This window comes from Perna viridis, chromosome 4 (assembly GCF_037379345.1).
Source record: "Perna viridis isolate PV_CMFRI_1.1 ecotype Kerala chromosome 4, ASM3737934v1, whole genome shotgun sequence".
In the NCBI taxonomy this organism is placed as follows: domain Eukaryota; kingdom Metazoa; phylum Mollusca; class Bivalvia; order Mytilida; family Mytilidae; genus Perna; species Perna viridis.
In genome coordinates this window covers 13,611,267-13,852,283 of record NC_142448.1, presented here as the reverse complement: position 1 = coordinate 13,852,283, position 241,017 = coordinate 13,611,267, and the positions used below count along the sequence as shown (strand labels likewise).

Below are 241,017 nucleotides of genomic sequence, written 5' to 3'. Positions count from 1 at the left end.
CAAATTAGAAACTCTAAATTTTGTTAACCATACTCTATTTTTTTCATTCAACCGAATTAAGTATTTCTCTAAACCAAATTAATTTTTAAAAGATTATAAAACTATCCTCTAGAAAATATTGAAATTTCATTATTCCATCTTGCAATAAAATGATCTGATAAAATCTGCTTAAAATACATCTTCTTTTGATAAAAATTTGATTCACAAAAATATACCCACGACAAGTATTGTTAAATAAAGATTTTATACAATTAACCCATTTGAAAGAATACTGATTATTAAGATTTAACATAAATTTATAAAGAATACTGCTTAATTTAGATTCATTAGACATAAGTTTGCTCCAATTAGATGCCATTCTCATTTTTACACGATTTTCTGGAAATATTCCCAATTCTCAATAGACACAAAAATTTGCAGTAGTATTTCGCACTTTCAATATTCGCTTACAATATTTTAAATGTACATGTTCAATCAATTTAAAATTTGCATAGCCCCAGACTTCGCAACCATATAATAAAATTGGTTCAATTATTGAATCAAACATTTTTAATTGTAAGTCTATTGGAATATTTTCATTTCGTATACATATATAAATAAAGTGTAAAGCTTTTTGTGACTGATTTATCATTTTCTTTCAAGTTTCTATAAAAGTATCATTATACTTGAATATAACACCTAAATATGAAAAGTATCAAACTTTCTAAATTTTCGCCATATAAAGCAAATAAAAAATTATCCTTGCACTTTCTTCTGAAAACAATAGCCTTTGTTTTAGAAGCGTTTACATCAAGCTTCCATTCATCACAGTATGACTGAAAAATATTTAAAGATCTTTGCATGCCTTCTTTTGATTCTGATAAAGTAGCTGTATCGTCGGCATACAAAATCACAAATAACTCAAAATAAATATGGAGCTCTTCACTAAATCTAGTCTTACAGTATCTAACCCTTGACCTTCTAAACTTTTAAAATAATCCTCTAAATCATTCAAAAATATACAAAAGAGAAAAGGAGGTAAATTTTCACCTTGTCGGACACCTGTTAAACTTGGAAAGAAATCCGATTCACAACCATTATACCTAACACATGATTTGATTCCTTGGTACATATTATAAATCACTTTGAAACACTTCCCTTTTATATCATAATTTTGCAGCTTTTCCCAAAGACAAGACCTGGAAACAGAATCAAACGCTTTTTTAAAATCAATAAAAGTACAAAAAAAGTTTCTTTCCAAATGCAAATACAATTCCACCAGAGCATGCAATACAAATATGTTGTCAACTGTAGAGTAACCTTTTCTGAAGCCTGCTTGATTTTCTGAAATCAAATTTATTTCCCTTGCAAGTGTACTAAGTCGCATGTTAATGATGGATGTGGAAACTTTTCCAAGATAGCTGATCAAGGTGATAGGTCTATAATTAATTGGATCTGTCTTAGAACTCTTATTTTTAGACACTAATATAATGATACCAGTTGTCCAAGACTCTGGTATGACACCTGAATCAAAAATATATTAAATAGCTCAGAACTTTATGTACGGAAGCCCATATCGACAAATTCATTTGTGTCATAGAAATATATACCAATTTTTTTATTATTTCAATATATAGTCTAAAACTCGTTCAAATCAAAAGTCAAAATATAAGATGTATCATAGCATCGAATGGATTCCTTGTATACATAGTCGTGGACTATCTCCAAAAGTAAGGGTGGAAGGGAATAAAAATATTTTGGATAAAAAAATCAAACACTGGTGCACAATGCTATTGTTATGCGTTCTCTGTAACTTTTTCTACGGGAGAATCAATGAAATAAGACGGAATTGTGATTCCAAAATGGATACATCTTTAGCCCACATGATCAGGTCACAATAATATTACCTACTTATCAGTTCCTGAAAATTTGATACGAATCATTCGAATGGTAAAGGAGTTGCAAACACAAAATGAGTACCCTTACCCCTGATCTATCTGAGTCCATATGGCAAACTACGTGTGACACTACTGTATGAACTCGTTCTAATAACGTGCACTATCTGACCTACGGAAATATATTAAGGACATACAAAAAAAATATCTCGCCACGATAAGACCTCGCCGTGGCAAGATCGTTACTAGTCGTGGCAGAATAGTAACTCGCCATGGCGAGGTAATAAATCGTGGTGGCTATAGATAATATTTTTTTCTGCAAGTCCCTAATACGCTTCAATACTACAGTGCCCGTGTCATAAGAAAAAAAATCAAGTGGTTTAGGAGGAGTTGCGGGTCCCTACCATCCGAGTTAAGTAGCAGGTGCAAAAATGCGTTATAGTCATTTCCTGGAAGCATATCATCAAACGGTTAAGGAACCGTTAAGGATTCAAAAGTGTGACACGCGAACGGTCGACGGACGGACATCACGATCACTACATACGGTGCCACTTTAAAAAGATGGTAGAGTAAAACGTAACACTGGTACACTTAAAGCATGCATAACCCGTGTCGAGGGCCAGTGCCCTCTTGTGCTAGCTCTCTTGTTTTAAATGTCTCCTTTGTTTGTTTGATTGATTAATTGATTTTCTTTACTTCCTCAAAAAAAATGAAGATTAACAAAACAGGAAAAAAATCACAAATATAATACATAAGTCACTTGACAAAATAGAAAACTACACACACATATATAAACAAACTGTTGTAATACCTTTTATACCATGATGTGTAAACAATTCTGTATAAAAAAAGTAGATATACAAAATTGTAGGTGTATAACATATATTGAGTATGATACACTTACATGAAGTAGAATGTTAAATACTAGTATTGAATCTTAACTCAAAAATAACTTACTTGAAGTTAGTGTACAATTTATGTATGTGACCTACGACACATAGCATTAGCTGTTACCGTATGTCAGAGTCTAGTTCATTAGAAAGAGTAATCAAGGGAACCAAGGTTATAGCGGTAATCAAAAGAATGTAATCCAAGGTATTCGGTAACGCCACCAAGGAATGTTATAAGAAAGTCATCATCATCTTGGTTAAATAAATTAATTGAATCGTGTACTTGAAGTAAGTCTACAATGCCGTAAAACATTGAGTTTCTATCATTCATAAGCGATTCACAATGAAGTATGGAATGTTTTATTATCTCATCAGACAGTTTAGGCGTTCCATATTTGACTATGTCGTCTGTCAATAGGTCACAAAGTGAGCATTGTGCACTTATAATAGCTAGCGACCCTAGACAAGTTAATACCATAAGTTCATTGCGTTTGCAATGGTTTTTGGAACAAAGTCTAACCAATCTGTGTTCTGTTAAAGAATGGTGGATTTTGAAATATCGCCAAGGGTCAGGTCGTTGTTGTACCAATAATTTCCATTTGTTTTCTTCATAAACAGTTATTGTTTGACTTACGATTTTTGACCAGAGTATCTTGTCCGGAATGAGTTTCTTCAATGAAGTTCTCAAGAAATGATGACATATCATATTTCAATAAAGTTCGAACGAGATCGTAAGTCAAAGATGATTTGTCAGGTTGGCCAGAAATTACATTAGCGAGCCTTATAGGTTAAATAACTGTTTGTGAGTTGTCGTTATCGACGCTTTACACAACCGACCAAAGAATAACATTTTAAACTTGTCTATCAACCCCTCTATAGACCACAGTCCTATGTCATTTACAGAAGAAGCACTTGGTGAACGTCTGTCAAAACACAATATAAACCTAGTAAAATATCTTTGAGTCTGTTCCAACATAAATGTTTCAGTTTTGTTCAAATGATCCCAAAGTGCACATCCGTATAGAGCTGTAGGTAGAATTACACGTTTCCATACAAGGGTATTTGCCACTGGTGACATGCCATTCGAGTTTACACCTATGCTGTGTAGTGAGTGCAAGTTACGTTTCAGTTTTTTACAAGCATTATCAGTTCTATCAAACGTTCGGGCATGACAGTCTATAAGAGTTCCAGCAAATGTGACTTTGTCTATACTGTTAATAGTTTGATCATTAAATTGAAAATCTAAATTACTTTTCTGCAAATGTCTCAGTAAACAGTAACACATTACTTTTCAAAGCATTGTATTTCAAAAGCCATTTTTTCGCATACTTGGGGACAATGTAAAGCGAGTCTTGTAGTCCCTTTTTAGGAAAGCTTAACAACGCTGTGTCATCAGCCAATAATATACAAGGAATGTGTAAGTTATTGATAAGTAACCTATTTTTCGATTCTACAAGAAGTTGAATTAATCCATCGATAAATAACGAAAAGAGCCAGGCAGACATAACACGTCCCTGCCCTACTCCCTGACAGATTTTGAATGATTTACTAGATATTGACTTATATTGAATATTAGCACTTGCAGATTTGTTCCATATATATAATAATCTCCACATCTTTCCACATATTCCTAACTTCCAGACTATCCTGCCAAATTCGGTCGAACGCTATTTCTTTGTCTAAGAATGCAGAATATACTAAACAGTCTGGTTCCATGTAAAAAGTTACAGATTCTTTTAACGTATATATTGCTGGTATAAAACCATGATGGTCCTTGACAAAACCTAATAGAAGGGGATGAGGCATTGTTATGTTTTGCGTTGTGAGATACACTTGAATACTTTTTAAAAATGATCCTTTCCAATAATTTACTGGGGACTGAAGTAAGCATAACAGCTCGGTAATTGGTAGGTAAAGTTCTGTCTTTATTATTTCTCTTGTACATAGTTATTATAGTTTGTTTGTTAGTTGGGGTTCAACGCCCGAGCAGCAATATTTCAGCTATATTCAGGGGAGAGGTATTATAGTACCGTGACGAAACGAAGCCGGTATACATTCAGAAGTCATAATCATGTTATAGAGTTTGCACAAGTTTTCTGATACTCGTTTTTCCGATATAAATAATATATGTTCATTACAGACGTTGTCTGGACTAGGGACTTTCCCAAACTTAAAAGTTTTTTAACTGCAACATAATTCTATCAACAGTAATTTACTTTTCTATCTCGTATATGCGTTCAGTCTTCATGATAAAATACGACTACACATTACTAGTTACTTCACTAGAGAAAGGCTTTCCAGAATCATATGTCATTTTCCATTTGTTCAGAGTATAAATCCCGAAAATAGTCACACCATAAGTCGATAATAGAAATTTCGTCACATGTGACTTTTCCATTATAGGATAGTTTACTGATTGACGATTTCGGTTTCTTGAATTGACGAACTCGTTTATAGAATTGTTTGATATCAACTTCAGTAGGATTATGATTTTCCTCAATTTTTTCTTCCCGTCACATTTTTCAGTTGAACGTTTACGCTTTCTGAATTCCCTCTTCTTATCTTTGTAATTGGAATAGCATGGGTCAATGTGATCGCGGTCTGCTCTAAAATGTGATGTAACAGCTTACGGTTTTTAATTTTCGCCTGTTACTTTTGTAACAGGACGGACGGTAACAAGATAGACTTTGTCAATATGGCATCTTTTTTTAAGAAATTGAAAATCAATAAAACGTATACTAGCGCAATCATAATATCGTCTCCACGGATTGTAATATAATTTTAATGCGGTGCGGTAAACATTTAAATTTTTTTTTGATGTGGCGAGTCGCTCGAGAATAATGAAAACTTTATAGATTGCCTTATTCTGTTCATTTAGATCTGAAGAGTTTTTTTTCGTACTATAGTTGCAACATTACAGACGATTTCCCGCTATCTACTTACAATGGAAAATACATTAGACTTTTGCTGGATGTTTTAACAGGAACCATCATATGTACTCGGAGGATTTTCGGAGGGTTGGAGTGGGTACATGCGGCGGATTTTTGGGGATTGGAGGGAGAATATTGGGTATTTTTAAGTAACCTGTTTTTTAGTAAACAAAAGATGGATAGTATAAATGAAATATTTACTGTAATTTAACTGATTATTTAAAGGTATATATAATGTTCAGGTGATCAACAGTTATTCACTAGCTGCATGTGCATGGCTTTCCTTTTTTGCAAGATATAACTTCTTCTGATTGTATTAGTTGTCACAGGTCGGCGAAAATAAAATAATCACAACTTCCTATTCAAATATTTCACAAATATTGTTGAAAATCTTGTTAAAATATCTTGGGGCAATAAAACTAGGCCAGTTATGTTTTTTCACCTGACTTTGAAGGCCATATCTGATGTATACTATTGTAAATTTGTGTCCCGGGGTTAAGATTTAAGCGATATCTTTATAATCCGTGTTATTAATGCACTGAATTTTGAAAGAGGCGCTTAACAAGTAAAAATACCTGTTCACCAGAGTTGTGCCATCATCTTCGAAACGCATTGTATGAGCTCATTCTGATCTGGTGTATAATTCGCGATCGTGATGCCTGCAAATGAGGAACTAGATTTGTCAATTAATCCTTTGTGGAAGGTTTTTACTATCATAGTAAAATAGTGACAAATTACTTCTTACCTGGCACTACTTTATTATTATTATGCAAATTAGTTGTGTCGTAGACAGGTAAATCCCTACGCGGACTATTGACATACACAATTAACATGGCGACTACGGAGTACCGCTAACTTTCTGGCCTCATGGACATTATCTGGATTAATTTTGTTACGAATATTTTGTAAATGGACTAATTACTGGGATAGTGTAAAAACATTCTAGGAATATATTTTGGTAAGTAGAAAGTATGTTTTTATGTAGGTGAACTGAAAACTGCGGGAACTTCTAACGAAAGTAGTCGAACTAGGTTCAGGTAATTATTGATTTTCCAGGTGAGTCATGTCGCTCTCTTAAATTAAAATAGAAATAAAAGTTATATGATTTCAGTGTAAAATTTCATTTTCATTAATAATCGCATATAGTTCAAATGTTACATGTATATTTTTCATGTCTATATTTGTTGAACACCTGCAATTTATTAAAAATCTTGCTGTTATTTTCTTAGCGTAATGTATACAACTGGTCAGAAAATGCTAATTGAATTAATTAATTAGTTAATTTTTGTTTTATTCTATTTCTCTGCAAGTTTAATTATGTTTTTTTGTCCTGTTTAAGAAGAATGTTAATCTGCGTGGGTCGGCAATTAATATATTACATCATTACATTACACAAAGGTAAACATATTACTTTTCCATTTTGTCGGTTCCTTTGATGTTGAAGTACTGTCTCTTTGTCATTACTTATTATATTATAACACCACTTCAGAAGAGATTGGATTATCCAAGGCTTTTGTTAGAACCCTTTTTTTACATCTGTTTAAATAGAACAAACATAAATACATTGCCTATGTGTTAAATGTAATTAAGTTTAATTTTGTATGCAAACTACATTGTGTTTAAAAATTGTGAAACTAGGACAGTTACAGAAACTTGTGTAAAAGTATACATTGGCAGGTATACAGGTACATGTAAATTCACAGATCAGGGCAGTTGACAGAGTGACCATTCAGATTTTATCACACCTTTAAGTGTCATTTAGTTTCCCAGGTCATTAGAAACAATGGGTTGTTATCAAGTATATACCATGTAATGTAATGTTGGGTGAGAAGTGGCAGCTCTCTAGATCACTTCAGGTCACATTTGCTAAATGTACCTGTAAAATTGTCTTAAATCTGTGAAAATGCTAATTAAATATCTGTCATAAATATTGAGTATAACCTTAGGAATGTAGTGCTTATTTATGTCATCAACATAAGTAGTAGTTGTATGATTAGAGTGATAATAAAAAATATCCTAAACCCTTTAAAATTATAATCCTATTTTTGAGATAGAAGTCTTGATGTGCAAACATCCTGGATTATATCCCAAACTTCTGTATTGAAAAAGGGGAAATTTGTTCATATTCATAATTGACTATTCAAAACTATGTCACAATTTTTTATGTGGTAATACCAAATAATTGTTTTTTTAACAAGCATTGCAGGTATTGTTTACCACCTCTATTTAATACATTTATATATAACAAAAACTGAAATAAATTTGGAGACATATTTATCTAAGTATGAATATTAACAATGGATAATAATTGGCAGGTAGATAATTAAATATCATATTATGGCATTGGGATAAGTATAAAACTTATAATGTTCTAAAATTACTGTCTATAATGACCTCTTATATTATTCATCTTTATCTTGTTTTTTGTTAAAGAGGTAGTATGTAATAATATTGTATCGTAACAATGGGCAGGTAAAAATTGGCTGGGTTCCAGATTTGTAAAATTGTTTACACCTGGTTGGATTTTCTTGTTTACTTACCCATATAGGTAGATGTCCCAAAAATGTAATTTATAAGTGAAGTAGACATGTATCTATTTCAATAAAACATTTACTACTACTTTTACTATACTGGAAATTAAGTTTGGGATCATGTTACTCTTGTGAATGGAGGTGCTAGCTCTGCTTACTGCTCAGACACCTGCAGATATTTATAAAGTACTTTATTAAATTCTCAGTTCATTTTGCAATAAATCTTGATAGTACATGTACAAAATCTACATACATAGTAGAAAGAACTTATCTTAACAAGAATATTGATTTGAAACTGCCATTAAAAAAACCCTTTACCTTGTATACATGTATAAATACATGTATGTACATTTGTTCATGTACTCATGTGCAAATGTATTTTCATGTAATTGCCTTTGTTAGTTATAATTAGTAATACAACTTTTACAAGGACATGTAAACATGTATATACACATCTTGGCTTAAATAAATTACCAATGAATGTGTATATTTTTGAAGTTAAAATTGTTTGTTTGTTGGGGTTTAACGTCCGAGCAGCAATATTTCAGCTATATTCAGACAATGAACATGAAATGGATGATAAAATGAACATGAAATAAAAAAAAAAAGGATGAGCCACAAGGACAACAGGGTCGACAAATTTTGATTGCCACTAGAAAAAGGGGGATGGGTAAGGTCGGGCAATTTAGCCTCCTGTGGCGGAGCGCAAAAGTTCCTACTATCGAATACCACAGCAGGGTTCTTTAACATGCGAGGAACGTGGCATCTTTCCCAACACGGTGCACCACTATGGTTTGCGGTCAGGTTTTCTGTATTATAGCCTGACAACCCCAGCATGTAACATGCCAGGGGTACCCCATTCCACCACCTGGGGCACACATCCCAGTTGCTCTGTGGGCAGAGCACCTAACCCCCGGCTAGGTTTCTGAGCACTATTTAGTCGCCTTTTACGACAAGCTTAGTGCTGCTGCAGGCCTATTCTTTTAACACCCGGACCTGCACGGGGCTTGAAGTTAAAAAGTGGTATCTTTTAACAAAATAGCTCAAGTAACAAAGCTGATCAAACTGTTTAGGTCCATTATAAAAGATGATTTTTTTTACAAATAATTACATTTATATCCTTCGATAAAAACCCTTATGAGCCCCATTGCTGGTCATAGCATTTAACACCTATACTATTGTTTTTCATAGAGCATCTTCACAACATGTTGAAAGGGTTCAATATCAAACTGTACAAAGTGAGATTTTCAGTTTACATTTACATTGTAAAGCAAATGTTTTTAATAAATGTAGTAGGTAAAAATTGATTTTGTATGAAAACATTCCCAAAAGTGACTTTGGAATAGAATGTGGACAAATCTAGAAACTGTGAGAAGTTAAATTGTGGAAGCACCAGGAAAAAAGAATCTTAACAGATCATCATAAATGACGAATTACCAAATGAATAAAACTAAGATACTTTGGGATTCAAGAACATTGTAATGTATCTGTTGAATCTTTTATTTCATAATTCATGAATGAATACTATTGATCCTGATATCATTTCCCAATCTGTTTTTAGATTTTATGTGCAAGGCCTTCCTTCTTTGTTTAGTTTGTCATTTACTATAAACCATCAGTCTCTATTGAACAGATAATACTCTGGCTAGCAAGGATTTAATTGATGGTTATACTTTGGGTAAAAGCGTGAGTGGAGGAAGTGAGTCACTTTCCAATTGCTGACTTTTACCTGCATGTGCTTACAGGTAAAAATAGGCGATGGAAGATTAAAACTCCCTTGAACTGAATAACCTGGTGGTTTTTATTTGACACCTGCCGATTATTTACATTATATGTATTGAATTAATTGGTTATTGATCTATGTAGATATGCCCTATCTTTCCTTTAAACTTTTTTTTTCAGTGGGTGGGTTTATTGAGTCATGTCAAAAGCTTAAATTTGAAGTGTAGGAAATACTGGTTCATTTTTAGAAAAATTGAATTTCTTACATCTGTATGTTTTGGACTGACTTCTGTCATATTTTAAAATGTGTAGTCCAACATATTATCTGTGACAAGATCCCCTGAGATGGCCGATATCAAGGCCTATCAAAATTGGAAGTCCAAACTCTATTTACTCAAGCGGAGGTCACAAAAATTTATCATGTAACATTCATTTGTTAAATGGACTTTTCTGATAAATGTAATTTGGTTTTGACAACTTCTGCCAGTTAACCATTTGATAAATAAGAGTCAACTTATGTAAAAGGGGTCAGATACATACATATATTGACTCTACATGGATACATAGCTATGTCACTATCATTTCTTCTCACCTTCGCGTGGATGACCTGTCTCAGGTTTTGATGTTGGTAGATTTAATCATGATAGAGCCAAACTCAGTTGCTATGCATGTATCTTGTATCTTAAAGCTTCATAAACCTGTTTTAATTTAATTTGAAATGGGTAATAAATTACTTTTAATTCAATTAAATTTTGATTAAGTTTAAATCTTGTAATTTTCGGATAAAATTCAGAGAAGTTTCTCATTAAAATGAGAGTAGTAATATGCAATGCATGTAATGTTAAATATGTGCACTTGTTTTTTGCCTCACGACAAGCTTTATAAGGGCAATGAATAACAGGTAAATGTACATTTTGATGTGCATGTACATGTAGACATGTTGCTTGTAAAGCATTTTATACAAATGACTGCTTTACTAATTGGGAATTATACATGTTATTCTCTAAAACATGCTGCCTAGAAGTTAATTAAGGAGAAAAGTGGGATGTGACATTTACAATCTGACACTAAAAATGGGACTTAACCTGCATACTGTAAGAACTAGGTTGGACAAAATAAGACGAGTAATCATGTACATGTATACATTGTAAGCAGAATAAGGGAATATTAATGATGCTTCAAAGAACTGAAAAGTTGATATAGCTAAATTATCGTCTTGTGCAGATTTTATGCGATGTATTAAAATTTATGTTCAGTTTCGTTTTTTTGAAAGATTTATTATTAGTGTTTTGAATGAAAAGTACAGTTTTAAATTTCATAAATGCAAGTAAAAGGGAAAACTTGACAAGTGCATTTAACAAGCAGTTGATACCGAAATTTAGATTTTTGTCATTGCTTGGTCTTGTTATTATATACGAACAAGTTGTAACTAATGTAATTGTTTATGAATCAGTGAATTCCATTCAATTTTCAATTGAATCAAACACTGCTAACTTATTTTGGGTCATGAACACAAATTCCAGAGGGCAAGTGGACACCTGTAGTTCAAATTGCTCATGAATATTTAATATAATCTTTTCTTAATGTTAGAAATATATAATCCATCACATTTCCATAGCCCAAACCTATTTGAAACTGCTTTAAATATATTCTACTCATTACTTCTACACCTCTTTTTTATTGGAAAATTTGTCATTTTCATTCGTAAAATTGCCAAAAAATGGCTTTTAATGTCCTAATACCCCTTTTTTCCTGAGGAACCCTGGCTGGCACCCCTCCATTCCAAAGTGTCTAGATCCGCACACGGAGAGCAACAGCAGTAAACTTCCCATAATATTCACTGTATCAATTATAAATAAGTTTTTTAGTTCATACAAGCATAATATCTAGATATATGTACTTTTCAAAGAAATCACGTGAAGGAAAAAATTTACTTATCTATCTCATTCCATACTTTTCAGAAAAAACTTCATGTATGTGTTAAACAATTGGACTAATTGTGCATTCTTCATAACATCTAATCAAAATGGATAATATGGAAGGTCCACTTCCACCAGGGAACCAGTCACAGCCAAACTGGTATGACACCTTGGATAGACACCAGAGTGTACAGTTCTCTGCTAAAGGTCTCAGAAATGCTCCTGGAGAAAACAACTGCTTTCTCAATAGTGCTGTCCAAGTAAGTGATACATATTCTTTTATCTGTTTAGCATTTCGTGCTAACTGGGATCCATGTACATGTACTTGTGCTTTACTAAAACTTAGTTCAATAAACTGTTATAGACTTCACTAGGAGGCTCATATGAACTAAAGTTATGTTTTTGGTAAAATATTACTTTACAAGTACATGTTTATATTGTTATAAACTTTTCAAATACTTGTAAACTGTCTTAAAACCGTGTGTGGCTTGAATTATGAGAATAAAACAAGCCACCGATAAACGTAAGCAATGACTTTGAACAAATTACAAATTAATATGGTTTTATATTTTGTTTTATTGATCATCGAACTATGTTTATACTACCACTGTTCTATTTGAGCAGTCAAAATGCATTGACCTTATATTTACAAGGGATATACAGTCACTGACTGAAAATAATTTTTCTTTTGTTCAACATTACGTGTATATTGTTTTTAGTTGCCAGGATGTTGTCCGTTTTGAAGAAAAAACTTTTGCTAATAAAAATTTTGCTACAGTACGTAATTTAATATATAAATTCAGCTCGAACTGGAGCTTTGCACTGCATTTTCCTGCGGTTCTAAGCCTCATTTGTTGTATGTCAAGTTGGTGCACTGTTATTGTCTATGACCAGGTACATGTATATTACATGTACATATAAAAGAATGTTAATGGGTGTAAAGATGTATAGGTTTGAGCAAAAAAAACTTCCCTCATCTTTATTAGTTAGTTCTCTATGTGTCAAGCTGTGTGTTTACTATATTCTCTATCTGATCGGTGATGAAGAGACTGTTCAATCTGACACCAGGAAAAACATACTTCCAGTACACTATCATATCAGAGAGCTGACTACTTCAAGGAACAATTTTCTTTTTTTGAATTATCTGCCCTTGTGAGGATGGTGTGATAAGCTGTATAAATTACCCCCTAGATTTGTTATGAAAATGTATAACCTTGTAGTTAATCTTTTAAACTAACAGGTCACCAGTTTTACAAACTGTTGGTACCGTACAGTTACAGATTGGTCATATGGTGTCCTGATCTTGACACAGTTGTGTCAATATTGTCCCTGGATTATGTTTTTCTTTCTTTTATTCACTTCGTTTACTTTTTCAAATCAAAATAATGAACATTTTGGCAGATTTGTGTCAGTTTAATAATGACTGATTTGGTTTTTTAATACCACAGGTTTCAGGATTTGTACACAAAGGGCTTGGTCAGTTAGTTATTGTAGCCTGTTGCGCCAGGGCTAGACAGATGTCCATATCATTTTTACTATAAAAGTGTCTCTGTATCCCACAAACAAACAAGGTCGAGATGGATCGTTGGTCACTTTGTGTTAAAGATGAGACTTAGGTCTTTTTGAAAGTCCTATTAAAAGAACTTTGTGTATAATTATTTCTGATTTCGGACTGGCTGATAGAGTAAACAGAATACAACTATTGTTGTTAGAATAGCAATAGTCAAAAACAGATCTGTTCCAATAACAAAGGCTCTATTTAATATAACTGTTAGACTGCAGTCATTTAAAATTTTACATTCACAATTAAAGGAAAATGGTTGATAAGTGGATATAGAAAAATTGTGGAAAGGAAATAAAGATATTGGAAAATTTTTGTTGTCCAGAATTCTTTGACTGGGCAGTGTTTTAGTAGTTAAGATGGTATCTAATGACTAAAAAAAATCAAAAGAAACAGCAAGTCAGCTTCTATTCAGAAGAATTTTGATTTGTTAGAAAAGAATTTTTAAATACAAAAGGAACCACATCTTGCGTCAATTTTCATATTTTCTTTGTTTATCTTACAATAATCAGTACTGTAGATTGTTTCATTATTATAAAGCAATTTTTGAAATACATTTTAAACAATTAAAAGACAATAAGACAAAACACAGATTTTTTGTTATGGTTCAGAAAATTGCAAAACATTTAAAAGAATTTTTAGGCATATGATCATATCTTCTTCCTTTTGTCATAGATAATATGGGTACAATAATGTACCAGCAGTTAAAATGGTCATTTTCTTGTTTGTTTTATTGTTAGTCATACATCGTAACCAGTCATTAGAGGACTGGAAACCTTGTTCGCCTTGTGAAACAACAAGACTTAACCTTGTTTAGATAAAAATTACCTTAATCACAATTACATATACTAATCATTGAAAGTAAATGTGATAATTAGGCCCTGTCATTGAGGTGACATGTCTAGCACTGATGGGGAGATTTGTCATCTCTGGACAGGTCATCACTGAATTATTCACATTTCATTTCTCTCTTTCTATTTATCAGTTACTTTTTTAAAAGGGACCCTCAAGTTTTGACATCTTGTTGAAAATTGACAAATGAGGATTAGTCACAGAGTATGTGAAATGAACATAGGCCCTGCAATCCATATATGGGTTGATGACTAATAAGTTTACCTTTCACTCTTTATCATATCAAGTGCTAAATTGTTTGTGATATTTTTATGCATGAGAAGTGAAAATCTGCACCATTTCCATTAATTCATAAAAAATTTAAAAGAAGAAAAATTATCATGTATTTGTTAAAATTAGAAATTGATTTGAATTTATACTTTTTATTTGGTTGGAACGGAAATCAAATTTTGGTAATTGAAACAAAAATTAAGATTGGTCAATGCATATGTTACAGCTATAAATTATCTCCCTTTACCTGAAGAACATTGATATTTACAGGAAATTTTACAGGGATTGGTCAAAGATTTAATCAATATTACAATCTTATTGGAAAACCCTGGTGTGTTTTAAATGTTAAAAGATGGACAAGAGCCAACTTGTACAGACCAGGCTTCTTTTAAAAATCTAATTAGTCCCAACAAAAGTTTACCTATGAGTTACCTGGAGGGCGACACTTCCGCTACAATAGGAACATTTACACTCCATTGTGATAGCCCCCTTGATAAAAAAGTGCTAAGTACTTGTTCTATTCAGACTAAACTTGTACCTGTAAAATGAAGAAATTATCTTTTGGTTCTGACATGGCAGAAATGAACAAATTAGAAAATGATGGTTATATTTGACAAACTAGCTATCATAGATGTGTTTTCCAAAGTAATGACAAAGCATTTCTAAAGTAAACTTCTCCAATTGATAAAATAGCTTTAAACAAGTACTTAAGTATTAAAGATTTTAGGTTGTTTAAACCTGGCCAGATACTTCAATGTAGTAAATGGGTCTGAGATGAAAAGTTCCCAAGGTCTTTAAGTTGCTCTTGTTAACCCTCTACACAGACATCAACAACTTTTTAGTCTCTGGTACAGGCATAAAATGGAGAAAAAATTTTTTTTTTCATTTTTATGTTATATACTATTGATTACACTTGAAACAAAAATCATCATAGATTTTGAAAATAAAATGATATGTGGGAACTAGTATTCAGCTACATATACTAACACATTTTTGCCAGATGAGTCTCATGTTTCTTTTAGCCTCCAAATATTGCAAATATTGTTGCAGTGGTTATTTTTTTTAGGCCTGTTTTAAATACATGTCCTGTTTTCTTGAACTAGAGAACTGAATATACATGTATATTAGATATACATGTACAGGAATAAGATCATGAAGCTGTAATAACTAGATTATTGGAATATGACATTCAACATACATGTTTACATAAATGATATAATAATACTGTTGTCCAGACATACTGTCCCAACATATTGTCTCCAGTTAGCTGAAGGCCTTCTACATACACTGTTGAGTATTGTCAATATTATGATATTTGATTCAATTTCCACACTAGCATGATGAAACTAAATAGAGAGTAATGCTACACCCAAACCAAGCTTAGACAAGACCAGTTGTAGATACTACAAGAAGCAGTTTTTTATAAGACTTTATGATATTATTGATAAAAGCTTTGTTCTGATGTAAAGAGACATTGATTTTTTTTGTTAGTGGAATCAATCACCCAGGTAGAGTTGTGTCAATAGGAGGACTAAATACTGGCCACCTGCTGCTTACAGACAACAGCTTGAATATGGCAATTTTCTGCCCATTGTTCCTTTTAATGTCTGTCCCTCTAAATCTGTACTTTTTATGAAACTTTTATGGCATGTGTATGAAATATGCTACCTATTTTATGGTTTGATTCTAGGTATGAAATGCTGCATTGCAAACTTCATTGCAGAAAATTTATGTTTCTTTTGCATATAATTCAATTGTCATGTCTGATATTTGGTATCAAATTTCCTAAAAACCAAAATATTGCTAAGTAATATGTGACAGTCAGTCATCAATAATAACCAGTATTTATCTAAAATTTTAATTTCTTTTTCCTCAGTTCAAAAAGCAATGATTTCCAAATAATTCATGATCAGTAATTGAGGACATATTTTGGTATGTTGCATTTGCCTGCAAGTAGGTTGGAAATATTGTGTCCAGGACAATGGTCATGCTCCATGAGCTCAGAAATTAGTTAGTATTTGGTATTTACAACTTGAATGCAAAATTAGGTCAGATTTTGGCCAGATTTACAAGTTTCAAGTGTCAACCTCAGGGCATATTACATCACTGTTCATCAATTTTGCACCTTAACGAATAAAATTTACCTGCAGCTAAATGATAGGGTGTATAGAGAAGTTAATTCTGTATTCAGGAAAAGTTGGAAGAAATTTATTGATTTAGCATCATAGAATGGGTTGAGGACAGTTAAATTACAATCTTATGTCAGCCATTCAAGGATTGATGAGATGACATGGTGTCATTTAATTGTCATAAAACTTCATTCTAATATAACCATACAACATTATTCAATATAATTCATTAACATATAATGATTGCTTTACTATATAAATCTGACTGCATAGATTTTAAATTTTGACATGAAAAAAAAAGTAATCAAAATGGCGTCTTTTTTAAACTTCTTCAGTTCTTTAACTACTTAGGGTTAGTTTTAAAAGAACACTAAAACCATCAAGTTGATATTCTGCTTGAAAATTTTCTGATTTAGTCTTTAGATTTTAAGAACTGTTTACTTAAAAGCTTAAATGAGGTTAAGCCCTAGTATTGGCACTAAAATAGTAAATAAATCTTTTGACAATTTTGAAGTAATTGTGTAATTATCCCCCCTTAATGTTATAACACCGGTATTACTTATCTCAAGTGGACACTATGTGGCTTTGTAAATATTTTTATATTGACAAAAATGTACAAACAAACAACAACACATATCAATAATGAATGGGTGAGAATAACAACAAACATCGTCAAATATTGGAATATATAATTGTTGACATATCCTCAAAACATTTAACATATAACAAGTTTATGTTACACTAGAGTGATGTAAGTCAACTGATCCTAAACAACAGACATTGGCTGAAATCTCAATTGGAATGGCCACAATATTTACTTAATTGGATGACACATTTGTTGAAGTGAAAGAAATCATTTAGTACCTTTATTTATAATGTGTATGATAGATTTCATTAAAACTTTGCCTTTCTTTCCTATTTCTTTAGTGAAAATGAGTAAGAATATAAATGTATATTGGTCAGCCCATAAAAAATTCTTTAAAAAAAACTCTCAATAAACAACATGGATGTCTGCCTCAAGATTTTTAAAGTTTTGAAATGTTTTCTAAATTATATTATATTGAGAACTCCTTGTTATTAATTAAAAACAACATTTTATACAAGGAACTTTAGTAATCTTTAGTGTGTTATCTTGGTCTTAAACTTAATATAGCACACCTCTGGAACAAAACCCAGACCTTGTATCTATCTGATAGCAGTATACAAAGGTTAAAGGTACTAAATATTTTTTCATCAATTAGTCCTCATTTTTGCGATAATAAAAAGAAATTGGATGCCTTAAACTTTGCTTAATTGTATGACCTAACCATTTAAGATTGCAAGTACAAAAGTAATATGATAAGGAAAAACTAATAAAGATAAATTGATACAAATTGGAACATGAAAGTTTTTAAATTAAGTTTTTCATATGTATCAGAGATGAATTAAGGGAGGACATGAATATTTCTCTTTTGTAATGAAATTTAATCTACATCAATAGTAGATGTATCTGCCAGTACTTGAGTGTGTGGTTTGGTAGTACACAAGAAGAAAGAAATGATACTTTATTATAAAGTGCATATTTTGAAAAAAAAAAAAAGAAATCAAACATTTTCAGTTTTCATATTGTGTTATATCAGGTCTGGATAAAGTGTTTAGTCTGGTCTTGTAAAAATGTTTCAGTTCACAGCAGTTTTTATACAAACAGGTCTGTTTTAGTTTTCACAAAATATGTTTAAAATAGGTTTATAAGCACTCTTAATTCAAGAGACACACATCATTGAAATTCAAACCTTAAGTTAACCCTGTTTTATTCTTATCTGATTTGATAATTTGAAAAAAAGAACTAGTGCTATAAAATCTCATCATTTCACCCAAATAAATCTTGTGAAAGTGTTTTGTCAGCTGTTTCCTGTGAAGTAACTTTGAAGTGTTCAGATTACACAATAATAATTCTATGATATAAATGAATGGTTTTACTTGATAACATCTTTAACCGGAAATCTATTATGACCTTGGTATAATTGATTGTGCTATATTTGTGTTTTATGAAAATTTGAAATCTTCAGGTACTAAATGAGTGTTGTTTCCTTTATGTTTCCTTTACGTTAATCTTCCTGAATATGAAAGTACTTGTGGTAGTCAGTCAAGGTTATCCCTTTATCCCAGTGCCGTTAAATTCTGGCTAGAATGCTCATTTATAACTGTAACTTCTAATACTCATATGCCTTCAAGGCTAAAAACAGTTAGAAAAGAATGAGTATTCTAAAACCCTTTTTAAGGAAGACATGGTATCAAGCTGTGTAATTGTAGCTTGTTGGTGCATTAAGTAATTGTTCCATCAAGAAGATGATCCATTTGTGACACTCAGCTTTTGAATAATTGGCAAGAGGACGGTGTTAAAAAAATTAACTTTTATTCAAAGATCCTGACCCTATTGACAAATTTGAATAAAAAGATTTTAAGTGGTTGTATAAAAATGACTTGATCTGAAGGGAGTGGGAGGCCGGAAATCGACTCGTCAAAGGTAAGATCTTCTAACAGGTGCTTTGTAGTAACAGTGTAAAAAATGGGTCACCTATGGTCCTTGATCAAACAAATAATTTCCGGAGGGGTTTATTTTATGTCATTTTAGCAAGATTTGAACAAAACGTTTTTATGAATGCATTTAGTTGACATGAAAGCTGAATTGCTAGTTTTAATATCAAAATAGAGTCATGTGACATTGCAAACCTAAATTTGTGGACTCAGTTAAGAAGTACCATTATCACTGCATTAACAAAACAGTAAGCAGGCGCGGATTGTAGGACTGGCGTACGGGGTGTGCGCCCCCCTAAATCGGTAAGAAAAACTTTTTTCACCACAAGTTTCACCCAATAAAATTTTTTGCCTTGCTTTACACCGCATTTAATTCAATTAATACCCCCCTAAACTCAAATCCTGGATCCGCCCCTAGTAAGCCACTTTCATTTCACGTGCCTGTGTAAATTCTTCTTAGGTAATAAAATCAAAGATATTTGCTTGCATGTGTAAGTACTGTTAGTATGCAATGAACAAAAATGTAGCTGCATCCAGTTGAGGGTGTTGTAATATCAATGTTACTTGAAAGATACATACATTGCATTGTAAATGTATTATAAATGTTCAGATGATGATAGAGGATTACATTATGTCTATTTTGTTCAATCAAGTAGACAACTTTGTCATAACATTAACTCATAGTAGAACATGATACAGGATGGGCATTTTAACTACCTGTCAAGATTAAAGGTAGCAACAGACTCTTCCTGTATCTCCAGTTATTGCAGCCTGATACTATTGATTCCAGTGGCAGGTAAAATTGATTGGTTATGGTGATTATAATCAAATGTATCCTTGAATAAACTCTGGTGATGTAATTTCTAAGTCTGGTCCTTGGTCTGTTCCAATTTAGTCTGACTGTAGAGTTTCAGTTTTTGAATTAACTAATAATGTCAATAGAAAATTCATTCATTTTTCCCACTCACTATTGAATTTAGTATTGACATATATATACATGCGTAAAATAGAACTTCTGAGGTCACGTACAAACACAGATGTTGAAACTGAAGCAATCAATATTCCATTTTTATGTATACGCAGGTATATTTTCAAAGCTGACTAATACTGTAGGAGCCGAAAGACAATTGAACACTTTGATGTGATTCAGTTGATTGTTAAACAAAACACTATTTGATAATGATGTAATGTTTGTAATACCTGTTTCATATTAAGACAAATTCATGGAACAACATGTGTGCTGAAAGTATAGTTTTTAAGGTAAAAACCATATCTGTGATTTGTTACTTTCTTAATTGACAATAACTTTCATATGACTTTTGTTATATCTAAAAGGAAATTTTTCTGCTTTCATTCTGATTTTGAAAAAAGGTTGTTCTCTTATTTTCAGGTGTTTTGGCATTTAGATGTGTTTCGGCGTAGTTATCGTCGCTTGACAGGACATTTATGTATGGGGAACTCCTGTATATTTTGTGCATTAAAGGTAAGTCCCTTATTTTCCCTTAATTGAGTGGAAGGAACTTGACTGATTTATTATAGCAGCATGATTGTATTTGTGTCAAATTCATGCCTTTAAATAAAATTAAACTTTGTTAATTGATTTATATCGATAATTAAACTTGTAAATTGGCAATCATGGCAAACTGCTGTTTATATGGCACACGTCACTTTGGCGTTACCCAAGTGAGTAACTGTGAACAAAAGCAGACTGTCCGATCATAATCAAGGTATATATATCTACCTTTATGTACCTGTGTGGGTCATTGAAGGTTTTATCTGATTAATTCTGACTCATTATAAACCTTATCTGAATGTCTGACTTGTTTTCACTGTAATTATCTCCCTTTAAAGTACTTTAATGTTGGATGTAGTAAAGTTAGTAAATAATGTTTTATATTTCAATGGAGACATCAAATTAGATAGGGATCAAGACAGTTCAATTAAGGAATATCTTTTCAATTTCTCTTCTAAATGAATACTGTAATTTAATTTTAAATTGGATTAATGTCAATGCTCAGAATTAGAAAAACTTTTTTTCCCAAAATATCAAACAGAAAAAATTGCTTTCTCAACACATATAATATTAGATCGAGTTTGTAAAACCTGTTTTGAGTTGATTTTATTGATAGAGCCTAATCTACATTTAATTAAAGGTTACAATGATTTAGTTGATACCCAATGAAAAAAAAGTTGATACATATTAACTGATCTGTAACATATTGTATATTCAATGTCTAAACAATTACAATTACAGTTTAAATGTGCAAAAATTGATACAGTTTTGATAAGTATATGTCAAAACTTGACAGATTTCTATCAAACTTAATTTTGATTTATACATTTATTATACATATGTATTGATATGTTTCAACAGGTTTTTCCTAATAATGACTTTAACATATTTAGTTGCATATATTATTAGATTTTAAAGTAAAGGGGTTTCTTTTGTTACTTGCATATTGATCTGCTTATCCTTTCATTCAAGGATATGTTCAAAAGAACAATCAAAAGTGCTGAACATTAAATAGAAATTAATGCAGTACAGGCCTTTGAATATTAAATCAAATTTTATAATCAGATAATCATGCTACATTATTTTCTTTATGCATGTATCAGACCATAGTTCTTGTTTACTTTTCTAAACCCATGGGAAATATTAATAGTACTTTTCTGATGAGTTATTGGATGCAAAGGAGGTTAAAGTAGTTGATTTTTAATGATCATATGCATAATGTCATTGACATGTTTACAAGAATTACATTTTAGAATACATTACTTGTAATGGACCAACAAAAATTCCTAACTTTTGTATATTTCTGAGAAAAAAAAATATGATATCAATGTTCTGCTGAAGTCTGAATTTTTTAGATAAGGCCTTTTTTCAAGGATTTCAATAAGTAACTGATGGTCTTAGTTTCGTCTTCAAAAATCTACTCAGTCCATTCAGGGCATAGGTTTTCAGTGAACTCAATATCATAGCTCAAAATCTAATAAATATAAATATTGCAAATACAGGTATAAACTTGTCAGTATGTCAATAAATATTAGGTAGTATAACTACTTGTGGTGCCAGTAGTTGTATGATTGGTAAAGTTTACCTATCTAAGTTACTTTGATCCATTTTATTGCCTATATAACAGTTTATTTTGTCACATTGACCAGCTTAATGTACTGTTATATAGGTAAAGAAATTGGAAAATTGAGCCTTGATAGGTTCTATTACAGAAAACTTAACTAGAAGAACCATTGAAGTCACTGTTTAATGCTTTGATATGTAATAAAACCTATCAAAGACAGAATAAGCATGAAATTAGATCCATGGCTAGGTGTATTGATGGGAAGATCATTTTACCTGGTCATTCAGATTCTTTTATGTCCACCTGAAAGTCCTTTGTTGATCCAGGTGTCATGGGTTTTTAAAGCAGGCTTGTTCAAGGTGTCAGCATCGTGGTCAAGCACCGATTTAAACAAAAATTGTTAAGGCTTCAGGTGATGACCCACCATGGTGAAATGGTTATCTTGCCCTGATGGAAAGTCAACAAAAAAGTGTGATTTTGTTTTCATAATGGAAATTGATGAAAGTCATGAATATTTAGCACCTTGATCAGGATTTGTACTGGGACTATTTACATTTACAATGCTTGCTCTGAATACTAAATATATGTTAAAATCTTGTTGATAGATTAACCAGGAAACTTCTGTCTTTGCTTGATGTAAAAAAATATTTCCTTCTTCCTATTGAGGCCAAAACTCTTTTAATCTTGTTCTAATATTCCTTGATTTTTACAACTTATTATTAAGCACCTTTAAATACTTCTAGTACTTAGAGTTTGTCTAATTTTTAGGTAATATTTACCCAGTATCAGTACAGTGACCAGGCATCATTACCTCCTGATGCCTTGCGGAAAGCACTCGCTGAAACATTCATGAACAAACAGCGGTTTCAGTTAGGTCATATGGATGATGCAGCAGAATGTTTTGTAAGTTACAAATTTATGATTGTAGTTCGTAATGAAATAAAGGACACTTTCTAGGACATTAATGAAACTATGCTTTTGATAGAACCATAAATGATGGATTAAAGCTCCCTCATGCATATAGTGCAATGATGAAATAATAAAAAAAAACAATAGTTAATTGTCACAAAGTTGTTTTGCCCTTTTTAATTATAACAAATACAATAGCTAATATTTATTTTTTATTTAATGCTTTTATACATTCAAGTATTACAATACCCAAATATTTAATAAAGTGAAGTAGTAAAAATATAAAAGCTGACATTATTTACATATTGTACAATGTAATTAAAAACTTTGTAACATTTGTTTTTAGGAAAATATATTGCGAAGAATCCATTTCCACATTGCTAATGCATATCATGAAGATTCTTGTTCAGCACCCCATTGTTTGCCACATCAAAAGTTTGCAATGACTGTATTTGATCAGGTAAAATTAAGTTTCCTGTGTCTAATACTTAAAACCCATTTTTGGTCCATTCTGATTCACTTTAATTTTATTGATTGTGGTTTAGAAAAAACCCAGTCAAAGCTATGGTCAGTGTTTGCTCACCTCAAATCAATGGACTTAAATGGTCCAGCTTAATTGAAATAAAATGAAGGTATTATTGTGTTGAAGCTGGTTATTGGATGAATTTATTTATCAATCTTGATAAGAAGGCTTTAGTTTGAAAGAGTTTCAAACTCTGAATCAATTATGTATTGAAACCAAGTATAAAATTGAGTGACCGTTAAAGATCGCATATTAATTTTTATATTGAAATCGAAACTGCTACAGATTTTAGAATTCATAATTAATGAGTTTGAAAAAAGAAGAATGTCAGTATTCATATTTTTAGTGGCAATTATAAAGAATAATTATGTACACTCAGATCACTATTATTTTCCTTTGATAGCTTGTATGTATCTGTGGAGCCAGTTCTGACCCATTAACTTTCCATGAACTTGTCCATTACATTTCAACAAACTCTCTGTTGTAAGTATAGCATGCATCAAATATTGAAACACTGAAAAAAAATAACAACATAATGTTTTGTCATAGACATGCAAGGCATCCATTTCTGTCAGTCCCTATCAGCTTTTATTAGTCTCAAAGGTGGTGAAAAAAACAAATAATGAGATGGACAAGATGTATTGAAATGTTTATATTTATTACTGCCCTGAGAACAAAACTGTATATACCATCACAGCACTCCATCAGCATGTGTACATCTGTGATTGAATTTCAGCTGTTTATATGGTAAAAGATTAAAATTCTTGAGATACCATCCCCCAAGAGGTTGGCTTTTGATAGATAGGTTTAATATCAGAGTTGAATAGCGAATGAAGTTATGTATCACCATAGATGTTATAGAACAAGTATCAAGTAAGCAGGCTCCAACTTTTAACATTGTCAGAAAATAAGGAACTACACAAACTAACATTTCTTTTCCAAAGATATCAATCTTGAATGGTGAAAAAGATTGGTAGTCTTTATCATCAGGTGGGTTAGAAGATATTTCAGTTGTTCCCTGAAAGCAAATTTTAGAGTTTTTAACCTTAGGGCATTCAACATTTTTTATATAGTCCAATGAAATGAAGAAGATTTAATTACTTGAAAGATGCTGATCAATTAGCAATAGAGTGTGAATACACATAGTTAGCAACAAAGGACTCTTAACTCAGGAGTATTTAAAGAGTATATCAAAGAAAACTGTCATTTTGATTAAAGGTCATCAACTTTCATCATCAAATTTGTTTTTCTGCCTTGATGGTTATCATTTCTACTTAGTATTTATTGGACTTTCCAACCAACAAAATCTAATGGAGCAATATTAATGTTGTAGTAGATAAACCTCTACTCAGGCCTTAAATGTGTATTTTATATGATTCATCTCTCTCTGATGGCCCTTTCATGAAAGTTTAATCTGGATTGTATAAAGGCTTTGAATCCTTTTATAGTTGTAAATGGACATTAATCTTACTTTATCCCACCTTTTGTTAATTTCCTCCATTTTCATATTGATTGAAATTTACGGATTTAACTGTCTCAGGATAATGTTGCACCAAAAATGTTACAGGAAATGCATTTCAACCTTGTCATGTTCAAACTACTTAAGTAAGATCAGGTATTACAGTACATAGAGGTAGTTACAGGATGATTAATTTCTAGGTGTGGTTAGGTTATTCTTAGTTAGTTGTTATGATCATTACAGAGTATTTCTAAGATCTGATTAATATGAGATCTTCATTTTGTTCCTTTTTATAGAGTACTGATAAACATGGACAGATTAGTAGTAAATCAGTCAATGATCGGCCTAAAGTCAATGGTAGTGACCTTGTATTCTCTTTGAAAATCAAGCCTTCATGTGCGAACTACCATAATGAGTTTTCATTACTATTTGTTCAAACAAACTATGAACATCTCAGGAGGCATCTAGAATGATAAGAAATTCCCTGTAATGTAACCTTCAATGAATAAATAAAATGTATTTGTCCTCCTACAGATCCCATTGTCGTTCAATGTCAGAGACTGGTGATGCTATTCACCCGGACAGATTTGGTCTGTTGTTAAGAACTGCCGGGACCGCTGGAGATATCAGAGATTGTCCCGTAAGTAAACAAATAACGTCTGTTTTTATCTATATCACTTCTGTAAGAGATTTATTTGTACTTAAAAAGTTTACTAATTTGCATTGCTTCCTGCTAAGTTGTGTATTGGTTTTAAAGATATTTTAAAGACTCATCAATTTTTCAGAATGACATGTTATCAGTGCTAGGAGATATTGGTGTCATATGATTTTCTAGTTTGTATTATAGCAAGTTGAACTTACAGAAACAAAATGGTATTAATAAATAAAAGGATGTTACAACTTTTATTGCTACAGAAAACATCTCATTAATCATTTCAATAATTCATTTGTATGCAATAAATTTTGAAAGTCAAAGTTTAAGTTTTCGATTCCAGGGTAACTGTGGTAAGAGAGTTCAAATAAGAAGGACATTGCTGAATTCTCCTGATGTTGTCAGCATAGGCTTAGTGTGGGATTCAGACAGACCAGATGAAAAACTGATACGTGAAGTAGCAAAAAGCATTGGAACAACAATTCTTCTCCAGGATGTAAGTGTATTCCTACTAAAAAGACAACTGAACATTTTGTTCTTATAATTTTTCATTGTTATGTTTCAAACTAGCAAAATTCATATTCCATGCAGTTAAGATTTTGACTGTAAACTAAATATTTATCAATACTGAAGAGAATATATATAATGGTGATCATTGAAAATGTTCTAGTAATCTTATGAGAGTATGCATTGTAGCAGTTGATCATTGTATTTCAGATGTTCCATTCTGTTGTATGTAAAGATGCCACCAAGCTACCAAAGTTACAGCTATCAGCCATTGTCTGTTACTATGGCAAACACTACTCTACCATTGTATTCCACACAAAGTTAAATGTTTGGATATATTTTGATGATGCCACAGTGACAGAGGTAAATAAAGATTGAATTAGCAGTACTGTATTGTGTTTTTCCATCCATAATGTTCTTTCCTCTGACATTTTGTACAACTACCTTGCTTAAATCATTTCTTGAAAAGAAAGTGAAGAAAGTAGTGTTAAGATTAAGCTTACTACAATTGTTTAGTATAAAAATCACACTATATGTAGAAAGACCCAACTTTTTCTCACGGGATTTTCACTTAAGTCTTTAAAATTTCAAACATATGTTTTTACATAGACCTTTCCTGTTTATCATGACAATGACATAAAATTTTATTGCTTTACAAACTCCCAAATTAGGCACAGGAAATTAACATATACCTTTTCACCGTAAGACGACACTTGCCCTTGAGCTTAAAGCATGTTTTTTTTTATACTGTGAATATGTTGTATTACTTCACTTAGGAATCAGGTGGAAAAAGATTAACTTGCAGTTTTCAGTTTCTCATTAATCTTGAGTATAATATTAGAACCACAAATCTAAAAGCACTGTTTATAGTCTTGTACTAAATGTTTTAATCAAAGGTTCTAGGTTTCATTAAAATGGTTCATCTAGTATTGACAAAAAAATAATTGGTATAGTATAAGAATTTGGCTTGAGTAAATGAGAAGTGTAATTTAAAATTTAATTCATGTTAATAATATTGATTTCATCTGCCTTGCAGTTTGAGATTAAATTTTATTATGTATCCTAGTGTTGTCTAAATATATATAATTAAATCCCATTTATCTTATGTCCACAAAGTATGAATTCAAAAATGGCACTTGGTGGACATTGTCCTTCCATAACCTTTCAATTTTATGCCCTGTTTTGAATAGGAATACAAATATCAAGGGCCAATGTCTGTGCACTGTTCTCTGTTGACATAATAAGCTATTTAAGTTTTTTGCTCAAACTTGGGGATATTTTTTTTCATTTTTTGTATTCATTTTCATTGACTGAACATTGTAATTGTGATTTCATTAGGATTGTTAGTAAAAAAACATTCTCAAATATTCAAAATACTGTCTTGCGGTCAATAAAATATTTGATCATAATCTTAGTACATCATTTGAAATGAGTCTATTACTTCTTAGTTATCATTGTTCCCTTTACAAAATGAATGAACAGCTCACTGACCTCTTCTCTTATTGAAATATGATCATTGGCTTGTGGCTAAAAAATGATTTAAAGTCATTAAATTTAATTATGAGTAGCTATATCTCTTTACAACCTAATACATACTAAAAATCTATCCAAGCGTTATCCACGCCTTTAAACAGGGAGAAGTTCAAATTCTTGTGGTAATGTTTTACATGTTTTTGGATGGTGTCTGACCTTATTGTTTATCCTAAATTTCAGATTGGTCCAAAATGGGAAAATGTGGTCGAGAAATGTTCCAAAGGTCGATACCAGCCTCTTTTGCTACTGTATTCTAATCACAATGCAGCTCCAATAGCAACTGAAACAGCTCCAAAAAAGAGAGTTATGGCACCTGGCTATTCAACAACACAAGCAAAAGGTGAGCTTAAAGCCTTTATTTGCCACTTTAAAAAATAATAAAGATTTTATCATGACAGTTGGACAGGAATTGGATTTCATAAGTTCATTACATTGAACTGAACCCAAACTTGCCATGTTTTGTTTGTATTTTTTTGTTACAATTTGGGCTTTTGTTTACATTGATAAGTATCATTGTTAGACACCTCTATATTAGACAAAGTATCTGTTAATTATAATTTATGCTTTCTTCATTAAGTTTAAATTAACATAGTAAATTTGTTTTGTATTCTTAATTTAAAGAAAAACATGGGCTCTTTTTCAAAACTCTGTTATTAGATTAATAAAAATTCATTCTTTATAATTGGCTTACAATTATCATAATCAGGTTTGTGAATTTAAGTCTTTGTTTAAGTGCTCAATTATGTTGATAGGAATTTGGAAAATAATCCTATTAAAATTGTTCCAACCCCCATGTAACTTATTATGAATGAATGTTTTTAGGTCTAATTAAGTAATGTTTTTCAGTAGTCAAAATAATTAATTTTATATAAATAATTGAAGTCTAAAATTACATGAAACAAACATGTTTTGTCATGGACGTCACTTGCTCAATAGCACGATTTGTTTGTTGTTATCCTAATTTTTATATGTCCTACAATCAAATGATTAAACAGGTGTGTTATATTAGGTAAACACAGGTAAAACAAGACTTATGTTTTTTTTGTTAAATAACTAAATTTACTGTCATGGAAGACACTCTACCATCATTAATAAGGAGATTGCACACAATTTACAAACTTTGTGACTATTGACTAGAAATAAGGTTGGTATATAAAAGGTAATCTGACCAGGTTTCTAAGGTAACTAAATATATCAAGTTAAAGGTACAGACAAAGACTGATTTTAGATGACACACACCACAGAAATTTATGACAAGTTGTACTGTCGCTTCAGGGATTTTTGATACATATCTTAAAATTTCTGTCATATACTTGAGGAAAAGTTATGATATGATTTTATTTTTTCCTATTTTGATGATTAATGGTAATAATGTTTCCATAAGTGTGTTTTAGTATAAACATTATTGGTAATGTTAGAGACAGAAACCTATGTATTATATTTACTTGTACTTAATATACACTTCGAAGGACTATTTAACTTTTTTTTGTGATAAAAATCATTTGCTAACTCAAGTAAATAGTTGATTCACTTGAACAAAATAGGTATTATACCTTTACACAATCAATGTGAGAAGCAATGTATCAATTTACCTGATCAGGTGTTTAAAGTCGTCATCTTTTATGATCACAAGACAAGAAGTTGTAAATAACAATTGTCTTATCCTTCTGTCAAATTTGTAAACCTATCGGAAACATTGTTTCTCTTAGTCAAACAATAGGAAACCCTTTGTGGTTGTAAATTGGTCTATTGTCTTAGTTTGTGGCTTTCTTCAAACATTCACATTTTTAATGAATAACAGTGATAAGCTACTAGAATATCATTAACAATCCTTTATATGTTATCGTTTCTTGTAACAGGCCCTGAAAAGAAAAGATCTGATATTGAAAGTCAGAAATCTAGAAGATCAGTGACTCCAAACCCAGATCGGATTGATATAAGTCAGTCCAATAATGGCAGACGTGCAATAACACCGGGCCCAGATGAACTGTCTCCAAGTCTTGATGGACCTAAAACAGCCAATGTTGACCATCATCGTCAATCAAGTTTTCTTATCGCTGTTACAGGAAAAACTGAAAAGGGAAGTTCCAGACAGTATTCTGAGTACGCTGTTCCTAAGGGTGTAAACATAATCAAACAATCTCCTATTCCTGGTGGTCAAGCTGAAATAGCTCAGAGACAAGGCATGTTGAAACACTGTTTTTATGAGCCTTCAAATACTGATCGTCAGCAACATCAACAAAAGCCTAACCAAGACAGTGTGGATGGATATGACTACACTCTATCAAATAGTGACCAGTACAGAAGACCTGCAATAACTGCTCCTAAACCTAGTAATCTACCAGTGCAGGCTTTCTCTCGAGTTAATGACTGTCAAAGGAAAGATAGCTTCAAAAAAGGGAAGGCTAAAATAGGAGCTGATGTAATCAGATGTGTAGATCCTTCAAGGAGAGAGTCTCAGTCATCTGATTCTGATTCTCCTCAAACTCCTCCCCAGTTGCCCCCAAAACTGAACCGAAGTCAGTCATATCATAATTATGATCATGAATCACCAGCTAATATGTCAGCTGATAATATAGACATGCAACGCCACATTGTTACAAAACCAAACCATTCACACATTTATGAAAATCTAGGAAACTCCTCACATACTCCTGTACAGTCAGGTCTTGCTACTCTTCCTAGAAATAAGAAATCTAATACAATGCAATCTCAACACTCTCGTCAAAATTCTATGAAGGGAGGGGACTCTTTGCAAGCTCCAAAGGGACAAGATATGTATCATGCAGTGGATTTTAACCAACAGATATCTCATAGCCGAGAGAGTTCTAGTAATACTCTTGTACCTGATGATAGACATTCTAGGCAAAGTTCTCTGGCCAGTCAGTTATCTGAGAATTCAACATTGACCAGACAGCAGGGAGGTACTAACCAATCATCATCTCAATGTTGGAATCAACCATCAAGTCATGAAACATCTCATTCAACAAGATTTCCAGAAGAAAAACCACCCAAACCTGCAAAACCAGAAAAAAAGAATACTGTTGCTGCACAAAAGAAAAAAAGTATGAATAGTAGAGGTCAACAACCACCACCCTTACCAGAAAAGATGGGCAACTTGTCTCCTGATGAAAAAAATTACATCAATAGGAGGCAAGTAGAGAATATTTTATCGTATCAGAAACTGTCTCGACAAGGATCAACTAATAGTACTCATAGTTATAATAGTGTATCAAGCACAGCTAGTAATACAAGTTTTGACTCAGACAATAGTAGTTTATCAGGATCAAAAGACTCAAATATTCCATTTGATAGACTATCATTGGAATCTCGACAGGACTCAGGATACAGTGGTAGTGATAGAAATAGTTCTAGTTCTACAGGAAGTAATACACTGGATCCTTATCAGCAATATTTCCTCAGTAAAAGCATGATTCCGCCAAAAACTTTCAACCAGCAGGCTGTGGCACAAAATATACATAAATTTATTAGTCCAGGGAATGCTGGAAATGCAAGATTTGATCAAAAGTACCCAGTAGGATACCAGACAAACAGTTACAATGGTAACCAGCAACAGATCCCTCCATACCAGAAGGGGTTTGACCAATCAGGTGACAGGAAACAGCTCTATGATCCTGCCATTGTCAGGTCACATCAGTCGAAAGGTATGAATGTTATATGCTTTTTGTGTAGATTTTTCGTTCTTTTACCTGCTAATGCAAACATTTTCTTCTTTAGTTTTCAAATTTTATGCAATTTACCTCTTCATTTGTACATTATTTGAAAAATAATTAGAACGGTTGATGATTTTAATATTTCTTTTTAAATACCCTATGATTTCAAAAGCTTTATTCCTATAATTATCCTTCTTTACTGAGATGGTAAATCATATTGTAACCACTAATTTTCGATGAAAGATTATTATTTATTGGGGATAATTATTAAAGAAACATCTGGTCCTGGCTCCTTGCCATGTCAGTCAGATGATAGATCTCGGAAAGGTTTTGGTGTAAGGTTTTAACCACTAATGAACTCTATTATTTTATGTTTTTAAATGATAATCTGATCATGAATAGCATACAGAAAATTTACATGGTCATTGTAATGGGGGTAATTTAAACTGTGTAGGTTGTATATTTTGATCTTTTATTTGTGGGCATTGTTGCATTTTTAAGATCACTTCGATAAGAAGCTTATTATAAGTGGGTGTTGCTGTGAAACACATGGGCTGGACAATTCTTTTTTCAACTTTTCTCAGGATGTCAAATTGATTTTTATTATTTATTGAATCTATATTAAGTCATGTATTGACTATAAAGATCTATAACAATTGTTGTACAACTTCCATTATTGGTAATCAATACACAACATAACCTAAATTTTGTCTACTAAAAGATGTTAAAACAGATTGAACAAAAATGAAAGAAAGTATTATAGTTCACTTGAGGACATTTATAGAAAGTAAACTTTATGGTTTAGTATAGAAAGTAAACTTTATGGCATAGTATTGAGACATGAGGCACATGCTCTATTATGAATATGAAAGGAACTGTGAATAGTGAATACAAAAACAAAAAAGCAAAAAATCTTACAATATTATTTCCTTTACTTGAGGTTGAGTAGAGGTCAGTAAAAAAAGACTTAAGTCTGAATTCAGACCTTAGGTATATATGCCCCTGTTATTCATTACATAAACACTGAATAAGATTAAATGAGGTAATTTTTTCTCCTGTTTATTTTCAGATGCTATGGTGCACCCTTTAAGCCAGTGTTCTACAAATCCAAAAAACTATGATAACCAGATGTTCACCCAGAGCGGACCACCTGGTTATGATGAAGGTAAGGAAAAAGCCTTTATCACTTTCCAGATTAAATACTGAAAAATCCATGCTTATTTTTAACCACATTTTTTATGGGTTAACTGTAAGTATTTTATGCTGCAATGATCATGTGCACATTTTAATATTTTTATACAACAGATGTAATATTTGTTGTTATCTGTAGATAATGTCCACCAGTACATGAAAATTTGATGAAAATGAACACAAGTATTATGGGGAGACAATAAGGTTCTTTGTTGTTGACTTGAATGAACATTGATTGAAATTGATATTTAACACCATCACAATGATCAAAACAAACACCACTTAATAATGTAAATAATTGGAGTTTCAGTTTAAAATCAAATCAATAAATATAATTTCTTGACTAAATTAAACATTGATGATTGATTCAGTGATGCATGCTTATTTAATTGTAATTTTTGAAACATTTTCTCCCTTTGTTTAAGGATTAAAAGTATTGTTAGGTGATAATTACCTTACTTTAGTTAATTTTATTTATATTATGATTTTTTTTTTCCTTTTTAGTTGGTTCTTATGGTAGCCAAGAATTCATGTCTCTGTGTCACAAATCTGAGAACTTAATGGATCAGTGCATTCTGCATGAGACAGATGGAAATTGTAACGAGGCTATCACATTCTGTAGCTCAGCAATTGATTATCTTAAACAGGCCATGAAAATGCAGAATTTGCCTCACCAATCCTACCAGTTTGCGCAGATGAAACACAATTCATGCATTCTTAAGCTCCGTAGCTTACAGAAGAAAGTGATGCTGCGACAAGAATCCAATTCATCCACTAATAGCTCTGACAGTGCCAGATCTTCCCCTAGTGGCTTACCACACAGGTAAAGGGTGATAACTCATCCTTTTTTTTTTTCACATATCCAGAATATCTCATTAAACCTGAAAAATTCAAAAGTACTATTTTCATTATCTCAAAGATAGGCATCAGTCATTTTAAATAAACCTGTTGTTAAGATGTATCAAAATAAAGGCTATTTTTTTTATTAGAAAAAATTGATTTCGTATTGAAAAAAAAAAATGCCTTTTGTGTTTGATACTGTTAGTTCAGATTTTTTATGATTGCTTGGTCTATTTCATAAATCATATTTTCTCTTTTTTTCAGTTCATCAAACCAACAACAAAGTTCACAGAATGTTGTTCACTCTCGGTCCAGTTCAAGAGACTCAATAGATAGTGTGATTGAAAACAAAAATTATAGAAAAGACAAAAATACTGAAAATGACAGTAAAACATTGCATTCTGCCCATTCTAGTCATAATATCAATGAAAGAACTTATGGCAATAGTGACATGAGCAATGTTGACATGTATGCCACATTACCACGTAAGGGTCGACAACTTGCAATGAAGAATCAAAATCAGAATTCTGATCTATACAAAAACTGTCTGAATCGACAACAGAGAAACAGTTCACCGAGTGTTCATCAACCATCATCAAGATCAAGTACCCCATCATCAGAGTGTCGGGATTCAGACTCTAGCAGTCAAGCTTCAGATCAGTATCGCATGCAAATACCATCTCATCAACAAGTCAAAATGAACAAAGCAGAAATAAGACAATTATTACATAACAACATGGTTCAAAGGCAAGGTCATCATCAACCAAGCACAACATCTCAGAATTCACAGTGTTCAGGAAATCCACAAGCAGAGGTTTGTAAAACAAGAATTATACCACCGTTGTCTGCCAAGTCTCAACCAATTGTGCCGCCCAGGGCTGGCAGAGTTGTTGAGCCTTCAGCTGGAGGTCAACCAACAGAACTAGGGCAAGGCATGGTGGGGAAAATGGTGGAAACCAAGCCAGCACCGTCTGCTGTTTTGTGTAATAAATTTAGAAAGAGCAACTTGACTAGACATGCAAGTTTTGGTGGCTCAAGTAGTGGCTCTAGTGCTGTGACTCATGCCACATTAGATCGTTATGCTTCTCAGACTCTCCAGACCCCTGCTCGTTCATATATACAGTCTAATATAGCAGGTACTAACCCTTCCCATTCAAAAACATAAACAGTTGGTTTCAACTTACAGTGGTACATATTTAACAGTTATTTATTTATTAAAGTTTTATAATTTCTTTGTAACAATAAAAAAAATCTTTTTTTTTTTTTTCTTTCCTTATTTTTGACTAAAATTTTAAATTGTCATTATTTCTAATAAGACCAACTGTTTTTAAGCATGAAACATTATATTCAGACAATTTCTTCATTGCTACATATTGCTTAAAGATGAATCATAGGATATTGGGTTCAGTTTATGTCTGAATTTTGTAACTATTACTAAACTTGACTAACGCACCCACTGAAAGCTTATAACAATGGGTTTTTTAGCTAAGATATTTGCACTAAATTTTTTTAACAAAAGCTTTGCAAGCTACAATTATATAATGAAGAAGATAACATGAACTCTATTTGTACATAACATTTTCTGTCTATTTGTAAGAGAATAATTTCTTTATTTAAACAATAAATCTCCTTTCCACAACTTGTAAAAGGGTTATATTGATAATTATCTTTATTTAAAAAGTCAGGGATTTTAAACTCTTTTCAAACAGCTTTGCAATGCTAGATATACCCCATAAGAAGGCTTCATTTAAAACTTTTACACTGACCTAAAACTTGTAGGGTTTTTGGAATATCTTTTTTGTCATGCTAACGAAGGACATTAAATCTTCTCTATGCTTATTTGGTTTTCCATAATTTATTTAATTTTAAAAACCAACAACATGAAGTATGACTTAGCATTCTGTAAATCTCTAAATAATGATACTGGGGGTAAAACTTTTTATTTTCTTTTCAAATTTTAGATTTAAATGTACTAATCACTTATGATCAGCTAGTTCAAATAAATATTTTTGAAATGGATGGTAACCCATCATTTAACAAATACATCATAAATGAATATTTAAATATATATCCAGGTATAAACTCATATTACTATCAAGTTTTGGATGAGTGAATTTCTTGAACAAATAAAGAGCCTTTTATATTTTGTATCGCTGACCTGGTTCTGATAAATGGACAATAGGTACTTTTTTTAGTGTAGAGTGTCCCTTTACATCCATTATCTAATGAATATTTATGTAATATCAAAATCTGATACTAATTTGTTTAAATTCAGAGCTGCTGAGTGAAGGGTTTTATCAATAAATTTTTAAATAACAAAAAAAAAAAAAAAATTATTCCAAACTTGATCAATAAGAATCACGGTATAATGAGGGTTTGAATTTGAAGAAAAGTATATTATATCTTTTTATTTAATAGAAATGTACTTAATTAAGGATTCAAATTAATCATCAAATTAAAAAAAGATGTTTTGCAACATTGATAATTTACTGCCTCAAATCATTGCTTGTTATGTGTGTTTTATAACCAGATCGTTGCTAGATTTGACCTCTTTCTTATTTTCCCTAACAAAGCTCAAGGAACTAACCACTACTATTGTGCTAATGCTACTGTAAGTATCACACATTAGAGTTATCTCCCCTGATTTTTGGTAGACTATGGTCAGGAAGTTGTCTTTTTTTTTTATCACATTAGGGGATTCATTGTTGTTTGATGGTGTTCATAAATATGTTTTTCTTGCCTGTGTTTTTCATTCAATGCTGTTCACACATGTAATTGCCCGTGCAGTAGACATTGGTGATGGTTTGTCTTATGTGATTCTCTTCTTGGGCGTCTTAGTTTCTTGCAGTGTTATTGGTATCAGTCATTAGCATATACATTGCACTGACATAAAATCATAGTGTTATATTTGGGCAGGACCTGTACAATAGGACAATTAATGTTGCTCCTACATTTTATACTTTTCATCACGAAATAGCTTACAGCTAAAGCAATGTCATTGAACTTTCTCTATATGTTTTTAGGTGTCTCAGAAAAAAAAATGAATTTAAAATTTGACAGGATTACATTGAAGGATTGATGTCATGAGAACAAATAATAAAGACTTTTTCATTTGTGACTTTAAAAAGAATAAAGATAAGTAAATTGATGATTTCTGGGTCCTAAGCTCTTCTAATAAAAAGTGAAATGTTGAAGAAAAGAATCCAAAATTTTATTTCAAAAATGCATTCTTTTTTGACACATGAGAAAAGATTATAACCAAGTCAACAACTCATTTTAAAGTCATTATTTAGATTCATTTCTCCTCAAGTAGAAGGTTTATATTTTATAAGTTGCTTTTAGCAATCATGTATATATTAAAAGTCCCCAGGTGTTTGACTTATCAAGCAAAGACTGAAAACTTGCACTCAAATATTGTATTTAAGAACACAATTATATACTTGGAGATTTTGTTAATATAAAAAGTTTAGATATAGAAAAGTTACTATAATTTGTTTTTGGTAAAAAATATGTCTTTTGAAAGAAAACAAACTTTGTGAACTCTTAATTCAAATTAAAAATTGATTAATTCAAATAATGCTTATACATATTTGAATTTAGAATTAAAAATTAAATAAAATGTTAAATCATAAAGTGGACCAAACCAACAGACTGACAGTCAAACAGGTTTTTTTTTGTTTTGAGCTTTTTTACAAACTGTTGTTTGTATTTTTTGTCTGTATTATGGATGAATTTTTAAATTAAATACAATTATGTTTTGTACCTAGTTACATAATTAGGACATAAAATACAAGTAGGGTTTATTAGAAAGAAATAAAAACACCACAGGAGTACACAAAACTGCTAGTTTAAATAAAAGTGTCAATGTTTGTAAATAGAAACTTGCAGACGCCAAAAGAGTATTAGTCCCCATATTTACAAAAGATCAGTTGTTTGAGGTTATGTGAAAGGTATAATTTGAGAAGACGTTACAAGGATGCAACCAAGTTTTAAATTTCTGAACACAATAATGCATGACCCGTTTCCTGTGGTGCTTAGGTGGTAATTATTTACTTCTATGACCTATCAAGCAGTCAGTGCTCATGTACATTAATTTGAAATATAAGTTTGAAATTTATGAAATTAATATTTGTATAGATTAATGCATTAAATTAGGCAATCTTAACCAATTATGTAATAAAATTTGTATTTTTTTTTACTCCTGAACCCACTGTTTTGGTATGTAAACATTAATCTGCTATGTCATGTTCTTCCATTTTAATTACCTGTAGTAAAGGTGAACCTGACTCGGCACTTTTTTAAGAACAATCTTAATCACCAGTACTTACAGTAAATAGATGTCAGTAGTACAGTTCAATACCTTTAGATAAATTTTAGATGAATAAAACAAATCAATAAGCAATTTCTTTATTTGAAAATTCTTCCAAATATACCTTTAGACATACCTATAAATTGTTCAATACTATACTGATCATAGGCTTGTAACATTTCTTTAACAATGCAACATTGACTTTTATGTTAGAATTTTGTTTTTGGAATAATGTGAAAATTCTGTTATAAAAGCCTTTCAACAATAACATGAACAAAAACAGTGGTTATATCAAGTGACTATATTTGATGTAAAATCCATAAAAGAAACTGTTTCTTTCATTTATAATCAAAGGTACATCAAGCTGTCCTTAGGTTGTTTCCTGTCTTTCTCATGCACATGAAATTCTTCTTCAGGTGAAACCTAACAAACATGCACTTAGTGCAGTGATCAAAGGATTCCACTACTTTTTTTTTACAATTCATTAAAAATAAAAGAAAATGCTTGGTTAAATTTTACCCTATAAAAATCAGATATGAGCTCTTTGAAGAGTAAAATTGTTTGATTTTTACACCATGAGAAGTCATGCAACCTTAAATGGAATAAAACTGTCATCTTTAAGTCTTGCAGAAAATCCCTTTACTCTAGTATTGGAATCTGTTTGCTGTTATCTTAACTATCCTATGTGAGAGATAAATCATTGATGAACTATTAAATTTGACTTCTTGTGAGGTTCATACGGTTAATCTGTTGATCATAGTTTAGGTGTATTTTTATAGTTTGTTGTCCATCATGCTTGTCATCCTTGCTTTTGTTGTTGTACAGAAACAATTCTCCTCAACCCATTTATCTACCTATATGTATTAGACTGGTCTTTGAAGCATAACATCATTCATCAGTCACAGCACACATTGTCATGGCAAGGAGTTGTTTCCCTTCACTGTACATTATGGTAACAGGAGCACAGCAGCAGACGGTATTTACTTGGTGGTGATGGTATGGCAACTTATAATGCCTAGTGCTTGTTCTATGCATTTTTATATCATAATCATTGTATGTTCTTTACATTTAAGTCATTATCTTTTATCCTTTTTAAAATCATTTTACAGACTTGTTTTCACTAATTTTTATAAAAGATTTAATGTCACTTACTAATTTTTATCCAGTTTTGCTAACAGTAGTCAATGACTTTAAATGTTTTAGTGAAGTAGAGCTAGCTTTTATGAAATTAATATAAGTTTTGCTTTTAAGTTCAGAAATTCATCTAACAATGCTTTTTTACAATTTTTAAAATTTTATTGCAGAAGATGGAGTTGCCATCACAGATGTGTAACCAGCACAGCACAAGCCAACAAGAACTGTCTTCTGAACAAGAAGTATCACGTCCAAGTGTTCGTGCATTGGCCTCAAGATTTGACAGATCAAAGAAGAACAAAGGTAACCAAGAGCTTCCCCCAATGAATTCTACCTTAGACAATAGACATCGGAGTAAATCAGAATCAGACTTCCTAAGAATGGATTCAAAACCTAAATCTGTGTTAGCAAAAAGAAAGAAATGCAAAGGCAATAGGCCAAGGAAATCAGTTACATTTTCAGACAATATTGCTATGGTATCAGCAATGGACTATGTCACTGATACAGATGTGTGTTCTGGATATGTTAGTGACGAAGATGAAAAATGTCGTTTTCAGCGAAGTGCTTACTCAGACAATGAATTAGAGGATGATGATTCTAATACAACTGACTCCCCAGCAGATATCCATCCAGGACAGGGATGTTGTTGTCTGTGTAATAAGCACGGATGTGAAATAGGATCTCAGTTTTGTGTAAAATGTAAACAATACATGAGCCAATTTCAGCCTAGCGAGTGCTAGCGCTTGTTTTATGGGGGATGTTTCTTGCAGCATTAATATTTGGGGATATTACAGAAACCTTGTTAAATAAATTTGACTTTGTTAATGAATGATGTACATAAATTAATTATATTTATTTGTTTCTACTGCTTTTTGTTGTAGAATGTCTGGAGGCAGCTTGTCGTAGTGCTTACTTTTATGTACATTTATTTAGCAATAAAATTGTTTTATCTACATTTAACATAGGTATGTATTTTGATTTTTAACTGCTGATGTTTTTGATTTCTGTTTTGTTAAGCTATGTAGCTCTAAATTTTTAGTAAGGTTTTAATTTTTAGAATGGGAATGATATTTTGAAGCTCCCTTTCTCCATATTGTTAATAGATTTTAGAGATATTTTTTTACTTTGAAAATGGTCCAACTTCTTAACTTTGTTTAAAATTATATGAAGTTTTATGGAAGATATCACATTTTGAACTAAATCTATTCCATAATAAACTGGTTAAAGGAATGTTTATGATTCATTTATAGTTTTGATATTCTTCATAAAAGGATGGTTGTGAAATTAGTTTATCGTTCCTATATTTAACAACGGTTGTGATTTTTTTTTTATGTTTTTTTTTTTTTTTTTTTATCTGAATACTCCTTCATTCCAATTTCTTCCAAAACATACATTATCACCGTAGTATTTTAATTTTAATATATATGATCTTCTTGGATTTTCATGAAGGTTATTTTTTTTAAAATCTGTCTCAGATGTTATATCTAAAACATGAGACAATACCCATTAACTTACATATAGATAATCATCTAGTCATGATTGTGCATTTTCAAGACATTTTGATGGGGTTATCTCCCCTCAAAGCATAATGTTGTCTTTTTTTGCTTTCGTTTCGGTCTTTGAAAAAAGTAGTTTCGCTTTCAATGAAAAGACAGCTGTTTTAGATTTCTTTTGCTTACATTGTTGATTAAGATTTGACCAATACAAATTGATTAATAGTTTAGAATATGAAATATATATACATGCCATTTTTATCCTCTAAAAGAAAGGAAAAAATTCATGAATACTTTTTTTTCTGTTACATATGGCTTTATTGGGAATTGCCTGTCAACAAGAGACTTTTCAACTGAAATTAAGATTTACTCAAATATTTAGAGATGTATATTTTAATGCCTTTTTTTTTTATTTCAAGTAAACAAAATTCTTCTTTTTCAATATGTCAGTGCAATCTTGAAACATTATTTCCAAACATATCCCATAAATGCATTTTACAAAGTTTTAATCATGCATTTTTATGAAAGTTTATATTTTTTGTTGTAAACTTGTTAAGAATACTGCCACATTTGTTTAAATCCTGTGATCTCATTTGTGAACTAGACTTAAAACAAGAAATTTAATGTTAATGCTATGTTAAGTATAAGTAGATGTAGATTTCATTGTTTATTTCAATATATTCTTTCGCATTTACAGAGAGTCTAACTCTTTAACATTATACATTAATACAGAACATATCATTTGTACAAAAAATAAAAATGAATGAACCATATTATTATTGTATTGATTTTGGCACTTCTTACTACAGGCTGGACCTTCAGTATATTACATTGAATCTCTAATGAGGAGACTTGGTTTTCATTAGGTTGACTTTTGAAGTTAATGGACCTTCCATCTTCAGTTGCAAATTTGAACCCCTGTTCTTGTTTACTTATTGAAGGGATTAAACCACTGCCATCACTTATTGAAAATTGTAATTAAAGAGATATAATCTACCCCAGTACCAAAAGTTGAGAGAGGTGTATTTCACAGGGTTCCAGGCACTTCCTACCTGAGGTACATTATATTCCTATAGTCTACCCCAGTGCCAAAAAGTTCTGAGGGGTGTATTTCACATGGTTCCTGGCATTTCCTATCTGAGGTACATTAGATTCCTATAGTCTACCCCAGTGCCAAAAGTTGTGAGAGGTGTATTTCACAGGGATCCTGGAGTTTCCTAGCTGAGGTACATTAGATTCCTATAGTCTACCCCAGTGCCAAAAGTTGTGAGAGGTGTATTTCACAGGGTTCCTGGCACTCCCTAGCTGAGGTACGTCTACCCCAGTGCTAAAAGTTGTAAGGGGTGTATTCCCCAGGGTTCCAGGTACTTCCTAGCTGAGGTACGTTAGATTCCTATAGTCACAGTATATTCTTCCTCTGAGCTGAAATATTAGTGAAATATCCCTAGCTGATAATCTGATGTAATTTTAAGTCTTAAGAGGACACTGTAGTGTTTAATTTTATGCATTGTTTTGTTAAGATTTTTACAACTGTACTAGTATGTACTTACTATATACTGTACAGTCAGAAATAACTGAACATTAATTGTGATCATTTTTCGTCAAAACTGTTACATTATGTTTCTCAATTTAGAGAAAATTCCACATTTGATGTGTAAAGATTATATTTATGAAGATTTAATGTCCATCACACCTTATTGTAGTAAAAATAACTTAATGACTGAATTTACAATATATGTTGAAATTAATTCAGAAATCATACTGAACAAAAAAATACTACAAACATTCGAGTACTAACACTAGCTGAATTCCGTGGGGTTAAAGGTGACAGAAAAACCATGATTACATCTTGACTTGATTATCAAATTGCGACGAGAAGCAGTAGTTGATACTAATCAAAGTCTAGTTTGACTGCTTTTTTCAATGTCTTTGGCAGTAAATTGATTAAAAAAATGGCACACCAAAGAGGTAGCGGCTTATACACAAAAAAAAAACAAGGTACTGATCTACTCTGTAAGTGTGGTCAGCATATTCCAGTCTTAATCTTCTTTTTCTACAAACAAAACTTGCATTACAATTTTGGAATTTTATTCCACATACCAAAAAATCCACAAAAATCTGCATAATTATGCTGAAGTATATAGACCTGTAACCAAGTGGTCAAGTTAGATCACATTCCCTTCTTCCTTTTTCGGAATTACTGGATCCAATTGTAAGAATGATTTATTTGTGACATGACATACCTTTGTGTGTTGTGGATCAGCGCAAAATAAAAATCTGCCTTATCTTGTCAGTCAAGAAATAGCAGGGTCTGTTCAATCGATAAAATGATCTTGCCTTTACGTTCAACGAAGTTTCGAGTTCCGGTATATATTCAATGAAAAGGGACCTTAGACAAACAATAGCAGAAAAGTCAACACGAAGAACTTGAAAAAAATGTAAACGCTGACATTTTGGGAGCTAGCTCTCTTGCTAGAAAAACACTACGTTATGCAAGAAAATGTATGTTTATTTGCAAATTTTTGCGTTTCTCCCTGAAAGTCTACAGTTAGGTTTGGCATATGGGATGAATATATGATTCTGAAGGGGCTGTCAATTTTGGTCGGGACAGAATTTTTAATTTAAAAAAATGCGAATCAGAAAACTGTTTATTTTCAAATGTTATAGGACTAGATCCATTTCATTTATATACTGTACAATAGAATCTGGTGGTTATACGGTAGTAAATTTATTATTTTTATTTTCTAAGTTCTGAAGGCCAGCGTATTTATATATAAATATATATATTTTTACACGTCGAGATTTTTTATTTAAAAAAACTGCCGAATCTAGGCGTGGAAAAAATATAGAAATAAATATTCTTGAGTCCACTACCTAGAATAAAAAATCTCAAAGGCAGTTTCAGCCTTTGAATAATTGACTAGCTGGTTTTTGTTTTTGTTTTGTTTTGTTTTGTTTTGTTTGTTTTGTTTTGTTTTGTTTTGTTTTTTTTTTTTGGGGGGGGGGGGGGTCGAGCCTTGGATAACTTTCAGGAATGGATGAATGCGCAAGAAAAAAAGGTCTACACTACACGTGGGAAAATGTCAGCCTAAATAAACTTAGTCAGTAGGCAAAACCATGTTCAGTTCTGCGGATTTTTTCCTTGAGAAAATACCCCACCTCAAATTGGCTTAGCCGAAAAAAAAAATCATTGGCACCAATGGAGAAGATATGCCAACTAATAATAAAAGGCATAAATACAAGAAATTCTACTAGAGTGGGTAACGGGAGGTAACTCAAAATGCGTTTGTCTGCGTGTTTTTCCATATTCATTAAAACAGTGTTAGGCGAGTTTACCGAAAAAGAGAAAATTGAATACGGTATGATTTCAGAAGACGAGAGCAAATTGTATGCGTAACAATTTGATCTCGTTCTGTTTTTCCAGTAACGACCGCATTTTGGTACTTGATTTGTAAACACACCCATTATACATATATACAATCTTAAATTACGTATTTCAGCTCATAAACTTATGATTGGGATGGGTCGATACTCTAACGTTCCTGGAAATGAACGTTTTTTTGTAACAAATGTCCGGTAAATGCTGTAGATGAAACTCATTTTTTCATAGTGCGAATTGTTTTCTAATGGTGGAAAGGTTCTTTTTGGGTTGGTTGAAAACGAAGTTTCAAATTTAAACTTTTAGATAATGAACAACAATTTATTTATCTTCTTACTTCTGAAAACCAGAAAATAATTAGAGCAATTGCAAAATCTTTTTGCAACAATGTATAATATAACTATTATGTAATTGCACTTTTCTAACGAATCAATTCTCTTTTCCTCTTTGTATGTATACTATACTCGTGTACCCCCCTGTGGGCCCTTAATTGGCAATAAAATATGTTCTATTTTCTATACAACAAAATACATATTGGTTCGACCATTTGATTCTGAAGGGAGTGGGAATGGCAAATTTTGCGGGGCGGATTTTTTTCCAAGCAAGGGCAAGATTTATGAGGTACCTGGACTGAGGTCAGATTTTTGTTTATTTCTAGGAAGTATATGCCAGAATTTAGATTTTCAGCTATTTTTGGGTCAAAATATTTATTTCCAAAAATGTGCCAGCCCCATCAGAAGCAATTTTAGTTTTTTTAATCTAACCGTGTGTTTTTAAATTTTGGACCATTCTACCAAACTGGTTCACATTAAGGTCTAATAGGGTCTACAATTAGGCTATGTGTGATTCAAACAACAACAAAAAATCAGTAGATGAGGTCCAATGGGGATCATCTGTGTTGGTTTTTTACCAGTTGTAATATTGCCATGTATACAACACTGTCACATATACTTATATGAGAAAAGTTGTTTAATTAAATGATACTTTATTAAATCTAGCATGTAATGACCACAATGCATACGGGATTAATTGGAATATCTATATATGGTCAATGCTTTGATTTTTTTTAAAATTGACAATGTAATGTTTATAGTCGGTTTGGTAAAATTCTGTACAGAGACTGGTTGTTGTTATTCCTATGGGACTTATTGTGTTTCTAGCCGTTTTGTTCCTCTACTGTTACGAATCACATCACGACTAAACTCTTAACAGTTCGTTCAATACATGAACTGTTGCATGAATTTGACAATACTGTTAGATTTGGACGTAAATGATCCTCCTAAAACTATGTTGAAGATATCTATCCAAAAGAACTTAAGTTGACCAAGTCTAACAATAATAGTATTCGTACACCTTACTTAACTTTGATACAAAAATATAATAGCACTTGCAGGTTCTTAATCAAAACTGGTGCTGCTCACCCAGTTTGTTTTAACGGAAAAATAGTCTATAAAGCACATTCAATCATCTTCCAAATATACAGAAGAAAATGTTTACAAAATGCTGGAATTTTTAATCGACAACATATTTGTCCAGTGTGGTGGACGCGTTTTTCAACAAACAGTCGGCGTTCAAATGGGAACAAATTGTGCTCTTCTACTTGCTGACCTATTTCTTCACTCTTATGAGACTGAATTTATAGCTGATCTGATCCGAAAGAAAGAATATCGTTTAGCTAGATCCTTTAATCTCAGTTTCCGCTGTATAGATGATGTATTATATTTAAACATTCCTAATTTTAGGGATTTGATACATCGCATCTACCCCCAAGAACTTGAAATAAAGGATATTACAGACACTGTGAAGTCAGCCTCATATCTTGACCTACACTTTGACATCGATGGTAAAGGAAAACTATTAACCAAACTTTACGACAAACCTGATGACATTTCATTCAAAATTGTCAACTTTCCTTTCATCTGTGGCAACATCCCTTCGGCACCTGCGTACGGAGTGTTCATGTCACAACTCATACGTTATGCCAGAGCTTGCCGAAACTACGCAGACATTTTGTATTGCGCTAAATTTCTAACAAATAGGATTCAGGAACAGGGTTATGTTGCTACAAGATTGAAGTCATCACTACAGAAGTTTTATGGTCGTCGTCATGAACTCGTGGATCGTTACGGTGTATCCATCTGCGCCATGAAAACTGATTTGTTCAACGTGTCAGTTTTCCTTTCCTCTTTTGTCTACCCCGGATTTGACTTTTTATGAACAACTCGGCGGGTGTTTCTAGAAAAGCAGAGGACGCTTACCTTACCGGTGCACGTGGTCCATGCTCCCAGTTTTTTAGTGGAGTCCGAGTTGCTCATTTGCTTTTGTTACTTTGTATGTATGATTTTAGTTACTTTGTGTTCTTTGTTGTGTGTGTCTGTTTTCCACGTCTGATCTTTGCCCCTGGATTACATTCTTTTAATTACCGCTATAACCTTGGTTCCCTTTCAAAACAATTCGATGGATTTATCAATTGGTCTTAATAGATTCCGCTTGAATCTTGGTTCCATTTACTCTTGCCTGTTTTGTACGTGACGTTACTACTCCAAACCCAGTCCACTGGAATTGTAGCGACCGATTAATACGAATGCAGGTAGCTTTGATGGTGTTGTCATTCTTTAATATGTTCTGAGCTAGCGTTCAGTAACTGCGAACGTCCTATTTTGTCTATATGGTGCATATTGAGGTATTCCATGGTGAGATCAGGATGTATTTTTGAGTGAATTTCGTGGTGTGTTCCATTCGTTTTTACCTTACATCAAAGGAGGATTGGTTAAGACATAGTTTAACCTCACCGCGGATACGGGCTTGTATATAGGTTGCAGACCACCAATTCAACCAATGAGCATTTGGAACAGAAATAGTCCTACGCAGAAATTACCCCTGTTCCTCATAGTGCTGTGAAAAAAGTTCTCATCTTATTTAAAAAAATTAAACAGTTTCTGAAAGGAAGAACATTTCTGTACATTTTATAGGTGCATTTTGCTTCTTGTGATGTGAAACCTAATCTCCATAATGATTTCTAAATATACCCCTATCTTGTGAAAACACTGGGATTTCCCATGCTATTTATAGACACTTCACTTCCGGTGACCAGTACTGCACTGCAAGTCTGCTAACCCCACATGCCATTCTGAGGATTGTGAGCTGACATATGTAGAATCATGCTGATATATAGTCCTCTGCAGGTTAAAGTTAAGGTAAAGTCCAGAGAAGCCATTGAATATTGTGAAATTTGCATAGAAGCCTATGGGAAGTGGAATTAGTGGTTTCTAGCCTATATAGCTAGGATGATGTACCTTTCTTTTAATTAATCTTGAATAGTGACATCGTTCCGTTGTGCACGTGGATTTTATTACTTTTTTTCCGGGGCCTTTCGGAGCTTCTACATTATCAATTTGTGATCTGAAAGTATTCGCAAATATGTATTCAGGTAAATTGTACTATGGTGCATATGTTGCGTTTCACAATATCCTTTCCGATTTTGTGTATAATTAAATATAAAAAAAAATCCTGGGAAAAGCATTTTCGTCGAATTTTTTTTACAATTTAATGGATCAAACTCTAAACTTAAGTCCCTGTGGGTCGACCTGTGCGGTCGTCTCAAGTTGTGACCATTTTTTGTTAATATACATACGCAGTATATATATTTTTCATCAAAACTATGTTATTGGAAATAACTTGTGCATGATAACTGTTTGAGAAAACGTTTCTTTGAATTAAAAAGAAGTTGCTACTGTTCGTGTGATAAAAACAAAATCAAGGTCACTATTAAGAAACACTACGGTTTGTAATGATTCATTTCCTTCTCAATTTATAAACATCTAAATTTATATATCCGGTACTGCAAGTATAAAGATCTCTAAACTGTAAGTTTCCCCCTCATTCATTAGAAGTTAACATTTCATCATTTCATGTACATTTCTCTCCGAAATTTTATGACTGAAAAAGGTTAGTACAGATTCACTCTTGTTTTGTTTGTGTCTCATATTCTATGATAAAAAACACAAAAACAAAACAAAAACAAAAACAAAAGGAAAAAAAACAAAAACAAAAAAACAAAAAACAAAACAAAAAAACAAAACAAAACAAAAAAAAACGTTTGAATGTATACGTACAGTCATTTTATAATCTAAAAGTGCTATTGTGGTGACTTGAAACTAGCAACTGTCTCAGATTATTGTGGAAAGTAGTCCACCTTAAAATTCTAACCGTAATTTCAATAATATTATGTAAATAAAATGACATCCTAAGTGGGGAATGAAGTGAAACGTGTGAATTCAGAAATTTGAAATTAACGTGCTTCAATTGAGAACTAACGGGTGTATCTCGGTATTTTCCAGGGCTAGGTATCATTAAATAATTGATTCTGTGGGATTTCTTTCGGGATAATTCAAGCCTATAAAATCAGAAATCGTGCAGGTTCTCCCTGCTATCACCCATTGCATATATAATTCATACTATTTAAATTGATAAATGCAAAGTCATGTCCCATAAATTATAATATAAATATGTTGATAAACTGCTACGATTTTGTTTTAATGGATGAGAATATTCCATGAGCTCAGGGCTCGCTATGTGTAATAATATATGTACTATAGTTGGTAATTCATTGATACTAAGGAGTTTACATTTTTAGAGTATATATAAATTAGGATGATCCCTCCAAGTCATATGCAAAACTCTTTATTCATGTCATAGGTCAATCTAAGCTTTTGTGTCCTCAAGAGAAACCTTGCCTCATATGGATTTGTCACAAAAAAAAAGATGTATTCTTAAAGCAGTGTCGAGGAGAAGTTATTGCTTGTATGCACAGTATAAATTTCAGGTATGTAAATATTATTATCAAAACTATTTCAAGGTACAAATCCGATTTGAAAATACGCGACACATATCTACGTATTCTTTATTAGTGGAGTAAACGACCGATATAGGGATGACAAAACTAGGCTTGTGAAGGAGGGTTCATAACTAAAGTACGACTTTCCTGCACAAATATGCGTTTGGATTTTCGATCCACCATATCTATTTATAGAACATAAATGTATAGCAACTTATTTCAATGTATATCCAGGGAGTGTATATTGTCCCTGGTATATCTAAAGAAAAAAAACCAAAAAAAACTATGAGCGATAGAGTTAAATGAACGTAACCTTCCTTAGCTGTACAACAGTTTCCTTTCAGTCGGAGTTTGTTTATGTTACTGCCATTGACAAGCGAAAATTGTTGGGTTTTTTTTCGTCGCCAATGTCTCGAAAATTATGAAACATAGAAAAAAATTTTAATTGATGAAATGATCTTGACAAGTAATAAATAAATAAATAAATGGATAAAGTTTTATTTAGAGTTTGCATGAAATACTTTAAAATAAACATAGGCTCTATAGAGCTTTTAACCGACATGATATAACAACAAAGGATGCAAATAAATAATTGACAATACAAGAGATACATGTGATACAAATGGCACAAACTCAATTACAGTGCATGGTTATGATGGCCTATTACAACAATAAATGTACATTACAGTGAAACATTATAAATTTAAGATATAACATTATAATTGCTTAATATTTCTGTCATATTCAATATTATTGGAGACTGATATCTTTAATTTTACAGCAATTCAATATAAATGTGGAGGACATTCTCAAAATATTTTGTGATTTATTATTTTAAAGAATATTGATTTTGGATCTAGTCTTGTAATCTGTAAAGCTAGGAACCAAAGTATTTACTTTATCGATTAATTTCTGTCTTTCTTGTTCATAATGAGGACAATGAAGTAAGAAATGTTCTTCATTTTCAACACGACTTAAATATTGCATACCCTATACAAACGTTCTGAAACCGGCACATTACTATGTCGACCCTTTTCTATCATAAGATAATGGGAGCTTGTCCGCATTTTTTTTAAATAGCCGCACGTTGTGAAACGTTTACAACAATATCTATATGTGTTGGTCTTTGACCCATTTTATAATATGTGGTTCCGAAAAAGTCTAATGTTGAAGATTGAACTATTTTAGAGTTTTGTACTTGCAAATTCTGATCTATTATTCTTTGTTTTACACTTTTAATTTCTTTTTTGAAAGTGATATTCTTATTGGAAATATATGGATATCCAAGTCTCTTTAGTAATTCTTTGATGTTTTTTACCCAAGGATTGTGATTTTTAGTTGCATTGAAAATTTGATATACCAATGTACCTTCAGAAGAATAGTTGTGATCTAAATAATTTATAACTGAAATATGAATTAGAGTTTTAAGAGGGAGCCGGGCAAGTTCTGTCCTGCAGGCATCATTAAATGCCTCGCAGTTAACTCCCAAAATTTCTTTAATGAATTTCAAATGTAGATTTTCAAATGGGTCATTGTCATTTAAGTGACAAAATTCACTACAATATAAAAGAATTGGTGATATTAAGCAATCAAAAGGTTTTTCCAATACTTTTCATGGGTTGTTTAAAGTTATAGTTTTCTTCACTTTGAAAAAGGCTTTTTGAGCTTTTTCCACTAAAGTGGTTATGGCTAAATTGAATTTTCCAATATATCTTAGTACTATTCCTAAGTAGCAATATTGTCTTTCCATTTGAATTGAAGACTCTAACTTTGGATTTATTGGCATTCACTTAAAGTTTCCAGTTTGAGCAATAAAGAAAGAGTTCATCAAGACAATTTTGTAACCATTCTTCATTTTCTGATAACAATACAATGTCATCAGTATACATGAGGATATTGATAGATACATCACCATTGAAAACTGGATTTGTGGAAACGTTATTAGTTAAGTCATTTTTTAACTCATCTGTTAAGAAATTTAATAAAGTAGGATTCAAGACATCGCCCTGTTTTACACCACGTTCTGATTTAAATGGTAGACTGACTCCATTGAAAAACTTAATTTTACATGTTGTATCAGAATACATAGAATGTATTATTCTGTATATGTTGTTTGGTCATTTTTGTTTTAGTAGCTTATATAACATGATAAGAGCTGGCAAACAAAGCAAAATAAAAGCAGATGAATATATAAATGGCACTAGAACTAAAAGCAACTAAATTAAGGTGATGAAAGCAATACAAAAGCGTTAAAGCAAAATAAAATATATATAAATACTTGAAATGACCTAAATGGAGTCAGCACATGCCGCTTCTTACCATAGGTAGTAAATCGTTCTCTTGGTATATCATGGCTACAATATTTGTATTTTTTTCCAATTTAGAAGAATTACTTTAAGTGCAAAAATGCCATGTCAAAGGACAAAAATTAAAGTTTGAAAGAATTAAAGTGTGCAATATGGGAAGTTTATTTAATTCGGAGATGTAGCAGTCAATGCACCTAAGCACACTGGGTTGCTGTGAGGCTTTACGACATATATTTTGTACATGTTGATTGAAATTTAATTGATATTCTATATCGATCCCCAGTAATTTGACAACATCATCACAGGTTTTTACAGCTGACTCAATATTAAAAACAGGCTTCATATCATGAGTTTTATTACCAATAGCAATAGCCTAATTTTTTTCAAGGTTGGCCTGCATACAGTTTATTTTAAACCATTCTGTCAATACAGAACTTTCCTTTAAAGAACAGACATTAAATTATCAAAGTCATAATCAGCATGAGACACGGTGTTATCATCAGCATTATTATATAAAGTACCCTGTTCAATAAAACAAAATATATCATTTATAAATATGTTAGAAAGCAAATGATCGAGTATAGAAGCTTAGTGATGTCAGCCACATGACTGACTACTCCCTGCAGTTTGATTTGCTACTTAAAACCTCTTGAATAATTATCCAGTAATTTCACGTCTCCATTTTGTCAAAGTTGACGGACGACTCATTGATAGAGTTATTTACTTTTGAAGATAAAAAAAAACCCTGACTAATGATGTTTTGTGCAATTCTTGCCAGTATTTTTAAAAGCATAAGAGATAGAAAACACTTTCAATTAATAAAATGATCTTTATGAGTGGTCTTTACAATACGGCTTACAATAGGAGAATTCGCCAATCTCATTAGTGATGTCATATTCACTAATTTGCATATCATTAAGTGTCAAACTGGTTGGCAAATAAACAACTAAATAAACAATTGACAATTTCATGATTAGAATCCCAATGTTAAAATCTTTATAACTTTGTTATTTTATATCCAATTTTGGTTCTGTAAAATGTTTCATTTAGATAAAATAATTCATATTATGTATGTGAATTTATAACTACTTTACTTGAAAAAATAAATTTGTACTGATATTTATATGTAAACCTCTGTTTTTGTATAAAATTATAATTAAAATCTTATGTACATATAGTCTAATTACTGAATCTTTGTTCAAATTCCATGCATAAAAAGAATTTTACTTGCAATGTTGGGAACCAAAAGAATTTTTCAGTTATCTTTAAAAATGAAAAAGTTATGATGATTTAAAGTTGTTACCCTATGCCACTCAATGGATTTTTTGCCAACCAAAACCAAATCACAGGAAAGTGATGACATCACGAAGAACTCTCCTATAGTATCCATGGTTCGAAGTTGTAGGACGACTCCATGATAAGAGTTGTAAGGAGAATGCGATTCAGGTTCTTGGGAGCCTCTATTACCTTTTGAATGTGGCTAACTGTTACTATTTTATTTTTTTTAGTTTTGATGCATACACTGAATATCTTCATATTACTAATAACATTTTAAATATGAACGCTAGTAATTCATTCCGACTTCGGAGTCGTTGTTCTAGTTTTAGCCGTTTTGGAACAGGGGAGTTAATTCATGACGTTCATCATTTTGTTAACAAAAGTAAGGTTTTTACTCGAGTTTTTCGATTCAAACTGTTTGAGGTAAGAATGTTTTTATAATGTTGTATTCTTTTAAAAATGTCAGGTTTTCTTAAAGGATAATAGTGTTTTATGATTTTTTTAAGTTATAAAAAAATTAGATATTTTGAAGTTATAACTAAGAATTAAGATGATGAAGCATGAAGATCTCAGAGTTTTTTCCTTTCAGTTAAAAAATACTATCTCTTTTTTTAAATATTGTATAGGAAAGGGTAAAAATAAAACCCCTCTTAAATCATAATGTAATGTGTAAATATTACATCTGTTTTGTTTAATTTTAGTGTGATCTCTATACTTAACACCAGAAAACTACTGCCACAGATAGAAAAGATATACTTGTTATCCTAATGATCTCATTTTGGATCCAGAGTCTGTAGCTATTTTCTAATCTGGCTGTTCAGTTGGTAGCCAAATGAGAAATAACTTGGGACCGCGAGTCTGAATTCTTATAGGGATATTTGTAATATATGAATTCACACTTGTACACTTGTCATTTTGCTTCTAATGACCCAAGACTTGTCTCCGAATAACCTTTTGACGTCAATGAAACAATATAATTTTGAATTGTGACATAATAAATCTTTAAGTTGAAGGAAACCAACAGGAAAATATACTATTTTTTGTCAATGTCATCCACAAGTTTAAATAGGTCTGTCCATCCTCTTCAAAGTGAATCAAAGTTGATTGCAGATGCTTGAGTTGGTCATGGGACAGGGCAGCTTACCTTGTTGTAGTAGGTAGAAGATTTAAAAAGGCGCTTAATTGAGTTGGCTCAGTGATTAATTCATTTCCCGAATTGGTTTGTTGCTGGTCTGTCACCCAGCTGTTGAAGGTTTGATCCTTGATGACAACATAAGAATATTGTGAGGCAAATAATGCTTTCCTTTTATATTTGGCACCTAACTAAAAACCCTTGGGGTTGAGATAGCCAGTGATCTAGTTGTGTTAAGAGTCATTCATGGTACATGTATGAAGACTTTAGGAAAGTGGGCAGGGAGGCCTTCCTGTGTTGTAGTATTTAGTAGATTTAATTCACTATTCAGTTGATTTGGCTAAAGGATAGATTTTTCAGCTGTATGAATTGGTTTATAACAGGCTTGTCACTAAGCAGTGTAGGGTTTTATGGTATAATTTTCAGTCGAATAATGAACTGCTGTTACAAGCAAATACATTTTAAATAATATTGAATGTGTCTTATTCATGTTCATGTTCTACATGTAAGATTTGCATGCTTAAAAATTTGATACTTCCAAAATAAGTGTAATTTGATTTGATTTTTGGCTTGGCACATGAAGGACAGAACTATATTGTGTGCAAATTACAACTTTGTTGATAATGTCTTGAGCAACAGACATCCTTTAGCAACCACTTTGTGTTTTTGTTAAAAGTTCAAACAATCACTTCCACATTGTGTACAATGTTTCTGAAAGGACAATTTTAGCCATATTCTTCCCTGTTACTCTTGTTAAATATTTTAAGAACTTATTAATTGGTTTTGGTGCCATACATTGCATTGTGTTACTGTTTATTTGCAGGCAAGGCATATGATTTCTGAAGACTTTTGATAGTTTATTCTTTTAAGAAAAAAGTTAAATCCAGAATTCTAGAGCATTCAACAATTTGAAGACCAACAGACAAAGATGAATCAATATCAGCAGTGTTCAACATGGAAATATTCATAAATCAATCTTACACAAAGACAGTATTTTGTTGCTATTGGTTTGATATCATACCTCTAGAAGTGACTTAAGAAAAATAGCTCCAAGATGATGTTTAAAAGATTTTGGGAAAGACTGAAAACTAATTATCTAAGAGGATCTTTATTCCACAGAGTTGGCAGAACAAAATCTCTTATATTTTTGGTATTTAGTTTGATTGCTATTTCTTTGATTATATTCTCATACCACCATATTAATGACAAACGTGTACACAGACGGGCAAACCCACCTGAACCGGTCATCTCATGTAGAATTAACAACCTTGAAAAATCTCTATTTGAGCCAAAGAACCACAATTCGAAGGAAAAACACCATATAGGTAGTAGAGCTTTAGTTTTTGTTGAATCTCAGTATTCCAATGCAGCAAAACAAATTACCAGTGCACTTCAATACATGCGTATTGACTACAAAATTGAAAATACTGGACGAAATCTGCCCATTCTTACTCACAACGAAAAAGGACGATTTGCTGTAATTATTTTTGAAAGTCTGGAAGCTTATGTAAATATGGACAATTGGAACAGGCAAATTTTAGATAAATACTGTCAAGAATATAAAGTGGGGATGGTCATTTTTGTGCATTCTGCTGATGAATATGGAATTGAAAAGGAGAAAGTTCCAGGACTACCATTGATTTTACGATATAATGTTGCTATCAAAGACTACCATTTAAATGCTTTCACTGATATTTGGCGAATAACAAAACCTGGAGAGACAGTATTAGACAACATAGAAGAAGATGATTGGGTAGTGTTTGAGTATAACCATTCAACTTACGAACCCTTATCATATGCAAAATTAGCACCACCACCTTATTTGAACTCTCGTTATGTACCTGATAACTCTACTGTTGTATGTGCTGTATTAGATCGAGGAACATTAGATGGTATCAGGAGAATATTCTTTGGATATGACTTAAGTTTCTGGGTTCATCAGATGATATTTGTTGATGGGTTATCATATTTATCTCATGGGAAACTGAGTTTGCCATTGGAGAGATATGTCTTAGTTGATGTAGATGATATATTTGTGGGTGTTACTGGTACCAGAATGACTGTTGCTGATGTTGAGGTACAGTTTCTGAATTTTGAATAATCTGATCTAGTTAGTTTTCTTCCTAAGTCAGTACATACAACAATTTATTGACTAACATTCGATTATAAGCCTAAATATGATCAAAATTGTCAATACAAAACAAAATACAAAAGTGCACTAATACAGAATTTAGCCATCCAATACGTCATATTGGCGTGGTTAAAATCCTTATTGGCCTAGTTACACAATAAAGGTATAATTGTGTAAGTTTTTCCATATTGAAAACCTTACGCAATACTATAGTATGATACATTCTTTCTTGTGCATGTACTGATCATAGATGAAATATCAACTGATTTTTCCACTGATACATTTTGTTGTACACATGTAAGTTGTATTGATTAAAAATGTAATGTTTTCTGCTTTGGGAAAAATGTTAAGATATTTCATGTTTTTAATTGAAACCTTTTACAGATATGCTTAAATTGTCATGTATGATACTTTACATGTACAGACACATTTGTAGCTACATGATGAATTATATAATATAACATATACTGCCTGTAGTAGAGGGTGTTTCGCTGTAGTATCACACGAGACGAAGTCGAGGGTGATATATTTACAATGTGGTATGATGTGTAACACCCTCAACTACAGGCAGTATGTGTTATATTGTACTGAATATGAGAGTGTGATATATTGTGACGTCGAGGGTGATATATCCTAGAGGGGGATGATATATCGTGTGATATATCGCTGCCATATGGGTGGTACATCGATCCACCAATCACTGTTCAGTGGGTGCAGGGCAAGTAAGGATGTGCAGGGAATAGACTGAAATAACTCATCACCCATTACCCAATCAGAATTCAAGATTTTTGTATGAAGTATAATATATCATAATATTGTATTTTCATGTACAAATGTATGATACTTTACATGTACAAACACATTTATAGCTACATGTGATATACCATATTATATTGTTGTGTACTAATGTAGGATACTTTATATGTACGAACACATTTATAGCTACATGTACATGTACCATAAATTTTATTATAGCTTTAACAAATTTCATCTATGAAAAAAACAAGATTTACAATTATTACTTTGATCCAATCTTAACAAAATTGAACCCAAGGACTTTTAACTAAATATGATATCATGTACATGTATGATGAATTGTTATACACAACTGAAATGTGTTGTAGGCAATGGTGAAGTCACAAGAAAAATTGCAGCAGGATGTCAGCAACTTTCATTTTAACCTGGGATTTTCTGGCTGGTTTTATCAACATGGTAACACTCTTGAAAATGAAGGAGACCAGAAAATACTTGGTATGTGAATAGAATTTTCGTACAGGGTTTGAAATTAGCAGTCATACTAACCAATGGCCCTTATAATTGGTGTAGGCTACTAAGATTTTTACTATGGTTGTAAAGAAATGTACATTATGTCTACCAATATTTAAACTGTGGGCTGCCAAGCCAAAATTTGAAGCTAAAACCCTGTCCATATCCACCAATGATGAACATTTTACAATGTAACTGGTACAGTTTGTATGTTAATTCATGTTCTAAGTTAATACTGTTATTTTCAAGTTATCTGTCTTACAGTGGTACTTGGGACAACCCTGGTGGTATTGTGGTAGTGCACATTTTTCAAGTGCTTGAGGTCATGGGTAAATCCCTCAATGGGTCACACCAAAGACTTGTTATTTACTGCTTTTATGCCAAACATGCAACACATACGGGTACAATGTAGAAGAAAGAGTAACAACTGGTTGGCTCAGAATTACGTTAATTTTTCCAAGTGGGAGGACATGTTACATCCAATAGTATCCTGTGTGAAATACTTTCTGATGGAAAAAAAAATTGAATCCAATTTAATCTGGGGATATTTCACAATACAATGTAGCTAAATGTTTTCCGTTGGCTATAAAATTATTTCCATGCTCAATCTTACAATGTATGATGATTAAGCATATAAGTGCCTGAAAGGGTTTTCTTTAGGGGTACTATAAAAATGTGGGGCTTGGTTTTTTGTGGGGTAAAAAGAGTTCAGTGATATACTGTTAACGATTTGGATAGTTATTGATATGATATGTTATCCAGGATGCTTTTGGATATTAATTTTCATCGAGAATGTTTTCAGATATTGATAAGTATCCTGGATGATATTTCATGGGAAGTTTTACACATAGTTTTTCATCCAGGACATTATGTAGTTAGTAAATATTATCCATTTTATCAAGAGTATGAATTTTCTTCACATGTAAATTATATTCATGATGTTATTTATAGTATGAAATAATATCCTGTGTACAATTATGAACTCTGTTCACTCTGTGTGAGCTATTTTCTGGATATTATTTCATACTGTAGTATGAAATAATATCTTGAGTACAATTAGGAATGCCTCTAGCTTTTTTATATTAAATTATAGAAAATATCATGGTTGAATTAATGGAAACAATGTAATAGGTGTGGAAAATTGTTCATAATGAAATAATATCCTCGGGAAAAAAAATAATGTAACGTAATAATATTCGTGGTTGCTTATTTTTAGCGGATTCTGTCAAGTGAGCATATTTGCGGGTATCAATTTGCACGGATTCTAAAAATGATATGTGTAATGTAGTGTTAAAATCAATTTCATGTGTACTATTTTTCACGATTTTCTGTCCGCCGCAACAATAGTGAAAATTGGTATGTTTACAGTATGTGAAATAATTTCCGCAGGATAAGATTTCATCCCAATAGTATTATGTCTCACAGCACGTACAGACATGTCTACTTTTAACTAGTACAGTGCAGTGGTTTTTTTCATTTGTCAACTTGAATGGATATCTGCTATAGTACACAAAACCCCAGTCAATCAATCAACCAGTCATTCATAATGTTAAAGTCTTATTATGTTCTTTTGTGGCTGATAAATTAACAATCTTTATTTGTTATTTTAGGGTCAAACTAGGGGTGAACATAAAGTCGTTTCAATTTATCTTATAGAAACTTTTTCCAACAAGAAATACTAGAAAAATTCATGCACTCAAGTTCATTTGTGTACAAAATTATGAAATTTTTGACAAACCAGTTGCTGTGTATGGTTTTTAAGTACCAGTTTTGGTTGGAACTATGAATTTTAATTATTTTCTACCAGTTTATAAAGAGTTGCTGAAACCTTAAACTTCAATGAGGCTCTCTGTTTAACTAGCAACTTCATTGAAAGGCTAAATAGTAGTCAATACAGTACTTTACATACAAGTACATGTACAAGTGTCAACATCTATGGACATACTTATTACGCCAAATAAAAAAAATATATGTGGTTCTTGTCACATTCTGAAAAAAATAAGTTTGCAGGTAAGAAAATTATTATATTTTATTTATATTTTTTTAAAGAACTTGTGTGCTTGGCTTGAAATGTCCCTAAATCCTGCAAAAAACTAGTGTTGGTCAGGTGACTAGAACCACACATATTTTTTTTTTGGCCTTACAATTTTATCCATGATATTCTGTACCATGTATACTCTATTTTAGTAAATAAATTCTTGAATTGTCATATAAATTTCATTGAATTGAATTACATGAACTATTAAATCTATTTTTTTAGGAGTATGCTTAAATTACATAAATGTATACATGTAGTTTGACAGAATTGTTAATTGGGCCAGTGTTGATCAACCAAAATGGCTTTAGGTATGATTTAGGAAGATTTTTTTTTCTTTCATCTTAATACATTTAACTTCAAGACGTTCAAGTTACTTATTTACCTGATAGCTGAAAAAATGTTTCATTAGAAAAGGAAGAAAATATTGTGTGAGGCCATTTCTTTGCTTGAAACGTACATGGTGTAGGAAAATAGGAAATACATAAAATTTATTTTGGTCTTAGTAACTCCTATTAAATTCAGTTCTATTTCAGATGTGTATAGTATCTGTGATACAGGAAACAATCCATGATGTTAACCTTTAACCTATAATGTTTTATACAGATACATTTTGTACTTGATTGAGTTGTTTTTTTTATAATACTTGTACATCTTCAAAGCTTCAGACAATGTCATAACCATTAAGTTAAAAGATGAATGGTTTAATGACCTTGAAGTGTTGTTAATTTTGATTGATGACAAATTTGTTAGTACATGTACCAAGTAGTGCAACTTTAAATTTTTAACAGCTTGAAATGTCAATGCATTATGCATGTACATGTATCATTATGGACATCATTATTGCATGTTCATGATGTATTTTGTTATTAGAATTGAAGTATCTTTACAAAAACTTTTCATGTTTAACCGACTGTTACTTAAATCTAGAAGTATTAAATTCCAATTCATAATTTATAATTTTGTCAGGATTAATTGTTGGTCATGTTTACAGCTTATCAGCGACAAATTAAATAGTATTTTTTTTATTCATTTAAATGGCAAATAGGACATTTCATTACTGTTTCTGTTATCTGTTTGTGACAAGATTTACATTTAGATATCATTAACCTATTAACTTAGTATTTGATGGTAGTTTACAGTAATTTGGATTGGCAACTACCAGTAGTACAATGAAGGGATGGATACAGGCATACCTTGGGATCCCTCAATGTTAAACTAAAGGTTTTTATCTGCCATGTTAATCATAAATATTTATTATAATGTTTTTGACCCGTCCGTCAGTCCATCTTCAGTTTTCTGGACTTTTTTCCTAAATGGTTGCAGATATTGACATGATTTTTGTTATATAAGTTCACCATGATAAATTTCAGGTCAAGTTTGACTTTCGTTATGCTCTGATGATTTTCTCAAATAACGGGCCTTAAACTTAGCAAAATTCACAGAAATTACAGTTTTCCAAACTTTTTTCTAAACGCTTGCAGATATTGACATGATTTTTGGTATATAAGTTCACCATTATAAGTTACAGGTTAAGTATAATTTTTGTTTTTGCTCTGATGATTTTTACTGAATTTACAGGCCTTGAACTTTGTTATGCTTTGATGAATTTTACCAAAATTATGGGCCATGAAATGAGCAAAATTCAAAGAAAAAAACGTTTTACGGACTTTTTTTCTAAACAGTTGCAGATATTGACATGATTTTCGATATGTAAGTTCACCATGATAAGTTACATTTCAAGTTTACATTTTGTTCTGCTCTGATAATTTTTACCGAAATTATGGGCCTTCAACTTAGCTTAATTCACAGAAATAATCGTTTTTCAGACTTTTTTTCTAAATGCTTGCAGATTATGACATGATTTTTGGAATATAAGTTCACCATGATAAGTTACAGGTCAAGTATAATTTTTGTTATGCTTTGATGAATTTTACTAAAATTATGGGCCATGAAATGAGCAAAATTCAAAGAAAAAAAAAATGTTTTTTGGACTTTTTTTCTAAACGCTTGCAGATTGTGACATGATTTTTGGTACATAATTTCACCATGATAAGTTACAGGTCAAGTGTATGTTTTGTTCTGCTATGATGATATTGACATTGGGTTAACACTATAACTTAAAGAAATCACAGTCTGGAGTTTGAAACTACCATTCTGAGTAACAGAATTTAGTTAGAGGATAAAGATCTGAAGCCTGAAAAAACACTCTTATTCCTTTTTTTATCAGGTCCTTCTTCATAAATTTCTCGTACAAACAAATTTACTTGAGTATTCAACATTTGGACATGTGGAGTATGTAAGCATGCTCACTAAGTTTCTTTAATTTGTTTCCTTATTTTGGTCTGCTATTCATTATCTATAGGTGTATAAAGTGATCAGACATTAATAAATTTATAGTATTTGTCCCATCTGAATTTCTGTACCCTATATTGTGTATCTTTAAAACATAGCACCATCTGAGTAAAAGTTTATCCCATGTATAATGTATCACAGCAGATTTATTTTTTGGAGGATATTATATGACATTAAATTATCAAGTACTTTCCACTGGGTAGATTGATAATCACGATAATATGAATGAAAGTTTTCCAGTCAGACCTGTCTTAGCGACCACTTGTATTCAGCAATAATCTGTCTTAAAAGACTCTGATTAAAATATCCTTATGTAGTTCATTCTATGTAAAATTGATCTGTTTATAAAGACCACCCATCAGTGTCTTATGTGACCATGAGTTTGCTTCCTGTAGAAGGTATCTTAAGGCAGGTTGGATTGTAGGTCACTTACAAGATGCCTAAATGAATGATACTATAGCATATGGTAAACACTAACTTTGTAGACAATTTGATGATGATACTTATCATGATCATTTTGTATATGGAAACAATTTTACAGTACAGTAATGGAAAATATTTCATTTTTAAATATTCCCTATAACTAATTGGGAATTAAAGATTTCCCAGGAGAGAACAGTAATAAATTGGATACTATGGATTCTAAGTTTCTAACATATCTATCCACCCACACCTATAGCCCTGTTTTTCAGACTACATTAAACCTCTCAACAACCCATCCTCATCTTAAGCATTGTTTCTGGCTACATTAAACCTCTCAAGAATTCAACCTCATCTTTAGGTTACAGACCACCAATTCAACCAATGAGCATTTGGAACGTACGCAAAAATAGTCCTACGCAGAAATTACCCCTGTTCCTCATAGTGCTGTGAAAAAAGTTCTCATCTTATTTAAAAAATTTAAACAGTTTCTGAAAGGAAAAACATTTCTGTACATTTTATAGGTGCATTTTGCTTCTTGTGATGTGAAGCCTAATCTCCATAATGATTTTTAAATATACCCCTATCTTGTGAAAACACTGGGATTTCCCATGCTATTTATAGACCCTTCACTTCCGGTGACCAGTACTGCACTGCAAGTCTGCTAACCCCACATGCCATTCTGAGGATTGTGAGCTGACATATGTAGAATCATGCTGATATATAGTCATCTGCAGGTTAAAGTTAAGGTAAAGTCCAGAGAAGCCATTGAATATTGTGAAATTAGCATAGAAGCCTATGGGAAGTGGAATTAGTGGTTTTTAGCCTTAAGCCCTGTTTCTTGCTACATTAAACCTCTCAAAAACCCACCCTCATCTAAAAACCCTGTTTCAGGCTACATTGAACCTCTCAACAATCCACCCTCATCTACAGCCCTGTTTCAAGCTACACTAAACATCTCAATAACCCACCCTCATCTTAAGCATTGTTTCTGGCTACATTAAATCTCTCAACACTTTGGGGAAACAGAACTGGTACTACTTTGCATGATGTTTGTTGTTGAGTACTGTTCCTTAACACTGAACTAAGATGTTTGTTTTATTATATTTTTTCTAGAGTACAAGAACAAGTTTTGGTGGTTTGGACATATGTGGAGACATGAACAAGCACACAAATTTGAACAGGCAAAAATAGAAACATCGATGATAAAGAATTACCAGTTTGCTAAAGTAAGCTTTGTCTACCCTCATCATTTATGTCACAGGATTGCTAATTTATATTGGTGTTGGAACTGTTTGTTTCCTTTTTTTTTTATTAGCTTGGTATGAAAATTTTTAGCTCATCTGGCCTAAAAGTCCACTTTGAGCTTTTCTCATCACTTGGCATCTGTCATGGTGGTCTTCGTCATCCATCGTTAACTTTTCTTTTAAAATCTTCTCCACTGAAACCACAGTACAGAATTTGATAAAACTTGATGGCAATCATCCTTTTTCTGTACTATTAGCATGTTATTCAGTTATCATAAGTAGAATCATGATTAATGTTTAAATTTTCAATATCATGACAAATATCATCTGTACAAAATTGGTTTGACCATATTTAGGTTTGTTATTCAACTTTTTAAAGCTATTAAACCCGGTAAGTGAGTCAGGTTCTTGAGAGTCTTTTGTTTTATTTGTGACCAAAATTTGTTTGCACTTGTATAATGGTCTTGTACTGTTGTATTAATTATTGTTGTCTGTAGACACTATGCCATTGTGCAATAACTTGAGTGTTAGTTTATGGGTCTTAATGAAAGAGGTAGGGCTTTCGTTAAGCATAAAATTTTGACAAAATATAAATTGATAAGTATAATTTTTTAAAAGATATTTTACATTAAATGCAAAAAATGCTCTATTACCCATCTATGTTTTTCTGTCAGGAGTTCAGATGCACACAGTAATCAGGGTGTAGAAATAAGTTTTTTATTTATATTTGGAACTCTTTAATCATTTATTACCCCTACCACTTTAAAACAACATTCTTTATCACAGAGTAGTGGTTAGGATTGACTTGAGGGGTTTTAATCTGAATTGTTTAGTAATTTATGGTCAAATGAGGCTAAAAATGTGCTTTTGATAAAACTTACAATAAAATAATGTCTATTTTTGTCCTTTTTCAAATTAATTTTATCAGTTGTTTTACCATTGTGATACTTGTTAGCACAACTAGATAAACCCTCTGATACCAAGTAAAATCTTATTGTCAGTTGTATATTTCAGGAGCAAGGGATACCCCTAGTTAACCAGTATGCAGTAGCACCTCACCATTCAGGTGTTTATCCTGTACATGAACCTCTCTACCAGGCATGGAAGAATGTGTGGGATATACGGGTCACAAGTACTGAGGAATATCCTCGTCTTTATCCTTCATGGAAAAGACGTGGCTTCATACACAAAGGAATTATGGTAAACAATGATGTTAAATGTGCATATATTTGTTTCAGGAAGATAAAGGCCTACCCAGTGAAATTTACTTGTTTATTTGAATAACACACAGAGTAATTATTTTTCTAACCTATTTTATTTCCTTGAATAAAAAATGTTGTGAAAAGATCTACTTTCTGTTTACCTATCTCCAATTACCAGTTATCTACTTTCTGTTTACCTATCTCCATTTACCAGCTTATCTACTTTCTGTTTACCTATCTCCAATTACCAGCTTATCTACTTTATGTTTACTTATCTCCAATTCCCAGGTTCCTAGCTTATCTACTTTCTGTATACCTATCTCTAATTACCAGATTCCTGACTTATTTACTTTCTGTTAACCTAACTTTAATTACCAGGTTCCTGACTTATCTACTTTCTGTTAACCTTTCTCCAAGTACCAGGTTCCTGACTTATCTAGTTTCTGTTAACCTTTCTCCAATTACCAGGTTGCTGGCTTATCTACTTTCTTTTTACCTATCTCCAATTACCTGGTTCCTGGTTTATCTACTTTCTGTTTACCCCACTAATTAGTTAATTTTTAGATGATGCATAATGGAAATTTCAGAACTGATTTCTCATCTTCTATTGGACAGAATGCTTAGATATTCAATACATTGCTGTTGTGTTCTCTATAAAGTCTCCATGCTTGTCACTTTCTTTTTACTGTGGGAATTAGTGAATTTTTAGGTGATGCATATGGGAAATTTTTGTTACAGATTTTATTGAAGGGAATGTTTAGGTATTTGGTGCAATGCTCTAATGCTGTTGTATGACTTTTACTGTGTCTTTCCTTTACATGTTCCTCAATTATACACTTCCTGTTTACGGTAAATGGTTGAGTGGGGTATTCTTACAATGTAGCATGCAACATCTTGTGCTCAATTATGTAATTGTGTAGAGTACAAGGGGTTGTAATCGGTATAGTTATGCCCCCTGCAAACAAAGTTTGGGGGTGTATACATGTAGCTTTCACCCTGTCTGTCTGTCCAAACAATTTTCTAAGCAGCTTGCAGTATTGTTATGAAACTCTTTTGGAAGTAATATAACCACACGGAGATGTGCATACTGTCATGAATTTATATTTGGACAAAAATAGATTACCATGTGGAGATGTGCATACTGTGAGGAAGTAGTCATATTGTGTTATTGTAATCTCAACAACAAAAAATTGTACAGATTGCTGTTCAGAGTTGGTTGTTTTTGAAATGGCAGACTAGCAATTTGTGTGTCAAAAGTGCTTAGTCTATTGACAATATAAATTGTGCTCATTGTGAATCCTATGTCACATTGGTTTCCAAATATACAGGATTCAGCAGGCTGCGTTGGGGGGGGGGGGGGTTATTAGTCCCCTTAGGGTCTATGTCTAGTTATATAGTTATTCCACAGTTACAAAACTGGCAAGTATGATATTACACATAATTAATAGATAGATTGTAACTATTTTTCAAAGAAGACAGCAAAAATAATTATTAATATACACTGAAACAGTAGCAGTGTGCATAATGTTGATCATTTGAGGTAATAGATATTAATGTATGTTAATTGAACAATATAATGTAAGACAATGACTTACACTTAGTAAAACTTCTTTTGTAGTTTAACAAAAAGAATGTGTCCCAATAATTAAACATAATCATTTAGTATTTCCTAAAATAGTTAAGTGTTTACTGCTGTTAAATTACAGGTGCTACCTCGACAGACATGTGGTTTGTTTACTAAAACACTATTTATAGACACCTACCCGAATGGTAGGAAGAAACTTGATGACAGCATACAAGGTGGAGATCTCTTCAAAACATTCCTTTTTAACCCTGTAAGTTCTTATTAAAGATTTGTAGGCCAATATTGTCATGGTTTGACAAGATTGGGCTGTAAGAACTATTTTGGACTCCATATTTGAGGTATATCTCTTTGAAGTCTTGTACAATTATTTGCTCATTGAAAGTTGATATAACAGTAAGACAGAGATACTTCAGTTTGATTCTAAACATTTTCTTTAAATGTATCTTATACCTGGATAAAATACAAGTACAATGTACATGTATACATAACAAATAAACGGCAGATCTTAAATGTATGGAACATGTATTCATAGTAATAGATTTTTTATTTTGACATATTTTAGTGAGTTTAGGATAAGTTAAATTGATTTTTTTCCATTTCTTCATATCAGTTGACTGAAATGTGTATACCACTGAAGGATACACAACCTGTTTCACAAATAAACTGTTGGTACATTTATTTAATTATTTCAGATAAACATTTACATGACTCACATGGGTAATTATGCAAATGACAGACTGGCTTTATATACATTTGAAAGTGTTATTAAATTTGTTAAATGCTGGACAAATTTGGAATTAAAGCAAGTTTCCCCATTGGAGATGGGCATTAAGTATTTTGAAATGTACCCTGAGGATAAAGAGCCTATTTGGCAGGTAAGTGTACGAAGAGAGATAACTCCTGGTTATCCATATTTTCAAGATTTAATTTCACTATCAGATGCATTGTATTTTTGTTAGTCAAAATTCTGATTGCATTTAGACATCACTTATAAAGCACTCTGTCTCTGATCTGTAATGTTTAACTCTGACCTCATTACACCTGTGCGCAAGACAAAACATAATGTGATACAAAGTTTTCAGATAGAATAACACACAATATGAAATTATAATCCATTATTCCATTGTAAACAATATCAATGATTTATCAATAATATACACCATTATTTCGTTGAAAATATACAGAACTAATAACAAAAATATTTTTTTTACTAATAATAACATATTGATGTGGAACAAGTAGATCCATTATTATCTGGAACATCAAATATATAGTCATAATGCTTAAATATTTTTTAGTACAGACACTACACTATTTTTTTTTTCATTTTATTTTATAGAATCCATGTACATACAAAAGACATGTACAGATCTGGTCTGCCAACAAGAGCTGTGATAGATTACCTAGGTTCCTTGTAGTTGGCCCTCAGAAAACTGGTAGGTGACATTCATGGAGCTTTCAAATAGAATAGACAGTAACTCTGTATTTTAAATTTTATTTTACTTTTTTTGTGAAATAAAACCTTTATGATAGCTTATAAGTTGTGGGAAGTTGTTTTCTAATAGTAATCAACAAGTAGGTCAATTGTCATTTGTTATTGAAAAAAAAAATTGAAATACCTTTAAAATTAAAAAAAAAATCAAGCTTTTGTTCTATTGCTATTTTTACTTGATTTAACATTGCTTGATTTCATGATTTTTTTATAATTATTTTATTTCCACTGAATTTATCATGTACATGTATATTCATTCAATGCAAAATTTTATTTCAGTATTTTATGATGCTTAATATATTATATCACTAAAGAAAAATATCTCAAAGTGGTTATAACGTAATGATTTCTGTAGGTACAACAGCATTATATAAGTTTCTACAGCTCCATCCTGCCATAGTTAGTAACTATAACAGCCCTGATACTTTTGAAGAAGTACAGTTCTTTAATGGGAACAACTACCACAAAGGCATTGATTGGTAAGATATTTGGTGATACACTTAGTAATCAACAGAAGGCAACGTTAAAATGTTAGCTCATGGTAAAACTAGCACTGATTTTCACATTGCTATATCTCACTCCTACAGTTCATTAATGTTAAATCATTAAGGCTTAAAGATGTGCAACAGAAATGAATTGACTGCTATTGATATTTGTGAATTTTCAATACAAAGCAGGGGTATCTTTCTTCATGCAGTAGCTCACAGCTATTTCGTTACAGAATAGTTAGAATTTACATATCAAATTACCATTAGTATATACTAGACTATTACTGGTTTGCTTTGTATTGTAGGTATATGGAGTTCTTTCCTGTCCCAAATAACTCTACGTCAGACTTTTTATTTGAGAAAAGTGCCAATTACTTTGACAGTGAATTTGTACCTATGAGAGTTCATTTTCTTCTGCCAAAAGCTAAAATAATCTGTATACTAATTGATCCTGCTAAAAGGGCATACTCCTGGTATCAGGTAGGTGCTGTAAAAATTAATCTTCATTTCTCATCTTCTAAGTGAATCTCACACTTTCAGTTATTTGAAGAACCACTTGACTAACTGTGTTCAAAGTTTATAGCAATACTCTATACCATATAGTACAGGTCAAGTTTGAGTATGGTATAAATTTGGATTTTCTTGTCTGTAATTCTGGTCTTTTATCATTAAAAAAAAGAGATGGAAGGGTATCTTTAAATGAGAAAGTTCAGCTTTTAGTGGAATATGTTTAACAATTGGTAAACCAAATCTTGATTTCCAAATTCATTGTTTGATTTAGGCAGAATCATTTATACAGGCAGAAAACACATACTGCCTGATCATTTCTATATCAACTGGACACATTTAAATGGATTTTCTTCAGATTTGAATAATAGCTGAAGTTCTCTGCAGCACCGTAATATAATCAAGATTATGATCATTTTTGAAATGGTGATAACATCATATGCCATATTTCTGGTTATTAAATGTTTTAGTAGTGGTTTAGATTTTTCTTGATGCTTTTTCTCCTTGTTGACAGCATATGAAGGCCCATCATGACCCTATAGCCTCCAATTATACGTTCCAAGAAATCATCTCTGCTCCAGACACAGCATCACGGAAAGTAAGAGAACTGAAAAATCGATCATTGATACCTGGAATTTATGTTCAACATTTACAGAGATGGTTAGAATTTTTTCCTTCACGTCAGGTAAATACTGTCAACTGAGTCTGTGTTTGACATTCTCTACCTTGTTTTTTTGCTGTTCTATTAGTGTTAATATATACATGAATAGTTGACAGTTAACATTGTCCTACCATAGTTAGTAGGTATTGACTAAAATTGAAAAATGAAATTAGAAAGTGCTATTTGGTTTTTAACTATTAAAGTGGCAGGGCCATTAGAGACTCTGTGGGTTGGACTCCCATTTTGTTGGAAATTTAGTTTTCATTATCTAGATTAAGGCATATTACATAATGACTGGTTTCATGAAAACTCACTTGTTAAAGTCCAATATTATTGCAAGCAGATTTTCAATTTTCATTAGGGTTATTATTTTGAAGTTACATGTACTTAACACAGCTCAAAATTGCATACAAATTGCAAAACAGTAATTTAGAGTGTCTGTTTAGTTTTCAGTGATGGAAAGCAGAATTACTTTGTAGTAAGCTCTGTACTACATTTCTCCAGAATTGATACCAGAATATAATTAGATTATAAAGATGTTATTGTTTATACAGATTTTCATTATTGATGGAAGCCGACTGAAGAGTAACCCTATTGCTGTGATGCATAATGTCCAGAGATTTCTACATATAGAACCTCATTATGATTATAGTGAACATTTAAGGTTTGTAAAATTAAACTAACAAAATCATTGTTTCACTGTATATAGCTATTTAACTTACAAAAAAATTATGGGGGGTGGGGGGGCTGGGTCAGGTGACCCCATTTATTAAAACAATAAAGCATTTAAATGGTATGGTTTATCTAAACATTATATACATGTACCAGTCTGTGATATAACATGGATGGGATATTTGGGTATTACAGATGTGACCATAGAAAAGTATTTAACAATATTTTCTTTTCATACATATAAAGTTAAACCTTTTCTGCCCCATATTTGTTGGTCCCTTCATTAATTAGATAGGTCTATCAAGACCTTTCCTGCTGGGATTTTGTTGACAAATAAACAGGGTTTCAAATGTTATCAAAAGATGTGTAAAGAATGACATGTTTTGTAGATCTTTAGTGTATTTGATACTCCTACTATCATTTACCAGGTCAAAGGGAAGTTTGTATTGATAAGTGGCCAGTGTTATTGATAATTGATGTTAAAATATGGACATTTCTTTTTATCTGAAACATGCCATCACTTTCAGACGGGCTTCAAACATTGAAATCAGAATTTGTTTATTATTAAGAAGCTTAGTTCCTAGTTTGACATGTAAAGTATGTTATGAATGTGGATACTATCACTGATATTTCAATTAAAATGGAATTCTATTCTGTTAAGCATAGTAATATGATGCTCTTAGGTATTTTGACAAAATATGCTTCCAACTTTTAAGATGTGAAATAATGGAACTGTTGGAAGTGTACATACTTTATTTCTTTCAACAGGTATGATCCAAAGAAAGGTTTCTTCTGTCAAGTTTTATCTGAGAGAAAAAATGACTGCTTAGGAAGAAGTAAAGGAAGAATTTATCCACCAATGAATGAATCCTCAGAGATTTTCTTAAAACAATTCTATCGGAAACATAATGTAGCTTTATCTAAGCTCCTGAACAAACATAAATACAGAATACCTGATTGGCTGGAGAAAGAACTGAGTGATTAGTTGTCAAGTAACTACTGAAATCTGATTGGCTGGAGTGGAATTTAGTGATTTATAATTATATCTGATTGGTTGGAGAAAGAACTTTAATAGTGATTTGTTATCAAGATCATTTTGAAATTTTATTAATGTTTATATGAGTTTATTTAAATACTTTTTGTAGAAAATTCAATAAGTTATGACTTTCTTCTTTTATACATTGACAGTTGTCATGTAGATTGTTAGTTCTACTGTAAGGTTCAAGATTTTAAGTCTAACATTTTAATATAAGTTAAAAAGTTTGTTTTCAAGATGTAAAGAATAAAATTGATGTATTTGATATTGTTTTTAAAAGGAAAATATTGAACAAACAAATGTAGCAGTTAAAACTATAGTTACCTCTAAAACCAATGCCAAATATGTTGAGCATTGCTTGCTGATTTTACATTTTCACTTGCATTTATTTTGTATTTTTGCCTGAAAAGGACATGCTTTACATAATTTTAGATAATTTTACATATTTTAAATTTCTTTTAAAGGTATATATAATTTGTACAAAATGTGCCAATTTATGCCTGTTTTCACTTTGATAAAGGCCAAATATATCAGGTTTCCAATATTACAAAGCTATTTAAATTTATCGGTTCATATTTCATTCTTAAATTTTTACTTACTACAAATTATAATAAATTTTAGTCATTGACATTTTAGATCTTTTAATGTGTATTTTATAAGTTCTGATAATTCCATATTTACTTGAAAATTATAACCCTTTTAAAAGCTACTTACAGATATGAAATATACATGTGTTCATATTGTAATTCCATAGGTGCTGCCTGTTGTAGTGTCTAGACTTACTCTGGGTTTTTACACTGATGCTTTACAAACTTCAGTTGATGGGTTAAAAGGGTTCAGTCCTGTTAATTGTTGGATAGCTGAAATTTATGAAGACTGAAAATGTTGATGGATTTTATTTTGATCTGTATTTATTCAGAAGGAAATGTGCTGTTAGATATACCATTTTTATATATGTAGAATTATAATGATAAAGTCATCTTTCATGGTTTTATTTAACAGACAAGGTCATTGTTGTAATAACAAATTAGACTGAAAACAAAAGGGGTGTTATTTGTATATAATCAAATTGTCAAAACTTGTTAAACAAAGGTAGAAAACTCTGGGGTGTAATTAAGTTTAAGGGCTAAAAAATTGCCCAGCCAGTTCATCACTCTCATTTACTGAGTGATACTTGTATAAATATTGCTTTTGTATTCCTTTCTGTTCTTAAGAAATCATAAGATAGATATACATTGTACTTGATAAGGGTTTAGACAATAATGTATTGAGCCGGTGATAACAGTTCTTAGTGTAACAAAAAATATATATTTTTATAGGCAGCTTATTTTATATAAGTCATGTGACTCAAGTGTTGTAGAATGGTACATTTGAGTAGTATCCTGTTCAAAGAGTTTGGGGTTTGTGTTATATAGTATGATTTCTGAATTTTAATTGCTACACATATGTGTTGAAGCACCTGTCTTGGATATTGTACTTATACATTTTTAATACTTTTAAGTTTTAAGTCTGGTATATGAAACATTTGACAGTAATTTATTTTATCACTATTTTGTTTAAAATCCGTTTGATCTTGCTGTATGATAATCTCATGGTAGTCCAGTTAGAAAGAAAATTATTGTATAGCTGCAGAACATAAGTGACGTCAAGTAGCACTCGGCCAAAAATAGTTTCGAAAGGAAACTTTGCAGTACTTATAAAACTTAACATATTAAAGTTAGGAAAACTGAAAATAAAAGAAAACTAATACCTTACACTTCAGCAAAACAGCAATAAACAGATTATTTAATTTTTTTCAACTCACGGGAGTTTCTCATGCTCATCTTGCTGAAAAAATATTTAATAATCTAATATTACCATTCTATTTGTAATTTATATTACCATTCTATTTGAGCTGCATTATTTAGGAATATGCATTTACTCAGATTCATTACATGAAATACTTTTCAAATTTCTTGGAGAGACATGGTCTTATTTTACATCATATTGATGTTATATAGTCTGTCATTAGAGTACATTGTTATAGTACATGTACAATCATATCAGATTTAATTGTATTGGTTAACAAATTAGTGACAAACCAATTAGGGCCATGATGAATGATTATTTTTATGTTAATCTATTTGAATGATAAACTTTTTCTTCTTTATGACACCCTAGATAGTTTGAAGATGACTGGCAATGTTGTAGTTTCTAACTTTAAATTGGTGCAGATTTGATATAAAAAATGAGTATATTTTGCAATATTTTTGAAGTTCATTTCTGTGTAAAATGTAGTTAGTTGTCTCTCATGTACAGCTGTAAGTGTGATTCAGTTATTGTAAGAAGTAAAATATAATAACAGAAAATGTATGTTAATAATATAAGTAAAGTTGTAGAACAAGAACAACTCAGATGCTTGTATGTAGGTCTTACTTAACACCATCAGACCTGAAATAGTAATCATATTAAAAGTAGAAAAAAATACTTTTTTTTTTTTACATTCCCCATTTTATTTTAATGATATTCATCTATTTAGAATATAAAAGATTGCCCTCTTCTGTATTTTTTATTTCAAATCTATTAGTTAAAGGGGACAAATTAATTGAAAAATGTGGCTTGAAAACTTTTAATTGCACACATTTTTTGTGGGTATTTTAGAAATAGAAACAGAAGTACTGCTTGCTTAAATACAATATTTCTTGAAATGTCCTTACTTAATTCAGCATGTAAAATCAAAATTGCTATAAAAAAATTATTTTCTAGTTAAAACCTAAGCAAGTGTATTCTGAAACTGTACTTTTAAAATCATGTCTGATATTGTTTTATAGTAACAACAAACACTGCATTAAAGAGCTGGTCATTGTATTCAATTTAAGTTACTGTAAAAGTACTCATGACTCGTGCATATCAATTTTCGTGGATTTTGGAAGAAACGCAATTTTGTGGATTCTTGAATTTGTGGTTTGGAGGTCTTCAGTGTACACATCAATGAAAATCTCCTTTTTGTTAGGAACCAAAATTTGTGATTTGGCCTACCCACGAAAATTGGTACCCCACAAACAATAATACTTTCACAGTACAATTTTTAAACATATCAGTAATTTTAAGGTTTTGTATAATTAGATCTGGCACAATACTGTATGATATATTGTATCTCAAAACCAGATGGAGGGGCCTTTCTGGTAAAATAATATGATTTAAGGGAGACAACCCAAAAAAAAGAAAACAAATTGCAAATTTTAACAAGATGCACTGAAAAATGATTATTTTCAAGATATTATTACTTATTATTTCAGAATCTCTCATTGAACAAATGAAGTTCATTTTGTGTGAATTAATAATGCAGTTAAAGTTATTACCAAATTGACTTAATTGATTATGTAATTAAGATTAGAAAAAAGTTTCCCTGTATTGATTGTAGACTAAATATTTTCTTTTGTTCTCAACTATGCTCACAAATATTATAATCAAATATACTACATGAAATATTGTTGATCAGTAGGTTTTCACACACAAGAGTTGTGTAATAAATATATATGTTGTCTCGTGTTCTTTAATGAATGGAAAATTCAAACCTACATAAAGACTGGGACCAATATTGAATATCTAAATGCACAGCTAATCAAAGATCTCTCAGGACTCGATGTTTAATCCAATTAAGACTGGTGTGGTTTAGAATGAAGGATTATTTTATAAAATGTTTGTTTTGGTTCTGGAAGGCAATAACCCTAAAAATCAATTCAAACCCTCTGATGTGGTTTGGAAAGGATTTCATAGACATCAAAATATATTTATCAAATGTAATCTAACATTCTATATCAGATATGCATTAGGATGAGAGTTTTTAATCAATTAAACAAACCCACCATTTCCAGTTTACATGCTTGGCAGATTAATAATGTGCTAGCTCACAGGTACAGAAGCCTGCAGGTAGGCATGTCAATCCTCTTGGACACCTATTCTGGCTCTAAGCCAAGCAGTCATCACTATATTTCATATATGTCACAAAGGAAATACTTCCCAATTCAAATGGACCTTAAAGTTAAACCCTAGAGTTGGATTATCCAACTTTGAAGAGAATGGACAGAAATTATATTTTTCATGAACAAGATATGGACAGACCACTAGACATTTAGATAGGTGATTCCTGTATACCATTCCCCTTGAAGACAATTGTTACAGATTGACAGACTGATAGCTATAGGGCATCCACCACTTTTGTGACAAGGTCCCTGTTCCAGACGGTTTTGAGGATCACATAAACTAGCGAAGATGTGCTTGGCATATTGACCAGAACAGACAACTGGATATGGCAAGACGGTTGACAACGAAATTCAAAATCTGAATCAGTAATAGTAAATACAGCATACCCCAATATAATTAAAGGGTATCAACTAGAAAAGAAATTATGTATTTTGAAGAAAATATAAAACAAACTGGCGGAATGTGTAATAACACAAGTGGTGTATCACAGGGATGCATCATGTCACCAATTCTTAGTTGCCATCAAATAGGGTTGTAAGAACTATTGCACCCATGTGTAAAGAAAACAGGTTCACCAATACTTAAAAGACTAATCTTACTGACAGTATCATGTTACAATCTTTATCTAAAAACTAAATGGAAAAGGGGGGAGTTTTGATCAGTAAAATCATATTCTATCAATTTACATCACTGATCAGAAATATAGATAGCCGTAACTCTGAATTTCCGTTAAATCTGGGAGCACTAACAATAGAAGTTCAAAGGGACATACCTTAAACTATAAAAAAGGTCAGTGCTGTATTATTTTTATCAATGTGACCTATTATTTCATATCTAGAACTTCCACTGAGGAAGACTGCTTTAAAGAAGTTACAATCATTGAATGGACTAATGTCCATCATAACTACATTTGTACACTGCTGAGGTCAACACTTTTAATAAACAAATGACTGAAGCTGTGTTCACAATAATGATCGTATAGAAAATAATACAAACAGTTAAGTTTCCATACTTTAATAGAGTCAAGTAACTTTTAGTGCTATATCTCAAAACTCATACAACAATGATGACATTGTACTGAAAAAATTTTATTAATATAAAAAAAAACCATAAAGTAAGCACTTATAACAGCATAGGGAATTCAAGACAATTCAAAATTTTATTCATTACACTATTTCAATCAGCACTTCTTAAAAAGAATTAACAGTAGTACAAACAATAACACATTCAGATCTATTCATTTAAGGGGTACACTTTATCATTAAAAATGAGTATTTCTAAGAATTATGCCATAGTATCAGTACACAAGGTGGAAACGTGGCATAAGAAAGATAACTCCTACTAATAAGATAAGGTTAAGGTAACATCATAAATTCAGATTAACAGGAAATCAGTGGTTTTATTCATATTTTATGTCAGCTAAAATTCAGTCTAAATCTTGTGAAAGTAGAAATTGTTAATCATAACTGATTTTTCATTAGCACTTCTATGTTCACTTCAGTTTTGAAAGACGTTGAAAGTTAAAAAAAACTTAAAAAAAACATCGTAACAAAGACAATCAAAAAGTGACATTTACGATCCCTTTTTTCGTTGTGTTGAATTCAATGAATGCTTGTATGAAGTATCACAAAATAATGAGTTACTCAAATGAATGTAATGAGTCCAATAATATTATATTTTTATTCATAGAAATTTCCCCTTTTTTTCAATAATACATCTACTAATGGGATAATGACATACAAATCTAATGATTTTTGTGTAAAAATGACAAAATATCTTGGTGCCTTGAATAATTAAAATTTGATCCCTTTAATAGCTGTATAATGACAATATATGACTGTAGTTCTTGGGATACATTTTTGATTTGCTTATAGCTGGTTACAAGTACTTGGAACTTGGCAAATACAACAGAAAAAAAATATTTACAGCTAGTTGAAATAAACCAGTTCCAATTTCAATACAAATCTTGCTAAGCTAGTGAGTATTAAAATAACTCCCTAGGTAGAAATCTGCCCTACGTTATACCAATAATGATGACCTTAACCTTTAAATTTGCCATCCACTATCATAATTGACAGCTAAAGGCAGTGTCCAAAAAATCACACAGGTGTTCAGTGGTAGTTAAATAGGACACATTGGTATAATGTATGGCAGATTACTACCTAGAGAGTATAGAAAGTACTCATTAGCCCAGCTTGATTTCACTCTACACGTTGACGTACTCCCAAATAATTAGAGTGGAGAAACGCTCTTGGACCCACGTGGGGTCTGGGAATAGGCCAGAGCATCAACACAGCAGCCCAGCCGCTAGTAGGACATACTCTGAGTTCTTCGGTCAAGTATCCCGAAGGCTGGGCTCCACTACCTTCTACTACTAACTGGCATTACTAACAGAATCCCCATAAGGGGCAGTCGTGCGAGATCTGTAAGGATAGTCAAGACCGTAAAAACCCCCAATCGTCATAGCTAGATTTGTATTGAAATTGGAACTAGTCTATTTCAACTAGCTGTGAAAAAAACAAAAAAAAAACCAAAGACATCCACTGCAGACAGACAAGCCAAACAAATCTTTAAAAGATTCTATAAACAAAGATGTTATTAATTAATAATTCTTAAAACAAAATGACTTGAAAGAGAATAGTAGTTTTGTTTAAGAAAAAACCCTAAACAAACAAAAATGTATTTAAATAAAAACTCTTGCCATTCAAAAAATACAAAAATGTATTAATGAGAACACTGTTATTGCAAATCTTTATACATTTCATCAATTTGAGGTTGAAATTTCTTCTTTAAGTCTGTTCTTTTAGATTTGAATGTTGGAGTTAATAGTCCATTTTCCACTGAAAACAACTCTGGGAAAAGATAAATGTCTTTCACCTACAAATAGATTAACAAACAGATAAAATTTAAAATTTAGATCATATTACTCAAATACAATATCATTTAAACAGATCGACAATAAGGTCAATAAGCAATCATAAACCAAAAGTATAACCAACATATTCATGAATTGTGACTCTTATGTATAATCAAAAGATATATGATGTGTTTAACAAAAGATCATACTGACAGCAATTTCCAGTTAGCAATAAGTTTCAATCTGTTGTATAATTACTATAAACTCACGTCTCAACCGATAAGTTATCAACTTCCTCATATATCCTAATGTTCAGTGTTTAAACAGTATCCCATTACAATTTCAGTAATGATATAATTATTAAAGTATTTTTAAAGTTCAATATACATATTCATATTCATATTTAAAAAAAATATTGATAATATTTCTGATATTACATACTGTAAGTTAACTACCAGCGATGTGATTTTGTTATAATGGAGCTAGTCACCCTTATAAGGTATTGAGATTACATAGCTGCACTTGTTGGGTGCACAAGTCCCAATGTACTAAAAATATGAAATTTCAGCATTTTATAGGCAGCTGATTGACATAACTAGAAATCATTGAGATGGAATCCATTTCACCATTTCAGTAAGCCCTGCCATGGCAATTAAGCCATATATACCAAAAAAGTTACAACCGGGAAAAGAGCTTGTTGCAACCCCCCCCTAAACAAAAGTAAAAAAAAACACAGGAACTTGACCTAAAGGTCAAAGTTCAAGGTCACAGGCCACTATTCAGGGTACATAACACACATTTTCTTTGAGTGATCTACCCACATGCCAAATATCAAAAGCGCACATTGAAAGTAAAAAAAGTTATAGCCCTTTACAAGAGTTCATAACAGACAGTGATCACTACAGGGCAATTGCCACTTTTCTTGGTGGGGTCCTAAAAATGAGAGGACAGCAGATACCTAAATTAATTCATCCATCTATATATCAAACTACCACATGCTTAATCACCAAACTTCTAAATTTGATATTTTACTATTGCTTTTTAAACCAAGTATTCACTAATTACCTGTTCAAAGGAATGCAGCCCATTCGCCTTTCCTACTTTTGTCAGATCTGCTAATATGGCTTTTTTAACCTCCTACAAATTACAGATTTTTAAGTTGCAAACTATGTAACTGTAATAATGAAGTGAACAGAGGCCAAATAATTTGAAGGAAAGGTTTGTATTTTTGTTGTAAACTAACACAGAACAGTCTATATTTATGTTGTAAAATGATGACAAATGGTCTGCAATCATGCTGCAATCAGATAGAAAACGACTCATATTCATGTAAACTGACAGAAAATTGTCCATTTTTATGTTGTAAACTGACAGAAAATTGTCAATGTTTATGTTGTAAACTGACAGAAAATGGTTTGTATTTATGTTGTAATCTGACAGAAAATGGTTTGTATTTATGTTGTAAACTGACAAAAAATGGTTTGTATTTATATTGTAAAATAACAGAAAATGGTCTGCACTTAGGCTGTAAAAAATGTAATTAAGTAATGAAACTAAAGTAACAAACAAATAATGCCAGAATTTCTAAAGGCTATAAACACTCAGGCCACTCTTATATTATTGCAGAAAATGAAGGTTTTCACACATAATACCAGTATTTCTCTTTTATTCTTATCATAAACTTGGTACGTAGATTTATTTATTATCAGTAACATTCACCAAGAACTGAATGATGCATTAAGTTTTATTATACTTACTGGAATTTTGACAAGATCACATATGCTTCCTGTAGCATTGAAATTTGATTTACAATAACCTGGTAGAGTGTCTGGATCAGGCACACAGATACCAACTAAACAAGACTGAAATTAAAGAGTCAATACAGAAATAGTTATCACATAAGTGGTACTGTTCATAGGTGGGCAAACTGGACTTCACAAAAAACTGAGAGTATAGACAAGTGTACGTTCCAAGCATTTAACTTCAGTAGAAACTTCTGAAACATTTAAACAAATTCAATATTTACAACATTGTCACAATAAAGGCATACATACCTTCAAACTTTCTCCATGAACAAATATTTGTGCCACCAATGTAGACCGAACATAAATATTTTCTATCTTCTCTGGTGCTATGTATTCTCCCTGAGCTAGTTTGAATATATGCTTCTTTCTGTCTATCAATTTTAGAGTTCCATTCTGAAATTCATGAAATGCTCTACAATAATCAAAGGGAAACCAGACGTGGCCCATAATGGGACTAATACCCCACACAGATTGTTGAACCCTGTACATTTGAGGACCAATGTGGACACACAATTCATATTAGACACAACTTTTATGCGGGATTAACTCAGCACTTTTCACATACAATTTTGATGCCATTTTTTAAACACCCAACTCCAAACTGCAACCAGTTCTTTTTTCTGTTGTTGACAATACAATGACAGAGTATAACTGCAAATTTATTTTAAATGTAAATTCCTGACAATATGCACATACCAATACGGTAATTTAACATCAAATTAAGTTTCATAACAATCCTGCAAGTTGTTGTGGAGGAGTTATGAAGATTTGCTGAAAAACTTTGAAGTCCAACAGCTGTGATTTCTACAATTTATGCCCAAACAAAATCCTGACAATAAGCACATCCCAATATGGTAATCAAACAACCCATAAAGTTTCATAACAATCCTGCAGTTATTGAGGAGTCTTTGGACAAGACATGGGACTAAGTTTTGCTGAAAAACACTACGTTCAACAGCCATCATTTCATCAATTTTTGTCCAAACATAAATTCCTGACAGTATGCACATCTCCATGTGGTTATGTTACATCCCACAAAGTTTCATAAAAATGCTGCAAACTGCTAAGAAACTAGTTTGGACAGAGAGATGGGGTAAAACCTATATACCCCAAACTTATTTTGCAGGGGGTATAATAACTCTTATTAGTAAGCAAAGAAAACAAAAGAAAATCATGTGTGTCCCAATTAGTAACAGTAGGCTAGTCATTTACATATTTCATGGATAACAGTCCTTTGTAAAACAAAGAATAAGTTACTGTGATCACTGATATTAAATAGATAATAGTAATTGCAATTATTCCATTATGGGCACAGCAGAAATGGTAAAATATTTTCTGTCAATTTTCTCAAATCTATCATGTCATTGTCAAGAGTTAGGATATTGAGAATAGCTAGCTCTGTAGGACATAAGCTACATCAGCAATATCCTGAACAATTGGAACAAGTATGGACATTGTACAGTCTCTATACTTACTGGTAACCATTCTCCAATGTCTCCCGTGTGCAGCCATCCTTCATCATCCAATGCCTCTTTTGTTTTAGCCTCATCTTTCAAATAGCCACTAAATACATTTGGTCCCTTTATGCAAACCTGTTAATCAAACAATCAGGCATGAAACTATCTTAAAAAATATATATTATACATGATCTCTAGAAATAACAAAATGTTGCATGCTACATTGTGCTAAGAATACCTCAACTCAACCATTTCAGTCAAAGCAGGGAAAGGGAAAAATTGTACAAGTCATCATGCAAAAGAAATATACCAAATATCTAAGCATTCCCTGTAATAGAAGCAGAGAAATCTGTAATGAAAATTTTCATTATGCACCATCAGAAAAATGACTAAGTCAATCAGTAAACAGGAAGTAGATGAGGGAGGAACCTGAAAAGGGGATAAAAAATTATAATTAATGACACATATTATTTTTAAGAACACATTGTCAGTTTTACTGACTACTTTTGATCCACATACAAACAGTCAAACCTTAGTAGTTCAAACTCCAAGGGGACCATTGAAATGTGTTTGACTTATTGGGAGTTTGTACATTTCCAAATTTCTTTTGTTGCCGGTCCGAGCTCCACTTTATTGTTATGTACTTCCTACGCAGCTTTGTTAGTTCTTATTTTTCATATGCTTTTCTAAGGTTATGTTGACTTGTGGACATTAATAATAGAGTGCTTGCTTATAAAACACTTTCGGATTTCAAGTGTCTTGGTCAGTAATTTGTTTTCATCTGATTTTATTTGATGCTTTCATCATGCTGACTTCAGAACATTCTCAACTTCAATCAAGAAATCAAGAAATCCAGCATGTTGGAGCCATCAGAGTTTGAACAGGCTAAGTTCAACTGTAGTATTATGCACTTACAAAGCATAGAGAGTTTTGTTTCTACACAGACATATCAAATGTATAACCTCCCTTTAAATTGTTACATTTTTCATGCATTACTTTATTGACAATAAATTGTAGAGAACATTTTCTCATAGCAGTAAACTGTATTACCTCTCCTTTGTTATTAACAGCACTATAATTCATATCAGGGACATCAACCAGTTTGATGTAGTTACATGGTAATGGTGCTCCAACATTTCCTTAAAGAAATATGAAAATAATAATATGTAAATATATACACAAACTAAGTTCTTAAGAAACTCTTAATTCCTCACCTGATAATTGAAATTTAAGACTCTAGTTTGTCCATAAGAAAATATAATAAGCAACATTCACATTCACTTCTGTTCCTGAAAAGTGCTTATCAAGGTCAACTGGGGTCAACAAGCATTGCAATGGAAGCCAAGGGAACAGATACTTAAACTGCTCACTTCTGAGAATTTTCAGGTATATTTATGTTTGTTGACTTATTTCCTCATAACTGTAACTGTTCTTGTAGCCTCAAAATCTGATATCCTTTCTTTTAATGTATGAAAATGTAAACTAGTTTCCACCAGATTTGACCTATAAAGTTGTCTATTTATACCTTTCGCCTTAACTTAAGGTCTATGCGAGCTAAAATATTACCTGCAGAGGGATCTCCTATAAACTGCATAGAACAAATAGCAGATGATTCTGTTTGTCCATACCCTTCTATAATCTGGTAAAATACATAAAAAAAAATACATGCAATAATTTATATGAATCAGATTTAAGGCTTATTTTCTTGCAAAAAGAAGTTGAATTCTGATTACGTCTGCATAAATGGTACAAACACATCAAGATGTACGTGAGATTTGAATTATTGTCTTTTATTCATTGACAGATATTCTAATTTCTTAGTCCAAGTACAAATAGCATGTAAACAACTTTTAGGGAAAGGTAGATACAGTTGCAGATCTAATAAGCATTTAAGTCAAGACAATAAAAATCTGATGTGACTGGTTTGGACAAGTTTCTAACATATTCAGGGTTTAATTAAGAAGGTTGTTATAGCAAGTCATAGTAACTATCAACAGAAGTTACTTACAGGACAGCCAACACAGCATCGTAGGAATTCTAGTACAGAATCTGAGAGTGGTGCTGAACCTGTCGTGATGAGACGAACTCGGCCACCTAATCCAGCCTGGATTTTCTTAAACACAAATTTATCATACACACTGTTTTTTCTGATTATGCTCCTTAAAAGAAAAACAAAAGATGAACATTCCAATGGGGTAGTTCTTGAAATTTTATACGGTTGTAATTTAATAAAAGAACAGCGTTCTTTTTTTTTTTTTTAAAAAAGGGAGGAAAACTTTAAATTCATTGAAATTTTCTAAGGCCAAGGGCCACAACTTCCATAAAAATCAATCAACCCTAACCAAAGTCGAACTTTATTTGTAACTTCTCATAGTAAGACTACATACAAATTATAAAATCAATTAGTGAAAGCATTAAAATACTAGGAGCTCAAGAGAGCCTGAATCGCTCACCTGGTTAACCATTTGCTTATTTGAAAAACTTGAGGAATGAGACAGGCTAAGTTAAAATCAACTAAATTGTCAAATGCAAGAAATGTTTTTCATAGCATTTTCATGACCTGAACCAGAATTTTGCTAAAGGCAACAATTTTTGAATTTTTTTCAAAAACCTGTCTTATGACCCCTAAGTTCCATTTTTAGTATAGGCAGCCATATCTATTCACGGATTAAAAATCACAAGTCATTTTGAGCACGATATACTAAAGAACTATTATGCTTATTTTCATTCAATGATCTTAAATGGTTTTAGAGAAGAAGATTTTCAAAGTTGTACATGTGAAAAAAAATAACAAAAAAAACTGTTTCAGGGGTCGTAACTCCTACATTAGTCCATGAATGGTTTTGAAAATTTCAGCATTGGTCCTTCTCATGGTGCTTAACAATTTTAACCATGCCAGAAATTTGCTAAAGGCAACGGTTTTTGAGTTATTTGCAAAAAAACTGCCATCTGACCCCTATGTTCTATTTTTAGTAATGGTGGCCATGTTTTTTCTTGAATCTACAATCCCAACAGTTATTTTGTATGGGATACCCTAAGGAACATAAATGCCAACTTTCATTGAATTCTATGCAATGGATTTTGAGAAGAAGATGTTCAAAGTTGCACATGTGAAAAATGCTAAAAAAATCTGTTTCAGGGACCTTAACTCCTACATCAGTTGACCAATCGTTGTGAAAATTTTGACATAGATCCATCACATGATGCTGAACAATATTACCTCTGCCAGAAAAACTGCAATCTGACCCCTATGTTCTATTTTTAGTATTAGTGGCCATGTTTTTTTCAAAAATCCCAACGATCATTTCGTGCAGAATACCCTAAGGAACAATCATGCCAAGTTTAAAACCTGTCAGTGCAGTAGTTTAAGAGGAGAAGATTTTTAAAAATTTGTCCACGATGACGACGACGGATGCCAAGTGATGGCATAAGCTCACTTAGCCTTCGGCCAGGTGAGCTAAAAAGTGTGGAAAACTATAAATTCATTGAAATTTTCTAAGTCCAAGGGCCATAACTTCAGTAAAAATCAATCAAACCTATCCAATGTCGAACTTAATCTGTAACTTCTCATAGTAAGACTAGATACAAAATGAAAGTGAAAGCATTACAAAAAAATGTGCGGAAAAATGTAAATTCATTGAAAGAGTAATCAAGGGAACCAAGGTTATAGCGGTAATCAAAAGAATGTAATCCAGGTACAAAGACCAGACATGGAAAACAGATTCACACAACAAAGAACACAGAAGAACTAAAATCATACATACAAAGTAACAAAAGCAAATGAGTAACCTAGACCCCAATAAAAACTGGGAGCATGGACCAGGTCCAAGGGCCATAACTTCAATAAAAATCATTCAACTGTAACCAAAATCGAACATAATCTGCAACTCTTCATAATAAGGCCACATACCAAAAACAAACTTATTTGGTAAAAGCATAACAAAAAAATGCGGACAGACGGTCACCCGGCATTTCGGGGTCCCTCGTGACGCATTGCAGGGGGAAAAAAATTCAACTTCACTCACAGTGTAGAGAATATCCTGCTTTATATCAAGTTAAATATTTAACCTATATTTGGGTTATCCTCCTGGAGTCCTCAGACACTAATTATATTCCCCTCATGCACATCTACATAATTATAATATACAACCTTACTTCAAATTTCACCATGGTCCTTATCAGGAGGAGTTGTGCTGACGATGCTTAAACATGTAAAGTTCTTACATTAGTCTATTTCCCTTAAGGTACCTAATCTTCTTACAAAATTTCATATAAACCTGTTGAGCTTCTGAGGTTTTTAAAATAGTGTATAGCAGGTGCCAAAATTTACAATTTACTTTATGAATACCGGTAGGATTATTAATGTTTGTGGTCTTTTTTTTCACATCTTCAGATTTAATGGAATAGAAAAGATATGAAAAAATATCTTGACTTAAATTTGGCTACCTTTTTCACAATTTCCCAAATCTCACAAAAATTTCCCACTGTACAGTTTGTAAAACCCTAGAGTTGGATTACGTCACTTAGTAGGCATTAGGGAATACATGTGTAATTGTCATCTTTCATGCACATCTTACATATGGTGCCTTACCTTCCATTAAAATTTCATTAAAATCAACACACTGGCTTAGGAGATATACTTAGGTAATAAGTGGATAGATGAGGTGATTTTTTTATAATTCCTGAAACTTTGCTTACATACATATAAATTTAAATTTGCCTGGATTCTGTCATTCTTTTTAGTTTAAAATATGTACAAACATCAGTGAGTAGGCAGAAATTTCCACAAAAAATTAGAAAGCTTTATAAGCAATATTACTCATCTAAAACATAGTTTAATGGAATGACAAAAATGCTTACATGTTAACATAAATGACTGTTATTTAATGACTAACTTAAATGTCAAGTTCTCTCTATTTATTTTAATGCACTACTTACTTCTCAAGTTCTCTTTTTTTACTTTTTATTGCCATGTCAAATAACATTTTCTTCACAGAGCTTTCATTTACACCAGCCATTACCTACAGATATATTCAAATGATCAAAATAAATCAGAATGAATTCATAAGCTACTCAAGTTTTCAGTGTCAAACTTTAAAACCTGATGGAGTGTAAAAAATACAAATAAATTATTAATTTAAACCACCTTCTATCTTAAAATAAAATGGTTACAAAAGAACAATTTAGAAGACATACATGAAAAAAGAACCATACTTGTCTTTACTCATTCTTAATACATGTATAAACAGTCAAGGGCAGTAACTCTTTAACAGAAACACTAATGGTAGAGTGTTTTAATGTAGACTAACACATACAAATGTTGACAAGGAAATGTGCAAACATGAAACTCATGTCTTGCTAGTCTATCATTCAGAATCACAATGCATTTTTTAAAAACTCATTTCAACAGCAACATTTGTCCCCAGTTTCACAAGTCACCCACCTTGTCATAGAATCTGTTCAGTAACCTTGGCACTGATGGAAACAGTGTTGGTTGTAACTCTTTAATGTCATCCATCAGTAGCTTGACATCACCTTGGAAAAAACCTATCCTTCCTCCTAACATTGTCACAGTAACCTACAAAACACATACATACCTTATCATCTTTCAAATATTACTAGTACTTACATCAAGTAAATAAGTGTGGTTTTAAAATTATTCTTAGAATTATAATGGTTTTATTCCTTTAACTAGAAACACTTGATTTGGTGGTTACATGTACTCTAGCTTTTTGTATTTTAGAAATGATTACAAATATGACTGAGCTTGACTTGTAGTATATCTGAAAAGAATCTGTTGAGTAATTACACATTTATCAAAATTTACATTAAGAGACAGTATATGAAGGCACCATGCAGATCCAACGATAGGGGTGGCACAGAGTAAACTTTATCCCACCAATTTTATTCTTCCAAGGCCAAATAACGTCAGAAAGAACAAAGATTTTTCTGTATCAAAAGTGGATGACTAAGAACATATGTTAAAATTTTCCTAACAAGTCAACTAAATGATAAACAGATCAAGATGTTGTTTCCCTTTGAAGTTTCTAGTATCATTTATTTCATTTTTACTATTGCAGCAAATTACAAACTTACATTGTTATGTTTTTTTAATCTGAGTTTGTGGTCTCTAATGGGTGAAAATGTTTTGAAAACAAACAAGAAGTTACATGCATTGTCATGCTAGGCATGCCCACACTAAAACAGTTGATGTTAAACAGCAAACAAAATCACTTCCAACATATGTCCCATCTATATAAAGCTAGACACCAAATCTGAATGCAATCCATTCATTTGGAGCCAAGATTTTTGATTTCTCAATTATTCCATGTATTGTAAAATGACTAAGTCCCAAGGAACAAATAATTGATATCAAATAGTACCCAAAATCCTTTACAACATACATCCAATCTATATAAAGACACACACCAAATTTGAAATAGCTGAGATGACGGAGATAAAAGGGTTGGACAAGGTAATCCAATATATCACATACTCTTTGAGTGGGGGTATAGTTTGCATAGGCCTACCACTGACTAAATCTTGCATGGATGCCCTCTGAAGTATAAGAACTTGTTTTTAAGTTTGAATACTGAATAAACATTTATTAATCATCAACAATCAAGAGTATTCTAATACTGATTAAATCAGATATATAAATCATAACCGTATTATGACCTGTTGTTATATGTAAATTGATTGACTATCAGTGTAATAAGCACATGTAACACCAATAACTTAAGTGTTTAGTTGTTGACATATCTATGAAAACTGTGATAAAACCACTGAGAGAGTATTTATGTCTGTTATCCTACACACCATTTGTTCTTTTCAAAATGAAACATTGCTTGATGTATTAAATTGATCACACATATTATAATTATCATTATGAAGTATTCAACAACATGTACCACTGCCAGAGAAAGAGTTAATTACTGCAGGATATTGATGGTAAATCTGTAGCATTTTTCACACAGTCATGGGTGAATCTTTAATGTAGGAAAAATACCAAAAGAAATGTTTTGTTCAAATACTGAAACAAGATATGCAATAATTAAATATAGCATTCTTTAACTTTCAAATAGAAGTTTTATTATTAATCATACTGCAGAAATTTAATTATTATTTTGTCATAGTCCGCAAAACACTATACTAAATGAAGACATTAGTAACAGAAGACATCAAATGGTACTTGATGACCTACCTCTAATAATCTTTCCTACACTTGATGACCTACCGCTAATAATCCTTCCTACACTTGATGACCTACCGCTAACAATCCTTCCTACACTTGATGACCTACCTCCAATAATCCTTCCTACACTTGATGACCTACCTCTAATAATCCTTCCTACACTTGATGACCTACCTCCAATAATCCTTCCTACACTTAATGACCTACCTCCAATAATCCTTCCTACACTTGATGACCTACCTCTAACAATCCTTCCTACACTTGATGACCTACCTCTAACAATCCTTCCTACACTTGATGACCTACCTCCAATAATCCTTCCTACACTTGATGACCTACCTCTAATAATCTTTCATACATATGGGCTAAAGGTAAATAGGATATCAGAACATCATCAGGTCCAATGCCACAACCACCTTTTCTCTGTAAAGACAAAGAAGAGATACATAATTTATACTATTATATAGATAGCAGTGTTTTATCAATATCCCAGTGTATTAAATTTCAATAATTCACACTGAGAAATAAATATGGTAATTTCACTCTAAGACTTTCTCCCGCCAAAATGTCACAACATAGATATCAATCTGCCAATCACAGAATTTAAAATTCATTTTGAAAATATTGATATATTATGAAGAAAAATCTATAAAATAAATAGGATAATCAATTGGTTATCATGAATAAACAAAATATTATCACACGTGCCAAAGCGCTTGAGGATTTAACTCGTGTGCGATACAAGTTCCGCACACTCTTTAAATCTAGGTGATCTTCTGCACTCGTGATTATATTTTGCTCATTCACTCTTTCCAGTTAGTTATTCTAGTATTCATTTTCTCTAGGCTAAGAAATAAGACATAAATTTATACAATATCTATAAAGATTCTTGTACAAATATCAATATGTATTATCTCAGTCTTAAACTGATTACATGAAGCCATGACTCCATACTATACACTTACCAAAATGAGATCAGCAGAACAAACAGTAGATACTAAGGCAGCATGAGTTAACATGGCACCCTTTGGTAACCCTTGAAGAGAGAACAAGAAATAATATACTTTAGAATCAATGGTTCAGTAAAGGAATCCAAAAGACCCCAATAAAGTGTCAATGAAAAGGTTTGAAGATACAGGACCTAGGTAAATAAAATTTCAAAGGTCACAGGAGAGAAATTAAGGGGTTGTGACCCCAGACCAAAACTATTTAAACCCAGAACAATGTTAATAGTTTTTAAAATTAATATTTTACCATTTCAAGGGGAAAAATAGATAGTTGAAACCACTTCATTACTGCAGAACCTACACCAAACTGGCTTGAACAGAATAGGAACGAACATATCTCAATTTATATAAAAAATATTCCTTTTGCTTTTAAATTGCACGATAATACAACATAGTAATTGTTTGGCCTACATGGAAGGCAATTTGTGTACTGGCATTATGAAATCATCATTACTGAATTGTTTGGCCTACATGGAAGGCAATTTGTGTACTGGCATTATGAAATCATCATTACTGAATTGTTTGGCCTACATGGAAGGCAATTTGTGTATTGGCATTATGAAATCATCATTACTGAACATGTTTATATTTTTGCTTAAGTTAAGAGTTTTATTGAAGGAGAATTTTCTGAGGTTTATTAGATTACCTGTGGTTCCACTTGTATAACAAACAACACATATATCATCTTTCTTAGCTGGCTGTAAAAAAATAGCAATTAATAAATTATTTCATGGAAATGAAATGTAGCAAATGATGTCATGGTAAGTGTTACTGATTCTTTTCCAATATCAAAATCAAAATCCCATTTTATTGAAGAAAAACAAAATAGCAATAATTAAATGTACTTATCAAATTCCTATTTTTAGTAGTTCTGACAACTTTTACTTTATCATGTTATACCATATCTAGTTATATTTCCGTCAAAGCCTGTAATATCTATGTCCTAACCTGTTATACTTGTGCAGGGATGAATTTACAATGTCAACTAAAAAAGCAGAAATTGGCAACATCGGAAGTAATCTCATAGTGAAAAAAAGAATCAAAATGGTAAAATCAAGATTTGGAATAGTGGAATTCTGTTAAAAAGCAGAAACAAAAATCATGTCTGCTAATGCCATAACCAAGAGTCTTATCTAGAAGGAGAAATAAGTTAAACTTCTCCTAGTTTGTGCTCACTTCTTCCATTTGTCTTTGACAGGGAGAAGTTTTTGTAATAGATAACATAGACAAAAATGACAATATTATTTTTTCAAACAGAATGACTAAAACCAATGACTAGATTAAGCATTAGCCTGTTATATAAGGTATTTTACCAAGTTGATTTCAGAAGCAGAGTATTAGTTACATCATTTAACTTATTGGATTAAAAACCTGAATAAATTGTTAGTACTCATACTGAATGGAGAAACACTGCCAAATTCATCTGGGACATAAGGATGACATTAATTTAGTCCTATCTTCATTCTGGATAGATAACAAATACATGTAATATAAAAGGACTTGTCATATGAAAATAAGACCTTACAAATAATCATACCAAGAAATGTATGTTAAATCATAGTGTGACCCCATTTTCATTGCAAAAGAAGCATTACTTCAAACTTAATCCAGCCATGGTTTTGCTCATTGTAAAAAAAGTAGGATATTTGGAAAAATAGGAATTAGGGTGGGGTAAAGTCTGGTAAAACACTGTTTTCTGTCTGTTCAGACAAAATTTGTAATTTCAGATAGAAAAATGGAATTTCTATTTGAACAGGAAGAATATCATGTCTGCAAAAATTCTTTAAACATACAGAAAAACTGACTATGAGACTAAAAATGTACACTTTACTGTGAAACTACCTTTGGATCCATTGGAGACTTTTCACCTTGTTCCTAAAAGATAAATAGTAAGCAATTTAATACGGAAAAAAATCAGCATGAATATTAGAAAAAAAACAGTCAAAGATAGTTTACAACAAATACCTATAGACAGTTTACACTTAGACCAGCTCATCCTTTGAAAAATGCAGTAGGCAGATCTTCAAAATAGTCTAAAACTCCATAAAAAATTTCCCGCATTTAAATGTAACTATTAAGAAAAAGTGAAAAAACCACAATGATTGTCTTCTGATTTTAAAAAGAACAAATTTTATTATTAAGAAATATTTTTGGCAAATTTTTTTTTCAAGTTTCTTTCCTTACATGTAACTTAAGATATAATTATAATGTCTATTTTACTCACATTTTTTTGTGAACAGAATTGTTCAAAAGTAACTTGTAATGGTAAATATTGGTAATGTCTAGCTCTTTTAGGTAACTCTCTTTTTATGATATTTTAAAGTTTTATTGAGACCATTTATTTGCAAAATTAGAAACGTGATAAAACCTTAGGGAGGTTTACCACGGGTAACGGAAATAACTCTTGAAATCAGTGATTTGTATCATATTCAATTTCACCAAAACCTTTCAAGCTTTTCTTTGAAACAGAATGAAATCATTCCAAGTTACTTTGATGGTTACATAAGATTGATTCAAATGCTGAACACAAACGTTCAAACCACCTTAATTGCTACAATTTAACTGCCTGGTGGTTCTACCTTACACTAAGCATTATATTTTTGTAATTGTATCACAACACATAACATAAGTTAATACTCTTAATGGTAGTATTATTTAACATGTGTTAAACCTCTCAACCATTCTTTGATACAAACCTCCAACTGTGTAAAGGTGATTAAGCTAACTCCTAATTGTTCAGCTTTAGATTTTAATTCTACAGGTAATTTCTCTATCACAACAATGGTCTTCAGATTTTTTGTTTCCTCAATTCTGTCAAGGATAGCCTGTACTTTTTTACAAGTATCACAGATCACTAGTGATACTTCAGCTGAAATTGTAGAAATGTATCTACTTATTAAATTTCATCGATTCCTGTAAAACCAGTAACCATAAAATAAAACTGGTACAAACAAAATCCATAAATCACTGAAAAAAAAATCAAGGGAACCAAGGTTATAGCGGTAATCAAAAGAATCCAGGGGCAGAGACCAGATATGGAAAACAGACATACACAACAAAGACATTAAGTAAACTAAAATCATACATATAAAGTAACAAAAGTAAATGAGCAACTTGGACTCCACTAAAAACTTCTTCAATTACATCCTTATTATCTCAGTATTATTGATGGCCTGCACAAGTAAAATGCATGGATTCAGAAAAAAAAAGACCTCATCTCAAAAATATACTGTAAAATTTAATCTCTATTATATGAGTCAGAAGGTAGAATTCTCCATTACAGACAACATGAGTGCAAATGCCAGTCACAGTATCACAAAGTGTTACTAACCTTGATTGACTATATGAATACACACCTCTGTTACCAGAGTCATACTGTTGTACTATAGTCATGTGTCATACAATTGTCCTTACCTTGATTGACTATATGAAGTACAAGCCTCTGGTCCCAGTGTGTCATACATTTGTCCTTTACTTGATTGACTATGTGAATACAAGCCTCTGGTCCCAGTGTGTCATACATTTGTCCTTTACTTGATTGACTATGTGAATACAAGCCTCTGGTCCCAGTGTGTCATACATTTGTCCTTTACTTGATTGACTATGTGAATACAAGCCTCTGGTCCCAGTGTGTCATACATTTGTCCTTACCTTGATTGACTATGTGAATACAAGCCTCTGGTCCCAGTGTGTCATACATTTGTCCTTTACTTGATTGACTATGTGAATACAAGCCTTTGGTCCCAGTGTGTCATACATTTGTCCTTCACTTGATTGACTATATGAAGTACAAGCCTCTGGTCCCAGTCATACAGTTGTCCTTACCTTGATTGACTATATGAAGTACAAGCCTCTGGTCCCAGTCATACAGTTGTCCTTACCTTGATTGACTATGTGAGTACAAGCCTCTGGTCCCAGTGTGTCATACATTTGTCCTTACCTTGATTGACTATGTGAATACAAGCCTCTGGTCCCAGTGTGTCATACATTTGTCCTTTACTTGATTGACTATGTGAATACAAGCCTCTGGTCCCAGTTATACATTTGTCCTTACCTTGATTGACTATGTGAATACAAGCCTTTGGTCCCAATGTGTCATACATTTGTCCTTCACTTGATTGACTATATGAAGTACAAGCCTCTGGTCCCAGTCATACAGTTGTCCTTACCTTGATTGACTATGTGAGTACAAGCCTCTGGTCCCAGTGTGTCATACATTTGTCCTTACCTTGATTGACTATGTGAATACAAGCCTCTGGTCCCAGTGTGTCATACATTTGTCCTTTACTTGATTGACTATGTGAATACAAGCCTCTGGTCCCAGTTATACATTTGTCCTTACCTTGATTGACTATGTGAATACAAGCCTTTGGTCCCAGTGTGTCATACATTTGTCCTTCACTTGATTGACTATATGAAGTACAAGCCTCTGGTCCCAGTCATACAGTTGTCCTTACCTTGATTGACTATGTGAGTACAAGCCTCTGGTCCCAGTGTGTCATACAGTGGTACTAATGACATTGAATACATGTAACAAGCTTGTTCCACAACACCATACTGAAATGAGAACACACTGAATTTATTATTTTTAAGTGGAAACAAGAGGCTCACCTGTTAAAAGTTTTGCCTTACAAAGGCAATAACTCTAACAAGGAGTTGTCTGACAATTTTAACTCAATGAGAACTTTGGTATGACTTATTATAAGGACCATTTCATCAATTGAAAGTTTCTATTTATTATAGGTTTCAAGACATTGACTTAAAACTGTAAAACATCCTTTTTTGCTTTTCAAGAGCAACAACTCTAACAATGAGTCATCCTACAACTTTGATCCATTGCAGACTATTGTACGCCTTATAATAAGGATCACTTTGGCAATTGAAAAAATTTGGCTAAACCTGGCAGTTTTGAAGAAGAATGAGAAAAACTTCTGACCCCTATGTTCTATTTTTAGTAACCGCACCCATGTTTTTTTCAATGGATCAAAAATCTTCACATCAAATCTATGCAGAAAAGCCTAAAGAATTTAGAACTTAATTTTAATTGGTCAAAGGACAAAATTTTAAAAAAAGAAATAACATCAAAAATATACCAAAAATATTGAAAAAGGGCAAGAACTACAACATGGCTCAACTGATTAAAACAAAAATTTAACTATAAATAGATCTCATCATGCCAAACATTTCACTTTGAATGAATTTTACTAAACGTAAAGTTCTGGAGATATTTGCAAAAAACTTCTGTCTGACCCCTATGTTCTATTTTCAGTAACAGCGGTCATGTTTTTCAAAGGATCAAATATCCCCATATCAGACCTATGCAGAATACCTCATACAATATTTGGTTCCAATTGGTCAAGTAATGTCTGAGAAAAAGAGTTTTGAAAAAAAAAACATTTAAAGGAGCAAAAAAGAAAAATCATTGAAAAGGAGCAATTACTCCAATATGGCTTAACTGATTTTCACAAAATTTTGACCATAAATAGATTTCATCATGCTGAACACTTTTACCCTGTAAGAATTAGGCTTAACCTAACAGTTCTGGAGATATATACGAAAAACTTCTGTCTGACCTCTATGTTCTATTTTTAGTAAAGGTGGTCATATCTTTTGGCAGTTCAAAAATCCCCACCTCACTTCTACCCCAAGGAATATTCATACCAAGTTCAGTTGCAATTAGTGAAGAAGTGTCAGAGAAAAAGAGTTTTAACGATGACTGACGATGACAATGTTGACAACCTTTGGCCAGGTGAGCTTAAAATAGTATGCAAGTCATAATTGCTCTGCTGACCTAAATGTTCAACAATCTGTAAAGGAAAGTTCTGATTTTCCAACCAGCTGAATTCCTAGATATCTGCATATGGAAAAAGAACTTAACAACTATTTTGTGACATCTGTATAATTGAATCTTTAATCAGAAGTTTGGTTTGCATAATTATGTTTGGAAACTGGATACATTCACTATACACAGTTGAAAGCAAGAGAAAAATCTTACTACGTAGATGTAGTTACCTCAACTCTGTTTTGAGAGTAAAGACCAATTCTGGTTGAGTTGACAGGTTTTTGTCCATTGTCCAATAGACCAGCACCTACATTAGCTGCTCTTACCAATACCTGTAAAGATATCAACAATATGGATGACCCATGAGTTCTCTATCATTATAAATATCAGAATCCAGGTTTTCAGGACATCATATTGGTTTAAATCATAGGTAGACTATAGCCTGTTTTTGAATATTGACATGAACAGGATTTTATATTTTGTCCTGGAGTTTCAAATGATAAATTTATACATGTATCAATGTCATAGCCATCCATGGTAACCATATCACTTGGCATGTTTTACATGAGACTCAAGGTAGAATATGATTTAACAAGATGACTGGAGATATATCATAAAAAGTAAAGCAATAGATTTTGTAATTGGAGATGGCACAGTCTGTACTTATTGATTCTACAAACATCATGGTTGAGTTCAGATTAAAAATTTTCTGTGGCTTGGGTTCATAATATATCATTACTAATTAAAACATTTCATGCTTTATTGGTCCACCAAATCTTGTCATGCTCTACATCAAGTCAACTATGATTTACTTATTTTGAAATATTGTGTACCTGATATGCTTGAGTGAAGACCAACATTTTCTGTGGCCTTGGTCTACTTAACTGGGCTCCATTAGAAAGTCATATTTCTGCCAGAACTCTGAAGTCAGGTCACTTATTGTTTTACATTCTAAAAGGAGTTTTTATTGATTTATGATAACCGTAACTATAATTTCAACTGATCAATGATCAGGTAATAAAATTTTCATAGACCCCAATAAAATACAGAATAATTACATCATTATATGAGATCCATCTATATGGTTCTTTAGGACTTGACTTCCATCCATAGCATGGGCCATTACCTGAAAAACAAAACAAACATAATATTTACTTACTGTATACAAAACTTTCAGTTTTAAGAATAAAATTTGTATCATTCAAACAAATATTACAGCATACGTATAACACATGCTGACATATAGTTTATTTTGGTAATAATTATGCAATTAAGCTTGTTCAGCATACAAGTGGATCAACATCTAAATTGATCTATCAAAACACATTATTTTTCAGACATTACAAGGTTTGTTTTTTTTTTAGACATTGAGCTGTTATGCTGGTTCACCTGATGTATATGACAACTAAAGACATCTCATAACAATTTTGGTTCACCTGATGTATGACAACTAAAGATATCTCATAACAGTTTATATATTATATAAATGTAGCTCATCCAAAAAATTTCACATGAACCTCATATGTAAATGTTGGCTAGTAAGAAGCATGGCACCTTTCATTGTGTACAATCGCTGCAAAAAAAAAAGTGTTCAAATTGATAATCCACAAAACTTTATACTTGATAATCTTGCTCCAGCCTTGAATGTGTCATGTAGAGTTCTGATATTTTCATCATTATATTCTAACAATTTCCCATCTTTACATAATTTGGATGTTCTTGCTCGGTCCTTGCCCTGTAAAAAAAGTAATAAAATGTCAAAAGTTTCAACAACTATCCTTAACTTAGTAGTGTTGCTGTTCTGTTCAGATTTTCAAGTTCTAAATACCTTCTTGGGGGTCACTTCAATATTTTACTCGTAGGTATGAGGCAGAGGAATATCCAAAATGTACCACAAAAATCATTTATTTTATATATTGAAAACATGGACCCCATCCTTTCATATACATAATAGTACAAAAAACAAGGTTTGAAATTCTGTGAAAGTACTTTAATTCGTGGATACCAATTTTCATGGATTAGGGAAAAAATACAAATTTGTGGATTCTTGAATTCGTGGTTTTGAGGTTTTCAGTTTACAAATCTATGGAAATCACTTATTCGTTGGGAACCAAATTTTGTGGTTTGGCCTATCCATGAAAACCACAAAAATTGGTACCCCATGAACAATAGTACTTTCACAGTAATGTTTAGTACATTTCGCTGAATTTTATGAATGTACAAGGTATTATGAATCTTGAAATATTTCCTTAGTAAATGAGATAGTGGACTCCCCTCCAAAGTAATCATTTTACTTAGGCACAGTGTCCAACTTTACTAACTACAATCTCAGTTATAAAGCAAAATCCAGTAACATGAATAAGAGAATCATTTGGAAATCATGAAATCAGAAATACTGAACTGATAAATGCTCATATCTAAGAGCAATACTGAGAGAAATATTACTGGTATGTTTTTAACTATGATACCCTTAAGTATCCACTTATAAAACCACAGTACCAGTTAACAAAGTAATTCTGTATTGTGAGACAGGATATAGGGAACATTATGATGAGCCATTATCCTAATAAGAAGAAAATGAAGTCGAAAATCAATATTTCTTAACTAAATCCCTGACAGAAGTAAGGTGAAAAAATATAGAAAGCCTGGAGAAAGATATGGAGTTCAAACAATATTTTTTTAAAGTTTTTTTTTTCTTCAGGAAGTCTTAACCTGAACTTGAAAGACTACTTTAATAGTATCTTAATACAAAGACTTTAAAGGTTTCTTGCTACAATACAGAATACCCAAAAATATATAGAAATTACAGTGCTTGATAATTACTAATCTTGTTGTACTGATAATACATTATGTACCAGGTACCCTGATCTATTACAATAAGGTAGTTAATATTGGATTGAAAAAAGTACCATTCACACTGAACAGTGGATGACTTTCTATCAGAAATCCATTCTATCTTCTCATTTTTACATCAAAACAAAATTTTAATCTTATTAAAAAATTGTATAAATAAATGAAAATCATCCTTGACTTCGACTGTGAGAAAGGAAAAATTCTGTTTTCCTATCTAAAAAGATGACTTTCTTAATAAAATAAATCTTGAATCTAATATTTTTAACAAATAAATGCTTTCTCTTACTGCATTCAATACTTGTAAATATTAACATAGGAATTTCTTAATTAAATATAATAAAAAATGACAATATCATAGACAGAAGTAAAAGTCTTACCAAAAACCAATGTCCTTTACAAATCATACCTTATTACATGTAATATTTTATAGGTAGTAATCAATTCTGATCAAATCAATCAGGTAATATATAATTAGTGTTTTTCTGAGTGAGTAATTTGTTTCCTTACTGTTACGTAACTATTTACCATAAACTGGGAAATTTGGGCTTTAGTTTTATTTCGGATTATTCAGCACCTCTCTTAAAAAGTGCCAAAATTAAACACACCATAATATAACAATTTCGAAAATTTATAGACAGCCGGTATATATCAGTGTATTGGTAGATGTGAACAAAAACATGATTTTTAAAATTGTAATATGTGTCTACGTAGCAATATTATATGACTCTGGTAGTGTTAGATTCTTTTTAGGATAATAAAGGATAGTTCCACCCTGAAGATAAAGCAAAAATAAAAAGTTCTGAATACACAAAAATTAAACATGCACATTTTGACTGAAAATCGTCAAATTATCCAATTAAGAGTATTTTATTTCAGCTACACAGTAAGTACTTCATTGAATTTATAAATATTTTTTCATTGTTTTCTTTAATTGAACTTCCTTTTCATTTCAATAGCCCATGATATTTTATCTGAGTTAGCTTGCATCATATTAGGTGACTGACATGTCCAAATGGACAACTGAATTTTGGATAATATTTTACAAGTCACAATGATGACTCATTTACTTAAATACTAACATAATACATTAGTTCAGATACTAAAAAATCAGACTTAAATTTGTTTTAAGTTGCATGTAGTCCTTGGTTTGCTAACAAGAGGCTCCCAGGAGCCTGAATTGCTCACCTTGTTAATTTTTGGACTTTAAAGGCAATACCTCTAACAAAGTGTTGTCAGACAATTTTGACTCCATTTGATTCATTGACCCATTTGTAAGCCTTATAATAAGGATCATTGCAGCAAATGAAAGCTATTGGCTAAACCTAACAGATTTGGAGATGTATGCAAAAATCTGCTGTCTGACCCCATTGTTCTATTTTTAGAAATGGCAGCCATGTTTTTTAAGCGATCAAAAATGTGTCATTTCGTTAAGGATACCCTATTAAACAAAAATGTCAACTTTCATTGAATTCTGTAGAGCAGTTTCTGAGGAGAAGATTTTTTAAAGTATAACATCATAAACAGAAAAAAAAACATCCAAAAAGGGCAATAACTCCAACATGGGTCAACAAATTTTCACCAAAATTTGACCACAGATAGATCTCTTCATGCTGAATAATTTCATCCCATGTCAAATTTTGATTAAACCTAATCGTTTTGAAGATATATGCAAAAATCTGATGTCTGACCCCAATGTTCAATTTTTAGTAACAGTGGCCATGCTTTATAACAGATCAAAAATCCAAACTGTCATTTTGTTAAGGATGCCCTTTAAAACAAAAATATCAATTGAATTCTGTACACTAGTTTCTGAGGAGAAGATTTTTAAAAATAATAACATTAAAAACAGCAAAAAATATCCAAAAAAGGCAGTAACTCCAACATGGGTCAACAGATTTTCACAAAATTTTGACCATATTCTATTTTTAGTAATGGCAGCGATGTTTTTCAACAGATCAAAAATCCTCACATCAGTTCTATGCACAATACCCCAAGAAACATTAATACCAAGTTTGGTTTTGGAGATATATGTAAAAAACCACTGTCTGACCCCTACGTTCTATTTTTAGTAACGGTGGCCATGTTTTTCGATGGATCAAAAATCCCCACATCAGTTCTATGCAAGATACCCCAAGGAACATTCATACCAAGTTTGGTTAAAATTGGTCAAGAAGTTTCAGAGGAGAAGAGTTTTGAAAAACTGTTAATGAAGACGGACGACGATGGATGCCAAGTGATGGCAATAGCTCACATGGCCTTCGGCCAGGTGAGCTCAAAATGCGAGGAAAAAGGCAGGAGAAAAGGGCAGGTGAAAAAGTCAGGGAAAAAAAAGCAAATTACTCATCTAATCGAATAAGAAATCTACATGATCTTTGTCATACCAACATCCAGAGAATGTAATGATGAAATTCACGAGATCCCATTATCTTTGAAATATTTAGTAAATATCAAAAACATGCATTTAATCTAATGAAGAAACAGTATTTAAAAGTAGCAACATCGAGATACAAGTTATATTTATATAGTTATTGGAAGAAGCTTCCCTTGAAAAAACATTTTCACCTGTCTCAATCAATAAAGTAAACACTTACATGACCAACTTCTGTCTGAGATTGAAATTGACTAGGTGTTATCGCTAAAGAAGCTGAATGTCCCATTTTGAATATATCACTCAAAGTATTCACCTATATCCCAATAACATATCTTATCAAATTTTTCCTACTTGCAACAACAATTATTTCCACTACCGTATTTAAAATCTTTTTTAATCCATCTTTTCACTTCCAGTAAACAAATGCTGTTATGTCGCAGGTAAAGAGATGTACCTTTCTAGAGAATAACTTTATATCCACGTGTAGTATTTGGTCATAATATGATCACAGTACGGCAATAAAGATTACTAGAAAATGTCAATCAATACAAGAGGTAGGAAGTCTTCAAGATCACACCATGCTGCTTAAACCATACACTGATCAACATGTGTCCTAAGTCTCAGGTGATAATTACACCATTACTTATCTATAAATATCATGCCAGCATCACTGTAGTACTATAAATAGGCTACAACTTGCTCAGGATGTAAATATTTATGCCAAATCTAAATAATCCAATAAAGAAGGCAAGCTATCAAGTAACAACATTGTCCCGTCAATAGTAAAATTTGAGCAAGCTGCTGGAATGAAGTTAAATCAAATTGAATTGAGTGAGTTTCTTGGTAATATGTATCATTTACTAGGACTCCACTGTTATTATAATTAAAAAAAAGCTTCACCTCAGAGGTTCAATCCGGCAGAGTTTAGACAAGTAATGACACACATTTCAAGCTGAATTTTGATTGGGATTATAGATTTGTGGTACAATTTCAAAGAGATCTATTCACTAATAGTCAAAGTACTGACAAGACATCACAAAAATGCCTGTTTCTGGCCTCTATTTGGCCCCCTCACTCCTTCATAGTTCAAGTCATAACCCCCAAAGTCCACCATGGTCTCACCTTAACTATAAAGAATATTGTGGCATGATATCACAGACATTAATATGTTGTTACTTTTTGTCAAGTCCTGACATCAATAACAAATATATGTTGTCACATGAAAACCAAGAGCTTTTGGACTGAGACGACACAGACCAAATGGATGAGGAAGAGGACGATTACTGGGACAATACAGACAACCCAAACTTTTTGAGGTTGTATAAAATACTAAAATTTTCCCTTATTGTTAACCAGTTTAGAGGATCCCTTCTCATTTCAAGTAATCCCAACAGAGTCCAAGCATATACAGGACAACTAGGTTAACACACACTTATCACTACATATACATGTGCATTGTACCTTTATTCATTGAAGGCCATTTTCAAAGCAAAATGAGGAAGACAATTGATTTAAAATTTAAAAGTTAAAGCAATTCCATAATCTAAATTATGTTTGGTTCTGACACCTTGTAATATTTTTCTGAAAGAAAAAAAACAAGAGTATCAATTATAGCTAGCACATATAAGCTTTTTTCACCAGCAGATATCATACATTTTTCTTCAGAAAATATGACAATCATGCTTTTTCTCTAGAATTTTAACTGTGAGCTTACAATGTGAATCTTAAAATGACCTAGTCAACCAATTATGGCCATATCTATTTGTAAACTTGAAATGAAATCCATTCTAATTTTAAAATCATGTCCTGGAATAAAACTTACTTCAACAATGTCAGACTGGTTATGATAAATTAACTCAGATTCTACATTCCCCATATTTCCTAGTATATCCTCTTAGAAAACACACCTTTCATCTTAAAGTACACCTGAGGGGAGTGGTATGATTGAAGGTATGTTATGTCATATGGGAAATGGACAATTTTACAGGTAAATAAGTTCACTGTTAAGGTCATACAACTTGGGGTCATAGTTCTAAATAATGAACTGTCTAGAAGACCTTGAAAAAAACTGAAGAAAATCAGACTTTCACTGTACTGAAAATATGAATCAGGTATGAGTAATGTAAAAGAGTTGTCTTCAGTACTGGTAATACACGTGAACCACAGGATACTTCAGACAAATTTAAAAGTGTTGGAAAGATGACCTGCAAACCCAAGTATATATTACACAGTAAACAATTTATTTTAGTAACAACTACCCAGTTGCTCATGTTAGTATTTGAAAAATGAAAGCCACATGAGAAAGATTCCAAGAAATGCTTATTTAAAAGGTCTTCAAGATTTTATTTTATTCGATTTGGTAATTCAAATGGCATAAAATCATTGTTTAGCCTCATGTTCAAAGGTTACATTTGATAGTTATGAGGGGTTTATAGTGTCCTTGACTAGTCTAACTAGTCTCACAGGGAAGGTATTTAACAATATACAAGATATATAAGACAACTCATTACTCTACTTACAATTTCAGTACATGTATATACAGTGGTTTTTGACACATGTGCCACAACTGGATGCATCATTTATTGTCAAATTATATAATAGTAAGTACTACCATTGGTGCCCTTGATGTAAAATTATCATGACATTGAACGATTTTTTTGCAAAAGTGCTTCATCAGCTGACTATTATAGCTTAAATATAACCATTAGATCTACAAGTTAAGCATTTTAAAAAAAAAAACTGGTCACCAGCTTAGCCGTTCAAAAAAAAATTATTTATCTGATTTAGCAAAATCATACGAACCTTATACATTCATGATTTAGGTATGCACATGTAATGGCTGTTTAATAGTCGTTTCTATTAATATTATTTATTTGGTATTTACCTTCTCACCTTACAGTATTGCATGTCACTATGGTACAATAGATCTGGTCTATGGTAGTCCCTAATATTTAACTTGGCTAAATGCATAAACTGAGTTACAGAAATTTAGACTATATTAAATTCCAGAAATCTTTATATTTACAAGTTCACTTCTGGCTTAATGTTGACAAAGTATATTCTCAAAGAAAATTACTACTTTCTTTTAAAATATCATATTTTATGCATGTACCCGAAGATTCCCCAATACCTTTTCATCTTTTTACAGACTATAATATTACTAATATTTTACTAAGTTCATACCTTATTATCATTCAATGGTCAATACAAACTATTCTCAACCTAATACTATCTACTACCTTTTAAATCATCTTTAAAATTATTTTCACAATTTGAAAAAAATTATTTTTAGAATTAAAGGGGGAAATTAGATGGACACTGCGGCTACACCTTTTCAGGAGTACATTAAAAGTCAAATTCTATTAATAATTTTTGGAATGATTCCATCAAGAAATTGTCAATACACATTTACCTGAAAGACAAAGTATCTAATATTGGAGATCTATCTGACCTAAATTTACTTGTTATCGTTTACAAATAGATATATAAAAACTTTTAAAAAAGTTTAATTACACTTTAACTTTATTTATACTGTATTTTAGTGAGAATTGAGTTTGTGCATGCATAAGGTTCATACTTTATAGGTCATAGTAATTATCTCTTATTATATAATTTTCAAAAATCACATTATCCAGCTGATTTCTAACAACCCATTCTCAGATAATCTTTTGTCATTTAAAGATGGGCAATAAAATATGAACTGTAAGAATATGTTTGAAGAATCCTAATTTAGATGACAGTACTATGCATTTAATCAACACAAGTAGCTTTTGAACTTCAAACTTTTAAAAATGATCACTGTTCATGCAGACTTTATAGGCTGCATTGTTAAATTGTCACCACTGAGGAAGATGACAAAGATGTTCAAGGCTATTATATCATACATGTACATTTGTGTTAACTTAGACAGAATGTGGTACAACCACAGGAGTTTTTCAAGACAGACTTAGGCCAACTCTCATAGAAAAATACTTATGAATGAAATAATTAGGTGAAATACATCACTAATATTATCAAATGGCCTGGGTCATTTATTGATGCAGAGTAGACTTGAGAAATGTTAGCAAGCTAACCACTGTGTTCATTTTAATTATTGTTCATCTTAAACTGATATTGCTAGTAGTTTTTTTTTAAACAAAAATATTATATTTTGTTCAATATAATTCAAGGACAACACTTTACTAGGACAAACTTATTACACTGGTTACTTCATCAAAAAAAGCAAAAGTATCAGTTTTTTAATGAGATTGATTGATTGATTGTTGGGGTTTAACATCCGAGCAGCAATATTTCAGCTATATTCAGACCATGAACATGAAATGGATGATAAAATGAACATGAAATGATGAAATAAAAAAAAAATGGATGGGACACAAGGATAATAGGGTCGACAAATTTTGAATGCCACAAGATAAAAGAGAGGATGGGTAGGGTCGGGCAATTTAGCCTCCCGAGGTGGAGCCAAAGGTTCCTACTCCTATCAAATACCACAACAGGATTCTTCAACGTTCGAAGAACGTGGCATCTTTCCCAACACGGTGCACCACTATGGTCTGCAGTCAGATTTCCGTATTACAGCCTGACAACCCCAGCACGTAACACTCCAGGGGTACCCCATTCTACCACCTGGGGCACACAACCCAGTTGCTCTGTGGGCAGAGCACCTAGCCCCTGGCTAGGTTTCTGAGCACTATTTAGTCACCTTTTATGACAAGCTTAGCGCTGCTGCAAGTTTAATGAGATAGTTTTGTCCTTAATGTTTGACAATCCATGTAATATACAGTGAATCATTAGAATTCACTTAAATGCTCATCAGAGAATTAGGATGAGTACTTGTTTGAGTGTCTTATACAAAACAGAATGTCCTCCTAGTTATTCAAATAAACTAGAACTACGATAAACAAACAAATCAATCACTAGAAATACTCTATACATGTACAACACTACTCATTAAGTCAACTCAGCTACTGAAAGGGAGATAAGTCAACAGAATTTTACAAGTAAGTAAAAATTTCCTCGTTCATTTAGAAAAAAAAAACAGCATTTTTTCTGAGTCAAATTCTTAGTATGCATTCTTTTAAATTTTCTAAGCATTCTAAAAGCTTTTCACAATTCTTAAAGAATAACATAGATTTTGTTAGGTACATATTATACTTTGGTAGTACATGAAAGCTGCATGTAGACTACATATACCTAACATGGCTGTTAAACATGCTTTGTGCTAATGAATAAACAAACTGGTTCAATATTCCATTAGTCTTATAGTTTATACTAATACCATGAAGTCTGCAGGATTGTTATTACATATATGTATACTGAATAAACAATATTCTTACCAGCAAAGATTGGTCATTCATATCTGTTGCCAAGAGAACAGGGTCTGCATCTTGTGTAAGATATAAATATGTTGCTGTGGTTATGGCACTTGCAGTTACTGCCCCTGCTCCTATTAATTTCAGATAATCCATGTCTCTCAGGCCTACTCTCTAATTAAAAAAACGACAACAATCAGAATGAATCACACACACATGTATGACATATGCAACAAATATTGTATCCTAGATTAAAATTACAATTATAGAAAACATGACGTGGTCAACAGATTGATATTTATTATCTAACAGTGTCCTGGACTAAAATTATAATTGGACATCTTTAAAATAACAAGTATTATCACTTGAACTTCAACCCTCTATAATACCAGTACATGTATTCTTTTTCATTAACACATGATACCTCAATAGCTAAGCTTCATGTTAAACTGTAGGCATTCATGATAGAAAAAGAACAGAGCTTAAACTTCTCCTTCACTTTGTAGACACTCATAATAGAAAAACATAACAGAGCTTCAACTTCTCTTCCCTTCTCTATATAAGCACTCATAACAGAAAAAAAACACAGCTTAAACTTCTTCTTTCTCCTTCACTTCATAGACGCTCATTATAGAAAAATAACACTTCATAGGCTTTCATGTTAGAAAAATAACAGAGCTTAAATTTCTCCTTTATCCTTCACAATTTTCTAACACTGTTTTGTTGCCATTTTCATGCCAAATAAAATTGATAATTTTCTATAAGGAGAAGAAATGATCTAGATTTTTATTGTTTTCTTTAAAATATTTTTCCCATCTTCATTGACTTCAATAATCAAGTATTTGTAAATTTATAGCATATGGAACTATTGATGTCCAAGATTTCCTTAGTGCAACCAAATTTATGAAATAATGATCATTTAACTTGTAATATAGACTACTTGATTTCTTTTGAAAATGGTATAATTTCATTAATAACACATCACTTGCATCACACAGTGTATATTACATCATAGAAGATAGGATCAAGTTCTTGAAAACACTTCAATAAAATCAAGGCAGTTGTTCAAAACTGACAAAAAATTCTGAAAATCTTTGAAAGTACACAGCAGATTAATAATGTACAATGTTTATGAAAAGTAAACTAACCATTTTTTCAGCTCTGAGTACAGTAGAATCCTTTAAAACACTTAACACAGCCAAAGCGGAGTCCATTATTGAAAGAACTATAATACTAAAGACCAAACATAGGAAATCCTAATTACATCAACAGGCCCTTTATAAAGCAACCAATATCAGGAATTCAAGGTCACTCCTGCATTATCACATCAGTTTATGTCCATGAACTTGTCATGGCTCTCTCACAATAGTTTTTCCACCTTTATACTGAACTAGTACAGATAACTCTATGTATTTAAAGCTACCAGATTGTATTAATAGGCATGTGTACAAGATAAATGACTTTTAATACTATCAATTCGGTTGGTTTCCTGCCTGAACATTTGTACCTTGGAGTAGGAGGATATTGACCAGTATATGTCACCCTACAAGTATACAGATAGTTTGAAGTTGGACCATTATATCATCCTATGAATTAAGTGCTGGTGATGACAACACCTGATCATGAACTCCTTTTATCCAATAAACAGTGTGTTCTTTTATAGTACATTATATATCTAGTTTTAAACAATCCATAGCCATATGTCCCCAATCATTATAAAAAAAGTTGAAGTGCAAAAGTCTCACAACTAGAGCAAAATTCGAACAAATCTGTTGAATCCGAGGAGTTGCATTCACTAAATGTTCCTATAGTGTAGCATGTACAAATAAAGTCCCATTACTCCTGTAAAATTTGTCAAATCAAAATGGTAGCAATATGATCAATAACTTATGATGCATAACAATCCTACAAAATATGAACAAAATCTGCTGAGTGGTATCGGAGAAGTTGCGTCCACAAAATGTTCCAATAGTGTAGCATGAACAAATTCAACTAAGTCCCATAACCCCTATAAAAATGGGGAACCAAAATGGTGTCTAACAATCCCACAAAATTTGAGCAAAATCTGTCAAGCAGTTTCTAAGGAGTTCCGTCCATGTGTGACCACTTCATGTATGTCCTCTTTTTGCATAGTGGCAGAGACAATAAAAAAGGAACCAAATTACTGTATACATAGCAGTGATTTATGGAATGTTCCCTGTGTGAAAAAAATGATAATTGAAATAGTAAAACAAATTAGGTAAATTTACTCTTGAACTTTCTCCTGCCAAAATATCACAAAACAAATATTAATCTGCCAATCACCAAATTTAAAACTTGTGCTGAAAATAGCAATTTAGTATGGAAAAAATCTATTTAATAAATAGGATAATCAACTGGTTATCATAGAAAACCAAATTTTAATCATTCCTCTAATTTAGGCCTTCTTCAGCACTTGTGATAATACTTTCCCAATCAATTATCCTATTATTTTCTTTCCATTAACGTTAATTTCACAAGGCTGGAATGAACAATAAGTATAGGGACTGATTTAAGATCAGCAATTTACAGTAAATAAGAAATCTGTTAGCAAACCTTTCCTATTGATACACCTAAGAGTAGAATTTATTTCCCTGCATTTGGCTGACCAATCATGTACCCTATTCAGTTGAAAGAAAGTTTAACTATTATTTATGAAGAAAAGCATATATAATATATTTGTTGGCTGAAACTCCAAAAATCTTTCTTGTTAGGAAAATGCAAAGTACATATGGAAAGCTGAATTAAAATACAGACAGTTCATCTTTAAAAGAAAAAGATTTGTAATTCTTTGATATAAATGATCCATAGTTCAAATCAGCCAAGTGTAACTAGAAAATTACCCATGCATGAAATGGAGTTAAATGTAAAACCTTATTGTTGGATTATTTTTCTTTAAAATACTCTAACAATAACCATATTTATTCATGCATAGCTACAAAAAAAGTGTACAAATCCTTACTTCTGTGTGCTACACAACAAAGATCAGGCTCAGTGTCGGACTAGTACAAAGCAGGATCTGTTTGATTATTCAATTGTTTTTGTACTGAAACGAATGAAGTATCTGCCATATGAAGTTAAACCACAATCAATCTATCAAAACTTCAGAAAGATCAGTGTACTTTTGCATAATGACTGCAGATGCAGATACACATTTGACTTCACCATTATTACTGACTAAGCTTTCTCACTAAGAAGTGTTTACAATGGCCACAATGGACAACTGGAAATAGCAATGTTTTTGATTTGTATTTCATGTCTCACAACAGGCAACAGCCAGACATCCACATGGGGATTTTTGCATGTGACCAGTCATGTGTCATCAAGCAGTAATTTTACAGTATTGTAGTGCAGCAGATTCACACTCACCACTGACACAAAATCTTTCATCTTAAAATATCCATAATGACATTCAGCTCATTCATTATTTAAACAGAAGAGTACCAGCCCTAACAATAAGACATGCCTGTTAAACCTGCCACATTAGGGGAAGACTCCAGCAAAATCCAAAAAAAATAAATAAATAAAAATCTACAACATAGAAATGTAAGATTTAAGAGAGGTTCTGGTTAATTTCTTTTAAATTGGACCAAAAATTAAAAAGTCGAATTTTAATAGCATACACAATTTTGACCCCTATAACTTAAAAACAGTAAAAAACACATAAAATCTGCTGATACATTTGTTAACCAGAATTAAATAAGGAACACAATAAAAAAAGAATAATTAAAATGAAAAAAAAACTTTTTTCTGAAACGGTACATTTCTAGGGGCCACAAAGTCCAATTTATTAAGTAATTTTCCTTTAGTGGTAAGTAAATTCATATCAAAATTTCAGAACAATTGCTCAACCACAACTTTTGTCTTGATATCAGGAAAATACATGTTTCTGACCCCCCTTTTTGGCTCCTAATTTCTGAAAATGTTAAGTCTTTGCCCCCAAAATCAATCCAAGTCTGACCATTGTGGTATAGGATATTGTGGAAGAATATCATAGACATTCCTAAGCTTTTACTGGAGTTATACATGTATACATTGTAGTTATATTCTATGAAATGCTTTTTGGCCCTTAATTCTAAAATGGCCCAGGCCATAACCCCCAAAACCAATATTAACCTTTCTAGAGTGGTTTGGAACCTTGTTATAAAATTCAAAAAAGATCAAATAACTAACAAGTTACTGCATGAAAAGCCAAGTTTCTACGGACAACAACGACAGTGTCATACCAATTTGCAGGGTTGTACAAAAACTGTTCACACTAAGTAAAATATAAATTGGAGAGAAGTCCAAATAAGTACATGTATTTTAATTTTAAAGATCGAGGACGGAAGGCATGAAATTGTGTGAGACAAATAAGGGGAGAAAATACTAAATATATTATAAATTAAATTATGGCATATTTCAGAGAAATGCATAATTTGAGGAAAATTGCCTTTCCTGGTCATTATTTCCATTTTCCCATAAAATCAGTGGTGCATTGTGCAAGGTATTTTAAAAAACAACACAGCAACAAGATTTTTATCAGTAACAGTGACGTCATCCATGAAATACACAACGTCACTGCTTGGGATATTCAAAGTACTCAAATAGTCAAACAGCACAGACTTAGAATCACACAGTAATGAAATAGGTATGATATAAATTGTTGAAATCTGATCTTTTTTCATAATGATATATGATATTTACTATTACAACTTCTTGAATTATCATAGGACTCAATTTGGTGTGACAAGTTAGTTAAAATTGTAATTTTTTAGTAATTTAGGGGAAATATCACTGAGGGGCATGATATAAAAATGACCATTTCTTTGTAGTCCTATGTCTGATTTTGATAGTTTTGGTCTTATTAGACTCACAATACCACAAGCTTTCATAAAATGTAAAAAAAGAAAAACATAAAAACTCATAAAATGTTTTTAAGGTCTCACTAACCACTTCCGGGTCAAATGGCCACCCCCCTATGTACCAAAAACACACTGAACCTAGACATATGCATTGTAAGTGCATTATTTGTGTGTATTATGATTAAAAGTAGTCAAAATAAAGCTAAGAATGTGTACTTTAAAATCATATATGTAATTAATTACAAAAGTGTATGAATATTGTTTACATGTGTGAGTAATTTGCCTCCATGCTGTCAGTTAGCAGAACAGGTAAAAATGTTGATTTTCAGTATTATTTATTCAAGTAAATTTTATGAAGAATTTCTGCTATCATCGTACCATTAGCATAATGATTTTGGAAGCCTTACTTTCCAAGCTTCGCAACGGTATGCAACTTTAAGATGTCATTTGTCCTGGGAATTCACAGTGAGACTTTGAAAATTACTTTTTAAACATGTAAAGTAATGGAAACGTTAGAAGTGGTTAGTGAGACCTATGGATTTATGTTTCTCACTGATTCAAACTTGAAGCCTTGAGAAGTAAGTTGGCATCGTACCATTAGCATAATGATTTTGGAAGCCTTACTTTCCAAGCTTCGCAACGGTATGCAACTTTAAGATGTCATTTGTCCTGGGAATTCACAGTGAGACTTTGAAACTTACTTTTTTAACATGTAAAGTAATGGAAACGTTAGAAGTGGTTAGTGAGACTATGGATTTATGTTTCTCACTGATTCAAACTTGAAGCCTTGAGAAGTAAGTTGGCAGTGCAAATTTAGTACATGTAAAACATGACTAAGGACTAATGCTGATGGGCAAACATTGATTTAGTCCAAAAACTCCCATAAACATTAAAGTGACAATCCAACAAAAAGCTCCCAGGAGCTTGAATCGCTCACCTGATTAAATTTCTGCCTTTCAAGGGCAATAACTCTAACAAGGAGTTGTCGGACAATTTTGATTCCATAAAGAATTTGGTAGGACTTATCATAAGGATCATTTCATAAATTGAAAGTTTCATTCTATCTATTATAGTTTTCAAAATATTGACTAAAACTGGCAATAAACATAATGTTTTGCCTTTCAAGGGCAATAACTCTTATATGGAGTCGTCTGACAACTTCCATCCCTGGAGACTTTTGTAGGCCTTACAATAAGAATCATTTCAGCAATTGAATAGTTCATTCTATCTATCACAGTTTTCAAGATATTGGCTGAAAACCGTAAAAAAAGTAATTTTTCACCTCTCAAGGGCAATAACTCTTATATGAGTTATCTGACAACTTTGATCCCTGAAAGACCCTTGTAGGCCTTATAATAAGGATCATTTCAGCAACTGAAAGATATTGGCTAAACCTAACCATTTTGGAGATGTATGCAAAAAACTACTTTCGAACCTCTATGTTCTATTTTCAGTAACGGCAGCCATGTTTTCTAACCAATCAAAAATCCAAGTTTCCTTTTGTTTAGGTTACCTTAAAAACAAAATCATTAACTTTCATTGAATTATGTAGTAGTTTCTGAGAAGATTTTTGAAAGTAACAACATCAAAAACAGCAAAAAAACGTCCAAAAAGGGCAATAACTCCCAACATGGGGCAACAGATTTTCACCAAAATTTGATAAAAGATAGACCTCATCATGCTGAATACTTTTACTCCTGTCAAAATTTGGTTAAACCTAACGTCTTGAAGATATATGCAAAAATCTACTGTCTGACTCCATGTTCTATTTTAGTAAAGCTTGCCATGTTTTTTAACAGATCAAAAATCCAAACGGTCATTTAGTGCAGGATACTCTAAGGAACAAGTTTCATGCAAATCTATTCAGTAGTTTCAGAGGAGATGTTTGAAGAAATTGTTAACGACAATGACGGACGCCAAGGGATGGCAATAGCTGACATGGCCTATGGTCAGGTGAGCTAAAAAAATGGTTTTGAAAATTTTGGCATAGGTCCTTCTCATGATGCTTAACAATTTTATCCTATGCCAGAAATTTGCTTAAGACAATGGTTTTGAGTTATTTGCAAAAAACTGCCATCTGACCCCTATGTTCTATTTTTAGTAAAGGCGACCATGTTTTTTCATGAATCAACAATCCCAATGGTCATTTTGTGTGGGATACCCTAAGGAACATAAATGCCAACTTTCACTGAATTCTGTGTAATGGATTTTGAGAAGAAGATTTTCAAAGTTGCACATGTGAAAAATGCAAAAAAAAACTGTTTCAGGGGCAATTACTCCTACATCAGTTGACCAATCGTTTTGAAAATTTGGGCATAGGTCCATTTCATGATGCTGAACAATATTACGCATCCAGAAATTTGCTAAAGGCAACGATTTTTGAGTTATTTGCAAAAAACTGCCATCTGACCCCTATGTTCTATTTTTAGTAACGACCGCCATGTTTTTTCATGAATCAACAATCCCAAAAGTCATTTTGTGTGGGATACCCTAATGAACATAAATGCCAACTTTCATTGAATTCTGTGTAATGGATTTTGAGAAGAAGATTTTCAAAGTTGCACATGCGAAAAATACAAAAAAGAACTGTTTCAGGGGCCGTAACTCCTACATCAGTTGACCAATCGTTTTGAAAATTTTGGCATAGGTCTGTCTCCTGATGCTGAACAATATTATACATGCCAGAAATTTGCTAAAGGCAATGGTTTTTTTAATAACAGAGGCCATGTTTTTTTCATGGATCAAAAATCCCAACGGTCAATTTGTGCAGAACACCCTAAGGAACAATCATGCCAAGTTTAAAACCTGTCAGTCCAGTAGTTTCAGAGGAGAAGATTTTTTAAAATTCATCCATAATGACGACGTTGACGACAACAGATGCCAAGTGATTGCATAAGCTCATGGGTGGACGGACAATGGCCGGCATTTTCATGTCGCCTTGCGATGTGTCGCAGAGGACAATTAGTGCAAAATATATAAAAGGCTAGCTACATTTTTTGTACATGTATGTGAGTTATGAAAAGATTGTATAAGTGACTTTCTCCATTCTCCAATTTATAGGTTCTTTAATTTTTATATGGTTATCATAAAAGGCATTATATAAACTCTGATATTAACAACTTTCCTCTAAATGTAGATTTAGCAATGGCACCCAAATATTTCCATTCGCTATAATATTGGCTTGTAACCTCAACTTTAATGCCTAGGAAGCATATACACTTGTAACCATCTGGTCTGTCTAATAAAAAAAAATATCAGACCATTATTACACACAAATATTTATTCATGTATGGGTCAAAGGACTAAAAATCTTAAAAAAATTACTGGCCCACCAGACCCTGGGAATCACAGATGTTCTGAAAATTGGGATTATCATCCTGAAATTGTTAATTGTTTACATGTATTTTGTTGTTTATTTGCCAACCAATTTGACATTAATTAAGGAGTAAATGAGAGAATATGACATCATAGATTAGATTGGCAAACTCACATTTTCCAAAACTACATGTATATAAACTGAGGTTTTTACCCAACCTGTTTATTCACTCTACACACGTTGACATACTCTCAAATTGCAAGAGTAGGCCAGAGTGTCAACAAAGCAGCCCAGCCAATACATATAGTACTGTAGGACATACTCTGAGTTCTTCGGTCAGGTATCCTGAAGGCTGGGCTCCGCTCCCTGCCAGTGCTTGCATTAAGAGCTTGTACCTGGTACTTTTATTTGGCTACGGTAGCGTCTGTTACCGGCAGAATGAAATAAATGCAAAAATAAAAAATAAAAAAGGAGGAAAAATCTAGTAAATAGATATCTAAGGTTGTTCTGTGTGTAGTCTGTGTCTCGAAATCGCCATCTCTGGTATTCAGTATTGTTTATTTGGGTGTCTTCGTCGTGGTCCATGTCTGAATCTAATAAATCAGTAAAGCGTTCTAACGTATACGTTGACATACTCCCAAATAGTTAGCGTGGGGAAACACTCTCGGATCAATATGGGGTCTGGGAGTAGGCCAGAGCATCAACAGAGCAGCCCAGCTGCTAGGAAGACATACTCTGAGTTCTTCGGTTAGGTATCCCGAAAACTGGGCTTCGCTACCTCGAACTACTAACAGGCATCTACTAACACAATCCCTGTAAGGGGCTTTTGTGCACAATCCGCAAGGACAGTCAAGACCATATAAAGCACCAACTGGATTAACCTATGACACACTCTACACGTTGATGTACTCCCAAACAGTTAGAGTGGAGAAACGCTCTTGGGCCCATGAGGGTCTGGCAATAGGCCAGAGCAGCCAAGCTGCTAGTAGGTTGATTGATTGATTGTTGGGGTTTAACGTCCGAGCAGCAATATTTCAGCTATATTCAGACGATGAACATGAAACAGATGATAAAATGAACATGAAATGATGATGAAATGAAAAACGGGCTGGGACATAAGGACAGTAGGGTCGACAAATTTTGATTGCCACTAGAAAAAGGGGGGATGGGTAAAGTCGGGCAATTTAGCCTCCTGTGGCGGAGCGCAAAGGTTCCTACTCCTATCGAATACCACAGCAGGGTTCTTTTACGTGCGAGGAACGTGGCATCTTTCCCAACACGGTGCACCACTATGGTTTGCGGTCAGGTTTTCCGTATTATAGCCCGACAACCCCAGCATGTAACATGCCGGGGGTACCCCATTCCACCACCTGGGGCACACATCCCAGTTGCTCTGTGGGCAGAGCGCCTAGCCCCCGGCTAGGTTTCTGAGCACTATTTAGTCGCCTTTTACGACAAGCTTAGCGCTGCTGCAGGCCTATTCTTTTGACACCCAGACCTGCACGGTCTGCCCACAAGGGTCTGGCAATAGGCCAGAGCAGCCAAGCCGCTAGTAGGGCATACTCTGACTGAGTTCTTCAACCTCAACCTCCAACTACTAACAGACATTTACTAATAGAATCCCTGTAAGGGACAGTCGTGCAAGATCTGTAAGGATATTCAAGACCGTATAAACCACCAATCATTATTAACCTACGACAATTTAAACAGTGCCTATTAAAGAAAACATGTTGTAACAGACGTCAACAATGTCTAAACGAAAAGGCAAAGCAATTACTGACAATTTGGTGCAGAACAAAAAGCTAAACAAAGGTGAGATTCTATGAAAACATGTCAAAGCATGCTGTTCGTTTTTGAAATTGCCCCATACCCATCCTTTCTCCTGATAATTGTTGTGATTTGTTCAAACAAGTGCAGGAATTTTTAGAATTGACAATGAGTTATGAATCTGGCTACACAGGCTTATGACCATCATCTTTCATGTAACACCTGCCTTGAATTACAGTAACCAGTCCCTGTTACATATTTATGCCATGCAGGGTATTAATTACCACAGTCAGTACTTTATTTCGGGTAGAAGCTAGGCCATTTCCCATAATATATAACCTTGGTTCCCTTGATTACTCCTTGGCATGCCTTCGTTGGTTGCTAAGCCTAAGATTTCAAAAGCCTCTCCCAAATCTATCTACTAACAGAATATACCACTGATTCCATTCGATGATAGAATTAATAAACAATAGAGAATTTGTTATCTTTAAAAGTAAATAAAAACGTATATATTTACTTTAGCACTTTGATCTTCAGCTGCAGCATGAGAAGGATGACGTCCAAATAGTGCGAGCGAATGGCTACAGAAAGTAACAGTTTTGAACCAGTTTAACAGGATAGAATGATATACAGCAAACAGATTATTAGATCAATCGACAATATTCTAAAATTCGGTATTGAATAATATATATAAGTACAATTTGTAGTTTTATGGGTTTTTTTTTATTTTATCGCGATTTTTGATCTCCAATATATATCTAATATTTGAAATGTGCGTCCTCATTATTTTTTGTCTAGTGTTTATCAAACTAAACTTAGCATACTAGCCTCGATTTGACTTCACAAGGAACTGAAATGTTAGTGATGTATAATTTTATCTCTTTATTTATTGTTCAGAGTATTGCAAAATATTTAAAATTTTATCCATATGTGAACTATTTATCGTCATGATAAAAAAAGTTTATTCTGCCATGCTTCGTCGTTACTATAATGCAGTCCGTAACAGTGTCTACTTTCATTTTTGGTAACGCATGTCGTGTAAAAATGTTCATATCATTTTACATGCATGCGTGAGAGACCCTGTTTTGTCGACATTTCGGATTGTATTACATGTGAAATTGCTTGAAGTGGGCGTGGGCTGAGCTTCTTACTTAAGGAATGGAATGATATATCAGACACATACAATGATATATGTACTCGCCAGCAAGTAATTGTCATTTTAGCATGTCGATCCGTCCCCAAGTTTTTTTCAGTCCAAAGTTGCTTCGTCCCCTCGTATAATTATTTTGTATAAAAACTATGTGTATAAAATTTAGTGTTATATACCGAAACTTTACTTACTTGTTACTTACCGACAATGTAATTTAGAACTGCGGTCATTACACTTTCAAGGTAGATACCCCACACTCAGGGACTTTTGTTTCTCCAACACTGTCATGAGTTTGAAATCTGTGTTAGTCATATTTTTTTCAGGGTGAAATATGAGTTACATCCACCCACCTGGGACATTGTATATTCCGGTTGTTAATTGCGTAGGGAGAATCACTGACCTGGGTGTGAAATTCACCCAGCACGATGGAATTAATCTTATTGATCTCCGCCAACAATATGAATGTAAATACCCAAACTCATAGGTCACTGACCTCCAAAAGTCATTGGGGACACCTGAAAATCACAAAAGTGGAGTCTTGGGGACTTGTGAAATTCTTAATCCAATCGCTGAAGTCTATACTAGTAACACAAGTCGATAGTTGATTTTTCTATCTTTAATCCGAGCTATCAGCACAATAAAACAGCGGTTGAGATGATTAGCCCATGGTATTAATGATTGATGATGAAAATTGTAAAAAAAAAAAGAGACATTCATCGTTGATACATACTCCATAGCTGTCCTGTATTGAGTTATAAATAATTGCAGACCATTTGATGACCAGACACATATCAGAAACATTGTAAACAATGTGTTCATTTAAATTTCTAAAAATAGACAACTATATATGTGCGAGGTTTGTCAAGGGGTAATTTTCATATGGGAGTAAACATCGGTTGGCAGCAATGAAAGTTTGAAATCGTTTAAGAAAACTTCTCATTAAAGTAAACATATATGTAGGTTGTATTTGCAACATACTTTAAATAAGAAATGTCTCAGAGATTACTTGAAGCATTTTTTAGCGGTCAAAATATGACTCGCAGAGGTCGCCGTCTTGTCTTTGTTTGGACAATGTATTGTAACTTATAATTATTACTGACAGTGTTCACAGTCCCGAATAATGGCTTCTACTTTGCAATTCTTATGTACACATTATATAGATGTCTTGGGTCCTTTAATTATCAATTTAAAAGTTCTAAATTAAAATTGCATAATTACTTGATAAGAATACGAAGTAATATTTCTACTTGACTTCTCCCTCTCATTGGATATGGCTGTAAATAAAAAATAACACATCAACAAATGATAAACATGTACAAAATTTTTTAAAAATAGATGATGCCGAATTTTTAATGGCATAACTATTTTTATCTTAACTGGAGTGCTCTGAATTATCTGAGAAACCAAAACAGAATATACATTGTTTCTTACAATAAATTCCCTGTTATGCCTCATTTAATTTTACAACTATTTACAATTTACAAATAGACAGTGTTGGCTAGGTGGAATTTGTGTGTTAAACACTCAATATGTTGGTGCAACACAAAAGTTTCATTCAGGTCGGACTTAAGTGTTAGAGAACCATTCAACTCTGAGTGTAGTGTATCTAAATTCTTAACTAAAAAATTCATAAGGTTTTGTATATTTATTCAGAGACAAAAATATGGTTTGCATGCCGTTTCATTTACAGATGTGTACGTTCACAAACACATTCAAACTATGAAGATCACACAAACAAACATTTAAACTGTAAAGATCACACAAGCAAACATTTGAACTTTAAAGATCACTAGTGATGTTCCAATGATCGATGTTAATCAAAAATCGATCAATTTTTAATTTTCCAGCAAGGATCGATTTTTTTTTTGAAAATCGATTATCAACAATCCGGATTCAAATTAAGTCCTTTCTGTTATTGGTTTGTATTTACGCTTCCGTAAAGGCGTTCATTCAGATGTTTGTATTAGTCACTACTATTCATCTTATGTAAAGAGCCTAGGAGACAGGATTTTTATGAAGGTCATGGCGGACCCTTGGGGGGGGGGGAAATCAACAACAGAAGTTGTTTGACCACCTAGGGAAAAAAAATGTATGGAAATATTTTTGTTTTATAAAAACACAGGATGGACTGGCAATTGAAACGATGCTTGATGCTTGATATAACTAAGCTTTTGGTAGCTTTTCTGGAACTACTGTGTCATTGTGTTGGACTGACAGGTTGGAATTGTTTTAGTGTTTCATGTTATTTTGAGAGCTTGTTTCATTCATTTATTACCCATTATTAAATGTGTTCAGTTAAGAATGTATATTAGTTAAAAAACAAACTGGAAAAATTAAGGCAATCATCTACAAATACAATGAATAAACGAAAGACATAAAAAGCATCACTTATATATTTTATTAAATAATTTAACACAATATACAGTACATAACACTTGCACAAAATCAACATTTCATACTGTAAAATGTCATTCTGCCGAACATTTAATAAGTAAAATGTACATTAACATAATGAACTATTGTTACTATAAGATTTATGCATTTTTGAACGCATACATTAAAGACTTCAATTTTCCTCTGGCAAATCTGTTTTTAATCGATAATCGCATTGGACAGGTCACTCTGATTATTTCGATTAATCGATTATGATTTTTCAGCTGATTCCCAATACTGAAGATCACACATACAAATATTTGAACTATAGGAAAGGATAAGATAATTTATGTTCAACATTTATGTTTAATATTTTTATTGTATGAATTCCTAATGCATAATTCATCAAGTTTATGATTGGTGACTGATCTACTGGGGACAGATCCACTATGGGACAGATCAAAATGAAATCATTCTCGCCAACCCATTTTTCATCCTGTCCAGTGAAGAAAGTTAATGGCTAAAATTTAAGGAAAAACATCTAACAGATTGCTGATATTTTGCTCTAAAAAATAAGCTATCATTCAATGATTTGATTGCGGGATAAAATTTTGATGAATAGATTTGTGAGAATTGCATCTGTCTCGAAAATGGCGAGATCTACTCTCTGATCAGCAATTTTCCACCGGAAGTATTTTAAATATATCAGATTCCAGTCTTACAAAATGTGTCTGCTCCAATTGTTGCTGTGTCTGATTAAATTTCAATCCAAAATTAGAGGTCTACCAATCAAGCTTGAATGGTGTGCAGTGATATTTCAATTTTTTTTTTTAAATGTGCCTGTGCCTTTCATATATATATAAAAATATTGAAATATATAACTAACTGGGAAATTCACAATACAATTACATTTCATCATACAGCTGGTAAAGTAAGCAATCTTTTCCTTCAAAATTCTCAACAATTAGCTCTAATAATAGAGGACTGTAAAATTCAACTAGCCCAAAACAATAAATGTATTTATCATGTCACTAGCTCAAAACAATAAATGTATTTATCATTTCACTAGCCCAAAACAATTAATGTATTTATCATTTCACTAGCTCAAATCAATAAATGTATTTATCATTTCACTAGCTCAAATCAATTTTTTACTAATTTTTACTAATTTGTCACCTTTTTGAACAAAAGAAGAGAAGTGTTGGGAAAAGTGCATTTTTGGCATTTGAGTAGAAATTTACTCCTTATTTGGCAAGCCCTGTCTGAACATTTCATATTGAAATAAATAGTACTGGGGAATATTTTAGGAAAATATTAAATCATGTTTTTGGCATTTGAAAACAACCTTATTTTGGCTCAAATTCATTTATATAAAAATCACTGGACTTTGTCCATACTTATCCCATATGTTCAGTGTTCAACTTTTGCATAAATTTGCATCAAGTTCCTCAATTTATATACATGTATAATGCTTTTTATCATTTTTGTTCAGATCCATTTGTTCCAATATGGCAGAGGATCTAGTGACTGTTGATTGGTCTAATGAAGAAGAACTTTTGAAAGAAGAGGAAGAAGAAGAAAAAAAAGCAGAGGAGGCTGCTAAAGAGGCAGAAAAAAATGAATCAAAGAATGATGATAAAAAGGATGAAGCTATGGATACAAGTGAAGTGAAAGAGGGGGAAGAAGACAAAGATGAAGTGAAGAAAACTTTACTTGCTTCTGGTTTGTTAGTTAAATATATAAATAGCAAATATAACAAACCTTTGGCAACAATCCAAACAGCCCAAATGAACAAGTTAAATTATACTTGTTATGATAAATCTTTCAAGGTGTAATTATTTCCTGTAAAATCAAAGATTTTCATGTTGAGCGATTGTTAGAGAAAATGGAGGTAGAAATTGGGTTGTCTCATAAAAAACCAAAATACCTATCAAGTATGAAATAAATCATTGTTAGGTTTGTAAATTGGACTTTAAAAAAATAGAAGTTACAATCCAGTTAATATCTGTATATGAATGGGCAAAGGTATTATTGTTATATCCTATAAATTTTTTTTCAATTGAGACCCCCCTCAAATTTGAACAGGGAGACCTTTCATACTATGTCAGTTTTTTTTTGACTAATTATTGGATAATTGTTACTTTTTTACAAGTGAAAACTTGCATGGAATGACTTTAATTCCTTATCTTTATTGAGATAAAAAAGAAATTTTGACCTTGTTATTTTTACACTTTAAAAAGCCTAAATAACTTGGTTAAGACCATCAACCAAATAAAAAATAATAAATGATTATTTGGACAGAATAAAATTGTATTTTACATCTACACTTACTAGAATAGTAAATTTTCAATACCAACCAGACTTGCTATTTAGATTGTAATTTTCTTTCTTTTTTTTATAATTATTTTAAGTATTAAGGGGTCCAGTGAAAGTTACCAATGTACAGATACGGGACTTATTAGCCAGAGAATTACAGGGTGTTTTGCACAAATCAGTCAACACACAGATAGATTTTGTCACTAAAATTGGGTAAGATACATGAAGAGTTATGCTAGTGATAGTTTGTCCTTGATATAAAGTTTAGACTGAAAAAAAAACATCAGCCACCAAACTGATTACAAGAGTGTGAATGGATGATTTTCAAATTTACAGAAGATGATTAGAAATGACTACGATTTAAAGTTTTAAAACTAAAACTATTTAAAAAAAAAAATTTTCTTTCAATTGTGTTTGCAATACCATTATAATTATAATGTTTTGTGTTTTATTTTATATTTTCTGTTATATGTGCGTAATTAACTTGTCTTAATACATATGTGTTTTGTGTGTGTGTGTGTGTGCACAGTAAAGTTTATTTAGGTTGACAACTTAATTTCAGAACAATCCATTTGAACTTTGATCCCAAAAATGACAGGCAAGCAGTAGAAATTCTTAAAAGATTAGCAAGGTTTCAGCATGCAAACAAAGAAGTTAAAATCCAATGTTCAAGATCTGTGGCTTGCTTACTTGGTAAGTATAATTGTTAATACTTCATATGTAAAAACCTACTTTTATCATAAAATGGAGATTATGATATCGTAGGCAATGCTGAAAGTAACCCTAAACCTGATTTTCTCAGTTGGCAGAAAATTGAAGTAAAATGGTTATTTCTGTGGGTTCTTTTTCTGTTTGTTTTTTGGTCATCAATTTGTTAGCCCATGTGTTAGTCTATCATCACTGTGTTGTCACCTGGATACAGCCTTTAATTTTTTTGGATGAAATATTGGATACCATAAAACTTAGATGGATTGATTTCACTGTAATCACTCTTTGGGTGTGAGTGCCTAATATGATGGTGCATGGGTATGTGAGTGGGCTCACTACGATTTTTTCAATGTTAATTGTCAGCCACTGAATTTAATACAATTTGTTTGGTCATTTAATTCCATATTTCAAATTTACTGTGTTGTATCAATTTAGTTTCAAAAACCTATGGTAAGCTGTAATAATGAGACTACTTTGTCATATATAAACAAAAGTTAAGTCGGCCAAGATGATCTATATTGAATGATCTGTATTTACATTTCAAATCTTATCAGTAATCAAGATAGTTACACTATTGGAAGCACTTCAAAACTTACCTTGCATTGTAATAAAGTGGTACCTCTCTTTCAGTGTTCAATAGATTAGGCTTCCAAGTTGAGCTAAAATGTTATAGAATTCAACCAACTTACCAATATCTTCCAATGCCACTAAAATAATGTACTAACTTTTAGGATTTGAACTCAGAAGACAAGGTGTTGGTCCAGCTCCTCCAGGAAGTAAGTATTGCTCCAGTCATTTGTGAGGACCAAAGTGAGAAATTCTGTATGTGATTAGTTCTGTATAGGGCTAAAGCATACAATTGAAAGATTACAAGAAATTGCAATCAGTTAAATCCAGAGGAATATAAGTGTCTGATTACTAAATTATTGCTTAAAGGTCTGAATTTGGGATTACAAGTCTAATCTTTTTATGTTCCTTGGTTGTTTAAAAGTCTTTCATTCAACCAATCTAAATATTAGGTCTAAATGTGAAACCTTGTGGAGTTACCTCCTATCATCGTAGCCAGATGTTAACTACTGGCATTTACTACTGAAGTTCCGAAGGCACCATTTTTCTTTGAAGATTTGTTCAGAAACTTATTCTTCTTGACAACATCATAGTTGCTTATATAATACAATGTAAATCTGAATAATATAATGGCACTGGCTTGGCATGAACTGGTGCTCGAATGATGCCAGGAAGTGCAGGAAACACTTATATGTCAAAGAAGATAGCACACAATGTGCTTATATTACAATATGTACAGATTGTACTTGTTTATCGAAAAAAAGTCAGTAAATTTTGTAAAGCTTAGGAGTTCAAATTCAGAAGGAAAATTTAAAGCTTTTAGCATAAAGTCTCAGATCCTGCATTGGGAATGTAAGGTCTGCTATTGACAAGCAAAGGGTGGGCTTGAAGGTCTTAGACAGAAAACTTCATTACTTGACCTTCAACCGTTGATATTTTGAACCCCTAAAGCTGTTGACAGATAAACAAAGATGTTACTGACTTTTCTACATACTATTACTACTGTATATGTCTTCAAAGACAACTCTGTAGATATTTGTGTCTTAAAATTCCTTTTTCTGGAATAAAGTTAGGCTTTCCTCTCAATTTCTAGGATTCTTCACTGAAGTTTTGCTTTAGATTTTGAAGAAAGCCCTTTTTCATTAAGCTTCTTAAGTAATGCTCTGTACTTATGTTCAACATTTACATGTCAAGAGTTTGACTATTAAAGTAAGTCATTTATTGATGATGTATTCATCAAATGGAAACATAAGCCTGCTTTGTCAGATTACACAAGATTTTTACTTTCAGCTCTTCAGTTTGACAAAGTATTATTTCTTTATAATATACCTGCTGAAACAACTGAAGAAGTACTAAGAGCTATGTTTGAATGCCCAATTTGTATTATTCCCCTTGACGAAGAAGGGAAAAACTTTGGGTAAGTTTGAAGTCAAATGAAAAAAAAAAACACAATGTAATTTTTTGCCTAGTTAGATGTAGACTTTTACTTTTCATGTGCAAAGATTCATTCGTTGGTAGCAGTTACCAGAATTTCAAAGAACTTTCATGTAGTTGTTTGAAATCTGATAATATCTGTTAAAATTACAATGGAACAATATTCTAAAGAAATGTGTAGAATGCATTATTCTGACTTCTGGTCTCTTCTGAAATGTGTCGTTTGATAGCAAATGCCTGTTTTGTAACCAAGCTTTGCTGCACATTCTCTTCTATGGTTGAAACAGGGGTTCAAAATAACTTTCAAATTTAGGTTGTGAGTCTTTTTCTGTGATTTTATGTATTTTTCACAGTGAAGGTTCACACTGAAATGATAATGATAGTACTTGAAAATGTATCTTGTTATTTAATTGTCATAGGTAATAACTTCCATCCTATCATTTTCATCCCTGTTTCAACTGACCCAAGTAACAAAATATTTATTGAAATTTATGGAATTGTAAGGTAAATGCACTTACATAGACCATTTCAGAAACTTCATGCTACATTGTAATTTATCAAGATGAGGCATTTTATAGGAGTGCAGATAATTATAATGTTCTGAAGAAATAAAATTCCTGAATTGGTCCAGTTGGTTATGATCAAATCTATAATCATAAGTTTCACCAAATGTAAACACAAAAAAAAATCACCCAAGTACACTACTCATGGAAGAATACTTTTCTGTTGGTAGTTCTGTGTGATACAGCTATGTTTATATTCAGACATAGTTATTACTTATTTAATATCACTTTAAGTAATCATTTGCATTTTTTATTCATTATTCCAATGGTAATGTCATAATAAGTTTAATATTTAAATTTTTATGTTTCTTAGGTGAATACCATGGATGTGTCATATGTTCATATGTTCTTTCTTATTTCCCACAAGTTAGCTCAAGCTTTGATATGTTCATTTAAAAAGCTGAAAATATGCCCATACATATCTATTCTTGTGAAGTCAGGTGAATCATTCATTTACATTATCAACTTTTACTGGAAAAACATGTAGTCTGGGTATGGATCTGTTCCAAAATTGAATACCTGCTCACATTTACTTCTGTATAGGTGTGCTTTCCTAGAGTTCCGTTCCAAGAAAGCAGCCAAGGCATGTCATAGTACAAATACAGAAATAGATATTGGTGAAGTGAAATGTACCCTTTATCATAAGTACCTTATTGGAGGAACTAAAGGTAAGTTAATAAAGCATTTTATTTATTGTATGTAGCAAAGTTGTTCTTAGGCAAAGTGGTATTCTGTTGTCAGAATTGTGAGGTAAGATGAAATAACTGGAGAGATCTACCAATGATGGACAGGTAATTGGCAAACCAAATCACATTTAATTTACAATGTACTAGTAAAGCACTTTTTAAATATTTTGCAAGATATTTCATACATCTTCCTTTGCTCTGACACAGTGATTTTATCTGTTGCCACAAGGTCTTGTTGATGTTAAAAGGGCAGAATATTCCAAATGGATAATAAGAACTACATGTATGTAGCCACATATGTGTAGGCTTTTAATTCTTATTGCATGTTGCAGATCAACATATTCTTAGACAATGTTAAAAATTGTAATCATTATTACAAAAAGAAAAATGTGTGTTATAAAGGATCTGTCTTTCTTGCATGTAATAATCTTTTATTTATGAAAAGCCTGATATTTAATTTGCAAATGATTATATTTTGAAATAAAAGGTTGTATGACTTAAGTTCTAAAACTCTGTTACTATGTTGTAACTCTAAATTCTTTAAAAATTCTCCAGTTAAGCAGATTTTTGTTTATGTTTTACTAAGTATGAATTATCATTATTATTTGAACTTGGTATTTGTATTGGAAGTGCATTTTTCAGTTATTTCTGGCCGTTGAATCGAACCAAGTGAAATATTGAATTCAACTCTTGGTAGGCTTTTTAGTAATTTGAATAACTCCAGAATTTGCTCTTCAATACAGTGTCTAAGTCTATTTACCACAGAAAAAGCTTGTTATCTTTTGAATACTAGTTGAAGTTAAGAGGTTATGGACATCATAGTTGTCAGCTTTGCAACTTATTAAGTCTATGTAAAAAAATCATGCAGGCTTTTAGAGGTAATAAAGTACAACACACTGTTATACAAATATATGTATAAGGCCAGTTTCTACCTAGAGAACTTTTTGAATCATTCTGAAGCCTTGAAAGTGGTATCAGTTGAATTCAAATTGCCATTAAATTCTGCTTTGCATTGTACCCATTCATTTAGTTGTTGATCATTTTGACAAGTGAAAGAGTTTTTTTAATGGGAATCTGTAACTCAGTCAACTGCAATGAATGTTAGTGCATTTGATTTATGTGCCATACCATTATTTAGAAAATTTCTTCTGTGAATAGATACTTTCTTCATTATAAAATATGCAATAGAATGGGAAAAAGGTCATGTATATTTTAACAGAGGAGGATGATGTCGTAGAAAATGAGGAGAGAGAAAGGAAGAAGAAGGAACAAGATAGGAAATCAATGGAGGGACAAAAGAAGAAAGGAAACCAACAACAACGTGGTGGTGCTGGGAAATCCTTCAATAGGGGACAGGCAATAAAACAAAAATTCAACAGAGCACGACAGATGGGGCAGTTTGGTCAAGGAGGATTTAGCGGAGATGGAATGGGACAAGGAGTAAGTTCTTAATGTCAATGTCTTTAATTCATGATTTGAAATGTTTCTAATGTTGATTGCTTGCATTATATCTATCAATGAAAATGCCTGTAGTTATATAAAATATTTTGTGTCGTTGTGTTCCATGTATGCTGTCAGTACACTATGATACTGCCAAAAAAAAATGAATACTTAAATCTGATCTTTATTTCATATATATATGTACGACTTTAATTCATGGGATGAGCCATGGTATAAACAGGATGGGAGGTTAAAGGTCAATGTCTGCTGGTGTTTTGATGAAGGAATGGGTTATGATGACTTCAGCAATGATAATGAATTGCATTTTTTATTTTTATTTATTTATATTTTTTTTTTTCAGGTCAGTCCAAATCTTATGATGAACCAGATGATGGCAATGATGAGAATGAGCCAGAACATGGGTGGTGGTGGTGGTGGTGGTGGTAGTGGGATGGGAATGGGTCGTGGAGGAATGGGCCGTGGTATGAACAGAATGGGAGGACAAAGGTCAATGTCAGCAGGTGGTATGGGTGGAGGAATGGGATATGATGACTTCAGCAATGAATACGGATTTGATGATTATGAGAGTGGATATGGTGGAGGCAGAAATATGGGAGGAGGTGGAATGGGCAGTGGTGGTATGGGAGGTTTGTACCTTAAATATTAAAACTTGTTTTTTTTTTTAATAAGGATGGAAAATTTGTTTATTAAAATAAAACTATAGCAAAACGATGCTGAAGCTTGTTCTATTTTCTTTTCATCTGCAACGAATGTCATGAAAGGCGTTACTAAGGTTTTGTGTTTCTGGCATCCACCTTAAGATTTTCATTCAAAGTTTTCTGATTAGATCAGTTTGATATGAATCGCTTATGCTAGCTCAGTCATACTGGTATGCAGTTGCATTAGCATCACTCTACCACAATTTTGTGTCCATTTTGTGCATATACCTCCACATGGTATTATTAACTTAGATTTCCAATTTCACGTTAAGTTTTTTGATTAGGTCAGTTTAATATGACTTATGCATTAGCATTACTCTACCACAAATTTGTATCAATTTCGCACATATGCTCCGTCAATCACTGTTCATTGACCTTGAGGTTATCACTTAGTCACAGTTTCATATATGCAAACAATAAACTATACCTTTTAAAAGAATTTGTCCACTTATGGTGGTGTCAAATGATCAAATTGATATTATATATTGTCCATAATATATAAAATTATTAACACTTGTCACCATCAAACAAGTTTTGAATTACAGCATCCATGTCACAGCATGTACAACATTCATATCTCTGTGATTACAGTGTATTTTAATTGGTGTACAGCATTATTTGTTTTGAATAAACATGCAGTCATTCTTTTTTCCAACTTTATGCCATGTCAGATATTTAAATTAGTAACCCAACCAGCTAGAATATTATGGTCTTACTTGCCTCAACTATTCAGGGTTCAACCTTTGTGAATGTATCAAGCTGCACCATGTGAAGCAGTTTTTGTCCCCTACTTTTCATGAAAGTGGTAGACAATAGTAATTGAATTTTACTTTCTGTCCATCCTTCCGTCTTTCAGAAATTTCATTTCCAGCGCATAATGTTTGTAAGACTATGGATTTTTATGAATTTTTTACAAGTGATTAAGCTTCATATTGGGATAATTAAGACACCTTTTGGTATGGTAGTCTATAGGTCAAAAGATGAAGTTGCATGTAATTTGTGAAATTAAATTTTCAGTTTAAAATTGGTTTCTGAGGCATTTCATCTTTAAGTCTTCTAGCTAATAATAAAATTATTCAAATGTAGTATACAAGTGAAGGCTTTAGGGATGAGGAAGTACAAGTACCTATTAATTTTGGGTCAGTATGTTAAAAGGTGAGGTCTGGCTTATCTTATGAAATTGATATACTCAACTTAAAATTGGTTCCTGATGCATAACTACAGTTAGCCTTCATGGATTAAAAAATCAACTTATATAGATAAAGGATTTTGGAAAAAACAAGACTTTTGATTTGGGGGTCAGTAGGTAAAAGAGCAAGGTGCCAATACTTTATGAAATAGAATTGTTGTTGCAAGGGAGCTTGGAGCACTGCTCTTGTTTGAATAAGATTATATAATTTTATATATATTTATATTTTCAGGTCGTAGACAGCAACAAATGATGGTAAGTTTTCTTTATATCGGCATAGTTGTACTATTTCTAAAGCTAAAAATAATCTCAACTGGGCATAGGTTATTGTGAGCTTTTGCCATCACTTTGCATCCTTTATTGTCTTTGCCGTCAATTAATATAAACATTTTCTGAAAGACATGTATATTTCTTTACTGATTTTACCAAACTTGGTAGGAATGATTTATGGGAGAAGTTCTTTATGAACAACCAAGATTCTGATTGGCTAATTTTCATAGATGAACTTCAAACTGCAAGTGCCAGTGATTTAAGAAATTTGAAAGGTTTGTTGACTTTCATGCCTTCTACAGATGATAGGGTTAACGATTTGCATAAATAATTTTTAAAGTTGTGTTCTTTTCAGTGTAATTATTCCACCATAAATCTTTTTCATATTTTACAATTTTAGTAAAAAGTATTATAATTTCAAGGAAAAATGTTTTACATTAACAAGAATACTGATGTAACATATCATAAACTGTCAAAATAAGCAGTAACATTAAACAACAAAAATGTTCTCTTCATTCGTTGTAGGGTGGAAACAGAAGAGGACAAATGGGAAGGTACTAATTGGGTGAACTGAATATAGAAGTGAAGACATACAGTTGGATCAGGTCATGTGTCAAACTGCCGAGTTTCATTTCTATTATAGGTTTACTCTATTTACCAGAATGGTTTCAGAATGAAGTAACATTAGATTTCCTGGAGTGAAAGGATAAGTGTGTGATGAAGTTTGCTCTCTTATTAATGAGTAAATCCATTTCTTCATCTGATAGTTTGGTTGAACCATTTTAAAATAAATCTTTTTTTTTTCTGATGATGAAATCATTACATAGACAAAGTTTGAAATCATTATGAAATGAAATTCATAATTCTTTTCTTGGTGTTATGTCTTTTTCTATAATTGGAGTAATTGTTTTTATCTGTTTTCATTGTTGTCATTTTTGTAAATTGTCACCAATCCATTTCAGTGTAAAAAATTGAATAAAATTTTATGTACTTATTTGTGTTTTAGGTAACAGTTGCCTTTCTTTGCCAAATCAATCAAAACAATAGCATCTACAGTACAAACAGAATGAACAATTAACTATCAATTTCTTGTTTTGAAAAGTTTTCTCCTTACAGAAGAATATGTACCAGTATTTCAAGTTGAAACATCAATAAAAAGGATGAGGAATGTCATCTACACTGTGACAGACCAAGAAATCACCATGATCAATACATGATCTGGTACTTCAATGAAAATCTAAATAAAATAATAATATATTTCACCTGGTATAGATGTAGCCAATTATTTACTCAGTTCTCCATAGTAAGATGTGGGAATACTCTATATATCTTACTAAAGACTTTCAATGAAAAGTGTTCAAATAATGAAAAACAAATACACATGTTTGTTGAATTACCTTATATGGTTATATTATCTTTACATCCTGAAATGCTCATTTCCACAAAAGGTCTTAGTAAAAAAAAAACAATTTTACCTACAGACGTAGGGATTGTTTTTTATGGAATCTCTCACCTTATGAGGTGTGGATGGAGTCATGTATTTTCACTATTATCACTTCAGTGATGATCATACAAAATACCTGCCTACAGTATAAAGATAATGGAAACAATATTATTTTGAGCACAATATTAATATCTGTTTTTTTTTAAGAGTACATGGTTATAACCATTGTATTGACCATGGCTCAATAATCATTGGCAGAAAGGTACAAAGCCTTTAAATGTCCATTGATTACATTATGTGGGCTGATGCTCCTCTGTGTAATATTTTGTGGTGTATTACACTGGCATTTCTGTCAGATGAGGATAAAAGATTCTTCTTGATCTTTAAAGACTCATTTAGAACATATACATGTTATATGCATGTTCATACATAATGCAGTGGAAAATATGAAATCCATGTCATGAATTGGACATATGATGTTAAAGTCTGTTATCAGTACTTTGATTTCGGAGCAGGCTTTAAGCAACTGTTACCTTAATGTTAAAAATCAAATACATTTTAAAATTTATGCCATTACCTTTGACAGGTGTAAATTGCTATTTGTACTATATTTGCAGTGAGTCCAATAACCAGAGGGATTCAGTTGTGGACTTGTTTGAGTCAGCCCTTGATACAGTTGACACTCAAATGTAAATACTAACTTACCAATTTTTATGCCCTGCCAATAAAATAATGTTTGTGTTGATCCTCCATCTGTGTGTCATTTCATCATTTAGCTTTGGGTTTGAAAAGGATTACATTTTATACAATTTGGTAGCTATCTAACAAAATTATGTCATTTATTGTTTAAAAAATCCAAAAGGTCACATTCTTTTTTTAAAAGCTACCTAAGTACATAATTGATGGGATATACATCTTTATTTATTGAATTAATTTTGCAGTGAAAGTTGTAGGTCATTTTATTTCTTTAAGTATAATAGAAAAATCCTTTAAAGATGATATAAGATAATATTTTGACTGACATCAGGCACGTAGCTGCTGGTAGGCAAAAAGTTTTTGCCTGCGCTTAATTTTGCCTTTTTTTTTTTTTTTTTTGAGATAAAATACATCCAGGAGAGGCATAAATGATACCCTGAAACACTATCTCCGCGGAGCTTAAGCGGCCCCCAGACCCCCTGTTGTAATTTTGCCTACACTTCAATTTGGCCTCAGCTACGCGCCTGAACATATTTTCTCATTATACCAACAATGACCATTTACCCCCCAAAAATCATCTAGAAATAAAAACAGAAAAAAAAATCTTTTTGTTGATAGTGCTAATTTTTTTCAATTTCTAATGTATAAGTAACAAGGTGATAGTAACAGCCATTTAGATATAAGAACAATTAAAAACCATGACTGTGTGATGACCTTATTTTAAAACAAAACCCTCATATGATAATTAACACAAGTCAAGCTAAAAAAAATTGAAGTACATGGTTTCTTTTTTGATTAATTTTATTTGGGCTGTTCCTTTTAAATATTCACTTCTTTTAGTAAGGTGGAAATACATGGATTAGGGGAAAAATTTTGCATGTAGCTGCACCAATGTAGATCCATGTACCATCTGATATTTTTAATGTGATTCGTTTGCCTTATCTTGCTTCATGTCTACATTGGCATGGGCATCACAAATCAATTCTTTTTTTCCAAAATAAGTTATTTGTTTTTTTATAAAATCTTGAGTTCTTTTTACTTCTTTGACTTTTCAATTCTCAATAAGTAGGCATATTGGTATCATTCTTTTACCATGTTCAGAAATAATGGCTTTTAGCAGGTTAAAAAACATCTCTAAATGTACCTGGTCCATTGATTGCTCTGAAGCATTAATACATAGAAATAACCGTCTCTCACATATAAATCCCCTCTCTTGCCTGATTCTCAAATGGATAGGTACACAGAGAAAAAATATCTAATTTTATATGTCTAAAAGAAAATAGCAGAGTAGTTATTCCATTCAATACCATGATGCAATCCAATGATACACAAACTTAATTATAAGTTGTTACATTGCTAAAATGGTTTTCGTGACTGACTATTGTATTTGTCAATAATTAGCACATGCTTCAGTAATGTGTGTACTGTAGCTGGGATAACTTGTTCAGGAAAGATTTCCAGTAAATTATAGTTCCTCAGAAGATCAGGTTTCTAGCTTGAAACATTATATGTTCTTTATTAGATTGATTCTTTAAATATCTGGAGCATTTAACTGACGTGCAGATCTAAATTACTCAAAACTTTTCAACATTTGAGAAACAATATGTGTAAAATGCTTAACAGGTCAGGAAAACAACTGGGCAAAAAAACATCTTGACACTGTAATAGCAGATGCCATATGTTCAGATTCTGCAGTCAGGAATCTTATCACTGAATCATACATTTCGCTGGCTTTGCAGTGAATGCTGTAGTCTCTTATAACTGTCTGACCAACATCAGCTATTGGTCACCAGATTTTTTGTATCTGCACAGCTCCTTTTATTAGCTGAACAATGATAGAATTGTACTTTGATCAATTCTCGTATATATTGAGAAGGCTAATCTGGTTGCTTTAGTGATATTGCTTTTGTTTTTCAAGAACAAGCAACACATTTCAGTAGCTTAAGAATTTAACCATGAACATTTTGTTTACAAGACTTTTGATACTGATAACAACTTAGACGAACCTGGTGTTTTGTTATTCTGGTAAGAGGTTAAAACATATTCAGGTGAGTTACACAAGTCATAAATTCCTTCTTTTTTTTATAATTTTGATAACACTTTGTATTTTTGGAATTCAGAGGTTTAACATTCATATGACAATTTTACGTGTTAGTTGTGATTTTTTCGGCATTTTCTCTTGTCAATAGCTTTCTAAGGAATGATTACTTATTAAACTGTGTTAATTTTTTACATCTTTGTGGTAAAGTGAGTAGTTTCAAAGTAGGCTAGAACATATAAAGTTAACTTCTTAAATTCTATTTAGAGGAAATCCTGGACAACAAGAACAAAGAGGCAACAATATGGGTCAGCAAGGAAGATTTCAAATGAAAGAATACGGTGGAAATAGGGGTGCTGGATTAAATGACAGTTATCAGAGAAGACAAAATAGAAGTAGCTATTCGGGTGACAATTTCAGTGGTGACCAAGGAAGTCATAATTTTGTGGATGACAATTTTGATATTGGTCAAAGAGGGATTGATTTCATGAGTAACAATTACAATAGAGGCAAAAGAAGTGGTGATTATATGGATAATGCATACAGTACTGGTCAAGGAAAAAGTGGCAATATGAACAATGGGGGTCAAAGAAGGACTGGTGGTAATCAAAGATCATCCAGTAATAAACATGGCAAATTTGATAGTGCTGCAAATCAAAGGCTTATAAGACTGGCAGGAAATTATAACCAGGCCGATCTTGATATGGCAGGTGGTGAGGATGACTTTGGTGGTGGAAAAAATATTCACCTTGGATTGAACAACCAAAGTGAGGTTGGTGGAAACATACGAAATCAATATGATGACTTTGGTGGTGGACAAAATCAAGGAATGGGTGGAAGTAATTATGATTATTATGATAACAGTAGTGGCATGGACAGAGCCAGTATGTTAGGCATTGACAGAAACCAACTAGTTTCATATCCTAATATCTACAGTAGTCAAGGCTCCTCTGGTATGTTTGGAGACAACAGTAACTCTCCTAAGAAGAGGAGGTTTACAGAGGGACCTGTCAATGATTATGGTATGATTTATTTTATTGCCAAAAATTTTATGATGCAAGTTGAATTGTTAATTAAGTCATGTGCATGTGTAATGATATTTAACAAGAACTTTCATGTGTATAATAATTTTGACCTGCTGATGTGAAATAAAAGCTATTTTGTTTTAAACACCCTTTGATTATTTTCTAATTTCTTGATTTTATGTGACGCTTTCTGTTTTGTTGTACTGTTTTCTTATGTTCATTTTATCATCCATTTCATGTTCATCGCCTGAATATAGCTGAAATATTGCTGCTCAGGCATTAAACCTCAACAATCAATCAATCCATATTAATAATAGTACAAGGAAAAATATTACACTTGCAGCTAGGTATATATATTTTCTAGGTTAGGTAATGTTTATGCAGGATGTGATTAACCTGTAATTATATAAATGTTTATTAGGTATGTCAGTGGATGATGTAGTGTTCAAGAAACCCAACTTTAATGTGTTTCAAGCCAAGAAGAAACAGAAAAATCAGAAAAAGAAAGGAAATAATTTTGGTGGAGGGAACAGACTAATGGGTGGTAGACCTGGACCTACAAGAGGATCTTATTGAGATGTGTACTTGATTATGTTGATTATTTTTTATCTACTCACTGACGAAGTTTCAGTGTTTATTTAGGGCACAGATAATGGTTTATTTTGAGATTTGATTTAAGTTAGACTGCTGAAACTAAACATGCTTCTTAAAAACAAAATGATACTGGATGATTATAATAGGTAAAGTCAAATTTCAAATTTAACTTCATTGACCACATTTTTTTTCCTAATCAGAATCTATCTTTATAAAATATTTCATTAAAATCCAAATTCAGAGTTATTCAAGCTTGAATATTGTATCTGTTTTTGCTCCAACTGTTCTTGATATAACCTGTGGTTTATTGAGCTGCACCCCATGGAACATTTTAAGTCTAGGTTCAAATATATCTACACTGAGAACATGTCACATATACATATTATTTTTGTAACTATCTAGTATAATTGGCTCTGAATATTATCTGTAAGAACAAATCAGAGACATCCAATAAGAACAGGATTGAATGTCCTTAGCAAATCAACACACTACACTTAAACATTGAATCATTTTTTATACCCCTGCAAACAAAGTTTTGGGGCAAATAGGAATCATCCCATCTGTCCATCCGTCCACATTTTGTGAAAGCACTACACCTCCTTAATTGCTTAAGGGTTTTTTTATGAAGTTGTATAGGAAGGTTGAGTATCATGTGTAGATGTGGTTGATGGAATATGACTACTAGCAGATGTCTCCAAAGGAAGGCAATTCATAATCCAATTTCGGGGTTTTTACATGAAAAAAAAAAACCTAAACCACTCAAGGGATTTTGATAAAAGTTGATAGAAAGGTTGGGCATCATATGTAAACTTGCATGAAGGAATATAGATACTATTGGCTTACAGCAATGGGAGGAAGTTGGGCTTATAGGTTTTACATTCTACTGCATTTGTAACAGAGGTATACTCTTTGTGATCTTACTCACAGTATTTCTAGTTTCATCTGCTGTCTGATATGACAAAATGTAAAACTTCTGTGGTTTGTTATACAGATTGATAAATATGTAAGGTAGATGACATCTAGAGAAAAGAAATGTTTGCCCTTTCAATTCATTGGGTATGTTCATAATTATGTTGATTTTTAACTTGTTAATTTGTTTAATAAAGATTTTATGGTATAAAACTATTGTTGCTGGTATAGTGGATGCTGTTAATCACATAGCCTATTTGTCAGAAATAAATTATGCAATTTACAGAAATTTTCATTTTCAAGGGAAGATACCTCATATTTTCAATGTTTAAGTGGAATATAGACTTTTTTCGCATTTAGATTTTTGCCTTAGTGGCTATTTAAAAAAAAAAGAGAAATATTGTTGTAAAAACAAACTTCTTAAGAAAACTGATGTTTTCACTAACCATGTATTGTTATTTTACCATTTTAGGTACATTTTTGAAAAATATTTATGCAGTTAAGAGGAATTTTCGAATTTTTGGTCTCATGTTATGCAAATAAGAGAAACTTTCTAAATGGTTAAGTTGGGAAATGCTTTTGTTCTTTGAGTTTCTATACAATTAACAGGTATGCAATTAAGTGGAATCTACTGTAGTCAGTTTAGGGAGGGGTATATAGGACTCTTATAAGCCAAATAAGTTTGTATGATGGATTGGCATTATATGAAGATGTGCAGGAAGCAATATAACTGTCAAGAGAACCTTGCTAAGAAATATTATCCAACTTCTTGAGTGCTTATAATTGGTAGTCCAAATAAATATCTTGTATCAGTATCCAATTGAAAGAGAGGAGGTTTGTAGGTTCACAGGAAATTAATAATTATTAGGTAAATATAAATTGTTTCACTTAATTTTCCCCCTACATCTTAATGAACAAATGTCATCACGATCCTTTGGCTCTTTATTTAACTTATACATTTTGCTTAACTATTAAGAAACAGCTGGAAAGATTTTAACATAACTTGATGGGAACCATCTATTGAAAAACCTCAATAAACTATTTAATTAATTTCTAGATCAGCCCCGCACTACAAGGAAACGATTTACAAACGTTTATAAAAATTCACCTCGGCATATTTTACATTTCGATAGAAGATACTGAAGGGTCAAAATACCAAATAAAGGCCAAAAAGTGGAAAAAAAAGAAACGGACGACCTACGTGCACAACGTAACACAACAAAATAAAATAGAATTATATATACATATGAAAGTGAAGATAATTAAGGCATTTTCTCGATCAGTGAAAATCTCAGTCCAAATCCTCGAGAAGAAAATGGTCTAACTGTGCCTATGGAAGATGGGACAACACACAAAAAAATTAAGTATTTATGATTTACAATATGCACTCTCACAAAAAAGGTGATATCTGATGGTTTCAAACGCCCCGGATCATCTATGTATAGGTTAAGGTCTAGATATGAAGTTGCGAATGAACGTGTGTCAGTTTTCTTTCAATTTAAGGGGACGACCATTAGGTTCTTAGGGGAGGGGCTGGCGAATTTTTTTTTTTTTTTTTCAGGTCAGAAATTTTATTTCTAGTCAGGTTATTTATTTTCATCATAACCTTGGCTAGGCCATACTCACAAAATAGGTCTTTTTTCTACGAAATTTAAATGTGCATATCCGGGTTACCAAAATATGTGGTTTTGGGTTCTATATCAAAGCATATGATACTGTGTTCCTTTTTATGTTTATTATGAAGGACATTATTAAATGAAATTCATTATAATACTAGGCATAGTCACAACTATATCTGACAGGTGGGATTCCTGGACCTGAAATATACCCCAAATTTAGCGGGAAATGTTGCGAGGAACTTTATAGGAGACTTATCTATTTATATGAATGAAATCTACAATTGCAATATTCAACTATGATACGTGGGCTGAAATAAGCCCCGTGCACCCCAGTCATCAACCAAATATGATTTCCAGTTACCCTTATACCTCTCGTTTATGAATCTTTTTGTCGCCAAAAAATAAACAAGCATTTTTTTTTGGTTACGTTTTATCAATTTAGATTGAAGATCAGAATTGATGTAGCAGTCGCCAGTCTTTAGATTTGTAAAGCCTGTTATCATCTGAAATTATCTTACACTACTGCAGGAAAATAGTCCCATTGGCATATCCCATAAAGGTTCAAATGCAGATAGTTAGGTGTAGGTATTTCTAGTATATCATATTTAATTCTATCCTATTTACCCCAATAAACAAACCCAGTTAGCAACTTTTACTGCGAACTAAACATGCTGATTAATTTGGTTTGTATATTAACAACGATCCAATTAAAAATAGTTGACCTCTAACCTCATCAGTACCTGTTTATTTCTATACATGCACCTACCCGAATAAACTAATCGTTCATTATGTTATATTAAATACGGCGATAAATTCAAATTGCCTACAAACGCTTTATTCATAGACGCATGATAAGTCATTTGTTGTTTAGATAGAAATGAACACTCTGCGAGTTTATAAATAGTCATTGGTCTTAGAAATGAAAAAGAGCAATGCTAAGTACCAATTGGAATAGCTGTCTTCATATATTTCATGCAGGGCATGTAGGATCCATATATTTACAGAAAGGGGGCAGTGGTTCCGATCAATAAACTTATATAAAGAACGAGGTTCCAGGCAGGAAATACACTCCCTGCTCCAGGCTATTGTTTGCCGCTCGTTTTTTGTTTTTTTGCTAAAAGTAGGTGCAAAGTATCGGCTTACTTGTTAAAAGTATCGGCATACTTATCAAAAGTATCGGCTTACCTTTGAAAAGTATGCCGTTACTTTTTTCACTATGCATAAAGTTTTTGTATCGGCTTACTTTTGAAAAGTATGCCGATACTTTTAACAAGTAAGCCGATACTTTTGAAAAGTAAGCCTGTACTTGTTAAAAGTAAGCCGATAGAAATATGTAAGCCGATAGAAATATCCCTATTTTGACATGAACAGCCACTGATAGACCTCCTTAATAGATGCCAGCAAGAAGACATGGCCACCATCTTTATGAAACGAAGATGGAAGTGGTTAGGACATGTCCTGGGAAAAGACCCAAAAGACAACACAAAAACAGCCCTATTCTGGACACTTGAGGGAAAACGCAGGAAATGACGCCCACAGATCACCTGGAGACGCACCATTGAAGCAGAAGTCAAAGAACATCAGAAGACTTGGGGCACATTACAGAAACTTGCCAATGATAGACAAGAGTGGAGGAATCTCGTTGCTGCCCTGCATGCCAATGGCGTAAAGGACAGTAAGTAAGTAAGTAAGTAAGTATATACCGTGTACTTTTATTACGGTTACCGCCTCGTGACATGATCGGACATGTCTATTTGGATGTTTGACTATGCGTTATAATGATAGAGATGTAGGTGCTCCAAGACATTAAAAGTGCACGGCGAGTGTTTCCTGCATCAGACATAATTGTTGAAATTTTATTCTAAGACTTGACGTTTATGTTATTGTATGTGTCTCTGGAACCAGATGCCCAGAAACTAAGCGCTTTTTCATGACACATAGGTGTATATGCGATAACTTGTGGGTCTTGAGCTATATAGCTAATCGAGAGGGACATGTGTCTAAATACATGCTTTATTTCAATGATTGTGGCTTAAGTTTGAATGATTTGACAGACAGTTTCGACAAAGAGGTCTTTTAATGGAATTTCGACTCGGAAATTTAGAAACTGGGAAAGGCCGACTAGTAGTTTGTAGTTCAATTATGCAGTATATTGTATGTTTTGTGTTAATTCATCAACGTGTTCCATTTAAACCAACATTGAATGGATATTTCGCAAATTGGTGCACTGCATGCTACGATGCATCAAGAATTTTGTGTTATTATCGTTCTTTAATTGTAATCAGAATGGTGAAATAAAAAAAATAAAAAAGTTAAATGTTAACCATTTACAACAATAAGCTTGTGTTTAGATACGTTTGAAATCGATCCCGTGCTTTTCTTTTATCCTTGCTTCTTTTCCATATTTTAGTAATTTGACGATTATTTGGGGCGTAAAAATTCAAACGATCGATATAAATTGATTCAGTACATGAGTACTTTGATTATACCTCGTTTAGACAAAAATCAATTTTTTACGCTTTTTGATTCTTCAAACTTCTTTCTACCAAAACGAAGTAATCCGACATATATGTGTATCATCATGTAGCCCAATGTCTAAGCTTTACAATGGTACCAAGAAAGTTGCGGTAACACTTAGGGTTTGGGTGTAAAATGAAAAAAATGAACCCCTATCCCACCGAAAAATCTCTTAAATTGACATCTTTTCCCACGTCAAAACCCCTGACGTATTGTATTTATGCTTCAGTAAAAATGACTTATTTGATATTTTCTGTTTAGTATTATCACAATAAATACTTCTGGGGTTCTCTTGGCGATTTTTGTAGTCCAAATTTATCCAAAAAGCGAAAATGGGATCTCCGATTTTTTCCGTAAGTCACATAAATTCGACTCTTCAAGTTATTGCTCAACTAAAACGTCTCAAATTTGGTGATATTCGATAGAAAATATCATTTTCGACATAATTAAACCAGAAAAATTAATTTTCCATGAGGAATGTTTTAATAAATGTTAGAATATTACCCCTACCCCTAGAAAACTGGTCTCAGTATCAAACAGAATTCTCATTCACAGCATCTCGACTCCGTAAAACTCATATTTTAGGCATTCATAATTATTATAATGATATACCCAACAAATCTGAGTAATTCAGGCGCTTCAATTTTTTTTGGGGGGAGGGGGGGTTACAATTACTAAAAATTCGTAAACGAGGAATTTTCAGAATTTCAGAATTTCTTCTATATCACCGGTTATTGTCATTTTTTTTCAGAATACCGTGGTTTAAACAAGCATTTGTGTGACACGCTACATTGATATATAGTGTCTAAGCAATCAAATGAGCCCAAGTAATAAATATTTTAACTTTTTCGAGACAAGTGAGGTGAGTGTGACGACTCTATTCGCTACACTACTCCATCGGATCAAATTGATAGCCAGCTAGGCTATATAAAAGTATAGCTTTCGCTGGCCGGATCATCCCTCCTCGTAGGATTACGAGGCCTGAAAAATTCTGAAAAATTTTAATATACTCCCACTTCAGGTTACCTAACCACTGCCTCGATGATTTGAACAAAATGAAAATCTTCATCGTGGAACAAAACACGGTCTGGAGTGATCTACAGAGAGTGGAGCGGGATGGATTTTGGATAAAAGAATTCCGTGTTTTACACCCACACGGAATTAACAAAAAACATTAAGTTCTTCCTATTTTGTATAGTTTCTTATAACAGTGTTTGTAAATATTTTTAGTGTTATAGTGAATCCCATTTTAATTTCCCCATAGAATCTATACAAAATTACTTCAAAACGTAACGTATAAGATACTAGCAATATAATATTTAGTTTTATTAATATTAAATCCTTATGTACCTAAAACAATATATGTGAAGTTTCCCTCGAGAGCCTCATTATATTTTATCACACAGACTCAGGGGGACCTCTTGTTTTTCTTGATTCCATTCGGGATCTTTCTGCGTTGATCCATCATACAACGACATTGACCTTCGCATTTCACTGCTCTCAAACACGTAAACAAGGCTAGCAAGGACAGAAAACCACATGCTTATTGGGCTGCATTTTATTGGTTGCAGTGTGTGTTTATACATAAACGGAAACTTTGGAAATACCTCACAGTTTACCAAAGTGAAAGAAGAAGTTGACAGTGTGAAACAGTTCTGGAAAACATTACATTGATGCCAATTCTTGTCATGGTAGGTGTCTTCTGTTCTGAAATGTAAACCAAGATTTTCAGCGAATAAGTTTAGACGAACAAGTTTTTTTTACCAAGCGCTGAGTTCAGATTGTAACTTAAAGTTTTAAAATCTGTTAGTGAATTGTTGTCATTTTTAAAACTTATAAAAACTAGGATACAGTTTTCAAAATTGACTTATCATGCTTCATATATTATTTGTATTGTAACTCTCATCACTGCATGTGATTCATCATTGGCTAAGCCACACAATGGTACAAAAGAAGACAGTTTATTATATAGAGTTGAACAGGAAGTATTTACAGTTTTCTTAATGTCAAAATGCACTCATTTTGATAAAAAGTATCTAAAATCACACAAGGTGCAAGGTGATCTGTTAAAATAGCAGGTGTCTTGTCTAGGACTTTCCTGTACCTGCATAATAAGGGACCTTTAACCAGTTTTCTTCATTTGTTACTGAACATTTACTATTCATTAGTCTGTCATTGTTGTTAAGTGACAATCATATACCCAGTGTTTGGGAAGAAAATTTCGTGAAGGGGCCATTTTCAGGATTTTGGAAAGATATTTTAAATATGAAGGGGCCATTTGTTAACAAACCATATAAATTTCTTTTATGTGAAGGGGCCATTTTCTGTTAGAAGGGGCAAATTGCCCATAGCCCCTTGCCTTCCCAACCCCTGTATACCACGAAGATATTTGAAAGTTTATCTCTTCAGAAGATGAGGGTTTTCTTTACTTTAAATACACAGATAATGTACTTGGTAATTATTTCTGGAACTGGGTTCCTTTTTGTTAACAGTTTACAAATATATATATAAAGAAAAGGGGATAGGGTGAGTATGTCAAAAAGACTACCCCACTGGGATGAAAATTGTCAGCTCAAGGCCACCTATTCGTCTTCAATGAACGAAGAGGAAACAAACTTCAAATTGTATTTATCATTTTTTCTTCAATCTTACAGCAAAATGGTTGGCATTTCAAGGTGATGTGGAGTAAAAGGCAGTTTAGATTGCTAAGAGGAATTCCAAATGATCGCAATTTTAGTCTGTTTAAGTTGATTTTTCATTTGTAAAGAAAATGTCTCTATCATCCTCTGTCAGTAGTGAGGGAGAGATTTTTCTCTTCCCTATCACACAATTTGATGATGACGATGTAAGTGAAAATGGTGACTGTAAAGGACATGAAGCCTCCGATGAACGTGAATCAGAGAGCGAGACTGAAGAAAAACCTAAAGCATTTATGACACTTAGACAAAGACGATTATCAAAAGCTCTCTCTACAGCACCAAGTGTTAGACTCGAAATAAATCACAACATTAAAGCTCAAAGAGCTAAAGTGAACTGGTTAAAAGCTATTCACAGAGCAAGGTCTCAGTATGACAATGATCCCTGGGCAAAGTTTCATATTGATGAAGCAAAGGGTGAAGTGTGTATTAGACATAGATACAATCCACATAGGAAAACATGGAGTAAAGATGAAGTACAAGTTAAAATGGAATCCAAGGTAAATTCACCACATAATACTTAAGATTTAACCTAAAATTATAAACATCTTTGTAGAAAAACTTTCATTTCTAAAAAGATTACCATCCTTTTTTTGTATTTTGATGGATTAGACTATGATGCCTTATCTTGATATCCCATGTTTTCTTTTAAACACTTTTGATGAATCTGAAGCATATCAGTTATAATTGTACTGTGATACTATAGCAATGAAAGTAATTTTTTATGTAGAAAAACACCAAAAAAATGATAATATGCATTGTACTGTCGATGTAAATAAGACTATTAAAATAGTCTGCATGTAAATCCATGTTTGTCACTTAAAGGAGGGGTAAAGTATTTCTGACCACTTCCTTTTTAAGTACTGTACATGTTGATATATCATTAAGTGCATCAAATACTTATACATTGTATCAATGTCAGACATAAATAAACTTAAAGTGAATGAATGGAAACATTTTATGATACAGATTTTTCCTACATTATAATTATGTTGCCCTTACCCTGGACATGTATTGTTTATACTGTTGGTCTGTCCCTCCTTCATATCTATATTATGCATTTAATAGAAATGAAAGTCTCAATGTTATTCAATTCAGTCTGGAAGTATGCACTATGCATGACATTCATAACATATTTTTTTGTGTGTAAATTTGCACAGAGATGAAACTATAAATGAATTTTTAATCTGTTTCTGCTTATATATTTTGTAGCCCTTTACAAGAGGAGCGATGAGACAGTGTTACAGGACGTAAGTACATATGTTATTAAGAAATACATGTATCTTCATTAACTGGAAATTTCAAATACAAATTAGCTTATCTTCATTACTCAAAGATATCTTTAAGCATTCACCAAACTTTATACCCCCTGCTTTTTGGCATCACTGGCATTAAGCTCTACTGCTTACTGTACACATGTGAACATCTGTCCCATAATATTTTGTCACAAAAGTAATAGCAACACTTCATGGGAATGATTTAAAACTTTGTATGCAGCTTAAGTATCAGCTTTGTTGCACTTGAACTTTCTGTGTGCCTTTAAGTTTTGATAGGTAATTTTTGGTTGCTTAAGGTTGACATCCCTTCATGGAATGATGGAAATTTCTCAGTCTTGGGAAAAAACTAAAGCATCATCCTGAGATGTAAGAAACATTTTATGTTTTAGTATTGCATTGGTGTCCTTATTGATTGTATTCAGGTTGTTGGTGTTTGATTAAAGGGATCAAGTTCATGTTACAGAGATTGTCTGTGAACCACATAATTAAACTTCTTTTGTTTCAAAATTAATCAGCTGTTTACCCCTAAGGCTAAGATTGTGGTCTATTTACCTTTTGAACTTACTGTCATGACCTTGATTTATTCTGAAACAGTGTTGATTAGTCAATATGGTGATTTCTTTGCACAGAAGACATCAGCTGATTAAAGAGTATATATTGCTGAATAGTCACTTTTTTGTTATACACCGTCTTATTATTATTTTAAAATCTGCTCTTTTATTTTGTCTGTGTGGACATTTTTTGTGTGTACTAGTCATTATTGATGAATTTTCAGGATTTTTGAAAGATATGTATTGATACATATTTTTAATTATTTGTATCTTTTGCACAAGTGCACTTTGTTGTATGGGCTATGCATGTGAATTCTCTCCCATTAATTCCTTTTGATTTATTTTATTGTCCTACATGTAAGAAAGGAACATTTGAGAAACATCAACAGGTCACTTGTAGGTTAAACCTGTTTACATGACATTTGGCTGACAAATCTTTGAAACAACATGTTGTACTGAATGTTCCAAAGGTAAACAAGTTGTTTTACAATCAGATGTCTTGGTGCTAAGTTAAGGTTGACTGAAATTGGTACTAAATTTGTCCTACAATGAATTTAAATTGTAAACAATGTAATTACTCAAGATAAGATATTTGAGGGTCCTTCAAATTACACAAGATGTATTAGAAACATTGCAGTGTCAGCGTGTGGATGTTTTCCAATTTAAGTGTGTGAATAGAAAATAGTTAACATTAGTACATGTCATTAGAGTACCTTATACATGTATGTATGAATTACAAGTTACAGAAATGTGTACTTTACACTTGGTTATTCTAAATACATCTATATAAGTGTTCTGATCTTCTTACAATACAACTTGAAGTCCTGTTTTCCATGTATAGAAAAAGAAGTGTAATTGCTTGAGTTCTGTCATGATGATATATAATGGAATGTCTGCCCATTTTATGTAGGCAAGTTTGTTTTGATCTACATTTTTCCATAGCTGCTATGAAACTTGGAATTGTCTTTGGTATCATGTTCATGTCTAATATCTATATTAGTAATCATGGCCTTTAAATTACTGGTGCAGGTAAAAATAAGTTTTTTTCTGTAATCAATATAGCAATTGGGAATTAATATGATTGATTTTGTTAGGCAATCTAAGTAATTGTTGATTTAGATTGAAGATCAACTGCCAACTTAATTTGACTTGAAGTGTTCGCTAATACAATCTTATTGTGGCTTGGAATTGATTGGATTTTTGGGTGTATAATGTTCAGTTAAATTTTATTAGGGTAACTCAAGGTTGTTTTTGGTTCCCTAACCTACATGTAGATATGATGCATATTGTATAAGTTCATTATAGAAAAAGATTTTTTTTGGCCATTAAATTAACTAGAACTAGGAATAAGAAAGCAATGTTTACTAAAGTGGTGGGAACCAGATGTTTTGAAGAGGGGGTGTGTGTTCAAGGCAATTATTTGCTCCTTTTAGCCCCAATTTTACATGAAGTTCATAAAATTTTCCAGGAAAAGAGGGGTTCCACCCCCACCCCAGGATCCACCATTATTCCTACACAAATGGGTGAATCATCATGATGTTGTCATCTTATATTGTTCATCACACATGTTTATTCATTTAGATCAATGCCATAAATAAATCACTGCTTTAATTAACCTAAAGAGATGTCATTAGGATATGTGATCTGGTCAGGGTTTTTGATGTATTTTATTGTAAAATACTTATATAATATTTCACAGATTTTGTCTTTACATTTTAATCTTAAAGTAAAGTATTGAGTAGTAGTAGCAAATTGAGGCTCTTTTTCCATGATCAGAGGCTGACAAGACAAATTATGTTGTTTCCAAGTCATTTAATGTTTTAAAGTTGCATGGTCTTATTCATTTAGGAAGTTCTCACAAATATCATAATAAAAAACATTTCTAGCTGACATTCATATAATTTCCATACTTCTTGAAGGACTACCATAATCAAATACTCGATATCCTTTATTTTCTAGTATCTGTAGTGTATTTTATTACTTTACCTCATACAACGAAGTTATATAGGGCATAATATTTTTTTTCTGTCAGTTCAACTACCTGTGAGTCCTTTTTTTGTCGTCACAAACTGCCCTTGATAAGTAGTTGTACACATTACCTGGCAATTTGGATCCCTCATATTTTATAGAAGTAATGTCCCTTTGAACTTAGCTTCCAGTAGTACATGACTGCAGTATCTTGTCATCCCAACTCCTCTCAAACTTCTGCTAAAAAATCAACCAAACTTGGTATGTACCAGGAAATCTTAATCTCTTATATTTTGTGAGAGTTATGTTCCTTTTGAATAAAATTCTTGAAATGCTTTATTTAAATATCTTTTTAAGTTATAGTCAAAGGTGGCTAAATTGCTTACTGTGAAAGTACTTTTATTCATGGACATCAATTTCCGTGGAATGCAGATAAATCGTTAGTTCATGGGTCAGATTTATTTACATTTGTTACTGTATTGGGAGAATTTTTTACTTTTATCCTGTTTTGTAGGTACCAGTTTTAGTTTCTGCTGTTAGTATAAGGCAAATTGAGACTATATAACTCCAAGCTCAGTATGCAAGCAATTTCTTTGATCTTTCATTAAAAAGTATTTCATCATATATGTCCTTACTTTCACTTTGTCCAGTAGGTATTTAAAGGTTCAAATCAATATTATGATAATTCCCTCTTAACCTTGTTTACAGATACAACCTTGTAGACGTGCTGATAAGCAGATTTCCTATTACTTTTGGTAGTACAGCTGTAATGGAGGTCATACGCATCATAAAAAATCTATGATTGTGTTATTGTTTACATCTTCTCAGCTGACAGTTCAAACAGACAGTTATCCAAATATTTGCCATCCATGTACTATAATGTCAGATAAAAAGATTATATTGTACTCATTACTGACTTTGTGGAGTATATACTGTGTACATAAACATGTACACTATAGTACAAACTGGAAGTAATTCAGGTAGATTCACAAAAAACCCCCCCCCCCCCCCAAAAAAAAAAAAAAAAAAAAAGTCCATTATTGATCATTGTCACAGTAATTGCCTGATAATTTCAGATTTTAACAAGAAAGTAACAAGAGGTTCAGACTGAGAAATGTTTTGTTGAGTAAAAATCATAGTTGTGTAGATGAATTAAGTTATCCGACTAGAGAGTTTCAAAATGGTTTCCTTGATCCCCACATAATATGGCATGTTATTCCACCTGGGAGAACTTTTTTGTTGCTCTCTGCTGACATGTTCTGCTAAACAGATATCAAAATATACATGATCCGGCAAATCCATATTAGCATTCACCAGGGTCTTTCTACCTCCCTTTTCAAAATTTACTAGACTCTTACTAGTGATGTGGACAGGTATTAGTTTTCAAGTGTAAGTGAAATTGTTTATGGTAGATATTGGAAAACAAGTAACATTTAAAGATCACATTATGGAATTTCAACCATGTGAAAAAATAACTTTTTCTGACAAAAGTTGACTATGTAATTACAGAACAAATTGCCTTTAAAAATGGTTGCAATTTAGTGCATTTTCAATGATTAAGAGATAATAAGACACCGTAGAATATTACAATGTACACATATATCTAAATATTCTGTACTGGATAACAAATTGGGGTTGATTGATCTTTGACCCCCCATCTTATTATTGAAAAAATAGCAGAAAAATTAACCAATTTTCAGTAAGAAAAGAATGATATTCAAAAACTACATTGATTTATCTTTTGATTGACATATAATGTAGCTGTATACCCTCTAGACCCATTAAAGTTTGAAAAATCCTTAGCTTTCTGCTGCACTATACCAGATATTTTTGTTTTCATTGTGAATTTCCTTTGTATTGCCCTACCAGGCACTAATCCAAAACCTTGACATTTTACATAATGTAATGCATACTGCAGTAAAGTGGAATTAGAAGATGTGTTACTTTTATGGCAGACAAGATACCTTTCTACCTTGATGACGATTCATTTATGTAAATGAGTTCTTTTGAAGTCATCAGTGCAGTAATGAAACATTTTTTAAGCATTTTATATTTCAGTGACTTGTAAATGAGGTTTTGAATATGTTTTGAATTTAGATTTGTATGGTAATACTTTACTGAGATTCTAAATCACTGCTTTGGTTTTCATTGTTTTTTTTTAACACACAAAATAATTTAGGCAAAAAAAAAAATAGTAATAGTCTTGTTTCCTGCTACCAGCAAGAAAAAAAACTGGATAGGTAAGTTAGGAAATTATTTTATTTCAAAACCATTTTTCATTGAATTAATGGGAGAACAATCTAGACTTTGACAATGGTTGAGCAATAATTGCCAATAAATGTTTAGGGTAGATACAACAAATGGGTTGGTAGGGTAGCAGGAAACAAGACATTTTTTTGTTTTGGCCTGAAATACCAATTATGGTCTAATACAGGAAATTTTTATGCCAAAAGCAAACATCCAAGCGTGAAATATGTGTATAATTATAACACATGTTTAAGATGTAGTAATAACCTGAATTTTCATTTAAACCTTGAATGTCCTGTAATGGTATGTTATAAGAAGCTTACTGGCATGCAACTATTGTTTAAAAAATCTGAACTCTTACTGTGCTGTAAAGGTGTATGTTTATACCTACTAGGAAACATGTAATGTTGTATGTTGGTTTTTGATTAAATTCAACAGTTAAAGAGAAAAAAACTATGTAGGAAGCATTGAAATTCATTGAAAAAGTGAGATGACTCTTTATTTTGGTGCAAAATTTGATTGCTTTGTGTGGGAACTTCAGAATTGTTTTCCAAGCCATCCGTTGTCACATTTAAAAATAATTTTTGCTATTTGATGTACATATGATATAAACATTAAATTGGAACAAAAAATTCAGTGGGATAAAATTTACCATGTGCCAACTGCCTGATTTTTACATGGACAGCCTCTTAAAACTGAAATTATCAAAGCTACTATTGTAAAAACATAGGATAACTTTTATTGCATAGAAAAGTGAAGTTTATATCCATTAAGACAAACTTGATTTAAGATGTGACAAGATCTAGGATCTCCTTAATGCTCTATGTTCAATACCTTCGTATATTTTTTATTTTCCACCTTATGCAATTTTCTTGTGTTCATGCTGTGGTATGACATTTCTTTCTCCTTAAGGGTAAGAATACATAAAGTGAAAAAGTTAACAAGTATAATATTGGCAGTGTTGATGGATAATTCCTGTGAGGGGTGCTCAAGTAGAAAATTTGAAGTAAACATGTTGTTTGGGAAAGTTGTTTCAACCAGACATATTGATGTTTACCACGAGACATTTCTTCTGGTACATGTGATGGATTATTCACACTTATGTTTTAGTAACATCTTGCCGATCCATCATGGTGTGTTCTAGTTTAGCATGTTTCACTGATTTTTCAATAAATATTTACCATTTAAGTCACTTTATGAACATTCATCTGTTCACGTGCAAAGGCTTATGAGTCAGTACATCTGTACATTAAGGTTGATATCCAAAATAGGTTTCTGTAGGAGTTGACCTTCATGCAGTATATGTTGGAATTAAGCAATCTATCTTTTATTATGTACATTTGATAGAATATATTGTCAAAAAGGCCCATTTCATTAATTAATATATGAGGTACCAAGGTCAAGTTGAGATGAATGGTATAAATTAATATGGTTATGGTTTTCATTTGCCTTCTGAAAATGTTGGTTTTTGTTTAAAAAATTTAGTTGGTTACTTTGGAAATAATAGTAGATTTTAATGTTATCAATGAGCTATCTATAGTCATTGTTTGCCTTTATTAATATGCTAAAATATGGTTGTCTTTAGCCACAAGTAAGAGTACTATGCTATATAGACATTTTATCACATATGCTGCAGAACCAATGCATCTAAATGTAAACATAAGCATTATACTTACTATAATGGGTTAATGACAAAATAAAGACATTGTGAGTCAGACTGTAACAGGTTGTCCAGTAGTAGAGAAGGTTTACTTTATACCTATAATTAATATGTATTACTCTGATATAAAACTATAGTATTGTTTTGGATGTAAGGATGTAAAGGGGGTACTAATGCTAAACATTTTCTACCAACCTCAATAAGCAATTTTCTCAAATATCAATTAAACTTGGCCTAAGACCTAATGTCCAATAAAACCACAATGTTTAAGTCTATATTAATTACATGTATCATATTATTTTAGAACCACCATACAGCCCTACTGTTATGTGTTTCCTTTGCCTTAACAGAAGATTTACCATCTTTGATTTCTTTCTTGCCTCTATATTATGTTAGTTCTGTTGTACTATAAACTGTGATGGGTTTGTCGCAAATCCACCATTTTATTATGCTTTTATAATTATCCTCTATAATATTCAGGACCTTTATTTTTATATCAGCACATCATTAGCCTATACTGTTTAGAACTCTAGTATCAAGTGCTATCATTTACCAGTCAAAGTTAATACATACTTTAAATTTCAGGAAGAAGCTGTCCAAGTTCTCTTCAGCACATACAAATGACTGGAAACATGCCATGAATTATGTGTCCAAAAGGTACATCGAGGATGTAGATAGGGATGTCTATTTCCAGGATGTTAAGCTACAGATGGATGCCAAAGTCTGGGCTGAAGAGTATAACAGACACAATCCACCAAAAAAGGTTTGTTATACTTAGCTGTTTGTTTTATTTTATACCCTTCCACAGTTGCTTAATAGGGTAAAATACAGGTTAAATTCACTTTTCAGCAAAATCCAATGTGTAGTTTCCGAGTTTTTGAATATTTTGCCATCCCTTTTTTCACCATTAAGTGACAGAGTATCACTTAATGTTCCTTTTATGCCATATTTTTTTATCTCGTGGGTTATTCTAATGTATTCAAGGGTTAATGTCAGTGTTTATGAAGTTCTGAAAAACAGCGCTGGACATTCAGACCAGTACTGTAAAGTGGGATGACATAATTTTACCAAAATTCACCTTCAAAGCAAAAGTTAAAAGTTTTGGAACAATACCAGACTTCTGATTCAACAAGATATATAAAAAAATATTTCCTGTTCAAATGTGATATTGCCAGTTTTGACCATTGAAGCAACTTGCTTAGTGAAGACTAATTTTCCATGACAGGTTATTTCAATAGTATGTTAGTATTAAGTACAAAAGGATTTACAAAATGATTTCCTCAAAAGTAAAATAAAAAGCACCCCTATATAAATATCAGGTATGGTGTGTTTTTGTTACTTTTGTTGTGTATTATTCAGAAGGAAAATTTGTGTTTAGTTGTTAGTGTGAACACTTCTATGTTATTGGCAGTAATAGTTCAATTTCGTTCAAAGGGAAATTAATTGATTGGGTGAAAATAAAACTAATATAACATATTAGATTATTAGATAATAGAACAGGACACTTGCTGCAGGTGTATTCTGCTGCAGTTAAAAATGACATGACTGACACAGTATATTAACCTGTACATTATGATATTAATGTCAACTGTAGAAGATAGAAGAACAAGCTTATCAACATTGTTAAGATTGTAACTCAGTCAGTCAAAGTAATTATCTTGGTGCATGAACACTCATTATAGAATTACATAATGTCTGCCATATCAAAGAGGGATGCTAGGTTCTTAAGTATTCAGTAAACTGTTATGATGAGAGTTACAGATGCCGTTTGCTTTGTTAGCTTCCAGTCAAATTTCAAAAGAAGTCTAACACTAAACTTGCATAGTTATTAGCCCAGAATTTATAAGAAAAAATGTATTTACCCTATACACTGGTAGTTGTCTTTGAAGATAGAAGTCTTATAAACCCTTGTTTCCTGTGAAAAGATTTTTATTTTTGAGTCAGTTGCAATTTATGTTAAAAGCACTTTAACATATTTCTGGACTCTTGAGTAAATTGTCAACAACTGCAGCTAACATTGACATTTATAATTGTGTAGGGCATCCCTTAAAGAGTTACAAGCTTAAAATGTGTCAATTCTTGAATAAGTTAGGCTATCAATAGGGGTCATCATTCAGGATATAAAGTACAGGGAATTATGATCTTTTATGAACAATATAGTATATGTTTTATTGTACTTCAGGTTGACATGATCCAAATGTACATCCTAGAGTTCAAAGATAGAAAAGGTTCACCTCTGTATCATCTGGAACATTACATTGAGGGGAACTATGTCAAGTATAACTCTAATTCTGGATTTGTTGAGGACTCCCTTAGGTACACTCCTCAGGTAAAATATAAGTATAAAAGCTCTTTTTATCACATCTGTGTTAAAAAAGATTGGTTCACTGCTGAAGCAGATCCTATGTGACAGTAGGCTGGAAAATAATCACACCTAGTGCAAATCAGTTGGATCTTTATTTGTAACTATTCATTGATTTATATAGATAGAAGCGTAAGTGTTGCTGTCCTGCATGTAAATATTATCTTCCTTATTCAGACATATGTTATAGGGTTTTTAAAGCATTTTATATTCTGCATTAGCATAACATTGATTTTTTTCTCTCTGTAGATGGTTTATCAATAATTCAGAAGTAATGTCAATGTCAATAGCAACACACTGAACAATGCTTAAGTGAAGAAGACATTGCCAGATGATGAATTTGTGACAAAAAGCAACATTTGTTCATGAATATTTGTAATGTTTCTCCATGTTTGTCTTAGAAACCCTTTTATGTTGTATGTTTCAGGCTTTGAGCCACTTCACATTTGAAAGGTCTGGTCATCAGCTGATAGTTGTTGACATCCAAGGTGTTGGTGACCTATATACTGACCCCCAAATACACACCATTGAGGGAACAGAATATGGAGATGGCAACTTGGGAGCTAAGGGCATGGCACTGTTTTTCCATTCCCATGTGTGTAATGATATCTGTCATAGTTTAGATTTAACTGAATTTGACTTGTCTCCTGTTGAGTTGAAAGTTCATCAAAACTTTCTAAGAAATCAGGTAAAGATTTTATGAATTAATGGTAGAGAAATGATGATACAAATGTTATGCCCATTTGATATAAGATAAACTGATTTTCAGAATGATATTTTAAATAGCAAGTTTAAGCATTAGGCCTACAAAGTTCTGATATAAAGAATACTGTGCTATTTGTTTCCCATGTAGAAGAGTGCTTTGTGGTTTGAGATTCTATTACCAAGAGGGTTATTGCTCTTCATATTCCAGTTTAATTAAAATATTAAAATTGATGTATGTGAAACTTGCAAAGTTTATGATAAGTAAATAAACAGTCAGTTCATTGTATTATATTTAGGTACTTGATACAGAGGTTTAAAACATTTTATAGTCCAAATAAAATTTGTCTTTTTTTTGCTTTAATACTGTCTGCACATCACATGTTGTTAGTAGACTTTTTGAACATATAACACTTAATACTACAATTTTGAAATAAATGTTATTGAATATCATTGAAAACTTCATGTGCCATTTTGAACAAATATTTTTTTCTTAATCCTATTAAAAAATGTGAGATAACCCATTTATTTTTTTTTACAATTTGAGGTGAATAGGATTATTTCTTCTGAATAAGAAAGTGGTATATTAGATTAACGGGTGGCTGTTTATAGTTATATGGATTTTTTTTTATTTTGTTTATATAATATTTGAGCATTTTTTTATGCTGAACTCTATGGGGGGTAATTTACAAGTTAAAGAGATTTTTAGTAGACTTACGTCTGATGTGAAACACCTGTTATTAGTGGGTCAGCAAAACCAAGTATTCAGTTTTCAAATTAAAAGTTGATTATTAAAAGCAAAGTAATTCAAATGAGATAAACAAATTATTGAAATCATGAAATCACACAATCATTAAATACTTTTAATACTGTCAAACTTTGGTAAGTTGAAGTCAAAGGACTTGGCAAAAATGTTTGAGTTATATGTGGTTTGGGTCATCCGAGGTCGAGTATAATCTGCAAATATATTGGTCAGTGATTGTTTAATGACTTACACGTTTTATTGCTTGTACATACATCATGTAAATATGTCACTTTATCAGGGTACTTTGTGGTGCCTTCTTCACTGTTTCGGAAGATAATTTTTAAGTCTTGTGTATTAAATATATAAAAAATTCTGAACAACATTGAATGTTTTAGGGGAAATTCTTATTTCATTTATTTTTTCTACATCGAAAATGTCATTTCCACATAATGGGTTGCTTTAAATAACTCAATGTTGGGAGTTCTGTCAAACCATGTGCACTACATTACAACAATTAAATATCAGATTTACTATTGAAACGAACGTAGTCGTAAAAAATACATCAGTTATTATCTTCTGTTTTGAGTGTAATTAAATGATCAAATGTCATTCCAAAATTCACCACCATTTTTTATCATTATCAAGATATCCGATAAAATTGATAATTTTAATTCCTAAGTTTAACTATTCAAATTCCTTTCTATTTACGACATAAGATTTTTTTTATATACACAAATCAGGCCTTAAAGTTATCAATGAGTAACTACATAAGCCATGCTAAATGTGGAAAAAACACATTGTTTGTAATAAAGCAATCAGTTTTCCTACTAATTAGTTCACTTCAGGACATCTGAGTTAATTAACCTCTAAGACCTATCAAGGTGACTGATTGATAACCTCAAGTTATCCGAGATTACGATTCATCGGAGGTAAAATTGTAATGGAGTAAGGGACTTTTAGCCGGGACTTTCATGAACGTTTGAGTTTTCTGAGATTTTGACTTTTCCAAGTTCAACACATCAAGGTTTGACTGTAGTGGTGTGCAGACTGTTAAACTGCTGCTCTCAATGTGGCTGTAGGTGGTAACTACATTGTTTACAAAACTTAAAGGCTTGACATATGCTATGCTATGCTAAGCTAGATAGGTTACTGATATTAATAAGTTAATTATTGTATTTAAGTTTATATTTATATGGTGACAGTGATAAGTTTTTTTTTTTTAGAATATTTGCAAGTTGAAGTATATAGTCATTGTATTTTTGTGTAATTAAATGTGTACAATGTACACATAGCTATTTTGAACTTCACTCAAAAGTTTTATCTTATTTCTTGTAGTCTTCATTTAAATAATATAAACTTCAAAATTACATTTGTATGTGTTACTCTACTTTACAGAGGAAATCCTTCATGATGACAAGAGTCAGAGGTACAGAGGAACATTGTACGTCCTTGTCAAGGTCACCTGGTGACATGAGTGTTGACATCACAGAGTTCCTTCGACAGAGGTCATCATCATCACACATCAGTGATTCTGCCATTGATAGTCCTAGTCCAGGATATGATGATGATCCTATGTCTATCGACAGTCCCGTCAACCCTACCCCAAATGTCAGATTCAGATGTATGAGTGACACAGATAGCCAGTCATCCATGACAGCTGATGTAAGTTCATATAAATGTTAAAAATACTGTTGTATCTTTAACTGTAGTATAGAAATGTCTCAAAAAACTCAAACCAACTTCTATATCAAATTAATAATTCAATTTAAATAAACATTAGGATTTCTTTCAGTGCATTTATTCTGCGCATGGAGAAAAATAAGGTGTTAGAGAGAAATAAAAGAGTAAAAAATAATGCATAAAAATTAGCCAAAGTATATAAGTGTTCAGCTTTCTTCATTAAAAGGTTTTCTTAAAGGGGTGCATCTTTCGTCCAAAACTTTAACATTATTTATTAAGTATAGCAATGAATTTTGTCTGCATTATTTCTTGTGCTGAATAAATAATTTGTTTGTTTAATGTATGCAAAAAATTAAGGTGAACATTTTATTGCAAGTTTAATTTATAAATTATTTGAAAAATTATGTTTCAAAAATGAAAAAAAAAAGAATAAACTGTAAAAGATAATGAAAATTGTATGGATGCAACCTTTTCCTTTCTTAACCTTGTCTTCAATCTCTTTGTTTTGACTTAAAGGTCATAAAAAATATATACTTGGGTTTTACCAATATATATCTGGATGTTTTAAAGGAGAACTCAGTCAGTAAGACACCGGATTTAAAACAAAGAAAGGTAATGGGTAAAATTTCACTACTAAATCACTGTATTTTCCTGGACTTGTACTCTAACTACTCTTTATGTACAGCTGTTTAGAAGAGTTTTGCAAGATACAGTGATTTTAAAGGAGTTATTCCTAGAAGATAACTTTTATTCTAAAAGAAGTTAACAAAATTTTAGTTTTCGACCTTAGTTGTGTGTAAACAAAAATTCTTATATCGCTACTTTTTCTGTTCGCTCAGATTGTTTATATATTATTTAATTTCTGCTTGACAGAGTGAACTAATTTCTCCAAAATATCACTGCTTGCTTGCATTCCTCTTAGAATCATAATCATTCATTTTGTATATATTTAAATTACTGTATAATGGTAACGGTAAGGATTTTTAAAAAAATAGAGAAAATGTAAAATAGGGTTTATGTTCATTTATTTAGTTCAATAGTTCTTTGTCACCTTGGTTACCAGTAACAAAACGTATCTTTTGTTATTGTCTAGTTGATATTAAAGTGATTTTGTTGTTTTCACTCTGGAAAGTTCCTGTCCAGCCTGACTATATTTCACTGTGCACAGTATAATATACCTAACACACATTTAGCAACAGTGATCAATAATTTTCATGAAAATTACATCAATTTCAGATATGGATCTTAGAGTTTCTTATTAGTAGGCAACACATTCGTTTTTGTTCAGATTCATTCAGTTATTAATATTCTTACCATAATAGCAATATCGATGATGGAAATAGATTATATAAATGAACTCACTCCAAAAAGCTGTGCAGTCAATAGATCAATATTTTTTTAATTTTAACCATTGTGCATTGAATATAAAGCATTGAAATTTACTCAGTATTCTGATAATCAATGTGATCATAAAGATATGTGTATAGTAGGATGGAAGCTATTGCTTGGAACTTGAGTTTTACACGTTTTTAATTCAGTTGTATTGGGTTAGGATCCCAATGGAATAGTTTATGATATGTATTTTATTGGTTCAAGGTGCAAATTGAAGATAAATTACATATGAAATTTTTCATCTAAAAATGATTTAAATTTTCCAAAATTATGGGGTTATGATGAAACTTGAAAGAAAGTGAAAATATAAGAGAACAGTGAAACTATACAAGTTATTTATGTTTTAAGTTGGTTTCCAATGAACTTCTCATCCCCTGCCAGGTATGTCCAACTACCCTTGTTCTTTTCTCCATTGAATGCATTTGATTGTGTATTTATGAGAATACTAAACTTGTGTTGTCCTTAGGTTTACTCTAAACACAATTCAAACATTAACAGGATGATTTATTGTGGTGTTTATTTCATGTTTTTTAAATTAACAGTTTTATTAATGATATATTGCATTTATTTTATATTTTACTTGTCACAGTCATATTGTACATTAATTTCCATTGCTAGATAGATGTTTTTGGTGGTATTTTTTCATGTATGTAAAGAACATAATAAAGATATTAACAGTTATGAATCAGTATGGTTAATAGTATGGGTGAAGTCACAACACCATTAATACCCAAGCACAATGGATAACCTGTACATTACAAAAAATAGAAAAAATGCAATAAAGCAATATATATTAAGTGATTTCATGTATCTTCACCTTTTGTATGGATATGTTATTCAAGAGTGTAGTTTTCTTTCTACTTGTAGTAGATTTTCTCAATTTTGTCTTATTTATAAATATCTTATCATCATAATAGAGATATATTTGGATTTTATAAAGACATTAGAACCTTAGTTGTATTTTTTTGTATGAATTAAGTAGTTATTCCAGATATCTTAGAATCATAAGATGAAATATTATCTAGTCATTTTTTCTCTCATTAGCTGAGTTTACAGCCAGCCGCTTGTTAAAATTTTAATTTGCATTTATTTTGGTTTTTAAATGTAATGAAAAATCCTTTCACATGAAGTCAAATGTCAGTTTCCTTGGTATAAAGGTTATAGCTATGTTTTCATGATCATCTCTATATTCATGGCTTTCAATCGTGCCAGGAATATCCATCCATGAATCTACGATTTGGTGAAGTAGTGGCAGAGCCAGAATTTTAGGTTAGGGGCATCCAAAAAATATTTCATGACAGAATTATCAATGAGGATCACTAAGTGATCCGAATTTGCTAGGGGGTTTGGGGCATGCCCCACCCCCCCCCAAAAAAAATTCGGAATATTAAAACTCAAATCCTGTATTCTGATTGATATCTTGAACAATTTTTCAATAATTTTTAAAAATTGCAGTTTTCTAAGGCCCCCCTCCCTGGATCCGCCACTATAAAGTAGGATGCAAAAAAAATGTAGCTGGCTGAAAAGGCTGTAGACCACTACTAGATATTTGGTTTAAAGAAAAATACTTAGGGTCTCTATTAAGTTGTACCACACCATACCATATAAGTCTTGATTTTTTTGGTTTCAAGACAAAAACCTGAGTAAGTGTATGGATCTGTATGAAGTCATACCAGTAGGTTCATTACCTCAGATAAAAGGATGGGACTTATATTAGGGGTTATGGCTCTTACCCAGAATTAGGGATCAGAATGGGGGCAAAGCAAGTTTTAAGGAAGTTTGTTTGTATAAAGATTTTAAGTCCTAAGTTATTGTACTTTGATCTTGATTATCAGCCCTCAGTTCAAATTAGTCCACATTTAGTTCCAAAGAGTCCATCATTAACCATTGTTTGAAATCAAGCTTAAATTTAGCATAATCAAACCCTGATTTTAGATAAACTGTTCAAAATGGTCCAGTAGGTTCTAAATTGTACTTATTTCAAGAAAAAAAATAATTATTTGGGTTCTTTGAAGTGCTGAATGTTTCTTTGTATTTTGAATTTGGATATTTGGCCATAGAAGGTAAATATGCAATTTTAGTTTTTTGTGATGTTTTTAGACCAATTCCATTCTTTTTCAAAATCCTTTTTGCTGTATTGAACATTAGATTGATTACTATTCAAAGTCAGCTGGAATGTTGTGTCAATTGTTTAAGGTTCAAGCTCTGATTGTCATATCAAGCTGTACCCTGTGGACTTTTTTATTCATTGTAATTTCAAATTGCATTTGTTTCTGTTCTTTTTGAGTTAATGAATGATAAAAACTATTGGGAAAATCAGTCATGCTTGTAAGATAACTTGTAAAAATTGTAATTTGATTGTGACAAATGATGTTGCTGTAATATAAATGGAAAAAAAACAATATTATGCTTGTTTTAATTAAAATAAAATACTTGTATGCTCTTGTCATACATCAAGAATTTTGTACTTACTATAACTTACTATGTACATGACCTATTCTGATATAATCAGTCTTCATTTGGGACTTCAGGTTTCCTTGTAGGTCCTCTTCAAGAAATGGAGTCGGTTTGTTCAGCATGTTTGTTATTATTCATTACATTATTACTAATGAATCCATGTTATCATCATGCAGAAAGTCTCTTATTTTATCAGTTACACAGGGTTAAAAACTGACAATGAGTTATGAAAACATTTGTGTTATTTCCTAATTTTTAGTCAACTTCTGCCTGATATTTAAATGGAGAGTTATTTCAGTCAAATGTGACCACTTTTGAACATCCTTTTATTAGAATAATTTAGCATTATTTTCTCGTTGATTTACTATTAAAGTAACAAGCATGCTGAAGTTTCAAGGTGACCTTGCTAGTATTGTCTGTGTTATGGATTACCCCTTTTGGCTTGGTTTTGTTGCATATTATTATATGTTACAGGAGTTGCAAACATTGAATCATTTTAAAATTTAATACTTGCTCCATATTTCTTAACATTACTAATTTGCTTCACTTTACTTCATAGTCTCTCATTTTCAAATTCTTAAAAAGCCTTGGTAATCAGATATTAGCTTTCTTACAGAAGACTTATATGCTGCTTAATTATTTTATTGCAAAATACCACTGTATATTAAGTACATTATTGGGATCTTATTATTTATTACTTCATGGTTATTGAGGTAATTTCTGTCATTTATAGACGTAAATGTTTCTTGGACTTGGGTTATATTCTTGACTGACTTGTATGTCTTCTACTCCAGGAAGAAAGACAGATGTTCGAGAGAATGAAAGCTCAAAGGGCCAGACCATCTTGTGTAGCTTTGGAAAAGGACCTCAGAAAACTGAACAACCTAAAAATTGGAGATTCTGTCTTAGGAAAGGTATGACTGTTCTTCATGAGATATGACATAGATATTTCATTTACTAGACTTCAAAAGGTATTTCCTAGACTGCTTACAATTAGGCTTTGGTTCCTACAAGATAGAAGCCATCACTACGGATGTTTTATAGTCGTCGTCATAACCTCGTGGTTTGTTATGTTGTAGCCATCTGCAACATGAGAACCAATTTGTTCAATGTGTCAAAGTTTTCTTTTTCTCTTTTGTCTATCCTGAACTTAACTTTTTATGAGCAACTCGGGTCTACCTGGTCCATGCTTCCAATTTTTGGTGGAGTCAGAGTTGCTCATTTACTTTTGTTTCCTTGTATGTATTATTTTGGTTATTTTATGTTCTTTGTTGTGTGTGTGTATCTATTAATAAACATCTTGTTATCCAAAAGTTAGGTACTTATTATTGAAGAATTATTTTTTGAGATACTGGTATCGCTTGTTTAGTGGAGATGGATCTTTTGAACATTTGTACTTATAATATTAATTCAGTTCCCGGTACCTGTACTTGCTTTACAGAAGTCATTGTAGAAGATGTACAAATAATAAAACAATGTAATATTTTTTTACCCTGCCACACAAAATTGCAAGGAATAATGTGATTCCCTCTGTAAAGTTGTATGTCCATCCGTATGGTTGCCCTGACGGTTTCCAGATGATATCTTGAAAATGGATAAATAAATTTTTTTAACTTTGCATAGTTGTTAAGTACTAAAAATATAGGTTCAGTTTAATTGTCAGCAAAATCCAAAAATGTAATTTTTGAGTTAGGTCATTTTGAAAATTTTGCCATCCCCTATTTTGACCACTACATAATAGTCCATTAATGCTTTATGTATTATTATACCCCCTGCAAACAAAGTTTGGGGGTATGTAGGTTTTACCCTGTATGTGTGCTGTCTGTCTGTCTGATTTATTTCCTATTGCAGAATTGTAATGAAACTTTGTATGATGTAATATAAAAGCATGGAAATGTGCATATTGTCAGGAATTTATGTTTGGACAAAAATTGTAGAAATGAAGGCTGTTGGAACTTAGGCATTTTTCAGCAAAACTTGGTCTGATGCATTGTCCACAACTCCACCTTCACAACTTGCAGGATTGTAATGAAACGTGGTGTTAGATTATCATATGGAGAATTGCATATTGTCAGGATTTTGTCATATACTGTTATTATGTTGTCAACAAAAGATGAGTACTGAGTGCTGTTTGGAATTAGGTGTTTTAGAAATGGCAGCAAATTGTGTAGTTTATCCACATAAAAAATGTGTCCAATATGAATTATGTCCACATTAGTCCCCTAATGTACAGGGTTCAACAGGCTGCAGGAGGTATTAGACCTTTTAGGGGCAATTTCTACTTCATGTAGTCATTATGTGGAACAATTGAATTACAGGTACATCATGAAATGGCAAAATATCATGAAATAGGTAGATTTATTATTGGTGATGATAAAAATGAAGATCTGATAGATTGGGAATCTGCCATATTCCATGAGGAACATGCCGCAGAGTTGGGTGAACTAGAGGCTATTGTCACCATGGCAAAATTATACCTTAACCAGGAGAGGGATGTTCTAGTCAACTGTACTGTTGAGGTAGTAATATTATTGTTATTAGGACTTTAGACTAATTTGAAAACTTTTAAATATTGAATTATTTAAGAAGGGAATGTAATTTTTACACTTCTTTCTGCTTTCATTTGTAAAATTGTTGTACATGTATATTGTTATTGTGTGGAAAGAAACATTTAAGTTTTTTTTTAATTTGAACGATTTTCGAACAGCTATTTAAAAAGAAATAAGTGAACAAAGAATGTGCTAATGTTAAGTAGACCATGTTTACTAAAACTTGAGAGATGGTCTCTAGATTTAATAAATACAACTCACTAAGGCCATTCAAAGTTTGATAAGGATGTATTGAATATGAAAGCTAGTGCATGCTTTGGTAATTAACAACTAGGAGATAACTTTACCAGTAAATTAAGTACCATGCTTGTGGTAGTTTTAATAGTACTGTAACTTGATCATACATGAATTACAGCAAAGTGATGAGAATACAGAACAAGGTCTTCAGTACATGATACAAGCAGCTGATGCTGGAGATAGAGGCTCTATGTTGTTCATGGCTAAAGCCTTTGAAACTGGAATAGGACTGAGTAGTAATAGGTATGAGAACTATGACCACAATGCCAATAATTTTAAACAAGGCTAAACATTAGAACATTTAAAATCAGTATCAGATAAAAATGTTGCTTGTGTTAATCACATTATAGAAGTACAAGTATTGGGATATAGGATGAATTCCAAAATGTAAGCTTATACTTATATGAGAAAGGCACCACTTTAAATGCCAGCTAAGGATTAATTTACTTAATGCCATTGCTGAGATTGCAGTGTGTAGAATTGTTCTGTTTTAGTTATGTGTCCAACAAGAAAATCTTAGTATTTTCATTCTTAAATCCTTAAAACCCTGAGCATCAGGTATACCAAATTGGATATCTCTCCCATATTGGCTAGTTTTGCTAATTAATATAATTAAACTATAAAAAATATCAAATTTACACACCAAGTTTTCATCTTTTAAGATATATATGATATCAAATGGTTTTCAGTATTTTGTGGTAATCTTAAGATTGGTTGTTTTCAGGAGGTTCTAAATATGTTATAAATCAAACTAATATATACTTCAAAACAAGTTTTATAAATGTGTTGTTTCATTACAATAGGAGCATCTCCTGGGAGGATTCTGTTCACTATTACAACTCAGCAGCTACAATGGATAACCAAGATGAAGGAGGGGAGTTCGATAGCACAATTAATGATCCCTTGTATCAGATCCTAGGGAAACAGGCTGAACTATACAGACAGGGAGGACATGGATTAGAGAAGGATCCCAGCAAAGCAGGTCAGTCAACTGTGCTATTTTGTTTTAACAAAAAAAAATTACCAAAGTTTTTAGATAAAGGAATGAATTTGAAATTGTGAGAATCAATTTAAAACTCAGTTTAGATTTATCTCTTAGAATGACAAATAATGGAACAGAACAGCAATAATTTGAAGCTGAACAGGATGTGCTCGCTAGATTACTCTAAATATTTAAAATATTAAAAAATATTTGCAGTTCGATGCTTCTTAAAAATATTCATTGAATGTATGTAGTAGAAAAATGACTACATTGAACTGAAGTGTTTACCAGTTGTCTGTTTAAGAGAAAAAGGTTTATTTTAAATCTTTGAGTACTTCACACTTAAATTAAATTTTGTCTCCTTATTTACCAAATAATTTTTTCCCTCTCCATATCAAATGTTATCTTCAAAGAATTCCAATTACCAAATAAAAACTCTGTAACTGAGACCATGATGTACACTCTGCACTAATGCTTGTATTTGAATGGATTATTCAACTTGTTTTCCTTAAAAAAATTATATAAAATGTTAGTGAAGTATGTAACTAATATTTTCTTTTCATGATAATTATTTAATGGCATATGAAAATCACTTATACATTGAGTATATTATACATTTTATTTGGTCTTATTTGGTTCTTGTGCCTGACGTAAAGAGCCATTGATATGCTTATAATAACTTGTTTGTTACTTATTAAGGCTTTTTACTGTAAATTGAGGCCAAGTGAGGGTTTGTTACTGTCAGTATACATATTTGTCTTATTGATGTTTTAGGTGATCTTTACAATGAAGCAGCTGAGAATGCTATGGCATCTATGAAAGGACGACTTGCCAATAAATATTTTGCGTTAGCTGAGGAATGTTATGGTGAAGTTGAAGAAGAGGAGGAGGAATAAATAGTAAAATCACTCCTTCTTTTCTAAATGGACTGAACTAAAGCTTTGATGACAAGCTACTCTATTCCTTTAAAGAGGAATGGATAGTGATTCTGGCTACAGACTTGAGATTATGTGCAATGGCTCAGATTACAATTATACACGTTATCTTTGCGATGTGTAGTGACCTGAAGCTTTGCCTTTTTTAAGCTTTTGAAATGTCTAATTGCTTTTAGATATTGGATATTGGTGTGATTTTGGCATAGTGTGATCTTGATATGTTATAATAGGCAGTTTTAATTGTTTTAACATATTAAACCACTCTTAGTGTTTTATGCAATATTTACTTGGATTTACTTTAATTAGTCATTTTTCACTTACTTTGGAAAATGATAAAATACCTAATAAAACCATCTCAGCTTTTATTCATGAAATATGCATTTTTGAAATTTTATACCTGATTAATTCTTTTCGTTTGTCTGCTGTCAAACATAATTATGCAATTATGCATCAGTCATTACCTTCTTTATAGTTGCACAGGAAATATTGCAATATATATTTTCATATGTTTTAAAATATGTGAGGACTGGTGTGGAAATAAATGTTTTGTGCCTTTAAATCCATATGGATACAAATGGTTTTCAAAATTGTATGAAAATAATACTTTTTTCATACATAAGCTCTATGGACAGCATATAATTACCATGATTTAATTTACATGTGCTTGTTTTTCAGGAATTCATTGGTTTGTCCTAAACATTTTTTCGTGGCAATTGTAAACATGAAAAACACATGAAAAAATATGTTTCAATTTTTTCTGTGTAACCCATTCTGTAAAAGCTAGATTTGTGTTGTTATTTTGTTACTCGATTTTGTTTTAGTTATAGTTAATATTTTTGCTCAATTATTATTTATAAACATGATCTCAAAATCCATCACTCTCTGCATACCTCTGATTTAATGTTATTCATTTTTTAAATATGGTGTCAGGATTTCATAGAGCAATATTCCACTGCATTACTGTCTTAAATAACAATATTAATCAAAGTAAGAACAGGAAGTCAGGATCAGTAAATAAGTATATAAAGCATAGGTCTTGAATAAAATGGGTAAGGGTAAAAAAAAATTGCTGAACTGATAATCTCTTGGTCATATCCAAATTGAATAGTCTAAAAGAACAGTCCACAATGGTCCAGACTTGACATTTCTGATGGGATCAGTTTCTGGCACTACACCATAAATCAGTAAAATGTTTACTGTTGCTTTAGCTGGTTTTACTTGCATAAAAAAATAACAATTACACTTCGTTGCATATTTTATCTTTTCTTACATTCCTTTTTTCATTTTCAATTATAACTTGGTGATATTTTATAACTGTTATTGTCACCCTGCTTTACATCAATACTCATCTTTCATATGGTGCCGATTTTAAATTTATGTACTGGGTTTTAAGTGTGGTATCAGAAATTTGTTATTTGTCATTTTTAGATCATTCTCTACACTTATTACATGCATATATGTATTACTTTTAGCAATTAAAATTTGTACTTGGTTGAGTTATCAATCTATTTAAAATTATACTTAACAATTGTTCGGTTAGTCACTGCATGTAGGATCTAACAACACTCCATTAAACTTTCTGTTCAGATGACCTTTTCAGAATCCTCAGGTTTTTCCTTCAGATAATTTTTTCAAATCATGAAAGATTAAATCTGATTGGCTGATCATCAGGACAAAAAGTAGAATGGTGTTTTGTTAGATTTGACATGCAGTGACTGAATGGAACAACTGATACATTTAATTTTAATTAGATTGACGAGTTATTGACTTCATTTTATTGATTTTTTATGAGGCCTATGAATTTTTCACCTAGAATATTAAGATCATAACATGGCATTACATTATATTAGTTTGTTGATCGTCTGTGATTTATAGAAAAATAAAAATGTATCTTTTACCTTCTCTGTTTGTGGTTTATTGTATTCAACTACTGATTTATTTGTTTCAAGTTTTGATATGCAGTATAACAACCTTGAACTATCTATGCTTTGTGCCATTGTTTTCACTGTGCCATTATTAAGTGTCTAAGACTTTTCTTTTGCATCTAGTGACTTGATGGAAATATTAAGTATTACAAGAAGGGTAAATACATGTAGAACATTGGTTGATAGCCTTCAGATTAGCCTGTTGGCCCCAATAAAATGCTACTTTTTTTCCTGTCATGAGACCCTGAATTCAATTATAAAATTAACTAAGGTTCAAATTCAATTTCATGTACTGTTTCTTATTGTTTAATATTAAATGTAAATAATGTACATTAACAAATGTTTTATTTTTTTCTCTATAAACTGTACAAAACACTTCACAGTTTTAAAAGTTGATATTTTTTAATGTTGTTTGTTGTAGTTGTATAATCATAGGTCATTGCCCATATAATGCACTGGTGGAGGGGGGTGTGGTAATAGAGTAGATAGTAGAGTAGTCATGGTGAAGGTTTTCATTCACTTTTTACACACAGTTTGGTTTAGTCTTTTTATATTCAATAGTGCACTAGTGATACTTGTGTTAGATTTGAACTGTGAATTGTTTTGTACCTGGTTGATGTATCTAATGGCCACCCTTACATACATATATAGTGACTTTCAGGCATCATTTTGTAGGACTATATAACTATTCTCAGGTGTACGTAACTGATAATTTATGTCCCATTATGTGGCTGTTAGTTAATTGTCATAATACATGTATTATTGTTTTTACATGTAATCTGTGAAAGCTAAATGAACTCGCTTATTATTTTTACATAATTGTTTTGTGGATTTCATTGTAAAATGGAAGCCATCTTCATTAGCTGTGGATGAAGGTAATTTTTTTCTTTATCCACAAGCTCATAGAGATGGTTCATTCCGTGTTAATGTACGTTTTTATAGACTAAAAGTGCTATACTGTGTCAAGTTATGTCAGTGCATTTTGTACTATGGCCATTTTTTCTTGTGAATTTCCTTTTTTTACTGAACTTTTCTTAATGTTAATGCATATCATAAAATAAGATGCTTTTAGAATAGTAATTAATTATGATGCACTAAGTGTAATTGGTGTGTTATTACTTTTAAAAACTGCTTTCCCTTTATATCTTTTCTGCAATATATCCTCATAATATATCAGTGCTTTTGACGTGCTTCCCATTCAAATTAGTCTTACCCAAGTGGCCATTTCATTACATGTTTTGTGTTGCTTTGTTGAGGGTAGTATTTTAAAGGTTAATGACTGAGCTTGGTGTCAGAATGTCTCTTTTATTTCAAGTCGCACTTTATTTGGAGGAGCCAAATTTTGATATTATACAAAGAAAGTCGACTCTTTTTGTTGATTTGCAAAATTCATGTAAATACCAGTCCTTATTTGACAAAGACATATATATATATATATTTTTTTTTTAAACAGCATATTGACAACAAAACAGCAGTATTTTAATTTAGTTTATTACACACAAATGAAAAAAAAACATAGTCATATGTATGTATTTAGGAAGGTTTTTGCAGTCCCACCCTTGAAAGGTCAAAACACCTATTTGATATTATACATGCTGAATATCTTATTACTGTATAGTGAGAAAAAAATACTTCAATAAGCAACAAATAAAACTGGCATTGTGGAATTTTAAAATTACTGATTTATCTCAAAATTAATGGTAAAACTGCTTTTTTTTGGGAAAATAATTAAATTACAATAATTTCTGAATTAGAAGTATATTGTGTTAACTAAAGGCTGTAAATAATATTGTGGAGTGGTACTTATTAGCAGCTTAATAATTCTCCCATATCTAATTTATTACGAAATATTTGTGTTCAATAAATAAAAAAAAACAATCATATTGTTACCTTTGAAGAACTTTTTTTTTCAAATATAATGTCAGATTTTATCATAATCTGAATGAAGTGAGACATGGAGTAAAGATGTATGCATTGTATAGTGTCATCAGTTGATCATGTTGGTAGGATTACTCAGAATGACAAATATTTTGGGGGAGTTAATATGTTTGTGAGAATTGTCTTCAAAATGAAATATAATGATCAATCTAATTAAAATTAGACCTATTAGTGGCTTGTAGGATGAAACAACACTCCATTCTACTTTCTGTTCAGATTACCTGTTTGGAATCCTCTAGTTTATCCCTTTGAATGATCCTTTCAGAATCACAAAAGAATTATTCTGATTGGCTGATTAGAAAGCTCATCAGAACAGAAAGTAGATTGGAGTGTTGTTAGATCCTACATGCTGTGAAAGAATGGATCAATTGATATGCCTAATTTTAATTAGTTTGTATATTGATATTCCAATACAAACTAAGTGCATTTGCAATTTTCACCCTTTTCTTGGTTTGGAAATGAGATGCATATTGTTAGTGAATTACCCAATAATCTCAAAATTAAAATTAACTTTAAAAAATAATGGTACTGAATCAATGCAGAACTTTATTTTAAATCTTTGCTTATATAAAAAGTTTGTCTAATTGACCCCAATAGTGAATTATGTTACTGCTGTCATTTTGTAATTTTTTTTTTTACATTTTCTTAACAATATATGTGTGTTGTTTGATATTTTGTTAATGACACACATGTGTTCTATTCCAAATAAAGTTAAACCAACACCTATTAGAACTGGTTATGCTGCATTCTCCTTTATTCATTCACAACTATCAATATGTCACAATTCTCTCTGCTCTGTGCAAGATGAATTCATGATATGTAGCTTTGGTAGTGAGTTGTTTATTGACTCTGATTATCAATTCTACAAGACGTTAACTTTTGTGTTTAATTTTACATTAACTGCTTATGAATACTGTTGGTTATATTAAACAGACAACTTTCAATTACACTCTTCTACAACTATGATGATGAGAATAATTTTGTACAGCTGCAAAAAAAGTTGTCCTATAATGGTATCATGCTGTCATTTTCATTGTAGTCCTTAGAAATTTCATAATTTCTATATTTATAGCTGGCTGTACACCAAATTTATGTCACAAAGTTCAACAGAGTTTTACGTGCAAAGGGGAATTACTCTTGTAAAACAGATGAACAGCTGATTTTGACAGCACATTATTTTAATTCCATAATTCTAAGAAGTTACAGATGATACTACAATGTTAAAGGAAACAATACACAATTGTGGTCAAGACGAAATACACAAAGCCAACTTTGATTGGACAGTTCTGAAAATGGCGCGAAATTTACCAATCTCGGCAGAAGTTGATCTGAATGGTCTATTTCTCAAAGAAAACCAGAAAGAAATTATGCAAATAAGTTGTTGCTAGGTGATGAAGTCGGCCATAACAAAAAGAAGTTCACAATGGAAATCCCCGTAGAAAATTTTAAGAAGGCGGAGTTGCAAATACAATGGACCAAAAACAATGTTGAACAAAAAAATCGTTCGTTAATGCATTAATTTAAAATTTTTATCATTCATTGAGTGATAGAATGAAACATTTTTTAGATTAAAAAGTTGGCAGGTGACCCAGAGTATAGATTATAACTTGAGTATAAGTGTATAGATCTCTATGAAATTGGACACTCCAACAAATGAGCAGTTAGCTCTTACTGGACACTAGTCTTTAATGATCAAATACTAGTATGCGAGAAATAACATATTTGGATTGAGTTAATTATATAAGTATATTAAATCAACAGTTTCTCCTCTGCAAAAAGTCCTCCCAAAAAAGTGTCACCTTACCTAATACTTAATTACTGTGCAAATCAGTTCAATCCAAGTTCTCTTTGCTACTAACGATCTCTTAATGCTAAAGTAATTTGGTAAAGAAATGGAGAAGCTACCCAGGTAATAAGCCTTATTCAACAAGTTTTATACAGTCTCTTTTTAGACAAAGATGTACTGCGGTCTACCTGTGTCCCTTTGTTCCTCATTAAAAGGTGCTTCCACTGATTATCATCCAACTCAAGTGAATTATTTCTTTCATTTTAATCTTATAAGCCAGCCTATCTAGACAGAACATATGATATAAATTGTGTCCATCCATAGTTCACACATTTTCTCTAATGACTGAAAATGCTGCCATCAATTTTTGTGAAACTTAGATGAATTGTTTCGTTCTTTTAAATAAATTTCCAACTTTATCCAAATGCAAATTTTTGTTTTGATAATGGAATCACCCCGTTGTCTTTGGCAATCTTTTAACTATGTTTATGAAATGTAATCTCTTCTTTCTATTTTATGTATTCTGTGTCAAATATTTCATCACAATAACAAAAAAAGAGGCTCCCAGGAGCCTGAATCGCTCACCTTGTTGAATTTTGCCTTTCAAAGGCAATAAATTAAACAAGAAGTTGTCCAACAATTTTGACTCAAGAAGTCTTTGGTTGGACTTATCGCAAGATCTTTTCAACAATTGAAAGTTTCTTTTAATCTATCATAGTTTTCAAGATATTGACTGAAAACTATTAGTGTAAAAAGTCATTTTTTCCCTTTCAAGGGCAATAACTCTTACAAGGAATCTGAGGTCTCACTAACCACTTCTAACGCTTTAATTACTTTACATGTTAGAAAAGTAATTTTCAAAGTTTCACTGTGAATTCCCAGGACAAATGACATCGTAAAGTTGCATACCGTTGCAAAGCTTGGAAAATAAGGCTTCCAAAATCATTATGTTAATGGTACGATGATTGTAGAAATTCTTCACAAAATTTACTTAAATAAATAATACTGAAAATCCACATTTTTACCTGTTCTGCTAACTGACAGCATGGAGGCAAATTACTCACATATGTAAACAATATTCATACACTTTTGTAATTAATTACATATATGATTTTAAAGTACACATTCTCAGCTTTATTTTGACTACTTTTAATCATAATACACACAAATAATGCACTTACAATGCATATGTCTAGGTTCAGTGTGTTTTGGGTACTACATAGGGGGGGTGGCCATTTGACCCGGAAGTGGTTAGTGAGACCTGAAGACTTTTGTAGTCTTAATAATATAGGCCTTTGCCTAGGTGAGCTAAAAATAGCAAAAATCGTTGAAAAAGGGCAATTACTCCAACATGGGTTAATGGATTAAACCAAAATTTGACCAGAGATAGAGCTCATCAAGCTGAACACTTTACCCAATGTCAGAATTCAGCTAAACCTAACGATTTAGGAGATATATTTGAAAAACTACTGTCTGACCCTATGTTCTATTTTTAGTAATGGCGGCCATGTTTTTTGACGAATCAAAAATCCTTACATCAGTTCTATGCAGGATACCCCAAGGAACATTCATACTAAGTTTGGTTTCAATTGGTCATGTAGTGTCAGAAGATTTTGGAAAGAAATAACAAAAAATAGCAAAAATCATTGAAAAAGGGCAATAACTCAAACATGGCTGAACGGATTAAAACCAAAATTTGACCAAAGATAGATCTCATCATGCTGAACACTTTTACTTGGTCAGAATTCAGCTAAACCTACCGGTTTAGGAGATATATGTGAAAAACTACTGTCTGACCCCTATGTTCTATTTTTAGTAATGGTGGCCATGTTTTTTGACGAATCAAAAATCCCATCAGTTCTATGCAGGATACCCCAAGGAACATCCATACCAAGTTTGGTTCTAATAAGTCAAGTACTTTCAGAGGAGAAGAGTTTTGTATAATTGTTAACAACGATGATGGACGCCAAGTGATGGCAATAGCTCATATGACCCTTAGCCAGGTGAGCTAAAAACTCAGAGCTACATCAAGCTAAATTTTTTATTTGACTGTTTGCTTAAGTTGTCTTCAGTGCCATGTAGAAAAGGCCCGAGCACCATAAAAGTTAAAACAAGAGCAGTGCTCAAGATCCCCCATCTTGCAACAAAAGTCTAATTTCATGGAGTTTTATTGTGGAGAGTAATCAAAGTACACAATGAAGATTCAGATGATGTTGAGTCAGTGTGACCATGACCTATAACTTACTTACCTCAAAATCAATATGTGTCCTTCTTACCTCATGAGCCTTTAACTGTCCAGGTTTGGTGAAATTCCATGAAGGCATTCAATAGTTATGACCCAGAAACTAATTTTTCGGTTCCAAAATTTGATTTTGTTAAGTTTGAATGACCTTGTCCTTTGACCTACTGATTCCAAAATTTATAGGTGTCTTCTACACCTAATAAACCTTCAACTGTCCAAGTTTGTTGAATTTCTATTGGAACGTTCAAGTTACGCTATGGAAACCAATTTTTAGCTCCAAATATTCTTCTTCTAAGCTGTGTGACCTTGACTTTTGACCTCAAAATTGGTAAGTGGCTTCCTTACCTCATTAGGCTTAGTCTGATCAAGTTTGGTGACATTCTATTAAGGCATTCAAAAGTCACTCTCCAGAAACCAATTTCGGACAGACGGAAAGCAGAGTTCTATACTTTTTATTTATAATCTTAACTCCTATGGTAACTCCAATCAAAGCCTTTTAAACTAATGACACAACAAACAATTAAGAATCTTCTCAGAAGTTCGTGCATCATGTGCTTCACTTCAGTCGTTGATAAATGGCATACAAACAGAACTGAGTTAACCATTCATGCACAAATTTTATACCATATCCCTATATAAAAGAGGATACTGAACCAAAATGAGTTTCAACCTATACTCATCCTACAGAATGTTACAAAATTCTTGGTATCATTTTTTGCATTTCAACGTATTATTTTCATACCAAACTATAACATTCCAATAATCTGGAACAATTACTTTAAAACACACCAAGACAGGAATAAAATGGTCAGACTTCACTTTTTTTAATGGATTTATTCTCTTTATAGATATTTCCTTAACAAATATTGATACTTAAAAGTCAATGATATACAATATAAATCATATAATCAAACATTTCTCTGCCTTCTTTATGTAGAGTGTAAAAATACAGGTTGAAAAGTTGCATAGCAGAAGCCTGCTTCCTTTGATAACCACTAAGAAATGTTTAATAATAAAACTCTAATAAAAATATTGTGTACATCTCTTTGATTATTTTTTTTAATATATTTAAAGCTAAAATTGAAAAAAAAAGTTTGTTTTATTATTTTCATCCAACTCAGTGATTCATGAATTATCCTGAAAATAATTCAATAAAAGGGCTATATTTAATGATTGAAATATACATGTCATTTCTAAACTATCAAGTTAAAGCTGAACTGTAGTTTTCATTAACATGAATTTCAACATGAAAAAAAAAAACTTATCTATTTTGTATGCTATCAAGAGCAACTACTTTTTAAGTTTCACATAGTCATGCAAAAAAAAAACACTATTCATTCAGAATTGTTATCAAAACATTAAATTCTATTTAAAAGGCATACTTCGAACACATTATTACATTGGTATTCTTGGCATTAAAAAAAAAAATTTGGTAGTTTCCAATCTGAATCGCATAGTTTTCTTTCACTCTGACACATATTCCTTTTATATAGCTATAAAGGAAGGCATTCAGTCTATGTCTACTATAGTACAATACCAATACTAAACACACAAATGTTTGATAAATAGAAACAAAATCAGTCAATACAAGTGTTCTTACAATATTTCTATTGTTCAATAACTTAGGAAATATTAATACATTTTTTTTACAACTCTTGCAAAAACTTCTCAATAATTTCCAGATTTTGGATAGAAAATCAAGCACAAGGTAAACTACACTTATCAGAAACTGTTTTATGTACTGAAAGGCACTTTCACATTTTTTAGTAGTTTTTAAATTACAAAATATTGTTAATTTTACCTAAATTTGCCGAACTTATACTAAAATGATTTCACATCTTAGTTTTATCTCTAAACAAGCATAAGATAAGCAAGTATGTTTTCATTGTGCACATCAACATACAATTTCCAACTTTTACAGTTTTCCTTAAAATAAAATCTTTATCATTTGGAATATGCCACTACTACTTCCAGCAAGTACAAATTATCTTAAATAATTTAACTAAAGAGATTCAAATTTTTGAAGTTCATCTTAGTATATATGTACATAATCAGACTGGTACTATTACCTTTGATTATTAATATTTATATCATACTATCAGCAATGGATTTCAAGTATAAGAATCTGAGATGATGTTATTTCTATATCTGTATTGTTGCTAATTTATGAATACCAGAAGTAAATTAAAATTTCTAAACTAGCCCAAGATGTTACAGTTTTTATCTTATGGTTTGAAAAAATTTCTTAGAAGTCGCTAAAAGACAATTCAACAACAAATATAAAACTTAAACAATACCAAAAAATTAAAACGATTGATATAATTCATTGGTGTTTTACAAAACTTTTAAAATTACTCATACTCATATTCATGTTTGACATAAAATAAATAAAAGCCAAAAATGAGTCGGAGGAAAGTTGTGAAAGTTTTCAATTCATATTAGAATGCTTTAGGACCTATGTAAGTAATGCCCTTAACAAAGATATACCAGTAGAAGAGAAGAAATTTGTCAATAATTCATCATGATTTCACACAAATATCTCCAATATTTTCTGGAGTTGAACATCAATAGTCAACAAACAAAAAGTTGCACTACAATATCAACACATTTATGATGAACACAGCCTTAGATGATTCTATATGCTATGATTGAGCAAGAAGTTGGGCTTTTCTACAAACAATGTAAGGACAATGGATTACTATTCTCATCAACATCAAATTAATCATTTCTAGAAAAGCCCAAATTTTCACTAGCAGCAATGAATTACCTCAATTTTAAGTGAAATAATTTCTTGTATTTCACAGAATGAAATGTGATTTACATGTATGTTGTCAACAACACCTTCTTAACTGTAAGACCCAGCTGCATTTACTAAAATAGTATAACTTGCTTCCCTGTCAATTTATTTTAAACCAAATTAGCAAAAAGATACCAAATTTAAAGAAGTTAATTATGACAAGAGATTCAACTAGTGTATGAAAAGATCATTGTATACATTTGTGAAGTATGGAATCATTTAGTCACTTGCTGAATCTCATTTAATAATCCATTTTCACAAGGGCAAAATTATTAATGTTTTAAAAATGACAACAAATGCCAAACAAAGATGGTTGAAGGCTACAGACATGTTACATATCTACTGTATTATACACATATGATATGATGAAAACAGTAGGAAGGTTGTGTCAAGTAAAAAAAATGGAAAATGACAAACCTTCATGAAATATATGGAATAACCTAACTTTTTGATAAAATTTTGAAATTCATAAAAAATTAATTTTGACTACTAAAAAATAAGAGATGACAACTGATCATATTTTACTATATTTACTTATCTTTAATGACAAGTTTATTATGAGATGTTTGCATACTGAATTGGTGTTGGTACAATCACAAAATATTGACATCAATAATTAACCTGTTGAGAAATGCAATATATGTAATTTGATAAATGAAAGTACGGTTGAAAAAAATGACAACATTATTTTTTATCAAGACCAAACAGGCAGTAAAATTCTAACCTATATTAGATAATGTAATACAAATTTGAGGCAAAATATTCTGCATAAACCATTTTAAATTAACATTTTCTAAAACATTCTACTCTTCTTTCTGGAAGGTGAATCCATTTTAACATGATCCGGTGAGGCGGTTCTTTTTCTTGAATCATAGTTTCTTGCAAATTCATCTAAAATGAATTTATTCAGTTCTTCAAGGTTATTTCTACCAGGAATAGGTTGAGAATTTGATGCTCCTGAATGTCCTTTGTAACCAACACTTATATTTGACATAGCACCATTCAGACCTAGAAAATAAGATAGGTATTAATAGGAAACAACAAACATCAAAGGAATTAATATATCATTTAATTTCAGAAGTAACATGCTTTCTGATTGGATAAAAAATTTTGTCCTCATCTCATAGACTAAATTTTGTAATGTGACTATAATGTCATCAACCATTTTAAATGACTTACTCATCAAATTTTGATACTAAAATTAAATTATTATGAATGACTGTTATTTTTTTTTCTGACTATTTTAAAAAACCTCAATGCCTGTGGTGCACACTTGAAATTAGTGTGCACCACATGAATGAGGTTATTTTTTCATAGATCAAAAAAAATTATAACATTCATTACTTAAGTACTCTAAACGTATCAATGTTCACGGTAACTATTTTTTTCACAGATTCTGTCAAGTAAGCATATTCTCGGGTATCAATTTTCATGGCCCCGTGCAGGTCCGGGTGTTTAAAGAATAGGCCTGCAGCAGCGCTAAGCTTGTCGTAAAAGGCGACTAAATAGTGCTCAGAACCCTAGCCGGGGGCTAGGGCGCTTTGCCCACAGAACAACTGGGATGTGTGCCCCAGGTGGTGGAATGGGGTACCCCTGGTGTGTTACATGCTGGGGTTGTCAGGCTATAATACAGAAAACCTGACCGCAAACCATAGTGGTGCACCGTGTTGGGAAAGATGCCACGTTCCTCACACTTTAAAGAACCCTACTGTGGTATTCTCCCGGAGTAGGAACCATAGGGCTCCGCCACAGGAGGCTAAATTGCCCAACCCTACCCACCTCTCCCTATTTCCAGTGGCAATCAAAATTTGTCGACCCCATTGTCCTTGTGTCCCATTCCTTTTTCATTTCATCATCATTTCATGTTCATTTTATCATCAATTTCATGTTCATCGTCTGAATATAGCTGAAATATTGCTGCTCGGACGTTAAACCCCAACAACCAACCAAACCAATCAATTTTCATGGATTCAAAAAATGATTAGCATTATACAGTGTTAAAAATCAATTTCGCATGTTCTATTTTTTGCCACTTCCTGTCCACCGAAAAAATTAGTATGTTTATAGTAACTATAAGAAGAAACAACATACACTAAATATTTGAAATGACAATAAACATAATTTTATTTCAATACTAATTTAAGGATAATTCAGAGATATTGTAAAGGCATAAAGAGATGTTTGTTTCTGGCCCTTCTTTACCCTAAACTCCTGAACTCCCTGAGCCTTCCTATGGTGGTACAAATATATTATACCTTGTACAATTTCATAGAGATCCATTTACTTATGATCAACTTATTGTCCAGACATCAGGAATTGCCTGTTTCTGTCCCCTTCATTCCTTAATGATTCATGTTTACCCCAAAAATCAACCCGTCTGACCTGAGTGATATGTACTATTGTGGGCCATAATTAGACATTCATATGTTTTTAATGCATTTATATAGTTAAATTATATGAAATAATTGTTTTCTGACCCTAGTTCCCAAAAAGAGACTAGCGGAGCACAGCATAATACAACCACAGTAATCATACCCTAAACAGTTTGGGCAAGTGTAGACACAACATTAGGTTTTGACACACTTAAACATAGGGACATACACTTAATTGCAGAAACATTAACTAGTTTCAGATATAATACAGCACAAAACTTGAGATTCAATCAACAATTTTCAAAATCAGACCAAAAAATAATAATTTTTTTGGAGTGTTGCCCCTTTGTTCCCATATAATTCAAAAACTTAAAGATATCTGAAATCTCAATAGAAAAAATGCAGGCAGAGATTTTCATCAGGAATCAAAAAAAAAAAAAAAATAATAAATTTTTTTTTAAAAATTCAAAATTAGACCCAAAATAAAAATGTTTATTATTTGGGATGTTGTCCCTTTGACCCCTTATAGGAGGTATCTGAAAACTGACCAAAAAACCCTGGCAGGGATTTTTATGAGGTAATCAGTAAAAAAAAAAATTGAAATAGGACAAAAATTAAAATCAAAGACTGAAGCTTCAAAGTTGCTAATCATCAAATATCCTATGTCACCAATTTTGCCTTGCTTTCAACATCAAGACAAATTTAACACGCTACTATACTAAATGCCCAATAAATCAGTGGTCTTTTCATTTTCTCCATAAACCCTTGCATAACTATATGTATGGACCTGGTTCAGAATTAAAAAAATCACAAATTTTGGTGAGCTGAAACTTTTTGATTTTGATAATATGCAAAATGCTCTGTTTAAAATCAGGTGACTTCGTAACTGTTTGTCAATAAAAACAATTCGGAGACTAGGCACTTCTCAGCAATATTATTGAAAGTTCAATGCTAACCAATCATTTCATCTTTAATTGAAAACTTCCTGCTCCCATACAAGTAAAAAACACATGCAGAGCACATGTACACATTTGATATTTCAGATGTACATTTTTATCTCGTATGAAGCAAGAATTGACGGTTCTTCAATACTAATAAGCAGCATGAGGTGGTGTTGTAATATATAATTATGCAAATCATATATGAATGTATAGTACTGAAATTACAAGTGCAAGAAGTCGCTCACTATATTAGCCACTTAAAAATAGTAAAGTTATTGTCTGGAATCAGAAAAATGCATGTTTTTGCCCCCTTTTAGGCCCCTAATTTCTGAAAAGTTTAAGAATTTACCAAAAAAATCAAACCAAGTCTGACCGTTGTGGTACAGAATATTAAAGAACAATATCATAGACATTTCTAAGCTTTTACTGGAGTCATTTACATCTAGCTGAATTCTATGAGATGCTTGTTTTAGACCACTTATTCTAAAGGCTACATTGTCCAAAATCTATAACAAATTTCCTTTTGTGGTTTGTAACTTTGTTCAAAAATTTTATACAGATTAATCAACTATTACTCAATTTATGACACGAAAACCATCAGATGCTGACAACATCCAATATACACATTGTATAAAAGGTTGGGACATAATCCCTATAATCAAGACCAACCTTCCTTTACATGTAGTATTGTCTTTCAGAACTTCACATAGACTAAAATTAAACCTTGAATCAATCAGAATAACCCATGAGAAGAAAAAATAAGGTATTAAAGGAACATAAAGTGATACCCTGCCATGTAATGGTGAAAAAAAGGGGGATGGCAAAATGTTAAAAATGGCCTAATTCGAAAAAACTACCAGTACATTTAGGATAATCTATTTTCGCTAAAAATTAAACTTTACATGTACTCCATGGAACTTAACAAGTGTACAAATTTTCAAAAAAAAGGAAACTGTCGGGGTTGAATAGATGGACAGACATGAAACTTTTCAGAGGGTTTCACATAATACCTCAATGCTTTGTGTGGCAGGGTATAAAAAGTCAATTTCTCCAATAAGAAAAAAAGGAATTTCATATTTACAGAACTTTAAACAATTGCAATAAAGAACTGTAGGGTCTACAGATTTAGTGGCACACCAAGGGAACAAAGACTCTGTAAATTATGTAGCTACAATCAAATAGAGCATGAATACCATTTTTCATTGGTATGTTCTACTTACAGCAATATTAACATAAAATATTACCGAAATAATTTTTAATATTATAATAGGTGGCCTAGTATTCAAAACTTAAGTTTCTTTTAGATACAGAATCAAATGTTCTCCACAGTAAAGTAGGTAAGTTTATTGACTATGCTTTGAAATTGAGACATGAAGCTTATTCTTGCCTCCCCAGTTAACTATAATGGACTTTAATTTTTAGTTTCTGGTTATACTAATTCACAGAGAAAAGCAGATCTCTATATTTAATATTACATGTTTATAGTGACTTGCTTTAATACAAATAATCTTTTATATATATATTTAATGCATGTAGATGTATATTAAAACTTAAAACACTTCTATAATTCAGCTCATTTTTGTATATTTATTAGGGAATCTTCATTCCAATATTTTTCGTGTAAATACGCTATGAATATATTATAATCACAACTTATGGTGAGGAACTGTAAAAGTTTACAACCAATCTGAATCTGAACAACAGCAGTTAGTTGAGTTCATTTGGGGAAAGTGAGGGTCTCACTTAAACATATAGAGTTGCTGACCACTGAGACTGTTGCCAGGCCTGAGGTGGAGAAGAAATTCATCAAAAAAGTAAAATCAAAGTGCTGTTAGCACTGAAGGTTTTTGATACTTGTGAATAGTACAATACACTCAATCTCAAAGATAACATGATGTAAAATTAACTGGCATTTCCAATAAAATTTGGAACTGTTTTTTTTCATAAATGTTTTAACTGAATGTTAATCTTTAACACTAATTTCAGAGATATGCAAACCTGTAAACATTTGTAGCAATTCATGTGGGATATATCACACCCCCCCAAAGGCACTGTCTTATATGGGAGATTTTTACATACATGTACATACATGCCAACCTTTTTGGAACCAAAAGTGGTAGGGAGGGGTTTGCCACCACCCCCAGAAAATGTTTTTATCCTGGAAGCACAATGCTGCATCCTGGACACATTTTGGAGGATAAAAGACACCTGATAAGGAGAGTGACAACTTACCATTTTGTTCATAATATTTGCCCATCTCCCAGATTTTTTTCTACAATGAAGAAAAATGCTGCATCCTTCTGCACATATTTTTGAAAGAAAAAAAAACCAAAAACAAAATACAAGCATTTCTGGGGCTTTATCCCCAATCTTTGTATTGTATCAGGGATTTTTCTTAGTTCAAAATCTAGTGCGCCAATGAACTTTTTTTAATTGGTGCATATGTATTAAAATAACCAATGAAAAGATTGGGGTATACGTATACTATGTTGGACATGCGTTTTACTCCCCTATATTAAACTCCCCCAGTAATGGCAAAGGCGTCACATTATGGACTCGACCATAACGTAGAGTTGAATTAAATAAAGATGAAAAAGAAAAGTTTCTGAAAGCGGTAGGGTTGGCATGTATGCATGTAAAAACAAATCTTTTATGTAAACATTTAGTTATTTCACATTTTTTAAAAGAAAATATAGTAATTCTAACCAAAAACCTTACACAAATCTTAGATTTTTCTGTTGGAGATCATAAATTTTTTATTGATTTTGTGGGCGTTCTCCCTGACTAATCAATGGTTAGTTTCGACTTCACTCACATATATAAATTTTGTTTCATTTCACCCTTTTTACAATTTTTTAAACCTCTCCATGACCAATTAACGACTGAAGGCAATTAAAGGTATTTAGACCAGACGACTGTGACTTACAATATCCTCATGGGAGGTGTCAATCAAATATAAATGTATTATTGAACCAATCAAAACTCTCATCATCTGGTCAAAGGTAAACACAATTATGGCCATGTGCAGGTGGCTACATACATGTACAAGCTTTACAGCCCTGTGATACATTCAGAAACAGACTTACCTAATAACAGAATACATTAAATCCAATTAACAATAATTATCCCCTCAGGAAGTGTCTAAACACTTCGAAATGAAAGAATTGATAAAAGAAAATGGATGACATTTGTTTACACTTTTGCCATGTGACCTTTTTGGCGGGAAAATCAGTAAACAAACAGAATGGGGATTCCCAAAATCTAATTAAGGAAATACTACTCAGATATCAACATAATTACACAGGGACAAAATTAATGGTCCATGGTACAAAATGTAATTTGCTAGAAATTTTATCACTTGAAAAAAAGAATCAAGTTTGTTAAAAATAAAAAAAATCAAATTATATTATATATGTAAGATAAATTAGACCATAAAGGACAAAGGTGAACATGTTATAAAATCAGGGACTATATGAGAATAGTTATATAAAGATCTTGATAAAATAAAATACCTGTTTCTGGAGTAATACTTTATTATTTTATACATATGAAAGTGACAGACTAGAGCTAAAAACCTGCTTTATACATGCATCAAGAGTGAATCTTGGTGCATGCATGTATGTCATGAATATTGAGCAGTTATTTTGATGAACTGACAAAGATAATTCATCAGTAGACTTAATACTATCATATTTTTGGCACCCTTTGGCTCTGATTTCTGAAAATTGGGGACAAAAAATGGCAGCTGGCAATTTTTCTGGCAGCAGAATTTTGGAAGCCTGAGCAGCCCCTGAACACCCTCTGGGAAACAATTCTCAACTTAACATTTAATTAGAATATTTGAAGAAGTAGAGTTGAAATTGAAAGACACCTTGAGAATTGTAGAATTTAAGTCTGACACCCAACATTGTGATGACAATTTTCACATAATGATAATGATAAAATGCAACTCTGAAGTTTAAGTTCTGTCAATATGCTAACTTCACTTTGATCTGCCAATTGAAACAGTATAAATATTTTCTCTATACAAATATGTTTAGCATTTTTGTTATTTTCCGAGACATGTAATAAAAAGTAATTGAAAGTAATCATCAATTACATCTTTAAAAGTAATTGATTGTAATGGATTACATCTGATAAACTAGTGTAATTGATTATTAATCAATTACATGAAAATAACACATGTAATCTATTACTGTTGAAACTAATCATGCCCATCCTTGCGGCAAACAAGGTTATTTTGTATAACCTCATAAAAAAGTAAAAACATTCTTTAAATAAATAATGTACATTTAATACCATTAAATTTGGTACATGTACATTCGTCGAAAATTCTTTACCTTGCAATGCAATGGCCTCTCTGAAAGCCTGTAAATCAGGTTCAGAATTTTGTTGGATAGCTTCCACATTATTCACTCTTGGCGAATGTGATCTTTCTAAAGTCCGGTTATGACTATGTTTTGAACGGTGTCGATTTGGAGGATTCTTTCCACAAAGGAATGCAATTAAGTCTTCTCTCCTAATATGTCGCCTCCTTTTCTTTACCCAGGAAATAATGTCTCTAGTTCTGTTTTGTTTTCCTCTTTGAATTCCAACATCTACACAAGTCTCCAGTGAGTCTACACTATCTGTAAACACATCAGAATAAAATGCTTCACATGGTTTAGACTGATATGACCACAGTGGTCAAATGACAAGTTGTGACATGGAGGGATACAACTTACATGTATTTGGATGGTAATGTAACATTTAAGTCTGACCACGATGAAAATGGTAAAAGAACGTTGAAACTTTTTAGAAATGATAAGAAATCAGATATTTACATGAACATGTATACAAAGTTCAAGAAAACACTTATTTTAGTCCCTTAAAGGTAAAGGTAAACCCCATTAAATGTCTATATCCTTCCTTTTGTGGTATGGAACCTAAAGGTAAGATTTCATATAGATCTGAATACTTTCACTGAAACAATTGCCCCAAAACCAGGAACTATAAAAATGTTATTGGTCCCTTTTTAAAGCTCACTCATAAGCAAAGAACTTTGAAAGGAGAGACACAGTACAAGTCATCATGCAAAATCAATACATGTATTTTAAAATCTAAGTATTTTCTCCTTAGAAGCCGAGAAATTTGTTAAAGAAAAGTGTAACTGATGTACTGACGGGTGGACTTACAGTCAAGGTGACTGTATAATGGTATAATAAAAACAGTTAATTATTAATTTCTTTAGCTCATGCTGCATATGTATAAGTATTATATTATAGATCACAGAACATTGACTTGCTAGATTTTCATTAAACACAAAAATAACTGAGCAGTGGTGGTTTGCTTTTAATCTATAATTTTCATATGCAATGTATACTAGTACAAGTTTTAACAAATTAACATGTGGTTGGCCTAAGAAGTATTCCAACAGAACACTGCATATATGGTTTTATGTTTCTAGTGAAGTAACTAGACCTTTTGACAAGATAGTTCTGATACCATAACTTAACAGCTTATAAACAATTGTACTAAAATATAGAACTAATTAAAGAAAGTTAATAGATACATATGCTAAACTAGTTATGTTGTTGTACACAGACTTTCTGAAAGTTGTCAGCAATCTGAAAGTTCTGCAAGACTGAACAAGACATTGCCCTAATGAGAGAGAAATCAAGGGAACCAAATTCTAGCAGAAATCAAAACAATGTAATCCAGGGACAAAGACCAGATATGGAAAACAGACGTACACAACAAAGAACATAAAATAACTAAACTAACAAAAGTAAATGAGCAACTCGGATTCCGATAAGAACTGGGAGCATGAATCATCAACCTATATTTTAATTTCTCTGATCTTCACAGTGGAGTCACAATTTTCCTCTATTGTGTCTTCACAAAATTATAAACCGAGATAAAATTGCTTCATTCCAATACTTTACCATTATTTTTTCTGTAGATATAAAAAAGAATTAAATTACAAGCATATTTAGAAATGATGACTCCACTGTGTTGGTGGAGACACTGTGACTCTATTGTGTTGGGTGGACAAATTAAAATTAGTGTTGACAGTATTGTACATGTACAAATTTAAAGAAATTTTTTTTGGCTGCACATTGAACCACCTTTTTCTCCTGAACAGTCTGGACAGACAATTTAGGGAAGTCTGTGTACACAAAACAAAATCAAGTTGATTAACAACAAAAAAAATCAATTATCAACAACAAATTGTCACCCCTTCAAACATTATAAAGCTTATAAAATTATTACCTTTATAAAGGTGTGTTACTGATGCTGCAGCATTCTGAAATGGTACCCATAGTGGGTGCCCTTGAATTCTATCTGAAAGAGAAAAGCATACACAAGTTAAATCACATTTTTTGCACATACACAAAAAAAGTAAATGTGGTTCCAGTCACGTGACCAACCCTAGTTATTTTTTGTTGAAAAATAAATAAACCAACCAACCAACCCTACCCACTTCTGGTTATATGTACTTTTTTTGTACATTGTAACTTTGTAACTTTTCTGGAGAAGATTTGGTATTTAGTTTACAATAGTAAACAACAATGGCTGCACACGTGCTTGCAGGCTATGGCCATGGGACAACTGAAAGCCTAAGCGTATAGCCTGTTGATGTTTCCTGATTCTGAAGATTGACTTGTGGTCAATGTTGTAATTTATGTTTACATCATTTTTCAATTATGACCTACTGACCATAATATATTCAGAGAGATGACCAGAACCACACATATCTTATTTGGCCTAATTGAATGTTTCAATCTTTGTTTTTACAAGAGTTTAAGCAGGGGGAAATTTCTTCTATAGATATCATAAGCATACATGTAACCCTGAACAGAAATGACTTGCAAATCAAAATAAAACCTTACCCTAAAATGCTTACTGTTTTTAAAAAGTGGCTAGGACACATTTGGGTGTATTTTAGGGACATTTTCCACTGGTTTAAATGAATAAATTGAATCTCCTATCAATGTTTTTTTTTGGACTTCATGAATAATTTATGTTAAGGTGTGATTAAATTCCAGGACTGACATCAAATAAAGATAAAATCCAGCAATTAAATTAAATTAATAATGTATATTCAATGGTAAAAAATTTAGTGTATAATAAAATCAGGTCTATTTTTGATTGTTTTGTCAGATTGATCTCATTAAAAAGTAGAACCTAACTGTTAGCAGACAGCTATTAGAAAATGTACAGTACTACCCAGTGTATACATAAGTACCTATTTAAAAAGTCTACTTGCATACAACATTGATGTACAAGTAGTTGTTCTTACTTAGGCATGGAATTGCTTGATTACAAAGCCAGTATTTATAAAATATTATAAAATATAATACAATAAAATATGACAAAGATACAGCAGTTCTTTTTTTTTTGTTTCAATACAACGTACATTTTGTACATTTTAAATGATCAATAAGTTGTCATACATGTACATAAGAAGTTAATGAATTCATATTACCAAATTGTGACTTTCTATTGTCCTTTGGAAAACTTGTAGATTCAACCTACATTTGTATCCTTTATTAAGTTAAAATTACATTTGTTTAATAAGAACAAATCTGAAAACAGAAACAATGGTATGTCTTAGTGTTCTTTGGTTTTGAAGAACAATAGAGCAAATCAAAACAATTTTTTTCCTAAAAGATGCTTTCGAAGGTGCATGCGTTCAATTTTACAATTTAAACATTTTTGCCTTCAACAAAATCAATTGAAAGTAACTTAAATGATGGGAGGCTTGTTCTTGAAATAATAACAAGCACATGAAGCAGTGTGAGCTTTACAGTTACATTATTGCATGTCCTATCTTTATTTCCCTTAAGGTTCACCAGTATACTACATTTTTTGTATGAAAAAAAAGTTATGTCCAGGATAAAAAAGACTGCCCATACGGAGAAAATTTTTCATCTTTCCTTAAATCAAATAAATAAAAATATAAAGGTTAATATTCATTTCAGTAAATATAACTTTATCTTTTCAGCTCATTTTCTTTACTTATTAAAAGAAGTGAATATGATGTGTTATTAAAAAGTTTGGGGAAAATGTGGACGTACATGTATATCCACTGCTGTCATCATGAACCTAACCCACCTCAGAACTCTGAATGTATTACCCAAATACATGTAGGAAAGGCAATTGTTTTCTTTATCAAAATTTTACAGCTGTCAGCTGAGTCTGATTTTTGTTTATGTCACATGATATGTGCAAAATATTCCAAACTTTTGTGGAGAACTATAATATTATTGGTATCTGTATAAATTAATCTGACCCGCTAAAACTGAAAAGGATGTTGCTAGAGTTGCTCTTAAAGGTTAAAAATTGTTAAGCATGGCAAAGTGCTACGAAGTTATTGACCATTTTTGAAAGCGAGGGAAAAGAGGGATGGCGCTGGGATTTTGGAAAAACATTTAAGTACAGGTGTGATAAAGCTCACGGTGCTTGCTGATTTAGGCATTGCATAATCCATATAAATCATATAAATATCAAAAATTATAATAAGAAATGTAGAGCAGAACTTGACTCAACTCACAGTCTGCAGAAGAAAGACAATTCTCATATTATAAGAATTGACAATACTACATGTATCTGTCAAAAAATGTCTATTAACTTAAATTGAAAAAAATCAGTTTGGTGTGTTTTACAAATTTCTTCAAAACTGTGTCACTGTCAGTCAAAATTTCATTAAGTTTGAGAACTGAAATTGAAAATGTACATTATGAAATTGTTTAAGACAACACTATGCAAAAAATTTAACCATATTTTAAGGTTTTTTCTTCAGTTCTTATAATGACTTAATGCAGTAGAAAAATAATTATTACTGTTTACAAAGTGCTCTATTTTTGCTACCATTCATTCACAGTACAGCCTACAGGGTATGAATAAGTAGTTGTACAAAAAAACACCAGCATTTTTTAATTAGTGTCTGTTGTTACTCATACTAAGTTGTTTTAAAGCCTATGGTTTTCAAGATAGAATCATCGGTCTTAACATGAATTAGAATCAGACAAGTCACAAGGGCTGTCAAATCAAAACAGAGCAACGAACTGTTTTTCCTCGAGTCTATTCAGCAACGCAATACAAGAATGAAGGCTAAAAATTATCATTTTCTATAAGAAAATTTTACCTTTGTAAAGTTGAGCAACAGAAGTTGCAGAATTTTGAAACTGTGACCAAAGTTTTTGTTGTGCGTATTCCCTTTGGTTTCTCAGACAATCCTCCATATTGGGTTCAGAATCCAATTCTTCTAAACATTCTACTTCGAAACTGTTCATCCAGTGGTCTGGTGAATGATTTCCCTCATCACTCTCTTCGTTAGACATCTTAAGTAATTACTTATGGGGTCCAAAAACACAAAATTCTTTATTTTTTACATTGCTAATCAAGATTTCAGCTGGCAATTCACTTTGAGAAACCGGAAATATCTGTCTGCACATGCGTTCTTGATTGTGACGAAAATAACCGAATTGTAACGAAGTCGCGCGCCGGAAATACTGTGAGTTCCAAATAACCCGCCTTTACCATGTGATGCAGGTCTTCACCTAAAAGAGGATTGTTTTCATTACACAATGACTGCAAAAGTTAGCAGTAATAATGGTAATGCATCAATAAGCCAGAAACTGGGGACAAAAAAAGCTATCCCATGCTGCCCCGTTTCTACCGCCATCTTGTTTATTTTTATTCGCAAAAACGGCATATCATCAAGAATTTTAGTTGAAGATTATGCCTATTGTGGTTCCCCTTCAATGGGGATAATTTTGCAGACATAGGGCCGGTTGTAAGCAAGCAGAAAGTGGCCGCTCCGCCAAAAAGTCCGTCTACACCAGGGCGAGATCGCAATAAATCGCGTACGGTCACTTCCAATCACAGCACTATGAACCATGTGAAAGACGGAAAAACACAATCAAATGAAAATGTCGGAAACGATGTTGAGATGGAAAACAATACTAAAACTGGTGGGTCCGAATTGAATAAAAATCGTAGGAATCATACGTACAATAAATGCTTAAAATTAAGTAGAAAGCTTGCATCCTGTTAGTGGAGAAGTTCAGTTACTGCATACGACATGCCTACTGCTGTACAAATGTTATTTCTACTGACCCAAAATCTATGCAATTATCTGCTTATTCAAGTAAATTTTCTTCTTAATCAGAACATGAGTAACTGTAATGTTGGGGTTAATTAAGAACTTAAATTAAGCCAAACATTTTTTTTTTGTATTTATTTTCCTCAAGGTGGAATGACTTCCTTTTGACTTTCTCTCCTGTCCTGTTGGAATATTTACGATATCCATAAAAAGTGACATAAATAGAAGTTAGGCATGTAAAAGAGTCAATGATTTTTATTGAAGACAAGTCAGAAATCATGTGACTATTGATTCAAGTTTTCAATTGCTGGTAAAGGTAACAGTAAATTTTATTTAAAGGGAAAAACCACCTTTGCATTCAGTTAGGGTCTTATGAAAAATCATACCCATGTAAACAAAAATTGATAACTTTAATGCGAAATTCACTTTTGTTAAATGTTCAATGCTATGCAAAATTCGAAATCTTTGAAATGTGGATAGCCATGGTGCAGAACTCCTATCTGAGGGAAGATCATAAGCAGACTATATTGATTTTTGCAGATATCTTCCAATTAGCTTGCAACGTCACTAAGTCGGTTTGGTACTAATACAAGCATTGCATATAATATGTAAACAAAGAATATTCTGTAAATATTTTTACGATCCTGTTTATCTAATCATCAAAACATGCTGTCTTGTCAAGCTTACATTTACACAAATGATAAAGGAAAAATGGGCCTATTCAAAAAGTTTTTGACCAGCAACACACATTCATCAGAAGTAGACATTAGATTTTCCTTAGATGGGAAATTAAAATTCCCTAATTACAAATCACAATTAATTAGTTCAGAAAAGAAAATTATTTTGTTTCAATCAAATTTTCTTGAACATTTAACAGATTGGTTTTGGTATTTATGACTTGCACAATAACATAGTCTTCTCCTTTAACATCTGTAGGGATCAGAATTGGTCTAGATACTGTATTTGTCTAGACCACAGGTCTAGTAGACCAAAAAAAAACCTAGACCTGAAAACAAGCCACTAGACCTGATTTCATAGCCTTGACTGAAACCTTAATTGAATAACACAATGTGGTTTGTTGTTAATAAAAAGTGGCATTTCATTCATTTTTGTTGTGTTTTTTTTTCATTGCTTTGTAGTCTGAATCTTTTAAGAAGGTAATTTTTAAAAATGAATATATAGAAATGATGCCAGATAATAGGCATTGGAACAACATAAAATATTATCTTAGAATTGAAAGGCTGCAAACTTTCAATTGATTAACTTGCTGTGACTCAACAATTTTAAATGCAACAGTGAACACAATTTTATTTATCATCTGATCTGTGTCTAGCTGAAAGTCAAGTCAGATTCAAATTCAGACTAAGAGCTTTCATGGCATGGTGGATATCACTAGCCTTTATGTGTTGTTTAGTCTTCTGGTGCCAGTCAAGTGTCCCATTTTAAGTTTTTTGTTTCGGTTATAAGTTTGCCACCACCATCCCTACTAGCGTTATCACGACAATATTTACAATACCAGATACATCTATCCCTTTTCCAATTTGTAATGAAACCTGAAATGTTCGGCGCCTCTTTGTCGAATCATACACTTTATTTTTGTTCCCTTATTTCATTGGAGGGTAGTTTTTGAGGGGTTGGTTTCGATACGTCTTCAAAGTGTCGCCACTTGTTTACTTTCTTTTGGAACTACTCGCTTAATTTTCCGAATTTCAAATACCTACCTTTCTATTATGAGAAAGGCTGAGAAGTTCCGATTTGGTTTACCTTGACATTGATCAATAGCAATGTATGTTTGAAATATGCCACTCAAATTCCTTAACCGTTTAAAGACTGGCGTTATGAAATTACTAATTCTGGGTACATCTCTGGAAAATTCTTCTAGACCACTGGACCGGTACAATAAAGCATTTTGCTAGACCACGACAGATTTTACTAGACACTGGCTAGCGGACCAATATAAATTTCAAAACCTGCATCTATGATTACACATGCATGCATAAACAACAATTAGCATAAGATCTGTAAAGTTTTTTACCGATGGCTAAATTTACGACCGTTTTGGCAAATGTGAGCTGCTTATATAGTCAAAAGGTTGTTGGGAGAAAAGCCTGACATTTCAGGCTGGATAATTGGTGAAACCCCCGGGCTTGGGTAGCTGCCTGGAAACCCGGACACATGGGGTTTGAACCTATAGTGTTCTTGACCTGGTGATTTGAAGTCCAGTGTTTCTTCGTAGCTGTCGAAGAGGGTCTCTAGCCCTACCACGTCACTTTTTACTTCTATATTGGTATTAATTCAATGTTGATCCTGCAAAATTAGAAAGATCTTCTGGATACCCTGAATTCAAGATTATAATTAGAATACAATTGCCTTACAACCCATGATTTTTCAATTCTTTATACTTTTTCCCCCCATACTCAATTAAATTCCTGACTCGAAAACATTATACATCGTTACTCCTAAAAATATGGTACACCTAGACACAGATATGTAGTACTTGGTAGAGATTCCTCATACTTTGTACACTTCCAGATCATATTCTAAAGTATACCAAAGATATTTTCAAAATGCTAGAATATTTTATTGACGACATGTATGTCCAGTGTGGCATTCCAATGGGAACAAATTGTGCTCCTCTGCTAGTTGACCTATTCCTTCAGTCTAACGAGACTGAGTGTATAGCTCACCTGATTCAAAGGAAGGGACATAGTTAAATCAGATCCTTTGATCTCAGTTTCTGTTATATAAATGATGTACTATCATTAAACAATCTTAGTTTTGGGGATTTTATAAACATATATGTATCGCATCTACATGTACAGTAGACTACTCCAAAGAACTTGAAATAAAGCAGGGTTCGACGTTAACTTTTATATTCACTTGTCCAGTCGGGCAAGTGACATATGTGATTCACTTGCCCGAAATATTGAAATACTTGCCCATAGTTTTTATTTCACATCTTTAGTTTAACAAATGGATAACAATAACTATCTTCAATAGAATTTTATTTCTCTTTTTCTCTCATATTTTCGAAGTTTTCGATACAGTTTTCCAAAGTAAGAAATTCCATAAATAAATCGCGATGTTCAATTGGATAACAAAAATAGATGTACAATTGGACGCATCCGATTGGTCGACATTAATATCATACGATCTATTTTTGGCAAAGGGAAAATCAGAAAACTATCCAATGATAATCTAGGTCAGCAAGGTCGGGAAGAACGGCGAACTATACAGAAGTAATTTTCGATGTTTTAGAGCTGCGATGATCAGAAATAATGTAATTTGGGCACAAATTTTTTTCACTTGCCCAGTCGGGCAACTTTGATGTCGTTTTTACTTGTCCAGACTGGCGATTTACTTGCCCCGGGCAATCGGGCAACCGTTAATGTCAAACCCTGTAAAGGAAACTACAGACACTATGAAGTCTGCCTCGTATCTAGATGTACACTTAGCGGTTGATGGTACTGGATATCTATTGACTTAACTATAGGACAAACTCAATGACTTTTCATTCGGTTTGTCAACTGTGGCAACAACATCCCTTCAGCACCAGCGTACGGAGTTTTCAATATATAACGACTCGTACGTTGTGCCAGAGCTTGTAAGTAAGCTGACTTTTTGTACTGCACTAGACTTCTTACAGTTCTGCTTCTGGAACAGGGTTATGTAACTATAAGATTGAAGTCATCACTACAGAAGTTTTATGGTTGCATAATGAATTCATGGAATGTTTCGTTGTATCCATCTGCACCAGGAAAACCGATTTATTCAACATGTCATAGTTTTCCTTCCCTCTTTTGTCTACCTCGCAGGACAACTTTTTATGAGCAATAATGCAGGTGTTTTTAGAAAAACAGAAGACGTTTACCCTACCTGTGCACCTGGTCTATGCTCTCAGTTTTTAGTGGAGTCTGAGTTTCTCATTTACTTATGTTGCTTTGTACAAATTATTTTATTTATTTGATTTTCTGTGTAGTGTTTTTCGGTTTTCCCTGTCTGCACTTTGTTCCTTGGTTATATTCTTTTGATTTCCACTAGAATCTTGGTTTCATTGATTACTCTTGACCACTCAGCCAGCCTGTCCCCTGGTGTGATTTGTTAAAGAATTTGTCAAGTTTTTCCTAGGTACACCATTCTTGCATACTGCTAATGATATCTTTGAAATATAGTAAAGTTTTACTGAAATTTTTCTTCTGTTGTGTTTTTTCAACACTCAATACAAACAAAATCACATCATTTATATTGCCTACAGATACACTCTTCATTGCATGAGTTGCAGAATAAATTTGACACATTGTTACAATATAATCCAGGTTGAACATTCGTAAAAATAGAATTATTTTGTTACATCAACAAATCATCATCACATACACTTATAGTTACAGGTAAACTGTTGAATTGAACATAAATCATTGAAAAACATCACCCACAGACAAAACATGTCAGAAAATGAGCAACTAAGTCCTTAACAACATACAGGGAAAAAGTATAAATAAAATGTAACTAAGACCAAAATATAAATTCAAAACATGCAGGGATGTGATCAGAGTTTGTTAGCAGACAAAAATCACCTGATTCCTAGAAAGAAATTGCTGGCTTCTCTCAAATCAAGCATAGTTTACATGCCTTGACAAACTCTCATTGCCATTGTTCATGTTTTACTGTGCAATTTTTTTTCTCAATCTTAGTGGGTTAAAGTGGGGGTTGATTGGGTTGGGGAATGATATCCAAATGCAGAATTACATTATGTTTATGGTATTGCAGAGGAGGAGAAAGATCGAACAGAGGATGCCAACATGACCCCTGTCAATGGTGATTTGGATGATGAAAAAGGACCTAACAATCAAGATGATGATATGGCAGAAGGTATTCTTAACATAAATGTACTTTAAACTAGTATTTTTGACTAATAACATTAAGAAATGTAATTAACAAACCTGCAATTTATCATTTTCAAATAATTTTTCTGGATTACATTCTTATTCCATTTTCATGTGTATATTTTCTTAAATGATTTTTTTTGTTTAACCTCAATAAAGTATAACTTAATAAAAAAAATTAGAAGCAGAATTGGCTTATATTTTTTTCTTGCTACAAAGTTTAAAACAGCACAAATAAAAACACTGAAGTTGAAGGCAATATGTCATTTTGAAAACTCCAGCAGTTAAATAAGTTTATTTTAAAAATACACCCAAGAGGACACTGTTTAATTCAACGAGGAGTAAGAATTTCTTTTAAGTGAAATCACTTTTATGCTGTTTGCTTGTATAAGAATCTTTTTTGTCACTAAATAGACAAGCATATTTCTATTTTTGTCCATGTGAGATATCCTTATCTCGCCCACAGATGAGATTAAATATGCGATGTTTGTGTGGCACCATGATATAAAAACATTTTATGACATCCCTTAAATTCAGTGAATTCTGACAAGCAGAGCATTTTAAATTGTCATAATAATGATGAAATTAATTATAAAAGTGAAAAGAAATCGAACACACTAGAAAATGCATGACTAGGAAATCTCGGACACCCTTGAGTAAGATTTCAATTTTCTCAACTCAGCAGAGCTTCATTCGAGAACTTGAAACCTTACCCATGAGTGTCTGAGATTTTTCTGTCTTGCAATCTCAGCATTGTCAGATTCTTAATATCTATTACACAGTTTGTCTTATCATAGTGCACATCTTTTCTGGTTTGATAAATGGAAACAAATATGGGTTTTGATGTTTGATAACAGAACTGTTTTTTTTTTATGTGCCATCAATTATTCTTATTTCATTTAAGATGAGAGTAGAGCAGAAGCTACATTCAGTCATACCTTTGAGAATGTTAGCAAGATGAAGGACAGTGTATTGAGTCAATCCTGCATGGTTAGAAATCTGCCTTGGTAAATACTTATTTTGAGTTACAGTGATTAAGTCATTCCTGTATGGTCAGAAGTCTGCCTTGATAAATTTTTATTGTAGGTCACTGTGATTGAGTCAATCCTGTATTGTTAGAAATCTGCCTTGGTAAATACTTGTTTTAGGTCACAGTGATTTAGTCAATCCTGTATGGTTAGAAATTGCCTTGGTAAATACTTGTTCAAGGTCACAGTGATTGAGTCAATCCTGTATTGTTAGAAATCTGCCTTGGTAAATACTTATGTTAGGTCACAGTGATTTAGTCAATCCTGTATGGTTAGAAATTGCCTTGGTAAATACTTGTAGTAGTGTAACAGGTATGGCGAGTGGTCCGTTGGATAAGATGGCTCTCGGTTTTAAATATTATGTTTCTGTGTATACTGTAGGCATATGGATGTAGAACAAACTAATTAAAAATAAACGATTCATTTATTGCAATAAATGTGTGTTCTATTCAGCAGGATATATAACAGAATGATGTTGACTCCTAGTGATAGCAGTTTCTGTGTCTTTGATAAAATGTATGCCTTGTGTGGCTTGTTATGTTGCCCTCATCCTAGTCCAAATGTAATACTAACGGTATTCATCAACTAAAGTTAATAGTTCATAGTTCCTTTTCCACATCAAATGATCCTTAAAATGTTAACCATACGTCCTAAAGTCCCATCGTATTTCTTATTCACCATAAATAACGCTTGTATTTCACTCATATCAAAGTCAGGTTCCCATTAAATTCCTCCGGTGGTGCTCCTATATTGGCGGAAAATAACGTATGATATTGTAAAACGCAATAAACGTCAAACGACACTATTGGTGTGGTGGGAGATTGCATTAATGATGGTTTCTTGCTGCATGAAGTCCTTCCTATGGCTGTTTCCTTGTATTTCAAATGATGTTGACAGCACTGCAGCCAAATGCAATCTCCATGTTCGACAAACTTGCTCCGTATTTATACCTTCGAAATTATTCATACGCTGGCTCATGATAATGATTACATGTAAGCAAACAAAGGAACCTTGGCTCATGATATGTCCCTAATTTAATTTCATAGTTGTGTAAAGATCCCTGTGGTTCTCTTCCATGAACTCGTTCTTTTTCTATAAAACTCAAATTAATTGGCTAGCATTTCCATTAATGTTGTTGCTATGTGAAGTGGTGAAATATGTCACTACAAATAGTCCATGGTCTCAGATATCTATAGGTTTGAAATATCGGATTAAATATCGAAACTGCTATCAATCTAGGAGTCAACATTTACATTAAACCATATCAAGATTAACATATAACTTAAACCTAGCTTGAAAATTTATGAAATGCCATCCCCAAAACCTGGAAGTGAAAGTAAATGTAAATGACGTCATTCATAAACATAGAAGACGGTGTCATGCTGCTTGGTTAAAAATATACCATAATAATCAATATTTGACGTTTGGATAATAAATCAAACTTGTCAATACACTTCAAAGGTAATGTTGTTTTTTTTTTTGTTTTTTTTTTTCACATGCATTTTGACTCTTCTTAATACGGAACCCCAAAAATATAGTTACATCACAAATATGTGTTTTTTGGACATGTGCTTGAAGCATGTTTAATGAACTTGATTCATCCCAAAATTTAAGATTATAATTGCCACGTTTACAGTAAAAAGGAGACCTCATGCATATTACACTCTCCCCACCTTAATTGAATGAATTCTCCTGAAATCGCTGTAAACATAAACAATATATTAACAATATAACAGAAATTTCAGAAAATAATTGATTGTTCATATGAAAAGTCCAATCATTTCATCCCCCCCTTCAAAGTCTCAGCAGCACACAGCAGGTCGTCTATCTATTTTAATCATCCACCATCCATTTTCTACTTTACCCAGCAGATCGTTTTAATATGCCTTATCACCATACATCATTAGCAGGGTTTTAGCTATGATTTTGAGGGCTTTAGTCACTTTTGCGTAAAGCACAAACGACATATTATGGGCAGCAGATTTTTGTAAATAGTCAATATTATCATAAACTATATAAGGACATAAACACGCTTAATATATTTATTTTTATTTTAAGTTTACAGATACAGACACAACAATAAATATAATAAATGTTACAATAAAATAACTGTTATTTTCTATAAGAAAACGTGTGTTACATAATAAAATAAAATAATTACTGTTAGAAAAATAGTTTTTTTTTTACATCATGACAAAGCTTTGATGCTTTAAGTCTAGAAATAGTTACTATTTGACAAAAGCTACTATTATGGTATGAGAAAATCCTCCTGTCCTTTCCCAAACACCACACCTCAAAAGCCCTCTTCAACCTAAAACTCCTCAAATTAGAAGGATGGAGACAGGTCTTTAGAAGAGAATAGACTGATGAAACCTTAAGTCTGTTCATAAGGTACATGTAGGTCTAGATCAGATTGTACCTACTAAATCCCCTCTCACGGTCACCAGATGATAAAGCTGAAACAAGACAGTTAGAAAGGAGCTTGGCCACATTGGCAAGGTCATTTTGAACTCTGTAAGCGGTTGCTCCGTGATGTCTTACAGCTCGGTAGTAATTTTTAGTAACCTGTGACCCCGGATCATGAGTCGAATTGAAGAAGTCCGTAATCATTGTGATTTTGTTTCAAGAAGACAGAGAATTGTAAAAGAAATATTTATCGTTGATTAATACTTCCTAATTGTCCGGCATTGCGTAAAAATTAATTGAAATCCATTAGATGACCAGTCACGCATGGGAGACACTGTTTTTATAGTGTGTGCATTTAAATTTCTAAAAATAGATAGCTATATATGTGCGAGGTTCGTGAAGGGTTTGTTTTTATATCGAAGTAAATATCAGTCGGCATCCATTAAAGATCGAAATCGTTTAACACGATTAATCCTTAAATTAATTATATATATCAGTTATATTTTAAAGGTACTAAAAATCGAAAATGTCTCGAGTCATCACGAGGCTTTTTTCGGCAGTCGAAAACGATCGTTTGAAGACAAGTGAGAATCCTTTGTGCTGCTAATGATCAAAAGACTGATAAATTAATTGTTGTTATTTTGAAGGATTATTAACGATGCACATATGAGGCTTGCCAGGTTAACAACAATAGAATGTATTTCACACCTGGTTGACCCGGTAATTACCAAGCACTGCCGCGGGGTCATAAACTTGTCAAAGCTTTAGGCCAAGTGAAATTATGTAACTTTCGAATGACAGTTTTTAACAACTTATTTTTAAGGTGACGAAATTGTTGAAAATTTATCTGAAATACTTTTTAAATGGAATTTTTTTATACACTTTTCAAATTTTAAGTGACAAAAACGATCTAAAATATTTTCGTCATTTATGAATTCCTTTTGTAAATGGCGAAAATGACGGACGCTAGCTAAATCACTGTGTTAGTCAACAATATCAATATTTTTATGTGGTATTTTTTTTCGTTTTCCACGTTAAATGAATGTGATCCTTCAGTTTATAACAGATCCAGTATCTTGTTGATCATCCTGTTATTCGAGTTATCAAAACTCCTTAATTGCTCCACTTTACCATCAGTGCTCCGGTGCTTTGATTTTCCTCCAAGTCCATGTGTTTTATTCCTGTTGATTACGTTTGTCACAATCTATCAATTATCAGCAAGAAACTGTGCCTATAACAGTAGGGATAATGTATACTTTAAAACAAAGAGAATGGTTAAAAGCTAATGTTGATATTTGATTAGGGTTAATGAATGTGAACTTTTTTCTATAGAGAAGAAAAGAAATTGATATTGGTTATATTTTGATTGTGCCTTTAAATAAAGGATCATAGATCTCCAAGTGTGAGCATCTATGTGTATCTGACCACTGTTCATGAGATAAAAACACTGAATCAATTATAGTATACATGTGTATAACAATGTGTATTGCATTACAGAAGTCCATTACGGTTTGGTCAATTCGTTTTGAACTGATATATAGTTAATCTAAACCATTTGGATATTTTGATATGAGTAATAACAATACATATTAAGTATATGTTAACATGTAGCTCTAGTATTAGCTGTTCACCAGCCAAAGTCAGGTTGGGATTGGACAAAACCAAAACACTGAAATCTGCATCAGCACAGTATAAAAACAAAACACTTTTATTCATATAAGCAAACAAATGACTTGTATTTATTTAAGATACTGTAAATTCAGCATTTTTTATACACCCGTCTATATAGGCAATATGGACTTCCTTACAGTAGAATTAGAAGGAATTGTACTATTTACTGTAGGTCTTACCTCATAATAATATTATTACATAATGAATTATTTGTCCAGTTTTCAATTCTGTAGTTAATTATAGTTTTATCTAGTTCAAAAACAAAGAATCCCTTTTAAATGCTATTGTATACTTTCATCATGTCAAATAGTTGTAAGATCATTTATACTTTTTGAATAACTGAAGAAAAAACTTTGCTCACTATATATACAGACTAATTTTTTGGTAATCAGAAATCAGGTTATTGTTTTCTAAAATTTATACCATCAGCTATTCTTACAGACGGGCGTATCTTGTGCTCTTAGTGCAGCTTTTTATTATACCACCTTAAATGTGCTCATTTAATGATATGGCACTGTTGTAGTCATCACTTTGTTTTCATTTGACAACTTGGATTTTGGTTGATGGGTTTAAAACTTAAGTAACAAGTCCAAAACACAAAAGGAAGGTTGGTATTGGTTTAAGGGTTGGTTACTTTATTTATGAAATAGAGTGGTAATGATAGGTGCATCACAATCTTTTCAGTACAATTAATTGATACTGGAACCATTTTTTGCATTTCACTCTTAACTGTTTCTTTTTCAGGAAAATTCTAGCCATGCCCCGATGGAGTCAGAACCCTGAACGACATAATCAGAAAACTCTAGGCCTGTTTCTACAGTGCAATGGAGAGTCTGATTCAACGTAAGTGGTGAAGTTTTTACTATTTTCTCCTGAGAGTAGTTTCCATAGGCAATATGCAATGTTCTAGCTTTGTATGTTTATTTATCCTAAATAATTATATGATAGTTACTTTTTATACATTCACAAATTCTTTGGGGGTTTATAGGAATCCCCCTGTATGTCTGTTGATCCTTCTGTTCATCTGTCTACATTTCAGCAGGGCTTTCATTATCTTTTCAGTGAACAGGCTTAACAGAGAAAATGGACTGTCTACACCTTCAAAATGCTTCAAAGGGGGATGGGGCCCATTGCGATTTTGAATCGTCCATTTCCACTGTTTGAACTGTCTACATTTTGACAGTAGCCAGTTTTTTATGAAACCTCTGATTTCTTGTAAATTCAACTCCCCCTACAACCACATATGGGGTTTTGATGAAATTTATAAGAAGGTTCAGCATCATATGTGTATGTGCATTAAGTAATATAATTATTGTCCTAGGACTCCAAAGGTAGACAATCTAAATTAAGGGCTCTACATGACATAACCTGGTAAGTGCAACTCATCCTACAGGGCGAAGGTATTTTGATGAAATTTTATAAGAAAGTTGGATATCATATGTAGATGTTCATGGAGGAGTATAATTAGTGCAAGAAAATTCCAAAGTGAGATTTCTTGATTTTATACCCTGTCATATGAATTGGTTAGGTACTATATGATACCCTCCATAATTGTCCTTCCATCTGTCTGTCCCTGATGGTTTCCAGATTATCAATTTTAGAAGATATCAAAGGATCTTTGCAAACTTTGTATAGTTGTTGAGTATCATAAAATAGATTTAGTTTGAATTTCAGTTTGATGGGATTATCTACACTGTAGTCATTGTTTTGGTTTTTGATTTATCAAAATACTTTGTCGCCAGTTAAGGACATTAACCTCCCTGCTGTTTCTGGACACTACAAAATATATAGCACAAATTTTTTTTTTTTTTTTTTTTTTTTTTTATGTCATTCAATACAACTTTTATAACCTGTAAATATTTTTCTGGCAATTATGCATCTCAATGATATTCTGTTATTTCTATAGATAAAAATAAGATCTAGTCTTCAAATGAACTGGGATTTGAGAGACTCCTTTTTAGATGTTTTGTAATAAATTAGCATGTAGGAAATGATGTTCTAGCATTAATGTTCCAGGAAACTTTAAATGTGCTAAGCATGTTCCATTTAATAAAATTATCGGTCAAAATCTCCATCCTATCATCAACATTTTATGATAAATAAACAGGAAGTAAAGTGCAGTGATTTTAACAAAGTAAATAAAGTATTAATTTTCTTCCACCTACTTTGAAACTTATTGAGAACCCTGTTTGGACAGATTAAAAAAAATTGGGGAAATGGTGAAACAGAACAAAATTTGTAAATATGTGTGAAGTTGGATAATGTTTAACTATCGATGACAGATTTTACTTAAAAAATTTGTAACTGATTGATATTCAGTTTATACATATTAGGAAAAACAGTTCTAAATTATATGGGAAATGCAAATGTATTATTATAATTTTGTTTTGTATCATGTAATCTTTTAAATTTTGCTCATGCTACAATTTTCACTAGAATAAAAAAAACAGTACTACCTGCACTTTGATTTAAAGTTGTTTTTATCCCCAACAATTTTTTTTTGATGAATTGTAGTAATTATTCCTTAAATATTACACAATTTGAGATAGTAGTAAATTTTGAGTATTATGGAGTCTAAATAAAGTCGAATTTCATTTTCAGTTTTTTTCCTCTGGTCTCATTAACCACTTTTAATGTTTCCATTACTTTACATGTTAAAAAGGTAATTTTCAAAGTTTCACTGCGAATTCCCAGGACAAATGACATCTTAAAGTTGCATACCATTGCCAAGCTGGGAAATAAGGCTTTCAAAATCATTATGCTAATGGTATGACGATTGTAGAAATTCTTTACAAAATTAACTTGAATAAATAATACTGAAAATCTACATTTTTACCTTTTCTGCTAACTGACAGCATGGAGACAAATTACTCACACATGTTAACAATATTCATACCCTTTTGTAGTAAATTACATATATGGTTTTACAGTACACATTCTCAGCTTTATTTTGACTTCTTTTAATCAGAATACACACAAATAATGCACTTACAATACATAGGTCTAGGTTCAGTGTATTTTTGGTACTACATAGGGGGGGGGACCATTTGACCTGGAAGTGATTAGTGAGACCTCTGATGAATGGAATTTATCTTTCCTGGAATATGAATGAGAAGTGAACTTTTTTAGATTATTTTGAGTTATCTTTCTTGGAATTCTGAAAATCTTTATGGAGTCGAGATAAACATTTGAATTCAGTTGAGTTTGATTTGTTGTTTGATGAACTGTAATTAAGCATGTGTCCATGGATATTAAATTAAATACAACATAACATAGCTGGGTCCCATTATATGCCCTATTTTTTTAAAAGCATTTTTGTAATCAAAGTATTTTATATTTTTATAAATACCTTTTCACAGGTCATGGTCTTGCAATGCTATTGCAAGTATCAAAGTTCAGACTTGGAATGATGCAGAACCTTTTGTTAGAAGTAAGTTAAAATTGATATTTTGTTCATAACTTTAATCATTTGACTTGTATACACATTACTGTTAAGATATGAAGATCAGAAAGATTGCGTACTCATGAAATATTTTCTTCACTTACACAGATGAACCATAGTTTTGAAGTCCAGAAAGAAAAAATTACACAGATCTGATAGGGCATGATGTGATGTTCTGTCGAGACATTCAAAACTATTTTTATCTTGTTTGTAAGTAACAATTCCTTGAGGACCTCAGGGAAGATTAGTTGTAAACTAACTGTGTTACCCTCTTGAAATAAAGTATTATTATTATTATTATTATTATTATGTAATTTCAAAGTCAATTTGAAGTTGTCATTGAAATTGATGATATTCATCTTTGCATTTAACTGTGATGGAAAATATAGGTAAAAAAAGAGCAATGAGAATGATAAAGTTGTGGATAAATATTTTATAAAGTATTATTTATTTCAAGTGAGCTGGGATCTATGATCCTAAATCTTTATTTTATTAACAATTTATCATACACTTTTGAAAATGAAAAGTCTTGTTAACATATTACATTGACCCATAATCAATTGGTATTATTGATGCTGTGAACTGGAATACCAGAGTCCCTGATTAAGCTAAAAGCCCCTTAGGCCATGTAAAGGGGGTGTATTTACGGATTGCCTTGTTGGCCAGTCAAGTCAGTGTAGACCTGCATTTGGCGTCCGTCGTCGTCTGTTGTCGTCATCGTTAACAATTTCTTTAGACATCTCCTCTGAAACTACTGAATGGATTTGGATGAAACTGAAGATGGTTGTTCCTTAGAGTATCAAAATGACTGTTTGGATTTTTGATCTGTTAAAAAACATGGTCATCGTTACTAAAATTAGAACATAGGGGTCAGACAACAGATTTTTGCATACACTTGTATATCTCCAAAACGGTTAGGTTTAACCAAATTCTGAGATAGGATAAAAGTATTCAGCATGATGAGATCTAACTGTGGTCAAATTTTGGTGAAAATCTGTTGACCCATGTTGGAGTTATTGCCCTATTGGACTTTATTTGCTTTTTTTGATGTTATTACTTCAAAAAATCTTCTCCTCAGAAACTATTCTGCAAAATTCAATGAAAGTTGATATTTTTGTTTTATAGGGTATCCTTAAGAAAATAAACGTTTGGATTTTGATCGCTGAATAACATGGCTGCTGTTTCTTAAAATAGAACAATGGAGTCAGCAGATTTTTGCATACATCTCCAAATCCGTTAGGTTTAGCCAATAGATTTCAATTGCTGAATGATCCTTATTATAAAGCTTACAAAAGTCTCCAATGAATCAAATGGAGTCAAATTGTCTGACAACTCCTTGTTGGAGTTATTGCCCTTGAAAGGCAAAAATTTAACCAGGTGAGCAATTCAGGCTCCTGGCAGCCTCTTGTCTTATAACAAATGGAAAAGCAGATCCTGTTGTATTAATGGCAAATTTTTGAATAATTAATTTTGGAATATGAATGATAGTGGCTCTTAATTGCCAAATTGTATCAATGTATGGAATTGTTAAGACTGTACCACTTGAAGTCATATTATATGATTTTTATAGAACCTTAAACAATTTTTGGTCATATAGTGGTATGGCACTGTAGTCTGTAGTCCATGTCGTCACCAGCATCATCACCCATAGACACTTGGTTTTTATGCAATAACTTGAATATTAGTTTGTCAATCTTTATAAAATTATAGAAAAAAGCTATGTTGTTTTTTTTTTTTTTTTTCTTTTCAGAAATTCAGCATTTGTTCTATAGTAAAGAAAATGATTGGGGCTATAGTCACTTTTTATCCTGGAATGTAAGTTTTTATTCATATCAGATTTAATCTACTGAAACATAGAATTGATGTGATTATCATACCTACACTGCAGCTAACGACTATTTTGACGATTCCACTTGCCCACTGTGGACAAATCAAGTTGTCCACACTTTGCCCACCCTTAATGCCCATGGTGGACACACATGCACCTGCCCACCGTGTCAGGTGGACAGTATAGTGTGCACGCCCACGGTTTCCAGTGGATGCGTGATAACCTGTTGACCGTGAGAATCAATTTCCTTTCATATATAATTGGCCTTAAGCCAAAATTGTGAGGCCAACAGGTGTTTACTTAGGAATTAAGATAATATGGTTTTTATACAAATTAAATGCTTTGAACTCTTGTGGTTTTTTTTTTTTTGTTTTTTGTTGTTGTTTTTTTTTGTAAACCTGGACTAATCGGAAACCAAAGTTGATATAATTTTTAAGGAAATTCATAAGGCCTTCATTGAAACATTTCCAGTTGCTACATGTATCATGTAATAATATTGTACATCTAACCAGAATGTTACAAATTGTACATTACGATGTTCAAGAAAATCAAGTATTTGCTAACTCCTTATTTTACTGACTACCTATTTAATGCAGATGTATTTTCTTAGTGAAAGAATGGGTTTGAAGCAAACACATGCAACTTTAACTTACGGTCTATAATTAACCAATTTCAGTATCATGTCATTTCAAGAAAATTTGAAAGTGGAAAGATAATATATGATCCAGAAATATTGAACTGTGTAATTCATGAGTTTTCGAATGGCAACAGATTTAACCTCGTATCATCCGAGCACACGTTAGCAGAGTATAATGATGGGTGAAAATCTCCCCTCTTAAATTGAATATGCAGTTAGTTCTTAAAGAGACAGTTGAACGAATTATTTCTTCCGTTTTTTTCCCTTCACTTAGTTCAACAATTTTGACTACGATTAGTTCTGTTATTATATACAACAGTAGCATACAAATTATAAATTACGATGTTCTAGAAAATCGAGTATTTGCAAACTACTCTTTTACTGACAGGTTTCTTACGTAATAATTCTTACGGGTGGCTTTTACATGTGTATACTTTTGTTTTTAAACCAACAACAACAAAAATGCTTTTAGTGTGTCAATTTCATATGCAAATTTGATAAATGCCTTTGTAATGTCATTGTCCAATCAATTGCTTTTCATTAATAAGTATGTCCCTGTATTTTGAGCATGGTATGAGGTTAATTGACATTTGGTTGACATGGCAACAGTTAACAATTTTTTCAATTTTATTTAATTACCGAAAATCTTCGCATGTCAAAATGCACTTTCAAAAATAGACTTCCATTAAAGTGTTTTATTTCCAAATCACGTTATTTTTTTTTTAGAATCTTCAGAACTTTATTCCAGAAACATTATTTTCATTTTCAAAATATTCATTGTTAGTTTATGAGTATACAAACAGGTAAATGACACAAAGGCAATCATATTTTTCTTTTAAATAATAAAATATTCACTGTTCTTGTAAAATAATGCTCACTACAAGCATTTTTTTCTATTTACAAAACATAATAATCTTGTAATGCATTTCATATCATATCATAGCCACCTAGAAATAAAATTAATCAATGTGTTTTAAACTTATTTAGTCACATCTCACTATTGTACCAGAAATAGTGTATATTATGAATGTCACACTTAGTCTATGTATAGGAAGTGGTCGATCAACTACTAATTAAATAGAAGAATTGTTAAGTAATATTTAGATTAAAGAATTCAAAGAAGCCTAATTTAATTTTCATGATTACAAAAACGTATTAGGGAAATCCAAAATTTTCAACATTTAAAACCCCTTTGAAAATAATAGTAGTGTTTGAATCCCCCAGGTATGATCTAATAAAAAAATTTTCAAATTATTCTAGTATGAATTTTACAGCTTACTATATACATGTATAGGATAAATTAAACTCATCAGTATCTTTATTAACACTAGTGTGCTGACATCAAATGAAGTAGAAGTTTTCTGAAAATCTCAAATATATTACTAAAATGGGCCAAAAATGAGATTTCGTATGTTTTGCATTATTTTGTCTTTCACTTGTAGTTGTTGAAATGGATACATAATAAATTATCATATTTGAGAGTTAACTTTCAAATTTAAGCTAAATTTGTAACACCAGCCCTCGTTTGTTTCAATTATACATGAACATATCCTTTCTTGAATTCCATGAAGGTTACACTCAACGTATATTTTATAATTTAATTTTTTACAGTTGTTGACAAAAATAAACCTATTTATTACCCTTCAATCTTAGTACACATAAATGTCTAATCATGATTAAATCACCTATATGTATATGTCTTCTCAGGTACTTGTAAGTGCCATTTTCTTATGCGTGCAGGTTGACTGCCCAGTTCTTTAAACCACACCCTCAATATTCCTATAATTTATTACCTGTCGATCAACGATACTGCATCTTTCCTTAAAACCACACCCTCTTTATTTTATTTAATTGATTACCTGTCAATCAAAGGTCCAAGAGAGAACATCTGCATCATCAGCCATTGTGAGAAATTCATAGCAACATGATGCAGTGCCGTAGAAAAAAAGGAGTGCAGTTGTAAATAGTTGTATCTTTCAAAGGGGGTTTCACATCCAATTTTATCTGATTTTCTCTAGGAATTTTAAATAGTTTTAGCAAAAGGAGGGTGCACTTTTTCCATCACATGGCCGTAAAAGTATTTATCTCTGAATTCACCTTACAAGATTAATTGTTGTTTCCAAATTCATATAAGTTATGTTGAACTAATGAGTATTTCTGAATATATTCTAATCCATCAAGTAACACTTGATTAACATTAAATCAAATTTTCTAATATAACGCAATTTATTTGTTGACAAGTGATAGTGCTGCACTGTATTCAAACATGCCGCTACTGTTAATTGAAAAGATCAAATGGCACCTGTCAAAGGTTACCATGGGTACTTTGTTATAGTTCATTTGTCAGCAAGTGATCACGCTTCTCTACTGTAATCCCTGCCTTACAGATAATTGATGACTCAATTATAAAGAAGCTGTATTGACACCTGTGAAATATTTGTTACCGCAAGTTCATACAATTAGATACGCTTCTTATAATACAACAGGACCGTTATATTTATTATGTAAGAATAAATTTTAATTCTGATTCCTGTTAAAACTAAACAAGATTTAAAAGTGACCACCAGAATGTGTGTGCAACGTGGACAGAGAGAACCACATGTCCACTGTTGGCCAGTGGGAACATGTCTAAGGGTGGACACAAATTATCCACCATTGCCTATGCACACTGTGGGAAGAAGGAATCGTCAAAATAGTTGTTAGCCGTAGTGAACATTACCAAGTTGTGGAGAATATATTTTTGACCTGTCTCTCCAGCAGTCCTGTCCAAGTCATCACAACTTCTCTTGAAACACTTAAAAGAATTTTACAAATTTTGGTATGTATTTAGGACACAAATGTGGTAACTGTAAAAAAAAAATACATCCTGAAGCATCAAAATAAAAGGACAACTCAGAGATTTCAGCATCCAAAGACATGAAACCAGAGAGGATTTACATACATGATGTAACTAACATTAAAATTCAATTTAACATTAAGATTAAAAAATAAATAAGAGAGCACACTAGAAACTAAAACACTAACAATATGAATTACTTAAAAAAAAACTAGGATTGATATCAGGTGCTTCAGTAGTTCAAAAATTGGCTTTCAAGTTTTCTGCACTGTTTTGTGAACAAATTTTTCATGAAGTTTACATTATGTTCTCTTGAAAAAATCTTCCATAGGGAACTCAGTTTTGTCATGCAATAGTCTCAGATTAATTGTTAAAATAGTGTTTTCTATTGATTGATTGTTTATGGCAGATATTTCATGTATTTCAGTACAAGAACATTTGATCAATTGAACTAATCTTGCTTTGCACTAGACATGCTGTTTCAAAATTTTATAGTGCAACCTCACAGAAACAACTGCCTGCATGTAGACATGTCATCCCAATTATTCTAGAACTGGGTCAACAAGTCACCACTTTATTCCATATATACCACATGCTTGAGAATATTGTTTTTGTACTTCCTTAAGTTGTACACTTATGATTTCTTTTTAAGGAATTAATGGATCCAGCCAAAGGGTTTGTCAAAGATGACAAAGTAACAATTGAAGTTTCAGTCAAGGCTGATGCCCCTCATGGGGTCAGGTAATTAAAAAAAAGAATGATTCTTAGATGTAAGAAGTACTAATTTACATAAAGGATGGCTCATTATTTTTCAATTATTATATTTTACAATATTTTTCCTGAAACATACAAAAAATTACATTCAATCCTTATTATACTCCCATTCATTTAGTGGGTACTATTATGGAACCTTGACTGCCACTGGACAGATTTCAAATTGTGGATAAGGCATGAATAGGGCATACTTTGTTTACAATCTTGGTTGTTGTCTGATATGAACTTCCCGTTTAAGTGTTAGTATACCTAGCAGAACATTTTGTATACAGTGAAACTTCTGTAAACCGGCCACCGCTGGAACAAGAGGAAATGGCTGGTTTTGTGAAAAATAGAAATCCATTCTAAGAGTTATCTTTCTTTATGTGTTCTATAACCCTACACATTGTCAGTTTGCTAATCAAGGCATATTTAATGCCAATTCAAAGCTTAGGACCTTTTATTACATTTCAAAGCTTGCATCATTTGTAAATGGTTTGATTTTATGGTACTGCAGACAAAGTAATGTTCAGGGTTTTGAAAGAATGTATTAAAGATCAAAAGATCACAGCTATTGCTGGTATTTACTATTTGTTCTGTTTTAGTAAACTACCTGTCAACAAAGTTAATAATTTCACCTCTTTATTGTTTTGGCTTGGTTACAGATGAAATTAATTGACTGTTTAAAGATTGCACTATTAAATGACTCTGATTGCCTGATGTGTGTACACACTAGTTATCACCCAACCATTGACAAAATGAGATGTCTGGATTAAATTTGTTGTGAAGACAACTGTCCCCCGATGAAATGCAAATAAACCTGTCATAAAAAATTTACCGTTTTGTCGACACATTCATTACAGGTGAACCATAACCAGTTGGCCGGAATTGAGATGTTGTTTTTATTTGAGTTATGTTACTAAAACTGTTTTATGGGGTGGCTGGTTTATTGAAAACAAAACACACAGGTCTTAACGTATATATATATAGACCAGGACTTTTGAAAACGGCTGGTTTGAATATAAGACCAGTTTTTTGAAGGTCCAGTTTGGAGAAGTTTCACTGTACTCTAGACATCTTTTTAATAGTCCTGTTGTTTAGATGAATTGAAATATATATATGTTTTTTATGGGGGATTAATAGAACATAAAGTGATACCCCACCACCTTATGGTGAAAAAGGTGGTGGCAAAATGTTCGAAATGGCCTAACTTGAAAACTGCATGTTGTATTTTGCTGAAAATTGGGCCTAATCTGTATTTTAAGATACGAAACTACTATACAAAATAATTGATCTGTTATCATTTGGAAACTGTGGGGGAAAGATAGATAATAACTAAGGGACTATTCACGTAGAAGCCTGGCAGATCCTAGAATTTGGGTGGCACAGGGTAACTTTTATGCCACTAATTTTTTTGTTGTAACTCTGTATGATGTCAGACAGGACAGGATTTTTTCTGTATCAAAAGTAGATGACTCAGAATTATATGTTCAAAGCTCCCTAACAAATCAACTCAATTGTGAGTAGATCATAGAGTTATTTCTCTTTATTCTTAAGTTTTTAGTGTTTTCTATGTAATAATTATTTCATTCATTCATTCATTTCCTAGAAAATGTATTTGTGATCTCTAAGGGAGGATTTTAAAAAAAAAAAGAAGAAAATTAGGCATATGCCACCCATTGCTTTGGTCTTCTCATGGGCACCCTCTTAATATTTAGTAATCGATATCAATTTGATGATGTTAATATGATTTATTCTTTTACTTACTTGTGCTTTATATAAAACATATTCCCTTGTTTCTTTTCAGCTGGGACTCAAAAAAACATACAGGCTTTGTTGGTTTGAAAAACCAAGGTGCAACTTGCTACATGAATTCACTTCTTCAAACTCTCTACTTCACCAACAGGCTTAGAAAGGTATGTGAATTTTTAAACAAGATCTGTCTTCATCAATTTATGAAGCCAATTCTTAAATATTTTATCAAATTTCTATGATATTTTTAGAAAAATTTTAGGTGTTAAGTAAATGAATTAATAATCACTTTGTTGCTGCTTTTACATGCATCACCAACCATCAAAGCAAGTCTAGCAGGGATGATTTTCTAACGTTTTTTAGCAGATTTCTGCTATTTCAAATCCGGATTTTACGGTTAGTTCTTTTTTTATTGTATATTTACTTTTGATTTTGCCAGTTTACACATTATTGACATTGTAAAATCATCCCTGGTCTAGTAGATGCTTAGTATTGTCTACCTATGGTCATGCCTAGGGGTACATAATTTTTGTAATTAGTTACTCCTAAGTATTGAAACCCTCTAATTCAAGCTTTGCACAGTGTTTATAATGTATATTGAGCATGTGCATCTCATATTATGGACAAACTTGTCTTTCTTCCTTTTACATTTTTAGCATGTTGATTTTGTTAATACTTTTGTCACTGTATGGTTTTGACATACAAACTTGTAACTGGACTTACTAATCTTATTCAAAGTATGCAGTGTTTTTATATACACGTTAAAGATATGCACACCCTATAGATTGCGTTAGTCTTGTCACATGTCTCCTTGGTTTCATAAGAATGGGTGGGGGTTTTAGCTAGGATTTTGAGGGCTTTAATCACTTTTGCGTAGAGCACAAACGACACATTATGGGCAGCAGAATTTTTTTAAATAGTCAGTAGTATCATAAAGACAAACATTCTTAATATATTCATTATAGTTTACAGATACAGGCATAACAATAAATACAATAAATGTTACAACAAAATAACTATTATTTTCTATAAGAAAACGTGTGTTACTTAATAAAATAAAATAGTTACTATTAGAAAAATAGTAAAATAGAAATTTTTTTTTATATCATGACAAAGCTTTGATGCATTCAGTCTAAAAATAGGTACTATTTGACATAGCTACTATTATGGCATGACCTGACACTCAACTAATAAAAGAAAATCCTCATGTCCTTTGCCAAGCACCACATCTCAAAAGCCCTCTTCAACCTAAAACTCCTCAAATCAGAAGAATGGAGACAGATCTTTAGAAGAGAATTGATTGATGAAACCTTGAGTCTGTTCCTAAGATAGGTCTTGATCAGATAGTACCTACTAAATCCCCTCTCAGTCACCTGAATATAACACAGAAACTGGACAGAAAGGAGGTTGGCCACATTGGCATAGTCAACTGTAGAATGTTGCACTCTGTAAGCGGTTGCTGGGTGGTAATTTTTTTTTTTTTAGTGACCTTTGACCCCAGATCATGAGTAGAATTGAGGACGTTCGTAATCATTGTGATTTCCTCCAAGAAGAAAAGGGAATCATAAAATAAATATTTATCGTTGATTAATACTTCCTAACTGTCCACTATTGCGTTAAAATTAATTGAAATCCATGAGATGACCAGTCACACATCAGAGACATTGTTTTTGTGTGCATTTAAATTTCTAAAAATAGATACTATATATGTTGCGAGGTTCGTGAAGGGTTTTGTTTTTATATGGGAATAAAATCGGTCGGTATCCATTAAAGATCGAAATCATTTAACACGACTAATCCTTAAAATAAGAATATATATAAGTTACATTTTAAACGTACTTAAAAGCAGAAATGTCTCGAGTCAACTCGAGGCTTTTTTTGGCGGTCGAAAACGACTGGCTGAAGTTGAGTGAGAACCCAGGGATTATCTTTTTTGGTCCTAATGAACAAAGGATTGATAAATTGTTGTTATTTTAAAGGATTATTAATGATGCACATATCAGGGATGCCAGGTGAACAAAAGAATGTATTTCACACCTGGCTGATCAGGTAATTACCAAGCTTGTCGTCATAAACTTGTCAGAGCGTAAGGCCAGGTGAAATTATGTAACTTTCGATTGACAGTTTTTATCAACATTTTTATTTAAGGTGACGAAAATTTATCTGAAATTCCTTTTTGAATGGAATTTTTTTTATACACTTTTCTAATTTTAAGTGACGAAAATTATCTAAAACATTTTCGTAATTTATGAAGTCGTTTCGTAAATGGCGAAAATAACAAGCACTAGCTAAATCGCTGATGGGTCCTAATCTAAAGTGTCTTCCTGTGAATAGATACAGATACAAATGGCAAGAATCATTTGTACGTAATAAAAGTGTGAAGAAAGGCAGTAACAGAAGATTTTGCATTGTAATGCATTGTTTGGTGATCCTAGAAGTAAATAATAAAATGCAGATCGGTCTTCAGGTTTCATTACATTCTACATCAGGATTCCTGTTAGAAAAGTGATAAGACTAACAAACTCTTCTGTAATAATTATGATAATTTTTTTAGAAGTACATGCTATCATAAGTACATACTTACAGTTCATAACAAAATTTTATGCCTTACATTTGTCTTAAGAATGTTTACAATTATAAAAGTGGATAGTGAAATGCATTATTTAATTAAATTTTTATTGCAGGCTACCTACCTTATGCCAACTGAAAGTGACGATCCAGACAAAAGTGTGCCATTATCACTACAGAGGGTCTTTTATGAACTACAGTTTGGTGATAAACCTGTTGGCACTAAAAAGCTTACAAAATCATTTGGGTGAGGATATATGATCCCTGCTTTCTGCTAAGGGAAATTAAAGAATTGTATGACACTTTTTTCTGTGGTGTCTATGCCATTATCTATGGACTCAATGGAATTCAATGCCAAATTTTGAGTCACTTTTAAAAATTATAGGAAACATGAAGACATCTTGTGCCTCCAGTGGGTATTGTTTATGTGCAAACAGAGTAGACCTTACTTGATATTTAGAGAAGATCATCAACCATTAGCAGTAAACATTTGTTGGTATCATTTTTTCAAGAAACTTACTGTAGATTATATTTTCTTTTGAAATGCATTGGAAATTCACATCCTATTTCCATTTTGCAGATTATTTTAATTTGTGTTAATGATATACATGATTTTCTTTTGTTAGGTGGGAAACTCTAGACACCTTCATGCAGCATGATGTACAGGAATTGTGTAGAGTGGTGAGCCAATATTTTATAGAGTTTTAGCTAGTTTCTCATCTAGGCTTTCAATTTTTGATTGAACACTAAACTGTAGAGTTTTTATTGGTTGGAAGTAAATAAAACACATTTTACATTACTGTACCTTTTTTTTTTCTTCCAATTTCTGCTTTATTCATTGTCCTCATAAAATCAGGTCTGGTTGTATAACTATAGAAGGCCAAGAACAAGCCTTTTACAAAAATCAACTATATGACTTAAATATAAGTACAAGTATATGGATTTCATTTTTACCAAAAGGTTCAATGCTGTGAAGATCATACTTTGGTTTAGATGGTTAATTTACTACAAGAATACACAGATAAGATTTCCATTGTTTTTGAGAGTTACATCCCTTAGTATATAGAAACAAGGATTAAACTTTATAACATAAGATCTCAATGAAATTGTATCTAAAGGTTTTATACTGCCAAAGTCATGCTAGCATTGATTTTGGGGGTTATGACCTACTTGTGAAGGCATGAGGGGTAAAAAAAAACCAAATAATTTTCTGGTTTCAGGGCAATTACATAAGAATATGTTACTGATCTTCATGGAATTCTATATCTGCCAAAGATTGTTCATGCAATAACTTGATATGTATTTGGCAGATTGCTTTCAAATTTGGATATGTTTTAATTGACAAAATGTCAAGTTAGGTTTGATCTTCTTACATAATGGTTTTGTTGTTTAAGATGTGGCCATTTCTGGACACTAACTCATGTCTGTTCATTAAATTGAAAAGTATTTGGTAGGTTCTTTTCCTATTGAACAATATGGGGACTTTCACTTTTGTCATGTTTGAGTTGCAACTAATTAATCATTCACAGTTCTAATTTTAATGCGGGGAAAATTTGGTTTACTGGTTTGACAGCCTCCTGTTCATAATATTCCCCTGAACTTAGATGTTAGGCGCAATTTAAATTATGGTCTTATAAATACAGTGAAACTTCTCCAAACCGGACACCACTGGGACAAGAAAAAATGGCCAGTTTATAGGGGTGGCCGGTTTTGTGAAAAATAGCCATGAATTCTAAGAGCTGTTTCCATTAATGTGTTCTATAACCCTACACCTTGCCAGTTTGTTGGTCAAGACATGTATAATGCCAATTCAAAACTTTAGGCCTTTTATTTCATTTCAAAGCTTGCATCATTTGTTAATGATTTGATTTTACAAACTGTACTGCCGACAAAATAATGTTCACGGATTTGAAAGAATGTATTAAAGATCAAAGGGCTATTGATGGCAATTAATTATTTGTATTGTTTCCGTAAATTACCTATTTACAAAGTCTAATCATTTCACCCTTATGATGTTTTGGCTTGGGTACAGGTCACATCAATTGACAGTTAAAAGGTCTTAATGATCAAACTATTAAATGACCCCGGTTGCCCGACTTGTGTACACACCAATTAACAGCCAACCAGTGACAAAATGTAATGCCTGGATTAAATTTGTTGTTTAAACTACTGTCCAATGATGAAATGCAAACCGGTCAGTGAATGAATTATTAATTACGTAATATTACATAATCATTTACAGTTTTGTTGACACATTTATTACAGGTGAACAATAACCGGGCAGCCAGAATTGAGAGATTGTTTTTATTTGAAATATGTAACTAAAACTGAAAAACCAGCCGAATTATGGTTTTAAGGGGTGGGCGGTCTATAGAAGACAAAACACACGGGTTTTAAGGTATATTAGTCGGGACTTTTTAAAACAACCGGTTTGAAGGTTAGACCGGTTTTCTGAGGGTCCGGTTTGGAGAAGTTTCACTGTATAACTGAACAATTTGTTGATATTGTGGGTTTTTATTCAGATCTGATTTTTTTCGACTTTTTCAAATCCGGAATTTACCATTGCAGTTTCTTTTTTTACTATGTTTACTTCCAATTTCAGCAATTTCCACCTTTTTGGTTAACTCAAAAAAATCACTTCTGCTTATTTTATCTTGTCAATTTTAGCTTTTAGAAAATATGGAAAGTAAGATGAAAGGAACAGTTGTAGATGGATGCATTCCTCGTCTTTTTGAAGGAAAAATGTTGGTTAGTATGGTAGAAGGTGCACTAAAAAGATTCAGCAGTTCTTAAATACAATTGTGGAATTCATACACCATAACTAAGTCAGTCTTTTGTTACCAGAATAAACCTATGACTTTTCAATTTTTTTCACAAGTCATGGCAGTTTTTTCAATTGAAAGGGAGCTAATCCTACTGAAAGGTTTTACATGTTGTAAGTGGGAAATATCACTATGGTTAAGTCATTCACAGTTTTAGTTTTTCATGTGTTTCAGTCATACATAAGATGTAAACATGTGGAATACTGCTCTCAAAAAGAAGAAGCATTTTATGATATACAGCTAAACCTTAAAGGGAAGAAAAATGGTAGGTAACAATGCTTCAAATAAGAATTTTTAAGAGAGTTAATATGGGTTTTGATGTTCCTTTCCATTATGAAGATTGCTTTCATTTAGAAATGACCACAACAAAATTTTGCCAAGTGTTGACACAATATTTGTTTTTGGCTCACTTAAACATAGGTTACAGTTCATTGGTAATGGACATAACTGATTTGGACTCCATGGTATTATTCAAATATGTTGAAGTTCAAGAATCAAAAAAAATTTTTTAAAACAATAGACTTGTAGGTAGACTTCAGCCCTTGAAAAGATATTAGGTAGCCGGGGAAGGCACTTTTTTACCAGTGGAGCCACCCATAGAAGTTTTATTGATGTTTTGTATTAAACTTTAAACTTTACATTTTGTCAAGACACCTGTACAAAGAATGAAAGTGCCTTCCTCCTCATATGATTTATTGGAGTAGCCCTCAGAGTACTTGTACTCAAATTCTTGATTAAGTGTATTGTGTTGTTTTTTTTTAAGACTGAAATTTTCAATATGTACCATTTGCTTAAATAAAGTTCCCTTACAATTCAAATTGATATATTTACAGTGTACGAGTCATTTGATGACTATATCAAACAAGAATCTCTAGAAGGTGATAACAAATATGATGCTGGGGACTATGGTCTGCAGGTTTGTGTATTATGATGCTTGTTGTTATGTATTCACAAATTACTATTATAATTTTTATTTTTTAAACTGGTGTTTTTAGTTAACATTTTCAGATTTCATTTTATCACTGATCATTTTCTTTTTGTCTACTAATTATGTCACAGTTCCTTTCCCCTTATTGTAAAAAAAAATTACCTGCATAATTTTTTAGTATCAACTTTTAAGCTTTTTTTATCCCATGTGCAAGTGGATTTTTGATCTGCAGGCAAAAATTTGTAATAATTTAAATGCCTTGTTTTAGGTATTTACACCTTTGATCGGTTATCATTCTCTTTGAGTGTTTGACCTTTGCACAGGTGTTAAATCAATCAGACTAACAAGTTAGCTGGCTGCTTTTTTGATAAGGAAGTAGTTTATTTGTTGATTCTAACATTTCAAGTTCAGTTCAATTCTTACAAGAATTAAACAAACTTAGTTGTAATAGTTCCCATTGTTACACTGAAGATTCAGAAATTTATTTGTGCATTTATTTTCACAAGTTGAGTAACCTGGTGAAAAATGCTTGTAATTGTTTTCATGAAACCATTCTGTGCACTTACATAATAATACAGTTTCACTTCATTTGAATTAAATTTCCTCCAAAATTATTTGAAGCATTTATCAGCAAAATAACGTGCTCCAAACGTACCTAAAAAAATTTTGGTTATATTATGTTATGATGTTGTCATTGCTGTTGATAATTTTTTCATTCCTTTCCACTTACTTAAGTTGTAGTGAACAAAACTTCATGAACAAAGGGATCAAAAGGGGTAAAATAGGTAATCTTACCTGTATTTTGCTCACCTCGCCAAAAGGCTATGTGAGCAATTGCCATCACTATGTGTCCGTTGTTGTAGTTGTCTTCTGTTAACTTTTTCAAGCATCTTCTACTCTGTAACTACTTGACAGATTGTAACCAAATTTTGCATGAATTTTCCTCAGGGTATTTTAAACAATCTGTGGGGATTTTTGATCTATCAAAAAAACATGGCCTCAGTTTCTTAAAAAAAAAAAGACCATAGAGGTCAAATTGCAGAATTTTCCGAAAAAAATCTGACAGGGAGTATAATTGTTTAGCATGATAGGTTGAACATATGCCATAATTTTCAGATAGAGGGCTGTGAAATGGATTTTTCACTAGAATTTTGTATTTCAAACTTTGAAAATCTTTTCCCTTTTAACTACTGGATGGATTGTAACAAATCTTAGCATGAATGTTCCATAGAAGATCTTTAATAATCTAAGCATGGGGAATTTCGATCGTGCAAAAAACATGGGTGTTGTTACTAAAAATAGAACCAATTGAGGTCAAATTGCAGAATTATGCATATCAATCAAAAACAGTTGGCCTTTGCTAAAATCTGGCAGGGTAAAATTGTTCAGCATAATGAGTTATTTTTTAGAAAGATCTGTGGACTGATGAATGAGTTGTAGATTCCAGGACTCAAGCTTTTTAAAATTATATATGTTATATGTTACTTACATGCACACAATATAAGCAAGCATTTTCGTAAATTAATTTTCTTTTCTTGAGATAAATGTTACTTTTTCTTTAAGCTGCATGTGTAAGTAATTAAATATTTTGGACAAAATGAAATCAGCCTGCTGACTGAATGATTGACTGTATCATATATTCATGAAATTGAATTTCTAATCTATACCTCTACCTCTTTCCAAATTTATTACAGCAAAATTAATATATGATTGAGCAAAGCAAAGCTTCTTGCAATGCATTGTCCTATTGATTTGGTATTTTTTATCAGCACTGGAATAGGAAATTTCTGTTGGAATTTTCATTTTGTTCTGTTTTTTTAACTGATCCAACTTAATCCATAATGATTTCTTGTTCAAAATATCCAGTCTCTTGATATAAGTTGATCTAGAGTATCAATAATCACGTTAAAGATTTATTACTGACAAATCAAGAATGAAACTTTATTGACACATATTGTAGCGGTCGGTACGAACTTGTCTCAAGTTTAAGAAATGTTCTGGCGAAAGGAGAATTTACTGTGCTGTTATGTAACATGATGATCAAAAGAAATGCTTCGGGTTTTCTACCGAATTATCAATTAAGAATATTTAACCTAAAAGTCCAAAGAACCCGCACGACAGATTTGCACATTTTGTGACAAAATGTGAACGGTAAAACATGAATTATCGTAAGCTGAAGTGAAGAATGTTCATTCTGTATCCTGTCTTAAATATTTTAAACAAAAAAGCTGATTAGAATACTTGCTTGTAACCTATAATTCGATTGATTTCGAAAAATTTTACAATTTATTTTCTCGAACCTGTTTGAATTTGTTGTTAGAAGAGGAATAACTCTGGTCAAAATATCGCTAAAAGTCGGCATACAGTCTCGATCATGGGCGATGTCTGAAAATGAGAGGGCAATTCACGTCGCTTTTGGTGTTGTCTGAAGGTGAAGTGAGCGACTTCAGGATGACTATTTCACCCGAATCACCCAGTAGCGTGAGGCCTGAGATTCTGGCCAGGGTTTCATTAAGAAATTTCAAGTTGAGAATTTCCTCAAATCCTGATTTTTTGTCTCAAATTTTCAATTTCAAGTGATCTGATTGGTCAAGACTTGAGTTGAGGAAGGATTTGAGGAAAATCTGAATTTGAGATTTTTTCCAGCGAAGTTTACATTTCCAACTTTGAAAATCTTCTCCCCTTAGACTACAAGTATAATGGATTGTTACCAAACATGGCATGGATGTTTGTTCAGATATTCTTAACAATCTATGTGTGGAGATTTTTCATCTGTTGAAAAAGATTGCCAGCGTTACTAAAAATTTAGGATTTGTGGTAATAACTCAAAAACGAATAGGTATAGCAAAATGTTAAGGAAGTAAAATTGATCAGCTTGATGAGATTGACCTATGCCAAAGTTTTCATAAAGACCTGTTGATCAATGTTGGAGTGGTTGCCCTTGAAGAGTAAAAAATTAACTATGAGAGATTTATTTTATAATATGAAAACCGGGTAGGTACATTGGAACTTAGGTGCTCTCTATTGATTAAATGATTCCTGTGACAATAGTGTCGTAAGGTCAAGAGTCCAGCTTAAGAAAGCTAAAAAGATTTTTTTAACCAAGCAAGTGATTCAAGCTCTCTTGCACCTCTAGTTCAATCTGTTTTGGAATATTTCTGACCAATTTTGAGTAACAAGGGGTTAAAGGGTGGAAAAAGGCATTTATTGTAAGGTTGTTGTTTTTTTTTTTTTTTTTTTATTTTCATTTGATTTTAACAATTTTTCTCTTGATAAATTGTTCTTCTTTACAAGGGCTTTATGAATTTACTCTTTTATTAACCACTTTCCTGATTATTAGTCACAAAGTGACCCACAAAGCACCCTGAAAGCAGTACTTTTTACATAAAGTAAATTTTAAAATGTTATGCAATATTACATGTGGTGTAACAGTCTTCTTTGTTCATTGGTATGATCACATCATGCAAAGGATATTCCATGTACATGTAGTCTTGTTTCTATTTTTAAATATATTGACGCTATCTTCCTATTGATATGTTTATTGACACTATAGTTCTAAATTTAGATCCGGATATAAACGTTCCGTTCTGTAATTTCTCTCAACCAGTCATGGTAGAAGTGCTGCAGACAAAAAGAATATACATTATCTACTTATTTAATATATAAATTAAGGACTTTGACTTAGTCAATATGTTATATATGGACCTGTAAGATTATATTACATATTGACCTTGTTAAAAGTAAATGATAAATATTGTTTTCAAACTATGTCTATAGTGAACACTAAGTCTCTAGGTGTAGGTGTGTCCAAATCAATACTGTGTCCACACTTGCCCTAAGGAAACAGAGTTCAACTGGCTGTGATTGTATCATGATGCAATTTTTATTTGCAATGATAAAAACATCAGGAAAATTTCTGAATTTACAATATATTTGTGATTAGTAATTTGCTTTGTATGATGTATTTCAGGAAGCAGAGAAAGGTGTTGTATTTGTTACTTTCCCTCCTGTTCTCCACCTACATCTCCTTAGATTTATGTATGATCCTATGGCTGATGCATATGTCAAAATCAATGAAAAGTAAGTAGACATGTAGAGGACTTTGGGTAAACAAACTCATTGTTTTAAAGAGACTAAACTGTGGATATAAGTAAGGGTCTTCTACCATTTTTATGTGTAATGAAAAGCCAATATTCAGTAATAATTCTAATCATAAGATTCTTTATAGTTGAAGCATTTTTTGATTGGTCAATAGTGCCTTTGCCAGGCAGTTCAGGCCAAAAATAGTTGTTTAATGCTCTAATGAAAAAAAGTAGACTTTTTTTCGGGTACAGTACATTTAATTGTCAAATTGCAAACTTGTCATTTTTAAGGACTTGATTTTTTATTACCGGTAATTTGAAATGATGTATTACTTTGGTTATGGTAGATAATTTTTTTCACTCCTCATCTCACAGATTTGAATTCCCAGAAAGGCTCTGCTTAGACCAGTATTTGAATAAGAAAGAGAAGACCCCAGCTAATTATATACTGCATGCAGTTCTTGTACATAGTGGCGACAACCATGGAGGGCATTATGTTGTATATATAAATCCAAAAGGGGATGGAAAGGTAGGTAGAAGGAAATCTTTTAAACCTATGCTAAATAGGTTTAGGGCAATATACAGTGATCACCACATCCATCTGTCTATCCATGTATCTTGAAACCCATCTCTTCTTGACCCATTTGAACCATGTAAGCATGTTATGTATTTTTAAGAAACTTTATATGGAGGTTAAGCATTAGACGTTGCTGAATGCTTGTAAGAGAGCAACTTAAATATGGGACTTATCATGGCTTGAAGCTTTCATATTTATTGGTATGGTGCTGGTACGATCATCCTTGTCCTTAGACATTTGTCTGGTGTGACAACTTGATTATTAATTGATGAAATTTTACAAAAAGGTTTCTTGCCACAAAAGAAAGGTTTTGAATGAACTTTTATGTTTATGACTCCAATAGCTCTGGAAATCTAGGGTAAAAGGAGGTTAAAAGCAAAAAGCAAAACAGAAAACAAATGTTTTATAAAACTTAGTTTTAATTGCCCACCTCTTGACCAATTACAGTATTTTGGTGTGTATTGTGGGCACTTTTTTATCAGGAAACTAATTTCAGAACATGGGATGCGTATAATACACCCATACATTGTATCAACACATTTTTAAAGACCTTAGATCAGTCGAAAATTAACAACCACAAGGGAGTCTTCATCGAATCAGAGACCACTTGTGAGCTGCCAAAGCATATTTATAGATTTTTCATGAGTTTTTTGTTCACTTGTTACCTTTGTAAGCCTAGATTGTCAATAAAATCTTCTTGAATAGAATCTGGTTTTAATCTATTTCCTCACAAAAGAACACGGCAGATTATAATACAACTGCCATACTTTTGTTTTTGTGTATCAAATAACTAATGTTGTCACGTGATTATTGAGGCGTGGCAAAGAATATTTTGATGTCACTGATTATGGTTTCAGCTGTTCATTTTATATCTAACAAGCAACTGATATATTTATTGATGGGATTAATTAATCATGACGAGGACACAAGACAATTTGTTACCGGTATTATCACAGCCACCAGATAGTTGGTACACAACTTCAGTATTGGGTTCCATATCTTGATATGCGATTTCAGGTCTGTCGCACTTCTACATCCTGGCCATTTCTGTCTTTGACCCATTTTTTTTAAGTGATTCTACCGCATGAGTTCTCTGACAGAAACCTGTGGTGTCAAATCTTTAATCACAATCCTAAATCATATTCGTATCCAGGTAGAAGATAGTGTCCAAATTATCATGCAGAGAATTTTAGTTCTTTAAGTTGACATCCTAAATAGTATTTTAAAAATTCATTTTAATTTACTTGATTATCAATATTAACAATAGTAAGAAAACTTCTTGTTTTTCAGTGGTGTAAATTTGATGATGATGTAGTGTCTCGGTGTACAAAGTCAGAAGCCATTGACAACAACTTTGGAGGTCAAGATGAAGAAATGAATGTTAAACATTGTACAAATGCTTACATGTTAGTGTATATTCGAGAGTCTTGTATAGGTTGGTATTTCTATACTTTAAAATATTTATCTCTGTTGCTAATTTGACAATTTTTTATTTTGATCTTACTGACCAGTAATTTACTTTACAGAGCATTTGTGTAAAGGGTCTTCAGATACTTAGAGCACATGAAGGTGACCAAGAGTAATTATGACAGCGATGACTACCAGCAGGAGCCCTGTAGTAATCAACTTTTCTGTCATTTTTAACTCACATGGCCAAAGGCAATGTAAGCTATTGCCATCACCTGGCGTCTGTCGTCGTCCTTCATGGTCGTTAACAATTTTTCAAAACTCTTCTCCTCTGAAACTGCTTGACCAATTTGGTCTAATCAATGTTTATTAGCCCTTGTGAAATACATATCTGCTAAAATAAATGCCTTTAAAAACTGCTTGGTGTAAATCTTTAACATGAAAGGTTATACTTCAGTCTTCATTTGACAGAAAACACAAAGAAATCAATTTTTTATTTTATTGACCTACAAACTATAAATTCGAGTACCCAGCAAGATGTTTTTTTTTTTTCCTCTAAATATGAAAATTAATACCCACAAAATAAATGAAACCACAGTATGACTGGCTTCAAAGCTGTGATGAAACAGTGATATACATATGAGCAACATCATAGACATCTGAAGATCCTTTTTCTGATTTCATATTCAAGTTTTACCCAACTTTACTGACATCGTAGCAGAGTTTTGCTCCATAACTGTCACCATTTTGTACAATCCATAGCTTTTTTTGTTTGTTTGTTTTTTTTTTTTTCAAACATATGGAGAAATCAGTCAATCATGAAAACATTTTATCATTGTTTTAGCGCAAGCTGACTATTTATGTCGCATTGTTTTCCGTGATTTATTTTTTATTTATTTATCAATTTATCATATCAAACATTCAGGGTTTACCTGCGGCTGTGATTAGCCGGCGTGTGAAGCTTTTTATTTGATTTCAAAATATTTGAGAGAAAAAAAAATACTAGTAACATTTATTTTGTTGTTTAGGCGATACTCTTGTGAATGTGGGTGAAAAAGACATTCCTGAATCATTAGTAGACAGATTGGCAGAAGAAAGGTAAACAAAACATGGTTGACTTTCCCTGAATATTGTATGCATTGTTAATGAAAGAACTTTCAATATTACCTTGAACTTGATTGGTTTTTTTTCCTGTGTGTAATCTGTTACTAATAAGTATTTAACCAAGATTATTTAAACTTTGCACATTGTTTTTCTGATTAATATATTAATAGCATTAGAAGCTGTAAGTCATTTAGCAATTTTAGTTACATTAAGTCTCCCCTCACTTTGGTTGGGAGACAAATTGTTTTTGGCTTGTTTGTCTGTCTCTGTGTCTTTCACAAAGTTTTTCAACCCAACTCCTCTCAAACTACTGAACCGAACTTGGTATATAGTAAGAACATCATATGTAGTTTTTATTACCAGGAAATTTATCCCCTAATTTTTGTAGGAATTATACCCCTTTCAACTTAGAAAAAAATTACCTTGTCAGTGCAACTCCATTAAAAAAATTATTCTGGTATTATATAATAATTGTTAAGAGGACTTTGCAATATCCAAGAACTATGTTGTGATGTAACTTATCGATGGAAATTCATACTGAAAATAATTTAGCATAGCTTTCATTTCTGCTCAGAACAGTTTGCAGGGCAGGGGAGACAAAAACAAACTTAAATTCTGGATTGCTTACATTAAAATTAGATTATATATAAAACACCTTTAATCAGTTGCTAGTCATGCTGTGATTGGTTGACCTTTGCACAGGTGTTACATCATAATGGACATTAATATTACTTAATGTATTTTCATTAATACATTATATATTTAGTGTTAGACAAGATAAATAAATGTCAATTAGATAAGTAAAAACATTCTCTCACTCAAAATGATCAGATCTTATTACTTGTTTGTTCAAAACAAAGGTCAGAGTTAGCATATGTAAGTCTTATTTTGTATGGATTATACTAAGTATATAATTTGGTTGCTGTAATGCTGTAGTCAGGTATGTATGTGTTTATGTTGTCACTATCCATCATCATCATCTGTCAAAATTACATGTGCAAGGAAAGTGAAAAAGGATGGTTTTTCGTATTTTTTACTTATATTTCTTTTGTTTTCCAGGAGGCTGGAAGCCCAGAAAAGGAAGGAGAGAACAGAAGCACATTTATACATGAATGTTCAGGTTGTGACTGATGATAACTTCAATGGTCATCAGGGAAATGATCTCTTTGATGCTGATAAAATAAATTTCAGGTATGATAGGTGCATAGTTACTGACTTAAGTTTGAACTATAAGTCCTTCAATCTGTGTGACTAGCTTCTAAAATATGGTAATCAAAAATTTGGTGATTTTTCCATGATCAATCAGCATTTTTCATCAGGCTTTTGGTTTGACAAAATGTGACAATTCGATTGACTTAAAAGGATTTTAAAACTTGTTCCTAACATGATAAAATATAATTTTTAAGAAAAATAATAGTTTTTGACATTAGTTCATTGCAAAAAAACATGACTAGAAAGTGACAAAAAAATAAAGAATTTGACAGAATATCTGTAAACTTCAAGTGATTTTTCTGTCCTTTCAATGCTAGAATTATCAGAAGTCTTAATGTTTTCTTATCTGTGATGGATTCAAGTCTCCAAAGTCACAATTGAATCATTCAACTCTTAATGATTAATTTTCAGTGGAATTTTAGGCCAATAAGACCCTTTATTGCCGCTTCTCCTTTAACAGCATTTAAGAAGTCCATATTTTAAGAAAAGAATATTTCTCAGGCAGTTGTAATTTTGTGTAGACTAGTGCACTTAAATTTTGTTATAAATTGTTTGCATTAGGTACATTTTGTGTTGATGAATAATCACTCATTAAAGGATGCAAAAGTAAATATTAAAAGCTTCTCTTTGTATGAAGATGAGTAATGCATACCTGTTTACCTATACACAACCTTTGTTCAAATGACCAATCTTTTATTTTTCCAGAAATTTCAAAGTAAAAAAGTCTGCAACAGTTCTTGAATTTATGCACATGTTAGCTGAAAATATGGTGAGTTAATCAGTTATAAACTATATCAATCGAATCTGATAGAATTACATGTGGTTGGTGTTCTTTCAATTTTTTTTCTTAGATTCAAGAAAACTGAATTCACTATATTTGTCAATTTGTCAGAATATGATTTTAGATAGTGTTTATTAAACTTCTACTAAATTGTTTTGATTAGCTTCAATCTATTTTGTCAACAGTGTATCCTTTCTGTATGATAGTGTGTGGTCTGTTGTTATTCCAATGTATCATTTTGTTTCAGAAATATCCTGTGTCACAGCTTCGCCCATGGCCTTTCCAATACAGACAGAATCAGACATATAGACCTACACTGTTAGATTTAGAGGCTAATTTGAGTAAATCTGTAAGTCTTGAATACATTATTTATTTTCAGGTTTTTTGGGGTTTTTTGAAGTTCTATTTCAACCTGTTACTTGCCAGTATCCTTGATGCAATTGAATAAACAAACTATTTGGATTCACACTAGAACATTCTAGCTCTTGTAAATATAAAGAATTTTTAATCGAAATGATTACAATAAATCATATCAGCTGTAAGGTGAAAATGTGGGTGAAATATTAATAGAAAGTGTCACAGAAAATTGTTGAAACAATTTCTTTTATGCAGGTTCTTGATATTGCTGAAAATGACAATCCATGGACATTGTTTGTTGAAACTCTGAACCCAGAGAGTGGTCTCAAAGAACTCCCACAGTTTGACAAAGAAAGTAAGAAGTGTATAGAACTTAAAGAAATTTTGTCTGATCCATTCAATCCATATCATGTATTAGGAGGAATGCATGTTGCTGGATATGCTTTTTTGGGTGATGAATAGGGCAGTCTTATTGATTAGCATAAGTTGATAATCAATATTCATTTAAAGTATGAAGATGAGTTAAAGAGGGGGTATTACAGAGGTGTTAAATACAAATTGTGAATCTCCTCAATACTTACGTTAAATATTCACAAATTCTGGATTTTGTGGATCATTTCCAAAGAAATGGTGAAAAATATGGATTTTCATCCAGTAGTATAAACAAGTCTGGTGTCATCTGTTGATGGCTCGGTGTCCAAGTAATCAGTATTTATCCTATATATAGAATGAATTTTTACCTGCTTCACCAACATTAAGTATCAAGTTCAATGATTCATTTTTATTAAATTATGATTCTAAAGTATGTTTGTCTGACAACCTGTTTTTTTTTTTTTAAATGACCTGTAGGCCAGAAAAGTAGCCATGATCTGCTTTCCAAATGAAATTATCTGTTTGTGAGATAGACTATATATGAGCAGTGTGTTTTATGTTTTTTTTACAACAAACTTATTAAGCATGTCTTTTAGAGGCCTATTTCTTTTTAACCTTTATTATATTCCACACAACAAAGTTGCAAAGGGTATAATGTTTTTGATCCGTCCGTCTTCAGTTTTCCAGACTTTTTTTTTAACCCTTGCAGATATTGACATGATTTTTAGTATACAAGTTCACCATAATAACTTACAGGTCAAGTATAACTTTTGTTTTGCTCCGATGATTTTTACCGAATTTACGGGCCTTGAACTTATCTAAATTAACAGAAATAACCTTTTTCGGACTTGTTTTTCTAACGCTTGCAGATTATAACATGATTGTTAGTATATAAGTTCACCATGAGTTACAGGTCAAGTGTACGTTTTGTTCTACTCCAATGATATTTACTTTGGATTAACTAAAACTCAAAGAAATCACAGTCTAGAGTTTGAAACTACCATTCTGAGTAACAAAATTTAGTTAAAGATAAAGGTCTAAAGCCTAAAAAACGCTCTTATTCCTTTTTTTATTGGGGTCTTTCTACATGTATTTCTCTTATGAACAAATTTACTTGAGTATCCAACATTGGGACACATTGGGTATGTGAGCGCACTCACTTAGGTTCTTTAATTTTTTTTTCAGGTGATGTGCTGATATTCCTTAAACTTTATGACCCGAAAGCAAAAACTATATCATACTGTGGGCACACGTATGTTCCAATTACAGCAAAAACAGGTAAAATATATGAAGCAGAATTGACTTATCTAATGTGTATAAAATGTTCGGATAGATGGAGGAATCACTTGTCTGTCCAAACATAGAATACTATTAATGATTGATTTGAATTTGTTGTTACCTATTTCACTAAATGTGGAAGTCAGTCTAGACTGCTTGACTCTGTCAGTCTGTTTGGCTGTCCATCTGTCATGCATAGGGGTATATACCTTTCTTCATTTTTGTTATAAAACTATTGAAAGAGTAATAGTGTGTATTGATGATCATGAAATACAGAAATCTTCACTGGTGATTTGAAATGGAGATGGTCCAATTTAAGGGTTTTTCATGTAAACATAATTTTGAGTATTGCAATTGGGGGAAGAGGATATCACTCATTCACTTGATTCATTCACTGGTTGTTGAGGAAGAAAGTATTGAAATAACCATGAATGGGAAGATGAATCTGAAATTCATTGAATAAGAAATTATTAATGAAATTTAATTGTCTTAATGAAGTATATGTTATTGAATTTCAGCTGAGTTGTTGCCAGATTTATGTAGGAGAGCTGGCTTTCCTATTGGGACACCACTGTTGCTGTATGAGGTTTGTAACTCTATGCCTGTTTCAGCCTTTTTTAACAAAATTTTGCTGTCATTTAATAGTATGGGACTGCTTTCCACTATCCATAGATGATTTGTTTTAGTGAGTTAACGACCTTACAGTTTAGGAATTTTGGACCAGAAACAAGCATTATGTAATACATAAAAATACTTGTACATGTATATTACTTGAGATGTAAGTGTTTTAACATGATTAATCTTGATGAAATTGTACTACAAGGTTCAATACCAGTCTGGCTGTACAATGTTGGTATCACTCTCATGTCAATTACCATGCTTTTTACATTTTCAAGCTGAATTTTTTGTTCATAAGGTAGATCTCATCTATAAGTCTGAACCCTTCCCAGCAGTTTAAAAAATTAGTCCCAAAAATAAAAATCTGACTTGAATAGTTGAGTATATATAGTAAATGACAATAGTACAATAGTGTCATGAGTCCAGCTTTAGAAGACTATTTTTGACAAAGTGGGTGATTCAAGCTCTCTGGAGCATATTGTTTAATTAATGGCAAAACTGAAATGTTTTGATATGTTTTTTTTGTTTATCAGGAAGTTAAACCAAATATGACAGAAAAGATTGAGAGTCATGATCAACCAATTGAGAAGACTCTAGAAGAGTTAATGGATGGTGATATTATTGTCTTTCAAAAGGATGAACCTAATCTTAGTCAATATGAGCTGCCCACGGCAAGGGAATATTTTAAGTAAGTTAATTGCTGTTATGTCAGTTTTTGTAGCCCTCTAACAGTTTTGGGGGTGGAATTTATTGTTCAAATGTCACATATTTTCTTAAACCACTCATTGTGTTTTAATTAAACTTTGTAGGAAACTTTATTGGAAGATTAGCCTCCATGTGAGGGTATGCATGAAAAAAGAGCACCTTCAGTGTTCAAGATTTTTCCAAATTTTAGGTTGCTTAACAAATTCTTTCAAAATTTCAGTTTTGTAATGCCTCATCCAATTTATTTCATATTTGGTATATAGTTTTATCATGACAAGTTACAAGTTAAGTTTGAATGACGTTAGGGTTGAACGATTTTTACAGAAGTTATGGCCCTTGGACATAGAAAATTTAATGAAATTTTATGTTTTTTGGACTTTTTTTGTAATGCTTCATCCAATTGATTTCATATTTGGGATATAGTCTTATCATGACAAGTTACAAGTTCAGTTTGAATGACCTTACGGTTGAATGATTTTTACAGAAGTTATGGCCCTTGGATATAGTAAATTTCATGAAATTTTATGTTTTCTGGATTTTTTTTGTAATGCCTCATCCAATTGATGTCATATTTGGTATATGGTCTTATCATGACAAGTTACAAGTTAATTGTGAATGATGTTACGGTTGAATGATTTTTACAGAAGTTTTGTCCCTTGGACATAGAAAATTTCATAAAATTTTATGTTTCCAGACTTTTCTTTGTAATGCCTCATCCAATTGATTTCATATTTGTTAGCTAGTCTTATCATGACAAGTTACAAATTAAATTTAAATATTATTGCGGCAAAATGGTTTATATGGAACTTATGACCCTTTGACATAGAAAATTACATAAAATTTTATGTTTCATCATTTTGATGCAAATTGCTGCTGTCATTCTAGAGTTATTTGCCCTTTAATTCATAATAACGAAGTTTTTTTCAACTTTCCAGGTGATAGAAAGAGAATGTCTTTATGCAGCTTTCTGTAATGCAAATATGTTATTATCTACTGTAAAATGAAGCTCAGGTTTAATTTTGATGGAATTTGCTTTTACTGTTCAAGAGTTATTTTCTCTTGATTGTTAAAAAATAACACCATCCATTGTTAGTTCACATATATTAAAAAAATCTCATAAAGGCAATGGGTTCAAAGGCCGAAAGGGGACACTGCATTGCATCAGCAATACTGTCAGAATGCTTGTTTATTGATAGGCTTGTTGGTGAAAAAATTTTTCATGTTAACAACTTTACTGTAAGATATCTCAAATTTTGCTTCTGTTGGTCACCATAGACTTTCATCATTGTTTGAAATCGTCACATTTCTTTTAATTTGCAGAGACTTGTACTATAGAGTAGAAGTAATTTTCTGTGATAAATCAATAGCCAATGATCCAGGTTTCTCATTAGATTTGTCTTTGAGAATGAACTATGATCAGATGGCCAGTGCTGTAGCTAGTTATCTCAATACGGATCCTTATTTACTGCAATTCTTTAAACCTCAAAGGTGAGTAATAACTTGGTATATACATGTACAATGATTGTTCTTTTTTCTGTTTGTCTTCTTTTATTAAAATTCCACTGAAAGGAATGATTGTAAAATGGTATAAGCTTACTCCTATCTAAAATCACACTGAGTTTCATAAGTTAATCAGTGCAATTTGTAACATTGCCAAAGTTCTATTATTGAAAGGATTTGTTATATATTAGTAAACTTGTATGCTATTTGTGTTTGCCAATGGAAAGTGATGAATTTTTGTGTATACATGTATATGGTGTACTACGACTTTGTAATTTTATTTGTTGAATTTATCTATCAGTTACCGGGAAGGACCTGGTAATCCTATAAGATGTACATATGAAGGAAATCTAAAAGATCTGTTATTATATGCTAAACCAAGGCAACCTAGGAAGTTATATTTTCAACAAGTAAGTTAAAACACATACACACATGAAGGTTTAATAAGATAATAGTTTTATTAAAACTTATGAACTGTTAATATAATACATGTATTAGATGATTAATTATCTGGTACAATGAAGAGAGACATACATCTTCTGATGGTTCTTTTTTAACATATTCTTTTCTCTGTACATGTTTTGTGCACACTTCAAAATATTGATCTGGTTATATGCTATGTTAGTTTTATCACAATGAGTTGCAACTACAGTTTATTGTCCCCAGCCGTGAAGTGACATGGTAGGAATCCATCCATAAGGTTTTGTGGATGCAAGTCCTCAGAAACCTCTTGATGGATTCTTTTGATATTTGATGTGTATGGTTATGTGTGTAGATGTACATGCTTCACCACCATTTTGATAAGGCAAATTTTGTTGATTCTCAACTTGTTTCAACAATATAAGACTACCCTTACACCACTTAATGGATGTTTTAAATTTATTGATGTATTGATACGACTTGCAGGTGCACATACTACACTGCTATTGTGTTTCATCAAATCTTGTTGGAGTTACAGGATGAAGATGTTGTGGACACAACTCCTTTGAAGCTTTTGCAATAAAGTCGAAATCTAAACAATATATCATTGACCCATTACTTCTGAATTTGACAAAGTATTACTACAGCTGGAGACATATTGCTACACAAACTTATTAGTATTATTTTTTTTTATTCTTTAATTTTAGTTGAATATAAAGATAAATGAATTAGAAAACAAGAAACAGTTTAAATGTACATGGGTAACTAGCAAGTTAAAGGAAGAGGTAAGTGAAGAAGAATTTACTGGTTAATCACAAAGAGGCTACAAGCTGCAGAATTGTTTACAATGTAGATGCAGTTGGATTCCTTAAGGGCATACAGTAGTAATGGCTACACTGAAATTGCATGTTCTATTAAAGTTATGCTAAAAGCTTATGAAGGACATTATGTCATTTGTGGAGATTAACATATTGTTTGTTGCGTATGATATGATAACATTCTGTAATTGTCTTTGATAATTACCTTTGTCATGTCCTTAAAATAACATAACATTCACTAATATTTCTTTCCTTTCTTTATTTAGAAAGAAATAGTTTTATATCCTAGTAAAATTGGGAAGGTATCAGATTTACTAGATGAAGCTAGAAAACAAGTAGAGTTAGAATCTGATGGTTCTGGTAGATTAAGGTAATTATATCTATGATTTGTAATAGTGTAATCTATACAGATGTGATTTTTTCACAGTTCAAAGATTTCCATTTTTTAAATTTAGTGGTATTTTACTATTGTGATTCTTTATTTTATAAAGTACTTCCAATTTTGCCAATTTCTGCTTCCCTGTTGTTCCTCACATCTTGTCCCTATCAGAATGAACTGTATATATATATAGATATATATAGATATAGGTTTGGCATCAAATAAAGATGTGCATGAAGAAATACAGTTACTGTTTGCAGAGGTAATTGTACTTACAGGTTATATATTATAACCTGTGAAGCAGGGGTATTCTCTTACTGAGCTTGCTCACAGTACTTCTAGTTTCATATAATATATACACTGTGTACATTATATGAAACTAGAAGTACTGAGTATACTACTGGCAAAAAATTAACAATTTTTTTCAAGTCTTTATGAAGATTAAGATGTAAATACTTTTTGTGGTGAAGATGTTAGCATAACATTTTACTGTCATGTCAAATTATACATTTTTGTCACACTAGTACAATTGTCAGAGTACAGTAAATATTTGACCTTTGTTATGCATCATGTTGAGTATACTCGTACATCAATATGATTCAATTAACATAGAAACACTTTTTAAGCTTACCTGGCCATAAGCCATATGATAATCAAGCCAAGGTCTTGTTTCATGTTTTCTTCTCATAGCAAAGCAAACTTGACTTATATCTTTTAATATGCACAGTTTTGTGCATTGAAAAATGAATGTTTTTGCTCACTTGTGAACTTAAAATCAAACTTGAAACCATGTGGTTAGCAGTGACGAAATAAGAATCAATACCTGTGAACCTCAAGTACTGCCTCTAGCATTTCCTTCATGCGTGTGGTTTTTGTTGGCCGTGGCTGTTGGTCACAGTTAAAGCCATGCTCAATGGTTGGATCTATGTGTATGTAATTATTAGAATGTTTTTAATTTTAGGTTACTAGAAGTAATAAGTTTCAAAATTTATTCAATACATAAAGAAGATACATTATTAGACACAATTAACATGGTTGGACCAACCAAAACATACAGAATTGAGGAGATTCCGAAGGAGGAAGTTACGTTAAGAGATAGTGAAACTCTAATACCTGTAGCACATTTTCATAAGGTACGTAATGTTTTTTTTATTAATGTATCCGGTTTGAAAGACTTATATTTCTTTTAAGAGTATGTAACAATAAAACTTTGCGTAATCTTGCATTATATGCTGTGTTTGGATACAATGTTGATGGATTAATATGACTAAATGGTAAGATCTTCAATAATTAATTCACTTCTCTTGGTAAATGATACAATGTTGATGGATAAGATCCACTTGGTAGACTTGATACAATGAAACCTGTTTAAACTAAAAATCTCTTTACTTCTATAGATAGGTATTTTAACCTGAGTAATTCTAACATTTGTCTCAACAGATCCAAAAGGGTTATGGTCTAGATAGATTTCAATTAACTTGATCAACTACCAACAAATATCAGGAATTTCAATAACTATCTTTAAACGATATTCTCTCCCAAATCTTGACACTAGTTACAGACGGCCAATGGCTCCATCATAAATATAAGTTATTTTATAGTACATTGAATAGATGTCAGTGAAATTTTGTATCTAAAGAATGCAAACATCTGACTTTTTCCTATACTTCAGGAAGTTTATTCAACTTTTGGCGTACCATTCCTGCTGAAGATCAAACAGGTAAGTTTTTTAAGTTAAAAAAAAAACAACATAGAAATGTAGTCATTTATAAGTATTTAGCAGTGCATAGTAAGCATCGGGTCAATTTACATTTGTCACTGTTAATTTTCATCTTGCAACGAAGTTACTCATGTGCTCCCTCAGGGAGCTGAATGGAAGAGAACATTGAAATAAGGATTTCTGCATGATCGGTGAACAGGTTTTCAGCTGGTGAATTTACTCCCATCTCCCATGATTTCATGGCATCACAACAAGACATGTCCAATGTTGATCTATACCTGTCAACTTAAATGATTTAAGTATGTTTTCCAATTTTGAAAATTTGTCTCGCTAACATGATTTTTCAGGTCAAATTTGTCCAAAATCTTGTTTTTGTCAAAATTATGAAGAAAACTCTGAATTCAAACCCTTAAATTTGTTTCAATCTCATTTCTTTGATAAGACGAGATGAGCCATGAATTTGACAAAAGCTGTTAATTACTGTCTAAACAAGTAAGGGTATGTTTTAATGACAGGTCTCATGTTCAGCTGAAAAAAGCCCTTTAATACTAGAGAGGTTGGTCTACTATACATTACAACAGTAAAACCCATACAGTGTGTGAAATATGTCGTGTAAATGTTCTTTCACATGTCCTGCCTAAAAAAAATTCAGGATTTTCAATAGTTAATAGTTATGTTCTAAGGTGTTTTTTTTTCCAGGGTGAAAAATTTTCAACAGTCAAAGATAGAATTCAGAAGAAATTGGAAGTGACTGATAAAGATTTTGAAAAAGTTAGTTCATTTATTTCATTAAGCATTAAAACTATTTTGGGTTTTTTTTTTAAACGAGAGTGTAGCTCAAAATAATAAAATTTTGAAATTTTGAAAGAAAAATTGATTATGAACAGGCAATCTTAGAATCTAAGAAAAATAATTAGAAAGTAGCTTAATACTATAGACAGAAGTCAGATGCACAAAAAAACACAAGGAAAATAATATCAATTTCTGTTACTGTTACTGTTGGTTATCTGATTTCAGTATAAGTTTGCCATAGTTGTTATGGGAAGAGTAGAATATATATCTGATGAAGACAATGATATGCAAGTTGAACTCTCAATTTTCAAACCTCATCCAATGCAAGGTAAGTTTTGTTCTCTGTGGATTCATCTTGGAAAAAAAATCTGGTGTGTTTTAGATTTTTACATGTAAAAATGTGAAATAATTAAATCTAACTTACAGCTTTTTTGTATGTTGCAAAGAAATCATACAACTTACGGATTTTCACTGGTAATGTTCAGCCATTTTGTTAGATTTTCAGTCTCATTGGTTTTGTCCATTTCAAAGCATTACTGCTAGTTGAAAAGGACCAGTTCCATTTCAATACAAATGTTGGTAGGCTACTAAGTAGTTTAAATAGCTCTAGAGAGCTATTTTAAATTACTGACTAGCCTACATAAATTGGTATTGAAGTTTGAACTTTTTTTTTTTTTTTTTTTTTTTCAATTAGCTGTAATATTTTTTGCTTAATGACCCCCACTTTTCTTTTCATGATTTCATTTAACACACCTTAAAATGTTATTTGGGAAGTTTCTATGAAGTCCTTGTTTTTTTTTTTTTTCAGTGTTACCTTCTAAGATGCAACCTATGGAAAATCTAGAGAAATCCTTTACTGCTTATATCTCAAAACTTTTTTTTTTCCTTCTTGTTTTGTTCAATCATGAAACATCTTAAAGAATTTCTCACTCCTTTGAAATCCTTGTTATTCTTGAATAGAGCAGCAAATATTCTTAAGTCAATTTCAAAGTATTTTGCAAATGGGACGTTAACTCTTGCACCAATAAGACTTACTACAATTTTAATCCCCAACATATATTTTCCTCCAAACTGCGTACATTAACCAATTGGTTTTGTTTACACATTTACTGAGAACCTTTTGAGAACATGACAGGTTGAACAAACACTGTAATTCTTTTTTTAATACACAAACTGCTTTTGTCAGCTGAATGATATTAAATAGTTAAATTATGTACAGTCAAACCTCGGTAGCTTGAAGTCCAAGGGACCATTGAAATGTGTTCGAGTTAGCGGGAGTTTGAGAAATTGAAGTTCGTATATTTCCTGATTTCTTTCGTTGGCGGTCCGAGTTCGACTTTAACATTAGAAATTGCTTACTTCCTACGAAATTGTGTTAGTTCGTGGATCTTTTTCATTCACTTTCGGAAGGTTATGTTGATTTACGGACATTAAAAATGTTATATTTTCTTGTAAAAACATCCAGAGTGCGGGTTCATTGGTCAATAATTTGTTTTCATCCGATTTTCTTTCATGGTTTCATCATACCGACTGCGGAACATTCTCGAACTTCAATCAGTTTTATCAAAACTACCTAATAAGTGATGACTTAAATTTTACCTGTAATTAACTAAAATGACACTGATTAATGATAGGGTTTCAGTTTTTCACACCTTTTACTACCCAAGCTGACAATATGGCTGACGAGTTCAAGTTAGTGAGGTTTATTCTCTGAGATTTATTACCGAACGGACCGACTAGTCAGTTCGAGTTTTTGAGAAATCCAAGGTTATTTATATTGATTATATAGGAGAAAATTTTGGTACTTTGAATTGTGTTCGAGAAATCCTGGGTGTTTGAGCCATCCGAGTTCAAGCGAGTGAAGTTCGACTGTATTTAAGTACCATTAGGGTCAAAGTTGACTGTTTTTGTTCAAAATTTTTAAGATTCCTTCTGAATAAGAATATATAAAGATAAATAACATCATCAGTTATACATGATTACTTTTGTGTATTCTGCATTAAAATGTATGAAGATTGGATTGTGTCCCATGTATTTTGTTAGTTTTAGTTTAGTATTGATGTTTTCCAATTCCTCACACAAAATTTCATTGCTTTTTGGGTTTTTTTTTTCAGGAGCAAGCATGCAAGCAAGGCCATGGTTAGGACTGGATCATGTGAATAAAACTCCTAAACGTTCTAAAGTTCCATATTCAGAGAAAGCCATAAAGATACACAACTGATAGGTCCAGATGTTTAGTCTTTTTTAAATTATTTTTCATGTGTTCATTGGACACTTATGTGCTCTTTTACATCAATGCATTATCAGCAAGAGATGTGATATCTGTGATCTAAGAGTAAGACTGCTTACTCCATCTTGAGTTCTTACAAGATGTTGGAGTTCTTTTGTCAGAGAGAAAGGGTTTTTTTTAATGAAGTTTGTCTGTGCAGAGCTCTCAAAAACGTGATGATACTTAGAGGTTATTTCTTCAGTATTGCAAATGCTTTTAATTACTACTATCCACTAGACCAGGATTGTTCATGCAACTGAAAGTTGCAAAGGATTTCTGATTATTCTGCAATGAAGTATATTTTTTTTTCTTACAGTGTTTTCATATGAGTCTGCTCAGCCATTTTAAATGAGTTATTAAGATTCAATCATTACCAGAGGTATTGTTAATTTTTATTTCCATAGTTAATTAGTTCTGTTAGTATTTTGTTAAACTGGTAGTTTTTGATATGATAATCGGCCTATCTCTGAGGTTACAACCAACTTAACATCTGTAATTGTCATATCAAGGTGCCACAAGCTCAGATTATTATTTGCCAGGAAACTTTGTTTTCTTTCAGAAATGTTAAATTATTTGAATGAAATAGTAATATAAGATTTATATATTGCTGTTAACCCTGTGCTATACTGACCATTGATTCTTATTGAAAATGGCATATTATTTACAGTTCATGTTTATTTTTCATGATACCTTCAAATAAAAGGTAAGTGAAAATATTCTATTTTCATTATGAATGTTAAGATTCCTGGCAAAGCTCTAGAAGTCCATTTCATGTTTTCCTTGTGGCAATTTATCTGAAGGAAAGTTACTTGTGCTTGTTGCTTTCTATCACATGAAGTTTATTTTCATTCAAATTTTCTTTAGACACCAGAACATTTTGAAAAGTCTCAAGGAGATAGTACTGAGGCAGTGGTTCCATTATGTATTCCTAGTACAATTTATTGCTATTTTATAATCAGCATGTTCTCTATAGCACTTATGAATTAATTAAAGGAAAGACATTTTTGGAGTTAAATTTGCTTTATTAATGCAGTACATATTGGAGATGGTTGGTACTTTCAACATATAAATATTTATTACTACAAATCTTTCACCACGCTTTATTTGATCAGTGTTTTGTAGCACAAGACATCTCAGTGCTGATGCAACTACTATACTTTTGATACTCCACATAATACATCTGCAATTTAATCTTGTAACATGTTTTTCTTTTTAATTTCATTTTCTTATAAGACATTTGTTAATATAAAACTGTTTGTCTCTTACAGTAGTGTGTTATGTTTTAGTACTAGGTGGTTTTTTTTTTCTGGTGGACAATGTTTCAAAAGTTAAGAAACCGGTAGAAACAAAATGAAGTTTGTCCAATTCTTTAAAGCAGATGAAAATTACTTACCAGAACTTCTTTTCCAAATTGGTAAAATTGATATACAAGGTTTTTTCTGCATCTTGTAAATAGATACTTTGTACCTTAATTTGAATTAAAGTATGAATTTAGTCCATTGTCAAATTAAATTTCTAATTTGAGATTGGGATGATCTAGATGGTTATAATAAGTAAAATCATCTTTCTGTAATCTGAGGTAATATGACTCATGTGACATTTTGAAGATAACTTTCCAACAGACAAAATAAAGGACTAATTTTCCCAGTATTTTGTTCATAAAAATTAGAAGTTGATGCTATATATTTCACGAATCATTTATTTGGCTTATCAGGAAACCCAGGACAACAGGAGTTACGACAAAATTTTAAAATATTCTAACTGTCCTATGAAAAAATGAGATGAACGAACCATAGAAACTTAGAAATGCCATAATAATGATAACATTTAACCCAAAAACAAAAAAAAACAGTATGCCATTTTCAGACTAAACTTATAATCTCATTAAAAATTTAAAAGGCTGCAGACTCTTCATAAGAAGAATATCGTAATAGGCGACTTTAAGTTTATTTTTATAATTAATCACATTTTCAGCTAAAAGAATCTTGTCAACTTTCTTTTTAGAGATTTGTTTTTCTTAAATCGCAAGGCATGAAAAAACATACACATGTTGAAAATCCTCGATCTGAATTTCTCAAAATTTATTATTTTTTTGTAACAGTTAGGGTTTAGGCCCTACTCTCAGTCAGAATTTTTTGGAGAAATGGCAAAGGTCTTTTTTCTCAGTAACGCTACCTATAATAATTTGCTTGGAAATCTTTAAATAAATGCCTATAGTGAAACAAATTCACTAGTCAAATGTATTATTATATAAGGTATCTGACTTATACTTATCCATATACTTTTAATTTCTATTTCGATTGATTGTTCATTTTTGGTTATGTGATCATTTAGTGCTTGTATGTAAATGATGTTAAGTATGTCAGGATATGTGATTGGATGAGTAGTTGTGTCGATGGAAATAGTTCTATAAGTCTATTTATGGTTTGGATGAATGTGAAGTTAAATGTTGCCATGTTTCTTAAAGTGAGATGCTTTAGTGGTTTACTTTTTGTAAAAGAGTTATTTTTGTGATTTTAAAGTGCTATAACAGTGAGTGCGATGTTAAGATTCCATACAGTTTTACTTCTTAGGAAAAGTTTGTTGATCATTTCTAACATGTTTGACTATGTCAATTTTAATTATCTACTGGTAAGATAATACATCTTTGAAGGATGATAAGGTATTAATAAAGATCTCCTGTTTACCTTACTACACACAATAAAACACAACTATGTTCTAGTAGCTGAAAGCATAGATGTTAAGAGCCATTTATCTGACTAAATCAGATAGATGCTATACTAACAGATTTTCCATGAAACTATTACTATGGTATCCATTTCAAATCATAATATATTAATGTTTACTTTACAAGCATGCTGTATGAAATATAAAATCTTAGATATGAAATGAAAAACCATTGGTATGAATTGACAACAAAAATTATGTGATTATTTAATGGTATGGGTTCTGCTGTCGTCTGTAGAGGAATGGTTTATTCATTTTTATTATTATTTTTCATTACTGTGGAGTATTACGTTGTCTCCATAAAATTTTATAACCATGTTGCACTAAAGGTATCGCTAGGGGAGGGTTTGAACTAACTTGAGGAATAATGACCTTACCCAAGTAAAGAAATCTGGGGCCAAAAAAAAAGCATTTTATTATTAAAATTTGTGTGCATTGCATATTTCTTGACCAATTTCTATGGGGTTTGATATAAGGTCTTGAACGTCTTGGAGGGTTCTTTGGTATGCCGAGTTTAATGATATGACGAGAGTAAGTATGGTGTATTTATTCAGGTTTGTTTGTCCTAGTTTTCAAGTTGGTCAAAAAGCTTGAACTAACAGGTTATTTAAATTTTTGGTTTTGGACTTGAACAATCCAGAAAGATTTTAAGTCTTATTAATACCACATTTGCTGTGTGTTTAACATATGTATGTATTCACAGTCCATATGCTGAGATATATGATTCTATACTTGTGCAGACTGTTCAGATATCAACCTCTGCAGATGTATCAGGCTATGCTAGTTTTCTTGCATGAGATTTTTCATAGTATAAATGTATTCTAATTTCTACTAAAAGATTATCTTGTTTCCATAATTTTCTCAGAATCAGCCATTTTGGTATCTGAATGAAAATCTTTTTGAAGGAAAACAATTCTGATGAAAGCAATATTTAAAGTTGTTGACAAGTTATGGTTTTTTTTTTTTAACTTACTTGCTAAAACTCACCGACCATCAATATGGAAGTACATGGACAGATTGAATGGCTTCTGTAAGGAAGTCTTACAGTGATTTTAATTTGTGTTTTAACTTGTTAATTGTAAATGAATGAAATGAATGTCTGTATGTATTTTATAGTTTCTCTGTAAGTTTATTAATGTAATAAAAATGATTATGTAATGAGTTTCCCTTTATCTTTGGTATTCTGTAATGATGAGCATAAAATACCTAGTACATGTATCAGCAAAAATGTGAATTAGTCACTGAGAGTTACTGTCAGCTACCAGTTGTGGATGAATTTCATTTCTACAGTTGTGCCCTTTTCACAGGCGTTACATTTGCAAAAGCCATTGTTGAGCTATGTCCTCCTACTTATGAAGTAACATTACTGACTCTTATGTATGACATATTTTCATTTTGATTGAGCCACTTTTGTGATGTGATTTTTTAAATAAAAATTGGCATTTCATAGCTATTTCTCGTAGTGAAAAAAAGAATTGACTGCACAGGGCCATTTAGCTCAAGTGTGTGATATCAATAAAATGTCATTGAATTCTGACATCATGAACTCGTGGATCGTTGTGGTGTATCCATCAGCACCGTGAAAACTGATTTATTCAACGGGTCATAGTTTTCCTTTCCTCGTTTGTCTACTCCGGACTTTACTTTTTATGAGCAACTCGGCGGGTGTTTCTAGAAAAGTAGAGGACGCTTACCCTACCGGTGCACCTGGTCCATGTTCCCAGTTTAGTGGAGTCCGAGTTGCTCATTTACTTTTGTTACTTTGTATGTATGATTTTAGTTACTTTATGTTCTTTTTTGTGTATGTCTGTTTTTCCATGTCTGGTCTTTGTGCCAGGATTACATTCTTTTGATTACCGCTATAACCTTGGTTCCCTTGATTACTCTTCTGTATCCTTGACAGGCTTTCCATTGTATACTTCGAAGTATGTCATCAAAAAGAAAAAAATGTATTTAATACAGTAATATAAATACCCACAAAGTTGTTATACTCATTAGAAGAATATTATACATGTAGTTGGCGTAGGAAACTTGAATTTTGCAAGGGATTTGACCGCAGACATCCCGTGGTGGTACACTGGTGTGGCACTAGACTTCATCCTTCACAGATACATTTTTTTTGTACAATGATTTTAAAGAAATGCAACATGGTTCCTTGATACAAAGGAAGGTAGGTAGGTATTATTTTGGGATGGGGTTATGGATAAATAAATAAATTAAATAAATAATAGTTTGGTAGCAACTATATAACTTGGTGTATGAATCGGCAGTTTATTGTACCACAGGATCCCATACCGTAAAGGTCGGCTTGCACTAGTTTAGCAACCAAAGCACTGGAACCTACCACTTGCCCCTCCCTTTTGTTGTAAGACATTGTTAATATTATAGATTTTTTTACGAAAATGAGCATATAACCTGGACC

At 32.0% G+C, this 241,017-nt stretch overlaps 7 protein-coding genes across 20 annotated transcripts; 5 read left to right on the top strand and 2 right to left on the bottom strand.

Moving 5' to 3' along the window:
* Window positions 1-6,493: 6,493 nt before the first annotated feature.
* LOC148618950 (uncharacterized) lies at window positions 6,494-41,285 on the top strand. Of its 5 annotated transcripts, none has more exons than XM_088578361.1 (16): window positions 6,494-6,652; window positions 11,909-12,126; window positions 20,586-20,678; window positions 23,041-23,175; window positions 23,528-23,641; window positions 24,108-24,187; window positions 25,698-25,803; window positions 26,159-26,311; window positions 26,533-26,685; window positions 28,036-28,195; window positions 29,715-31,520; window positions 32,599-32,694; window positions 33,225-33,543; window positions 33,825-34,696; window positions 36,134-36,171; window positions 39,174-41,285. In XM_088578361.1, exons 2-16 carry the CDS (start codon window positions 11,974-11,976, stop codon window positions 39,741-39,743), a joined length of 4,848 nt encoding a protein of 1,615 aa, XP_088434487.1. In that variant the 5' UTR covers window positions 6,494-6,652; window positions 11,909-11,973; the 3' UTR covers window positions 39,744-41,285. The 5 variants fall into 5 exon arrangements, with proteins under 5 accessions (XP_088434487.1, XP_088434490.1, XP_088434489.1 ...); XM_088578364.1 differs by lacking the exon at window positions 39,174-41,285 and adding an exon at window positions 37,832-38,158; XM_088578363.1 differs by lacking the exon at window positions 36,134-36,171 and having other exon boundaries at window positions 33,825-34,374.
* An 11,344-nt stretch (window positions 41,286-52,629) lies between these two features.
* On the top strand, window positions 52,630-74,051 carry LOC148618949 (bifunctional heparan sulfate N-deacetylase/N-sulfotransferase-like). 2 transcript variants are annotated; one of them, XM_088578360.1, is made up of 13 exons: window positions 52,630-52,678; window positions 54,252-55,505; window positions 56,684-56,810; window positions 62,752-62,864; window positions 63,897-64,082; window positions 65,791-65,919; window positions 66,362-66,544; window positions 67,009-67,105; window positions 67,517-67,640; window positions 67,955-68,129; window positions 68,671-68,841; window positions 69,372-69,481; window positions 70,258-74,051. In XM_088578360.1, exons 2-13 carry the CDS (start codon window positions 54,483-54,485, stop codon window positions 70,472-70,474), a joined length of 2,655 nt encoding a protein of 884 aa, XP_088434486.1. In that variant the 5' UTR covers window positions 52,630-52,678; window positions 54,252-54,482; the 3' UTR covers window positions 70,475-74,051. The 2 variants fall into 2 exon arrangements, with proteins under 2 accessions (XP_088434486.1, XP_088434484.1); XM_088578358.1 differs by having other exon boundaries at window positions 52,634-52,719.
* Window positions 74,052-75,489: 1,438 nt separating this feature from the next.
* Window positions 75,490-113,727, bottom strand: LOC148618948 (long-chain-fatty-acid--CoA ligase 1-like). 4 transcript variants are annotated; one of them, XM_088578355.1, is made up of 21 exons: window positions 113,631-113,727; window positions 105,155-105,304; window positions 96,215-96,329; window positions 95,653-95,720; window positions 94,825-94,926; window positions 93,270-93,369; window positions 91,509-91,681; window positions 90,655-90,687; window positions 89,459-89,510; window positions 88,771-88,841; window positions 88,145-88,228; window positions 86,054-86,188; window positions 85,549-85,631; window positions 82,619-82,769; window positions 82,177-82,249; window positions 81,661-81,749; window positions 80,629-80,745; window positions 79,403-79,546; window positions 79,106-79,210; window positions 78,414-78,485; window positions 75,490-77,368 (listed from the first exon to the last, which is right to left on the bottom strand). In XM_088578355.1, exons 1-21 carry the CDS (start codon window positions 113,688-113,690, stop codon window positions 77,231-77,233), a joined length of 2,115 nt encoding a protein of 704 aa, XP_088434481.1. In that variant the 5' UTR covers window positions 113,691-113,727; the 3' UTR covers window positions 75,490-77,230. The 4 variants fall into 4 exon arrangements, with proteins under 4 accessions (XP_088434481.1, XP_088434480.1, XP_088434483.1 ...); XM_088578354.1 differs by lacking the exon at window positions 113,631-113,727 and adding an exon at window positions 106,279-106,427; XM_088578357.1 differs by lacking the exons at window positions 105,155-105,304; window positions 113,631-113,727 and adding an exon at window positions 101,641-101,784.
* A 2,147-nt stretch (window positions 113,728-115,874) lies between these two features.
* Window positions 115,875-135,409, top strand: LOC148618947 (uncharacterized). The gene is made up of 14 exons (XM_088578353.1): window positions 115,875-115,932; window positions 120,091-120,320; window positions 121,010-121,127; window positions 121,477-121,607; window positions 122,354-122,398; window positions 123,480-123,606; window positions 124,730-124,854; window positions 126,092-126,312; window positions 126,674-126,959; window positions 128,453-128,475; window positions 129,016-129,044; window positions 130,552-130,623; window positions 132,936-133,690; window positions 134,115-135,409. The coding sequence occupies exons 2-14, from the start codon at window positions 120,107-120,109 to the stop codon at window positions 134,267-134,269; spliced, it is 2,301 nt and encodes a 766-aa protein (XP_088434479.1). The 5' UTR covers window positions 115,875-115,932; window positions 120,091-120,106; the 3' UTR covers window positions 134,270-135,409.
* A 5,446-nt stretch (window positions 135,410-140,855) lies between these two features.
* On the top strand, window positions 140,856-168,421 carry LOC148618946 (eukaryotic elongation factor 2 kinase-like). 4 transcript variants are annotated; one of them, XM_088578349.1, is made up of 13 exons: window positions 140,874-141,023; window positions 141,987-142,528; window positions 143,241-143,278; window positions 150,317-150,494; window positions 151,914-152,060; window positions 152,521-152,781; window positions 154,936-155,202; window positions 156,961-156,993; window positions 159,864-159,983; window positions 161,388-161,588; window positions 162,034-162,158; window positions 162,719-162,897; window positions 163,672-165,734. In XM_088578349.1, exons 2-13 carry the CDS (start codon window positions 142,103-142,105, stop codon window positions 163,791-163,793), a joined length of 2,097 nt encoding a protein of 698 aa, XP_088434475.1. In that variant the 5' UTR covers window positions 140,874-141,023; window positions 141,987-142,102; the 3' UTR covers window positions 163,794-165,734. The 4 variants fall into 4 exon arrangements, with proteins under 4 accessions (XP_088434477.1, XP_088434475.1, XP_088434474.1 ...); XM_088578348.1 differs by lacking the exon at window positions 156,961-156,993 and adding an exon at window positions 155,791-155,832 and having other exon boundaries at window positions 140,886-141,023; XM_088578347.1 differs by lacking the exon at window positions 156,961-156,993 and adding an exon at window positions 155,737-155,832 and having other exon boundaries at window positions 140,886-141,023.
* Window positions 168,422-173,930: 5,509 nt separating this feature from the next.
* LOC148618945 (HUWE1-associated protein modifying stress responses-like) lies at window positions 173,931-187,263 on the bottom strand. The gene is made up of 4 exons (XM_088578352.1): window positions 186,964-187,263; window positions 184,086-184,157; window positions 182,174-182,461; window positions 173,931-175,528 (listed from the first exon to the last, which is right to left on the bottom strand). The coding sequence occupies exons 1-4, from the start codon at window positions 187,157-187,159 to the stop codon at window positions 175,314-175,316; spliced, it is 771 nt and encodes a 256-aa protein (XP_088434478.1). The 5' UTR covers window positions 187,160-187,263; the 3' UTR covers window positions 173,931-175,313.
* Window positions 187,264-187,283: 20 nt separating this feature from the next.
* On the top strand, window positions 187,284-239,753 carry LOC148618944 (ubiquitin C-terminal hydrolase 7-like). 3 transcript variants are annotated; one of them, XM_088578345.1, is made up of 33 exons: window positions 187,284-187,433; window positions 192,691-192,792; window positions 193,711-193,813; window positions 198,656-198,754; window positions 201,271-201,341; window positions 203,104-203,168; window positions 207,307-207,395; window positions 209,215-209,323; window positions 211,844-211,974; window positions 212,354-212,408; window positions 214,395-214,475; window positions 214,724-214,814; window positions 215,383-215,465; window positions 219,448-219,557; window positions 219,935-220,088; window positions 221,427-221,571; window positions 222,572-222,641; window positions 223,707-223,838; window positions 224,565-224,628; window positions 224,888-224,989; window positions 225,253-225,352; window positions 226,555-226,647; window positions 227,166-227,233; window positions 227,799-227,953; window positions 229,291-229,458; window positions 229,772-229,880; window positions 230,598-230,675; window positions 230,975-231,078; window positions 232,049-232,220; window positions 232,760-232,807; window positions 233,507-233,578; window positions 233,825-233,927; window positions 235,714-239,753. In XM_088578345.1, exons 1-33 carry the CDS (start codon window positions 187,406-187,408, stop codon window positions 235,818-235,820), a joined length of 3,261 nt encoding a protein of 1,086 aa, XP_088434471.1. In that variant the 5' UTR covers window positions 187,284-187,405; the 3' UTR covers window positions 235,821-239,753. The 3 variants fall into 3 exon arrangements, with proteins under 3 accessions (XP_088434471.1, XP_088434470.1, XP_088434472.1); XM_088578344.1 differs by lacking the exon at window positions 187,284-187,433 and adding an exon at window positions 187,496-187,792; XM_088578346.1 differs by lacking the exons at window positions 187,284-187,433; window positions 192,691-192,792; window positions 193,711-193,813 and adding an exon at window positions 194,050-194,060.
* The last annotated feature ends 1,264 nt before the right edge of the window (window positions 239,754-241,017 follow it).

What these genes read in the sequence shown, in the direction of transcription:
- LOC148618950 (XM_088578361.1), top strand. Translation starts at nt 11,974, where the DNA reads ATGGATAATATGGAAGGTCCACTTCCACCAGGGAACCAGTCACAGCCA. An exon ending in TTCAACAACACAAGCAAAAG is followed by an intron (nt 28,196 to 29,714) that starts GTGAGCTTAAAG and finishes TTCTTGTAACAG; the next exon opens with GCCCTGAAAAGAAAAGATCT. An exon ending in ACCACCTGGTTATGATGAAG is followed by an intron (nt 32,695 to 33,224) that starts GTAAGGAAAAAG and finishes TTTCCTTTTTAG; the next exon opens with TTGGTTCTTATGGTAGCCAA.
- LOC148618949 (XM_088578360.1), top strand. Translation starts at nt 54,483, where the DNA reads ATGATGTTTAAAAGATTTTGGGAAAGACTGAAAACTAATTATCTAAGA. An exon ending in AGTTGGCCCTCAGAAAACTG is followed by an intron (nt 67,106 to 67,516) that starts GTAGGTGACATT and finishes TGATTTCTGTAG; the next exon opens with GTACAACAGCATTATATAAG. An exon ending in AATTTTTTCCTTCACGTCAG is followed by an intron (nt 68,842 to 69,371) that starts GTAAATACTGTC and finishes TTGTTTATACAG; the next exon opens with ATTTTCATTATTGATGGAAG.
- LOC148618948 (XM_088578354.1), bottom strand. Translation starts at nt 106,344, where the DNA reads ATGGACTCCGCTTTGGCTGTGTTAAGTGTTTTAAAGGATTCTACTGTA. An exon ending in GGCTGGAGCAAGATTATCAA is followed by an intron (nt 95,721 to 96,214) that starts GTATAAAGTTTT and finishes TTTGTTTTTCAG; the next exon opens with GTAATGGCCCATGCTATGGA. An exon ending in GTTCTGCTGATCTCATTTTG is followed by an intron (nt 88,229 to 88,770) that starts GTAAGTGTATAG and finishes TTGTCTTTACAG; the next exon opens with AGAAAAGGTGGTTGTGGCAT.
- LOC148618947 (XM_088578353.1), top strand. Translation starts at nt 120,107, where the DNA reads ATGGCAGAGGATCTAGTGACTGTTGATTGGTCTAATGAAGAAGAACTT. An exon ending in TGGTCCAGCTCCTCCAGGAA is followed by an intron (nt 122,399 to 123,479) that starts GTAAGTATTGCT and finishes TTTTACTTTCAG; the next exon opens with CTCTTCAGTTTGACAAAGTA. An exon ending in GGGCAGTGGTGGTATGGGAG is followed by an intron (nt 126,960 to 128,452) that starts GTTTGTACCTTA and finishes TTATATTTTCAG; the next exon opens with GTCGTAGACAGCAACAAATG.
- LOC148618946 (XM_088578347.1), top strand. Translation starts at nt 142,103, where the DNA reads ATGTCTCTATCATCCTCTGTCAGTAGTGAGGGAGAGATTTTTCTCTTC. An exon ending in CCCTTAGGTACACTCCTCAG is followed by an intron (nt 152,061 to 152,520) that starts GTAAAATATAAG and finishes TGTATGTTTCAG; the next exon opens with GCTTTGAGCCACTTCACATT. An exon ending in AAAACTTTCTAAGAAATCAG is followed by an intron (nt 152,782 to 154,935) that starts GTAAAGATTTTA and finishes TCTACTTTACAG; the next exon opens with AGGAAATCCTTCATGATGAC.
- LOC148618945 (XM_088578352.1), bottom strand. Translation starts at nt 187,159, where the DNA reads ATGTCTAACGAAGAGAGTGATGAGGGAAATCATTCACCAGACCACTGG. An exon ending in TGTTGCTCAACTTTACAAAG is followed by an intron (nt 184,158 to 186,963) that starts GTAAAATTTTCT and finishes TTTCTCTTTCAG; the next exon opens with ATAGAATTCAAGGGCACCCA. An exon ending in AGTAACACACCTTTATAAAG is followed by an intron (nt 182,462 to 184,085) that starts GTAATAATTTTA and finishes ATGTGTTTACAG; the next exon opens with ATAGTGTAGACTCACTGGAG.
- LOC148618944 (XM_088578344.1), top strand. Translation starts at nt 187,711, where the DNA reads ATGAACCATGTGAAAGACGGAAAAACACAATCAAATGAAAATGTCGGA. An exon ending in GTCACTTTTTATCCTGGAAT is followed by an intron (nt 203,169 to 207,306) that starts GTAAGTTTTTAT and finishes TTTCTTTTTAAG; the next exon opens with GAATTAATGGATCCAGCCAA. An exon ending in ACGGCAAGGGAATATTTTAA is followed by an intron (nt 227,954 to 229,290) that starts GTAAGTTAATTG and finishes TTTAATTTGCAG; the next exon opens with AGACTTGTACTATAGAGTAG.